The 235,842-nt window shown below is 39.3% G+C and overlaps 37 protein-coding genes and 2 long non-coding RNA genes across 56 annotated transcripts; 27 read left to right on the top strand and 12 right to left on the bottom strand.

Moving 5' to 3' along the window:
• Nucleotides 1-2,894: 2,894 nt before the first annotated feature.
• LOC137591009 (uncharacterized) lies at nt 2,895-6,859 on the bottom strand. The gene is made up of 3 exons (XR_011034569.1): nt 6,509-6,859; nt 5,388-5,460; nt 2,895-3,222 (listed from the first exon to the last, which is right to left on the bottom strand). It is a non-coding gene; the product is annotated as an uncharacterized lncRNA (long non-coding RNA).
• A 245-nt stretch (nt 6,860-7,104) lies between these two features.
• Nucleotides 7,105-14,510, bottom strand: zgc:162171 (uncharacterized protein LOC565931 homolog). Its single transcript, XM_068307839.1, has 4 exons — nt 14,023-14,510; nt 10,338-10,468; nt 9,368-9,517; nt 7,105-8,408 (listed from the first exon to the last, which is right to left on the bottom strand). The coding sequence occupies exons 1-4, from the start codon at nt 14,213-14,215 to the stop codon at nt 8,181-8,183; spliced, it is 702 nt and encodes a 233-aa protein (XP_068163940.1). The 5' UTR covers nt 14,216-14,510; the 3' UTR covers nt 7,105-8,180.
• A 1,081-nt stretch (nt 14,511-15,591) lies between these two features.
• On the top strand, nt 15,592-24,526 carry rab39bb (RAB39B, member RAS oncogene family b). Its single transcript, XM_068307840.1, has 4 exons — nt 15,592-16,052; nt 17,442-17,720; nt 20,017-20,197; nt 20,288-24,526. The coding sequence occupies exons 2-4, from the start codon at nt 17,506-17,508 to the stop codon at nt 20,531-20,533; spliced, it is 642 nt and encodes a 213-aa protein (XP_068163941.1). The 5' UTR covers nt 15,592-16,052; nt 17,442-17,505; the 3' UTR covers nt 20,534-24,526.
• Nucleotides 24,527-24,977: 451 nt separating this feature from the next.
• On the bottom strand, nt 24,978-27,574 carry vbp1 (von Hippel-Lindau binding protein 1). Its single transcript, XM_068307841.1, has 6 exons — nt 27,462-27,574; nt 26,495-26,619; nt 26,221-26,287; nt 25,981-26,079; nt 25,558-25,696; nt 24,978-25,374 (listed from the first exon to the last, which is right to left on the bottom strand). Exons 1-6 carry the CDS (start codon nt 27,540-27,542, stop codon nt 25,298-25,300), a joined length of 588 nt encoding a protein of 195 aa, XP_068163942.1. The 5' UTR covers nt 27,543-27,574; the 3' UTR covers nt 24,978-25,297.
• A 3,570-nt stretch (nt 27,575-31,144) lies between these two features.
• LOC137590816 (C1q-related factor-like) lies at nt 31,145-32,205 on the top strand. The gene is made up of 3 exons (XM_068308614.1): nt 31,145-31,209; nt 31,494-31,619; nt 31,727-32,205. Exons 1-3 carry the CDS (start codon nt 31,206-31,208, stop codon nt 32,008-32,010), a joined length of 414 nt encoding a protein of 137 aa, XP_068164715.1. The 5' UTR covers nt 31,145-31,205; the 3' UTR covers nt 32,011-32,205.
• A 4,829-nt stretch (nt 32,206-37,034) lies between these two features.
• LOC137590792 (C1q-related factor-like) lies at nt 37,035-38,376 on the top strand. Its single transcript, XM_068308579.1, has 3 exons — nt 37,035-37,097; nt 37,517-37,642; nt 37,750-38,376. Exons 1-3 carry the CDS (start codon nt 37,094-37,096, stop codon nt 38,031-38,033), a joined length of 414 nt encoding a protein of 137 aa, XP_068164680.1. The 5' UTR covers nt 37,035-37,093; the 3' UTR covers nt 38,034-38,376.
• A 1,778-nt stretch (nt 38,377-40,154) lies between these two features.
• Nucleotides 40,155-41,365, top strand: LOC137590818 (C1q-related factor-like). The gene is made up of 3 exons (XM_068308615.1): nt 40,155-40,219; nt 40,504-40,629; nt 40,737-41,365. The coding sequence occupies exons 1-3, from the start codon at nt 40,216-40,218 to the stop codon at nt 41,018-41,020; spliced, it is 414 nt and encodes a 137-aa protein (XP_068164716.1). The 5' UTR covers nt 40,155-40,215; the 3' UTR covers nt 41,021-41,365.
• A 1,758-nt stretch (nt 41,366-43,123) lies between these two features.
• On the top strand, nt 43,124-44,510 carry LOC137590823 (C1q-related factor-like). Its single transcript, XM_068308620.1, has 3 exons — nt 43,124-43,214; nt 43,636-43,761; nt 43,869-44,510. Exons 1-3 carry the CDS (start codon nt 43,211-43,213, stop codon nt 44,150-44,152), a joined length of 414 nt encoding a protein of 137 aa, XP_068164721.1. The 5' UTR covers nt 43,124-43,210; the 3' UTR covers nt 44,153-44,510.
• A 1,724-nt stretch (nt 44,511-46,234) lies between these two features.
• LOC137590819 (C1q-related factor-like) lies at nt 46,235-47,565 on the top strand. The gene is made up of 3 exons (XM_068308616.1): nt 46,235-46,339; nt 46,759-46,884; nt 46,992-47,565. The coding sequence occupies exons 1-3, from the start codon at nt 46,336-46,338 to the stop codon at nt 47,273-47,275; spliced, it is 414 nt and encodes a 137-aa protein (XP_068164717.1). The 5' UTR covers nt 46,235-46,335; the 3' UTR covers nt 47,276-47,565.
• Nucleotides 47,566-51,117: 3,552 nt separating this feature from the next.
• LOC137590846 (C1q-related factor-like) lies at nt 51,118-52,385 on the top strand. Its single transcript, XM_068308646.1, has 3 exons — nt 51,118-51,164; nt 51,457-51,582; nt 51,692-52,385. The coding sequence occupies exons 1-3, from the start codon at nt 51,155-51,157 to the stop codon at nt 51,973-51,975; spliced, it is 420 nt and encodes a 139-aa protein (XP_068164747.1). The 5' UTR covers nt 51,118-51,154; the 3' UTR covers nt 51,976-52,385.
• Nucleotides 52,386-53,094: 709 nt separating this feature from the next.
• Nucleotides 53,095-54,611, top strand: LOC137590928 (complement C1q subcomponent subunit A-like). Of its 2 annotated transcripts, none has more exons than XM_068308792.1 (3): nt 53,095-53,279; nt 53,513-53,635; nt 54,113-54,611. In XM_068308792.1, the coding sequence occupies exons 1-3, from the start codon at nt 53,276-53,278 to the stop codon at nt 54,394-54,396; spliced, it is 411 nt and encodes a 136-aa protein (XP_068164893.1). In that variant the 5' UTR covers nt 53,095-53,275; the 3' UTR covers nt 54,397-54,611. The 2 variants fall into 2 exon arrangements, with proteins under 2 accessions (XP_068164893.1, XP_068164892.1); XM_068308791.1 differs by having other exon boundaries at nt 53,510-53,635.
• A 2,065-nt stretch (nt 54,612-56,676) lies between these two features.
• On the bottom strand, nt 56,677-57,852 carry LOC137590510 (complement C1q-like protein 4). Its single transcript, XM_068308155.1, has 3 exons — nt 57,693-57,852; nt 57,355-57,480; nt 56,677-57,119 (listed from the first exon to the last, which is right to left on the bottom strand). The coding sequence occupies exons 1-3, from the start codon at nt 57,694-57,696 to the stop codon at nt 56,836-56,838; spliced, it is 414 nt and encodes a 137-aa protein (XP_068164256.1). The 5' UTR covers nt 57,697-57,852; the 3' UTR covers nt 56,677-56,835.
• A 2,037-nt stretch (nt 57,853-59,889) lies between these two features.
• LOC137590652 (cerebellin-3-like) lies at nt 59,890-61,045 on the bottom strand. The gene is made up of 3 exons (XM_068308357.1): nt 60,905-61,045; nt 60,562-60,687; nt 59,890-60,326 (listed from the first exon to the last, which is right to left on the bottom strand). Exons 1-3 carry the CDS (start codon nt 60,906-60,908, stop codon nt 60,043-60,045), a joined length of 414 nt encoding a protein of 137 aa, XP_068164458.1. The 5' UTR covers nt 60,909-61,045; the 3' UTR covers nt 59,890-60,042.
• Nucleotides 61,046-63,100: 2,055 nt separating this feature from the next.
• LOC137590681 (cerebellin-3-like) lies at nt 63,101-64,270 on the bottom strand. The gene is made up of 3 exons (XM_068308398.1): nt 64,116-64,270; nt 63,773-63,898; nt 63,101-63,537 (listed from the first exon to the last, which is right to left on the bottom strand). Exons 1-3 carry the CDS (start codon nt 64,117-64,119, stop codon nt 63,254-63,256), a joined length of 414 nt encoding a protein of 137 aa, XP_068164499.1. The 5' UTR covers nt 64,120-64,270; the 3' UTR covers nt 63,101-63,253.
• A 2,101-nt stretch (nt 64,271-66,371) lies between these two features.
• LOC137590711 (cerebellin-3-like) lies at nt 66,372-67,545 on the bottom strand. Its single transcript, XM_068308442.1, has 3 exons — nt 67,392-67,545; nt 67,049-67,174; nt 66,372-66,815 (listed from the first exon to the last, which is right to left on the bottom strand). Exons 1-3 carry the CDS (start codon nt 67,393-67,395, stop codon nt 66,532-66,534), a joined length of 414 nt encoding a protein of 137 aa, XP_068164543.1. The 5' UTR covers nt 67,396-67,545; the 3' UTR covers nt 66,372-66,531.
• A 1,564-nt stretch (nt 67,546-69,109) lies between these two features.
• Nucleotides 69,110-71,572, bottom strand: LOC137590730 (C1q-related factor-like). Of its 3 annotated transcripts, none has more exons than XM_068308463.1 (3): nt 71,432-71,572; nt 71,086-71,208; nt 69,110-70,596 (listed from the first exon to the last, which is right to left on the bottom strand). In XM_068308463.1, the coding sequence occupies exons 1-3, from the start codon at nt 71,433-71,435 to the stop codon at nt 70,313-70,315; spliced, it is 411 nt and encodes a 136-aa protein (XP_068164564.1). In that variant the 5' UTR covers nt 71,436-71,572; the 3' UTR covers nt 69,110-70,312. The 3 variants fall into 3 exon arrangements, with proteins under 3 accessions (XP_068164564.1, XP_068164565.1, XP_068164563.1); XM_068308464.1 differs by having other exon boundaries at nt 69,110-70,533; XM_068308462.1 differs by having other exon boundaries at nt 71,086-71,211; nt 71,432-71,500.
• Nucleotides 71,573-72,639: 1,067 nt separating this feature from the next.
• Nucleotides 72,640-73,490, bottom strand: LOC137590509 (C1q-related factor-like). Its single transcript, XM_068308154.1, has 3 exons — nt 73,394-73,490; nt 73,042-73,167; nt 72,640-72,932 (listed from the first exon to the last, which is right to left on the bottom strand). Exons 1-3 carry the CDS (start codon nt 73,395-73,397, stop codon nt 72,640-72,642), a joined length of 423 nt encoding a protein of 140 aa, XP_068164255.1. The 5' UTR covers nt 73,398-73,490.
• Nucleotides 72,878-75,988, top strand: LOC137590507 (complement C1q tumor necrosis factor-related protein 3-like). The gene is made up of 4 exons (XM_068308153.1): nt 72,878-72,946; nt 74,469-74,609; nt 74,820-74,945; nt 75,245-75,988. Exons 2-4 carry the CDS (start codon nt 74,606-74,608, stop codon nt 75,526-75,528), a joined length of 414 nt encoding a protein of 137 aa, XP_068164254.1. The 5' UTR covers nt 72,878-72,946; nt 74,469-74,605; the 3' UTR covers nt 75,529-75,988.
• A 1,606-nt stretch (nt 75,989-77,594) lies between these two features.
• LOC137590897 (cerebellin-3-like) lies at nt 77,595-78,618 on the top strand. The gene is made up of 3 exons (XM_068308738.1): nt 77,595-77,744; nt 77,959-78,084; nt 78,320-78,618. Exons 1-3 carry the CDS (start codon nt 77,741-77,743, stop codon nt 78,601-78,603), a joined length of 414 nt encoding a protein of 137 aa, XP_068164839.1. The 5' UTR covers nt 77,595-77,740; the 3' UTR covers nt 78,604-78,618.
• Nucleotides 78,619-79,973: 1,355 nt separating this feature from the next.
• LOC137590927 (complement C1q-like protein 4) lies at nt 79,974-81,354 on the top strand. Its single transcript, XM_068308790.1, has 3 exons — nt 79,974-80,043; nt 80,251-80,376; nt 80,696-81,354. The coding sequence occupies exons 1-3, from the start codon at nt 80,040-80,042 to the stop codon at nt 80,977-80,979; spliced, it is 414 nt and encodes a 137-aa protein (XP_068164891.1). The 5' UTR covers nt 79,974-80,039; the 3' UTR covers nt 80,980-81,354.
• Nucleotides 81,355-84,004: 2,650 nt separating this feature from the next.
• On the top strand, nt 84,005-85,409 carry LOC137590843 (cerebellin-3-like). The gene is made up of 3 exons (XM_068308643.1): nt 84,005-84,087; nt 84,296-84,421; nt 84,721-85,409. The coding sequence occupies exons 1-3, from the start codon at nt 84,084-84,086 to the stop codon at nt 85,002-85,004; spliced, it is 414 nt and encodes a 137-aa protein (XP_068164744.1). The 5' UTR covers nt 84,005-84,083; the 3' UTR covers nt 85,005-85,409.
• Nucleotides 85,410-85,795: 386 nt separating this feature from the next.
• Nucleotides 85,796-87,800, top strand: LOC137590225 (complement C1q-like protein 4). Its single transcript, XM_068307695.1, has 3 exons — nt 85,796-86,902; nt 87,092-87,217; nt 87,517-87,800. Exons 1-3 carry the CDS (start codon nt 86,899-86,901, stop codon nt 87,798-87,800), a joined length of 414 nt encoding a protein of 137 aa, XP_068163796.1. The 5' UTR covers nt 85,796-86,898.
• Nucleotides 87,801-88,589: 789 nt separating this feature from the next.
• Nucleotides 88,590-90,507, bottom strand: LOC137590218 (C-type mannose receptor 2). The gene is made up of 6 exons (XM_068307687.1): nt 90,372-90,507; nt 90,215-90,263; nt 89,757-90,122; nt 89,291-89,635; nt 88,857-88,954; nt 88,590-88,722 (listed from the first exon to the last, which is right to left on the bottom strand). Exons 2-6 carry the CDS (start codon nt 90,249-90,251, stop codon nt 88,606-88,608), a joined length of 963 nt encoding a protein of 320 aa, XP_068163788.1. The 5' UTR covers nt 90,252-90,263; nt 90,372-90,507; the 3' UTR covers nt 88,590-88,605.
• On the bottom strand, nt 89,873-95,984 carry LOC137590212 (E3 ubiquitin-protein ligase TRIM39-like). 3 transcript variants are annotated; one of them, XM_068307675.1, is made up of 9 exons: nt 95,827-95,984; nt 93,863-94,453; nt 93,689-93,784; nt 92,844-93,077; nt 92,571-92,718; nt 92,472-92,498; nt 91,828-92,003; nt 91,364-91,731; nt 89,873-89,936 (listed from the first exon to the last, which is right to left on the bottom strand). In XM_068307675.1, the coding sequence occupies exons 1-9, from the start codon at nt 95,836-95,838 to the stop codon at nt 89,903-89,905; spliced, it is 1,686 nt and encodes a 561-aa protein (XP_068163776.1). In that variant the 5' UTR covers nt 95,839-95,984; the 3' UTR covers nt 89,873-89,902. The 3 variants fall into 3 exon arrangements, with proteins under 3 accessions (XP_068163776.1, XP_068163778.1, XP_068163777.1); XM_068307677.1 differs by lacking the exon at nt 89,873-89,936 and adding an exon at nt 90,391-90,511; XM_068307676.1 differs by lacking the exon at nt 89,873-89,936 and adding an exon at nt 90,795-90,959.
• Nucleotides 95,985-99,926: 3,942 nt separating this feature from the next.
• si:dkeyp-74b6.2 (cerebellin-1) lies at nt 99,927-103,761 on the top strand. Its single transcript, XM_068307692.1, has 3 exons — nt 99,927-100,649; nt 101,131-101,250; nt 102,041-103,761. Exons 1-3 carry the CDS (start codon nt 100,344-100,346, stop codon nt 102,236-102,238), a joined length of 624 nt encoding a protein of 207 aa, XP_068163793.1. The 5' UTR covers nt 99,927-100,343; the 3' UTR covers nt 102,239-103,761.
• A 413-nt stretch (nt 103,762-104,174) lies between these two features.
• ripk3 (receptor-interacting serine-threonine kinase 3) lies at nt 104,175-111,823 on the bottom strand. 2 transcript variants are annotated; one of them, XR_011034323.1, is made up of 14 exons: nt 111,478-111,823; nt 110,840-111,003; nt 110,595-110,763; nt 109,630-109,785; nt 109,362-109,510; nt 108,930-108,979; nt 108,668-108,829; nt 108,008-108,090; nt 107,824-107,884; nt 107,393-107,457; nt 106,789-106,834; nt 106,422-106,675; nt 105,885-105,989; nt 105,254-105,384 (listed from the first exon to the last, which is right to left on the bottom strand). XR_011034323.1 is itself a non-coding variant. In XM_068307678.1 (13 exons), exons 2-13 carry the CDS (start codon nt 110,995-110,997, stop codon nt 105,157-105,159), a joined length of 1,581 nt encoding a protein of 526 aa, XP_068163779.1. In that variant the 5' UTR covers nt 110,998-111,003; nt 111,478-111,794; the 3' UTR covers nt 104,175-105,156. The 2 variants fall into 2 exon arrangements, 1 of the variants encoding a protein (XP_068163779.1); XM_068307678.1 differs by lacking the exon at nt 105,885-105,989 and having other exon boundaries at nt 104,175-105,384; nt 111,478-111,794.
• Nucleotides 111,824-112,810: 987 nt separating this feature from the next.
• On the top strand, nt 112,811-122,951 carry khnyn (KH and NYN domain containing). 3 transcript variants are annotated; one of them, XM_068307666.1, is made up of 10 exons: nt 112,816-113,325; nt 113,437-113,576; nt 115,821-116,080; nt 116,811-116,945; nt 117,862-119,678; nt 119,766-119,896; nt 120,113-120,209; nt 120,730-120,837; nt 121,297-121,398; nt 121,481-122,951. In XM_068307666.1, exons 3-10 carry the CDS (start codon nt 115,859-115,861, stop codon nt 121,833-121,835), a joined length of 2,967 nt encoding a protein of 988 aa, XP_068163767.1. In that variant the 5' UTR covers nt 112,816-113,325; nt 113,437-113,576; nt 115,821-115,858; the 3' UTR covers nt 121,836-122,951. The 3 variants fall into 3 exon arrangements, 2 of the variants coding, with proteins under 2 accessions (XP_068163767.1, XP_068163766.1); XM_068307665.1 differs by lacking the exon at nt 113,437-113,576; XR_011034320.1 differs by lacking the exons at nt 113,437-113,576; nt 121,481-122,951 and having other exon boundaries at nt 112,811-113,325; nt 120,113-120,252; nt 121,297-121,314.
• Nucleotides 122,952-126,285: 3,334 nt separating this feature from the next.
• LOC137590201 (adenylate cyclase type 2-like) lies at nt 126,286-139,763 on the top strand. Of its 2 annotated transcripts, none has more exons than XM_068307658.1 (26): nt 126,286-126,415; nt 127,881-129,020; nt 130,201-130,398; nt 130,478-130,639; nt 131,081-131,230; nt 131,868-132,013; nt 132,497-132,608; nt 132,709-132,836; nt 133,093-133,251; nt 133,392-133,551; nt 133,774-133,950; nt 134,081-134,106; nt 134,319-134,372; nt 134,519-134,582; nt 134,724-134,821; nt 135,055-135,139; nt 135,235-135,372; nt 135,472-135,549; nt 135,720-135,895; nt 136,496-136,580; nt 136,725-136,883; nt 137,006-137,152; nt 137,239-137,346; nt 137,456-137,570; nt 137,920-138,044; nt 138,306-139,763. In XM_068307658.1, exons 2-26 carry the CDS (start codon nt 128,133-128,135, stop codon nt 138,438-138,440), a joined length of 3,873 nt encoding a protein of 1,290 aa, XP_068163759.1. In that variant the 5' UTR covers nt 126,286-126,415; nt 127,881-128,132; the 3' UTR covers nt 138,441-139,763. The 2 variants fall into 2 exon arrangements, with proteins under 2 accessions (XP_068163759.1, XP_068163760.1); XM_068307659.1 differs by having other exon boundaries at nt 126,313-126,415; nt 127,884-129,020.
• Nucleotides 139,764-139,970: 207 nt separating this feature from the next.
• Nucleotides 139,971-148,249, top strand: cyld3 (cylindromatosis (turban tumor syndrome) 3). 2 transcript variants are annotated; one of them, XM_068307667.1, is made up of 17 exons: nt 139,971-140,055; nt 140,292-140,512; nt 141,327-141,444; nt 141,776-141,933; nt 142,337-142,843; nt 142,998-143,103; nt 143,643-144,109; nt 144,231-144,396; nt 144,530-144,671; nt 145,000-145,122; nt 145,387-145,478; nt 145,583-145,646; nt 145,963-146,164; nt 146,274-146,382; nt 146,511-146,629; nt 146,758-146,965; nt 147,050-148,249. In XM_068307667.1, the coding sequence occupies exons 2-17, from the start codon at nt 140,348-140,350 to the stop codon at nt 147,232-147,234; spliced, it is 2,931 nt and encodes a 976-aa protein (XP_068163768.1). In that variant the 5' UTR covers nt 139,971-140,055; nt 140,292-140,347; the 3' UTR covers nt 147,235-148,249. The 2 variants fall into 2 exon arrangements, with proteins under 2 accessions (XP_068163768.1, XP_068163769.1); XM_068307668.1 differs by lacking the exon at nt 139,971-140,055 and having other exon boundaries at nt 140,070-140,512.
• Nucleotides 148,250-148,814: 565 nt separating this feature from the next.
• Nucleotides 148,815-152,085, top strand: emc4 (ER membrane protein complex subunit 4). The gene is made up of 6 exons (XM_068307693.1): nt 148,815-148,958; nt 149,690-149,842; nt 150,067-150,178; nt 150,641-150,794; nt 150,946-151,106; nt 151,426-152,085. Exons 2-6 carry the CDS (start codon nt 149,724-149,726, stop codon nt 151,459-151,461), a joined length of 582 nt encoding a protein of 193 aa, XP_068163794.1. The 5' UTR covers nt 148,815-148,958; nt 149,690-149,723; the 3' UTR covers nt 151,462-152,085.
• A 1,000-nt stretch (nt 152,086-153,085) lies between these two features.
• lpcat4 (lysophosphatidylcholine acyltransferase 4) lies at nt 153,086-161,355 on the top strand. Of its 4 annotated transcripts, none has more exons than XM_068307681.1 (14): nt 153,086-153,296; nt 153,552-153,683; nt 154,806-155,169; nt 156,143-156,255; nt 156,744-156,804; nt 156,920-156,978; nt 158,050-158,084; nt 158,849-158,903; nt 159,016-159,098; nt 159,373-159,498; nt 159,579-159,747; nt 160,007-160,099; nt 160,208-160,343; nt 160,743-161,355. In XM_068307681.1, exons 2-14 carry the CDS (start codon nt 153,594-153,596, stop codon nt 160,892-160,894), a joined length of 1,536 nt encoding a protein of 511 aa, XP_068163782.1. In that variant the 5' UTR covers nt 153,086-153,296; nt 153,552-153,593; the 3' UTR covers nt 160,895-161,355. The 4 variants fall into 4 exon arrangements, with proteins under 4 accessions (XP_068163782.1, XP_068163783.1, XP_068163781.1 ...); XM_068307682.1 differs by having other exon boundaries at nt 153,092-153,296; nt 159,579-159,738; XM_068307680.1 differs by lacking the exon at nt 153,086-153,296 and adding an exon at nt 153,993-154,239 and having other exon boundaries at nt 153,550-153,683; nt 159,579-159,738.
• A 3,553-nt stretch (nt 161,356-164,908) lies between these two features.
• LOC137590203 (solute carrier family 12 member 6-like) lies at nt 164,909-181,192 on the top strand. 4 transcript variants are annotated; one of them, XM_068307660.1, is made up of 28 exons: nt 164,909-165,028; nt 167,962-168,184; nt 171,411-171,505; nt 171,822-171,950; nt 172,679-172,825; nt 172,916-172,970; nt 174,555-174,685; nt 174,773-175,014; nt 175,095-175,222; nt 175,295-175,480; nt 175,580-175,744; nt 175,934-176,032; nt 176,195-176,252; nt 176,332-176,506; nt 176,783-176,901; nt 177,003-177,101; nt 177,182-177,301; nt 177,496-177,600; nt 177,681-177,849; nt 177,985-178,180; nt 178,308-178,477; nt 178,563-178,694; nt 179,167-179,274; nt 179,701-179,724; nt 180,151-180,225; nt 180,363-180,595; nt 180,728-180,861; nt 180,991-181,192. In XM_068307660.1, exons 2-28 carry the CDS (start codon nt 167,971-167,973, stop codon nt 181,080-181,082), a joined length of 3,600 nt encoding a protein of 1,199 aa, XP_068163761.1. In that variant the 5' UTR covers nt 164,909-165,028; nt 167,962-167,970; the 3' UTR covers nt 181,083-181,192. The 4 variants fall into 4 exon arrangements, with proteins under 4 accessions (XP_068163761.1, XP_068163762.1, XP_068163763.1 ...); XM_068307661.1 differs by lacking the exon at nt 164,909-165,028 and adding an exon at nt 165,743-165,759; XM_068307662.1 differs by lacking the exons at nt 164,909-165,028; nt 180,151-180,225.
• Nucleotides 181,193-183,202: 2,010 nt separating this feature from the next.
• On the top strand, nt 183,203-191,172 carry tox4b (TOX high mobility group box family member 4 b). Of its 2 annotated transcripts, none has more exons than XM_068307669.1 (9): nt 183,203-185,417; nt 185,541-185,609; nt 186,540-186,827; nt 186,908-187,168; nt 187,649-187,969; nt 188,242-188,322; nt 188,810-189,460; nt 189,556-189,710; nt 189,916-191,172. In XM_068307669.1, the coding sequence occupies exons 1-9, from the start codon at nt 185,310-185,312 to the stop codon at nt 189,971-189,973; spliced, it is 1,992 nt and encodes a 663-aa protein (XP_068163770.1). In that variant the 5' UTR covers nt 183,203-185,309; the 3' UTR covers nt 189,974-191,172. The 2 variants fall into 2 exon arrangements, with proteins under 2 accessions (XP_068163770.1, XP_068163771.1); XM_068307670.1 differs by having other exon boundaries at nt 183,215-183,297.
• A 581-nt stretch (nt 191,173-191,753) lies between these two features.
• Nucleotides 191,754-201,776, top strand: supt16h (SPT16 homolog, facilitates chromatin remodeling subunit). Its single transcript, XM_068307664.1, has 24 exons — nt 191,754-192,105; nt 193,063-193,155; nt 193,386-193,556; nt 193,649-193,801; nt 193,881-194,027; nt 194,363-194,514; nt 194,668-194,840; nt 194,991-195,081; nt 195,164-195,237; nt 195,328-195,440; nt 195,545-195,610; nt 195,824-195,922; nt 197,544-197,659; nt 197,758-197,911; nt 197,996-198,123; nt 198,255-198,517; nt 198,603-198,721; nt 198,974-199,212; nt 199,307-199,382; nt 199,524-199,693; nt 199,779-199,908; nt 199,994-200,120; nt 200,246-200,320; nt 200,558-201,776. Exons 1-24 carry the CDS (start codon nt 192,040-192,042, stop codon nt 200,656-200,658), a joined length of 3,096 nt encoding a protein of 1,031 aa, XP_068163765.1. The 5' UTR covers nt 191,754-192,039; the 3' UTR covers nt 200,659-201,776.
• A 2,941-nt stretch (nt 201,777-204,717) lies between these two features.
• On the top strand, nt 204,718-207,070 carry LOC137590959 (C-type mannose receptor 2-like). The gene is made up of 6 exons (XM_068308821.1): nt 204,718-204,852; nt 204,943-204,981; nt 205,211-205,567; nt 206,262-206,594; nt 206,773-206,811; nt 207,003-207,070. The coding sequence occupies exons 1-6, from the start codon at nt 204,819-204,821 to the stop codon at nt 207,068-207,070; spliced, it is 870 nt and encodes a 289-aa protein (XP_068164922.1). The 5' UTR covers nt 204,718-204,818.
• On the top strand, nt 207,069-208,038 carry LOC137590227 (uncharacterized). Its single transcript, XR_011034326.1, has 3 exons — nt 207,069-207,135; nt 207,229-207,316; nt 207,423-208,038. It is a non-coding gene; the product is annotated as an uncharacterized lncRNA (long non-coding RNA).
• Nucleotides 208,039-209,727: 1,689 nt separating this feature from the next.
• On the top strand, nt 209,728-210,894 carry LOC137590224 (C-type lectin lectoxin-Lio3). Its single transcript, XM_068307694.1, has 5 exons — nt 209,728-209,753; nt 210,004-210,333; nt 210,410-210,498; nt 210,589-210,676; nt 210,796-210,894. Exons 1-5 carry the CDS (start codon nt 209,732-209,734, stop codon nt 210,828-210,830), a joined length of 564 nt encoding a protein of 187 aa, XP_068163795.1. The 5' UTR covers nt 209,728-209,731; the 3' UTR covers nt 210,831-210,894.
• A 9,169-nt stretch (nt 210,895-220,063) lies between these two features.
• Nucleotides 220,064-226,969, top strand: zgc:92594 (uncharacterized protein LOC436996 homolog). Its single transcript, XM_068307683.1, has 8 exons — nt 220,064-220,399; nt 221,783-222,584; nt 222,727-222,835; nt 224,172-224,267; nt 224,372-224,605; nt 224,855-224,877; nt 225,122-225,270; nt 225,690-226,969. The coding sequence occupies exons 2-8, from the start codon at nt 221,950-221,952 to the stop codon at nt 225,965-225,967; spliced, it is 1,524 nt and encodes a 507-aa protein (XP_068163784.1). The 5' UTR covers nt 220,064-220,399; nt 221,783-221,949; the 3' UTR covers nt 225,968-226,969.
• Nucleotides 226,970-227,480: 511 nt separating this feature from the next.
• mrpl48 (mitochondrial ribosomal protein L48) lies at nt 227,481-230,269 on the top strand. Its single transcript, XM_068307691.1, has 8 exons — nt 227,481-227,653; nt 228,046-228,086; nt 228,417-228,448; nt 228,583-228,662; nt 229,402-229,577; nt 229,682-229,787; nt 229,865-229,954; nt 230,131-230,269. Exons 1-8 carry the CDS (start codon nt 227,633-227,635, stop codon nt 230,209-230,211), a joined length of 627 nt encoding a protein of 208 aa, XP_068163792.1. The 5' UTR covers nt 227,481-227,632; the 3' UTR covers nt 230,212-230,269.
• The last annotated feature ends 5,573 nt before the right edge of the window (nt 230,270-235,842 follow it).

Below are 235,842 nucleotides of genomic sequence, written 5' to 3'. Positions count from 1 at the left end.
CAAAGAAGGTTCACTTCCCAATTCTGCATGCTGAGTGATACAGCTGAAGGTAAAAACATGTGCTGAGAGGAAAAGGTGATCCAACACATGATCAGATTTTCCTTTTAAATGAATGCCCTTGCAGCAACTGCAGTCACTCGGCACAATATTCTCTCAAATCTGGATAAATATAACCAAAAATCACTGTATTGCATCATGTAAAAAAACAAAACAAAAACATGAGCGTCATACATGAGGACTTGTAAGTGAAAGCTTTCAATCATCAGACCGAGATGTCTTTCTCTTTGAGGCATCAGAAAAGCTGTACATGACTCATCTCTCCTTCCTAACTTGGAGAGCAGCGTTGCCATCTGCAGGCGAAAACGCTGAACTCCCTATTTCCATGGCAACTGCACAGATGCGGAAGCCCCTGGCAACAAGCTCAAGGCCCAGGATTTAAGTCCTATCAGCAGCTGTCAATCACGGAATGATTCACTGCCTCACCTGAGGCCAATGTGTTTGGAGAGATAGGAATAAATCCATTACAGGGCAATTTACAGGTACAGGGTCAGCCAAAAACACTTGCAGAGACAATGATGGAGGAGCTAGACAGACATACAATTCATTTATAACATGTGAAATTTACTACAGAAGGTCAGAAAGGACAATGTTCAATGTAATCATAGGTGTTAGGATCAATGGAGTTGCTTGGAATCACAGGAGGCGAGCAGAACAATGTCACCTGTTGTCTTGACCTCTGTGGTTTGTTGATGAAGCTTGTTCAGCAGCAGGAAAGTCATCAGGAACAGGATCACATAACCGCACATCTGGTGCTACATCGCTACGGACATGAATGCACTGGGAGGCATCTGGCTTAGATGTATAATATGACTCCCACCTGACCTGATAGCAATAAATGATGCTAGAAAAAAAAAACAGTATTATAAAGGAAGATCTGTCAGTGCACTCTAGGCCAATGTTCAAGCACTGCAAATTTATTCAGTAATATCCTATAATTATAATCTATGCATGACTCTAAATGCAGCAACTACTAGTTTCTCTTTAATCATTTAATCAAATCGTTTTTAATGATTCTTTGTGCTCATGCCAATCTGTTGAACAAAAACTATTTTATGCCTTTCATTTATAGACTTCTATACCAAGGAAAACAGCCCCTGTTGATCTTGCTTGCAACACCCCCAAAGAAAGAAAAAAAAACTTAAAAATGAATAAAATATAACATCATGCTAATGAATTTGGCACCAGTCTTCTCATAAAACAATAACCCATACTGGATAACGATGTTCTTTTGGTAGTACCAGTACAACATTTTCTAATTTGTTTGTTCGTCCCCTGGTGCTTCGGCAGATACTGCAAGAAAAAGCATCACTGCAGTTCTAATGTTATCATAAATGTTAGCAGTGGTGAAGGCAGTGATGTAACTGAGGATGACTGCTTTAAAAAAGAGGAAGGTTTTAACCAGCTTGGCAAAAGTACAGAGCTGCGTTCCAGGAATTCCACATCAAGTGATTTTTTTTTCTTTATTACCTTACTCTTGGATACATTTTTATTTTTATGCAACTACTTTATGTCTCACAGGTATGTGAAACTTCCTCTGTCATACTGGAATGTTTTGACTCAGTATTTCTTATTAAATAATAATAAGAAACACCCAAGCAGTGCACTGTGAGCAAACCTTTAAAGAAATATGAAGCTGAATAATGAAACGTATATATGTAAAGTAGATTCACTGAGATATAAATTTCAGTGCCTCCATTTTACAGATGTTTAGGGTCATTTCTTGATTTTATTGTAATTATATTTGTTAGCAGACAGATAAATACATTACAGAGAATTCAGTCAGTAGAAGAGTATTTTTGTACATTTATTTCAGAATGAGATTAATAAAATCACTATGGTCTTGTTTTTTTCCCAAGTGTGTACAGTTTGTTGTGGTAATTCAACTATGCAAGCAAGGAGAAATTAGACAGTAAGCCAAAAGATGGTTGTTTGTAGGTACAAAAATGTCACTTGCTAGTCTTAGATGATTTTATTTACAGTCTTTTGTGACCTTCACAGTGGTATTGTTTTTAGAAGTGGAGCCTTTATGTTTTGAAATAAGTATTATGTGCACATCAGTTGTGTTTATTAATATTGTGACATTACTTTGGATTATTATTTGGATTATTATCTTAGTTCTGCATTTTCTTTCAGTTTTGCAACGTATGTGAGCATTTTTTAAGCATTTTTGTCCCATTTTGTTTTTTTCTGATGAGTCAGTTGAGATCAAGACAAAGCTAAAAAAAAAACTCAGCTGTGCCCAAAAACTTGACGAAGGAAACTTGCTAACATTACACTGTGCATCATGGATGTATTATTTGGATGTATTTAAGGTGATTTAAGCGGCTAACACTTTAGCCAAACAAACTAGAGTGACACACATTCATCTACACTGATAAATACGTACATTTCACATAATTAGTCCTTCAGTTTTTATCTTCTTCTAAATTGTTGTAAGAGACAAAATCATCACATTATTTCAATTCTGTATTTTACAACAACCATTTAGATTACGTTTTCAGAAATATTCACATTGTGTTGACTTTTCCATGAGCTGCCATTACAAATGCGTTTCTTGTTTTATTGCTGTAAGAGCTGCACTCTTAATCCCATCCTAAAACCTTTACTTGGCTACTTTTCAAAAGCATTCACTTTAATTGAATGCCTTTGAAACATTTCAGGTGGGCAGCACTTCAGAGGTCTGGAACTACACAAGGAAAATAAAGTCAATACCCGACATTTATTTCAAAGAGGTCAAGGTTTCAAAGAGATATTTCTTTTTAGAATTGCAAAATATGTGAACTGTAAACAACACATCTCGTGACATGTTGTTGCCTGCAGAGTTGCATGCCAGACATGTCAAAAGTCCGAGTTCTCCTGTGTATGAATCCAATTCACAACTCAGAAGATGAAGTTTGTACTCGTGAAAGAGGAAATATACTATGACTCGTTAGCTTGCATGTCAGTAAGGGTCCTGATGGCTTCACACCATTCCAGCCAGAACCTGGGATTCACTGCCAATAGCGATTGGCTGGCAGCAGCCAATGCAGACATATCTGAGGACCCATAGATAGATGCTGCCGGTAAGGAGGACAGATAGGCCCAACAGCAGGAGGCTGAAGAGGGACTGAGGGCTTAAACTGATGACGTTGGTGTAGATGGTGTCATCGCCGGGTTTCTGAGCTAGAAAAAAAAACAAAAGGGAGGGTTTTAAAAAAGTGACACAAGATGCTTTACTGAAGATGTAGCCTTTTAATTATGCTGGGAGCTGCTACTTTGCAAAAAAAAAGACTCAGGATCTGAAAAATCAATCCCTGTATTGTCTTACATTTTCTCATTAGAAGAAAAAACTTGAATATCTTCCCTAATCCAAAAATTCCCCCAAGAGTTGTCGAGCTATTTGCTAAAAATAAAATGTAATCATCACACTTGTGCTGGACGGTACAGCGAGATCAAGTGGGAGCTGAACTCGCATTGCAATCAAACCGATAGTTGTGAAGGTGGTTATAATTGATGGACAAATCAACAGAACAATAATGTTCCAGTGAAACTAAAAAAAAACCCAAAGAAAACAACTGAAGTATGATATAGGCATTTGAGTGTTCAACCAAACTGAGGCTGATTAAAATGTATAGCTCACTGGCAGAGTGTCCTTCAATCACTGTTTTTGAAGAGTACTTGAGGATATGGCAAATGCACACTGACCAGAGACTGGGATGAAGCAGATGGACATGTACATTCATTTTTTTCCCTAAGGTATCCTAGCAAATTAATCTGATCATGATGATTCATGACATGAAGCAACAATCCCAAGCTCTCAAGAAATATGGACATGAAAGATTATTGGTTTCATCAGCTGGAGGTGGAAGTTGCTGCTGCAATTTACTGAGTGTTATATCTCAGTCCATCTAATTTATGCAGGAATGAGAGTAATAAGCCAAAACAAGGAAAGCGTCAAGCAGCATTTTTGCACTGAATTTATCTGAAATAAAAATGAATTTATTCATTATATCCTATGCACGGTGGGATAATGAGTTTTCTCCCTCTGCAGCGATATTTCAATCATCCCTACTGTCACGAGGAGGCAAGACATCTCAAAGCAAACTTCTTTCCTGAATAGTTACTAAGTGTTACTAAATACAAGTGCAGTAATATTTTAAAACTCCTCTGGGTCTTTGTCAAAATAAACGAAAAAGACGTTTCCTAATCATTTTAATGTTGCTTCATCCACCTGTGATCACTTGGAACTGGAGACACAGATTAAGTCTCAATCCATTGTGGATTACTTTAGCATAACAAGGGTGTACGGACACATTTAGATCTAAGCAGGTGTTTCAATGACTGGCTTTGTGTTGGGCAGCAGTGTTGGAGGATGCAATCAGGAGAGCACTCTTTCGTCCATTTGTGGATGGCACCCAGTTTCCAATTTGTGGTTTGGCAGCAAATGAAGCTTTTGTAATTTGTCCTTCCCCTGCTGGGGCAATCTCCTGGCAACACCGTGCAGTTTGGGACAGCCAGGAACAGAAAGTAGTGATTTAAAAGACCTCCGGGCATTAATGGTGGTACATAATGAATTCCATTGTAATCCATGAATTATCCGTGTTGAATGTCTTTATAGTGTATTTTGTAATCTTAGTGAGAGTAAAAATCAACAGGAGGACTGTATGTCTGTTGCAGCGCTGGATTTTGTGTGAATAAGCCCAAAGGATAGTCATAAATTACACATATAGACTTTATTTTATGCCTGGGCCTCTTTTAAAAAACTATTTTCTGACTAGACCTGTGCAATAAAATAATCTGGACATGTGCATATCATAATAGAGAGGCATATTATACGATGTACTGTATATACATATGTTATAGAGCTGCATGTTCATCGTCCTGTCCATTTGCATGACAAAACCGTAAACGTCTGTCATGTTTAGGTCATCTGTTGATGCTTCTGAAACTTTAAAAGTCAGGAAACTTCTAAAAATGCTATTCTTCTCTCAATGTCTCTGAAATGTATATTATCATCACTCCACTTCATACACAGGTATCTTTATAAGATTGACAGTTACTTAGACCAGGTCAGACAAATCCATAAAATGGAATCTGGATTGAGCAGATCAGTGCATTCTTAGAACCCTCCAATTTATTATGGGATCTAAATAACAGGCAATTAATCACATCAAACTGCAGTTAAAAGGTGTAAAAATAGGAGAATGCATATTACACTGATGCAAAGGTCCATTTCCTGCAGCTGGGTAATTGGCTAAATTACGTCTGTCTGAGAGTAGTTATGTGCATCTGGTACAAATGACCCTCCAACAAAAATAGAAACCTGTAATGCAGTCAAACTCACTCACCTCCAGTAAAGCGAACCATGAGCAAAAGAGTGATGAGGGTTTGAACAGCAGCTGACATCTTCACAGGGATTCACTACATGGAAAACGTCAATTATTAATGGTTAATGACATAAATATACATTTATAATAAGAGGCAACCTCTCGTGATGAGAGCTTTAACATCCGGCACGTTTGCTCTGCGTAGCACAGGGGTGACAAACTCAGATGTAATTTAAAAACGTCAGTAAATGCAACTCAGTGTAATGTAAAATAAATGTAATCATTAACGTTGAATAACTATAAATTTATTACTTATTCAAGTTACAAACATTACAGTTTGCTTATCGCTCTGTTATAGCATAAATCCTTTCATAATTTTTTTTTTGTCAGTGTTAAAATGAGTTTAGTTAGTGCATTGTGGGAAATTTAGTTTTTTTGTCAAAGCAAACTTTTGACCTATTAATTTTTAGACACTCTGATCACTTATACTCTCGCGGGACACGTAAAAAGATGTGACACTCATTATCTGTTGGAGGCAGCGGAGGTGAAACTCATCAAGGGTTATCTGTTCCCATGTTTCACACACATATAGCGAGGTTGATGCAGGCAGTGTGTGATGCGAGTTGAGGATGATACAGGCCATTACTGAGCAATGAAACACCTCTGTTGTTAACACATCATACTCGGTTGCCATGCTTCTTGAGTAGATGTGTGATGCTGGCATCCTTAGTGTTTAAATTCTTAGTGAGCAAGTTCTGACAGGCGCCATAACAGTAGAAGAAACCCACACACAGCCATCGTAATTTCAATTTCAGACGGATTTTAGGGCTTTGCAAATGTATCATACCCATACTAAGCAAATAAATAATAAACTGTCTTCAAAATAATGTAAGGAGAAATTCTGAAATGTACAAGTTTGGAAAATAGCAACATATTTTGTAGAGAAAATGTATCATCTATTGATTAGACAATAATGATTTTGCATTAACAGTCTGGTTTTATTGTAGCTAAAAAACACACATATCACTTATTTTTCACACAACCATCAAACAGAATGTGTCAAAGCTGATTAAGAAAGTGTGAGAAGAAAAAACCTACAAATACATTCATGGGAAGAACAGATTTTTCTATTTTGAACTCACAGAGAGCGTAAGAGATCCTTCCTGATACGCTGCCGTCCGTCCTGTAAGATGCAACAGGTTTTCTCATCCACGGAACATCAAGCGGCCTATTAATAATAATAATCCATTTCTAATAATGTATTTCTTCTTGCTGGATTCGAAGAGTAAAACTGTAACCAGGAGGTTTGGCAGCTTGCATGTGATCAGATGACTAGAGAAGCCCCATTACTAATGTATAGATATATAGAAAAGACACCCTTCTCTCTACCCTACCTGAATGGGAATCAGAGGCATCAGAAGGAAGAAAAAAAGGTTGGATCCAAAACTACAAGCAACCTAGACACTGACTGAAGATCAGTAAGACGTTGCACTCCCACCCCAGCAGGACAGAAAGAGGGATGAGTCCACGCAGCCAACAGGCTCTGAGCGTGACTCGCTTCGGAATGGAAAGGCAGTGTTTGTCTTCCTCTAGTGGTTCCAGCTGCTCACCTCAGTCTGCCTTTCAAAAGGTGACAGTAAAGTTCCCGCCACAGAGACTTGAACGCATCGCTGAGCATCAGTCCTAGAAGCAAGCATCTCAGTTTGAGCATCACTGATGAAAAAAACAACAACAAATATTCAAATAACAACCTTTTAATAAACTTTTAAAATCTTACAAATATTATGTCTACAAAGTATATGCATTTAGTTGTGAGGTTACAGTGAATCTTGGAGTTATCTGTGATTTTATACAAGGAAAGTGTATAAAACCTGCCTGATAATTATTATGTTAAAATCATCATGTCTATAGTTAAATAATCTTGACTTTGTGTTCTCTCAGATAAACCAGCTAAAACTCTGTGGAAAAAAAGGGTTATACAACTTCTGGAATCTTCAGAGAGATCCCACATCATCTCACTGTTTCATTCAGATTGAAAATACACATTGTCCTCTTTAAAACCAGCAGTGTTTACACAGGGTAACTATCTTCTTCTTTTATTTGTTCACAACGCTTTAAAATAGTGCCGCAAGCTTGCGGTCGAAAAGACCGGATGATGCCTTAAAGTTCAACAATGACTGTCTGTATCTGTAAGCGTTTTTTGTTTTTACATAAAAACTCAGGATCTATGAAACACAGACGGTGTCAACCAAAAAGCTCAAACAGTTTGTTAGTGCTGCGGTTTTAATTCAGAATAAAAAGTGCAAAATAAACCTCTCTTACATTATATTCTATCTAAAATACCAACTAGTGATCAACAAAAACCTCTACTTGATACAGGAAGTAATAAATATTAAATTTACAGTTAAAAGGACAGAGCAGCAGTTTAAAACTTTTATCTTGCTTTCAAGGAGGAATCACATCTCCAATCTAACTAAAAGCATCCAGGAGAGACCATGTGATTATTAGTGCACTTTTCTGAAGATTAAGTCTTATATTTGGTTACTTAGTGTCTTATGTTCACTTGGAAAGATCATCATGAAGTATGGATATCCTATAAATCTTTTCAGATTGGATCAATTAAATTATTTTCTTAAGGATTTTTCAGAGAAATTATTCTGCTGTTTCCCGCGCCGACTCTGAGAAAATACATCTGTGTGACTGAAAGGAGGAAGGAAGGGGAGACGTCACATTAAACTGCATTAATCTCCTTCCTCTTCTTGGACTCAGTCCAGTCTGTTTGCTCCAATGCCACCAATGGCACCCCCCCCCCATTCAGTCTCTGTCTCCATCTCTGGGTTTAAATGAGGGGCATCCAGAACATCCGCCAAACCTTTTTTCCTTTACGTTGTAGTCAAAGCGAGGCAGAACCAGAACGCTGCTGTCCACCTCCGTTATGGTGGAGGTGGATGCAGCCGTGGCGTCGCTAAGAAGCATCTCCTCCTCAAGCGACATGATGTTCCTCACCAAGCACGTGATGGCGGCGTCAATGTTAGTGTTGTCCTGAGAGAAAGAGGGTGAAGGGTTAGTCAAAAATGAATGAAGTAGAAAAAAACAAAGTAGGAGCACGATGAAAAATTGTCAAAATTTGGACATTTTAATCCTTAGAATTGTAGAAAATGGACAAACTTGAGCACATTAGGATTTAAAAATAACTTGAGCAGACATGGAGCAGGATTAACATTCACTGGACATCATTTGTTTGTCCAGGTAGTGAATCCAGATTCAATATTTGCTTTTTTCACAATGGAATGGCCCAGAAACATCTGCCTCTTCACCTGCTACCACTAATACTTTGTATGTGACCTTTCAAAATAAGAGCCCTATAAATTCACATTCCCCACAATCCACAAATGTGGGTGAAGCGGATAAATTCTGAGCATAAACACACTAATAACGCAACACAACCACTTTTTATTTGCATAATTTTATTTTAAAATAAATGATTGACCTTAAGTAACACTATTCAATATCTGAAAGCCATGCTCTTAAATTTCTGCTTCAAGCTAAAATCAGCAAATTAACTAGATAAACAAAATCGAATTAAACAAATGGAACAGATATAATCACAGCGAGTGTTCGTCCACAAATTTTATTGACTTCTCTTAGGCTGCCACTTAAAAATAGACATGCAGGTCACAGGCTCTAATTATACTTGCAACAAATAGATGAGCTTGTGAGCACTGACAAATGGGAGGAGACGGTTGAACTATTTTTATGACTTCATTCAGTGGAAAAATTATCGGATATAAATCTGGGGAACACCTTGTTAAGTTTATCCGTGGTTTTTAGCTCAATTTGACTTTCAATTCTCCTCATTCCTTGTTTAGTCAACGAAAAAGAAGAATTCTGAAGAGAGTCGTGAAAAAAACTGAGGAACTGGAGGAGAATCTGAGATAGACGAAACAATATCGACATAAAATGAGCATATGACAAAAAGAGAGTGGACAGTTTTGTCTTACTTTGGCGGAGGTTTCGTACCAGCCTACGAATCCGTGCTCCCTGGAGAAGTTGTCCAGTTTAGGAAGCTTGGGGCACAAGCCGTGCCGCCGCTGGTCACACTTGTTGGCCAATAGAACGGCTGGAACCGACCTCCCGTTGCAAAGGGCAACCTGACCGAACCAATAAGAAAAGAATCTACTCAAACTCTGAAGTAACTCCACTGGATTCTGAGTTTTTCTCCACATTGTATCGACAAATTCAGTTGGTTATTATTGGTTATTATTGATTATTTTTTACATTCAGATTGTTAACTTTAAAAAATAAAAAAAAAAAGCAAATGAAGCCAAATGTTTCTTAAGTAGTTAAAATAACCTTCACCTTTACCAGCTGTATTATTTAAGTAGACTTCTACTCAGTTGCTAAAAAGTCATTTTTAATGCATGGCTGAAAATGTGAAACCACAAATCTTTGTAATATTTAGTTAACTGCAGTGTCTCTGCTCCATTATCCACCCAGATCTAGAATCATGTGCAGACTTCCACTTTGTATTGAGTTTAGATTGTGTTAACTTGAAGAAGGTTTCCCTTGGAGTAAAGAAATGAAATGACAAGATAAACACAGTCACTTTGATGTTAGTGGTTCGGTTCATCGGTCACACGTTCCCATTTCAATCTGACCCCAGCATTTGAAATAGAGGTGGGTAAGTAAAACACGACTGCAGAAACATCAAACATGAGCTTATTTGACTCTGTTCCGCTTCAGCTCGCAGCGGCACAAGTTCATGCTAGGTCTGTCACGTTATTGGGAGATTTTCTAGTGAACTTTCTGGAAAATTCTGGCAGAGAGTGAGAATTAAATTACTGTAGCGCCACAGCACAACACTCATGTCTGGGAAAAGTTTGATATTTTGCAGGCTTGTACTGAATAGAGATCCAAAAGATTGGTCCTTCTACTTTTTACTCAAGCTGTTCTGTCTTCCTTTATCTTTACCTTTGAGTCCAGGTCTCCTTTCCACTTGACGATGGCCTGAAATGTGGACAGTCTGGTCATGTCAAAGACAACAAGGGCCCCCACCGCCTCCCTGTAATAAACGCGGGTCATGTTGCCATAGCGTTCTTGGCCTATAAAAGAACAGAAAAGACTTTTGATTTGTGAAGGTCTTGTGAAGACATGAGTCTTTATCTTGACATTTGCAGCATTTTGTCTGACCTTAAATAAATTCAAACATTATTTTACTATCTCAACATAATCATTGTCTGTTTAGAGAGATTAGATATCAGTCTATATCTCAACTCACTAATGGTTAGTTATTCTGATGAAAGATGCAGCAAAAGATTTATCAGGAATTGTGTTAAATTTTGTATGAAGCAAACTGAAGGGTTTGTTTACAGACATTTTGATTACTTATTGTCCATCTGTGATCCGTTTTCCCAATAAAACAAAAAAAATAATGTGTAGTATATGAGAGGGTACAGTGAAAAATGTTTGCAATTCTTATAACCCAAACCAAAAAAATTCAATAGCTTAAGTTGACTCAAATTTAAAAGCAGGATATTCAGTTATTAAGATATGTCTAAAAACGAACAAATATTCAAAGTTAAGAAATTGGAAAAGCATTTTGTTCAGAATGGAGCTTGAAAAATGTTTTGTCAGAGAATGCATGCCAGTGAGTGTAATCGAATAGAAAAATAGGTCTGTATCCAGGAAGCTAATGTCCTCCACATGATCCTAATAGAGTACTGAATGTGCTGAAACACACACACACACACACACACACACACACACACACGCACACACACACATGACCAATGCAGCAGGACAACTGCTGTCAGGAAAACTAAACTCACACTAACACAAATACAAGCCGACTTCTTCAGATGACAGACGGACAACTCTATCTGTGTTTCATCTCACAACAGCGTGAAACTGCGTTTTCTGTATAACACAGATAAGCGGTCGGCAATAACAGATCTTCGTTCTGTACACAAACTGGGCATGAAATGACCTATATTTAAAACTATACAGGTCCACCTGTTTGATTCCAGTCGTTTCTTTTAGTTAAAATTTTGGTAGCAGGACTGTTAAATATGTAAAATCAGATTATTTCCATCTAACTGAACTCTCCTACATTATATTTCTGTATGCACATATTCTCACTATGAGAACATGCAATAGAACTTGAATCCATCCATGACTTTAATCTCAGGAAAACAGTTGCCATAGCTATTCCCTAATCTTTCAGTTTCATGATGATCACTTCAGTAGTTTAGGAATAATTGACGAAAAAAAACAAAAAACAAAAGATGATTTATATTTTTTATTTTTTGCAAAAATTAAAAACGAGGAAAAAAACTTTCTGGATTCACCAAGTTATCCAGATTTCCTCCAAAATTTACTAGATGTGTCCCAATCACGTGAGATTCCCTTCTACCAAGTTTCATTAAAATTTGTCAATTAGATTTCAAGTTATCCACTTAAAACACTTTTAACTTGGCCTAGCATGTGTTAGGTAGCTAGAATAGAGTGGAAATAAAACAGATGATGCTTCACTGTCAAAATAAAAACTACAAATTGTTACTCAAAGGACAGTTAATATGTGTGTTTGACCCGCCATATCTGATAAGCTAATTGTCTCTTAGCCATGGTTTCACAGTAACGACACAGATATGAACATGTTATCAATTTTCTCATCCAACACTAAGCAAGAAAACTAATAGCTGTTGGACAAATTTTTTCAAAAGCTATGATGTTTCATTTATCTGTTTTTATTTCTCCATGCAAATTTAAAAGCTAATTTAGCCATGAGTGAAGCTAACATCCAGTTTGAACTGCTCAAAGATGCAATAACTTCATTATTGTCCTCCATCATTGACATGTTGTTTAGATGGTATGAAAACAATTTTATCTTGAGTTCACATTAAATGTCTGTCTTCTGCAGATTTATGATTTTGTTTTTTATTTTAATAGCAAAAAATCTAAAATATTTCTTATGACTACGGTGCTTGTCGTCCATCTAATATTTCAAATATTTCTAGAAGGGGTTAGAGGTCCGCAAAACTTTTCTGCATCAAACATGGCGACTTTAAATCATCACGTTTTATGCCTTCAGGTTCAATAACCGCAAGTAAATATGATAAACGGCACGTTCCTTTGTGTCACCTATTTTTCATCAGCGATACTACATAAATTCTACAGTGCATTTCCTCCTGATCATCTACCAGTATCACATTCTAATGTTTTATTTCTTCCTCTTTATTCACTTGTGAATAAAGGTATGCTCATTCTGAGAAAGCCAACAGATATATTAATTACATCTGTGACCTAAAAGGTGTCACATCCTGTCAAATTCTCCCAGCGTCTCTTCTCCCAGTTGAACTGCAGCCTTCATGTCGTAAATCAAACACCATAATTCAGCTTCCACTTAAGCTCAACTGATTAATTTTTAAGGCTGATACACAAAAATGTATTTGTTGAAGAACCAGTGCATGCCAGTGTGCACAAATCAGAAGTAGCTGCTGTTATTTTAGGCGTAATCCTACAAAAATCCTATTTCCATCTCTGATGTGTTCCCAGTTTACAGCACCTCCAGTTAACACGAGTCTTGACTTCACATCATAAAGATGAAACCCACTCCTGCAAAAAAAAAAGAAGTGATTTTTCTATGACGTCTACGGCATCTCACAACACCTCCATGCAGTGACACCAACATGAAAACGCCTTTGTTTCACGGTCTGAAGTCCATCTGTTGACCTGGCAGATGTCATTAAGTAAGCGCCAGTTTTATCAGATGTCATGTTTGTACCTGCAGCCAGAGGGGAACAGTCTCTCATTACGAGGATGAGATCACTGGGGAACAAGGAGGAGAAAGTGCTTCCAAAAAATATCCAATTACTAGATTGGTGAAGCATGATGGGTTTTTTAGCGGAACACAAGCTTCTCTTTATAAACTGCCTAATCTGGTAGGTAATGGAATGCTTTGGAGGGTAACTCAACTCATCATCAAAAAAGAGGACAGTTTTACCACATATTGATGGGAACGCTTTAAATTACTTACTAATTACAATTTGAATATTGTATCCGTTTGTTGACATTAAATAGAATAATAATGAATTGACCATTAATTGTTAAACATATATTTAAACATTATGCAAAGATTGGAATTGCATGCTTCTGCCCGGTATCTTATTGGAGTAATTTCTATGTGTTGCCATCACTCATGTGGAAGCAGTGAGAGATTGAATGTAACTGAGTACATTTACTCAAGTAGCTTTTCATGCTCTTACTTTTTTAAGTAACTCTGCTAAATCTGGGAGATAACGTTGCACTGCATGCTCCACTTAACAGTTAGTTAATAGTTACTCTGATTACAATGATTGAATTTACTGCAGACTCATTTTTGCTGGAGTGTGACAGGACCACGTTTTCTCAATAACAGGTAAAGAACGCGCTTCTCTGATCGTGACGCAGCTGCTCCTCTTCACGCTTGTTGAAGCTTTACCTTAACATTAACATTAAATGGATCCACGCTGAACCAGAACTTATTGTCTTATATATCAATATTTTTTTTCGCTTCATCCAAAAATTTAGTTTCATTTTCCAAACATCTGCACACACACACACACACACACACACACACACACACACGCTCCGTCCGCGCATTCACACTTTAACGCACCGGCAATGTCCCACAGCTGCAGGCGCAACAACGTCTTCTCATCCCAGTTCAGCACTTTGAGAGCGAAGTCCACCCCGATGGTTGCGCGGTAATGTTGGGAGAAGACCTGGTGCACGTAGCGCTTTATGATGGACGTTTTCCCGACTCCAAGATCGCCGATGATCAAAACTTTAAGCAGGCGTTCCTGTTGCATCGTTGGAGCTGTGGATGAGATCGCGCACGGAGTTGGGGTCTCCAGTTAGACCCGGGGGGTTCCACATGGAGAGGAGCTGGGAAACGCGGAGAGATCGGCCGGTATGAGTCAGTCTGAAGGCGTGTATGGAACACCGAGAGATTCCAAACACAAATAAAAGATAAATAAAATCTATAAGGAATAATCAAAATGATGGATCAAAATGAATCCAAAAAATGTCAGATGAAAGTATTAGACAGGCTGCTGACGTCAGTTGTGCCAAAAGTTTGCGTGGCTCTGCGGCTGCCGGATTCTAAGGGGGGAGGCTCCAGGGATCGTTCAGGAGTCGGTGCAAACCCGCCCCGACGCTGTGAGCCAGACTGGTTCGTCATGAATATTCTCACAATTTAAAAAAAAAATAATAATTTTTTTTGGAAACATTCGCTCCTCTTCTGTTGCGGATTGCTTCGTCATGTCTAGCGCTTTAAATGACGTCATTTGTTAGTTTTACAATTTAATCTGTTTTTTTAAAAAAACCATTTTTGATTCAGTGGTTTTCAAACTTTTGTTACACTAGAAGCCAATCTATAACAGCAGTGAGGCAGTTTAACATTCATATTTATCTAGTCACTCCGAATTAAGTTTTACAAGAAACTAAAATGATCAAATAAAAATTAATTCAATACTGTTTGAATAAATTTAAAACAAAAAGGCCACTAACTTCAGTGGAGTTCAAAACAAGTGCATTATTTCATACGCGTTTCCTCCCGTAGTCTTCATCCAATTGCGCATGTGGCGCGTCATGAGAAGTCGCGCCTTCCTCATCATAGCACCAAAAACATATCGCCCTGCTAAAGAATTAAAATACCTGTTTACCCCGTTAACATGTTGTTTTATCTGACATTTTGTCAGGCAACTGTTAGTGTTTCAGTGCTACACGTCTAAACTACACATCCCGACATCCAGCTCGTCCAGTTCCGTGGCTGCGCGGTGGTGCGTGCCTATGTGCGTGCGCACAGGGACGGCACATTGGCGCAGTGAGTGTGCAGCTTTCTTCTTGTTGCTCAATAACTGTGTTTGCTTCGTGTTTGAGTACAGAAAGACTGCAGTATAACGAGTGTTCCGTTATTCCACTGAAGTTTTGTAATTCCCCTTTGAGAGGGTCGCCTTTTATTTCACGTAAAACAAACTGAATCCTCCTCACGCCACTTTCACCTTCAGTTATCATGTCCTAAAATACTACTAGTGGATGTTCTTCCTATATTTTAACCTTTTTCATAAAAAAACTGTTTTGAATAATGCAGTTGTCCACTATATTATTGATATTTCCTTGTTTTTCGGGCTTCTTTTACTCGTGCCACGGAGAAGTGTTGCGCCTCTCCGCTGTCCTTTACGGTACTGGTGCTGATGCGGGATGAGTCAGGCTATCTGATGCTGCTGCTGCCATTTCATCAGCAGTGCAAGCCCACAAACACGCAGCAAACACAGAAATGATACCGCGGGATTCCCCCTGACCGCGATCAGCCAGCCTGGAAACCGAGAACAGATTCTGTGCGGTTTGTTAGAAAAGATCCGCTTTTCGCTGCACCTGTTCTGGATGCGGTTTTTTTTTGTAAATTTAAATTTCTTCTTCCTCGATCGGGCCTGACATTAACCTGGAAATCAGTCCTGATAGTAGGGCCTACCGTCGTTGATCATCCTCTAATTTTTGGGACAAACATCCACTCCCGTGGGCTTTGAGAGAGTTCCGCTGTTATTTCCTTTCGTGGGTGTCATGGAGTCGTGATCCACCTGGTGCGAAGAAACGATACGAGAGGAAGAGCGAGCATTCTGGCCCTGAACTCCACTCCTGCATCATGTAGGTTGTTTTTTTTGTTTTTTGTTTTTTTTAAAATTATTATTCCCAACATGATCACGATGTATTTTTGTTAGTTATGACGTAATCATGCCTAAAAGCGGCTTCTGAAGTAAACATGTTCGTGCGTCGTGAGGGGATGGAGCTGCGGTCAAAGCTCTGACAGAAGATATTTAAAGTCTGTTTGATCTTTATTTAGACTCTTATTATGACACGGAAATAAGTCTGAGAGTCTGATGCACGCTCGTTTCTCCCAGCAGGAGAGGACAATGTCATGTAAATCTCATTTTGGAGCCATGATGTCACAAACACAGCAGTTATCTCCTGTCACTGAAGGCGTAAACAGACATCCGTGGATGTATAGATGTATATGAGAGACGTGGGCTCCTTGTTGTGCCATAATGCGTCCAGTGTGAGAGCCCATAGGCTGCTGTCCACCGGGGATTTGACTGCTAATGTTTGCATACCGACCGAACTACGCAACCCGACACTAGAGGGACGCGCAGGGGCTGATGGGAGGCGGATGAGAGGGATGAATGCCCGTCTGATGGTCATCAGAGGGCTGTATTGTAAAGATGGAGGTACGATAAATAAAAGCCATGATGGGAGAAGTACTCTGCGTAAAAGTGTAGAAATACTTCCTCACATGGGTCAAAGTTCCGTATTCAAAATTATAGTGAGTATAAAAAACATAATGATGACGGTACCAATATATCATGTATCTGAATCCATAAAGTGACTAAAGATTCCAATTAAATATAGATAGTGGAGTAATAAAGTATACTATTTTGCCTTCAGCTGTGATGGAGAGAAATACAAATATTCAAGTAGAGTAATGCAGTTACCTCCAAGTTTGAGAAAGTCAAAATACAGAAAACTTTAGTGAATACTTTAGTGAGTACTCTGTTACCTGATGTCAGCATAGAGGAGTTGAAAGACTCCTAATTCCTAAACACTCACAAAAGTAACTAAAAAGTACACTGATGTTTGGTTCTTGAGTACATGTACTTAGTTACTTTCCACCACTGGATGGCAGGACAATTTAAAAATGGTGGAAGTGAAAAAAAAATTGCCAAATTAAAATTCAACTTCCTGTATTAGAGTAAATACACTTCATTAGTTCCCATCTCTGGTGAAACATAATTTAAGAGCACGTCACATCTGAAGCCTTGTGACGTCATGAGACTGACTTGATTTGGTCATTGTTGTCTGTCCTGAGAATAACTTCAATTTATTTATTGTTTACTTTAGAGAGCAAACAATGCTGATGATGCATATCATATAGTGTGTAATACTGTAAATTATATAAATAAATAGTGTCGTGAAAGACAATTAAATGTGAAGAACTCACAGACGGTTGTTCTTTTTTTTAACGTGTCGCGTCTCCCTCAGACGTGCACGCGCACGCGTTACCGACGGACACGCCCGTGAGAGACACCGGCAGGTGAACCGCGTCATGGAGGCGATATGGCTCTATCAGTTTCGGCTGATCGTCATCGGCGACTCCACGGTGGGCAAATCGTGTCTGATTCGACGCTTCACGGAGGGGCGCTTCGCCCAGGTGTCGGACCCCACGGTCGGCGTGGACTTCTTCTCCCGGCTGGTGGAGATCGAGCCGGGCAAACGGATCAAGCTGCAGATCTGGGACACCGCGGGTCAGGAGCGCTTCAGGTGAGAACAACCACGTGGAGTCAAAAGGCGTTTGGGATGATGGAAGTGAATTTCACCCGTGTTGGTGGACGATATGACCAGAACGCGCGTCGTGGGAACTCAGTGCGCGTCATGGTGCAGGAATTGTCCACATTCATAAAATTAGCGAACCCACACTGTAAAAATAAAAATTATTCAAGTAAAAATTAACTGCATTTTAAGGAGTTTTCCTCGTGTAACCTGTAGTTTGAAAAAAAACAAACAAAAACGCAATGAAAATAGCTGAAAATCATAAAACATTTGAAAAAGCAGAGAAGGGAAGTTGACTTTAGCAAACACTTGGCCACATTCAACCTCTGGTCATAGACAAATATGTAGGTAATACTGAAGTCTGTTGAAAACTGATAGACAAGGTGGAAATGTTACAGACAAAGCAAACTTCAGTTTTACATGTGAGATTTTCAGGTACAAAACGATAAATGTGTTTGTGTCACTTTTAGATCACAGAAATGAGCATACTTTTATTCACGAAAGAATGAAGAGGTAGAGAGGAAAAAAAACACTAGAATGCATTACTGGTAGATGATCAGGAGGAAATGCATTCCACAATTCCAGTCATGTAGTATCGCTTATCAAAAATATGCAAAGCAAAGGAACGTCCTTAGTCATCGTTTAGATTTTTGTTTGTGATTAAAAATGAAAAATACAATCATAGATCCACACAAAACAGGCATTTGCTTGTGTACTCTGTGTTTCTATGTTCTCAAATTAATGGCCTAAATATATTTTGTTCATTCAAGAAAAGGGGATGATTAGCACTTGGTAAGGAATGCCTGCCCAGTGCTCCGAGATCCCAAAACTCGAATTGCAGCCTGGGACTAATTTGTTTGCCTGCACAAATGAAAAAGCAGTTATTTAAATGAGGTCTGAGGAAATACCTAGAGGGGTTATTTATCATGTTTGAAAAGCAGATGAAATTCACATGACTCTGCTTGAAGACCCAAATGAACCAATTTTTAGGGGTAAAAAAAAAAGCGTTACGGGCAAATTTATCAACTTATTTAACACCGTAAAATGACGTCAGTCTACGAAGCAACAACGTCCTGAGAGGAAGGTTACCTTAGAACAGAGCTACAATGAAGATAATGAAGATATAATTTGCAATTTAATCCACGCTATTAAAAAGAAAGAAGGGTGGAAGTTACAAACTAAAGACAGGACAGCCTAATCACGGAAATGTATAAAATAAACAAATTTAATTTAAATGGTAGAAAGTTGCAGCAACATGTGTGTGTGACATGCTTGTCAAATTTTTTAAACATAGTAAACATAGTCTGGTACGCTCAGCAAAAATGCTTCTTTCTGAAGCATGAGACAGTTTTTAAAAAATGCACCCCGGACAAACACTGCAAATTCAGAATAGTTAAATTTTTTTCCCCAGAATGAGAATTTTGTTAGAACTCAAAAGTCATTTTAGCAATCGTTCCATAGTTCAACACAAAAAGGAATCCACAAAGAGCTGAAGCTTTTTCCGATTAAGATGCTCAACAATCACGATAATTAATGTTTTATCAATAATTTTGTCCAATAATTAGACACATGAAGACAGTTCAAGGAAATTTTAACAACAATATTCACTATTTTCTGTGGTTAAGCAGACTAAAGAAAATGTAAAGAAAATATTCTCTAAATAAAAGCTAATCATGAGTCACTTTTTTTTAAAACTCAGTTTAACTAACATTGCCCCATAATTGCACATGTGAGGAATTCACTTTATCATCTAGATATATTGGATTAAATAGGATTAGATCTCCCAGAGTTCTCTAGAGGTGAATGTTTCGGCTCACCCATGGCATCCATTTCTGATGAATATTAGAGATCTTTATTCCAATGCCCTTTAGGTGTTCTGTGACACAACGGTGACTTGAATCTACCTCATCTTCCTCTCAGCCACTCTGTCAGTGTTGTTTCATCTCCTCTTTCCTTTCATTACTACATAAACACTTCAAATCAAATCAATCACCGACTGCTTCTGAATATATCTTCATTCGTCTCTCTTTTTTCCCATTCAATCCTCAAGTCTGTCAATTTTCCTCATGTTATAATTATTTTGCCATCTATGCGTGAAGATAGCTTCATCATTAGAGCGTTGGTGAGTCTCTGTTTACACACAGGGTGTCACATCCTGTCAAAATCTCCCAGCGTCTCTTCTCCCAGTTGTATTTCAGCCTTCATATTGTAACACCATTAATCCATTAGTTCTATGTTGTTTTTTGGCAAATTAATCATCCTCCTCCATTTTTTTTGACGTCCGCAGGTCTATCACAAGAGCTTACTATCGCAACTCGGTGGGCGGGCTCCTCCTGTTTGACATCACCAACCGCCGCTCCTTCCAGAATGTCCACGATTGGTTGGAGGAGGCCCGCAGTCACGTCCAACCACACAGCATCGTCTTTCTGTTGGTGGGCCACAAGTGTGACCTGGAGGCTCAACGCCAGGTTGGTAAAAAGTCAACGTGGGATAGTGATTTTCTAAGGAGCCGAGTTACATCTTAATTTAATTTAATCCCAACTTGTTTGGTCTCCTAGGTGACCAGCCAGGAAGCAGAGAAGCTGGCGGGGGCGTATGGGATGCGCTACGTGGAGACGTCGGCCCGCGACGCCATCAACGTGGAGCACGCCTTCACTGAACTGACCAGAGACATCTTCGCCCTGGTGCGGTCCGGCGACATTACAATCCAGGAAGGTTGGGAGGGCGTGAAGAGCGGGTTCGTCCCCAACGTCGTCCACTCCTCAGAGGAAGTGACCAAGAGCGACCGCCGCTGTCTATGTTGATCCGGCAGGTGTTCGGACTGAAGGTGAAAAAGCGATGGATCCCAGAAAGGATTCAGAGGGGAGGCGGCTGGCGGACTGAGGTGTCGGCCCAGAGACAGAGCCGAACTCTTAGTAACCCTCTGTTCTTCTGACTTCACACTGGATTATTGGACTTTCAATGAAAGGGCTGATAGAAGACGGAGAAAACCTTGAGGAAAGGGTGAACAACTGAAAGGTTTTGACCGTTTCTTGTACACCTTTTTATTTCTAAGAGAGGAAGGTTCACAGATTGTCATTCACTTGTGACGTGATTGAATTCCTAGAGTTTTGCTTTAGGGCTTCTTGCCTACAAAAAAAAAAAAAAAATCCTTCCCAGAAACTCTTAGAAAGGCTTTGGAAAGTGGCTCCATTTTTGGATGTTCACCAAAAAATACGATGAAAGCATTTTTTTTCTCCCATCATTACCTCTCCTTTCACGACTTCTGAAACGTTTCCTCTCCTCTAATATGCAATTACATGATTCACGTATGATTTAAACCGGTGTCCAGCATCCCTCCAGAAAAAAGTTCAGTCCGCGCCTTTTGATTCAAATACCATCGCAACACGAGTTGTTTTGTTGGTCGTCTATGAGGTCATTAAAGGAGTCCTGTCTATGACCCGTCTATGAGGTCATTAAAGGTTCCATACCTAAATGGTATGGAACCTTGAGTTCCTTGCTAGAGGCCACGTTAGTACATTTCTCTTTCAAGCAATTTAGGCCTCCAATGACATTGGTGACATTGGTTTAGCCGCCGTGAGTCTGTTACTGCACTACGATGAAACGCATCCCATCGTTCTAATGAAGCTCCTCAAACAGGAAGAGACGATGTGAACAGCTGAACAGAGATGGACGTGTTGGATGATGTTAGCGAGGGATTTGTTAAGGTAGACCAAGAGGAGTATTGCTTACAGGAAGCACCTTATCTGGGAAGGATGAATCTTGAAGAGTGCTTAACAAAGCTCAACATCATTTATTTATTGAAAGCAAAGCAGAGAAAAGCCAGACCGAGGACTCCGCAGAAGAACCACATTAACCAGACATAGGAACAAGACTATCATACAAAGAAAGGACTGGTCAAGCCAACAGCGGAAGTACAAGGTGACATTTTTGTTCTGAGCAAATGCATGAGTGATCATCATCTGTGGAGGAAACAAGTCATAAGTTGTTCTTCAAATTCAAGCTTATTAGTGAAATTTATAAAATCATTTTACTTTCTTCGAGAGTCGCATCAACCTTCTGGCAAATTATTTTCAATCTCCTGTATGCACCTTAACAAATCCACCTTGGGTACCTTATTCAGAGCTTTCTTTTCAAAGGATTTCATCACAGATTGACATTCATCTAATACACAGCTGAACGGAAATGTAAGATTTTGCTGTTATCAAATTCATTTATCCACTGCTTTCCCCCATGCAGTTCATAAATAAATCTGTAAATCCGTTAAAGGAGACTGTAAGTGCATCATTTTCTCACACTGAATGCCTTTTTTTTTTTTTTTAAAACTAATCTCCAAAGAGCTTGTGTTATCTTATTTTACATGAATGTATCAATTGAGGTACTGGTGAGACTTCACATTTGCGGTAAAAACTCAAGTGTCTCATTGTGTTCCTATAAATGAAGGTTTTTCTAAATGTTTGGAGACTCTTCTCTCTAATGACCTTTTTAATTTTGAAACTCAACACCGAGGCTTGTTTTTAAAGATCTTCTGCGCTTGTTGGCATCGTCACCAGGACTTTCTGCTGCAATGTTCCCAAATGGACATGATGGAGTAGACATTGTCATTGTTGAAGTTTGTGTGTAGCTCTTTCTGGCCCTCTCTTCCCCCAGATGTCAGACAGCTGGTTGGTCTGCTTTGCTGTACAGCACTCCATTAGATGTCTCTAAGCTGTTATATCTCGCTTCCACTCTGAAATATTGTCTCAAAGAAACACAACAGTTCTATATTCTGGGAAATATGCTTATCTGCTTTCTTTCTGAGAGTTAGATACCACTCCGTTTCTTCGATATAACGCAACTGCTATCAGAGTTACCGTAGTTTAGCGAAAAGGGATGCACATGAAGTTCGAGATTAATGCAATCTGACTACCAGCACTTTTAAAGCTCATTAAATGATGCATAAAATCTAGTTTGTTTCATGACAAACCCGAGAGGTAAAACTGACATTGTGGTTTTACTAAAGGTTAAATACAGGACAGTTTTTTGTTTGTTTTTTTGCCTGGGGGAGCAGCTTCCCAGACGTTCTAAAACTCCCTAAAACCACAGATTGTTGTTTTTACAATTTGGTTCTCATATTGATGAAACAAACATGATATAACATGTTGATTAGTGACTTCTAGGTGTTAGTGTGTGCATTATGCTGCCTTTTGAAGAACCATCAACCTTTTTCCTGTTTTTAGTCTTTAAGCTCCAGCTGAACAGCTGCAGGGTGAAGGTCAATCTTTTGTTTATATGTAAGAGTGGTATAAATCTGCTAATTTATGCAAGAAAGTGAATAAGCATAATTTTCAAAGTGTTGAACTGTTCATTTCAGCAGTTACAGTAAAATAAAAGTCTATGAAATGGATTCTTTGTAATTTTTTGACTCCAAATAAATCCTTTTTATTTTATTTTTCTCTTTCTATTGTTTACTTTACATTCCATTTGATTTGTGACTCCATTCTTGCTAATTCGAGTTTAATTGCAAAGCATTTGATGTGAAAAAAAAAAGATATAGAAGAGTGGAAAGGATTCACGTTCTATCCTTCAGTTAATGTTGCTACCACTGTTTAACCCCTTTCACCAAACAGATTAAAACAATTCTCCATTCTTTCAAGGCCCAATTAGAAATTTCTGATTTCTTCAATATCATTCATTGGTTAAGAAAATATCCCAAATATATTTCTCTGGCTAAATAAACTTCTGCACTGCCTGTGAACATAAATCTTATTTTGGAAATACATGGTGATGAGATTTTTTCAACAAATCCAAATCATTTTCCAAGTACATACAGAAAAAATCCAACTCAATTTTAAATATAGTATTGATTAAATAGCAGAAGACACACCAATGTTTTTTTTCTTTTTTTCTTACACGTGTAAGGCCACTTGCCCACACTAAGCATTATACCATGAAGTGGTCGGTGGTGCTCTGGACCCCACGGCCACCAGGGGCCGTCGAAGAGGCGCACAAATGTCCCACAAGACAGTTTACTGTTGTCCTCAATCGATACTGAAGCCTCTGAGATGAAGTAGCTTTAATATCTAAATTAAAAGAGTTTATTGTAAATTCTACCCAATTATAACTTTATATTTAACTCTTAACTATTTGTACATTACTTTGAAAAATAACTAGTCAGCTTTATATTTTATTCTTTCACCGTTACAGGTTCCTCTGAAAATAATGTAGCTGAGCATTTACCTTAAGTTGCTTTGAATCTCTGTATTAGGATAGTGTTGGAGTTAACTGAATTGATTTTTTATGCACATTTGACAGTTGAAATTTGAGACAAACTATTTTTTTTAAAAAAAGAATCAGATGCATCTTTCTGTTGAAATGCAGGCATGTGGCTAGAATACTTAACCATGTTGCCTCTTCTAGTTAAGTTCAGAGAAAAAGATGCATGAAAGAAAAATGGTCACTTCAGGAAAAGAGGGACATCTGTCGACAGCATGAAAAGAAGGAATAAGAGGGAAAAGCTTGGAGGATAAACAATTCAGCAAAATGTAGCGTATTTGAAGCCAAATTAATTTGAATGTTGAAGGACATTTTAAAAGATGAGTCTTATAATTAAGAACTGTTTGTCTAACTGGGTGATTAAATAAACTAATAACTTATGATGTTCAACTTAAATATAAAATAGACCATGAATAAAATTTACAGTAGTACCTAAGGATATTTTGTGGATCCATTTGCAAATTATTTTCCAGGTAGCTGCACAACCAAATGCTTTCAGATTATTTCTAAATGACTCTTTGTTGTCCATTCCGCACATAAACGTTAGAGTGATGTTCACTCTGAATTTTCTTTTTCGCAGTAAATTTCATTGTTGTCTGCAAGCAGTTTATTCCCAACACCTGTTCTAACCTGAGGAGTCAGTGTAAGAATAAACACACAAAGCATCAGGTCAAAGTGTCTGGTTTTTGCCCAAATTATGTTTTTTTTACTTGGTTCTTTGATTAATGAATACAGTGAGGGACAAATAAATACAGAGACAGCGGCCAAAGGGAGAGGAGAGACTGGAGAGGACTGGAAGAGATGGTAGAATGTGAAAAGTTTGAGGAGCAGCGGTTTCAGCACTAGACGACAGTTCATAACACTGGACCTGACTCTTAATTGCTCACAAGCTGATTTCGGTTCAAGAATAACAGCTTGGTGTGAATAAATCTGCCAGTTTGTAGACAAAGTTTAGATCAGCAAGGAAGGTAATGCAAGAATGGAAGGACAACGTGAGAGAACAGGAACCGACTTAACTCATCAAAAAGAATACAAAAGTTTCTCATTGCCTTTGTTTTTTTTTTAGTTTTTACTTGAAAAAATATTTTAAAAATTAACAAATCAACAAAAAACAGAAGTGTTAGAACTTTAAGCTTGAGTCAAGAGGGCATACTGAAAATAGAACAAATAACTATGCAGAATTTCTCGCCACATAGGGACTGCTGGGACCTTTAGAACTCTGGTGTGTTGCTGTCTGGGGTGGATACACATCGTCTGGTGGTGGTGGAGGTTATTTAATTAGAAGATACATGGCGGACACTGCAATGTGGACATTAGGACTTGTCTAGTGATTTGAGGATGTTTTCTCTGCCCCTTCTCTTCACGTCCCAGTTGTAGACTCGTGCCATGTCTGAGGGGTGAAGTGAGTCAAGAAACAGCAGCAGACATTTGTAGTCGTCCCATCTCCTGTTGGTTCCAGTCACTTTTATCTTAATAACACTGGTAGTATAATAATATTTAAAAAACCAAGCTCTGGGTATCATCGTGCTTTGAGCAATGAACCAAACCTGGGTGAACCAGAGTGGAAGGATACTGACTTCAGTGGTGGTGAACTGGTCTCGGAGGAAATCCAGATCGTCCTCGAGTGTCTCTAGGTTACGAGATGCAGTCGCTACATTCTTCTCTAGGAGAGCCTGGGCTTCATCAATGTCGTATTCTAGCATCACGTTAGCCTTGGGAATGTAATAGAGGGAGAGTAACAATGACACACGCCTTTACACACACGATGATGCTTATTTCCATATAAATGGCTGATTAAAAGCTTAGTATTCTAGTTTTATACAAGCCTGTGGCTGCTACCATTATGAGCTGGTGAAAAAATGTAACCTGATTTACAGGACAGAACAAAAGACATTTTGAAAATAAAATGAGTGCTTCTTAAAATGCTTTGTAAAGAAGCAGGACACACTGCCCTAAACAGGAGCAGGAGGTAGGACCCAAACTACTTAACACTTACCCCTAACCAGAGGCAGACTTTGTCGGTGGGGGGCACTGAGGCCTTGCAGTAAACATTATCAGCCAATAGGAAGTGTGTCTCTAGCGACTCTGTGGTGTCCTGCAAAAACAAATGTGTCTTTTTCAGGACTCATAGAACAAAATTTACTTTGATACAACAAATACATGTTTGCATGAAACGAAAACTTGACTCGGCTTTTAAACCTTATGTTAGTATAATCTTACAAACGACTATACACACCTTTTTCTTCTGCATGTGTCGGAGGATTTCAAGCGTCTGTGTGATTTGTGGGATCTGGCTTTTCAACCTTCACATTAAGAAAGAGAAAGAAGCCATTAGATTACTGCAAAGAGAGTTGGGCATGTGCAAAGAGCATATTTTGTATTCTGGCATCATTGATATTTTTATTTTTCATATTAAAAGTCTTCTTAGAATCCAGAATTGGGTAGAAATCAAATTTGTCAAAGTGTCACAGAAACCTAATCCAGCAGCGCTTCACTTTTGCTGTTGCTACCTGAGTTTCTTTTGAGACAGGTTGAGTTCCATGTATTTATATTTCTGATATTGTTCGTCCAGCTTCCTCAGTGCAGCATCGGCTGTCTCATTGCCTGGTTGTTTCATAAACGATTCAACATCCTCCTGTAAAATCAAGCAGAGATCACACTGTGAGCCGGATGGAAATGCGGGGCAACGCCTGTGTATGTTAGATCATTTTTGACATCTCTATGCAGAAATCAATGCAATTAATTAAATTCCATGAAGGGGGTGGAGGATGTACCCTCAAAGGCTGATTAGATCCTGGGGGCAGATTCAGATCTTATTGGAGACCAAAGAAAATTTTCTGTTTATGCTGTATATTGACATTTTGGCCAATTTCTTAATGAATAAGCTGTAGATGATCAATAATGTGTAATTTACTGCTTTCTCCCTGTTTTCCAGAATGATGAGGCTTAATCTGAGGCATGTGCGTCTGGAGATCATTCAAACTATTTACTTTAAGATCCTTACCATCTTGGGCATTGAAAACGAGAGCAAAGATCACACCAATTTAATACAAGTAATTATAAAGAGTGGTATAAACAATAAATATAACTTTAAAACGATACATATTGACTGGCAGTCAGTGGGTGGGACGCAGAAACTCATTAAGTTAGAATAAACACAAATGAAGGAGCGAGTGACGAGGCAGCTAGCCTAGCAGCGCACAATAAGCATTAAAGGCTAACGTTTGGCTTCATCAAAGCTACATCTTAAAGAGGAAACGAGGTATACTCAAAATGACACATGCCCATAAATGGACGTGAGCAGCCGCCCCACCAGCGCACATAGCAGGGTCTAAGCTAGCTAGCTCTTTTGCTAACCTCGCTAACTAGCTCGTAGCCTGGATGCTGCACGCCTACAAACAGACTACAATGATCGTCTACAACTGTCTTATCTGACTTTTAGTACTCAATAATTCAGAAATGTCAGGTTTTACGCACCACAAACACGGCTTCGGGAATACCGAGATGCTTTTTCTTTGCCGCCTGTGCCGCACTGCTGTTGTCTATGGTCGCCGCCATCTTGGAAAAAGGCTACTCCTTCCTTCCTTTCGTCTGAGTGAGAGGAGGCTTTGCTGCCCCAAGTGGTTACAATCTGCAACTGCAACCAGAGCCGCAATATCAGTTCAATAGTAGGCAAAGGTTATATGCAGGTGCGATTTGTTCCGGGGGGGACGAGGGGTTCACCCGGAGGTTTCCCGGCAGAAACCTCACCCGATATACATTAGTTCCTATGTCCTACTTGAACATGAGCATCAATTATCCCCAGCAGATAAACTTAGTCTAATATTTGCAGAGTTATTTTGAGACAACATAAAATCTTAATCTATGTGGCATTACTGTTACATTTTACAGACTATTCACTTGTATTCATTCTAAATGAATACGAGGCTAAATCCTCTTCCCACGTTCGCCCTTAGTGGCCCTTATTGATGGACCTGATGCCTAAATTAGACTATCTTCCACATCGTGGCCGGCACAGAAAATTAAGTGTTTCATGTTTTTTTAGGTTTACTTTAAATTTGAATTTTAAACTGTGATTGCTGATTTTTTTCATGATTCAAGCCCCCCCTCCCCCAGTTTTTGACAGATGACAGCCTTGTTACAAGCAACAATATTAACTTGTCATATTATTAACATTATTAAGTTTTCAACCAAATCACACAAGACAAGCATAAAGAGCTCAACATGACGGAGGCCTTTTCCAACTGCAGTCTTTGAGATGGATCTTGGTTTTGAACATGTTGGTTGTGTTGATCAGGAAGTGTGTATCTGCTGAAATTCCCTCGCCATAGTACAAACCTATTATCACTCTAGGTCACACATACACAGAAATATAAATTTGCAGTTCACATATGATGGAAAAATACCAGCTTGTGTTTTCATGTGAGCTCAAACTGCTTACACATGTACAGTACTCACTCACTCCTAAACTGTAGAGAGCTTTCCAGATGTTATGAAACCGCTTGCAAACTGACCACAAGAAATAACGCCTGGCTGGTCGGTTGGAGATGTACTGTACTCTATAATAGAAAAGCACTGAATGTGAGTGTTTTAAAGCTTAACAGAATTCATATGTTCACACTTCCCCTTAATATAATATTAAAAGGCTGACAGAGAAATAAAACCCACATGATGGATTTCACCCTGTCGAGACTAGTGTGAGCTTTTGATCTAACAATATTTCTAACAACATAACATAAACCATGCAAGGTTTTTATGTGTTTACATGTAAAATAATGATGCTTGTAGTTTGAATAATTTTCACATACCATCTTTCTATTTCTGTATTTTCAGAAGTTAAAAACATAAATGTACACACATCTGAAAACCACCACATGATCAGCATGTTGTTGTTTTTTCAAGATCATCTAATCATGAAAATAAAAATGGACAGAAGGCATGAAATATTCCTGGAAATGCAGTGTTTGTTGTTTGCTACACTTTTGAATGATAAGGTATAAGACTTGGATATAAACCTATAAATTGCCAACGGAGGCCAGCACACCCATGCATGGACAAACGACTCCATAGTCCAACATAGAGATAAAAGTAACAATACTTTTTTTTACATTAAAAGAAACACAATCTGTTCATTAAAATTTCTTTAAAATTTCTGCTGCTTTTTTTTTTTTTTACATCCTGCAAAGCAGTGATATATTGTAATTGTCAGTTTTTGTGTGTTTGTCCGTTCGTCCGTCCGTCCGTTTGTCCACCAAATATCTTCACAACCATTGCAGATAGACAGTTGAAACAAAAATATATTACTTCGGCGGTGAAGGGGATGAAAATGAGATGATGACCTTGACCTTGAGAAAACTAGGTCAATGTCAAATTTCAACTTTTATACACTCAGGAACCGGGTAAAATAGAAAGATTAGGGAGAAGGCCAATGTGACTAAGACCATAATTCAAAACTAGGGCTTTTATCTATGAAAGTACCTGTAGGTCAGGGTAAAATTTTGAATTCAGGGGTGTCGCGGGATGTTGCAGTCTCTGACTGTCTTGGTTCTTGTTAACAAATGTATATAACCTCAAAGGTGCAAGTCTATTTAAAATATGCAGTAACTCACAGTTCCAGTCTGGAATAGCAATGTGCAGACTACCATAAATAGAAATATTTACCTCTCACCCAAACTGGGGTCTTTCCACTTCCACATTTTTTGTGCATCTACCCATCCCTGTAGGATTTGAATGAATGAATGAATGAATGAATGAATGAAATTTATTTTGGTTGTTATTATTTCATATTTATATATATATATATATATATATATATATATATATATATGATTTTATAAAAATGATGAAAACACATTCTGTGTTCAACTTTAAACTTATATCTTACATTACTTGATGATGCAAACTTGAGACGATATGACGACATGTTGGATACGATAATTATTTGTGCTGATTCACAAGTGTCTTCTATATTCTCATGAAGTTGCCTCCTAATTTTTTACCTCCTAAATTATTTCCAGAGAAACTCCTCTGTGCTGTGCAACAGCACTTTCATTTCTCTAAAGGTCAACATACATGACTATATAGTTACTTCCTGAATTTGAGAAGGCTCTTTGGGTCATTGCATCACAGGGCAGGTTGTTACGTTAAAAATAATCAAATGTATTTTGTTCTGATCAAACTTTGTATTGCACTGTATTTAATTATTGTTCTTAACATTGCGTTTTGCTTTAATCCCCAGAGTATAACTTTATTATCAGCATAATTAACCAGCCATATATAATATAAAATAAAATATTTGATCATTTTTGGCAATCCTCTGAAGATACTACCTGTAATCCTAGTCTGGTGCCAAATCCTCCATTACGTTTACAGTTTGGAACTTAAACACCAGTACAGTACAGTCTCTCCATTTTTTTCAACGCAAAAGACCAAAAAGGCAAAAAAAAATAACAGAATGATGACACAGCAAACTGCTCAAAAATGGCCATGTTTCAAAAAAATTAAACTCATGCTTGAACGTGACCAACTCATAGAGTGGACAAAGATGGGGAATTGGACGATGACTAAATTATAATTATTAATCATTGATTTGAACAAGCACACCAACTCTGACAGAACACATGTGTATTTCTTTTTTTTTTTCTGCACTTCAAATTCCTGACTTAAGAAAATTGTTATAAATATCGGTGACCTTTGTTGAAAGAATAGACAAAAATCTTGGGAGAATGGTTGCAAAATGTTGACTTCCAAGCACGAAACCTGGATTTGAGTCCTGGTTTTTCAATTACGTGTTAAGTAATTTTATTTCTTATTCAATCTATTCTGCTATAGGTCCTATAGGTGAACAAGAAAGAAGATTAACATGCATATAGCATACACAACAAATGCAAAAATTTCCATGAAACTGCAAAACTTTGAATTGTATTGAAGTGAAATTTTGGTGGTCATTTTGCCAATTATTCTTTGATTGTATTTTTAAAGCTATGAGTCAATGCCCAGATAGATTTTGCAATGTGCTTTCCACATAGGTCCAAACCAAGCCCAAGTTTTCTTGAGAATTGTATGTAGAAATACACCCATGATGTGTTCCCACCTCCTTAAATTCAGATGGTCAACCGATATAAAAGCAGCGACAGGGACTGTGTGCATCACAACTTTGAGGTGAAGTGAAGACTCACGACAACCAGCCGACCATCCCAACACAACTGATCAACATCAGAGATGGGTATGTAGAGGAGACTCTGTCTATGCTCAATGATGGGATCGTAAAAGAACAACTTTTACAGTGAAGACAATATTATTTCTAATGAATAGAATGAATGTTTAATTCATGTTGTTCTTCATGGATCCTCTGTTTTTTCCCCCCTGCAGTCTACATCAGTGACTCCATTACAGACTATTTGACTAAAAAACACTATATAAATTTAATAGATACAGTATTTAAGTTAATTACAACAAACCTTTTGCTTGATAAAATTGAAATTGTTGATAATGTTTTGTTTCTTATAGGTGACAAAGTAATGTTCACTGCAGTGGCAGACAGGGGTGGCTATTATGGACCCTTTACCTCAGACCGAACTCTGGTCTTCAACACAGCGATCACAAACATTGGTGGAAACTATGATCCCACCTCAGGTAAACACATCACACTGTGAAGGGGCCAATTCTTCTTTTAACGGAGAAACACCTCAACGTGACTTCATTTGTTAAACTGAAGTGATAAATTGTGTTTTGTTTCACAGGAATCTTCACAGCTCCTGCCCAAGGCTATTACTACTTCACCTTCTTCTATCATGCTAGTAAACAACATAAAACTGGGCTGAACCTGATAAAGAACCATGACCTCATCATCAGCTCATTTGATGACAAGATCGGCACTTCTACCATAATTGACAACGCAGGAAATGCAGCAACCCTGCAGCTGGAAGCAGGAGACAAGGTGTTTGTTCAGCTGCCCGCTGAATGTCATGTGTATGCCGCCGACAGCGTTACCACCTTCAGCGGTTTTCTGATCGGAGGGGCCTAATTATTTCATGACTCCTGAGTGTGAAGAAGTGTCATGGTGGAGGATGTGGTGAAGTGATATTAGAGATGTTAACTAAGAGAAGATCAATGTGTTACTGGACTGTAAAATGTCTTGACCGCACAAAGAAAAGTTAGATAACACCTGTCTCTCCTGTCATTTCTGTTAATCCTGATAATTACTTGCAAACAATAAAGATTAATGGTGAATCTCAGTTTTGTGCCGTCTGTCTTCAACCCTCATTTAAAAATCATGATTCTGGTCCTTGGTGGGGGTGGGGCCGCTTCTGGCTCAGAAGAAGAATGTATTAAAATAGTAATGAGATATTTTGCATTTAATATGAAATCACTGATATTTTAATATTTTTAATAACTGCAATAGATTAGCTACATTAATGATTTAATTTCATAAATACATACATCAGTATATCTAAATTTGATGTGATGTACAGTAACTAATTTAAGCCTTGAGGAGCAAATGGCTCTCCTGATCTAAGTTTACTATTTGATCACGCTCAGTTTGAAGAACACTGTCGTTCTGGTCTGTTAACTTGACCAAAGCGACATCTCTGAATTGTTATATTTTGCATTTAATATGAAATCACTGATATTTTAATATTTTTAGTAACTGCAATAGATTAGCTACATTAATGATCTCATTTCATAAATAGTTAAATAACACCCACCTCTCCTGTCATTTCTGTTTAATCCTGATAATTGCTTGCAAACAATAAAGATGGTGAATATCAGTTTTGTGTCATCTAAACAGGTCTACACAGGTAGACTACATCTTGTTTAGACGGTGTAACCTGAAGGAGATCAGTGACTGCAAAGTAGTGGTAGGCGAAAGTGTAGCCAAACAGCATAGGATGGTGGTGTGTAGGATGACTCTGGTGGTGAGGAAGATGAAGAGGACAAAGGCAGAGCAGAGGACGAAATGGTGGAAGCTAAAAAAGGAAGAGTGTTGCATGACTTTTAGGAAGGGGTTAAGACAGGCTCTGGGTGGTCAGGAGGTGCTTCCAGATGACTGGACAACTACAGCTAATGTGATCAGGGAGACAGGTAGGAGAGTACTTGGTTTGTCATCTGGAAGGAAAGTAGATAAGGAGACTTGGTGGTGGAATGAGGAGGTACAGGAGTGTATACAGAGAAAGAGGTTAGCCAAGAGGAAGTGGGACACTGAGAGGACTGAGGAGAGTAGACAGGAGTACAGGGAGATGCAGCGTAAGGTGAAGGTAGAGGTAGCAAAGGCCAAACAAGAAGCTTATGATGACTTGTATCATGATTGGACAGTAAGGAGGGAGAGACTGATCTATACAGGTTGGCAAGACAGAGAGACAGAGATGGTAAGGACGTGCAGCAGGTTAGCATGATTAAGGACAGAGATGGAAGTGTATTGACAGGTGCCAGTAGTGTGATGTGAAGATGGAAAGAGTACTTTGAAGAGTTGATGAACGTGGAAAATGAGAGAGAACAAAGACTAGAAGAGGTGACTGTTGTGGACCAAGAAGTAACAAAGATTAGTCAGGAAGTGAGGAGGGCACTGAAGAGGATTAAGAGTGGAAAGGCAGTCGGTCCTGATGATATACCTGTGGAGGTATGGAAGTGTCTCCTAGACACTTCCATACCCCCACAGAGGTGGCAGTAGAGTTTCTGACTGGGTTGTTCAACAGGATCTTAGATAGTGAGAAGATGCCTGAGGAATGGAGGAGAAGTGTTCTGGTGCCCATTTTTAAGAACAAGGGAGATGTCCAGAGTTGTGGCAACTACAGAGGAATAAAGCTGATGAGCCATACAATGAAGTTATGGGAGAGAGTAGTTGAAGCTAGATAGAGGGCAGAAGTGAACATTTGTGAGCAGTAGTATGGTTTCATGCCCAAAAAGAGTACGAGGGATGCAGTATTTGCGTTGAGGATGTTGATAGAGAAGTACAGAGAAGGCCAGAGGGAGCTGCATTGTGTTTTTGTAGATCTGGAGAAAGCTGATGACAGGGTGCCCAGAGAGGAACTGTGGTATTGTATGAGGAAGTCTGGAGAGCAGAGAAGTATGTTAGAGTGGTGCAGGACATGTATGAGGACTGTAAGACAGTGGTGAGGTGTGCTGTAGGTGTGACAGAGGAGTTCAAGGTGGAGGTGGGACTGCATCAGGGATCAGCTCTGAGCCCCTTCTTGTTGCTATGGTGATGGACAGGCTGACAGACGAGGTTAGACAGGAATCTCCATGGACTATGATGTTTGCAGATGACATTGTGATCTGCAGTGAGAGCAGGGAACAGGGAAGAGGTGGAGGAGAAGGTAGAGAGGTGGAGGTTTGTCCTGGAAAGGAGAGGAATGAAGGTTAGCCACAGTAAGACAGAGTACATGTGTGTGAATGAGAGGGACCCAAGTGGAAGAGTGAGGTTACAGGGAGAAGAGATCAAGAAGGTGGAGGATTTTAAGTACTTAGGCTCAACAGTCCAGAGCAATGGAGAGTGTGGAAAAGAGGTGAAGAAGCGTGTCCAGGCAGGATGGAACGGGTGGAGGAAAGTGTCAGGTGTGATGTGTGATAGAAGAGTTTCAGCTAAAATGAAGGGAAAGGTGTACAAAACTGTGGTGAGACCAGCGATGTTGTTTGGTCTAGAGACAGTGTCACTGAGGAAAAGACAGGAGGCAGAGCTGGAGGTAGAAGAGATGAAGATGCTGAGGTTCTCTCTGGGAGTGACCAGGAAGGATAGGATCAGGAATGAGTACATCAGAGGGACAGCACATGTTAGAGGTTTTGGAGATAAAGTCAGAGAGGCCAGACTGAGATGGTTTGGACATGTCCAGAGGAGAGATAGTGAATATATTGGTAGAAGGATGCTGAGTTTTGAACTGCCAGGCAGGAGGCCTAGAGGAAGACCAAAGAGGAGGTTTATGGATGTAGTGAAAGAGGACATGAAGGTAGTTGGTGTGAGAGAAGAGGATGAAGAAGACAGGGTTAGATGGAGGTAACTGATTTGCTGTGGCCACCCCTGAGGGGAAATGCCGAAAGGAAAAAAAGAAGAATATCAAATATCAGTATAATTGTTCACAGAATTAACATTTACTGCAACTCAGCAATCATCCTCCCAACTTCGTTCATATTACTTGCATCGTGGCCTTCTCCCCCACCGTCACCAGTGAGTACTATCTGGTACACTTCTCAATGTTAAGGTAGTCAGGGAGCAAACCACATATTGGTTTGTATATAAACCTATAAATTGCCAACAAAGGCCAGCATACCCATGCATGGATAAACTACTCCGTAGTCCAACATGGAGAGAAGAGTTACAAGACTTTTTTTTTTTTTTACATGAAAAGAGAAACACAATCTGTTCATAAAAATTAAAAACTATTTTATCTGCAGCTTTTTCTTAACAGGTGCATCATATTTGACTAAAAGAATAAGGGAGTCATCAAGCATAATACCCAGGTATTCAGCATTCAAACCTTTGTGGTGACAGATAAATAAAACTCTGATTTGGTCTTTTGATGAAATATTTAAGTTCAGGGGAAAACCTGAACTTTGACGGTATACACCCCTCAAGTCTGTATACCGTCGAACGTGCAAGTCTATTTAAAAATGTACATTAACTCACAGTTCCAGCCTGGAATAGCGATGTGCAGACTAGCACAAACAGTAATATTTACTTCTCACCCAAATTGGGTTCTTTCTACTTCACAGACCTGAACACCTGTACAGACATTTCATTGTGCCTCTACCCGTCCCTGTAGGATGTATTGATCTTATAAAAATTTAGAAAACACATTCTGTGTCCAGTTAAACTTGTGTCTGACTTTACTTGATCATGCAAACGTGAGACAATACGATGACATGTTGGATATGCTTGCAAAAATATTTGTGCAGATTCACAAGTGTCTTCTGTATTCTGATGAAGTTACCTCCTAATCTGTTACCTCCTAAATTATTTCCACAGACACTCCTCTTTGCTGTGCAACAGCATTTGTATTTCTGTAAAGGTCAAAATACATGACTGTATAATCTTGCTTCCTGAATTCAACACAACTTTGTAAGTCATTGCGTCACAGGGAAAGTCATTTTGTAAAAAATGATCAAGTGTATTTTGTCCCGAGTAATCAAACTTTGAATTGTATTCATTGTATCTAGTTATTCTTCTTAACATTTTTCTTTAATCCACAGAGTATAACTATATTATGAACATAAATAACCGAATCACGGAACGCAGCGCACTTCTGTGTTTTAAAGAAACACTTTTCTATAATATACAGAAGTGCTTTAAACAATCTATAAAGGGACAAACTAATATAAACATAAGGTGGCTTAATATCAGTATTAGAAGGGCTCATTAACATTTAAATTACCATACATAACAAAATAAATAGTTCGTTGCTATATTACGAAATTTCATTTTTTCATGGGTGGTCCTGGAACGTATCAACCGTGAGTAACGAGGGATTCCTATATAGTTATCAATCATTTATTTGAACAAAAACACCATCTCTGACAGAACACATGTGAATTTCATGTTTTTTCTGCATTTCATATTTCTGAATTAGGAATATTGCAATATAAATCGTTGAACCTTTGTTGAAAGAGCAGACAAAAATCTTGGATCGATGATTGCGAAATGTTGACTTTCATGCAAGTGACCTGGGTTTGAGTCTTGGTTTTTGCAATTATGTTTTAATTTTGGTTCTTAATTCAATCTTATCTGCATGGAAAAAATTTTATGGTTTGTTAATACAAGTCCTATAAGTAAGCAACCAATAAGGTTAGCATGTATGTAGCACACACATCAAATGTAAATATTTCCCTCAAATTTTTTGATCATTTTACCATTTATTCTTAAAATTGACTCTTTTAAAGCTATGAGTCAATGCCCAGATAGATTTTGCAATGTGCTTTCCACATAGGTCCAAACCAAGCCCAAGTTTTCTTGAGAATTGTATGTAGAAATACACCCATGATGTGTTCCCACCTCCTTAAATTCAGATGGTCAACCGATATAAAAGCAGCGACAGGGACTGTGTGCATCACAACTTTGAGGTGAAGTGAAGACTCACGACAACCAGCGACCATCCCAACACAACTGATCAACATCAGAGATGGGTATGTAGAGGACACATTATTTATGCTTCAATGAAGGGATCAGAAAATAACAACTTTTATGAGTTGCTGATTGAAGGCATAGACAATATTGAACCATAGAATGGAATCACTGGAGTTATTGAAATAAATGTTTCCATTACAAGAAAGTTCCCAGATGAGGTGTATCGAAGTTTAATTCATGTTGTTCTTCATGGATATTCTCATCTTTTCAAAGCAGCTTTAAATAAGCGGTGCTACAGAAATGACATAACGTAAAGAAAAAAAATCATACCTCAAAGGTTGCTCACTTTAGCATGGATTAATATGAAAATAGATCAATTCTATCTACACCAATGACTCCATTACAGACTATTTAACTAATTTCAACAAAGTTTTTACTTGATAAAATTGAATTGTTGATAATGTTTTGTTTCTTATAGGTGACAAAGTAATGTTCACTGCAGTGGCAGACAGGGGTGGCTATTATGGACCCTTTACCTCAGACCGAACTCTGGTCTTCAACACAGCGATCACAAACATTGGTGGAAACTATGATGCCACCTCAGGTAAATACATCACACTGTGAAGGGGCCAATTCTTCTTTTAAAGGAGAAACACCTCAACGTGACTTCATTTGATAAACTGAAGTGATAAATTGTATTTTGTTTCACAGGAATCTTCACAGCTCCTGCTCAAGGCTATTACTTCTTCACCTTCTCCTATCATGCTAGTAAACAACATAAAACCGGGCTGAACCTGATAAAGAACCATGACCTCATTGTCAGAGCATTTAATGACAAGATCGGTGCTTCTACCATCATTGACAACGCAGGAAATGCAGCAACCCTGCAGCTGGAAGCAGGCGACAAGGTGTTTGTGCAGCTGCCCGCTGAATGTCATGTGTATGCCGCCGACAGCGTTACCACCTTCAGTGGTTTTCTGATCAAAGGGGCCTAATTATTTCATGACTCCCGATTGATAATTACAAAAAAAGCTTTTTTTCCGGCAAATAATATAAAATATGACATTACTAATCTCGGCTTTAAGGGAAATTCCTATATTTTTCCTCTGGCATCTTTGTGCTTTTGCTGCAACAGGAAGTGTCATGGTGGAGGATGTGGTGAAGTGATATTAGAGATGTTAACTAAGAGAAGATCAATGTGTTACTGGACTGTAAAATGTCTTGACCGCACAAAGAAAAGTTAGATAACACCTGCCTCTCCTGTCATTTCTGTTAATCCTGATAATTGCTTGCAAACAATAAAGATCAATGGTGAATCTCAGTTTTGTGTCGTCTGACTTAAAAATCATGATTGTGGTCCTTGGTGGGGGTGGGGCCACTTCTTGTACCGAAGAAGAATGAATAATATTTAATAAACATTTAATATGAAATCACTGATATTCATTATTTTTAATAACTACAATAAATTGGTTATTTTTCACATTAAAAAAAAAATTCAATTGTATTGATAATAACCAAAAAAAGGACTGGGCTGAAGCAAATTGCTTATATAAGCCCTCCCAGATTAACACAATTTAATCACAGCAACATCATCATTCTTTTCACACAAACTGGGTTCTTTCTACTTCACAACCTGAACACCTGTACAGATAACATTTTATAAAAATGTTGAAAACACATGGCGTCATGGTGGTGCAGTGGGTAGCCCTGTCGCCACACAACATGGCGGGTCTGGGTTCGCGTCCCGCTCTGTGCAGAGTTTGCATGTTCTCCCCGTGTCTGTGTGGGTTCTCTCCGGGTTCTCCGGCCTCCTCCCACCTCCAAAAGCATGCACTTCAGCTTCATTGGCCTGTCCCAAATTGCCCGTAGGAGTGAGTGTGTGCGTGTGGTTGTCTGTCTTTGTTTGTGGCTCCCTGGCGCACTGGCGTCGCGCCCGGAGTGTCCCCCGCCTTACGCCCTATGCCAGCTGGGATAGGCTCCAGCTCCCCGTGACCCGCTGTGGTGGATAAACGCAGGGGAAGATGGATGGATGAAAACACATTCTGTGTTCAGTTAAACTTGTATCATGCTTTACTTGATCATGCAAACATGAGACGATATGACAACATGTCGGATATGTTTGCAAAAATATTTGTGTTTCCTGTATTCTGGTGAAGTTACCTCCTAATCTGTTACCTCCTAAGTGATTTCCACAGAAACTCCTTTGTGCTGTGCAACAGCAGTTGCATTTCTGTAAAGGTCAACATACATGACTGTATAATGTTGCTTCCTGAATTTTACACAGCTCTTTGGGTCATTGCATCAAAGGGCAGATCATTGGGTTAAAAATGATCAAGTGTATTTTGTCCTGATTAATCAAAATTTGTATTGCATTGTATCTAGTTATTCTTCTTTAATTTTTCTTTAATACACACAGTACAACTATATAATGAACAGAAATAACCAGCCCTACATAATATATAATAATATTTGATATTTTTTGGCAATCCTCTGAAGATACAACTGGTAATCCTAGTCTGGTGCCTCATCCTCCATTACTTTTACAGTTTGGAATTTAAACACCAGTACAGTACAGTCTCTCCATTTCCCCCTGTTTTGCTCCAGAGATCCAAAATCTGAAACAGTAGTGGGACATCTAGAGTCGTGCATGTGTGGGTATTTTTATTGACTGGACTTTATTTTCCTAATTTATGGCATTTATGCCATTGTTTCAACGACCATGCAAGTGACCTCATAGTTTTTCAATCATGTGTTAAATAATTTTGTTTCTTAATTCAATCTTTTGTACACAGAAAGATTTTATAGATTGTTAATACACATCCTATATGTGAGCAACCAATACCGTTAGTGTCTGTATAACATACACAACAAATGCAAATATTTCCCTCAAATTTTGGTGGTCATTCTATCATTTATTTTTTATTTGTATTTTTTAAAGCTATGAGCCAATGCCCAGAACGATTTTGCAATGTGCTTTCCACATAGGTCCAAACCAAGCCCAAGTTTTTTGAGAATTGTATGTAGAAATACACCCATGATGTGTTCCCACCTCCTTAAATTCAGATGGTCAACCGATATAAAAGCAGCGACAGGGACTGTGTGCATCACAACTTTGAGGTGAAGTGAAGACTCACGACAACCAGCCGACCATCCCAACACAACTGATCAACATCAGAGATGGGTATGTAGAGGAGACTCTATCTATGCTCAATGATGGGATCGTAAAAGAACAACTTTTACAGTGAAGACAATATTATTTCTAATGAATAGAATGAATGTTTAATTAATGTTGTTCTTCATGGATCCTCTGTTTTTTTCCCCCAGCAGTCTACATCAATGACTCCATTACAGACTATTTGACTAAAAAACACTATATAAATTTAATAGATACAGTATTTAAGTTAATTACAACAAACCTTTTGCTTGATAAAATTGAAATTGTTGATAATGTTTTGTTTCTTGTAGGTGACAAAGTAATGTTCACTGCAGTGGCAGACAGGGGTGGCTATTATGGACCCTTTACCTCAGACCGAACTCTGGTCTTCAACACAGCGATCACAAACATTGGTGGAAACTATGATCCCACCTCAGGTAAATACATCACACTGTGAAGGGAACAATTCTTCTTTTAACGGAGAAACACCTCAACGTGACTTCATTTGATAAACTGAAGTGATAAATTGTATTTTGTTTCACAGGAATCTTCACAGCTCCTGCTCAAGGCTATTACTTCTTCACCTTCTCCTATCATGCTAGTAAACAACATAAAACTGGGCTGAACCTGATAAAGAACCATGACCTCATTGTCAGAGCATATGATGACAAGATCGGTGCTTCTACCATCATTGACAACGCAGGAAATGCAGCAACCCTGCAGCTGGAAGCAGGAGACAAGGTGTTTGTTCAGCTGCCCGCTGAATGTCATGTGTATGCCGCCAACAGCGTTACCACCTTCAGTGGTTTTCTGATCAAAGGGGCCTAATTATTTCATGACTCCCGATTGATTATCACAAAAAAAGCTTTTTTTCCGGCAAATAATATAAAATATGAAATTACTAATCTCGGCTTTAAGAGGAATTCCTATATTTTTCCTCTGGCATCTTTGTGCTTTTGCTGCAACAGGAAGTGTCATGGTGGAGGATGTGGTGAAGTGATATTAGAGATGTTAACTAAGAGAAGATCAATGTGTTACTGGACTGTAAAATGTCTTGACCGCACAAAGAAAAGTTAGATAACACCTGCCTCTCCTGTCATTTCTGTTAATCCTGATAATTGCTTGCAAACAATAAAGATCAATGGTGAATCTCAGTTTTGTGTCGTCTGACTTAAAAATCATGATTGTGGTCCTTGGTGGGGGTGGGGCCACTTCTTGTACCGAAGAAGAATGAATAATATTTAATAAACATTTAATATGAAATCACTGATATTCATTATTTTTCATAACTACAATAAATTGGTTATTTTTCACATTAAAAAAAAAATTCAATTGTATTGATAATAACCAAAAAAGGACTGGGCTGAAGCAAATTGCTTATATAAACCCACCCAGATTAACACGATTTAATCACAACAACATCAACATTCTTTTCACACAAACTGGGTTCTTTCTACTTCACAACCTGAACACCTGTACAGAAAACATTTTATAAAAATGTTGAAAACACATGGCGTCATGGTGGTGCAGTAGGTAGCCCTGTCGCCACACAACATGGCGGGTCTGGGTTCGCGTCCCGCTCTGTGCAGAGTTTGCATGTTCTCCCCGTGTCTGTGTGGGTTCTCTCCGGGTTCTCCGGCCTCCTCCCACCTCCAAAAGCATGCACTTCAGCTTCATTGGCCTGTCCCAAATTGCCCGTAGGAGTGAGTGTGTGCGTGTGGTTGTCTGTCTTTGTTTGTGGCTCCCTGGCGCACTGGCGTCGCGCCCGGAGTGTCCCCCGCCTTACGCCCTATGCCAGCTGGGATAGGCTCCAGCTCCCCGTGACCCGCTGTGGTGGATAACGCAGGGGAAGATGGATGGATGAAAACACATTCTGTGTTCAGTTAAACTTGTATCATGCTTTACTTGATCATGCAAACATGAGACGATATGACAACATGTCGGATATGTTTGCAAAAATATTTGTGTTTCCTGTATTCTGGTGAAGTTACCTCCTAATCTGTTACCTCCTAAGTTATTTCCACAGAAACTCCTTTGTGCTGTGCAACAGCAGTTGCATTTCTGTAAAGGTCAACATACATGACTGTATAATGTTGCTTCCTGAATTTTACACAGCTCTTTGGGTCATTGCATCAAAGGGCAGATCATTAGGTTAAAAATGATCAAGTGTATTTTGTCCTGATTAATCAAAATTTGTATTGCATTGTATGTAGTTATTCTTCTTTAATTTTTCTTTAATACATACAGTACAGCTATATTATGAACAGAAATAACCAGCCCTACATAATATATAATAATATTTGATATTTTTTGGCAATCCTCTGAAGATACAACTGGTAATCCTAGTCTGGTGCCTCATCCTCCATTACTTTTACAGTTTGGAATTTAAACACCAGTACAGTACAGTCTCTCCATTTCCCCCTGTTTTGCTCCAGAGATCCAAAATCTGAAACAGTAGTGGGACATCTAGAGTCGTGCATGTGTGGGTATTTTTATTGACTGGACTTTATTTTCCTAATTTATGGCATTTATGCCATTGTTTCAACGACCATGCAAGTGACCTCGGTTTGAGTCATAGTTTTTCAATCATGTGTTAAATAATTTTGTTTCTTAATTCAATCTTTTGTACACAGAAAGATTTTATAGATTGTTAATACACATCCTATAGGTGAGCAACCAATAACGTTAGTGTCTGTATAACATACACAACAAATGCAAATATTTCCCTCAAATTTTGGTGGTCATTCTATCATTTATTTTTTATTTGTATTTTTTAAAGCTATGAGCCAATGCCCAGAACGATTTTGCAATGTGCTTTCCACATAGGTCCAAACCAAGCCCAAGTTTTTTGAGAATTGTATGTAGAAATACACCCATGATGTGTTCCCACCTCCTTAAATTCAGATGGTCAACTGATATAAAAGCAGCGACAGGGACTGTGTGCATCACAACTTTGAGGTGAAGTGAAGACTCACGACAACCAGCCGACCATCCCAACACAACTGATCAACATCAGAGATGGGTATGTAGAGGACACATTATTTATGCTTCAATGAAGGGATCAGAAAATAACAACTTTTATGAGTTGCTGATTGAAGGCATTGACAATATTGAACCACAGAATGGAATCACTGGAGTTATTGAAATAAATGTTTCCATGACAAGAAAGTTCCCAGATGAGGTGTATCGAAGTTTAATTCATGTTGTTCTTCATGGATATTCTCATTTTTTCAAAGCAGCTTCAAATAAGCGGTGCTACAGAAATGACATAACGTAAAGAAAAAAAAAATCATAGCTCAAAGGTTGCTCACTTTAGCATGGATTAATATGAAAATAGGTCAATTCTATCTACATCAATGACTCCATTACAGACTATTTAACTAATTTCAACAAAGTTTTTGCTTGATAAAATTGAATTGTTGATAATGTTTTGTTTCTTATAGGTGACAAAGTAATGTTCACTGCAGTGGCAGACAGCGGTGGCTATTATGGACCCTTTACCTCAGACCGAACTCTGGTCTTCAACACAGCGATCACAAACATTGGTGGAAACTATGATCCCACCTCAGGTAAATACATCACACTGTGAAGGGGCCAATTCTTCTTTTAACGGAGAAACACCTCAACGTGACTTCATTTGATAAACTGAAGATATAAATTGTATTTTGTTTTACAGGAATCTTCACAGCTCCTGCTCAAGGCTATTACTTCTTCACCTTCTCCTATCATGCTAGTAAACAACATAAAACTGGGCTGAACCTGATAAAGAACCATGACCTCATTGTCAGAGCATTTAATGACAAGATCGGTGCTTCTACCATCATTGACAACGCAGGAAATTCAGCAACCCTGCAGCTGGAAGCAGGCGACAAGGTGTTTGTGCAGCTGCCCGCTGAATGTCATGTGTATGCCGCCGACAGCGTTACCACCTTCAGCGGTTTTCTGATCAAAGGGGCCTAATTATTTCATGACTCCTGATTGATAATTACAAAAAAAAGCTTTTTTTCCGGCAAATAATATAAAATATGAAATTACTAATCTCGGCTTTAAGAGGAATTCCTATATTTTTCCTCTGGCATCTTTGTGCTTTTGCTGCAACAGGAAGTGTCATGGTGGAGGATGTGGTGAAGTGATATTAGAGATGTTAACTAAGAGAAGATCAATGTGTTACTGGACTGTAAAATGTCTTGACCGCACAAAGAAAAGTTAGATAACACCTGCCTCTCCTGTCATTTCTGTTAATCCTGATAATTGCTTGCAAACAATAAAGATCAATGGTGAATCTCAGTTTTGTGTCGTCTGACTTAAAAATCATGATTGTGGTCCTTGGTGGGGGTGGGGCCACTTCTTGTACCGAAGAAGAATGAATAATATTCAATAAACATTTAATATGAAATCACTGATATTCATTATTTTTAATAACTACAATAAATTGGTTATTTTTCACATTAAAAAAAAAATTCAATTGTATTGATAATAACCAAAAAAAGGACTGGGCTGAAGCAAATTGCTTATATAAGCCCACCCAGATTAACACAATTTAATCACAACAACATCATCATTCTTCTCACACAAACTGGGTTCTTTCTACTTCACAACCTGAACACCTGTACAGAAAACATTTTATAAAAATGTTGAAAACACATGGCGTCATTGTGGTGCAGTGGGTAGCGCTGTCGCCACACAACATGGCGGGTCTGGGTTCGCGTCCCGCTCTGTGCAGAGTTTGCATGTTCTCCCCGTGTCTGTGTGGGTTCTCTCCGGGTTCTCCGGCCTCCTCCCACCTCCAAAAGCATGCGCTTCAGCTTCATTGGCCGGTCCCAAATTGCCCGTAGGAGTGAGTGTGTGCGTGTGGTTGTCTGTCTTTGTTTGTGGCTCCCTGGCGCACTGGCGTCGCGCCCGGAGTGTCCCCCGCCTTACGCCCTATGCCAGCTGGGATAGGCTCCAGCTCCCCGTGACCCGCTGTGGTGGATAACGCAGGGGAAGATGGATGGATGAAAACACATTCTGTGTTCAGTTAAACTTGTATCATGCTTTACTTGATCATGCAAACATGAGACGATATGACAACATGTCGGATATGTTTGCAAAAATATTTGTGTTTCCTGTATTCTGGTGAAGTTACCTCCTAATCTGTTACCTCCTAAGTGATTTCCACAGAAACTCCTTTGTGCTGTGCAACAGCAGTTGCATTTCTGTAAAGGTCAACATACATGACTGTATAATGTTGCTTCCTGAATTTTACACAGCTCTTTGGGTCATTGCATCAAAGGGCAGATCATTGGGTTAAAAATGATCAAGTGTATTTTGTCCTGATTAATCAAAATTTGTATTGCATTGTATCTAGTTATTCTTCTTTAATTTTTCTTTAATACACACAGTACAACTATATAATGAACAGAAATAACCAGCCCTACATAATATATAATAATATTTGATATTTTTTGGCAATCCTCTGAAGATACAACTGGTAATCCTAGTCTGGTGCCTCATCCTCCATTACTTTTACAGTTTGGAATTTAAACACCAGTACAGTACAGTCTCTCCATTTCCCCCTGTTTTGCTCCAGAGATCCAAAATCTGAAACAGTAGTGGGACATCTAGAGTCGTGCATGTGTGGGTATTTTTATTGACTGGACTTTATTTTCCTAATTTATGGCATTTATGCCATTGTTTCAACGACCATGCAAGTGACCTCATAGTTTTTCAATCATGTGTTAAATAATTTTGTTTCTTAATTCAATCTTTTGTACACAGAAAGATTTTATAGATTGTTAATACAAGTCCTATAGGTCAGCAACCAATAACGTTAGTGTCTGTATAACATACACAACAAATGCAAATATTTCCCTCAAATTTTGGTGGTCATTCTATCATTTATTTTTTATTTGTATTTTTTAAAGCTATGAGTCAATGCCCAGAACGATTTTGCAATGTGCTTTCCACATAGGTCCAAACCAAGCCCAAATTTTCTTGAGAATTGTATGTAGAAATACACCCATGATGTGTTCCCACCTCCTTAAATTCAGATGGTCAACCGATATAAAAGCAGCGACAGGGACTGTGTGCATCACAACTTTGAGGTGAAGTGAAGACTCACGACAACCAGCCGACCATCCCAACACAACTGATCAACATCAGAGATGGGTATGTAGAGGACACATTATTTATGCTTCAATGAAGGGATCAGAAAATAACAACTTTTATGAGTTGCTGATTGAAGGCATAGACAATATTGAACCACAGAATGGAATCACTGGAGTTATTGAAATAAATGTTTCCATTACAAGAAAGTTCCCAGATGAGGTGTATCAAAGTTTAATTCATGTTGTTCTTCATGGATATTCTCATTTTTTCAAAGCAGCTTTAAATAAGCGGTGCTACAGAAATGACATAACGTAAAGAAAAAAAATCATAGCTCAAAGGTTGCTCACTTTAGCATGGATTAATATGAAAATAGATCAATTCTATCTACATCAATGAATCCATTACAGACTATTTAACTAATTTCAACAAAGTTTTTACTTGATAAAATTGAATTGTTGATAATGTTTTGTTTCTTATAGGTGACAAAGTAATGTTCACTGCAGTGGCAGACAGGGGTGGCTATTATGGACCCTTTACCTCAGACCGAACTCTGGTCTTCAACACAGCGATCACAAACATTGGTGGAAACTATGATGCCACCTCAGGTAAATACATCACACTGTGAAGGGGCCAATTCTTCTTTTAACGGAGAAACACCTCAACGTGACTTCATTTGATAAACTGAAGTGATAAATTGTATTTTGTTTCACAGGAATCTTCACAGCTCCTGCTCAAGGCTATTACTTCTTCACCTTCTCCTATCATGCTAGTAAACAACATAAAACTGGGCTGAACCTGATAAAGAACCATGACCTCATTGTCAGAGCATATGATGACAAGATCGGTGCTTCTACCATCATTGACAACGCAGGAAATTCAGCAACCCTGCAGCTGGAAGCAGGCGACAAGGTGTTTGTGCAGCTGCCCGCTGAATGTCATGTGTATGCCGCCGACAGCGTTACCACCTTCAGCGGTTTTCTGATCAAAGGGGCCTAATTATTTCATGACTCCTGATTGATAATTACAAAAAAAAGCTTTTTTTCCGGCAAATAATATAAAATATGAAATTACTAATCTCGGCTTTAAGAGGAATTCCTATATTTTTCCTCTGGCATCTTTGTGCTTTTGCTGCAACAGGAAGTGTCATGGTGGAGGATGTGGTGAAGTGATATTAGAGATGTTAACTAAGAGAAGATCAATGTGTTACTGGACTGTAAAAGTTAGATAACACCTGCCTCTCCTGTCATTTCTGTTAATCCTGATAATTACTTGCAAACAATAAAGATCAATGGTGAATCTCAGTTTTGTGCCGTCTGTCTTCAACTCTCATTTAAAAATCATGATTCTGGTCCTTGGTGGGGGTGGGGCCACTTCTGGCTCAGAAGAAGAATGTATTAAAACAGTCATGAGATATTTTGCATTTAATATGAAATCACTGATATTTTAATATTTTTAATAACTGCAATAGATTAGCTACATTAATGATTTAATTTCATAAATACATACATCAGTATATCTAAATTTGATGTGATGTACAGTAACTAATTTAAGCCTTGAGGAGCAAATGGCTCTCCTGATCTAAGTTTACTATTTGATCACGCTCAGTTTGAAGAACACTGTCGTTCTGGTCTGTTAACTTGACCAAAGCGACATCTCTGAATTGTAACGTTGAAAGAGAGTCAATGTCCTTATCATTTTTTCATAGAGTTAAGGTAAAAACTGCAAAATTCTCAGAAGTCACTAAAGATATATGACAAAAAATGTTTGTGTTAATCAAAATGTGATTAATTATTGTTTTTTTCCTATCGTGAAAAGATTCTATGATATAGTCCTCAATTATGTCAACAACACCATATTCACTCATTCACATTTCATAACCAATGGTACTGTGTAACTTCAGCAATAGAAAAGGGAGACCCAGCATTATGGAGCAAATCCAGGTGAAAAGCAATTGATCTACCAATACAGATGGGTAAATTGAAGAAAATTTCTCCTCTTGAATGAAGACGCTGTGAATGTATTAGAAATAACATAAATACATGGCTAATAAAAACATATATGCAGAGGTCTACCTGGAGAAAGATAGACAGCTGACATATAATGTCTCGAAGTCAGATACTAATTGTAAACCTGATCTTATCAGATCTATCCTCTGTTTAAGACATGTATAGGGTATGTTGAAAAGACACACACAAAGGAATCCAATAAGAAAGAATTCAACCAAATAGAACCAGGACAATAAACTAAATTATTAAAACATTTATGTCCTGTAATTTTCACAAATCAATCTCACAGATCAGTGTAATGGTTCCTAGAATTAACATTTACTGCAATCATTCTCGCAACTTCGTTCATGTTACTTTGCTCGGTGGCCTTCTCCCCCACCGTCACCAGTGAGAACTATCTGGTACACTTCTCAATGATAAGGTAGTCAGGAAGGAAAACACATATGGACTTGTATATAAACCTATAAATTGCCATGCATGGATAAACCTCTCCATAGTCCAACATGGAGAGTAAAGTTACAAGACTTTTTATTTTATTTTTTTTACATTAAAAGAGAAACACAATCTGTTTATAAAAATTAAAAACTATTTTATCTGCAGCTTTTTCTTAACAGGTGCATCATATACTGTACTGTATAACTACAACAATAAGTCATTTCTTTGTGCCTCTACCCGTCCCTGTAGGATATAATGTTTTTATAAAAATATTGAAAACACATTCTGTGTTCACTAAAATTGTATCTTATTTTACTTGATCATTCCAACATGAGAAAATATGACAATATTTCTGATATGTTTGCAAAAATATTTGTCTTCTGTATTCTGATGAAATTACCTCCTAACTTGTTACCTCCTCATTCATTTCCACAGAAACTCCTTTGTGCTGTGCAACAGCAGTTGCATATCTGTAAAGGTCAACATACATGACTGTATAATCCTGCTTCCTGAATTCGACACAGCTCTTTGGGTCATTGTATCAAAGGGCAGATCATTAGGTTAAAATGATCAAGTGTATTTTGTCTGAATGAATTAGAATTTCTATTGTATTCACTGTATCTTGTTATTCTTCTTAACATAAAATTTTTCTTTGATCAACAGAGTGTAACTATATTATAAAGATAAACAACCAGCCATATATAATATGTAATAAAATATTTTAAATTTTTTGGCGTTCTCTGAAGATACTAAAGTTAAGCCTTAGTCTTACTTTTATAGTTTGGCAATTGAACACTAGTACAGTATAGTTTCTTCATTTTCTCCTATTTTTTCCCTTTGAGATCCAAAATCTGAAACAACAGTGGGACATCTTGAGTCGTGCATGTGTGGCTATTTTTATTGACTGGACTTGACTTTCCTAATCTCTGGCATTGTTTCAAAGACTAGAGCAGACACATTCCCACTGTGTCCTGTTTTCCTGCTCTAACTCTCTAAAATGAAAAGAGGAAAAGGAAAATCAGAGGAGTTTGATGGGACAAAGCCTTCTCTTGTTAAAATGACGGAGGAGTCAAAGAATGACTTTGACTTTGTTAATTCTTCTTCCAAGACTTAAGGAAGACAAAGACCAGTGCATTGTTGCCTTGGAACAGAGAGTGGTCGATTTGGAACAGAACGCTCCCATTAATTTTTTTGTCAAGATTGCTCCTCTGAAACAAGGCTTCAAACTGAAAGGAAAAAATGTTTGCATCAACGAGAATTTCATTAAAAAGAATGCTGATGTTGCCAGATATTGAGGTTGATGAGATGATTGAAGCCTGGAGTGCCTCATCTGCTGCCAGGAGCCAAACACACCCACTGCCACACCGCCTCACCTGCCGGGAGAAAAGAGGAAAATACAAAAGACCAAAAAGGTAAACAAACCTAACTGAATGAGTGGACAAAGATGGGGAATTGGACGATGACTTTTAATTATAACTATTAATCATTTATTTGAACAAGAACACTACCTCTGACAGAACACATGAGAATTTTTTTTTAAAAATTCCGTTTCAAATTCCTGAATTAGGAAAATTGTTATAAAAATTGGTTAAACTTTTTTGAAAGAGTATACAAAAATATTTGGTCAATGTTTGTGAAAAGTCAACTTCCATTCAAGTGACCTGGGTCTGAGTCTTGTGAAAAAAATTTTGTAGATAATACAAGTCCTACAGGTGAGCAACCAATAAGGTTAGCATGTATGTAACATACACAACAAATACAAATATTTCCCTCAAACTGTTAATTATTTATTTGTGTTTTTTAAAGCTAAGAGTCAACGCCCAGAAAGATTTTGCAATGTGCTTTCCACATAGGTCCAAACGAAGCCAAGTTTTCTTGAGAATTGCATGTAGAAATACACCCATGATGTGTTCCCACCTCCTTAAATTCATCTGAATTTTAATTTAATGAATACATAAGTCAGTCAATCTAAATCTGATGTGAATGTGCGGTACTCATTTAAGCTTTAAGGAACAAATGGCTCTCCTGATCTAAGTTGACTATTTGATCACGTTTAGTTTGAAGAACACTGTCGTTCTGGTCTGTTAATCGGACCGAAGCTACGTCTCTGAATTTAATGTTGAAATAGTGTCGATGTCCTTATCCTTCTCTCATAAACGTGAAGTAAAAACTGCAAAATACTCACATGTCAGTAAAAATATACATGTGAATGTATTAGAGATAACATAAATACATGGCTAATAAAAACATATATGCAGAGGTAAAAAAAAAAAACATTAGGTAGATCTACAACTCCTGTGACACTTGAGCCATCCTTGATTTGTCATTCTCTAGAATTTGAGCACGTATTGAACTCTATAAAAGCAGCGACAAGGATCCTGCATAGCACACTTTTAGAGACCAAGCAAACATTTAACCCAGCCTGCATTCCGGCATGAGTATCGGTAGGTGGACGACTAAAAAATTTGAATGCTGTAGGCAATTTCTTTAATTTTTTGACATTGTGATGCATGTTATTGTGCTGAATTAATGGTAATACAGGCAGCTATGACTCAGATGACAATAAAAATACATACGTATACATGTATGACATATGTCAGTTATCTCATTTGAAACCTACAAGGCATCTGATAGGCCACCCATGAATTTGAAGTAGGCTGTTGAATTGTTTTGGACAAAGTTTAATAAAGTGTGGAGAGAGAGAATAACATGATGACAATTTTTTGACTTATAAAGGGTCGGAGGCGTATTTCACTGCAGTAGCAGACCTTGGGGGGAACTTTGGACCCTTTCCTGAAGAAAGAACTCTGGTTTTCAACACGGAGATCACAAACATTGGTGGCCATTATGACTGCACTTCAGGTAAATGCATCAGATTTAGTCACACATTAATAGTAATATAATTACAGGTGATTATACTTTTAGTAACCTATACAGGAGTATTTACATTAACTCACTTTTGTTTCCACAGGAATCTTCAAAGCTCCCGTTCCAGGTTATTACTACTTCACCTTCTTCTATCACGCTGGAAAACAACATCAGTCAGGACTGACTCTGATGAAGGACCACGAGGTCATTGTCAGGGCATTTGATAACAATCAAAAAGGCGCTGAATTCTCTGACAATGCAGGGAATGCAGCTTTCCTGCAGCTGGATAGGGGAGACAACGTGTTTGTGCATCTGCCTGCTAATTGTCATGTTTATGCCTCCAAAAGCACAACATCCTTCAGTGGTTTTCTGATCACAATATTGTGAGAATTTGATGAGTTCAACATGATTCCAAAAATCTGACTTCCATCATTCATCTATGGTATTCAAATTTAAATTCAGATCCTTTTCACCGAGGCTCTGACTAAAATATTTCTTTACTTTGAATTGACACTTTTATGCATTTCTTTGCCTACAAATTTGTACTTTTTCGGTCACAATAACATTGCATCATATCAACTAGAGCATGAACATTAAATACACAACCATTGATATCACATCCCTGTAATTTTTATGTGTATGATTTTACTCATCTGAATGCATGTGTCTTCTTGAGTAATTCAACTGAATAAAAAGTAGTTAACCTGCTTCAATATTGATAATAATGTGAATTACCTGGTGGTGGCCTCTTTTCAGTCATAGCTGTAATGCTGATGGTTCCACTTACCGGCAAACAATAAAAGTCTCATGAGAATCTGAATATTTTGTCATCTGGTGTTTGAATACCAACTGAACAAGAAAATACAATAAATATAATGTGCATTAAAAGTGGATGTGGGAGTACACAGAGAATAAGCTCCAAGTTTAACAGACAAAGTAAAGACAGAAGAGTCTCCATGGACCGTGGTGTCCGCAGACAGTGACTCACAGTGAGAGTAGAGAGAAAGTTTAGACAGGAATGAAAGTGGCTGTTCATAATTTTAAACGGGTGAAATATTTCCTGCTACAATCGAAATTTCTTCTTTTAAATCCATATAACAGATGCAGATGTAGTGCGCAAGTTATAGTACAAAAAGTGGACATAGCAGTGAGGGCGATGCAGATGCAATGAATGGGAAATATTCATGACCAACATGATTACTATTTTCCGAGCATCCTAAAGTTTCTGCCTGGCATTTCTGAGGTATGTCAGACATAATTTATTATGAACTTAATAATGTTTAAGCTAGCATTTTGATGAGAACACATATTTTCTTTTTTTATATTTTGTCTATTAGAATTTATATATGCAAAGTAGTTTCACCTTATAAACTAATAGTCGTCTAATATTTAACTACACTTCATTAACCCCCAGTGAGAAAATTATTTTTCCAAAATGCACACAAAGTCAACAAAGGTATGACTCACATTAAATGTTTGCACTACAAATGCAGGGTGTGCACACACTGACTTGAAGAAGTTCTTCAGAAATCAAGAACCACTGTGACAACACGGATTCTCCAGAACTGGGGAGTGGACCACCTTAAATGAGACTGTGTAAAAGCAGGTGCAACGTCTAACAGCTTTGTTTGAAGAGGAAGAGCAATTCGTTAAACCGCCTGTCGATACCAGCGACTGAACCACAGAGATGGGTAGGTTGTATAAGAAATTCAAACATATTAAGTTTTAGGATGAATTGTTTAATTATCATAACAGAAAATATTTAAAAATTGGATACGTGAGACAAAAATCTATATTTGCAAGAATCTGCAAGGCATCCAGTTGATTCCATTGTGTTGGAGAGTTCATGCATGTTGTGTTTCAAAGTTACACTAAAGTTACTTTCATAAATAACATGATGGGTGTGTTTTGTTTTATGGAGAAGACGATGTAATGTTCACTGCAGTGGCAGACCATAGTTGGAGCTGTGGACCCTATGAAGAGGACACAACGATGATTTTCAACAAAGTGATTACAAACATCGGTGATGGCTACGACAACACTTCAGGTAAATACACCAGATACAGTCGCTGATAATTACCTGTCGATCACCAGGTTTACAAACTCAGTTAACCACACTTTACATTAAATCCATTGATCATATGAATCATTCAATTTATTAATGACTCCTGTTTAACTTATTTGTGCATTTAAATATTGATATGACAATGCATGTCCTCAAAAATAATCATAAATTGACATATCAATTCATAACAACACACTGCACATGTAGACACATAACTGTAGTTTGACATTTGCTTGCCATACAATCATCATGGTATATTCAATATGTTATACATTCAATGAAATTATGACTTGATTAAAATTTGTTCTTGTGTAATGACTTCTAAAAAAAAGTGCTTTTTGTCATGAACTTTTTAAAAAATGCAACAATTTAATTTGATTAAATGTTTTTGATGAACTTTGAGTTTTACAAAATCTTTTAAATCCTTTAAAATCAATAAGTAACATTTTGTTCCCGCAGGACTCTTCACAGCTTTTACTTCAGGTTATTACTATTTCACCCTCTTCTACCATGCTGGAACAGAACATGTATCGGGGCTGACTCTGATGAAGAACAGCGAGGTCATCACCAATACATTTGAAGACTTTGAGAATGGCCCTGGCTTCACTGATAATGCTGGAAAATCAGCGTTTGTGAAACTCGAGAGAGGAAACGTAGTGTTTGTTCGCCTACCTGCTCACTGTCAGGTTCATGCATCAGACAACACCACCACCTTCAGTGGTTTTCTGGTTCGTAAGAAATGAGAATCTCATGACTCCAGGACAACATCTATCAGGCATCGCCTATGTTAACAACAAAATTACAATTTTAAGAGTGATTGACCTTGCTTTTTTGAGATATAAATCTGCAATTTTGAATTGAAGTTGATTGGAATCAAATCTATAGGCCACACTAAAAAATATGAAACCACAGCTCATTTTTAGTATAGATCTGTATTGTTGGAAAACTAACTAAATGGTCTGTCCTGATTGTGTGTGCAAACAGTAAAGATCTACTAACAATCAGAAGATTTTTCATCTGTTGTGCTGCTATTTCAAATAAACAAAACTATGCACTTCAGCGTTATACAGTATTTACATAAGCTCTAAGGGAGCTGTGAAATAAAGCCTGAACTTAACAAATCGAATTATGTTCATTTATCTGCAATTTCTTATTTTTCCCAGCAGATGGCGCACTCCAGACACATTTCCCCTTGGAGTGAGGTATATTGTGTCACATTTAGATGAGTAGCATCTAAATGTGATATTGTCATTGGTTGGTCCCTAATGACAAAAAAAGACCATGTCCATTTAGTGAGTTGGCTCTTTATCTGGGGTAAAATCCCAAGTCTGTGTTGAGAAACATCTTTTTTAACCCACCTTGATCATTTATGTGGACATGGTTTGTGCCAAAGGTGTTTGTCTGCCATGTATTGGAGATAAATGGTAAATCTAACATTTTGCCCAACTGAACTCCGAACTTGAACTCTATTCTTCGCCTTTTAAACATTGCATGTCTCAACTTTTCTGTAAAAATTATGTAAATGTAAAAATTTGGATGCGCTACCTTCTCAAAAGTGAGGATCCAAGTCCTCTTTCCCATGTGACTCGAAAAAACTTCTTCTCTCTTCTTCCTTTTTCTTCCAATGCTTTTCAAAATGGGAAGGTTTCTCTGACTGCGTTTTTCCACACTTTTACTTAACTTTTTGGTGGTAGTATTCTTCCTTTGGAACTTAATCAGGCTCTTAGTTTACATCACTAATTCTTTTGTCTCAAAACGACAGGGAAATTTACTACCTGCTGCCTACATGCTGCCACCTAATGGTATGGAGGACTATTGCATTACTCTACCAGACACTAGATTCCAGGTAACAGCAGAGACACTTGACAATGGTGGCTTTTTAGATCAATTAAGTGAAAGTGGATTATTTCCCAAGGCACACACTAGTGTGCCGCGGCAGAGTGGTTCGGAAATGCTGCCCTATACTAGGAAGCATTATTAATGTGTGTGTAGCACAAATCACTCATAACAGTTTTTGTATTTTTACACAAAATCAGATAACAGCTGCTGATGCTGTATGTCAAAGGTGGGGATTTAACTGTAGCTCTCAACACACCCGGGTGAGAGGTGGAACCACATACTGTATTCCTGTGAATTTTATACAGAAATGTAATTAGTTCAGAGCATGTGGCCCCTGTCAAGCATATTCTAGAGAATTTTATCGTGGATAAGATTCTAAAAAGCAGCAACAGCAATCCTTCAACTCACAGGACAAGGTTGGAATATATGTATCCTTTATGGACCATTTCAAATAATCGTTATCGTTGTCTTTGTTTAGTTATTTTAGTTTTTTTTAGCACATCTGTGTTATCATTTCCTCTTAGTTGTGTCTAGTCTGGATGTTTGTTGGACAGTTAAACTCCTCCTGATGAGATCTATTAAAGTCTGACTTTGCAAAACACCGTTCATGCTAGAATTATACATTCTGTATCATGAAGTATGATTAATGTGTGTTTAGCACAAATAACACATTTTGAACAGTTTGAATGTTTTTTAAATGGAATCAGAAGGTGGGGATTAAACTAGTTGATCAGAGACGGTATGATTCACCTGTAGAGTGTACGAGAGGAAAATTAGGGCTAAGATCATTCAGAGTATGTGTCAAGAAGTTAGAATTCTAGAGAAATTCGAACACAATACATATCACTGGGAAATCTTCAAGTCACAGAACACAAATAACAAATATTTTGAAGATTCACTGCCTTGTCAATCCTCTTTAATCACCAAACGCCCAGATGCAAGGTGGATCCACATTTTTTCTCGAGAATTTTCTTCGGAACTGTTATCAGTTCAGAGCACATGGTCCTATCAGCAGACTTAAGACTTTCATCATGGATTGGACTCTATAAAAACAGCAACAGAGATCCTGCACATTACAAATAAGTACAAGCACAATACCCAGTGGTTTGGCACCTGTTATACAGAGTAAGGACTTTAGGAAGATATGTGCTATTATGTTGGAAAACTAAATTAATGATCCAGCATTCAGAGTCTCCTTAGATCTTTATTGTTTACAAGCAAAATCAGCGTTACATAGAAATGACTGAGAGGAGACAATTTGACTTGAAATGAATGAATACTAATTATATAGAGGCCTCATAGATCTCATATGTTGGATTCATCTTTCTGGAGTCATCAAATTCTCACATTGGAGCGACCATAAAACCGCTGAAGCTGGTCGTGCGGTCTGATGCATAAATGCGACAGTTAGCAGGAAGGCGCACATACACCCTGTCTCCTGCGTTCAGCTGCAGGAATGCTGCGTTTCCTGCATTGTCACAGAAGTTGGGACCTGGTTGATTTTGGTCATAAGCGTTGACGATGATGTTGCTGTTCTTCATCAGGGTCAGTCCTGACATCTGTTCTTTCCCAGCATGATAGAAGAAGGTGAAATAGTAATAACCAGAGCTGGGAGCTGTGAACTCACCTGTGGAAACACAAGAGAGCTCGTTGGATTCCTTCACAGACATTGATCAGCTGAAGGTTACTACACCCAGAATTACTCAGCTGGCTCATTCCATAAATAACATTCAATAATTCAACTAAATAGCAACCAATCAATGCATAGATCCACATCACAGCCTGTGCTTCTCCTTCTCCTCATGTCCTGTAGTTTCAGTATATAACTAGGTAATGTAATTTAAACAGGGGATTCTGTTCACCTGAAGTTTTATCATAGCCTCCACCAATGTCTGTAATCGTGGTGTTGAAAACCAGAGTTCTGTCTGTAGGGAAGGGTCCATATTTCCCTCCTTGGTCTGCCACAGCAGTGAACATCACCTTTGAGGCTTCATGAAAAAACACAAAAGGAGTTAAAATCATGTCATTCTCTAAAAACACTTTAGCTGTAGCATTTTCATGACGATACATTCTTAAATAGCAACTCATGCAAATTTAAAGTGGAATTAGATAAATTGGATTCCTATCAGTCAGGGACAAACTGTCAGAACAGGAGACAATTCAAATTCAAACCTTTCCAACAAAGATCAGCTGTACGTACCCATCTTGGTGTTTCAAGCTCTTGTGTTGGGATGGAAGGTTGGCTTTGAGTCGAGTCTGTGCTTCTTCTCCAAAGCTGTGATGTGTAGGATCCCTGTTTCTGTTTTTATAGAGTCCAATCCATGATGAAATTCTACAGAATTTACTGACAGGAACGGGTGATCCTGACTGATAAGATTCTGAAGAAAATTCACAAAAAAATGTGTATCTACCCTACACCTGGGTGTGTCATGATTACAGGCGTTTAAAAATGTAGTGAACCACCAACAAATATTTTCATTTTTTATCTGTGAGTGTTGAGGATTTTTAAGTTAAATGCATTATTTGAAATTAGAAATCTAATTTCTTGAACATCGTGGACGATATTAACTATGATTATTCTGTCACACAGTCTACAGCTGAATCCTACAGTCTCTAATCAGATAGAGTAAAATCCTCAGATATAAAATCAATCATCAGCAGCTGTGATCTGATTCTGTTTAAAAATACAGAAACCGATATGTGTTGTTTGTACTTCACACACACATTGATCATGCTTCATGATATAGAATACATACTTCTTGCATCACCTGTTTTGTAAAGGCACAGACTTTAATAGATGTCATAAGGACGAGTTTAACTGTCCAACATACATTCAGACTAGACACAACTAACAGAAACAGATTACACGAAAATGCAAAAAACCAACCCTTAACTTTTTGGTGGTAGTATTCTTCCTTTGGAACTTAATCAGGCACCACCACTCTTAGTTTGCATCACTAATTCTTTTTTCTCAAAACGACAGGGAAATTTACTACCTGCTGCCTACATGGTGCCACCTAATGGTATGGAGGACTATTGCATTACTCTACCAGACACTAGATTCCAGGTAACAGCAGAGACACTTGACAATGGTGGCTTTTTAGATCAATTAAGTGAAAGTGGATTCTTTCCCAAGGCACACACTAGTGTGCCTTTTAAAAAAAATTATCAAATAGGCAATGTTAAATCTGTGGCAATTTTTAACAAAATTAAAACTGTTAAATGTCGTGAGCATACTTTTAAATTGAACACAATTCTTCAGGTTTGGTGCAGCCTGGTAGGTTTAAATAATGAAAGCTAAATGAAGGCTAGAAGCTAAATAAATAATGAAAAATAAGAGTGAAAAACAAGAGAAAAATGAGAGAAATGCACAGTAACAAAGGTAATAAAGGTATAAGCCCTTCAGATGGTGCGTATATACCCCATGCATGGTGCTGCATGTGTGTGCCACCACATTGTGGTGATTAGTCAGGCGGCATAATAAATTTGAACAGTAGCAGAGCAGAAGTATACACTGCCCGTGTAGAACATTGATAGAAACACTAATAAAACACAAAAATGAACAGAGGAAGCATTACCTGCCTCTACTGCCTGAAGCTTGCCTCAAGCTCAATCACTTTCAGGTGAAGTGCTTTGTTTTATGAACACATTTTTGTGCACAACTGTTCAACCAGCTAGATGTAACTCAAGGTACAGTAATGTAAAATAAATGTAACTACTCCTTAATGTTAAACAACTCTGAATTTATTGCTTATCCTAGTTACAAACTTTACAGTTGCACAGAAAAAAATATGTTTGCTTGTTGCTCCATTATAACATAAATCCTGGTGATTTATCAGGTTATGAAACCCACAGAACTCCATCAATAAAGGATCAAACTATCCAAGTGAATAAAGAAAAATAACTTCAAACACAACTGAGGACATTAACTTTATTCCAAACGTTTGTGTCAAAGTTAAAATGAGCTGAATTACTGCATTGTGGGAAATGTAGTTTTTGGTCGAGGCATACATTTGACCTACACTATTTATTTTTAAACACCTTTTATGCTCTCGCTGGCCACATTTGGCCTACTGGCCTTGGATTTCACACGTAGACAGTAGTACATTCCCCACCTTTGACAGGTGGAAGTAGGACAGAAAGAAAGGTGACTCTCACAATAGTGTAATGGTTTAGTGCCTGAGCCTATTCCAGCTGGCTACGGGCGAGCGGTGGGACACACCTTGGGTGAGATGCCTGTTGTCACTGTATATTAGCAGAAACCAAGTAATCAAACTTCATCTCTGCCGTTTTTTTAAGACATACCAGTGGTTTGGCACCTGTTATACAGAGTAAGGACTTTAGGAAGATATGTGCTATTATGTTGGAAAACTAAATTAATGATCCAGCATTCAGAGTCTCCTTAGATCTTTATTGTTTACAAGCAAAATCAGCGTTACATAGAAAAGACTGAGAGGAGACAATTTGACTTGAAATGAATGAATAGTAATTATATAGAGGCCTCATAGCTCTCATATGTTTGGATTCATCTTTCTGGAGTCATCAAATTCTCACATTGGAGCGACCATAAAACCGCTGAAGCTGGTCGTGCGGTCTGAAGCATAAATGCGACAGTTAGCAGGAAGGCGCACATACACCCTGTCTCCTGCGTTCAGCTGCAGGAATGCTGCGTTTCCTGCATTGTCACAGATGTTAGGACCTGGTTGATTTTCATCATAAGCCTTGACGACGATGCTGTCGTTCTTTATCAGAGTCAGTCCTGACATCTGTTCTTTCTCAGCATGATAGAAGAAGGTGAAATAGAAATAACCAGAGCTGGGAGCTGTGAACTCGCCTGTGGAAACACAAAAAAGCTCGTTGGATTCCTTCACAGACATTGATGAGATGAAGGTTACTACACCCAGAATTACTCAGCTGGCTCATTCCATAAATAACATTCAATAATTCAACTAAATAGCAAGTAAGAAATACATAGATCCACATCACAGCCTGTGCTTCTCCTTCTCCTCATGTCCTGTAGTTTCTGTATATAACTAGGTAATGTAATTTAAACAGGGGATTCTGTTCACCTGAAGTTTTATCATAGCCTCCACCAACGTTTGTAATCGTGGTGTTGAAAACCAGAGTTCTGTCTGTAGGGAAGGGTCCATATTTCCCTCCTTGGTCTGCCACAGCAGTGAACATCACCTTTGTTTCTTGAAAAAATAATAATAAAAAAAGAAGAAGTTAAAATCACGTTATCCCATCAAAAACCGTTAGCTGTAGCATTTCATGACAATACATGCTTAATATCAATTCATGCAAATTTAAGGTGGAATTAGATCAATTGGATTCCTATCAGTCAGGGACAAACTGTCAGAACAGGAGACAATTCAAATTCAAACCTTTCCAACAAAGATCAGCTGTACGTACCCATCTTGGTGTTTCAAGCTCTTGTGTTGGGATGGAAGGTTGGTTTTGAGTCGAGTCTGTGCTTCTTCTCCAAAGCTGTGATGTGTAGGATCCCTGTTGCTGTTTATATAGAGTCCAATCCATGATGAAATTCTACAGAATCTGCTGACAGGAACAGGTGATACTGACTGATAAGATTCTGAAGAAAATTCACAAAAAAATGTGTATCTACCCTACACCTGGGTGTGTCATGATTACAGGCGTTTAAAAATGTAGTGAACCACCAACAAATATTTTCATTTTTTATCTGTGAGTGTTGAGGATTTTTAAGTTAAATGCATTATTTGAAATTAGAAATCTAATTTCTTGAACATCGTGGACGATCTTAACTTTGATTATTCTGTCACACAGTCTACAGCTGAATCCTACAGTCTCTAATCAGATAGAGTAAAATCCTCAGATATAAAATCAATCATCAGCAGCTGTGATCTGATTCTGTTTAAAAATACAGAAACCGATATGTGTTGTTTGTACTTCACACACACATTGATCATGCTTCATGATATAGAATACATACTTCTTGCATCACCTGTTTTGTAAAGGCACAGACTTTAATAGATGTCATAAGGACGAGTTTAACTGTCCAACATACATTCAGACTAGACACAACTAACAGCAACAGATTACACGAAAATGCAAAAAACCAACCCTTAACTTTTTGGTGGTAGTATTCTTCCTTTGGAACTTAATCAGGCACCACCACTCTTAGTTTGCATCACTAATTCTTTTTTCTCAAAACGACAGGGAAATTTACTACCTGCTGCCTACATGGTGCCACCTAATGGTATGGAGGACTATTGCATTACTCTACCAGACACTAGATTCCAGATAACAGCAGAGACACTTGACAATGGTGGCTTTTTAGATCAATTAAGTGAAAGTGGATTCTTTCCCAAGGCACACACTAGTGTGCCTTTTAAAAAAAATTATCAAATAGGCAATGTTAAATCTGTGGCAATTTTTAACAAAATTAAAACTGTTAATGTCGTGAGCATACTTTTAAATTGAACACAATTCTTCAGGTTTGGTGCAGCCTGGTAGGTTTAAATAATGAAAGCTAAATGAAGGCTAGAAGCTAAATAAATAATGAAAAATAAGAGTGAAAAACAAGAGAAAAATGAGAGAAATGCACAGTAACAAAGGTAATAAAGGTATAAGCCCTTCAGATGGTGCGTATATACCCCATGCATGGTGCTGCATGCGTGTGCCACCACATTGTGGTGATTAGTCAGGCGGCATAATAAATTTGAACAGTAGCAGAGCAGAAGTATACACTGCCCGTGTAGAACATTGATAGAAACACTAATAAAACACAAAAATGAACAGAGGAAGCATTACCTGCCTCTACTGCCTGAAGCTTGCCTCAAGCTCAATCACTTTCAGGTGAAGTGCTTTGTTTTATGAACACATTTTTGTGCACAACTGTTCAACCAGCTAGATGTAACTCAAGGTACAGTAATGTAAAATAAATGTAACTACTCCTTAATGTTAAACAACTCTGAATTTATTGCTTATCCTAGTTACAAACTTTACAGTTGCACAGAAAAAAATATGTTTGCTTGTTGCTCCATTATAACATAAATCCTTGTGATTTATCAGGTTATGAAACCCACAGAACTCCATCAATAAAGGATCAAACTATCCAAGTGAATAAAGAAAAATAACTTCAAACACAACTGAGGACATTAACTTTATTCCAAACGTTTGTGTCAAAGTTAAAATGAGCTGAATTACTGCATTGTGGGAAATGTAGTTTTTGGTCGAGGCATACATTTGACCTACACTATTTATTTTTAAACACCTTTTATGCTCTCGCTGGCCACATTTGGCCTACTGGCCTTGGATTTCACACGTAGACAGTAGTACATTCCCCACCTTTGACAGGTGGAAGTAGGACAGAAAGAAAGGTGACTCTCACAATAGTGTAATGGTTTAGTGCCTGAGCCTATTCCAGCTGGCTACGGGCGAGCGGTGGGACACACCTTGGGTGAGATGCCTGTTGTCACTGTATAATAGCAGAAACCAAGTAATCAAACTTCATCTCTGCCGTTTTTTTAAGACATACCAGTGGTTTGGCACCTGTTATACAGAGTAAGGACTTTAGGAAGATATGTGCTATTATGTTGGAAAACTAAATTAATGATCCAGCATTCGGAGTCTCCTTAGATCTTTATTGTTTACAAGCAAAATCAGCGTTACATAGAAAAGACTGAGAGGAGACAATTTGACTTGAAATGAATGAATAGTAATTATATAGAGGCCTCATAGCTCTCATATGTTTGGATTCATCTTTCTGGAGTCATCAAATTCTCACATTGGAGCGACCATAAAACCGCTGAAGCTGGTCGTGCGGTCTGAAGCATAAATGCGACAGTTAGCAGGAAGGCGCACATACACCCTGTCTCCTGCGTTCAGCTGCAGGAATGCTGCGTTTCCTGCATTGTCACAGATGTTAGGACCTGGTTTATTTTCATCATAAGCCTTGACGACGATGCTGTCGTTCTTTATCAGAGTCAGTCCTGACATCTGTTCTTTCTCAGCATGATAGAAGAAGGTGAAATAGAAATAACCAGAGCTGGGAGCTGTGAACTCGCCTGTGGAAACACAAAAAAGCTCGTTGGATTCCTTCACAGACATTGATGAGATGAAGGTTACTACACCCAGAATTACTCAGCTGGCTCATTCCATAAATAACATTCAATAATTCAACTAAATAGCAACCAATCAATGCATAGATCCACATCACAGCTTGTGCTTTTCCCTCTCCTCATGTCCTGTAGTTTCAGTATATAACTAGGTAATGTAATTTAAACAGGGGATTCTGTTCACCTGAAGTTTTATCATAGCCTCCACCAACGTTTGTAATCGTGGTGTTGAAAACCAGAGTTCTGTCTGTAGGGAAGGGTCCATATTTCCCTCCTTGGTCTGCCACAGCAGTGAACATCACCTTTGTTTCTTGAAAAAATAATAATAAAAAAAGAAGAAGTTAAAATCACTTTATCCCACCAAAAACCATTAGCTGTAGCATTTCATGACAATACATGCTTAATATCAATGCATGCAAATTTAAAGTGCAATTAGATCAATTGGATTCCTATCAGTCAGGGACAAACTGTCAGAACAGGAGACAATTCAAATTCAAACCTTTCCAACAAAGATCAGCTGTACGTACCCATCTTGGTGTTTCAAGCTCTTGTGTTGGGATGGAAGGTTGGCTTTGAGTCGAGTCTGTGCTTCTTCTCCAAAGCTGTGATGTGTAGGATCCCTGTTGCTGTTTATATAGAGTCCAATCCATGATGAAATTCTACAGAATTTACTGACAGGAACGGGTGATCCTGACTGATAAGATTCTGAAGAAAATTCACAAAAAAATGTGTATCTACCCTACACCTGGGTGTGTCATGATTACAGGCGTTTAAAAATGTAGTGAACCACCAACAAATATTTTCATTTTTTATCTGTGAGTGTTGAGGATTTTTAAGTTAAATGCATTATTTGAAATTAGAAATCTAATTTCTTGAACATCGTGGACGATCTTAACTTTGATTATTCTGTCACACAGTCTACAGCTGAATCCTACAGTCTCTAATCAGATAGAGTAAAATCCTCAGATATAAAATCAATCATCAGCAGCTGTGATCTGATTCTGTTTAAAAATACAGAAACCGATATGTGTTGTTTGTACTTCACACACACATTGATCATGCTTCATGATATAGAATACATACTTCTTGCATCACCTGTTTTGTAAAGGCACAGACTTTAATAGATGTCATAAGGACGAGTTTAACTGTCCAACATACATTCAGACTAGACACAACTAACAGAAACAGAGTACACGAAAATGCAAAAAACCAAAATGATGAAATGAAGAAAATGAGGAAAATATTGTTTATAACAGAAGGATTCACAAATCACAACACTGTCCTTAACTTTTTGGTGGTAGTATTCTTCCTTTGGAACTTAATCAGGCACCACCACTCTTAGTTTGCATCACTAATTCTTTTGTCTCAAAACGACAGGGAAATTTACTACCTGCTGCCTACATGGTGCCACCTAATGGTATGGAGGACTATTGCATTACTCTACCAGACACTAGATTCCAGGTAACAGCAGAGAGACTTGACAATGGTGGCTTTTTAGATCAATTAAGTGAAAGTGGATTATTTCCCAAGGCACACACTAGTGTGCCTTTTTAAAAAAATTATCAAATAGGCAATGTTAAATCTGTGGCAATTTTTAACAAAATTAAAACTGTTAATGTCGTGAGCATACTTTTAAATTGAACACAATTCTTCAGGTTTGGTGCAGCCTGGTAGGTTTAAATAATGAAAGCTAAATGAAGGCTAGAAGCTAAATAAATAATGAAAAATAAGAGTGAAAAACAAGAGAAAAATGAGAGAAATGCACAGTAACAAAGGTAATAAAGGTATAAGCCCTTCAGATGGAGCGTACATGCCCCATGCATGGTGCTGCATGCGTGTGCCACCACATTGTGGTGATTAGTCAGGCGGCATAATAAATTTGAACAGTAGCAGAGCAGAAGTATACACTGCCCGTGTAGAACATTGATAGAAACACTAATAAAACACAAAAATGAACAGAGGAAGCATTACCTGCCTCTACTGCCTGAAGCTTGCCTCAAGCTCAATCACTTTCAGGTGAAGTGCTTTGTTTTATGAACACATTTTTGTGCACAACTGTTCAACCAGCTAAATGTAACTCAAGGTACAGTAATGTAAAATAAATGTAACTACTCCTTAATGTTAAACAACTCTGAATTTATTGCTTATCCTAGTTACAAACTTTACAGTTGCACAGAAAAAAATATGTTTGCTTGTTGCTCCATTATAACATAAATCCTTGTGATTTATCAGGTTATGAAACCCACAGAACTCCATCAATAAAGGATCAAACTATCCAAGTGAATAAAGAAAAATAACTTCAAACACAACTGAGGACATTAACTTTATTCCAAACGTTTGTGTCAAAGTTAAAATGAGCTGAATTACTGCATTGTGGGAAATGTAGTTTTTGGTCGAGGCATACATTTGACCTACACTATTTATTTTTAAACACCTTTTATGCTCTTGCTGGCCACATTTGGCCTACTGGCCTTGGATTTCACACGTAGACAGTAGTGCATTCCCCACCTTTGACAGGTGGAAGTAGGACAGAAAGAAAGGTGACTCTCACAATAGTGTAATGGTTTAGTGCCTGAGCCTATTCCAGCTGGCTACGGGCGAGCGATGGGACACACCTTGGGTGAGATGCCTGTTGTCACTGTATAATAGCAGAAACCAAGTAATCAAACTTCATCTCTGCCGTTTTTTTAAGACATACCAGTGGTTTGGCACCTGTTATACAGAGTAAGGACTTTCGGAAGATATGTGCTATTATGTTGGAAACCTAAATTAATGATCCAGCATTCAGAGTCTCCTTAGATCTTTATTGTTTACAAGCAAAATCAGCGTTACATAGAAAAGACTGAGAGGAGACAATTTGACTTGAAATGAATGAATAGTAATTCTACAGAGGCCTCATAGCTCTCATATGTTTGGATTCATCTTTCTGGAGTCATCAAATTCTCACATTGGAGCGACCATAAAACCGCTGAAGCTGGTCGTGCGGTCTGAAGCATAAATGCGACAGTTAGCAGGAAGGCGCACGTACACCCTGTCTCCTGCGTTCAGCTGCAGGAATGCTGCGTTTCCTGCATTGTCACAGATGTTAGGACCTGGTTTATTTTCATCATAAGCCTTGACGACGATGCTGTCGTTCTTTATCAGAGTCAGTCCTGACATCTGTTCTTTCTCAGCATGATAGAAGAAGGTGAAATAGAAATAACCAGAGCTGGGAGCTGTGAACTCGCCTGTGGAAACACAAAAAAGCTCGTTGGATTCCTTCACAGACATTGATGAGATGAAGGTTACTACACCCAGAATTACTCAGATGGCTCATTCCATAAATAACATTCAATAATTCAACTAAATAGCAAGTAAACAATACATAGATCCACATCACAGCCTGTGCTTCTCCTTCTCCTCATATCCTGTAGTTTCAGTATATAACTAGGTAATGTAATTTAAACGGGATTCTGTTCACCTGAAGTTTTATCATAGCCTCCACCAACGTTTGTAATCGTGGTGTTGAAAACCAGAGTTCTGTCTGTAGGGAAGGGTCCATATTTCCCTCCTTGGTCTGCCACAGCAGTGAACATCACCTTTGTTTCTTGAAAAAATAATAATAAAAAAAGAAGAAGTTAAAATCACGTTATCCCATCAAAAACCGTTAGCTGTAGCATTTCATGACAATACATGCTTAATATCAATGCATGCAAATTTAAGGTGGAATTAGATCAATTGGATTCCTATCAGTCAGGGACAAACTGTCAGAACAGGAGACAATTCAAATTCAAACCTTTCCAACAAAGATCAGCTGTACGTACCCATCTTGGTGTTTCAAGCTCTTGTGTTGGGATGGAAGGTTGGTTTTGAGTCGAGTCTGTGCTTCTTCTCCAAAGCTGTGATGTGTAGGATCCCTGTTGCTGTTTATATAGAGTCCAATCCATGATGAAATTCTACAGAATCTGCTGACAGGAACAGGTGATACTGACTGATAAGATTCTGAAGAAAATTCTCAGGAAAATGTAGATCCACCTTTTACCTGGGTGTGTAGTGATTGTAAAGATTTAACAAGACATTGAACCTCTTCAAATTCTTTTTAAATGGACAGGAAATAAAAGGAAGACCAACATGAATGACTGATGCAGGGATTTGTTTCTGTTGTATTTCATTTCTATTCTGTGACCTTTGAGGATTTCCCAGTGATTTGTGTGTGTTTGAACTCATCTAGTATCTAACGTCTTGAGGCACTCTGAATGATCGTAGCCCTGATTAGCCTGTCGTATAGTCTAGAGGTGAATCATACAGTCTCTGATAAGCTACAGTATAATACACACCTTTGAAATGGCCTAAAAAGAGGAATTCATATAACACAACCTTGTACTTTTGTTTGTGTGTGTGTAATTTGTTAAACAGGAGAGGTAAGCGTGTAGACAATAGTACATCCTCCATATTTGACGGGTGGAAGTAGGGGAGAACAAACGAACAAACTGCACAGAAAAGCCTCCGGTGGAATCACAACAACACGACCCACTGGTCCAACGCTCTGCCCCCAGTCCTCCATGACAGTCTGAGCATCATAAAGACTGACTCACATTTATTGCTCTATTGTGGTTCCATTTTATTTGAGTTTATTAAAACATTAAACAATATAATTAAACAAAATTAATGATGATAAATCATTCAGTATGGATGTCTATTGGTTGATAAAAACATGACTTTTTGAATAATTTAGAGGAGTTTCAGGGTTTCTTACAAGGCTGCAACAGGTTAGAATGAGTTGTTTGACTCACAAGCTCAGTCCCAGAAATAATTAAACTCCTTTCTCAAGGTACTACTGTATCATGTTTTAAGATCAGTTAAGATGGCCTTAAGAGTTGAACCAATAATCAAGTCATTCATTCATTTATCTTCTTGAAGATGAAACAGTCATAATCATTTTGTCTTCAGCTGCTTCCCAGAAGTGCTGGTCGCAGGTTTTCCTGGAGTCTAATCCCATGTGGCTATGGGCAAGAGGTGGGGTACACCCTGGAAGAGACGCCAGCTCACTGCAGGGCCACATGGAACACACCACCACTCTACTGTTCTTCACCCAATCATTCATGACAGTCTGAGCATTATAAATACTGACTTATTTCCCGAGTACTCTGTTGTGGTTCCATTTCATTTGAGTTCACTAAAAACTTTAAAACAATATGATTTACATACTAACTAGTCAGCATCAAGACCATCCCTGTCCTTGTTTTTGTTTGCACCACCTTCATCCCAAACCTGAATCAAATCTTTGTACTTTAACCTTCATAGTAAAGTGTTTTGGCTCCTGTTACACAAGAACCTTAGGATGATAATTTATTATTACGTTGCAAAACAAAATAAAAATTTCCTATGAAAGTTGATATGTATTCATGGAAGAAGACACTGATAAACTACAAGTACATCAGGAAACTCACCAGTCAGTTCTTTACCAACACAGATGAGAATTGGTTCTCAGACACCAGATAATCCAGGATTCAGATTCTCATTAGATCTTTATTGTTAAAAAGAAAAATCACCATTGAATAGAAATGAGGAGAGACGGTCTCTGCTAAGAGCCGACAGCACATCTGAGATCAGATACATTTACTGTAGCCAAGAGCAGGACGTACATGATTTTTCACTGTTTGTCACACAGAAAGACGTTTCAAACTCTTTCAGGTAAACTCCTTTATAATGAGTTCATTTAGTTTCCCAACAAAATACATCTGATCAGAGGTGCACAAGCACAATTATATTGGTAAGAAAGGAAATAACCTCATACATGACATCAGTGATTCTTTTCTCAATGTGTGAGGTGTTAAATGTTTGATTATACTTTATTGTCGCACAGTCAATGGGATTCAATTAACACTGGCTGTCCCAACTCAAATTCTCACATTGGAGCGACCATAAAACCGCTGAAGCTGGTCGTGCGGTCTGAAGCATAAACACGATAGTTTGCAGGTAGGCGCACATACACCCTGTCTCCCTGCCAATGTCACTGCACCTTAAACCAATCATCCATGACAAACTGAACATCATCAGGTGAGTCCTGGACAGTGAAAACCTGCCCTTAGAATTTGGAACCCCTTTTTTTTTGTCCTTATTACTTTTATACTTATTCAATTTCCTGATTGGTGGTTATTAATTTTATGATGTGGAAAGCCTCCCCAGCAGTTACATCTGGCATTGAATTTAAAGTGGGATGCCATACAGGTTGCTGTGACTGTAAGGGCCAGGTGTGGAAAAGTTTTTGCTCATATCATATACCATAACTTCAATGAGTTCTTTTGTACCCTGACAGATCAAGAAAATAAAAACTGACCACATTATACTAGCGCTATTTCTGCCTGTTATAATGTCATTAACCAGAGAGAAAACCAGTAAGTTCAGACTTTATTTCACATCTCCCTCAGAGCTTATGTAAATATAACATTGAATTGCATATTTTTGTTTAAATGACTTGTTTATTTGAAACAACAGTAAAACAGACGAAAAATCTTCTGTTTGTGAGTAGATCTTTACTGTTTTCACACACAATCAGGACAGACCATTTACAGTAGTTAGTTTTCCAACAAAAATGAGCTTAGTAGTCAAATGTTTTTTAGTGTGGCTTATAAGTTTGATTAGTGCAAATTAACAGGTGTAAAGCTCAAAAAAGCAAGGGCAATCAAACTTAAAATTTTAAATTTGTTAACATAGATGATGCTTGATAGATGTGGTCCTGGAGTCATGTCTTACTAACCAGAAAACCACTGAAGGTGGTCGTGCTGTCTGATGCATGAACCTGACAGTGAGCAGGTAGGCGAACAAACACTACGTTTCCTCTCTCGAGTTTCACAAACGCTGAGTTTCCAGCATTATCGGTGAAGCCAGGGCCATTCTCAAAGTCTTCAAATGTATTGATGATGACTTCGCTGTTCTTCATCAGAGTCAGCCCCGATACATGTTCTGTTCCAGCATGGTAGAAGAGGGTGAAATAGTAATAACCTGAAGTAAAAGCTGTGAAGAGTCCTGCGGGAACAAAATGCTACTTATTGATTTTAAAGGATTTAACGGATTTTGTAAAAATAAAAATAAAAAGTTAATCAAAAACACTTAGTAAAATTAAAATGTTGCATTTTTTTTAAAAAAGTTCATGGCAAAAAGTGCAATTTTTTTATTAGTCATTACACAAAAACAAAATTTAATGAAGTTAAAATTATAGTGACATATTGAATATACCATGATTATTGTAAAGCAAGCAATGTCAGTCAAACTACAGTCATGTCTACATGTGTTATTATGAACTGACATGTCAATTTGTAATTATTTTTAAGGTATGTATTGTAATAGCAATACTTGAAAGCACAAAAAAGTAAATAAGAGTCAATAAATTGAATTATTCAAATGAACAATGGAATTAAGGTAAAATGTGGTTAAACTTCTAGCTTTACAGAGTTAACTGTTTGTAAACCTGGTGATCGACAGGTAATTATCAGCGACTGTATCTGGTGTATTTACCTGAAATGTTGTCGTAGCCATCACCGATGTTTGTAATCACTTTGTTGAAAATCAGCGTTGTGTCCTCTTCATAGGGTCCACAGTTCCAACTATGGTCTGCCACTGCAGTGAACATTACATCGTCTTCTCCATAAAACAAAACACACCCATCATGTTATTTGTTGCAGCAATTTCAGTCTAACTTTGTAATACAACATGCATGAACTCTCCAACACAATGGAATCAACTGGATGCCTTGCAGGCATATTTTTTTGTCTCACGTATCCAATTTTTGAATATTTTCTGTTATGATAATTAAACAATTCATCCTAAAATGTTTTATGTTTGAATTTCTTATCCAACCTACCCATCTCTGTGGTTCAGTCGCTGGTATCGACAGGCGGTTTAACGAATTGCTCTTCCTCTTCAAACAAAGCTGTTAGACGTTGCACCTGCTTTTACACAGTCTCATTTAAGGTGGCCCACTCCCAGTTCTGGAGAATCCGTTTTATCACAGTGGTTCTTGATTTCTGAAGAAATTCTTCAAGTCAGTGTGTGCACACCCTGCATTTGTAGTGCAAACATTTAATGTGAGTCATATCTTTGTTGACTTTGTGTGCATTTTGGAAAAATAATTTTTTCACTGGGGGTTAATGAAGTGTAGTTAAATATTAGACGACTATTAGTTTATAAGGTGAAACTACTTTGCATATATAAATTCTAAAAAAAAAAATCTTTATTCAGATCAAAATGCTAGCTTCAATAATGCATTATTAACTTTAAACATTTTGTTTATCGTAAATTATGTCTGACATGCTAGGCAGAAACCTTTGGATGCTCGGAAAATAGTGATAATGTTGGTCATAAATATTTCCCATTTATTGCATCTGCATCGCCCTCACTGAACAGACACTTTCATTCCTGTCTAAACTTTCTCTCTACTCTCACTGTGAGTCACTGTCTGCGGACACCACGGTCCATGGAAACTCTTCTGTCTTTTCTTTGTCTGTTAGACTCTGTGTACTCCCACATCCACTTTTAATATATATTATATTCATTTATGATATCTTCTTGTCGAGTTGGTATTAAAACACCAGATGACAAAATATTCAGATTCTCATGAGACTTTTATTGTTTGCCGGTAAGTGGAACCATCAGCATTACAGCTATGACTGAAAGGAGGCCACCACCAGGTAATTCATTTACTTCAATATTGAAGGAGGTTAACTACTTTTTATTCAGTTGAATTACTCAAGAAGACACATGCATTTAGATGAGTAAAAGCATACACATAAAAAGTATAGGAATGTGATGTCAGTGATTGTATATATAATGTTCATGCTTTAATTTATATGATGCAATGTTATTGTCACTGAAAAAGAACACATTTGTAGGCAAAGAAATGCATAAAAGTGTCAAATCAAGGTAAACCAGTCGGAGCCTCTCTGAAAAGGATCTGAATTTAAATTTTAATGAGAATATAAAAAGAATGATGGAAGTCAGATTGTTGGAATCATCACAGAATCATCAAATTCTAAAAAAAAAGAAATATTAAAAAAAATACCAAAATTAAAATTAAAATTCCCCCAATTGTCTGATCAGAAAACCACTGAAGGATGTTGTGCTTTTGGAGGCATAAACATGACAATTAGCAGGCAGATGCACAAACACGTTGTCTCCCCTATCCAGCTGCAGGAAAGCTGCATTCCCTGCATTGTCAGAGAATTCAGCGCCTTTTTGATTCTTATCAAATGCCCTGACAATGACATCGTGGTCCTTCATCAGAGTCAGTCCTGACTGATGTTGTTTTCCAGCGTGATAGAAGAAGGTGAAGTAGTAATAACCTGGAACGGGAGCTTTGAAGATTCCTGTGGAAACAAAAGTGAGTTAATGTATTTACTCCTGTATAGGTTACTAAAAGTATAATCACCTGTAATTATATTACTATTAATGTGTGACTAAATCTGATGCATTTACCTGAAGTGCAGTCATAATGGCCACCAATGTTTGTGATCTCCGTGTTGAAAACCAGAGTTCTTTCTTCAGCAAAGGGTCCAAAGTTCCCGCCAAGGTCTGCTACTGCAGTGAAATATGCCTCCGACCCTTTATAAGTCAAAAAATTGTCATCATGTTATTCTCTCTCCACACTTTATTAAACTTTGTTCAATACTTAAATGCATGTACTATTGTCTTAGCAGGCTGTATTACCAATTATTCATGCATCAAAGACAGCACATTGTCAAAAATAAAATATAAATATAATAATAAATCGAGAGAATCACCCTAAATTCCATTGCATCCTTTATAGATGAGCTTTTGCTGTACCTACCCATCTGTTTGACCTGATGACTGATTCTGGAATGGCAAATGGTTTATGTGAGGTGTCTCCAAAGCTGTGATATGCAGGATCCTTGTCGCTACTTTTATAGACTTCAATGCGTGCAGAAACTCCAGAGCGTTACACATCATGCTGGCTCAAGTTTCACAGGAATTATGAATCCACCCCCCACCAGTGTTGAAAGTTTTTTTGTTTTTCCCAGCCGTTGAACTATGTTATAAATGAATGTCAGAAAGACCATTACAATAGTACAAGAACTGTTGACTGATTGTATCGACACTCTGTGACTGTTTGAGGAATGTTTGAACTATATCGTAGGATATTTTTACTATAGAAATTCAACAACAATAATTAAACACGAATGATAAGCAGAAAGGAATTTTTTGTTGTATATCTCTAGTGATTCATGAGAATCTGACAGTGTTTACTTTACCTCTATGAGAAAAGGACATTGACACTATTTCAACATTAAATCAGAGACGCAGCTTCGGTGGAATTACTGTACTTAGCATTAGAATTAGATTTTTAACAACTATTTATCACTTAATTAATAACTTAAATCCTTTTTCTTTATTCATTGGATAGTTTGATCCTTGATTGATGGAGCTTTCTGGGTTCATAACATGACAAATTAAAATTTTATGATTTATGATATAACAGAGAAACAAGCAAACTTATTTTTACTTTGCAACTGTAATGTTTGTAACTTGAATAAGCAATAAATTCAGAGTTGTTTAACATAAGGGGATACTTCAATTTATTTTACATTGCATTGCGTTACATTTAGATGTTAGATACTAGATTAATTCAAACACAACACAAATCACTGAGAAATCCTCAAAGGTCACAGAATAGAAATGAAATACAACAGAAACAAATCCCTGCATCAGTCATTCATGTTGGTCTTTCTTTTATTCACTGTCCATTTTAAAAAGATTTGACGATGGTTCAATGTCTTGTTAAATCTCTACAAACACTACACACCCAGGTAAAAGGTGGATCTACATTTTCCTGAGAAATTTCTTCAGAAGACATATCAGTCAGTATCACCTGTTCCTGTCAGCAGATTCCGTAGAATTTCATCATGGATTGGACTCTATATAAACAGAAACAGGGATCCTACACATCACAGCTTTGGAGAAGAAGCACAGACTCGACTCAAAACCAACCTTCCATCCCAACACAAGAGCTTGAAACACCAAGATGGGTACGTACAGCTGATCTTTGTTGGAAAGGTTTGAATTTGAATTGTCTCCTGTTCTGACAGTTTGTGCCTGACTGATAGGAATCCAATTTATCTAATTCCACCTTAAATTTGCATCATTGATATTTAAGAATATATTGTCATGAAATGTTACAGGTAAAGTATTTTGATGGAATAACATGACTTTAATTCCTTCTGTGTTTTTTCATGAAGCCTCAAACGTGATGTTCACTGCTGTGGCAGACCAAGGAGGGAAATATGGACCCTTCCCTACAGACAGAACTCTGGTTTTCAACACCACGATTACAAACATTGGTGGAGGCTATGATAAAACTTCAGGTGAACAGAATCCCCTGTTTAAATTACATTACCTAGTTATATACTGAAACTACAGGATATGAGGAGAAGGAGAAGCACAAGCTGTGTTGTTTATTTGAGTTATTGAATGTTATTTATGGAATTAACCAGCTGAGTAATTCTAGGTGTAGTAACCCCGAGCTGATCAATGTCTGTGAAGGAATTTTTTTCAAATTTCCATGATTACATGGAAAGAGGAAACTTTACATTTTATCACTCATTTTGAACATTTTCCCAAATCTTTTCCTTTATATCTGATGAACTTTTTTGTGTTTCCACAGGCGAGTTCAAAGCTCCCAGCTCTGGTTATTTCTATTTCACCTTCTTCTATCATGCTGGGAAAGAAGAGATGTCAGGACTGACTCTGATAAAGAACGACAGCATCGTCGTCAAGGCTTATGATGAAAATAAACCAGGTCCTAACATCTGTGACAATGCAGGAAACGCAGCATTCCTGCAGCTGAACGCAGGAGACAGGGTGTACGTGCGCCTTCCTGCCAACTGTCGCATTTATGCTTCAGACCGCACGACCAGCTTCAGCGGTTTTATGGTCGCTCCAATGTGAGAATTTGATGACTCCAGAAGGATAAATCCAAACACCTGAGATCTATGAGGCCTCTATACAATTACTACCCATTCAAGTCGAATCTGAAACACATGTCATGAAAAAAAACTACCTTGAGTTAAGACTTTTTTTTGAAATGTTAATTGAATCCCATTGGCTGTGTGACTTTACTTTGGTGACAATAAAGATTAACCAGTTACATTTAACAGCCCACATATTTAGAAAATAATCACTGATGTCATGTATGAGGTTATTTCCCTTCTTACCAATATAATTTTGCTTTTGCAACTATGATCAGATGTATTTTGTTGGGAAACTAAATGAACTCATTATAAAGGAGTTTTCCTGAAAGAGTTTGAAACGTCTTTCTGTGTGACAAACAGTGAAAAATCATGTACGTCCTGCTTTTGGCTACAGTAAATGTATCTGATCTCAGATGTGCTAACGGCTCTTAGCAGAGACCGTCTCTCCTCATTTCTATGTAATGTTGATTTTTCTTGCAAACAATAAAGATCTAATGAGAATCAGAATCCTGGATTATCTGGTGTCTGAGAACCAATTCTCATCTGTGTTGGTAAAGAACTGACTGGTGAGTTTCCTGATGTACTTGTAGTTTATCAGTGTCTTCTTCCATGAATACATATCAACTTTCATTGGAAATTTTTATTTTGTTTTGCAACTTAATAACAAATTATCATCCTAAGGTCCTTTGTGTAACAGGAGCCAAAACACTTTACTATGAAGGTTAAAGTACAAAGATTTGATTCAGGTTTGGGATGAAGGTGGTGCAAACAAAAACAAGGACAGGGATGGTCTTGATGCTGACTAGTTAGTATGTAAATCATATTGTTTTAAAGTTTTTAGTGAACTCAAATGAAATGGAACCACAACAGAGTACTCGGGAAATAAGTCAGTATTTATAATGCTCAGACTGTCATGAATGATTGGGTGAAGAACAGTAGAGCGGTGGTGTGTTCCATGTGGCCCTGCAGTGAGCTGGCGTCTCTTCCAGGGTGTACCCCACCTCTTGCCCATAGCCACATGGGATTAGACTCCAGGAAAACCTGCGACCAGCACTTCTGGGAAGCAGCTGAAGACAAAATGATTATGACTGTTTCATCTTCAAGAAGATAAATGAATGAATGACTTGATTATTGGTTCAACTCTTAAGGCCATCTTAACTGATCTTAAAACGTGATACAGTAGTACCTTGAGAAAGGAGTTTAATTATTTCTGGGACTGAGCTTGTGATTCAAACAACTCATTTTAACCTGTTGCAGCCTTGTAAGAAACCCTGAAACTCCTCTAAATTATTCAAAAAGTCATGTTTTTATCAACCAATAGACATCCATACTGAATGATTTATCATCATTAATTTTGTTTAATTATATTGTTTAATGTTTTAATAAACTCAAATAAAATGGAACCACAATAGAGCAATAAATGTGAGTCAGTCTTTATGATGTTCAGACTGTCATGGGGGACTGGGGGCAGAGCGTTGGACCAGTGGGTCGTGTTGTTGTGATTCCACCGGAGGCTTTTCTGTGCAGTTTGTTCATTTGTTCTCCCCTACTTCCACCTGTCAAATATGGAGGATGTACTATTGTTTTCTCGCTTACCTCTCCTGTTCAACAAATCACACACACACAAACAAAAGCACAAGGTTGTGTTATATGAATTCCTCTTTTTAGGCCATTTCAAAGGTGTGTATTATACTGTAGCTTATCAGAGACTGTATGATTCACCTCTAGACTATACGACAGGCTAATCAGGGCTACGATCATTCAGAGTGCCTCAAGACGTTAGATACTAGATGAGTTCAAACACACACAAATCACTGGGAAATCCTCAAAGGTCACAGAATAGAAATGAAATACAACAGAAACAAATCCCTGCATCAGTCATTCATGTTGGTCTTCCTTTTATTTCCTGTCCATTTAAAAAGAATTTGAAGAGGTTCAATGTCTTGTTAAATCTTTACAATCACTACACACCCAGGTAAAAGGTGGATCTACATTTTCCTGAGAATTTTCTTCAGAATCTTATCAGTCAGTATCACCTGTTCCTGTCAGCAGATTCTGTAGAATTTCATCATGGATTGGACTCTATATAAACAGCAACAGGGATCCTACACATCACAGCTTTGGAGAAGAAGCACAGACTCGACTCAAAACCAACCTTCCATCCCAACACAAGAGCTTGAAACACCAAGATGGGTACGTACAGCTGATCTTTGTTGGAAAGGTTTGAATTTGAATTGTCTCCTGTTCTGACAGTTTGTCCCTGACTGATAGGAATCCAATTGATCTAATTCCACCTTAAATTTGCATGAATTGATATTAAGCATGTATTGTCATGAAATGCTACTGCTAACGGTTTTTGATGGGATAACGTGATTTTAACTTCTTTGTTTTTTATTATTTTTTCAAGAAACAAAGGTGATGTTCACTGCTGTGGCAGACCAAGGAGGGAAATATGGACCCTTCCCTACAGACAGAACTCTGGTTTTCAACACCGCGATTACAAACGTTGGTGGAGGCTATGATAAAACTTCAGGTGAACAGAATCCCCTGTTTAAATTACATTACCTAGTTATATACTGAAACTACAGGACATGAGGAGAAGGAGAAGCACAGGCTGTGATGTGGATCTATGTATTGTTTACTTGCTATTTAGTTGAATTATTGAATGTTATTTATGGAATGAGCCAGGTGAGTAATTCTGGGTGTAGTAACCTTCAGCTCATCAATGTCTGTGAAGGAATCCAACGAGCTTTTTTGTGTTTCCACAGGCGAGTTCACAGCTCCCAGCTCTGGTTATTTCTATTTCACCTTCTTCTATCATGCTGAGAAAGAACAGATGTCAGGACTGACTCTGATAAAGAACGACAGCATCGTCGTCAAGGCTTATGATGAAAATAAACCAGGTCCTAACATCTGTGACAATGCAGGAAACGCAGCATTCCTGCAGCTGAACGCAGGAGACAGGGTGTACGTGCGCCTTCCTGCTAACTGTCGCATTTACGCTTCAGACCGCACGACCAGCTTCAGCGGTTTTATGGTCGCTCCAATGTGAGAATTTGAGTGTGGACTTTTGTTGAAATGTTAACTGAATCCCATTGGCTGTGTGACTTTAGTTTGGAAATAATAAACTTTAATGAAACATTCAACAGCTCACACATTGAGAAAATAATCACTGATAATTTCCTTTCTTTACAGTATATTTGAGCTTTTGGAACTATGATCACATGTATTTTGTTGGGAAATTAAATGAACTCATTATAAAGGAGTTTACCTGAAAGAGTTTGAAACGTCTTCCTGTGTCACAAACAGTGAAAAACACCATGAGGGAAATCATGTATGTCCTGCTTTTGGCTACAGTAAATGTATCTGATCTCAGATGTGCTGTCGGCTCTTAGCAGAGACCGTCTCTCCTCATTTCTACGCAATGTTGATTTTTCTTGCAAACAATAAAGATCTAATGAGAATCTGAATCCTGGATTATCTGGTGTTTGAGAACCAATTCTCATCTGTGTTGGTAAAGAACTGACTGGTGAGTTTCCTGATGTACTTGTAGTTTATCAGTGTCTTCTTTCACATGAAATTTTTATTTTGTTTTGTAATGTCATAATACTGTATCTATATGAAATCCTTACTTTGTGTAACAGGTGTCAAACCACATTACTACGAAGGTTAAAGTACAAAGATTTGATTCAGGTTTGGGATGAAGGTGGTGCAAACAAAAACAAGGACAGGGATGGTCTTGATTCCAACTGCTTAGTATGTAAATAATTTTTTTCAAAATTTTAATGGACTAAAATAAAATGGAACCACAAAAGAGCACTAAGGATATAAATGAATCTGTACGATTCTCAGACTGGACAGTTGTTGGACAGTTAAACTCCTCCTTATGAGGTCTATTTAAGTCTGTGCCTTTACAAAACACAGGTGATGCAATAAGTATGTATGATCTTGAAGCATGATCAATGTGTGTGTGAAGTACAAATAACACATATCGGTTTCTGTATTTTTAAACAGAATCACATCACAGCTGCTGACGATTGATTTTAAATCTGAGGATTTTACTCCATGTGATTAGAGACTAGGATTCAGCTGTAGACTGTGTGACAGGATAATCAGGATATTAATGCAGCGTGCAACAAGACGTTAGATTTCTAGTGAAGTTCACACATAATGCATTCCGCTGGAAAATCCTCAACGCTCACAGAAAAGAAATGAAAAATGATTGTAGGAGGTTCACTGCATTGTTAAATCTCTACAATCACTACACACCCAGGTAAAGGGTGTATCTACATTTTCCTGAGAATTTTCTTCACAAGTCTAATCAGTCAGGATCACCTGTTCCTGTCAGCAGATTCTGTAGAATTTCATCATGGATTGGACTCTATTTAAACAGCAACAGGGATCCTACAGATCACAGCTTTGGAGAAGAAGCACAGACTCGACTCAAAACCAACCTTTCTTCCCAACACAAGAGCTTGAAACACCAAGATGGGTACGTACAGCTGATCTTTGTTGGAAAGGTTTGAATTTGAATTGTCTCCTGTTCTGACAGTTTGTCCCTGACTGATAGGAATCCAATTGATCTAATTCCACTTTAAATTTGCATCATTGATATTTAAGAATGTATTGTCATGAAATGTTACAGGTAAAATATTAAGATGGAATAATGACTTTAGTTTTTTTTGTGTTTTTCATGAAGCCTCAAACGTGATGTTCACTGCTGTGGCAGACCAAGGAGGGAAATATGGACCCTTCCCTACAGACAGAACTCTGGTTTTCAACACCACGATTACAGACATTGGTGGAGGCTATGATAAAACTTCAGGTGAACAGAATCCCCTGTTTAAATTACATTACCTAGTTATATACTGAAACTACAGGACATGAAGGGAAGGAGAAAAACAAGCTGTGATGTGGATCTATGTATTGATTTCTTGCTGTTAAGTTGAATTATTGAATGTTATTTATGGAATAAACCAGCTGAGTAATTCTGGGTGTAGTAACCCCCAGCTGGTCAATGTCTCAAAGCATTTTTTTCAATTTTCCATGATTGGTTTGATTGCTATGATTTCATCTTTTATCAACTTTGACATTTTCCCAAATCTTTTCCTTTATATCTGATGAGCTGTCTTGTGTTCCCACAGGTGAGTTCACAGCTCCCAGCTCGGGTTATTTCTATTTCACCTTCTTCTATCATGCTGGGAAAGCACAGAAGTCAGGACTGACCCTGATGAAGAACAGCAACATCATCGTCAACGCTTATGACCAAAATCAACCAGGTCCCAACTTCTGTGACAATGCAGGAAACGGAGCATTCCTGCAGCTGAACGCAGGAGACAGGGTGTACGTGCGCCTGCCTGCAAACTGTGTCATTTATGCTTCAGACCGCACAACCAGCTTCAGCGGTTTTATGGTCGCTCCAATGTGAGAATTTGATGACTCTAGACAGATGAATCCAAACACCTGAGATCTATGAGGCCTCTATAGAATTACTACCCATTCAAGTCGAATCTGAAACACATGTCATGAAAAAAACTACCTTGAGTTAAGACTTTTTTTGAAATGTTAATTGAATCCCATTGGCTGTGTGACTTTACTTTGGTGACAATAAAGATTAGCCAGTTACATTTAAAAGCCCACATATTTAGAAAATAATCACTGATGTCATGTATGAGGTTATTTCCCTTCTTACCAATATAATTTTGCTTTTGCAACTATGATCACATGTATTTTGTTGGGAAACTAAATGAACTCATTATAAAGGAGTTTACCTGAAAGAGTTTGAAACGTCTTTCTGTGTCACAAACAGTGAAAAATCATGTACGTCCTGCTTTTGGCTACAGTAAATGTATCTGATCTCAGATGTGCTGTCGGCTCTTAGCAGAGACCGTCTCTCCTCATTTCTATTCAATGGTGATTTTTCTTGCAAACAATAAAGATATAATGAGAATCAGAATCCTGGATTATCTGGTGTCTGAGAACCAATTCTCATCTGTGTTGGTAAAGAACTGACTGGTGAGTTTCCTGATGTACTTGTAGTTTATCAGTGTCACACCTGTGCCTCATCTCCACACCTGTGCCTCATCTCCACACCTGTGCCCCCTCAGTTTGATTAGCCTGAGGCTTTTTAGGCCGTCTCTTCGTGTTGTTTTGTGTCACAAGTTTCCGGTTGTGATACACATGATTTTCTAGACTTGATCTCCTGTTTCCTGTTCCTCTGGTTTCTTGTGCTTAGTGGGGCTTCATGAAGCTTCAAACCCCTTTGGAAATTGTGTTGAAAACTGGTTCATTACAGTATTTTCTGCACTATAAGGCGCACTGGGTTATAAGGCACACCTTTAATGAAATGTTTATTTTGTAATTTATTCCATATATAAGCCACACCGGATTTGAAGGTGCACTGTAGGCTTACGAGAAAATTTTAGGCTTGTAGGTTCGCCTTATAGTACGGAAAATACTCAAAACTTCATTCATTGAGAACACTAGTACCCTCTGCTGGGAGGCTGGCTGTACTGCAGTCACACAATGGTCAATGGCCCTAGAAAACAGCATTTTGGGGTTTCCTGTACTGTATACATTTTTAAATAAAACGGAATATAACTTAATTGAATGTAGTAATCGTTGTTTGGTTTATCATAGCCATACATTATATGAAATTGACTTATGATTATTGATTCTTGCAGAGTTCAGTATAGCAATAGTAGGTATAGATTACATGTTCCTGCATGTATATACGTATATTAAAATACATAATATGTGTCATACATCAGAGGATTAGGTCTCCTGGAAAAACAAGGTTTATATTGTGAGATAAAAGTCAGAATTGTGACTTTAATCTCAGAACTGACTTGCTTCCCATTATTATTTATAGGAGTATATTTACAGTATATTCTTATGCAATCCAAAAGCTAATAAAATCAATCCACAAGGTATTGACCCGATAGGCAGCGCGCCTCAATGTTTCATCATTGATCTGACCCACTAAACTGGTTCAGATGGCGAACAAACCACTTGACTGGTTCAAATGTCGTCGGTCACATGGTTTTTCCATGTGTGAAGCAGGCTCCGATAACAGTGGTTCAGAAAAAAACACTACCGAGTCTGGGGTGTGGTTCGGAGCGCCGTGTCAAAGGGAATATCACTACTTAGACGTGATTTTGTGTTTATTTGTTACTTTGCACACAGTGGTGCTTCTCTGTTACTTTATGTAACAGTATTTTTCCTGAAAGGTCATTTTCTGTTTGAACTTTCTAAATAAATCTACATTCAGCGTTGCGTCTGCATCTGGGTTGTGGCTCTCTTTAAACAGATCGTGACAGTGTTGTTGTGATTCCACCTGAGGCTTTTCTGTGCAGTTTCTTTGTTCTCCCTGTGGCTGCATGGGTTTTCTGTGGGGTCTCGGGCTGAATGACGTCTTCTGCGTGGCCATGCAATGAGATGGCATCTCATCTGGGGTGCAACCCACCTCTGGCCCGTGGCAAAATGTTATACACTCAAGCAATACCCGCGACCAATATTTTTTAGGAGGCAACTGAAGATCAAATCTTTGCATCAGTTTTAAGCACTTGCATGAAGGTATGTGAAGATATGTTTTCTTTAACGCCTAGGTAAACCTCTGTCGTCCCGACACACCCAGATAAAAGGTGGACCCACGTCTTCCTGTGAATTTTCTTCAGAAATCACTTCAGATCACGTCATCCTGTCAGCAGATTCTATAGAAGCTTATCCTGTTTCGAACTCTACAAAAGGAGCAATGGGGATCCCATAAATCACAGGACAGAGTTGTGACTTGTGAATTCCTCTTTAATAAACAATTTCAAAATATTTTCTTCATTTTCTTCATTTTGTCATTTTGGTTTTTTGTGCGTCTGTGTAATCTGTTTCTGTTGTTTCTGGTCTGGATGTATGTTGGACAGTTAAACCCCTCCGTATGAGGTCTATTTAAGTCTGTGCCTTTACAAAACACAGGTGATGCAATAAGTATGTATGATCTTGAAGCATGATCAATGTGTGTGTGAAGTACAAATAACACATATCGGTTTCTGTATTTTTAAACAGAATCACATCACAGCTGCTGATGATTGATTTTCAATCTGAGGATTTTACTCTATCTGATTAGAGACTAGGATTCAGCTGTAGACTGTGTGACAGAATAATCAGGATATTAATGCAGCGTGCAACAAGACGTTAGATTTCTAGTGAAGTTCACACATAATGCATTCCGCTGGAAAATCGTCAACGCTCACAGAAAAGAAATGAAAAATGATTGTAGGAGGTTCACTGCATTGTTAAATCTCTACAATCACTACACACCCAGGTAAAGGGTGTATCCACATTTTCCTGAGAATTTTCTTCACAAGTCTAATCAGTCAGTATCACCTGTTCCTGTCAGCAGATTCTGGAGAATTTAATGATGGATTGGACTCTATATAAACAGTAACAGGGATCCTACACATCACAGCTTTGGAGAAGAAGCACAGACTCGACTCAAAACCAACCTTCCATCCCAACACAAGAGCTTGAAACACCAAGATGGGTACGTACAGCTGATCTTTGTTGGAAAGGTTTGAATTTGAATTGTCTCCTGTTCTGACAGTTTGTCCCTGACTGATAGGAATCCAATTGATCTGATTCCACTTTAAATTTGCATCATTGATATTTAAGAATGTATTGTCATGAAATGTTACAGGTAAAGTATTAAGATGGAATAATGACTTTAGTTTTTTTTGTGTTTTTTCATGAAGCCTCAAAGGTGATGTTCACTGCTGTGGCAGACCAAGGAGGGAAATATGGACCCTTCCCTACAGACAGAACTCTGGTTTTCAACACCACGATTACAGACATTGGTGGAGGCTATGATAAAACTTCAGGTGAACAGAATCCCCTGTTTAAATTACATTACCTAGTTATATACTGAAACTACAGGACATGAAGGGAAGGAGAAGCACAAGCTGTGTTGTTTGTTTGAGTTATTGAATGTTATTTATGGAATAAACCAGCTGAGTAATTCTAGGTGTAGTAACCCCGAGCTGATCAATGTCTGTGAAGGAATTTTTTTCAAATTTCCATGATTACATGGAAAGAGGAAACTTTACATTTTATCACTCGTTTTCAACATTTTCCCAAATCTTCTCCTTTATATCTGATGAGCTGTCTTGTGTTCCCACAGGCGAGTTCACAGCTCCCAGCTCTGGTTATTTCTATTTCACCTTCTTCTATCATGCTGAGAAAGAACAGATGTCAGGACTGACTCTGATAAAGAACGACAGCATCGTCATCAAGGCTTATGATGAAAATAAACCAGGTCCTAACATCTGTGACAATGCAGGAAACGCAGCATTCCTGCAGCTGAACGCAGGAGACAGGGTGTACGTGCGCCTGCCTGCCAAATGTCGCATTTATGCTTCAGACCGCACGACCAGCTTCAGCGGTTTTATGGTCGCTCCAATGTGAGAATTTGATGACTCCAGAAGGATAAATCCAAACACCTGAGATCTATGAGGCCTCTATAGAATTACTACCCATTCAAGTCGAATCTGAAACACATGTCATGAAAAAAAACTACCTTGAGTTAAGACTTTTTTTTGAAATGTTAATTGAATCCCATTGGCTGTGTGACTTTACTTTGGTGACAATAAAGATTAACCAGTTACATTTAACAGCCCACATATTTAGAAAATAATCACTGATGTCATGTATGAGGTTATTTCCTTTCTTACCAATATAATTGTGCTTTTGCAACTATGATCACATGTATTTTGTTGGGAAACTAAATGAACTCATTATAAAGGAGTTTACCTGAAAGAGTTTGAAACGTCTTTCTGTGTCACAAACAGTGAAAAATCATGTACGTCCTGCTTTTGGCTACAGTAAATGTATCTGATCTCAGATGTGCTGTCGGCTCTTAGCAGAGACCGTCTCTCCTCATTTCTATTCAATGGTGATTTTTCTTGCAAACAATAAAGATATAATGAGAATCTGACTCCTGGATTATCTGGTGTCTGAGAACCAATTCTCATCTGTGTTGGTAAAGAACTGACTGGTGAGTTTCCTGATGTACTTGTAGTTTATCAGTGTCTTCTTCCATGAATACATATCAACTTTCATAGGAATATTTTATTTTGTTTTGCAACGTAATAATAAATTATCATCCTAAGGTTCTTTGTGTAACAGGAGCCAAAACACTTTACTATGAAGGTTAAAGTACAAAGATTTGATTCAGGTTTGGGATGAAGGTGGTGCAAACAAAAACAAGGACAGGGATGGTCTTGATGCTGACTAGTTAGTATGTAAATCATATTGTTTTAAAGTTTTAATGAACTCAAATGAAATGGAACCATAATAGAGCACTCAGGAAATAAGTCAGTATTTATGATGCTCAGACTGTCACAGAGGATTGGGGGCAGAGCGTTGGACCAGGGGGTCGTGTTGTTGTGATTCCACCGGAGGCTTTCTGTTCGCCTTGTGTCTGTGTGTGTTTTCTCTGGGTTCTCCGTCTTCCTGCAACCTTCAAATACATATAACTTAAGAGAACTGGATTTTGTAAATCGTGCTGGGTGTGACTGTGAGTGGTGTGTTCTGTGTCGCCCTTTGATGAGCTGCCGTTTCATGCGGGGTGTGCCCCACCGCTCGCTCATAGCCAGCCGGGACAGACTCCAGCACTAAACTATTAGACTACTGTGACAGTCACCTGTCTGTCTCTGTCCTACTTCCACCCGTCAAATATGGAGGATGTACTATTGTCTACACACTTACCTCTCCTGTTCAACAAATCACACACACAAACAAAAGCACAAGGTTGTGTTATATGAATTCCTCTTTTTAGGCCATTTCAAAGGTGTGTATTATACTGTAGCTTATCAGAGACTGTATGATTCACCTCTAGACTATACGACAGGCTAATCAGGGCTACGATCATTCAGAGTGCCTCAAGACGTTAGATACTAGATGAGTTCAAACACACACAAATCACTGGGAAATCCTCAAAGGTCACAGAATAGAAATGAAATACAACAGAAACAAATCCCTGCATCAGTCATTCATGTTGGTCTTCCTTTTATTTCCTGTCCATTTAAAAAGAATTTGAAGATAGTTTATTGTCTTGTTAAATCTCTACAATCACTACACACCCAGGTAAAAGGTGGATCTACATTTTCCTGAGAATTTTCTTCAGAATCTTATCAGTCAGTATCACCTGTTCCTATCAGCAGATTCTGGAGAATTTCATCATGGATTGGACTCTATATAAACAGCAACAGGGATCCTACACATCACAGCTTTGGAGAAGAAGCACAGACTCGACTCAAAGCCAACCTTCCATCCCAACACAAGAGCTTGAAACACCAAGATGGGTACGTACAGCTGAACTCTGTTGGAAAGGTTTGAATTTGAATTGTCTCCTGTTCTGACAGTTTGTCCCTGACTGATAGGAATCCAATTGATCTAATTCCACTTTAAATTTGCATGAGTTGCTATTTAAGAATGTAAAGTATTTTGATTGAATAACATGACTTTAATTTCTTTTGTGTTTTTTCATGAAGCCTCAAAGGTGATGTTCACTGCTGTGGCAGACCAAGGAGGGAAATATGGACCCTTCCCTTCAGACAGAACTCTGGTTTTCAACACCACGATTACAAACGTTGGTGGAGGCTATGATAAAACTTCAGGTGAACAGAATCCCCTGTTTAAATTACATTACCTAGTTATATACTGAAACTACAGGACATGAGGAGAATGAGAAGCACAAGCTGTGTTGTTTGTTTGAGTTATTGAATGTTATTTATGGAATAAACCAGCTGAGTAATTCTAGGTGTAGTAACCCCAAGCTGATCAATGTCTGTGAAGGAATTTTTTTCAAATTTCCATGATTACATGGAAAGAGGAAACTTTACATTTTATCACTCGTTTTGAACATTTTCCCAAATCTTTTCCTTTATATCTGATGAGCTGTCTTGTGTTCCCACAGGCGAGTTCACAGCTCCCAGCTCTGGTTATTACTATTTCACCTTTTTCTATCATGCTGAGAAAGAAGACATGTCAGGACTGACACTGATAAAGAACGACAGAATCGTCATCAAGGCTTATGATGAAAATAAACCAGGTCCTAACATCTGTGACAATGCAGGAAACGCAGCATTCCTGCAGCTGAACGCAGGAGACAGGGTGTATGTGCGCCTGCCTGCCAAATGTCGCATTTATGCTTCAGACCGCACGACCAGCTTCAGCGGTTTTATGGTCGCTCCAATGTGAGAATTTGATGACTCCAGAAAGATGAATCCAACATATGAGAGCTATGAGGCCTCTATATAATTACTATTCATTCAATTCAAATCAAATTGTCTCCTCACAGTCATTTCTATGTAACGCTGATTTTTCTTGCAAACAATAAACATATAAGGAGACTCTGAATGCTGGATCATTAATTTAGTTTTACAACGTAACAGCACATACAGCATCTTCCGAAAGTCCTCACTTTGTGTAACAGTTGCCAAACCACTTGTATGTCGTGAAAACGGCAAAAGTATAGATGATTATTTGGATTCTGCTATTATCCTGTGATCACAGGCGATATTCTAAGTCAGTTCATGTTTCGTCCAGAAGCAGCCAGTCTTTGAGCGTGACGACTTACACAGTCATGGGTGATTTAGAAGAAATCCTCCAGGATGCAAAGCACATGGAAATGTTAGCAGGATGCAAAGACGATGCTAAGCTCCTAATTTGATAACAACTTCTCTCCTTGACTGGACAAATAAGATAAAACTGTCTAAGATATTTGGCAAAAACAATTCTTAATTTACAAATTTCATGATATCCACTAGATTTTTTTTTTCTCTTTTTCAAAACTTTTAAGAAAAAAACACTTTCACTATGTTCCAATAGTTAAAAGGGCAAATATATAAGTCATACTTGTAATTGACATTATCCGCGTAAAAATTCCAAAAACTGCAAATTTTAACAAGTAACATAAGTTTAGATTTCCATGCAAATGAGCATCAGTGTGAAAATGTACAGCGTTTAACATAAATCTAGACTTCTAGAACTTAAATTATCTGCGTTACTTAAGACACCCTTCTTCTATTATTTCACGAGGCTGATTGTCTTCCTTCTCTGGAACCCTCACCCAGTCCACGCTCATAGGTTCGTTTCCATTATTTTTCAGTCGTTCTTTCACCTGTGCAACAGAAAGAACGCATAACGGTCACATGAGACATTTTTAGCAACAACAACTTGGCCTCTGATTGAGCTAAAAACTGTGTTATTTGGTGATCTGTATACTAAACATCATATGTAGAAAGTGGTTGTTACCATTTCTAAGATTGAAGTCCTCACATCCACATCAGTCATATTCAGCAAGGAATTGTTAGGAGAGAGCTTCACTCTCACGGTGTATTTCCACTTTGGAACTACAAAGAAGTGCAAACAATAGATTTAGGGTTCATTTTAAATTTACACTAACCATCTTTTTGTTGTAACTACAGATTTACGAGACAAGAACAAGAGTGTCAATATTATCAGAAAAGCAATTACATTTACTTTTTAACATTTTTACTTTTAGTATCTATTTCACATCACAGAAATTCCAAAGTAGAAATTCGTTCTGATTGGCTGCCAGGATTTCAAAAGTAATTCAGGGATTCATTTTTGCAGCCTTGTTTTCCATGAGGGCACATCTAGTGGTTCTTCTAATTAGAAACTATCTGACTGAAGTTTCTCTAGTAAAGATCATAGAGGTTGTTTACCACTGTAGCAAAGAAAAGGAAATGCATTATTGCAGTCTGTTTCTTCCATTCCAAGACAAACTTTCCTGACATCAAGTAGCGCACAATCCAAAGATGCAGGCAGGGACTGGGCTGGATCCCAGTGTACAAATGAGGGATAACTTCCATCGGACCACATCCACAGCATCTTCTTCAGCCCAATCCAAAAGGGTGACACATGGGTCACACGGCCTATCAGCTCGTTATTTTCAAGCGGGTTCCGCACTATGGCAAGTTCTGTATCCATTCTCCTGCAGTAAGCCTGAGCTTCGTTCCAGGTCTTGGAATTTTCCTCGTAAGTATACTTCTCAATACTATTAGGATCCACTGCAAATAACATCAGCTGTTTGTTAAATATTCAGAGAATGGGTAGAACATTCAATCCTCATTTAGGGACATCAGACAATGATTTCAGGTGATAAATGAAAAACTATGCAAGTTTTCTCACCATTGTTGCAGGAGAACCTCATTCTGCTGTTACAGTCTCCAGAAAACATTTTTCCATCGAGGCCCATGAACGCACATTGTTGGTTTGTGGGGTGTCCATCGGCCCAGTTCAAGTAGGGCTTTTCTCCTTGTGTGAAGTCGATATGGTCAGACAGTGACCAATGCCATTCTCTGTGCAACCCTAGGAAGACCATGGAGTTATTAACGTCAACCAGCTGCTCTAATCTCTTCAGGTCCTGAATGCTATCAATAGAGACCAAATCGGCGTATGCCTTTCTACAAAACTGCTGGGCTTCAGACCAAGTTTTTGCCTCCTGGATGAAGTGATACACATGATCCTTTGCATGGAGTGCACAGCTGAATAGACCTGTGCAGAAAACAAAATCAATGCTTTAATTTATGTTATTCATCCATGGTTTTAAGCTCAGTTTAAAAGAATGAAAAGAAAATTTTTGTCACCTGAGAAAACCAAAATACTAAACATCCCCTTATCCATGATCTCTGGTTTCTATGAAGAAATAAAAAGCATACAGGAGGAAAATTCAAGACATTTGTAAGACACCATTCTTAACCATTATTGGTATTTTCATCATGTTATTAAAATAATGAAACTCACATCTGACGGAGAGAGCTGATGGTTTCTTATGTGAAAGGCTGTGTGCAGTCCTCTCTTGTTTCTTCTGTTCTGCCTTTTAAGTTTACACACCCTTTGTATTCAAAACAGGAGGTCTGCAACTTCTCTCTCATTTCCCTATACTACCAAATCAATGGAAATTAACATGATTAGGAAATAGTAAACTTTGTCTGAAAGCCAGCTTTCAAGCATTCAGAAAAAAGCACAAGAAAGTGGAGTTTAATTGTAATGAAAGTGACCAGATGTTATATATAACTAAATTTAGTTTGCAAATAAAGTATTCAATGTACATTAGTAATAACTTAATAAGAAATGTATATGGTTATAATGTGTGTTCAGTTTTGATTACTGCCTCCAAGTGGCCTAAATATTAAATAAAATTTAAAAAATATTAACACTTTGCTGCTCAATGTTAATTTAAGGTTCCTACTGAAGGTTCCAGTTTCTTGCCTGGTTGGTAAAATGATCTCTAAGAATGCAAAGCAGATGGAAACTTGCAAGGTTTGTCTGGACGGATGCAAAGGTTTTGCTCAGCAGAAATGTTTTTCCAGTCAAGTCAAACCCGTAATCCTTTATTCAAGAAACAAATCACAGAATCACCTGACACACGAGGATGAAGAAATCATCCTAATAACATTTTTGATGGACCCAAAGCTTTTTTTTTATCATTGAAAAAGTCACTAAGCACCTCCTGACATTTTGTGTTCATTCATTCATTCATTCATTCATTCATTCATTCATTCATTGTGTATACCCGCTTTTTCTGCATAGTTAACAACTTCAAACATGTTAAGTGTCCTGTTTTACAGCTGTGATGGTTTATTTAATGACTTCAAACTGATCTGTCTTTTACTTTAACAACACTGGGGCCACTTTTTACACTAAAATACGTCATGGCGTTGATTTGCTTATAAATTCAAGAACCAGTTTTGGCTCATAAACCGGCATGGATTGCGGACCCAGCATTGACCTACATCTCCAGTTTGACATCTGTGATAACCAAAGGCGCTGTGTTCCTCCCTTCGTCGCAAACACCTGGGCTGAAGAAGGGGAAGATCCTCTCGGAGAACAAACACCCGGTGAAGGTGTAAATGTGAGAGTTGTCCTCCACATTAAAGAACGACACGGTGCCTTCCTCGTAGTCTGTAAATACACCGACAGTCTCTGGCTTCTCCTTCAGTGAAAGATGGACCGAAGGCGAGTCCAAAGCCCGATACTCATCCCCACATCTCAGCCTGACAGTCCAAAAGCCGTTCTCTGGCTTGGAGGTGATCATTCCCTTCCTGTTGGCGGACTCTTTCACCACGCCAATATCCCAGAAGGTCTTTTCACCCACTGCAACCTGATCAGAGATGGAAATACAAATGGATTATCAATACAGTTTTAGCTCTCAATGTAATTTATAACAAATTAATCTGACATGAAGCAAGACATTTACCTGGAAGTAGAACCTCCCAGACACAAAACCCCTGCTGCCCACAACACAGATAACCGGATCGAAGCGTTGAGGGTTGTCCTGGACGACGGCCAGCAGCTCACCACGACCGGCCTGCTTTCCATCAGCTGACAGGAGGATGTTCGGATGGGCGCTCTCTGGATCTAAAACCACGTCAACTAGACGGATAAGATGGAGAGAAATTATTACAGAAGCTACTGCGAACACAAACACATCCCCTCTTAGCTTCTTTCCCCAGTCCAACACGACATGGAGGTGATTCCGAGACTTCAAGAAGTACCTTTTCAATTTGCTCCGACACCACATAAAACAAGTTTTAGGAATATCTTTGTTGTTTTTCTTCTGATATGAGATTAATTTGTACATCAGATGAGCAAACAAAGAAAAAAAATGGTTTCCAATCCCAATCTAAACTCCTCGCAAACAGATTTTCTTTGTAGTTTCTGAAAAACAACCAGCAGGAACATGTACTAGCATACTTTTACTGCAACCTTTGCATTTGTATCCACCTGAAAAACAGGTATTTATTTAACTCTTTTCATTATTCATGGTCTTTCAGTGACTAAATAAGAAAGCAACTCAAGTGAAACACCGCTGCTTTGAAATAACACAAAGGAGGATCCTACCTGCATAATTCTGCATCCTTTGCATCTCTGTCAAGAAAATAAAAATATTTTTCAGCTCACATAATGTCATTAATTGAAAATTTTTCTTGCTTGCTTTACCTTCCTTCCTCAGACTGTCTAGTTCATTCTGCAGAGTGTCATTGACTTTAGACAGAGCTCTCCTCAACGTCCCCACGCTGAGTTCAGGGTAGAAGACGGTCTCCCTCCAGTCCTTGGTGGGTGGAGGTGAAGTGGGAGAAGGAAAACTCTGCCAGAGGAAACCACAATGAAGACTTTTGAGCGTGGCTGTGTGAATATAATGTTGCTGTGATTATTGATCTTCATCTTAAATCAGGCGTTGATAGTCTCTGAAGTGTAGAGGTTGATTGCAACCTGTAGGAGGTGCAGATGGTCCTCGGTGTGAAGCAGCTCCTCCAGTTCCTCATTTCTCCCCTGCAGTTCAGCGATTTCTTGCTCCATCTCGTTGATGACCACCTCTGAATGCTCGCTGGTTGCTTTCTGCTTCTCCATGATCTCAGCGCTGACTTCAGTTTTGCCGTCCTCCAAGCAGCGAATTAAAGAGGTGAAGAGACGGTCGCCCTCCTTCATCTCCTGCTCTGCACTCATCTACACCAGGAAAAGACATGTTGATGAATTTATGACATTAAAAAATACATAGAGTGCACTCAGACTTGCAGATAGGGTATTCATATTTAAGTAAATGGCTATTCAGATGAATAAAAACAACTTTACAGACTGATTACAGGTGGATATGTTGGTGGGGGTGCAAGACATTGGGGCCGCATGACATTAATCAAAGAAACAGGACAGCACCAGGATGCAGAAAGATGAAATTAAGCTCTTATTAATTAGATCTTAGATCATAAAAACACAGGGAGGTGATTTTTTTCCCCTGCATTTGTTTGTTTGTTTGCTTATTTGTTTGCTTGTTTGCCAGAACTACTCTGATCCATCTTCAAAAGATTTAGTGCTATATCTAAAATGTAGGTTATCTTGAATAGCTTCCAAACTCATGATGGCTCTAACGTGATTCCAATTTCCATCTTTTATTATTTTTTTATTCTTGAGGGTGAAGCTATCATGGTACAATGACAGGGCTCTTTATCATGTTTCTACATGGGGGCACCAAGAAGGGACTGTTTCCTCCAGTCATTTTTCTCCTGCTTCAACTCCAGCTATAACTTCAATAAAATGCTCCAAACTGAATCCAAACTCACTGTGCTGAGCTGCAGACATTTTTTAATATCTTCTATAATATTCAGTCGTTCCTGGATTGTCTGCTGAAACTCTTCCTTGGTCGCCTTTATTTGGATCTAAGCAGACAGAAGAGAATTTTGTGATTATGGTTTTTATATCACCACCTCAAGATGAGACCCCTAGACTCTACACGCCTTCCTCATCCTGCTCTCGTCCTCCAGGGGAACAGCCTGATGATCTTTGTGTTCCGTCTCAGTGCAGAACAGGCAAACACACTTCTGTTCGTCCCTGCAGAACATCTCCAACAGTCTCTCGTGTTTGTCACACATCCTGTCCTGCAGGTTCCTCACCGGCGCGATCAGTTTATGGATCTGCAAGGTGGCGACTCTGTGGTGAGGCTCCAGGTGAGTTTCACAGTACGAGGTCAGACACACCAGGCAGGAATTCATCGCCTTTACCCTCAGGGACGCCGCGGCGCAGACATCACAAACCACCTCATGCAGTCCGGCCGCAGACAACGATGAGGCTGAAGAGCAGACTATAATATTCCTGAAGGCGTCTGCCAGCTCTTTGAAGGCTGTGTTGATGCTCATTTCAGGCCTGGGACTGAATGTTTTATTACAGGTAGGGCATTCGCAGACGTCATTGTTGCCCCATGTATTCTGGAGGCAGGTCTGGCAAAAGTTGTGTCCACAGGGAGTGGTGACCGGGTCGGTGAATACTTGCTGACAGATGGTGCACTGAAGATGTTTTTCTGATAACATGTTGTCTGAGGAGGCGTTTGTCTGCAGAACAGTAACAAAAATAAAAAAGGAGGTTTAGGTGATCCACATGGAGAAATAAAGAATATTCAGTACAGGAGGGGTTTGATCTCCTGAAATTCACCTGTCAGTCACTTTGTATTGTTTGGTGCGTTAGTCATTGTTTCCCTGGGTAACACTTGAGACACACCTACACCTCAGACAGAACTTAACCACAACATTAGACTGGTGTAACAACTCCCCTTTACCAACGGAAAAACACTTCTTAAGGTGATATTTAAGAGCTGCAAAGACACTGAGGGGGGAGGCATGGTAGATTCAGATAGGCTGCCAGTCACACCAGTTCAATCCTGGGCGGACTTAACCAAGGAGCTGATGTCAAGAAAAGTTTACCCTGTATTGCAAGCCTGAAATCTTTGACTTCCTGTTTTAAAGTAATGAATCCAGAACATATGTTATTTCAAGATTAATTTATGAATTACTTCCCTTTTATATATAAATACTCAAGGCTCATATTAGCTACTAAATGACAATCAAAACGTTCTGAACATTTCACCTGCCACATATCTTGGACACTGAACTATTTAATTTGTCAGTTTTCTCTCTGTTATTTAGACTATCCCACCCAATGTACAGTGTTCTCTTTATTGCTCACAACACTTACATTTCTATGCCATTTTATATTTTATATTTTTATATTTACCTATTACTTGTTTTTATGTGTATTTTGATGTTGTCCTCTAATGCATGTTTATCGTTAAGCACCAAAAAAAACCAATAAAAAAATCCTTGTGCGTGTAAACTTACTTGGCAATAAAGTTTTCTGCTTCTGATCTGAAATGATCCTAAAGATTTACAACATCCATTGTATTGCCTCCTGGATCACAGCACATCCGCGTCCAACCCCAGGTGTAACATCAAGTCACACAGAGATATCAAAAATATCAAAATATTCTAACTTCATTGACGAAGTTTTATCATTTATTTCTCCATTAGCATAACGTTTAGTTGTTTAATGTATGTTTCTTATCATTTATTCTTCACTTTACATCAGAAACAGTATTCTTTTGAAGTTATCTATATTTCTCATGCTAGTTGACAGGTGTAAGTATACAGTGAGTCATTTCCTAAAAAGAACTAGTCTGTTTAATGAACTTAAAATTGATGAAACTCTACTGAGCTGCAGGTAAGCAAGATTAGAAAGCATACTTTGAACAGGAGGTAAGGGCTCCAGAAACGTGACCGTGGTGGTGACTCACATGTCAACATATTGGAGAATAAACTAATCTTGTGAACAGCGTAACGCTGCAGCTTCTCGCTGGTTAGATTATATTAGCATAAGTTTTAAAAGAAGCTGGTAACTGAATGTAACGCAGTGGCAAAAGCAGTTTACTTACAGATTGTGACATTTCCTCTGGTACAGCTGAGCAGGTGAAGCCACTACCTGGTGAATGAATGTGAATACATGTCAGGCTTGGGTGTGAAACAGGGAACTGTAAGGTGAACTTAGTTATTCATCAACCTGGCCCTCCCTCTCATGCACCCAGTGCTGATCTGTCTTCCTTTCATTACTGCTTGTACGCTCACATGACATAACACAAATTATGTGCATGTGTGATTGTAGATTACCGTGGCTCTCACACAAGGAAGGGTTGTGTTTGCTTCATGGGCGTGTTGTTCCAATCCGATGATGAATATTTTCCACTTATGACACACCTTAGGTGGAATGCTGCAGGTCTGCATTGCATCACAAATATATCTAAGTTACTGCAACTTTTATGACTGTATAGGTTCCTCTGAGGCTGCTCCCTCCGAATAAATTAGTTTATATCTATATAATTGCCACAAAAAGACAACCGTCCTGAAGTTGTTGCCAATTTTCAGACTGGATTTTTTGTGTCAGGTGATGGCGCCTTTTACAAGGCCACAAAGTTCAGGAAGGATTAACAATCATTGACTTTTAATTTGCAGAAAGTTTGGGTGTAATGCTTTTTTCTAATTTGATTATGATTGCATGAATGAGTCTATGCAGAAGTAGTCCAAAAAGAATGAATGAATGGCACAATGTGCAGAGGTGTCCTGACTGTTCCACGCGATGGTAGTAAAGCCAAGCAGACGTCTGTCTTTGTCTAGTGCCTCTCACTGGTTTGTGGTTTATGAGTTACATGTCAAGGTTATATTATATGAAGTTACTGTGCAAATCAAAAATACACATCACCCACTAATATGCATCCTCAAGTAGAGGAAATATTTGAATTCATGTCTTTCAGTTCATACAGCAAACAGTGTTCTGTAAAATGAAGGAAATTATCATAACTGGTTAGCTGTTTGTTTTACACCCACTTTTTTATCTGAATATTAAGAACAGCTTCAAGCTAGAATTCTCAGTATTCTTTCATGTCTGCTCTATAATATTATTTTTTGTCTGGAAGCAGGAAGAAATCATTTTTAGCTGTTTAGCTGTAGTCATTTCCAAAAAATAAAAGAATAAACTACCAAAACCCGTATATAACTCATATCTAATTGACCTATTTCACCACTGGAAGAACTCAAATATGTAAATACTTGAAATTGTATGTTTAACTCTGCACTACAACCGTGACGTGGAAACTTGTTTTTCCATCTTTCATGAAAAAAAGAAATATTTCTTCACTGGACACCAAGAAGTTTTGTGCCACTTTGGAATAATCTTTTTATTTCTGATCTTTTTGGCAGAGGCAATTTTTAAGACGAACTTAGATTCAGTTTAATCACAGGGTGTACTGTTTTAGGACCTACAGATGCCAGCATGTGAGCACCAGGTTGAAGGTGTTGATGACATTACAGGACTGACAGTGGAGTGTGTTTGGACTGATGTGCCAAGAGCTAATGCAGTTACATCATAATAAATCCTCCCGTGTCTCAGAGATGATCTTATTTAAAGAGTTTAACACCTTTGCATACTCCCAGCCATCCACAGAACATGATTTTACTCCCCAAGTTCAGAGTTCCTTTGCAGATCAGCAAGACCCAGGGCTCAGCTGGCACGTGTGTTGTTTTTTTATCTCCATCAATCCCACGACAGTTGCAACTGGTTCTGCAACTGGAAACGACAAAAGATTTCCTGGCGATCCAGTTTTTCATCTTATCGGTTCTAACTTCATCAAAGTCACTCCTAAAAATGCATATTATGTTTATCAATGTCTGGCCATCTGAATGCACATAGCAATGACAAGGATCATACGACTGCTCTTTAAATAGCCGTCTTGCATAAAAGCGACTGTGGGATACAGAGGGCTGCAAACCAACACGCCGGTTATGCAAATGCAGACAAATGAAGGCTGGAAGAGCTTTTGTAACTGGACCTGCCCCGTGAGACTGATTTGGGATGCATCAATTGTGTCTTGATTGGCAAGGATGTGTCCCGGTTGGCAGAAAAAGTGTGTGTTGTACAGAGCCATTGAGGTACAAAGCACAAATGTACAACATTTACAAAGTAAATCCATTTTTAGCCATGTTAGGAGCCCGTCTTTAGGAAACGCAACGGTTATTTTGGTCCAGACTGCTTTAAATCAGTATCTGCTCAACAGACCAAAGCAAAGCCATCATGTCTGTAGAGTCTAGTTGCGTTTAATTTAGCTCCATTTACCTTTCTATCAAATAAAAATAAATGTACATCACAATACAATTTTTTTATTAAATAAAACAATGCTTTCACATTAGAACAGAAGCAAAAAGAGAAACATGAAATGTGAAAGACAGATCACAAATGTGAAATTTCAAATTTAAACACTATAAATGGATAGAACCACATCCATCATTTCAGTTTATCATGTTGTTGTTGTTTCTTGAGTTTGTTGCGTTTTATTTATCAGTTCTTGAGTTTAAATGCCTGCAATGTAATAAAAGTGAATAATACAGTGACAGTACAGGGTTTAATTTCTTCAGAGTTCCTTTACAGATTCATTTACAGACTGCATAAATAGCAGGGAGGTTTTTTATTATGAAGCCTTGCAATGCTGCCATCCCCTGTGTGATATCTGACATAAAGGAGATGAAGAAGAGGAGGGGGAAAACAGGAAACGAAGGGACTGAGGAGCCATGAAAACAGAAGGGCCGCAAAGCTTGTGATGTGATTAAACGTCTGCTCGAACACAGGGGTTCCCTGGATCCAAGGTGTAGATAGAAAGAGAGGAAGGGGGGGGGGGCGATGGATGGGGAAAAGAGAGGGAGATGAACAGAAATAAAGCTGAACGTAGCAAGGAAACCAGGTTGTCGGAATGCTCGAACTTTACTGTAAAAAAGCTGATTTCTGTACGTCTGCGCGGTGAAAGAATCTGAAAGGAGAGGTGAGTTTATTTTTTTTATTTTTTTTAGGAAGAGTTTGCTTTCGTGAAATTGATGATTGGACTGTTGGATTGTCGTGTATTGTTCATGCACAAATGATGAGGATTAATTTACCTGCTAATTTGATCTTCATTTTGTTTAATTGTAATACATAATGATGAGGAAAAAAAGGAGAAAATGAAAGAAAAACGCATTTATTTTTGAAGTATCATGTGTTGTCTGCAGCTGCTATGTGAATTATGGTCACATGGATGCGTTAACTGTTCTTCTACTGCTGCTGCATTATCTATTGTTTGTGCTCATTATGTGAGGGAATGCATACATCTTGTGTAGACATGAAGATTCAGCAATATTGGACTTGTTTACCCACAGATGGCTTCTCGGGGGTGGGATGGATAAAGTCTGCTGCCCCCACCTCCAGAGCCCACCTGGCATTGTTCATGAGGGAGTCGTTCTGGCCAAAACATTACCTCACCACTTCATCTACTTATGAATATACTTATGTTCCTGTTGCAGCTCAACGCAGCTTTTCATTTCATTTAGACTCATTGTTTGCGAAACTAAAATCACACAGCAAGTTGGAAAGAATCAGTCCACGTTGCCATAGAGATGCATTTTGTGCAGTGGTATTTGTAAGCTGAAGGATTAGCTCATTTCTTTGCTTCTTCTTTCTGCAACAGTGACTTCATTTTACAGCAAGACTTATAAATGCTGACACGGCACACGTACTGCAAAACAGAATCAAAGATTTGCGTGTCCAAGAAATTAAAAAAAAAAATTTAAAAACCCAGAGAAAGATAAATCATCAAGCTGTGCAATAACCAAGACTCTTTTATTGCATAAGGGAATAATGAATTTGTTGTATGTACATTTGTAAACCAGAGAGAAGGATGTTATTCGTCAAATAAAGGATGTTCCATGTTTGGAGAAGGTTCAACTGGATTTCCAGTTTAAACACAATTTCCTTACATACCAAGATACTACAATCTCTTATCATCTCTTAAGTATTATATTTATAAAAGGACATTTCTCAAACTAAACATACTACATTTAGGATCGCATACTGTTACGATTATTCTAAACAGCGTGTGTCAATTGATTAAAATTTTGCACATTTAGTTTTCGCCTTTCTCAACAAACCTTAAATTAAACAACATTTTGTCACGTTGATGTTTTCACATACGGAATAATATAAAAGAAAATTAAGAAATAATTTTTCTGTGTTATAGATCCAATCCTTCCAACAGGTGTGAAGCTTTGAGAGAGAGCCACCAATTTGGATTTGTGTGCCGTCACCCCATTGGCTGTCTGCCATTCTCCCAGAGGACCTCCAATCCTCTGTTACAGGAAGCTGACTCCTTGGTACCAATTTGCAGTCATCTCCAGTTCATCTCCATCCAAGCGTTGGTTGAATTTAGCTGAGGATTACCTGAATCATTTACTGTCCGAGAGATGCGAGAAACCTTGGGTTGATCATGATCCTGACGCTAAATTAGGGGTTCTGTAAAAGAACACATCCTTGTTGAAGATTTTTTTCGTGACTAAAGCACCAAAAACACCCACAAGACATCAAAAAAACCAACAAACTATGCCTACACCATCTCCTCCCCCATCGTCCTACCTTGAAGCCCGCTCAGTGTTTTGCTTGGGACTGCTGCTCCTGACCCCCTGGGGGCCCTCAGGGGTCATTTGTCAAAATGACACCGAGCCAATCGTGTTGGAGGGAAAGTGTCTGGTGGTGTGTGACTCCACCCCCTCTGCGGAGCCGACGGGTAATGCCCTCGGCATGTCGGTGAGGTCAGGAAGCGGTCGGGTGGCTTTTTCAGCCATTCGTAACACCAACCATGAGCCGTCGGAGATGAGCAACCGCACTATGACCATCTACTTCGACCAGGTTTGTTTCATTAGCGTAAAAGCTCATTACTAAACCATTTAAATGGGGAGTTAAAAAAATAAAATCTTACTAAAAGCTTTTTATTTTGGTCTTTGAAAAAGAAACAAAATGCTTCAGTATGTTTTGGGGGGGGGCGGGTTTCTGCAGCCTCAGTCAAGGTATTCCATCACATTTTACTACCCATGTAATATAGACTTTAAAGTACACATTTTTTAAAAATATTACAAAAAAATGTTTAAAGTCAATCTCATGGTGATGCCAAAGAGAAAAATCCATGATTTCATATGTTTGAAATCATGGATTTTTTTAGAAGAAGAACCTGAAAGGGGCCCAGAGGGAGAACTAATCACTAACCAAGCACCAGAAAGCTCACACTTATCCAGAAATACGCTTTCCTTTTCAAATGTTGTAGATTGTGACTACAGCAGTAGTGTAGCTCAAAGTCTGACTGTTCTTTCTCCTTATCTGCTCGCTGACTCAGATCCTCGTAAACGTCGGCAGCCACTTCGATCCAGCGAGGAGCATCTTCGAGGCGCCGAGAAAAGGAGTCTACAGCTTCAGTTTTCACGTCGTCAAGGTTTACAACCGGCAGACAATACAAGTAAGAACAACAGCTCAGAAGAACAGTTTAGATAGATTTTAGATAAAATTCATTACACCTTTGTCTTCTTGTAATCGTCTCATCTGCTTTGGGGGTCACAGCTGGTTAAGGGCGAGAGACGGGGGTACGCCCCGGATGCATCGCCAGTGCAACGCCGGGCCACGCAAAAGACAAACAACCACTCATGCACACACTTACACCTTGGACAATGTTGGGTGATCAATTCATCTAAATTGCATGTTTTTGGAGGTGGGAGGAAGACAGAAAAAATAAAGAGAACGCACACACACACACACACGAACACACACACACACACACACAAATGGGGAGAACATACAAACTCGACATTGAAAGGACTCAAACCCGGTACCTTCTTGCTCTGTGATGACAGCATAAAGCTGTATTCATCATTTTCCAAATATTGTAATTGTGATATCATTTTGAAGTTTGGTCGTTTTTCTATGTCTATCTACATTTCTCCCTTAAAAACTATTTTTAATTCCATGATTAACATTTAATGTCCCTTGTAAAATTTAAAATCTAAATTTTTATTGTGATTACAATTAATTAGTCCAATCTCACCAATGTCTTTGAAATGATAGATTTCATGTATTTATGCTAACATCAATATCGTATCCACAATAAATTATTACAGCTGACAAACTGCACAGAAGGACGTCTGAACAAACGAGAGATAAGATTTGGATGAGTCACATTTGGAGTTACTGACTGGTTGATTCTGTTATCTTTGGAAGAAACCAGACCTTTTGACCCTGACTCTGTCTCTCAGGTGAGTTTGGTGCTCAACGGTTGGCCAGTGATATCAGCCTTCGCAGGAGATCAGGACGTCACCAGGGAAGCTGCCACCAATGCTGGGCTGGTGATAATGGAGAGGGGGGACAAGGCTTATCTCAAGCTGGAAAGGGGGAACCTGATGGGAGGGTGGAAGTTCTCCACTTTCTCTGGGTTCCTGGTGTTTCCATTGTAGTCCAGATTGATGGTCATTATCAGAGCCGAGGGCAGGAAGAAATATGCCACAGATAAAGACATGGAAGTTGGAAGCGGCGTCAAAATGAATGTATTGAATAATCCTAAATGTCATTTCCATTTAAATTTCCCATTCATGACTTCCTGTCACTCGGTTCTTCCTACTGTAATGTGTCGTCTATGCTTGCTCACACCAGCTGTCAGCCTGTCAGAGGTTTGCATATTTTCTTTAATGCATGAAATACAGATAAATCCTTCAGACGGTTCCATTCTCCAAGTTGGTATGTCCCTTCCTCTGACTGGTGCGATCGATAACTACTAACAACATACTGAAACGTGTTGAATTTCATTGCTCGCCTTGAACATGTCTGTCATTGTTTGAATTTTAAAGCTTTAGACTTTGAGATATTTTCCCAGACGTGTTGCTGCATCAGTCCGTTCCCTGAAGCCATTTATAAATCACTCTACTTTATGGTCTACATGGACAAGCAGCAGTTACAAAATAATTACACGTCTTAAGATCTGCACAAAAATATATTGAATACTTTAATTAATAAAAAGTTTTGTCTGCCACATTTCCACATCTAACATGTCATTTTTTACATTTAAAATATTTTAAAAAACTAGCTAACTAGCATTTATGAAAAAAAAATGCAAAAATGGTTGAATATGTTTTGATGAGACTAGAGAAAAAGAAAAATTAAGGCAACATTTCTCCAGCTTTGTCACCTGGATTACGGTAAAATATGAAAAAATGTATTGGATTTTTAAAAAAGTACTTTTTTTATGCAGTCTTAAATTATTCCTTTTTTTCAGTTTTGCAGCTTGTTATCATTTGAGAATTGACTTTGAAATCTTTGGCATGTTTATCATTTTACAGCAAACCTTTAAATCCCGAAATAATCTTTGACAAAACAAGTTCCAACAGTAGCATTGTCTGTTACTGTTACTTCTCTCACATTTTCTTACATGCACATGCTTGAAACATGTCTTTGTTTAATCCTGATAACATGGCGTCCAAACCACGTCTACTAGACTGTAAATGAGCTCTATAAATCACTTGATACAGACAGACGGTGTTCTGAAAATAGGATGCATCCCTGCTGTGTGCATAAAACATTATATAAAAGGTTTTGCAAAGAAAAACCACAGATCCACACTTTAGTACTGATAGTTTCCTGACTACAGGATCACATGTAAGTATAATCTCAGTATTAAAATTGCAGCTTTAACCTTAAAATGAAACCTGTATCTCCTGTCGTCCTATTGACGCACAGCGATCATGCTTCTCTGCAGCGGACTTGATGCCAGATGGAGGGTTGGCATTGAAAGAAGTTATCCTTCGCCAGAAGCCTGCAGAGCTCATACTGGACCATCACATCCGATTTGTCACCATACTGTGATGCACAGTAGAGGCCTGTGTTCACACTTTGTGAATTCTTTTCTGGAGTGTGAAACACCGAAGACTTTTAAAAATAAAAGAGAATGTGTGACAGAATGAAGCGCTTTGAAGCAATCAACAATTACATGAAACTATAGAAATGATCAATACAGGATTGTCCTCAAAGTACCAACACAATTGGTTCTGAGAGGTTGTTTGAAGGTGAATTGTTCATAAAAGTCATTTTTACACTTTGATCAGTTATCGCCATTTGAGGTCATTTAATATCATTACTACTCTAAATACGTGAGTACTATTCCCTAAGAGTCACCAGAAACAAGGAATAAAATACAGGTACATATCGTTTTGAATGAAGTCGTTCTCGATTCTACAATGGTTTTAAAAAATAGACGGAAAAATAATAATCAAAATAATACAGTTTTGGACTCTCAAAATCACTAGAAAACCATTAAAATATAATGGTATACATAATACCATGTGACTGTAAAATAAATAAGAATAAAAATGTATAATAATATCAAAATGCATACGTATTTTTCCAATATTTACAGTTAAGCATCACTCGTAATTGGCATGAATGTTTTGAACTCATAGTCGGATATGTTGGCATGTGGTTTCTTCATATCTCCGCATGTTTGTAAGTCGAATGTTTGTAAGTTGAGGACTGCCTGTAAAATTTTAAAACGGCACATCATCAAAATTTTTACCGGTGGACTGGAAGCTCTGAGTGCAGACATTTTTATTTTGCAAGCCGTTTTTTATGATTTATATTCTAATTAGGGCAAACAGGATGGGAAATCATGAAGTATTGAAATAAGATTGTTTGGGCCTTTTTACGTTTTTTTTTTTTTTTTTTTACAGCATCACATAACAATACAGTTGTTTCACCATAAGGAAAAACAATGCATAAATATTCCTTACAAGCTTGTCCATTCACTTCATTGAAGATACATCATGCTCCTTTGAGTGAAGTATTCAAGAAAACTCTGCTTCATGGCAGCACCATTGAATCAACTGTAAATCTCTGGATGTCTTCAGCATCAATGTGTAAACAGTTCTGTTCAAACTCCGTCTCATGTTTGTTGAAAAATTATCTCAAAAAATTATATTTAAAAAACATATTAAAAAAAGTCTATAAAATGAATATATTTCTATGGTTACATGTCTTAATGTGCTTCCTGACTGACATGTTCTGTAAGTCTAAACCAACAGAAAGTATGAACAGGTTCATATTAATAATTCTACTAATGTGCACAAGGCACATTATGAACAAATAAAAATTATTTGCGAAGAAGTTGTTCTGCAGTTTGCACATTAAGTAGAGTGGCAAAGTAAAAGCTGTTAAAAAAAATATCAAAACGTAATTTTAAAATAAAAACTTCTTCAGATCTGAAAAAGCAAAAACCAAAAGGATTTTTAAAAAAACTAAACAAAACATAGCAACAACCTAGGGACCTTCCTGTCCTCTGAGAAGTGACGATTGAAACAAATGAAATTTGAGAACTATTAAAGTCAACTCATCCAAGGCCTCCGGTCTTCTCCTTCCTGTTTCGTGAGTGTGTCGGTGGAAGGTCAACACTGGATGGTGCTGTTGGGTGGCGTTTCCTCTCTGAGGAATCTGCAGCGTAGATGTGCATGGTGTTGTTGTTCCCATGCTGGAATCCAGTCACGTTGCTCAGATGGATGTGGACTCCAAGTGCAGGAGATTGATGGCAGGGGAGGGCATCAGGGCTGGAGAACTGTCGCTGTATAAACAATATTGATCTCAGACACAAAGTACACTAAAAAATCACTTTTGTAAAGATGAATAAAAGAATTAAAGCAGGCATCTTGGAGTCCATAGTATGGGAGGGAGCTCAGTGATGTCAAGGTTTCCTGATGAAGATAATCAGCTGCAGTTATTAAGTAAGTTATAATTTAATAATATGAGTTTTTAAATAATTACATGTGCTAATACTTTTAACAAAAGTAAATAGTGATGGAAATGGTTAAATTTGGTGTTTTTATTAAATAAATTATCGTAACAACACTGACTGCATCAGAAGAGATTGTTTCTTAAGTTTCTTAATCTTATCGAGAAGAAATTATAAAATGCTGTTTTGGAGTCAGAAAGATTTAAAGTAACCAAGAAATGGAGAGATTATAACTCGGAAATCTTTAAACTGTAAAAAAAACCCTTGTGAGATTTTTCCCACTTTAACACAATCTTTAATGCAGTTATGCAAATTGAATAAGGATGCCTCACCAATCCAGAACAATTCAACAGATGTTTTCGGCTTGCCCAATCACTTTAGTTCCTTTTTTCTGGACGTCAGTGCATGATGTTTTGCAAAACTAAGTAAAAAAAGTCCTTTAATGAAAGAAACAAGAGGAACATCACTCCTGGATCTTTTGCTCATTTAAAATGAGATTAAAGGCACATTCAGTCCAAAACGTTTGAAACAACTGGAAACTATGGTGACTGGGTACACATCGCTACCGATTCGGCAACTTTCTAAAGTACAGTATTTTTCATACTTTAAGGCGCACCGGACTATAAGGTGCACCTTCAATGAATGACCCATTCTAAAACGTGTTCATATACAGTATAAAGCACACTGGATTATAAGGTGCATCTGATTGTAAGGTCCACCTTTGATGAATGGCCTACTTTAAAACAGCTTTCATATATAAGGTGCACTGGATTATAAGGAGCACTGTTGGTTTTTGAGAAAATTAAAGGCTTTTAACTGCGCCTTATAGTGTGGAAAATACTGTACTCGCCTAATATGAGAGAACATACCTCAAAGTGTGCTGGACCATGTTTACCAGCATTTTGAGGTAACGCTTCATTCAGCCTGGAATCTGTAGGTTGAACGTGTTGTTGGTCTGACCTAAAAGCCTGCTGGGAAATATGGGTTGCTCTCTCTTCAGATGATTTCCTGGTCGAAGGTGATGAGTGAATGGGGTGGACAGATGATACTTTAACTCTGTGGTCAGTGGATGCTCTGTCCAGGTCAACATCATTCAAGCTTGGAGGTTGAGGTGAATGTGAATCTGAAATCAGAATCAGAATCCATTATTATGAAAGGGAAAACCAGTGACAGATGGTGTGTTTGATGTGTTCTTTGGGGGCTTCCATGCAGATTCAACACAAGCTTCCATTTTACCTTTGAATACGTCTTCTTGACTTGTCATCCAACCAGCTACCATTTCCTGCAATAAAATAGAGAAAATATGAACCACCATCCTACAGTATGTTCCTGGACTATCTTTGAAATCAATCGATTATGGTTCTCTGACATCAAATTTAGCTCTAGAGCAAGGTATTCCTTACTTAAAGATATTAAAACTAAACAAAATGCAAAATTTGTGTCTTACAATCATTATTATTATTATGAGAGCTATCAGTATGAGAGCTACCACAGAGTTAACAAGCTGGCTTGGATATTATCCGTGATCAGCTCTGCAAGTTTTGAATGAGATTTTTTTTTAAAAAGGGAATTATGCTGACTAATCAAATATACGACCAACCTCTCGGCAGATTTTTTTAAAAATATTTTGTCATGAACGGTAATCTAATACTGTAAAACTGAAGTAGTTACGTCTAAAAATTCCCCTGGTGCGGCAGGATGTGACTGCTTTAAAAAAATTTCCTGTGGTAGAAAAAAAACGTTCATGCACAAACACCACAGCATTGAAAAATTTCTGACAAAAAAAAAAAAGACAGCATTTCACAACATCACATTGTGAGCCAAAATATCTGAATCTTACCTGGACTGGTGGGCGTCCTGTTGGTACGTCATAGATATTTACAGCTTCAAGCCTCATACTCACTGCTAAAAAAACCCAAACCAAATTGCAATAATTTAACCTAATGCTTGAAAATTAAATATAAAATGTCTTGTAGCAGGATTAAGAAAAGACTATTTAGATATTTTACAACAATATGACTCTGTCATGCACTTTAAAGTTCCCCAAAACCTAGTAAGTTGACTTTTGGTATTAGAAAAGTTTACTTATTTTCCTCAGTTTAACAAAACAAAGCATAATAGAAGAGTTTATGTAGTCAAACTTTTGTGATCTTGTGTCACTAACTTATAACAAGCTAATAAATTCAATATGCAAAAATACAAATACAGGATGTAGGATTCAGATATGAATTATCTTAAAAATAAGGGAACACATTTATTATAAAAACTGACCTGAGGCCCCAGTGATACACATCTGCTGAACCTGTTGTGTTAAACTTCGTTCCCTCTCATCCTGGAAAGAAGAAGTGAAAAAGTGACTCAGGCAGTGTCATACACCGATGAACTGCTGGATCATGGCAAAATTCTTCAGCGTGTCAGCATATCTAATGTGTTTATGAGGAGACTTGTCCCTTACCATTTTCTTTAGCACCTGATGGACTGCGTCAACGATTGAATGTTTGTGCATTTTATACAGTTCCTCTGTCTCAGTTGTGCACACTGTAAACAAGGGAAAAACGTAACATGAGGGCGACGACTCAGAAACTAGTTATATGTGTCAAGTCGTCATTTTAAATAGTCTGGTTTCTGTGTTGTCCACACACCTCTGATTAGATCAAAACTGTGGCAAAACATGAATAAATGTATGGGATAAATTCTAGCTAGTAACAATTATTTTGATTTCTTTCTTATCAGTTTTCCTATTTCCTTTTTTTTCTAATAGGCATTTTGCAAATTCAAAACAACAAAGCCAAAATGTCATTGGCTGGATCTCAACAGTTTTTTTATTGTTTGTTTTTTTCAAGTATTTGATCATAAATTATTGGACAATGGGATACATGGGAGATCAGCTGAAATGTGATTGGTCCCTGAAGTGCCCCTTTCCTGATATCTGTCTTTTACTTATTTTTTTGTTGGAAAAGAAGGTTACAATAGAAATACTTAAGTTTAAGACATTTGATGTCATGACTTCTTACAGATTTTTTTCTATTCTACATATTGGGTAGAAAAGCTTATCTAAGTCTTAAATATACTAGCAATAATCCCATAATTTATCACGGTAAACATGTTGTCTCACCATAGGACGTGGGCCTCTGGTTGGGTTTTGAGTCCCAGCATTTCTCCATGAGGTTCATCAGTCCAGTCAACCCTGCAATCCCTGCAACCTGGCTACTGATCTCATCCAGCGATGGACGGTCTCCTTGTGGGATGCGAAAGCGCACAACGCTGGACAACACATCTGCAGTGGAGAGCGGATTATGTTTTGCATCAGCATGACAAGTTTTTTAGTTTAGAATGAGTCTGAGACAGGTGGAAAGAAAAAAGAAATAGTCACGTACTTGCATATGGTTGTTTCCCTGTGACTATGGACCATAAGAGTATACCATAACTGTAGGAGAGACAGACATTTTCAGTCTATTATTTAGATAGTCTGCATTTTTTTGCTAATGATCAGCTCTCATCTGAGAGAAGCCTCACATTTCTGTTTAAAATATACTTTTTTATTGATCTTATGTGATATTCTAATAATTCTTTGAGACTCAGAATTTTGAGTTTTCCTTATTTGTAAGCCATTATCAAAATTTAAAGAAATAAGTGCTTGAAATATTTCACGCCATGTGAAATGAATCAGTAACATACATTGGCTTCACGTTCTGAATGAATGACAAAAAAAATATGGAACTTTTTCACTATATTACATTTTTTTGATATGTATGTACATGTATATGATCAATAAATATTACTGAAGAACAGGTTTGCTGGTAATGTACCTGTAGATATCAGAGGCCCGGGTGGGGCTGTACGATATGTCGAAGGCTTCTGGTGGCATGTAGCTGATTGTTCCCCCTTCGTCTTCGCTGTCTTTTTTAGAAGCCCGTGTGACGCTGTGGTAAAACCGAGCAAGGCCAAAATCTGTGAGCTGGGGTGAATTGTAAAAGGAGAAGAAATTACTATCAAAAAGGAAGGAAGAAGTCAGTGGAAGAGAAACCGAACACAAAGTACAATTCAGCTTGAATGTTCCTTCATTCCTGGACTCACTTTGGCGTTGATGTAGGAGTCCAGCAGCACGTTGCTGGGCTTCAGGTCCAGATGGAGCAGGGCAGGAGAAAGACTGTGGAGGAAGTTAATACCAAGAGCCACTTGGTGAGCCAGTCTGTAGACCAGCGGCCACGGTGGTGTTCCATGTAAAGTGTCCTGACAGGGAAATTCAAGATTGGTTCCACGGTTAGAACACAAACAGCCAGTGGTGATTGTACAAGAGCCTTTGAGAAGAGTTATGAATTAACTATGCATTGGAAAAACAAAAATAATATTGTTTTTTGGAAACTTTCTTGACACAAATGCAGACAAGACAAAAAAATAGCATGTCAGCAGCTCCGAGAGCACATATGAAAGGAACAGCTGCTGTTTACCAAAAAATTCTGTTCACTATTGTTGTTAGCAAAGTATTAGCACCCTAACATTTTAAAATGAGAAAATGATTGGAATTAGCTTTTAAAACTTATGATTTACAACAAACAAGTGACTAACAATTATTTATTTATTAGCTTCCTCTGAACCGTTGGAATTTTCCATCCTTTTGCACTTTTTTAAATACAGGTCAGTCTCATGCAGGAGTAAACAAAACACGCGTCTAACAGCAAACCATGGAATTTATCCCTTGAGATAAATCGTGTCGCTAGCTGTTGCAAACTAATGCTGGCAATGTAATGTCTGATTTCAGATCATTTGTGGCCTTTAAAGAGTCTTTTATGAGGACTTTCTGTACAAGCTAAAAAAAAAACTGACAATAAAGGCGAAAATATTGGAATATGCGCTAGCTCCTGATCCTTCTCCAAAACATAAATTACTGTTCAATCACAAATAAAGTTTAGCCTTGGTCTTATCATGCAATATTTATTCTGTAGTTTAGTAGTTGAAGTTGTATGGTCAAAGCTTGAATACAGAATGCGAAAAATAAATCAAAGAATAAATCCAGTTTTGAATGCAGGACATGCGGCTACCTGTAGGGAGGCTAGTGAACCTCTCTCCATGACCTCCATGACCAGACCCAGCTGTACTGAGGGACCAGAGGAAGGCAGTCGACCCTTGAACATCCCGAGGACCTGAATAACATACGGGCAGCTTCCTTGACACATCATCTGGATCTCACGCAGCAATGATGTGCTATTCCTGTGAGGGATCATCGGCATCATGAGTATCTCACATTCTGTTTGGAGGTCCATAGATGATCTTTGAAAATACTTACCCATTATCGTGGTAAAGCAATTTAATGGCCACGTTACAGCACCACTTTCGATGCCTAGCTTTGTAAATTTGTCCGAAACCTCCAGAGCCAATGACTTCCCACTCCGTCAGGGAAGTGTCTTCAACGACGTGAAGAGCTGGGTAGCTGGATAGTTCCATAGCTCACTGGATGAGGAGATGTATCATGACTATTAAATTCTAACACATCTGATTTTTTTGCCTTAAAAAAAAAAGATCCTTTTAGCAATTTTTCCTTCATTTTGAGACACCCCTCATGTAACGATATTGAATTTAGCAGAATAATAGAAGGACAACTCTGCAACAGAGTGGGTTTGAGGACTTGAAGTGGCTTAAAAAATAATCACAAGTTGCTCTTCCTTGATTGCATTTCATTGATTTTAGACCGGAAAGGCTCTCACGACTTTGTTGTTCTCGTTTTAGTTTCAAAATAAAAAAGATATCCTTGAAGTTACAATCTTAACACAACAGACTCATTTTATGTAGCTAATGTGACTAGACTGATAACAGGATAAACGGTTGAATCCAATAAAAAGAGCAATGTTATAATCAAATGAATATCACCCTTAAAAATGCTATCGTAAAAACAATGACAATTATTGAAATAGGGAAAGAACTCACCCTTAGGGAAATACTCTTCTTCCTCATGATTCAACTCTACCAACCAAGGTAAAAGAGCCTGAGAAGCCTCATGGTTGTTGGGTTTCTGGTGAATGTACAATCTCTGGTTCATTGTAAGCAAGCAAAAGCAGAAGTGAAAGCCTACATCCCAACAACCCTTATTTTACTTCTGCTTCTGGATTGCACAGTGTGGTGACAAAACCTGCTAGTTAAATTTAGCACTTTCCTTGATCAGATTTGCTGAGATTAGAGTTGCTTAAGTCACTGTAATTTCTAATTCACCAGTGGGGCTTTCCTGACGTGACTCAAAACTGAATCAAACTTTTAGAAGGCATCTTTTTTTCTTTTTCTTTTTCTTATTTAGTGTGGATCAATTTTTCATTTTAGATCACATGACTCTCTTGAATGTTGACAAAGGAGGATCTTACTTGCAAAATGACTTACAGTAAAAGGATGGTTTGAATAGAATCAGTGACTTAGACCAAAAGACCGCAGAATGCATTCTATTACAGCTGCTCCACTACAGTGACTGTGATCTGCATTGGTGTTTCTAAAGATACATCTGTAGAAACAAATAAATGGCCAGGAACAAATAAATGTAGGTTGAAATGTGACCTGGGGATCATTTTTAACCCTAAGGGGTCCTGACTCTAAATGTTCATAACCTTGCAGCAAATATTGGTCAATAAAAACTGCAGATGTCACACAAAAATCTTTTTAAACACATGTTAAAGGACTGGAAAGTTGTTGTAACAGTAAAATCCAGGTTGCCAATCGGTTTACACATTGTTCATATATAGTAAACAGTAATTACTTATAAACTATTAAACTTAACACTTAAATCTATAAATGTGTAAGATTAGAGTAATGATCCGTGTATTTCTTTTTTAGTAATACAGTCAGAAAACAAAAAAAAAGTGTTAAAATCTTAACTCAATCATGTGATCATCTTATTCATGTTATAACTACACTTTTGAGCTGGTATAAAGGAGTCCGGCCTTATAAATCTATTACGTTTTTAAGTTCAAAGCTACTGTCATATATCCAGCATGAGGGAGTGAAAACATAAATACCAACCAGACCCATAGATAATTCTTTGGGGGCTTCCTTATTCGTAGCAGTGGGAAACTGAAAATGTTGTCTTGTGTCCATTTCTGGATTTAACAAACACACATCACCTGTCAAGAGTGATGAGACGAGGTCCAGTGGGTTTTGATCAAATCCTAACAGCAGAAAAAAAGAAAGGAAAAAAAAGGGAGTTTTTGTGTGAAGTGAATCTGTAAATTTTTCAAACAGGTAAATTTACAAGAAAAAGTTTCTTTTTCTTTCTTGTCAGTAAAGCAAACACACTGGTGTCTGATTTCTGAGGACTCAGAGAAGACAGGAATGTGCGGCTCCACCAACAGGCCTGTCCCTGAAAACCATGAGTTCGTCTATAAAGAAGGAAAACCCCCACTTGTGACGTCACGGGAAAACCCCCAATCTCCAACCCGATGTCAACAAAACCGTTTTCCCAGTTATATTATTAAACATACACTTTTAAAACGTCCCAACTTTTGATCATTATCTTCGTCACACCATCCGGAGTGAGCGACATGTCACCGACAGCGCTGCCCGTCGTCCGGTCGACATGTCGGGCTTAGTTTCGGTTCGGTCGTCGGGCTTTCCACCGGTGACCGACTTCCTCATCCGCTCGGCGGCGCAGCGGCAGCGGCAGCAGCAGCAGCGGCATCGGAGACGACACAGGGTGCCCACATTCCCTCGGGCGATCGTGTCGTGGATCAACAGCATGTTTTGAACTGTTTTTGTCCGGAGCTGGAAACGAAACTGGAAGCGAGCAAACCGAACGTAAGCAGACCGACCCGGAGACGGTGCGATCCACTCGGGGGGAGGAGGGGGTCGTTTTATCGCGTGTTCCGATCGGTTCTAAAGCGATGTGTCGGTCTCCATGTGTTCCAGGAAAGGTTTATTTACACCAAAATCACTTCAGCTGAGATGTCGGGTTTTCTTTTTCTTTCTCGTTGCTGCAACTTCGCAACTGCGTCGGTGAACGAAAGCGATGGCAACGATCAACAAGAAAGAATTATAATAAACCGAAGGTAGGATTGACGTCACGGCGAGAACTAAAAAGTTTATAACAGTGTATAAATGTAGTATATATTATATACAACAATAAAGTTTATATATATATATATATATATATATATATATATAATACACTGTGTATATATATAATATACTGTATATTTTATATGTATATATATGTATATATATTTTGATTTTATGAAGCAACACGTTATTGAAAAGTCAGGATGATGCAGCAGGACTGGTAGAGGTGTGGAATGCTCCACAACACCTGATGACATCATTGCAATGGTGATGTCATTCACAAGCCAATGTTGGGGAGGTCCACGTGTTAATGGGGCTACATCCCATAATATCGTCAATGTACTGTATTCATAGCATAATATGAGCATTCTGTACGTGCAAACTCTGTAGTCCTCTCTCTGGAGGGAGGGTGCATGGATGGTACCTGCTCTGTTTAGTTTTGAAAAAGATGATATTTATTTGCCATGCATGTTTAATCAATATGTCGGTGAGGTAATGGTGGAAAATTGATGGATTTTGCTGTAAAAGTAGGAAGATCAGTGGACATAAAAAGGGGCAGTCGCACCACTGACTCTGTGGGTGTTAAAAACGGAGCACCCGTTACTTTATGTTACTGTCTGTTTCTTTTTTTTTTGTCTCAGACTATCAGGTACAGCCTCAGATTTGATCTACATTCATTCTGTAGCAGTAAAGGTATTCAAAGATAGGGATTAAACTCATTTTTTTGGTCATATATTTTGAATTTTAACACCAATATAAATAAAGGCTGTAGATCTGAAGTAAATGAAGCACTGAATACAAAATCTCACCATAAATACTGCTATGAATATATACTAAATATGTAAAATGCAGGTCACCGCCAAGGCATATTGTTGTCACACTGAAGCAAACCCAGTTGCTTTATAACAGAAAAAAATGTTGTGAAGAAACACACAAGCATTACAAAAGTCCAAAAGTAGCTTTTTATATCAAATCCCTTCTATTCCAATAATAACCAAGACTTCATGTGACTCAGAGAGTTGAATTTATTAGGTTTAGCCACCAGTTTGAGAAGAATTTTATCATAATGTTGTAGAAAATCCATTGAGCTGACATGGTTCACGGCCTTCCACTATCTCCACTATGAGATAAGCAGAGACACACTGAAGCAGACACAAACTCACAGATGGCCGTAGTAGCAGAAGACGGAAGGTGCGGGATGGGCTGAAAGGGAGCATTTGTGTTATACAAATCTGTATGAAACTGCCATTGTGCTGCTGATTGTGAGGTCAGCCAGGAGGTCAATGAGGCCTGCAGAGAAGGACTCGCAGGAGATGAAATGCGGAGTTCTAGGAGCCCCAAACATCCACCTTTCAGTTGACATAAGATGGTTTTGTTATTTTTATTACTTTGAATAATGCTGGCCACTCCTCCCGGCCCAAACCTACAGGTAAATGAATAAAATAAACAGATATTCCAAGTTAATGTATGTCTGTCCTGTTAATAGACTTAAGGAAAAGTGAAAAGCATGTGTTAATGGAATATGGACAGATGGAAAAGGCTTATTTTCAATGTGATAATCAGCGTGTGTGTGATAGTGTGTATGGTATGGGGAGCGGCATTGATTTGGAGTGCGATAAAATATACAGAGATAGAGAAAGTGAGGCAGGAAAGTGGAACTCAGTGAATAGTCATTGGAATAAACCCACAGAGTAAGGTAGGGATTTTTGTTTTACATTATTTAGGTCACTGTGCACTGGCTGGTTACCAAGAAGAGACAATGGGAGTTAACCTGAGCAAACAGAGTGGAGGAATAACTCCTGCTGAACTAGTGATGCAAAAATATCCAACAGTGTTTGAACAGGTGGCACAAAATAACCTGTGGAGGAATGAAATAGTCAGTAAATGGCACATTTGATCTGGTGGGGTTTTTTTACATAAATGGGAGCAGAACTAAAAACCAAAGACAACAAAACGACTACAAATGTTGGAAAAGTAACAGAAGAACTCAAAGCTGAGAGGGATGAAATATTTTAAAATGGAAGGAAGGCAAACAAAAACTTATGGCATTACAGAAAGTAAAAACTCAAAAGAATGCTACCCCCACAGCACCAAGGTCAGAGGAGAGCAGATACCTGGAGGATTTACCACTGAACTGAAAGAAAAGAAAGCAAGACTAACACACACAAGCCAAACAAAATTGTCACCAAAAGCTTTAAAGGATTTTTTTTGTAATTAATTTTTTTTTTCTGCAGGATGATCAACTCTTTGTGGCTGATTTAAGACCCAAGGGATGGATGGTGAGAGAAGCGATGGAGGCAGAGGAGAAGCCGAGGTGGTGGATGAGTTTGCGTGTGCTGGGATGCTGCGTGGGTCCCTGAGCTCCCTCCACAGTACCGTGGAACGGATCTTCAGGGTGACGTTTGACATCGGAGTGGATGAGTTGTCTCATGGCAACAACGGGCAGATCTGGCTGAAACTACGAGGACAGAGCGACTGTGTGAAAGCTGCAAAAGTACGTTGTGAATTCCGTGTTTTCTAGCACGCCCAGCTGTGGTTGTGTAACAGTTTGTACACCTCGGTTTGAAAAGTCGAAATTATGCGTAGTGTGAGTCTACAGTGTTCTTAGATAAGAGGCACTGGTAGAGAGAAATGACTCACCAAGGGTTTTTAAAAGATTTAAAGTCTCCGTCTCAGACTGGCAACATAAAAGTCATAAAACAAGTCTTTCTCTGTCTGAAAGCTAATAAATAAATAAACAGTGATCACATGATTTGAGTATTTGAGACTTTGACCCACGCTGTGCTCAAAATCAGTCTTTTCTGCTGACACATTTGGGCAGAGCCGTATGTTTGAAGTGTTTTCACATTAACTTTTCATTACATTTTCAAGTGAGATTAATCTTCTATTAAAGCCCTGCAGTTCAGCCAGATGTCCACTTACACCTGCGTGACTGAGAGACGTTGTTCTCTCAGTTGGAAATGATTAAATGTTCCATGTTACTATTATTAATGATAAGAAAATGTTTAAGCTTCACGGTTTTTTTTGGCAGCTGAGCAAACATTCGTTGTCAAATTGCTCTTTTGAAATAGCAGCCTCTGTAACACAGTGCTGTACTGTGTTTGTGTGGTGTTTAATGTTGTGTTTTATGTATATATATATACAAATATATTCTATTCCAACAAGATTTTACTCAGTAAAAATAGAACACTACAATAATGACACCGTATACGTATCTCTTGTAGCTGTTTGTGAAGGGAGTTCTGAACCAGGAGGAGCAGCAGGAGGTTTCCTATCCTCGGGTTCTTCACTGTGTTTTCTGTGGAGCCAGAGGGCTGTTCATGGACTGCCTGATGAGAAGCACCTCAGCACATATAGTGGTGAGTGTTGTATCCATTTATTTCTACTAAGTCCAAGGTTGCTGAGGAAATAGGATAGGAATTTATTTATTTGTTTAGCAAAAATAATGATGGGAAAAGTGGAAATTAGAAGTCTGCTGGTCTTTGTACTGACATACCTCCAGACAAAGAGAAATTAATAAGTGGATTATATAACATATAAACCAAAAATGAGATGAGAGTGTTAGACCAGGGATTTTTGAATCAAAAGTTATGACTCTTATCATAGGATTTAAAATTAAAAGCCTTCAAATTTGGGTTAGTTACTTGTAAGCTTCTGACTTTTTACTCCTTAAAATAAAATGATGTTGAATTAGCTTCTAGCTTTTTCTTTAAGCAGGAGCAAATTCTGAAAGTGAAGAAAATCTGGTGATAAATTTAAAAAAATCTCAAGAATTTTTCACAACTGACAACATAATCATGTGTCACCATAGATAATAATTTGTAATCCCTCACAGATTCTTCATTGGCATAAGCGTCTCTCAAAAATGTGCAATATTTTATTGGTGGTGCAATTATAAGATAATATGTCAAAATTCCATTCCTGTTACGCTGCCTAGAAATTACATTATTAGTCAATATCACCATGATGTCATTTGATAAAATGTGTCATACCCCATGTGTAGCAATGCCCTCATTTAATACTGTCACTGGAAATTTTGTGAAAACATAAATTTTGACAACCTTCTTTTCCCTTTTATTTATCTTTGCTTCAGTTTGAACTCATATTTTAAATTGTATTAATTGTTTTCATGGGCAACATACACCTGGAGGCTAGCAGGGAACCTCTGCTGATACACTAAACCACCCAAATTACTATTTTATAACACTTCTGAGATGTTTTCTGTCACAAAAAGGACTTAAATAAATGTCATTTGTTTTCTTCTCACCAATACAGGTTGGCTCAGTAGGTTTCTTGCTTATATCAGGCCTTGCGGAGCCAGTGGTTCGAGCCTACTCCCTTGTTACTGAACTGGTGGAAAGGTATGAGGGCACACAGTCCAGACGCTCTGAGAGTGGGGACAGGGGCTCAGGCGAGTCTCTGGATTCACGTCGGGCCTTCAAAACTCTTGTGGAGAAATGGGATGACAGGCACACCCTGGATCTGCTGGTGTTACCAGGTTCAGTCAAGGAAATCCTTCTGGATTTGGTGAAAGAAACCGGCCTTGGATCAGACCCCAACCTAGCACTGAAGCAAGAAAATCCAAATGCAAGTTCACACCAGGATTCGTTGAGGAGATGGGATGGCCCTGCTGATCGGTGGATTGAAGGGATGATAGCAGGTAAAAGGAAAGACTCTGCAAACAAAGATTCCTTCTTCCAACCTGTTTCCACATCTGGAGTCTCGCGTGGGAGCGCAGAGGGGGCTGAGGAAGGATTGGCTTCTTCACAGGAAGTTGGAGAGGAGGATCAGGTGAAATCAGTGGCATCTACAGGTGCCGAAGCGCGCGATGGACAACGGGAGGAGGAGGAGGAGGAGGAGGAGCAGAAGCTCCAGTTTTTGCTCCTTTTAAAGTTCTTCACAGCCATGGGGTACACAGACGACGTTGTGACACGAGTCCTCACCAGAACCGGACCCAAAGAGGCCTCGCAAATACTGGACTTGGTTCAGCAGGAGCAGGATCGTAGTGACCAGGAACAGAAACTTGACCATAGCCAGGCAAATCACCTAAATGAAGCCGGCACCACCTTGAAACAAAGTGAGATGAACCAACCTTGCGAGATGGAGCACAGAGAAGGTGATCAAATGACAGAACTGTTAAATAATAATGGAAAGGAGGGAGAAGTTTCCAACGAAGAGGGAGGTGGAGCGCCAGGAAGCACGAGACTGTTTGAGGGAGATGGTAGCATTGACAAAAAAGAGGAAGGACAGGAGGAGGACTTTGTCTTGGGGGTGTTGAAAAAAGCTGCTGCCAGCTGTGGGTACATGGAGCAGAAAGTAGCCAAAGCCTACAACATGTTTCCTGATAGATCCACTCACCAGCTGCTCCTGGAGCTGCAGAGAGATGGAAGCAGTGAGGACGATGTTTCCAGGGAAAGACATGAAGAGATGGATGACGTGGTTCTGGGTAAAGGACGACAACAGTTTGGACCAGTAGAGGATGAAAGAAGAGGAGAAATTGAGTTGTTCATACCTGCAGAAAAGAGGGAATCTAATGATAAGGGATGGGTAGCAGCGCCAAAATTAAATGTACCTCTCCCGGAGCCAGATTTCTTTACTTGGATTAATAAACCCCAACAAATTAACGCAATTCCGTATATGTCACAGCCAAAGCTACACCAGCCTCCCACGACACAAACTCCACACCAAAACATCCTGGCTGAAGTCAAAGGACCACCAACGTCTACTTATCCGTCGTCTTTAGAACCTACACAATCCAATAAACAGAACTGTCAAACCAATCACTGGCTTCATCCACCCACTTCGAAACAAACTCGCGTAGCGCATGACGGTGTCTTCAATGCAAAGTCACACCCTTCTAACTCTGTAAAATTAGCACTCCGGGAGCCTCAACCCTTCCCAGGTAAAGACTCGTCTTCTTCTAAGAGAGCAAAAGACAGGTGGGGAGTCACGGCTGCCTCTTCCGTGGTGGTGACCGGGCAGCAGCGTTTCCTCGAAAGCTTGCAGAAGCCTTTTGAGCTGAAGCTGACCGACGAGCCTGGAGACCCGAAGCTGAGGACGATCATCATCGACGGGAGCAACGTGGCCATGAGGTGGGGAAACTGATGGAGGCCATGGTAATTACCTTAACTCTCTTGTGTAACTCTAATAGTACAAATATTGTCCCATGTTGTCCACAGTCACGGCTTGAGTCAGTTCTTCTCCTGTCGAGGAATCGCTCTGGCTGTCCAGCACTTTTGGGACCGAGGTCATCGTAACATCTGCGCCCTTCTTCCACAGTGGCGACAGAAAAGCAATCCCAAGGCAACAGGTACTGCTTCCTGGGGCTCTTGTATTTTTATTTTTTATATTTTTTCAATGTGGTGTCACAAGATAAAGAGATTTAATAAAGGGCTCTGTGGTTCTAAGCAGGCGAGCTGTTTGTCCTACAGCAGCAGGTCAGAATTAGGCAGACAATAGTGGTTGAGAATTTGCTTTTGCCCTTCATTGCAGATTAAAAATAGTGTTGTCCATTCCTTCTTTCTAGAGCAACACTATTTACAAGAGCTCCAAAAGCTGGGCATGGTCTCCTACACCCCATCCAGAGAAGTCCAGGGCAAGAGGATCATCTCGTACGATGACAGGTCGAGAGATGTCCTGTGTTTGTTTGCAGTAGACAACGTTTAGGTGACACATTCAACTTTGATCAATATCCTGTTGTGCGTAATGCTCCTGTTAAAACAGAAGAACATGTGATCTGTGGTTGAAAAACAGGATGTTGTTGAAAAAGAGCTGAAGATAACTCTCCACATGATATAATGATAATAGTAAGGATGCGACACAAGTATATTTTAAACTACAGTGCCATCAGTTCTACAAGCAAGTTGAATGAAGTGTGCACACTAGTTACATAACAAAAAGTTTCTATCTAATTGATTAAACTGCTCCCACAAGGTTAAGTTAAGGCTGGATTGACTGGACAGGATAAATAATGAGGGTCACACATACATAAATTTTGAGAGTCATCCCACACAGAGTTAGTTTTTTCATTTTCTATGCCAACACTAGAAACGGAAGTACACATCTCCAGGGTTTACGACCACTAATGTCAAATTTTAATCTCCCGTCATTTGAGCTTTGTCACATTCTGTTTTCTCACCACAGATTAATGCTTCAGCTGGCACAGAAGACAGACGGCGTGATCGTTACCAACGACAACCTGAGAGATCTTTCAGATGAGACCCCTGTTTGGAGAGACATCATCAAAAAAAGGTATGAAAAGACAAACTGACATGTGGTAGTTTTTATTGCCTGAATGACAAATGTGTCACGGAGCACAAAATAACATTTTAAATCAGTTACCACAAAAAATCCCAAATTACAGAGCAGTTTACTCTTCTGCTTTCTATTCTTTTAGATCTGGTCTTTAGTTTTTTTCCTCTCCAAATAAAATCTAATTGTGAAAGAGTCACTGACTTTCAGTTCAATTTGACATTATTCATGTCACACACCGATATAGATATGTTATACATATACCAAGTCATTATTGCAATATTTTAAATGCATATTTCTGATTTTACTTCTTATAGTTTTGTGTAAGAAACATTTCAAAGTAGGATTTGTACTCAAACTTTAATGTGTGGAACTTACGCTGTATAAAGGATGAAAATCTTTCCACCAGGACTACAGTCAATTTTTTTTTGTAGCCTGATTAAGTGCTATGCTTCCCAGACTCCTGCAGTATACCTTTGTTGGGGATCATTTCATGGTACCAGACGACCCACTAGGCAGAGGGGGACCTCACCTGAACGACTTCCTGCGCTCAGATCACAGGTATTAAAGCACGTACATCATTTGTTGGAGTGTGAAATCATAATTCCCTTTTCTCTAAAATAGTATGTTTACTTCCTCTCAGTACTCCTCAACCAGGGAACCACTCCTTTGCGGGTGTTTCCACCACTTTCCCTTCCTTCAAGAGTCCACGCTCTCAAACCGAGGTCCTGCACTTCCGTGACCGAACACCAGGAGGAGCTGTGGATCCAGCAGCAGGAAGCAGCAAGATTAGAGGGGGAACCAATGAGTGGGAAATAGGACACCAGCACCAGGCTGGAAGGGACAGGAGTGTAGAAGAGACAGCTAGCCTACAGAAGCAGCTCTATCTGGTTTTTGCGGGTCAGGAGCACATGGTGTCGAGGGTGCTGCTGCACCACCCCAAAGAAACTGATGTCAATGTGCTGTCTGGTCTGATCCTGGAGCAGATGGAGACCTAGATTTATTGAATTCATGGTGTTTTACCTTGTCGGACTCACACTTTTCCTGCTGAAGGCAAACAAACGTGTTCCCACCACGATGTATCACAGATTTTCTTTAGATTTACTAAAGAAAATCTGTTCTTCATCTCAAGTTGCTGTTCTTTTCCTCCATGTTGTCAGATAATAGTTTTAAAGTATATATTGTTTAACAATAGTTTGTCCATTCTTTTATATTCACAGTAAAATATCAACAATTTAAATGGGTTCTTCAAAACAACAAATGATTGAACAGCCATCAGAACTAGGCCTTTTTGAAACGTGTCGACAAAAAGCTTTAAGACCCAACTAGAGATGTTTAGTGTCCAAACAGGAACTAGTAAAGACTGCTTACAAGTAAAAGGCTTCCCATTAGCAGACCTGATTTTACTGTTTCTGTCTCCTCTTTCCAAAGCAACCTTTCAACTTCCAGTCATCACTATTCCTTCATCTGCCTTACCTCCATCCTTCTCTTGGTTTTTAGCATACTGTGTTAATTTTAATCTACTCAAGTCGAAAGGATTGAATCAGAAAATTGGAGGTTGGGAGAGATTCTAACAGCTGTTTGGACCTCCACCCACAGTGTTCCGACACATCAGACACGTGTCTACATTCCTTGATTAGAAAATTTGTACTTTGTGTTTAGTTATGATTGGATAATTTTACCATTCTATCATGTTAAAGTAACCACACACACATTTCAGCAGCTTCATGGAGGTTTGCCTGGTCTTCTAAAGGCTTATTGAAATGTGTATGTTTTTTCATCATCTTATCTGCTGTTCTAGAGCTCATCCATACATAATGATTGATGTCAGTTATTGCAAGAGATGGTTTGGATAAAACCTGTATATTCGTACCACTGGCTATGATGAGGAATGTCATTTTGCTATTGCTAAAAAAATCTGTTCAAGTTTCTGTACATTCAGTTTTTATTTCTATATTTTGTAATTTATTTTAACTGCTATATTCACCAACTTTGAGAAAATGGATGTTTGTTATTGTTTATTCACATTTTTAAGACAGTTCTGAGCTGTTCTGCTCTATCAAAGCATTTCTTGTTCGAAAGGATCAAAAAAATAAAATTTGCAGTTCTTGTTTTGAGTGTGTCCAAATTTCTCTTTCCTAATTAATCATCGGATTAATATCCCACTACAGAAAACAAGATTTGATTTGTGTGTTTATAAATGTATTTCAAGGATGTTTCATTGCAGTAATGTATCATGGCCACAAGAGAGAATACTTTTTATTTTAACGACTGACAGGTTACACATAAACCCGAGTGATTACTGTATTTTGTTATGAAATGAAAATAGCAAGAAATGTCATCACAGTCATCCAAAACGACACATTCACAGAAATTGTCCTTTTCTAAACCTCAAGAGTAATTGCAATAGATAAAATATACTGTGAAAAGTTATTTAGGTAAATGAATAGACAATGAGTCAAATAAACATTTCAGATGTACTTGCAGTTCTATGTTCTGGAATAAACTACAAAATGCATGATACTTTGCAAAGTATGATACTAATGCATCATACTTTATGTTTTCTATGCTTTCCATACCAAATGTTTTTGAAGCAGCAGCTACCGCATTTTTCTGTAGTGAAGTGGTAGTAGAAACTGAAATTTTGATGTCAGAGAGATAAAGGTTTATTTCCAATGTAGGAAAACTTATGTCTTTTACAGACTTCACGGAAGACAATCTACCAAGCCTGTCTCTGAGAATAGCTGCATATTAAACTGGTTGGGTGAGCTGTAAACAGTGAAAAAAGACAACCCATCTATTTTTGGAACATTCCAAGCAACATTTTTTATTTTATTTTTTGCAGGAGGCTTAAAGGCTCAGTAAAATATACTCGGCATATCTGGTGGTGTCTGATTCACCTCTGCAGGAGATTAAAGTGAGAGCAAGCAGGCGGTAGCCACCAGTTTATCACATTTGCATTTGAAAAGATAACAGAGAAGTTCAGGCAGCTAACAGCAAGAAACAACAAAGGCTACGGGATGTTATTCCTAAGGCACAAATGGGTCTAACCTGGTATGTTTTGTTAATAAATGGCAAAATGGAATATTTACATGTGCCCAAATGAATGTGACAAGTATATAATGTAGATACTGGGAGAAAAAATGCTGCAAGAAGCTTCCTAGAATGCACCAGTACAACATATTTATGAACAGTATTCTCTGTTTGCGCATATTCCTGCGGCATTATTGGGTCATTAGTTCAACATTTCATATGCCATCATTTGCATTTGTAGTAGAAGCACATCTGGTCAGACCCATGGCTATTTTTTCATTTTACATCATTATCTTACATTATGTCTAATTTAAGTTTAATTTTTACCATTTCCTCATTTGTTTGCTTTGTAAATAGATTCTTTGTATTGTGTCTGCATTCATTGTATGCATCTAACTGTAATGTGTGGGTTGAAAATATCACTTAATGAAAGGTATGAACAAATCACCTCCAGTTAGTCCGGTCAGAATACTGGGCAATCAGTCAGTCTGATGACAGAGATGAAAAGAGAGGTTAACCAAACTTTTATCTTCACAGTGTTGTCTTGGCTTTTGCTAGTTTTCCTGTTCAAGTGTAGATTTTCTTTATCTCCCTAGCCTTCTGCTGTTACATTCAGGTTAAATTTATATTTATGGTGAACAATAACAGAGTATGGAAAAGAAACCCAAGAAATAATCTTTTAAAAGTCAAGTTTCTTGAAATAGAACATTAGAAAATAGAACATGATTCAATAAATAATAATATATAATATGTAATAACCAAATCAGACATTAAACAATTTATACTGTGTTTAATGCAACATTATGTGCAAAATATTGGTCAAGGAGAGGAAATGTTCACAGCATGAAAATAAAGAATATGTGAAAAGAGCAAAGATAATAATCCAAAAGAAATTATTGTAACACAATGACTTTGATGTGGCACTTATATTTCTTCAAAGTAAAAACAGATTCTAAATTAAAGAACTGGACAGAAATTTCAAAAAAATGTATATAAACACAATGTTGTTTCAGAAAATGTGAGTGTATGTATGAAATCCCGCTGAACAGAAATCTTGCTCAGATAAATGAATCATTCTGGATGAATCACAGCATAAATCTGACAATATAAAATATAGCTCATCACAGCTGTAGATAGCTTCTATCTGGTGCAAACCATCTGCAGCCAAACCATGTTTATAACTCTATGTGTTTGCTTATGTTGTAAAATGGGTTGTTTGGCAATTTAGGGAACTATTACCGCACCAATAAACAGGTTTGATTTGAAAAGGCAAATTTAAAAAAAGGAGACCACACACGAAAGAGAAATGAAGCATCTGTCATAAAATAACTCAAGCATGGATTATGATGTCTCATTCTTATAGCTAATTAAAACTTACCCCGCAAAAATGTGGGACATGGCAGAACTGACAAGACAGCATTTTATGTTGACATTAAGAAAGACATCTATGCAGAACATTATAATTTCCTGTTCCCTTTTTTAATATCTTCCCAGGAGTTCTATTAATAAAACTATGAAAGAAACCTGAAACGATTTAATGAAGTTAATGAAAATCTTTGATTCAGCATTTTAAGATCAATTGGGTGGAGACTAGTTTGCAGTAGGATTATCGAGGAAGGTGCTCTTTGGCATTTGCTCAATGTGGGCACTATGACATGTTCTTTTGTGAATGTAATTTCCTTAAAATTAACAGTCAGTGCCTCATCTTTAAAGACAATATCCCTGTACTATATGTAACTATCATCATAATGATAATTATGATAATCCTCCAGTCATTCATATAGATTATAATATTTATGGTTTCATCTTAATTGAGTCATTGTTTACTGTTGTAATTTACATTTACATGGTACTTAGGTTAGATTATTAGTTGTAGTATTTTTTTGTTTTCTGGACAAATCAGTTACTATAAAGGTGTCATATGGCCTCATTGTAGTTCATACATCTTTATTTTCTAATTTGTAGAAGTAAAACAATCACAGAGAAATCTTGAAGAAAATAACCAACTAATTAATCAATAATGGGGAAATAAATGATGATTTAATGTCTTAAGATGGTTAAAAACTGGTTCCACCTGAACATGTCAAAAACATATCCTGCATTGACATTGATGCCTGAATGAAGTTTTGTTTTTGTTTTGTCGTTTTACTGCTTCCTGTTTTTAATTATTTAAACAACATTTCCTGATCATTCTTACATTTTCATTTTCAGGATTTTTACTAGTAACGTATTACAGAGCTCTTTTACAGATTACAGAATGTGAATACAGTATTTCCTCCTCTGCCGCTGAGGTCTGCCCTTTGACCTCTCCCTCCTCTCTTCTACGCTGCTGCGCTCGTGCTCGTCCTCGCCTGCTCGCTTTCCGTCGCGCGCCTGACTCGCGCTCGCTTCACTCAGCGTCTCGCGCGCTGATCCGGGCGGTGAATGCTGAACGCCTGGATCCGAAAAGGCGACGCGGTTTTTTTTAAATGTATTTTTGTCATTCACACTTAAATTTTACGGTGTTTGTGACGTTAAACGGAGCGTCGAGAGTAAAAACAATGAGGTAAGAATATTTTTTATTTTTATGAACATTAAACTTCCTTTCAATAAGTTCCTGTCTCTTAAATGCTAGGCTGTCAACTGTTTTCTAGTTTGTCACTCGTTTTACTTTTTTCATATCTATTGAATAAAATGTAATCTTGCTCCTGAACTGATGATGGTAACATAACTGAACTAAATTCCCTTTTAAATGCGCGTATTTAATGTTGGAAATGTAACTGTGTATTTGTGAAATGTGTGATAGTCCAATTGTGCGTGGAAAGTACCTTTTATACAAGGGGAACTGGATCTACTAAAAAAATTATTTTCAGTCAAACCCTTTTAGATATTTGCTGTTTGTATTAGATGTAATAATAATGATGATGATGACAATAATAATGATGATGATAAGGAGAAGAATAAGAATAATAAATGCCTATGAATTAACTAGAAATTTGCAGTCATAGATTTAACTCAACTGACTGACATTTCAAATTAAATGTGGCTAATTGTAACTGCAAAAACACTGAAGAAACTTGACTTAAATCATTCTTGAATTCTAATTAAGAAAGATATACCGCAATAAGAGACCAGACAGTAATAGATTACTTGAATAGCAAGTAATCTATTATGTTTATAGATTTATATTTATAGATTTATATTTATAGATCATCATTTAAGTTAACATTGGACCGCATTAGGTCAATCAAGGTGAAGGGAAGAATGATATTTATTACTGTGTAATCCCTGTGTGACTTTGGTATTAAATCGGTTGAGTACATATGGCAGAAGAGGCAGATTAAATGCAGTTTTAATCATGAAATTAACTTTGGCATAGGAACAAACACAGAAAGGAATCCATGTTATTAGAACTTCCGTGACGCCAGTCTTTCCAGTCCCGCCGCAGAACCGTGTTTATGTTCTGTTTTCTTCGCTGTTTTTCTGTTTATGCTCCTCTGGTGCAGAAATCGTGTGTCTTTGTCTACATCCTGTGGATGTGTTTCCCTGATGGGAATTTCCCAAAAAAGATCAATAAAGTATCTAACTATTTATCTGTGATATTTTACACTGATAAAAGAGAAGTATTAAAAGAACACAGTAGAACAGTACTATGTATGTAGACAATATTAAACATGGATTGGACAAAGTGTTTTAATGTGCACTGGGTGCGTCCATGGTATGCCATTCCGGTACACGCCTAAACAGTGTAAACTGTATGTTTGTGCATGAGTTTGTTTCAATGTGGAAGAACCTGCAGCTGGACTAACAAGTTCTTTGCATAGTGGAGGAAATGACGAGGAGTGATTTGTCATTAAACTGGTATTAAAACCATCCACAGGTAAGATGTTTGTTGCTGTTGTAACTTTGGCTGGCGACACTAACCTCTTTCAGGGAACATGAATGTTCAACAGTGAATTTATGTGCTTATTCATTGCTTTCTGCTAAACCTGTCACAGCTTTTTAAATAGTCTCTTTATTTTTTTTGGCAGCAGCACTATTCTTCAGTCCAGCATGGAGAAGCACCCATCATTAAGGATCATTCCTTAAAATGATCATTGGGACCTTAACAGATCTACGTAACCTCAGAGAGAACATTTGTCAGGAGAGCTCTTGGAGAGCACGGAAAACACGCAAAGTGAATCAAACTGAAAAAAGACAACAACAAAAAACGTGTTTTTTGTTTTCCGTGAGAAAACGCAAAGTTGACCAGTACATTGATAAGAATCGTCACATAGGTCACCATGCCGGGCCATTCACAAGGTTTTCAGAAAAAGGAGAGGCCTGCAGAAGAGGCAACAGGGGCTTCTTTAGTACCGAACATAATAGTTATCTCTACTGATGGAAGACAGACAATCAGTGACACCAACGTCCTGGAACTTGACAGTTTTTGTGAAACAGTGGACTCTACAAAACAAAACAGTGATAGCAATGTTTTGCAGTCAGGACTGAGCGAATTCCAGGTTCCTTTAGAAGTGGATTTGTTGAACCCACCAGAGAGTCCAGAAGATCCTCAGGACAATTCTTTGTTGAGCAGAACAGATGAAACCCTGCAGTTTACAGATCCCGATGCTCCGGCCAGCTCGTACGATAGCAGTGCCTCATTGCAAATGGACATCGTCTCAGACTCCAGCAGCACAATATCCAATCCTACTCTAACTAGCAGTAGGTCCAGAACTGAGCTCTGTGAAGAAGAGAGACCCGAGATAGATGAAAATGCCTTTGCAAAAACAAACAATACCTCTCCTGTCAATTTCTCTGATTCCAATTTAGAAGTTTCTCATTCGAACAGAAGTTGTCCAGTCTTTTACAGACACATTTCCAACATAGACTTGAATGTCAAACGAAAAGCCGAAAACTCAGTAAGCGACAGTCCACCGTTATCTCCTGCTGATTCTTTTGAAACCTACCAAACGAGGGACAGCATAGACATCAGGTGGGCCGAGGAGGACGTGGATCAGCGAAGCACCAAGTCCAGGCAGACTGTGAAAGAAGGATTGTGTTGCTGCTACCAGGCTTTCCACAGAGCTTGTCTGCAGTGCGTGGAAGAGACTCCAGCCATGCTGTCTGGACTGGTGCTGTCTATAGCCTTCTGTGTGTCCATCATCGTCCTCATTCCCACCACAGGAAGGGTGAGGCATAGACACACGGAGGATAGTTTGTGAATCTGCTGTCTTTATCTATTTATGCCATTGTAAAAACATTTTTACAGTTTTGCAATTTAGAAAGCAATGAAATTGTCACTAACAATAGAGTGATTCTATACAATTTAACAATTCGAAGAGGATATTAATGTGCCTCCAATACTCTAGCGTGATTGTCAACACATGCGCTTGGCTTGACAGCCAACTTCAACATAAGCCAAGGATTGTACCTCAAACCTGTTCTTCTAAAACTACACTGCATTCTTGTTCTGGACTCAGTTCACATTTCATTCCTATGAAGTTGTGTCACACGCACCAGATTCGTATTGTTTTAATGCGAACGAAGTTGTAGCGCATGACCAACTTTTGCTGTCCTCTTTCATTTTGTTTTCTTAAAGTGTTTTCCTTGATAACTTTATTACCTTAAAGCATGAACGTCAGTCCTTTCAGAACAGTACTTTGGGATCTGTGGTGTACAAATATTTGAATTGGTAGGATGTACTTATGCCCAACAACTCTTTTTTATACCCCTTCCAAAGGGGGCATATAGGACCAATCATATCCATCTGGTTAATTCTCAGTTTAATTGTACTTTAGTCTTAATTGACACCAAGGAGGACAAGTGATCGAGGCCTGGATTCAGATCAAAACATTTTTAATTGTTCAGGTGGAGGTTTGTGCTCTCTGAGTATTCCTGTTGGTTTTATGTTTTTATCATGGTTAAAACAGCTGAAGTCAGTTTTTGTGTCTTTGTGCTGTTATTCTGTTTTGATTTGGGTCTTCCCATATTATCACATATTGATATTTTACTATCATAATATTCAAACAGCACAGCCTCGTTTATATTGTAATATTATAAAAGCACAAAAAACATGTCTAAATTAGACTATTCAATCTGGAGTTCATGTCTGATGAATGAAGGTATTTTTTTTATTTTACTGAAGAGCAAAATTAGACAGTCAAACTGGAAGAATTTATACTAGATCAATGGTAAAGTAAATTAACATTGAGTGTTTCTTTGTGTCTGTGATAATAATTCCACGTTAGGTTAACAATGATTTGCTCCACTGCATCAAGCAGTGGTAAGAGAGATACTTCAGCCTGATACTTGAATCTGTGTTCCACTTTCATTTATGCACTAATCTGGTTTTTACCCGTCGGTGCACAGAACATCGACGTCCATGTTGGTGCTCTGTCGGTGGTGTGTGTGGTTCTCTGTCTGAGCGTCGTCCTGCTCGTCTGCCTGCCCTGGCTGGCCACGGTTAGGCGCTGTGGAGGAGCCTTAGCCCTCTTCGTCTGGGGAACGCTCTACATCACTGCCATAGTCTTCATCTTTACTGGTGGACCTGTCACTGCCTGGGAACAGGTGAGGAAGAAGCAAAAAAGAAAGATGTGATTTGTTTTGTGAGAGATGTGTCACATATCTGTTTTCTTTTCCGTCTCAGGTGGCCTTTTTCCTCTTCCTCTCTCTGAGTGTGTATACTGTGCTGCCTCTCTCTATGGCCTGGGCTCTGATGGTTGGGATCGGGACAAGCATTTCACACATCATCATCATCAGCGTCTACGTTCCTGTTACAAGCCCGGAGACACCAGACCTGGCTGTGCAGGTAATGATTAATTTTTTCATTTATTGAAATGAAGCTAGATCACTACCTTAGGTTCAGTGGCAGCAAAAATACCTTGCATTGAATCACAATTTAACACAAACGATAAACAAACTTTTTTTTTTTTTGGTTCTCCCTTAACTCATAATCACAAGTCAAGTTTTCTTAATGAAAAGCAAATATCTTTCTTAATACTATAATAAAACTTAAAAAAACATATAAATCACTGGGCTGTACACAATACTTTCAATGAAGGATGGAATACATTAATCATATTCACACACATTCCAAGTCATATTTTCTTGTAAATACAGTATCAGTTTTCCAGTGCTCTGTCATTAACAGATTGATTTATCACAAAAATAGTTCAGTTACTTTGCTGGGAACTTTAGAGGGTAATGATGAAAGCATCAATAATCATGTTTTCTGTGACGTCTTACTAAGCTGGTGGCCAATGCAGTGATGTTTCTGTGTGTGAACTGCGTCGGGATTTTCCATCTGTGGACGACCGAGCATGATCGCAGGAGGTCCAATCAGAAAAGGGAGGAGTTCAGCGCCGTACGCTCACAGAAGGAAATAAAGAAGTATCAGCAAGTATAAACAACAACTTTTATTTATTACACCGTATAGCTTTGAATACAAACAAGAGTTGTCTATTTGAACAAATTCATTTGATTTGACTTAGCCTTTATTTGCTCTGCTCCTTTTATGAATTTGCAATTCAGGTCACTTCACAAGCCTAACATCCTGAATGAGTCTAATGGTTTAGTTGCATTTGCATTTAATGCAGCTTATTTAAAATGCATAGGTACTGTTAAAAGGTATACTTTTCATAGACTCACACTTCTTAAAATGTTCTCTTTTGTGCAGCTTGTATAAATCATTCCAAATTCAAAATCATTACGTGTTATCACCCCCATTCAAGGGCTCTTTACCTGGATGACCAGTGTTTGGATACTATGTGCTTTTCTGGCTGTTGAGTCAACAAATTAATCATTGACTCGTCTGAAACCCAGCAGCAATAGAATACGCAAACTCAAACGGACACTATTCACAGCAAGCAAACAAATAGATGGAATGTGATCTACTGTGTCAATATGGCATCGCTTCAAAGAGGCTTTTGATAGCTGCCTATTCCTTTATATAGTCTGTGAGAACAGAAATCCACTGACCTGGTGTGCAAGGTTTCACAACTCATCAGTCCTCATCCTCTCTGTGTCCTTGGCAACAGGAGCGGCTCCTCCTGTCTGTGTTACCACGGTATATTGCCGTGGAGCTGAAGACAGAGGTGATAAAGAAGCTGTCCGAGCCAAAAAGCAGTGAGAAGAGTGATTCTAACTTCCACAGCCTCTACATACGGCAGCACAAAGGCGTCAGGTGATGATTATGTTGTCATATATTTAAGGGATGCTGAGTAGGTTTTCATGTTGTATATTTCTTGCTTAATCCTCGTCTTATGTCAGTTTGAGGGATGATGGAGCTGAAAGTTTCTGACCTACTTAAAGGTCTCATAATTCTTCGGCCTGTACCAAAGTGACACCTTTAGATTTTAAATAGTTTTATCAAAAAGGCTAAATTAAATGTCATGCTTTTCATTTCACCAGTTCATGTCTATAATGTTCTGTTGATGTACAAATAGGATTCCTTTCATACTAGAAAACCTTGGATTTGGATGATTGTCATACAAGTTCTGGATTTTGGCATTGTGTCTCATAGCCTTAATATAATATTTGACTTTCAGAAACCTGGTGCAAATCTGGCATTCATTGCCTCTCACCATGCGGTGTCTGTAGATATCTTACCTAAATCTGTTGTCATACAAACATATGCCTAACCTTTGCTTTGGTTTGGGCTGTGTAGCATCTTGTATGCAGACATTGTGGGCTTCACAAAACTTGCAAGTACCTGCACACCGGAGGAGCTGGTTGTTGTGCTCAACAAGCTTTTTGGCAGATTCGATGACATTGCCAAGGTGAGCATCTGACAGAGACTTTTAATTTCCTACAGTTTTGTATCAGCTATGGGTCTGATAACTCCCTATTCTACCCCTCTGTATGTCTTTCCATGTGTAGAAGAATGGGTGTCTTCGCATTAAGATCTTGGGTGACTGCTACTACTGTGTGTCTGGTCTGCCTGACCCCATCCCTACTCATGCCAGGAACTGTGTTCAGATGGGACTGGACATGTGTACCGCCATCAGGTCAGTTGTTCTTATATCTTTTCCAACCACAGGAACAAAAGCTGTTCAGAGCTTCTAATTTGCATCTTCATCTGCTATAGATTGTCAGATGTTCTTGTGACTTTGATGGTTTTTTTTATTTCACTTGTTTTTCCATAATAACTGAAACTATAAATAATGAATGAAGCAGTAAATATTAGCATTTTGTTATTTATTCCTTTAGCTCTATGGACACGACTCACAACTATCTCTCTCTAACTATATCCTCTCCTTTTAGTAAACTGAGAGAAGCGACAGGGGTGGAGATCAGCATGAGGGTGGGTGTCCACACCGGCAATGTCCTCAGTGGTGTGATTGGCTTGCAGAAATGGCAGTATGACGTGTGGTCACATGACGTTACATTGGCCAATCACATGGAGTCTGGAGGTCTTCCTGGGTGAGAAAAACTGAAGATTTACTCAAAAATATATTTTTTATAATGTGTAAAAAAGATGCATTCCAGGTTTTGCTGCTTCGCTACATTTTTTTGAGTAATCATTTTTAACTACTTTGTAACAATACTGTCCCTGTTTTTAGGCGTGTACACATCACAGAGGAGACACTGCAGCACTTAAATGGAGCATATCAAGTGGAGGAAGTTAATGGGAGCAGTCAGGATCCCTTTCTGAAAGGAAGAAAAACATATCTGGTGATTGATCCCCACAAGCCTGACAGCAAACCCCAGAGACCTAAACGGGTAGGTGTGCACACGTTTAAGAATGTAGAAATGGAGTTTATTGTGTAGGGTTAGGGTTGAGGAAAATACCTGCAAATTAATAGATCAGAAAATTTCTCTGCAAATCTTTCACTCTTGTATGTTTTGTATGGGGATCAGTTGAACCTGCAAACTGACTGATTGTTCTACCATGTTTTAATGAATTAATTTTAATTAACACATTATTTTTAAAATAAATTTCAGCCAGACACACTTGCACCAGTAGAGAACAGACAGCGTGCATCGGTCAGAATGTCTCAGTACCTGCAGTCCTGGCGGACCATCCACCCATTTGCAGACCTGAGCAACCCCAACGGCAAACACGCTAAGAAGCCAGTCATGTCCACCAATGCTGTTGCGAACCAGTCACAGCAGTGTGAAGTATGCATTTTTTTGTGAGAATGTTACACATAAGCTTTGGTCTTTTGATTGTCCCTCAGCAGGGTTGATCATTTATGCTGCATATTGGGTAAGGTAATAACGGATTAATATGTTTGTGTGTTTACTTTAGGACGGATCATACCAGAATAACTCTTGGTAAGTTTTTAGGTGTTTCAGAGGAACTAGAAAAAAAATGCAATGAACCACGCATCAGAATTAAGTAAAACTAGAATGAAGCATGCAGAATTTGGTACAATAGATCTCTCCTTCTCGTCTTCTAAAAAACATGAACTGAATATAGTTCAGTGTAGTTTAGTGTAGTTTGAATGCAGTTTGTGATTAAGGGCTGTCTTCTTGTTTTGTCCCAGGTTGGTGGTGGACGCCAATGTTAGGGGATCACTGGACACGATAGACATTGCAAGGTCAGTCTTCTTCTAAACATGTTGATAGAAATCTGTACAAATGTGTGTGTCTCAAAGCTTCTTCAGTGTGAAATGCATATAGGCGAGGTTTCACTGAATTCACAAATAAATGTTAGCTCACAGTGGTTTCTGATTTTTTTGTTTAGGAGAAGACTAAAGAAGCTCAACTGTTTCACTTTGCTTTTTAATGACCTGAGCCTCGAGAAACAGGTAGGTTCGTCTTCCAGACAGTCAAATAGAGTCATACGTATGTCTGTGCAATATTTTATGTTTGGACAAGCATGATGCATCCCGGTGTGTTTGCTAATCAATTACTTCTACTTGTTTGACTCATCTGTCTTTGTGTTCTAGTTCCTCTTTTCTGAAGTGAGAGGTTTGCACCATTCATTGAGCTGCTTGGCTTTAGTCTTCATCACTCTTTTCGCCGTCCAGATGCTCGTCTCTAAGAAGTGAGTTATAGTCACTTCATACTTTTTTGTTCTGAATAAAATCAAAGTAAAATTAAGCTGTTAGTAATTTTCTTTGTTAAATCTGTCTGAGTCTGTCAGTCCTAACTAATCAAAATGATTTAAATTTGGTCCTTCACCCAGCTTCTTCCTCAACAACATACATCAACACACCTTTATTTTTGAGTGAGGGTCTAACAGTTTAAATTATTTATTGTCACCCCTACAACACACAGTAACTTTGAGATGGCTGTGTCATACGGTGCGACCTTCCCTGTACTGGTTCTGCTCCTGACAATCGCTTTCACTGGATACTTGGAGGTAAATCAGTGTCGATCAGCAGCACAAAGTTTCAAATCGACAGCTGATCTCTCATATATACTGTTCTAAGTGTCTGACTGTAATTGTGCTTCCAGAAAATGCGTTCCAAGATGCCATTGGGTATTCAGTGGTTCACAGGACTGTCCCGCGGAGTCTCCACCCGGGCAGTGCTGCGAATCTTTGTCGTCACTCTTGGTGTGCTCATCACTTTGCTCATGGCCTTCCTCAACATAGTGAGTTCCTTTTTTCTCTCACTAACGCTTTTCTTTCCATTTTGAACTTTTGATACATTTATATTTTTTCTCTGTCACACTTTTGGTTATATCTTGCAGGTGTTCCTCCCAGGAAACAACTGCACATCTATAACCAACAGGACAGAGCTGGAGGAGCTCAATCTCTACACTGTACCGGTAAAGAAGTGCATAGCCTTTTGTAGATATGTCAGCCTTTTCTTGGCCTTTTCAGCTGTTAGCAGTCAGTGTTAATTTTTTTTTAACTTCCGAAGGTCAATTCTTTCTTAATTTATAACAGACAAAATACATTTTTCTCCTCCCATTAACCTTGTTCTTCAAATGCCCAGTACTACGTGTACTGCTGCCTGCTGGCCATGCTGGGAGTGATCGTGTTCGTCAGAACGTGTTTGTCTATGAAGGTGTTCCTGCTCACCCTGGCTGTGGTGGTTTACCTTGCCCTCTTTCTTCACGTTTACGCCCCGAGGTCGCAGTGCCTCATCGATTTACTTTACAATGACAGCAGGTGAGTGACACACAGATTCTTATTCAATATAATCATATTCCTACCCAAGGGGTTCAATCATCCTTTATGTAACTGGACATTACTTTCAAATTCAAGACAAACTAGCTGCACTAATTTCTAGTAGCTTTGATATACAGTACCTGTATATTTTTTTGCTCAAATGGATTATATTTTGTAGTCGCTATACAAGAGTATGATTAAACTATTTGCGTAAAGAGTGTGTTCAGACTTAATAGCCGCCTACAAATTCTCACAGACTTTAAAGTTAACCTTGTCAAGTTCACTTTTGTCTCGTCTACATTCGTTCACTGCTATCTTCATCCTCATGCTGTCTGTCTTGCTCAGCCAGAGGTTTAAATATTCTGCCTTTGTCTGATACTCTAAAGATTATGTATCCCCTTGGTGTTTCAGATAACCATCAGTTATTTTAGACTTTTCTATAGTAAGAACTATGGTAGCCAACCTGATTGACTTTAAGATACAAGACACTCTTGTCTGAGAAGTTATGCAATGGAAAGGAAAATAAGACAGGTGATAGTTCAGTCACCCAGACTAACTGTTTGGCTCTTAATATAAGAATGTGTGTGTATTTATCAACAGGCCAGGAGTGCTGAAGGACCCTCAGATCATGTCTGGGCTTTGGCTGGTCATCTTTTACATAATATGCCTCATATTGGCCAGACAGGTATGTGCGTCCTGACAGATGTTAATAAAGTGTGTTTTTCCACCATTTCAAAAAGTGTTTGTTGCACCCGTGTTCCTCATTTTTAAACAACTTAACTTGGATCCACATCAATCTCTGATCCTTCCTTTCCTATCTTTCTATTAGGATGAGCTAGGTTGCCGCGTAGACTTCTTGTTGGATCGATGTTTCAAGACGGAGAGAGAGGAGATGGAGACAATGGAGAACGTCAACATGCTCCTCCTTCAGAATGTACTGCCATTCCATGTTGCTGCCTTTTTCATTGGTAAAAATGTTCGCAACCAGGTAAAGAAAATATTAATTCATTTTGGCATTGCCGTTCTGGGCGATCATGTGCAAAAATAATCAGAACAGATTTGACTGTGGACTTTATTGAATCTTCTTTACTATTAAAAACGATGTTTCAGGACCTGTACAGTCAGTCGTATGACTGTGTGTGTATCATGTTTGCATCGGTGCCTCAATTCAAAGAATTCTACAGCGAGAGCAGCGCCAACAGAGGAGGCTTGGAGTGTTTGCGCCTCCTTAATGAGATCATATCAGACTTTGATGAGGTATGAGGAAGAAAAAAGTATTCTGTACTATCAGTTTCAGCATCTTCGTAACTATCTGACCTTATTTTCTTGTCTATGTTGTGCAGCTTCTGTCTAAACCTAAATTCTCTTCAGTGGAGAAGATTAAGACTATTGGCAGCACATACATGGCTGCTACAGGCTTGACCTACTCACCTCTGACAGATGAAAGAAAGGTTTGCTATCTCTCATGGACCAACTGATCTATTGTTCAATTTTATTTGCTTACTTTTGTAAAAGTATATACCTGTTCCATATTATAACGATCTCTGGCTCCCCCTGCAGAAAGTTGAGATGTCCTACACTCATGTGCGCTCCATGGTGGAGTTTGCCATCGCTCTGATGGGCAAAATGGAAGTTATTAACGCTCACGCTTTCAACAGCTTCAAACTCAGGATCGGTGAGTTTATCCTAGATGAATGCACAAATGTTTGTTAATAAATCTGAAGCCTAGGTGACTTAAACTTGTTTCTTTGTCACCAAACCTTATTTACCATTTTAAAGGTTAAAAAAAACTTACAATATAGATGTTCACTTAGCTAGTATGATTTACAATGATCTATCCAAAACTGACTCAAAACCCATTTTGTTCAAATTGTAATAAAGACAGATTTAGCAGATTCTTGTGCACCAATTTAGTGTTTGACTCATACAAAAATGTGAAAGTTACAGTACATTGAAGTTTGAGATAAAGGTAAGAATTGGAGGTTGGACGAGGTTTTATGTGACTTTTGGTCATTTACTTGCAGGAATAAACCACGGTCCAGTGATTGCAGGAGTGATTGGAGCTCACAAACCTCAGTATGATATCTGGGGGAACTCTGTTAATGTGGCCAGCAGAATGGACAGCACTGGAGTGTTAGACAAAATACAGGTCAGATAAAAGGATGGGAATGGATTATATGTTGAAATACAGGACACATTCTAGCTCAGTAAGAAATTTAAATAGAAATTAACGGAGCAGAACTTACTCTTATAATAAAAAGCCCAAATATAATCACATTTTTGTAGGAACAGTGTAATATAAGGAAACAAGATAAAACAAGTAACCACATCAAACTAAAACCATGTCGGAGTGTATCTGGTGACAAAAAGAAACCTCATTCATTCCCTCATAATTTCTTTCTATTCCCAGGTGACGGAGGAAACAGCGCTGATTGTTGAGAGTGTCGGATACAGCGTGACCCTCAGAGGGAAGATTAATGTGAAGGGCAAAGGGGAACTCACCACTTACTTTGTTAACACGGACCAATCCTCTCTTCAATTCTAACACTGATTGTGATTCACATTTATCTGTCGTTACCTGCATCCAAGATATGCTGCTTGTGTGAACTGTTTTAACTGACAACACATGAATCATTCTGTGTTCTCGTAGAGGTAAACACCAGTCACATCCAGCAGCGATGTCTGTATATAATCATCATGATAATCTGCACTTCATTACTGCTGAGAGGAACAGCATGGACAAACACCTGTTGGACTTTTACACCTGTGAAGCATCTGTCTTTGTCTTTTGATGAGACACTAAATGAACGGTTAAATGAAGACACTTACTGACAACTGGAAATTCAGCGCTTTCTGCTTTTGACCCATGTGATGGCAAACCACGTAGCTTACTGTAATGTACCTGTACTGTATCTGGCTGATACAAGATCAAATCCCCATAAAACTCTTTTTACTGAAGTATTCTGAATAATCAGTAATTACGTTTGTGGTGCACAATTGTAAAACGTTCGTTTATTTGAAAGAAAAAATGTCCATCTGAAATATTAATGTTGGAGGATGGAGGATGCTTTAAAAGTGCCTTATTCCTCAAATCAAGATATTTTTGCATTACATACGTAAAATCACAGTACAGCATTGTTGTTTCAGCTCAGATTTTCCCAGCGTTAGAAGCTTTTGTATATAAATGAAGGACTAACAAGGCTTTTTGTATAATAGTAACACACATCAAGAGGAATAAGATGAATGGGGGGGGGTCAAGTCACTCACAGCCTAGGAAACAGAAGATACCTGTGTAATATGTGTTTTTCTTTTATCTGTTTTTATTGTGAAATTCTGTAGTTTTACATTTTACACAGGGATTGAGCTCCCATCCATCCATCTTCCTGTAGATGAGGCGATCGTAATCGTCTCATCCACAGCCTCTGTTTATCTGCCTTATGGATCTCAGTGGGCTATAAGGTGAAAGGCAGGGAACACCTCAAACAAAAAGCCAGCTCATCGTGGGGTGGATTGGGCTCCCTCATAACGTCAATTCCTCATGTACAAATAAAAAAGGGTTTATTTAAGGTGTTAGACACTGAACGATGGAGAACTGCTGGTCAGTGTTCACTGCTTGATATAGAGATTTATTAGAGACTTCTGTTTTAAACTGACATTTGATGCTGTAACATACCTGCACTCAGGCCTAAGGATGTGTGCTATGAAAAGTTAGACAATGCACATTTAATCTTGCACTTTTCAATGTTTTGTCTTTTATAGGGAGTTTTGGATTACAAACAGTGTTGAGTAGATTTATTGTACACAAACCGTTTGTTTGTCTGGAATGATGTGAAGTGTGAATGAAAAAAGAATTTGCGTTTGTTCTGTATAGGGAAATATTTTTCTATCATATTTATAATCTAATAAAAACATTTGTGAATTGCTGTCGCTTCTTTAACGAACACCTTTCCATTTTGAAGAAATGTGGAATTTCCTACAGCCAAAAGAACGCCCATCTACGCTCTGATTGGTTTAAAAGTCCTGCCCAACTTTCTCCACTTGCTATTGGCTGGCGCTGCTGTCAGTCACACCTCTTCCTGGTTCGCAGGGGCGATTTGTTATCAAAACGTAGCTCATTTAAATGAAATGGGAAATGTTGACGGTCATATTTAAAGGAGTAGGTGAGTGTTCTACGAACGCTTAAAAGTTGTTGTCAAAGTTATAAACATGGTTTGGTAGCAGGTCGATAGTGTTTCAGAGGTAGAAGTCGCGTCTTAATGGATTTTACAAACTGAATTGTCAAAAGAAAGTTGATATATGAAGGCTAGCTACCAATGTCGTTCCTTGTTTGACACATGAGGGACGCACTCAACCGCTCTACGTTTGTTTTTGAATAATTATTTATCTTAATTTGTAGGGAAATGAAGGTTAAAATTCGTCAGTGACGCTGTTGCACATAAGGACGCGCAAAAGATGTCAGGGGCGCTTGAGGCAAACAGGAAGCGTCGCCCCCCCAAAATGTTCTTGATCTCGACCGATATGAAGGTCCAGGACCAGTTGGACGGTACCATTCGGCTTCTACGGGGGTTCATGTGCCAGGAGCAAGACAGGACCAGGGACGACCACCTTTGGGTGAAGGTAACTGACCTGAACATGAACTGTTTTTCCATAATAGAGCTACCAAATCTGGGCAAAGGGGCATTTTGAAACAAGAGCTTTATTTATAATACAAAACCACTTAAAGTGTTAGTTAAGATTGTTAACTCAAGTCTTTACCCAACGTACTGTCAAACACTTCAATATGTATTTCATGGGTAGAACAGTAGCTTTAGATTGTCGAGCAATTTGTTGTTTTTTTGCACATTGAATATGTTTATATTTTGGACACTTAATGAGGAAATATGTGGCCAAATAATTGATTTTAAATAAGCATTTCTTCACCTAAATTGAATTGGCTCCAAAGGAAGATTTGTCTTGCAGCTATGCGAAGACACACATAATGCTTAATAAAATATACATACATAATTATAGAAAGCAGAAAAAATTATAGAAATACCTGCAAACATGCTTAGTCCCCACAAGGCAAAACAGGCAATACTTTTAAACTTCTCATGTTGATGACACCCTACAGAAATTATTATATTTTCTTATTTGTTTATGTTGATAGGTTAGATTCCATGTGTTTATCTATATTATGTTTGTCTATGTCTTATTCTGATTGTTTAGTGAGTGCTGTTGCATGTTTTTGTTTATGACAAATGGTGTCCTTGTCATATGTAAAACCTCAGATACCAGACTAAATGATAAGGTTTAACACATGCTGCTGAATCACCCCCTTTTAAGTTGGGTATATACTTAAAAACTGTTCCCTCCTTCTGTGGAACTCGCCTCTTATTTCTTTTCTCCTCTCTCCCACACATCTGTCTTTCCTTCTGTTTTTGTTCTCCTGCAGGTGTTGGATAATGACATCATGTTAAAAATAGAGAGGAAGTTCCTGCATGAAATCCCAGCTGAACTGAGTGGTTTATTGGAGCCTGTGTCTGATCCAGAGACCCGCCTCAGACTTCTAAGTAATGCATTAATTTAAAGTTTGTAGAAATTATTGATTTTACAGATAATCCAAGTGGAAGGAGTAGAATTAGTTGTACAATAGTATTAGTATAAGATTGGTACTTTTGTATAATGAATATGTTGCATATAAATACTGATACTGTTCATAATAGGCTCTTTTTTGGTGTTTCAGACACATTTACATAAAATTAGAAAACAAACCACATTATGTTTCTTGTTATTGTTTGTGTGCTATTAAAGAGTCTTGTAGAAAAATTGGAAAGACTTCCCGATGTTCATTCATTCGGCCTTCCCTCTGTGGTCAGGGTTTCATTGTTTTATACTTTTTAGGCAATCCGGGGAAGCTGCAGCAACTGGGAAATTTACCTGTCGATGCTCCGCTGTGGGTCCAAATTGGGAAACAAGATGAGATGGCGGAAGCAGAGCTTAAATACGTGGGGCCGTTGACTAGAGGGAGCAGCGCTGTCATTTTTGGGGTACAGCTCAAGGTAAGCTAATTATTCACATGCCTCAAAGGATTTAACCAAATACCATAAACTAAATCCTTTCAGATTTCAGACACTTTTAATAAGTGGTGTTAGAAAAAAATGTAAATAACAATCATAAAGTAAAATGCTTCGGTTTTCCTCAAAATTGGAACTAAAATAATATCAAAAGTGAATAGGTTTTTATTGAAATTGTAAGTTTGGTATAGTTATTGTTCAAGTAATTGAACATAAATTGAAAATAAATGCTACAACTGCAAATATAGGTTTTCATAGACTGACAATTTAGAAATAAGTTTGGTGAAAGAAAAGAGCTCACAAAGTCCTGCAGATGATCAGAATTTACGTGTAAATAACTTGTGTTCTTACGCTCTGTTGTTGTGTTCTTACTCTTACTCCTCTGCAGGGTTCTGCAGCAGGTAAAGGAATAAGTAACGGTTCCTATAAGGGCCACCGGCTCTTCAGTTGCCCTGAAGGCTGTGCCCTCTTCCTTCCCGTGAGCCACGTCCGGATCCGTCACTGGTCTCGCGGCAACAGCTCTGATGCACAGGAGCGAATCCGCGAGCGGGAACACCTTCGCGGCAATAATCACTCCAGCAACGGGCACCATAACAACGGCAGCCGTCCAAATCATCATATCCAGCAGTCCAGTCGTCACATTAGTTTCCGTCAGCATCGTCCCAGCAGCCCTCCTCCGCCCAACTCTTCCGGGATGCTCTCTCGAAGGGCAGAGCCGTTACACAACCCTGTTCAGGATCAGATCCGTACCCGAAGCCCTGTGTCGCCTCCGTTGTTCCATGCTGGACAGCGGGTGTGTTTCCCTATGGAGGACAAAGTATATGGTGGGGAGGTGGGCTTCTGTGGTCCCCTACCTGGCCGGTCTTCATCAGGGATGTACGTTGGGGTCCTTCTGGTCAGTATTATTTGGCAAATAAAACCGTAGTTGTGTCATTTAACAAAAAGATTTTGTTTAAATTGATTTAAACTATTATGCAAAATGTTTTTGCTTAAATTTTTGATCACTGTTTTAATCTTTAAGTCTTGTCTTTCTTTCTTTTTTGTGACAGGACGCTCCTGTTGGTGACTGGGACGGGTTTTATAAGGGAGAGAAGCTCTGCCACATTCCTTCCTCCCTTTATGGTCTCCTTCTACCAGCCACAAAGGTTTCCTCAGGTATGGCGGCTGTTTACACAGCAAGGCCCCAGACACCATAATGTGTTCAACATTAGCTGAGAGTATGAAACAAAGTCTATTAGAACCATGTTATTAATTAAGGAGCAGCTGAAATTAAATTAAGGCCTGTTTCCTAGAAAATTGCATTTACTGGTAAAATTATGTGTGAATGCTGTTTTCTGAACATGAGCTGATTAAGGATTTACGATACAGTTAGTTACAGAAATACCAAAATAAAAAAATGTCTATATCATGATTGGTCAGCACTAACGTATTGTTTTTGGTTAGTATTTCTGTACTGTGATTGGTCAACACAACTGATGAAAGGTGCTTAACTGGTTGACAGCGAAAAAACGTATGAAAGGAGAAAAATAAAGAGTAGATTAACTAGAGTATTAACATCTGGTCTACCTTTGCTATCTGGAGGCAACATTTCTCAGTATTTGACATAATTAAACTTAATTAAACTGTTCACATATATTTAGAGAAGACTTTAACCCCTGCTGTAAACTCCTAACTCTGGTTCCATTTCCTCTTAGAACCTAAAACCCACCGTCACAATCCTCTTCTGCAACATCCCAAACCCATCCTGAAGCCCGTGCCTCCTCCCATCACAAAACCAGGCCTGGTGTCGCCAACCGCGTCTTCTCCTAAAATTGCCCTGATGCCCCCGGGTAAAGAAGCTCTGAAAGCCCCTCCTCTGCCGCCACCAAAACCCACCCACAAACCGTTGCTTCCACCTCCGCTCCCGCCTCCTAAACCCCGAAACATAACGCCACAGATCGACGCCGACCAGCTTCAGCACACCAATGGCGTCCACAGTTTTCCCTCGCCTCTGATGTCACCCGACAGCGCAGAGGCTGCGCGTGAGGACGACGAGGCGGGATCGGAGGGCGAGCTGGAGGTGGGATCGATGGTGGAAGTGAACGACCCGCCTCTGTTTGGGGTTATCCGCTGGATTGGCCGGATCAGTGGAATTTCAGAGCGAGTGGCAGGAATCGAGCTGGTGAGACTGAAGTTGAAATGGAAGATCTTCACATATAAATGAATGTTATTACTAACCATAGCAAACTGAGGTTTTATTTCTGTTACCTGTTGTGATTTGTTGTCTCTCTCTGCTGATTCAGGACCAGGAGCTCTCTGCAGGAACAGACGGCAGCTACCTCGGCGAACGTCATTTCCGTTGCCCACCCAATAAGGGGCTGTTCGTCCAGCTTCGGAAATGCAGGAGGGACTCCAGGTTTCCCGCCCCCGAGACGCCGGTCAATCAAGTGGAGCGATGCAACTCCGTCGGTAGGAAAACACTCAAGTAGCCTCAGACGTAGACAGCTCATTGTGGAACAGGAGGACATTCACTCAGCCATGATATTCATGTCCAAGTGAACATAAGAGTGAAGTTTTAACGTATGACACTGTCGCCTCTCAGCCTTTGCAGAGTGGGGCAGCGAGCGGGTGGAGGAGCACACTCCTCCTGTGGAAGGAGACGAAGCCATCGAGCTCTACCAAGGCTGGAAGAGAGGAATCCAGGGTCACCTCAACTCCTGCTACCTGGACGCCACTCTGTTCAGGTAAACTCTTATGTGCCTGAAAGAAAAAGAAAAAAAAAGAAATTGATGGGTAATAAACTTAAAAGTCATCCAGATGTGAAATTATTCATAAAATTATTACAAACAATGAAATATCATAAATGTGCTTCATAAAGTCCTACATGGTTTATGGTTTGGACTGATTGGACTTGTGAACTCCTGTGGTGAATTGGTGGCTCTATTGTTATTTTAGAGAAACAGATGATTAGTAGGAGCTCTGATTTTTCCCATCAACTGCAATTCTATGTCAAAACAAACAGCAATGGCTGCTTATTTTCTTCCATCTGTCCTGTTAATTATTTCTCGACAGCCTCTTCTCCTGCTGCAGTTCAGCAGACTTGGTTTTATTCTGGCCTTCTGACCCTGAAACGGACCAGAACCCCAGTCAGGCTCAGGACCTGCTGCGTTGTGAGATAGTCAACCCACTGCGAAGGTGTGTAGATAAAGTATAAAATATATGTGTTCACCTTTAAATGCAGGACTTTTGCCTGATGTTGTGAATGTTAGTACTTTAACTTAATGAGGACAATCATAAAAATGTTGGAAATCAATAAGAAGGACCAGCATCTACTGAATCAGAAAAAAGCAACACACTGTGTGGAACATTAAGATCCCATTTATGTTACTGCTCCCATCCCTGGTTAAAGTTCATCTAATAGTTCGCACAAGTTAATCTTGTATTCGGTTTGTTGTTAAGGTACGGCTATGTGTGTGCCAGTAAAACCATGGCCTTGAGACGGCTGCTGGAGGCTGCAAACAGGGACATGGGCTTCACCAACCAGGAGAAAGGTGTGCGTTTGTGTGAAAGCATGCGTGGCGCATGCCATTAGTGCTCCGCAAGTGTATCGGTATTTGTGTGAGGAATGCTGTCATGCTGCTGATGTTTTGTCCAGATCCTGAAGAGTTTCTCAACAAGCTTTTCCAGCTCCTCCACGTCGAGCCGCTCCTCAAGATCAGGTGACTCTTTGTGTTCGTATATAAGTCAGGTAGGAGTGAATCACACCGTGTGAAAGAGACGCGCGCATCATTTGAGTCAGTATGACACAGGCCGAGACTGAATTCTGTGTGTTCAGCTCAGCTTATTTCTGTATCTTATGTGAGGTTATAAATAATATTAACCTCATTTATACAGCATGTTTACAGCTGCAATTAATAAAAGTAAATAAATACAAAATCTAAGATAATAATATACAAAACAATGATTACCATTTCATTCACAGAAACGGAAAATCTTAGAGATTTCATGAAGATTTTTTTTCTTCCATTCTTGCAGGTCAATGACTCAACAGCCTCAGGAGTGCCACCTCTACCAGCTGTTCCCACCGACCGTTCCTCCCTCCCCCTCCTCGCCTCTCCCTCTCTCCCCAGTTGACTCCCCTATCCCACTCACCTCCTCATCCAGTCGGACGAGAGTCGCCAGTGTCCAGGAGCTGCTGGAGTCTTCCTTCCTCCACGCTGGCCTCAAGTTTGTGGAGGTGACAGAAGCAAGATTGAAGATCTCCTGTTCTTGTTCTATAAACAAACAATAATGAAACAATAAATTCATAATTTACAGATTAAGTTATGAATTGATTTCCCCTCCAGGCTCCCTCCTGCCTCTTACTGCTCATGCCTCGATTTGGAAAAGACTTTAAAATGTTTGACACCATTTTGCCCACCCTCAGTTTGGACATTACAGACCTGCTAGATGACTGTAAGGAAAAACTACAGGAATCAGCATTTTAGCAACGTTTTATCTCATTACTGATTTGGTTTTATACATTTAAGTGCTTATTTTTATTACTTAAGTATAAATAATGAGTATTTTTGTTTTTAACTCAGCTCTGAGACAGTGCAGCATCTGTCAGGCTGTAGCAGAGTGGGAGTGTCTCCAGTGTTATGGAGACTTAGACATCACTCCAGGTCATCTCAAACAGTACTGCCAGACCTGCAACACACAGGTTGGTGTTTCAGTCTTTGCTCATTTGCAGCCTCCAAAGATTTCCAAGTTGAAAAGTTTCAGGTTTTACGGCCTACTTTTCCATCTCTGCTGTTCAATGCTGTGTCCATCTTTTATTCTGGCCTCCAGGTCCACAGTCACAAGAAGCGAGCGTCCCACAGCCCGGTGAAAGTAACTGTACCAGATGGGCCGTGGACGGGCCCTCTGGTCTGCACCCGCCAGAGAATGTCTCTCTTTGCTGTAACATGCATTGAGACCAGCCACTATGTGAGCTTTGTAAAGCACGGACCCCTCTTGACCGACTGGCTTTTCTTTGACAGCATGGCAGACAGGGAGGGTGAGAGATTCAGTTACATGATGCAAAACCAAAGTGTTAAAGTGTTTTAAAAGAGCTCCCATATTTCCATGTGATCCCACCCAGGTGGCGAGAACGGCTTCAATATCCCTCAGGTGAGGGCGTGTCCAGAAGTGGGGCGCTACTTCAGCCTGTCGGAGGAGGAGCTGAACAGAATCGACCTGGCGTCTTTAAAGGAGTCCGCCCGCCGCCTGCTCTGTGACTCCTACATGTGTCTCTATCACAGCCCTGAGCTCAGCCTGTATAAGTGATGTGGGTGCACAACAAAGTCTCGTGAGCGTGAAGCAAAATGCTGTTCAACTGACACAAACGAATTTCCCTCAGGCACTCAGTATTATCTAGTGGTAAAATTACAACAAAACAATCCAGAAAAAAAAGTCTTTTTTTTAGCCTACCAGTTTAGTGATGAAATGTTTTGGGTGATCTTGGCCTCAGTTTGTGAATCTCATGCTTTGATACATTCAAATAATAGACTGAAGTGTCCACTGTTACAAAACTGTTTGAATGTTTCATCACTGCAGTTCTAATGCATCAAATTTTGTTCTTGCACAATACAATGTGATTTTTTTTGTTTCCTGGATAGGACACATACTATAAACTGGTTAATCTGCATTTTTATTATTGTGCAACAGAAGGAATATTTTGTCATTTTAACTGTTAAGAATATTTCAGACCTGTGTGGATAGATTTAGTTTGAAGTGTCGCCTAACTTTCTTAAATTAGTTGCTGACTGTGTGGAACTGACAACCTTTTGTTTCATGTAAAACAAACAAACTTAGTTAACAGACAACTTAGTTAACAGAAAACTTAGTTAACAAGAAAATTAAGTTTTTGTTGGATTATTACTTACTGCATCTCTCAATGATAGGCCTCAGTTGTTTAGTAAAGGAACTAAAAAGTCATTGTGCATTTAAATCACACCCTTAAATTGGAATTAGATTCTAATTTTGGCGAGTAATTTGTGCATTCATAAAGTTGATAATAGATTACTCTAATGTGTGGCAGTACTTATCTTCACTCATATGTGCCAATGTTGATAATACCGTACTCAAATACTGTCCAGAGCCACTGTGTCTGTACTGCACAACACATGTTCAGTTAAATTTGCACTCCTGCTTACATGTTATTATGTGTATATGTATATAAAGCTATTGTACTGCTTAAGGGGTATTGGTTATAATGTCCATCCTAATAAACATGTTTATAGTATTGTATTTTGTGTTTCAGTAATTTTCAGTGTCAGTCTATCCACACGTATTAAATGCCATTCAGTAGCTCAATTAAAATTTTTAATTTTTTAGCAATGTAAAATGGATATTTTCATTGAAGATGGCTGATAATAACTAAAGATCAATAATCCCATTTTGATCATACTGAGGTGAGAAAAAATGCGATAAATGTATTTCGTTCTTTACAATTCATTAAATCAAAGTAAAAAAGAAACACGATGAACCTAAAGTCATCAAGAGTCAGATGTTTTAAAATTTCAGGAAACAACTTGGATAATTGGATAAACAAATAAAGTAAATAACTTTAATAATTTCCTCCGGGATTATTAAAGTATCTATCTATCCAGATGGCCGTCTGTTTTACATTATTGGTGATATTATATTTAGAATTATCAAAATAACTATAACTGAGTTTTCTTTAAAATACTTTAATACTTCGTTAATACTTCTAACTTAGTTTAATCGATGCAATTAATTTCCTACTTACGTTTAATTGTAAAATCTTGACTGTTATCGCATAAGATAATTTAAAAAATTTGAAAGGACGGATTTCCGTCGTAGCTCCACTGCAGGGCGGATGTGACGCAAAAGAAAAGCGGCAGCGTAGTGCGTCAACACTCCGTTACCGGAAGCTGCTGGTGAAGACCGTTCGACAGCTTTATTGTCATATCGACCTATTTGCCTTTGATCTAATCAAAACTAAGAATCAAGAAAAGAATAAGCAATCATTTGGATGTTTCTATAAGGTAAGATAATGTTAAACGAGGACCTGTTTACCAATTTAAATGTCACGCTGACACGACGTCGGTTAGTAACAGCGACCTCGACTGTTAGCTTAGAATCAACGACGGCTTTACCTTTTTAGCTATGCTTGTAGCTATGAGGAATTGCGCGACGTCGCTTGTTTTTGCAATCAAAGATACTGAATTAGCATACTTACTACATTAATCTTTGACAATGTTCATGGCTTCCTTCCTTGGGGGTTTTGTGTCGTTTATCATGACAAGACTGAAAAATCATTAACATTACAGACGGTGTAACTATTAACATGCCTATTCCTTCTTGAACTAGTCGTGGCTCTGAAAGCCAGTCACCAATATGATCCCATGTAAATTGATTATAAACATGTTTCATTAATCCGTATTCATCGTTGTAACAGGCCTGATTACATGTGTAAATCAATTGAAACGTTATCCCCAATTTATGCGTTTTCAGCTTGATTTAAAAAACAGCTTTTAGACTTTTAGAATATAAAAACTGAATTAACATTTAAATATAAACAGGAATTCTATGTGCCTTTTTGATGCTGCCTCTCAACAGCATGTAAGGTGTTATTTTGGTCATCCTGATATATATAACATTATATATAATAATAATGTATAGTTGTAGATTTTTGGCTGTTTACACTGAGGGCTCCATTAAAACTGGCAAGGAGCTGAAAGGGTAAACATCTCGTTTCTGTTTTTATTAACTAAAGGCGTGTCTGAGGTTCAGCAGAGCAGGTGGTTGCCATGGCATCTCCAGGGAGACAAGGTGGTGGAGGAGGAGGAGCTGGAGCGCTGTCAACGAGAGGTGGTGGTCCGGCCAGGAGGATGAAGTGGGCCTTGGAGTTAAGCTTGGGCAACACCAGGTAAACAGTAACAGAGAACGTATTACAATCTGTCAAACAAGACCATACAGGGAACTCAACCCAAGAGTCTAAAATCCAGTTCTGTTGTGAGTTTTTTCAGTTAATGTTTTCATTTTTTACCAGTGATAATTTTGATGGCATACAAATTCTAAATCAATGCATACTTATTGTAAATCAATGTCTATACAACATCATAAACGTCTTTTGTCACCTCTGTGTTGCAGGAGTCGTGAGAGGCAGGGGGGACAAGGAGACGTGACTTACCCCATCGGTTATTCTGAAAAACCTGTTCCCGACACCAGCATCCAGGAGACGGACAAGAATCTGGTGGAGAAGGTAATCAGGGAGGAGGAAGAACTGTTTCTGTACTCCTTTTTTTTTTTTTTTGCAGGGTTGCATTTTCTTCTCAGGATATTCCTCGGATTATTCCAGCTGGTTTTTAGAATTCAGACTGGATTTAGATTTAACTAATCACAATTAAAATACAATAAAGATAACTTTTTCAACATTTTAATGTAAGGAGAAATCACAAATGAGATTCTAGAAAATTTTCAAAAAAATGCATGAACATAAATAGTAGAGAAGTAAAAAAAAAAAAGAACAATTTCCCTTGAACAAAATGAACAATTTCTTGAATTTCCCTTGGGATCATTAAAGTATATATCTACAACAAACAGGATTTATGTGCCATTTTGGTGGTTTGTGATGTTTTGGTGTGATGAATGGGGAAAGTTAAAATGTAGGTCCACAATTAAGTACATCAGTGTAAATCTGTATCTTTTTTGCCTTCCCTTGCAGCGCTGCTGGGACGTGGCTCTCGGGCCCCTGAAACAGATTCCCATGAATCTGTTCATCATGTACATGTCAGGCAACACCATCTCCATCTTCCCCATCATGATGGTCTGCATGATGGCCTGGAGGCCCATACAGGCACTCATGTCCATGTCTGCCAGTGAGTGTTGTCTAATTTATGCTGCACTCTGTGTTTTTATTTTCTGCTCAGAAGGAGTCTGGTATAAGATCGACTTCATTGTCAGCTCGTATCAGTTTACTTTTTGTGTTTTCTCACATTGTACTCGTACTTTTGCGTTCTCGCATTTCAGCTTTCAAGCTATTGGAGAGCTCCAGTCAGCAGTGGCTTCAGGGCCTTGTCTACCTGATTGGCAATCTCCTGGGCTCGGCATTGGCCATCTACAAGTGTCAGTCGATGGGACTCCTCCCTACACACTCGTCTGATTGGCTAGCTTTCATAGAACCACCTCAGGTAAATGAAATGTGTTTGAACGGCACTCAAGTTGAAATACAGTTTTTGAAGTTGGAATTTCAATCTTCAACAAGATGGATGGATGGACGGACGAATAGACCTCAAGTGCCGCCCACACATGTTTTGGCCACTAGAGGGCAGAGTGTCAATATTTTTCCATTATTCATTGAAATGAAGATCATCTTTAATGTTTGATCTCTGGTGTTTCAGATTTATAGCAAAGCATGTATTTGATTATTTAACAGCCATAAGAGAGGCTTTAAAACCTCTTTCTAGCAATGAACAAACTACTTTAACTCATGTTGTTTCTTCTCTACAGAGGATGGAGATGCTGGGTGGAGGGATGCTGTTGTGAAAACGGGTGGAACATTCACTTACCAGAGTTTCTACATACTGTAAAGTCTCCTTCTGCACCGCTCTGCCAGGCGACGTGTTAAACCGTCTGCAGCGGCGGTTAAACAGGACAGATTAGAATCAGCAGCTGGACATGTGGCACGACTTGTTACGCACACTTCTTCAGCCACACATTAATGATGTTTGCCTTTTTGTAGCATAAAAATTGATTTTACTTCACCCGCATGATCTGCTTTGTATCTCTGCCATGAGATCAGCTCCTATTCAGATTCTATAGACTGTTGAAGTACTTCTTTCCAGTTGAAAAGTTAAATAAAAGTATAACTTCTAACATTAATTTGAGACAAGTGTATGCAGGATTTTTTTTTGAGTGGATCAACATTGTTAAAAGAGACTCAATAACTCCTAAAATGTTGGTTAACATCAGTGAAGGGTTTTAATATTGAGAATTTATTAAGTTTAATAACAGTTTAATTTTCGTCTACCTTAAATTTTCTTAGTTCTGTACTGATACACCTCATTTGGTCAGAATGGTTCAAGCCAACAATTTCCTCCTGTTTAATTTATAGGTCTGTTTATTTATACTGATTTGCTCTCTGAAAATGTTATATTAATAAATCCTTATTTGAAATCAGATGTTTTTTTTGATTGGGGTATAAACAAATGTAATAGATCCTGTGAATGTTAGGAGGCCTTAAGTGTCAGTGAAAGAAATCACCAATCTGATGAAAGTCTTTCATCATAACTTAGAATGAAAAGTGCATTAATTTGTTAATATATGAGAATTTAGCATAATTTATAAGTCAAACATTTTAAATCAGCTACAAACTGATCTTTACTTTAGTGAGTGTCCTTATCCTTGAACACTGATCCCCTTTCATGAATGGTCTTTGTGGGGTTGTGTTTGGTTTTGGTATCAGCAGCAACACCCGAAGTAGAACAATAAGCGGTCAGGTAGGGCGGAGAAGAAGAAAAAAACCTGATAGGCAAGTATTAAATTGTTCTTTAGGCGTTAAAGGGTGGAAATTTACACTGATTGAGGCATTTTTATGTCATTTCTATTTCAGTATTATCTAACATCTTAAAACTGACCGACTTGTGCTTTGTTAAAACACACAGGTATTACAATAAAACTTTTCTTTCTCATGCATGATCAGTCACCTTATGAATAATGCCAAGTCTACCTATTGGAAGGGTTGCAACATCTTGAGATGCTCTGCAGGTCTTGGAATTCAGTAGCAGTTCTGTGCTGTAGAACAAATCAGTCTGATGTCATCTGATGATCCAGAATTATTGCATTCACAGGGCTCAGTGGAAATTCACTACTGAGAGATGCCAAAAAATAGTCCTTCAGACATGATCTGAGATCAAATCGTTGTTGAAACTGCTGAGTTTGGTTTAGTGTCAAAGTTTTGACGTCATACAGCACGTCACACTATCGAGTTCCTTTTATGCCTTTTATGCTTTATGTTAAATCCTTTTTTTTTATACTCAAGACATATTTCAAAGAATATGTGCTATTTTGACAAAGCAAACGTACTTTAGACGTACGTTTTTACTTTATCTGAAATCTTTATTTCCTAACGCATATCTCGGCCCGTAAACGCCCCAGTCCTTTGGGCTTGTTCGGGTTTGCTCAGCGTGCTGCGTAACTGAGATCAAGGACCGGTCTGACTGGCCCGACCCACCCCTGAAAGGCGGTGGTGGGCCGGCCTGCCAGTCTGTGAAGGGGTGGGTTAGGTGAGGAGAGACGACCCAAGAAAAGAAAAGAGAGCATGAGCTGATTCTGTAGCGTGTGTTTCGTCACATGGACGACAACATTGCGGGTCCTTTCAGGTGAATCTTTTTTTGATGAGTTTTCGCCGGAGTGTTCCTTGAACGCCTCTCACGCAGGGTGTTTCTTGTTTTGCTAATCTATTTTTAAATGTCACTGCGCGTGACACTAGCGGTTCTTCAAAAAAGAAAAAAAAAAAAAAAAAAAAGGGAGTCGTCAAAAAAAAACAAAAAACTTTTATTGCTCATATTTAAAAACAAAACTTGACAGGTGTCTTCTTTTTTTTTTTTTCCTTCCCTTTTTCTTCATTTAAAAAGTCTTTTTAGTTGAACTCGTCCACCGGGTTTTGCTCCGTCGTCATGGAGAGACACGACTGTAACTTCGCCACATCGCAGTATCCACATCCGTTCATTCACAGGCTGAAGCTGACCAGGACACAGAAGATAAGGGTAACGTTCAATTAACGCCTCCATGTTTGATTACGTTGACTTGAGTGAGTTGAGAAAAGCAAGAATTTCATGACGACGGAAGTCGAAAGGCTTTCTTTCTCCAAAATTACCCACCTGAAAACTTATCAGGCAGTAATTAATGTGCCCAAAGTTAGCCCTCAGCACCGAACATTTGTTCCGCAGTGTGTTTGACTTTAGTTCCTTCTGTTTGTTTTCCACTTATTTTTAATGAGTAATTATCTCTCTGGAAATCATGAGAAAACAACTCTTTTTTTTTTCTTCTTCTTTTATCTGACGTTGACTTGGCAGAAAGTCTGTTTCAGGTACAGGCAGGCGTTTCCGATGAATAGGACATTACAGAGTTGCGCAAGGACTGAAGTAGGACCGGATGTCATGGACGCAGTTAGTCTATGGATAAAAAGACAGATGGGGCAGCCTTATGAAGCAGACACGTCTCCAGATGCTCAATCTGGACGTCCATCCCATCCAAGGTTTCAATCCTGAAAACAAGAGTGATTCGGTTTTTTTTAATGCTTTAAAGCTGTTCAATCAAAAAGTATGCAATTTCACAATACTTTCCACATTTAACACACAGCCTTACTTTTATTACTGCAGTCTCAGTCATTCAACGCCCTATTATCCAGCATCTGCAAATTAGTTTTTTTTTTTTTAACTTTCAGTGAATCTTCTCAGATTTACTATAGCAGTAGAATTCCAGGTATTTTCTGTCAGTTGTCAGACTTGAATCCCATAGAAAATCTCTGGTGGTTGCAGCACATCAGCCCAGGAACATTCCAGAACTGGAGAACTTTGCATGTGAGGAATGGGTTGGGATTTCCAAGAATTGCTCCCAGAAGTTCATTTCTATCTTTGCATTTTGTTTGCAGCAGATCATAGCTAAAGCTGAGCCAGGTAGCTCTAGGATGCATTTAATCTGTACTCATATATTGTGGGTGTTGATTAAATTGCTTCAGGCTTTAACTCCAAATTGAGGTCATATAAGTTGATGAGAAAGTTGAATTATGAAGAAATGTCATTTTACCATCAGCCACGTGTGAGAATGTATAAGGTGTTTACAGCTGTAGACGTCACTGATGTTTTTTATTGTATACTGGTTTCCAGGGCATCATCCTGGGCTGCATTCTCTTCCCACTACGCATCACCTTGGCAGTCCTTTGTTTCCTTATTTTATGGCTCATTGCCCGGCTACGATTCGTCGGCCTGTCCAAAGATGAACGCACCAGACCGGTCTCGGGATGGCGAAGCTGGCTCCTAGATCCGATCGTCTTTCTGCTGAGCCGAGGCGTTTTCTTCTCCTTAGGTTTCCTGTGGTTGAAGGTCAAAGGTCGCAGAGCTGACCTGAAGGAGGCTCCCATGTTGGTTGTGGCTCCTCACAGCGGCTTCCTGGACATGCTTGTTTTGTGTCCAGCCCAGATGGCAACAGTGGTGTCGCGTTCAGAGAACTTGAGACTTCCAGTCATTGGAGGTGAGATGAATGAATTGACACACTCACATACACAGACTGTTATTATTTGTTGACTCTCAGAGCTTCTAAAAGTACAGATGGAATATTTAATCATCTAAAATGACAAAAATTAGATATTTCATTAATCAAACAGAAATACAAAGTTGTTTGTTATAGCTTCCCTAACCCACGGATTTTTAAAAATATTGGGTTTGAATAACTGCATATTAAAAATCTGGGGATGTTCAACTAAAATGCACCAAACAAAGCAAGAACTTGTGACGACATTCATCAGATTAGTCACTCTGGAGTCATGTAGAGATTAGTCAATAGAAAGGGAAGTTAATTTCACAATAAAGCGGAAAAAAAAAAGAAACGGCTCTCATTTTGGAATGAGTTTTAATAGTTACCAGCTTCTAAATATTCAGTAATAAGTAATGATGATGATGATGGGTATCTGCCACTTTTAAGGCACCCTTTCCTTGTGTCAGACATGCAGGTGTAAATGACAGATTGTTTGACATGTTTACGGTCACACACTGCTGTCAGATACGAGGGGCTTGTGTGGCCATGTTGCAGCAGAAAACACATGTTTTAATGTGATTTAATAGGTGTTCACTGCCAGTTCGAAGGATTCCGCCATTTGTTCGTGGCTGTCGTGTTTGTAGCTGCCGGTTCCAGCCTGAATCACTCAATGTTTTACCAAATTAGTCTTTATTCTGAGCTTCAATAGATACATTCTTTTGTGTTTAAGCAGGTTACACTGTGTAGTGTGCTCACCACCTACTATGCAAACAAGTAAAAGTGAAGTTTGGAATGGAAAATAAAAGTATGCAAGGCAGTCATAAGATAAACAAATGACTCCTTTTATTGGCTTCTAATCTGCTGCGCCTGCCTCGGCCTTTCTTGGCTGTCCCACTCTGGACTTGCCCTTTTTCTCCTGGTTCTGATTTTTGTTCTTTTGTGTGTATTTTGGTTTATCGATGTGTTTCAGCCCTGCTGGAGTTCAACCAAGCTGTACTTGTAAGCCGAAAAGATCCCGAGTCGAGGAAAAAGACTGTGACTCAGGTCACAGAGAGGCTGACCTCCAATGGCTACTGGCCTCAGGTGCAATTTTATTATTCTTTTCATGACAGACATGTACATAATTACACGATCCACACTGCAGCAGTTTAATAATAGTAAACAAATTAAAAACAAGGGCAGGACAATCGCACCCACCCACTTGTCATTAACAGCTGTCCTCTGAAACTAAACACCTGCTACCTCTTCATGCTTCCAGTATTGATCCCACAAACGGAAATAGGTATGAATGAAACATTATACCTGTTGTTCTCAGCTCGAGGGGATTATGCAAATAACTAGTCAAGTCTTTAGGGTGAGAACTTGATCTGGATTATTGAAAGGATGAAGACCAACACAGTGCGGCAGAAGAGAAGGAGCATTTTGTTTGAATTGAAATTAGTTTCTCCATAATCATGAAAGCAGTAGAGATCCGTTTCCTTGAGGTAATTAAAGTTGGAACACCAGGATGTTTGCCTGCTGGAAGTGCACAAAGCTGTGAAGGAAACCTCACATGTTAAATTCCTTCCTAGATGCTGATGTTTCCTGAAGGAACCACAACTAATGGCAGCGTTCTCATTAAATTCAAACCTGGTGAGTCAAGTGTGCAGGAGTGAATGGCATGTTAGTAGTGGAATGGAATGAACATTTTGATCTTTTTCATTCCTTTTCTCAGTCCTGTTATATTTTATAACTTTGCTATCTTCAGGTGCATTCCTTGCTGGTGTCCCAGTCCAGCCTGTTGTGTTGCATTACCCAAATGAACTGGTGAGTGCATCACATCCATACTGAACAAAGATATGTAATTCCTGTCATGTTAAGGGCTTGACACAGTAAGAGCAAGCTGTGTGTCAGAAGTGAATCCTGGAATGAACTGATGCCTGCAGTCATTTGATTGGAAAGACAGGTCTGTTTAATACATATGATGGCAGTCTGTAATGTGTGACACATTTTTATCCCTATTTAAAATGACTAAAATCAATTTAATCCTTTCCAGCCTGGTAAAAAAAAACCCAAACCCCTCTAAAAAATGTATGTCTATTTTTTTATTAACAAATAGACGTACATACTTTACCTGCGCACAATTAATTATATATGTTATGTAAGCAATGATAAAGTACGAAAAGAAACTCAAAAGTCACGATCACACACAAGATACGTCTACGAAAACGAGATGCGGTCTCAGCTGATGATGTATCCATCCGCCAACTAATGGAGGTGTCCTGAAGAACTGTATGTTCGCTCGTATTTCAAACAAAAAGATGGACAGTGACGGCTCGTATCTCAAAAAACGTGTATGTCGAGTAGCTCGAATCTCAAGGTACTACTGTGTGTCTTTTTTTTTTTTTTTTTTAGATAGCCCATAGTGATTTACTACTACTGTACGTGCTTTTGACTAATGAGGATTAAAACCTGTAATTAACCAGTCAATGAACTGCACACATCCTGAAGATATTTACCAAAGATTATGGGGAAAAATGTAAAGGCTACCGTGGCCGTTGGCAGTGATCTACATACAAGAAAGTTCTTTGTCCTACTCCTGTTTGTTTTGGCACACGTGTCATTCATCAGTCGCTTTCTTCTCGTCACTTCTGTCCTCACTGGCCAGTTTGTGCAACATAACCCTCTGTTTTATTAGGCTGTGTGAGCATATATATATATTCATGTAAACATACTGTCATATTTGTCTAGGTCACTGTGTTTGTATTGTACTTCCTGTTAAGAATAGTTACTCAAGTTCCTCGTGCCATAAAACCTCTCCATCTAGTCATTAACAAGGGGTTGGTTTTTTTTGGTTTAGTAGCCCCTGTCATCAATGTGTTTTATGGCTATTCACAGGATACTATTCGTTGGACATACAAAGGAACAACGTGGTGAGTTCCTCAATCTGTGGCAAAATTGAAAGTGTGGAGTTGAATGTATTTGAATGTATTGTTTTTTTCTTGTTGAAGCACTGGATTGCTTCCAGGTCTGCCTCATTTTGTAGTCTGTAGCTCCACTTCATTTTTACTAAAAAAACATTTCTAGAGATGTTCTGTCAGTTGAAAAACACCTGTGGTATTTCCTGCTGCTTGCTTTTTATATGATGTAACATGGTGTTTGACAGCATTACGAAGTACATGATCCAAAGTGATCAAGTCAGATTATAGTAACTCATCGTGTTAAAATGAACTTCATAACTTTAATGATCAGAGGATTTTTTTTCAGGCTAGTTTGTCATCATTAGCTTTAGCTTCCATTTGTACTTTGGCAGCTCTCACTTGTCGATCTCTTTGGTTAATTGGGCTGTTGTGTTAATTTTGCCAACCACTATGCAGGACTTCTCCTTAAAATATTCTACCATGGTAAAAAAAACTTTTATGTTCCCATCCCATTCTGGTGTAAAAATCAATGTTTGCTTGTCAGATGGGTTGGTTAGTTTTAGTGATCCAAACCATCCCCATGTAAAATTTCAAATCTGTCTACAACACTTGGAGACTTACTGCAGACAGTCTAACAACATACAAGTGACCACACGATCAAAAAGTGAACATCGTCATCAGTTGTAGTCTAAACTGAAGCATAAAGGGGTAACAGACACACACAAGGACAGATTGATTTTTCTAAATGAAACAAATGTTTTTCCTTTGTTCTGTAGGCTTGAGTCTCTGTGGCACACCACTACACAGCCGTACACCAACATGACTGTTGAGGTAAGACCAGTTACATAATAATTATTGTCATAACGACTTGTAATTATCCAGTGTTTTTAAACATTTGCCATTCAGACCTTTTGCTACTGTAATTGTTGTGGTGTTCCTGCAGTTCCTGCCAGTTTACAACCCGTCTGAGGAAGAAAAGAAAGATCCCAACCTGTATGCAAACAATGTCCAGAAACTCATGGCCAAGTAAGTCACATAGTTACAAAAGTTTTGTGATTTGTATCTCAGTTGGTAAATGACAAGTGATTTTTTTTTCCTGGGCTGCTTGTTCATTCATTTAAATTTTGCTTTGTGGGATGTCAGTCTGAATAATAATGCCGAATAATGGGGATTTGGTTTACGTCAGTGACGAAGGATGTGTGCACCAATATCATAAAGACAAAACAACCTCTGCATCTTGTAGAGGCTGCATATTTTGTTGACTGGCGTGTCTAATAATGGGCTGTTTTTCCCTCTCCAGGGCCCTCGGGATCCCCGCTACAGATTATGTAATGGAGGGTGGGATTCCTGTCAGTAAACTGGGTGGTCTCTCTCTCCCGCTGGAGTCACCTGCCAGAGAAACACTTTCACTGTTATACAGAAATGGGTAAGAGAAGGTCTGTGTTCTCTCTTTGCTTTTGTTTCCCCATCATCTCTTTTCCTCACCATCTTTGTCTCTAATCTCAGCCTGGAAGCACATGAAGTGGAGGCCGCACTGGACAGAATGCTTGACCAATGTCAGTCAGGAGGTGAGGGTTCAGTCATGGTCAATGTGGACAATCTCGCTTCAATTTTGGGGCTGACTGATCGGCAGGCAGCCATCACTGTCTGTGGCCTCTACTCCAAGGTACAAGCAGTTGAGTGCTGTCTGACATATTTCAGCGGATGTTTTTGAAGGACACATGCAGCTCTTCAGTAGCTTTTGGTATCTGTCATGAGGGTGCATCCTGCTTCTTGTTTCTAGGTGATATTTGAAGTTTAGTTGAAAAAGCATCTAAAATATTACAATAAAGATATAAGTATTAATGAGCAAATCTGTCTGATACTAATGTTCTGTTCTAAACAGGGACAATAAGGAAGTATCCAAAAAAATAATACAGTGTTTGTTTATCTAGGATGACATTGTAGATCTCAGGCAGATCTATGTAAGTGTCGCTGCTCTGTCAGGATTCATCAGTTTCAAGTCTCTGCTTCACACTGCCTTCACCGTACGTACGAGTAGTTCACTTTGAGGTTTTTTTTGATGGATCCAGTGTCATATGGAGTGCTCTTGTTCCTGCTGTGTGTTTCTTCTGAGTGAACTCTTTGTTTTCCAGCTGATAGACAGAGAGGGGAAAGGCAGTCTGAGTAAGGAGGAGCTGTCTGACCTCATGGGGGCGCTGCTCGGTGTTCCTCAACGCAACACTGCTGAGCTTTATGCTCATGCCTCCAGGGAAGGCCAGCTGACGGAAGGTGAGTGGGACGTGTGTTTGCCTGGAGGTTATTGCATTAACTCTTCACACTGAGATTATAGGAAATACAATATAAGCTTCAATAAACTTCTTAAATAATTAAATGTCAAATAACCTGAAAAGAATAGTGTCACATTTCTGTGTATTAGTGGATCAGGGTGTCTATCGTTTAATGCATTTTAACTATGACCCGACACACAAGGTTTTAGCTGCTGAAGAAAGCAATCACTATTGATAGAGTGTAAACTTGAATTGTGTGCTGTGCTAATATCAGTGTGGTCACAGTCTAATGGCATGTCTATAAATGTTGCTGTGCTCCTCCATATTTTTCATCTCTTCCACTGTTGATAAAATTTTAATTTTTTCAATAAATTTGTGACGTCCTCCATGTTTTTCTCAGAACATCTGCTGCATGTGCTGATGACCCACCAAACGTACCAGAAAGTACTGAACGAGTACATGCAGCCAGAAGAGGTGGACTCTCCTTCAGCCAATGGGAAGGCTGTGAACAACAACAGCGACAAGTCCGTCCACTATAAGAAGTTTGAATGAAGATGTTAAATTTTCAGATACCTCCTTTTTTTTTTTTAAGTAGGATGCGCAAGTTAAGTTTTGTACCTGACATCCACTTATGACAGACTGAACCCAAATGAGGCTTGACAAAGGATTGTATGTGCATGTGTGAGAGAATGGATTTTTAAACTAGATTGCTTGGTCAACAAATGCTGACAGACGTTGTGAAAATAACTGTGTACTGATTTTTTTTTTGTTTACTGTTTAACCATTTTCACATTTGTTTAATTTCTTTGGTGATTCTCGTCATTTAAAGCCATAAAATGCCGTATTTAAAGAATATCCTGATTTATTTTTTGTTTTTTTTGCATATTTTTATAGGGAACATTATTTCCAAAAAGAATCCAAATACTTTGTAAAGCCAAAACTTTCATGTGAATAAAATTTTCTTATATTGTGTGAATATTGCTTATATTTAAAAATAAACTGATGTATTTTAAGGTTTTGTGTCAGTTTTTTTTAACTATTATTATTAAATATCCATACTTGAATTGTAGGAAAAAAGAATTTATTTTCTCGGTAGCTTCATGATCTTTGCTATTACACCCTTTTTGTGTTAGAAATTGCGCCTCCTTACCATTTGCATTTTCTTCCCACTGAGTTGTCTTTTTTGGCTGTTCTCCACATTTGTGTACTTAGCAGATAACTTCACAGAAGACTGTTTAATGGAAAACATGGGATGTGGACTATTCGATCACATGTTCTGGTTTCGATCAAACTAAATTTAGACTGTAAAAGAAATCCAAGGTCACACATGAGATATTACCCATGGTGCATCTACATTTGTTACTCCTGTGCTTACAGTCTTCTGATCATTTTCTATTAAAATTACCCATCTTCCTCATTTTGGTTCTCTAGTTTTTCTTAGAAGTGCAGCTATGGCTAAATATAAAATAAACACAACTACAACCCAGAAAATCACGATTGCATTGTATATATTTATTCCGGTTTATGTTGAACAAAAAATGAAGCATTTTAATTTTCTTTTGGGAATTTCCTGTCGGATTAAGAAACCCACTTTCCCAGAATGCTTTGCGTTCTGAATTTTTAACCGGATATCCGCCATTTCAGTGCGGCGTTGTGTTGTCGCACGTGCGTATCAGGAAGAAAGTGTTGCGTTTCTCAATAATTGACTTTTTTGTCGTATATATAAGATAATTTTCGACATATTTTGTGATTTTTGAAGCCGTATAACATCTGCCGACATGTTTCTCCAGTATTACCTGAACGAAAACGGGGATAGGGTGTACACACTGAAGGTAACGGTGACATTTACAGTCTTCATATTGAACGTTTCTCTGCAGCTGGCTCATTTATCGACAGCGTGTCGTTTTCATCAAAGTTTGAAATCGTTTTATTTGTGGGGGTAAAATATTGGAAGCTATTCATGTCAGCAAAAGGCGACGTTAGTTGCTACATTTAGCTTGGAGCTAATTCCAAAGTTTATCTCGTCTTTTTAGCCATTAACGGGTTAGCAACGATCGCCATTGGTGCAGAGGAGAAAGGTAGACATACTGTGTGTCCAGGAGACCAGGTGGAAAGGTAGCAAGGTTAGCAGTTTAGGAGCAGCGTTCAGGTTGTTCTATCATGGTGTAGATAGGAAGAGAAATGAAGGAGGGGTTTGTCCTGGAGGTAAAAAGAGTTGTCAGGTAGAGTGCTGTGTCTGAAGCTGGAAATCGGAAGGTGTGATGTTCAGTGTTGTTAGTGGGTATGCTCCACAGGTAGGATGTGAGCTGGAGGAGGAGGAGACATTCTGGTTGAACTGCCAGGCAGGAGGCCTAGAGGAAAACAAAGGAGGTGTATGGATGTAGTGAAAAAGGACATGAAGGTAGTTGGTGTGAGAGAAGAGGATGCTCAAGACGGGGTTAGATGGAGGACACTGATTCGCCGTGGCAACCCCTGAAGTGAAAAGCTGAAAGGAGGAGAGAATAACAAAGTGTCATATGTGTTAATCCATAGCAATACACTCCCACTGTGTTCGTATTTCTTCTATGTAGTGTCTTCCAGATGGCAATGTCAGATAACCGAGGTTGCCACTGGAGTTTTTTTTTTAAATTTTGTATACTGATTTTAATCCCCGAAGGGAAATTAGTGACACACTGTAGTTAGTTGAATCATGCACATATATATGTGTACAGGCCCTGAACACACACACACACACACACACACACACACACACAAGGGGGCATGTACACATGCAGGGTAGGTAGTCGTGGGCAGTTCCTTCATGGTGGTCCCAAATGAGCAACTTGTAAAGGGGATGACGCCTTGCTCCAGGGTGCCTCGGCAGTGCTCTGGAGGTGAACTGACACTTCCCACTGTTGGCTCACACTCCAGATGGTTTGGAGTTATGTCATCAGAACAGGGTTTAAAGGCGAAACAGTGGATACGCCATCACAATAAGCATGTAATTCAGTCGAATGAAAGTTGTTACCAATGGCTTAACTTGTGTTTATTGCAGCATATTACCCAGACAGGAAACTTGTCATACATGTTAAATATTCAAGCAGCAGAAGAATGAATAAAAAAATAACATACAAGCAAATGTTTGTTATAATGAATGTTTCTAAAAGCTTAATATGTATCAAAGTTTTGTGTTGGGCAAAGATTTCTATAGGCACCCAGTTCTGCCCAAGGCTGACATAAGTGGCGGTTCTATTGTTGCAGTTTATTCAGTGTGAAATAATGAAGATTTTCTAATAAAAGCTTTGTTGTCTCAGATAAACACACACAGGTCTTGGACTGTCGATGTTCAGCATCTAGTTAAATTTACTGTGAAATTATCTTACTTGTATCAGTGTGGGGGTTTTGAATTATTTAAAAAATACCTTTGCTATTTGTTTTAATGCCTTCTGGTACTGAATATGAGCCTTTTCATTCCTTTTTGTTTGTCCCCATTAGAAAGCTGCGCCTGATGGTCAGCCCACCAGCTCAGCCCATCCAGCTCGCTTCTCCCCTGATGATAAGTTCTCCCGGCATCGGGTGACTGTGAAGAAACGCTTTGGCCTTCTGCTTACCCAGCAGCCCAGACCTGTTCTGTGAAAGAGTGATGGGGAAGGAAGCAACATGAATGGAGATTACATCAAGAAAAGAACAGACAAAGGCAAAGATGAGATTGCCAAGTGAAACGTAACACAGACATTCAGACAGCCAGGACACGTCTTCAGTTTTACTGAAATTTCCTGGATCAAATGTAGTGCAACATTTTCTTTTTGATTAATTTTTTTATGTGTTGTAATTTTTCAACAATACTATTTGGTTAATGATATCATTTTGTTTTCATTCTGAATAAATGTTTTGTTGGCGATGGTTCTGTATATATGAAACTTTCCATAGACAGTTTAATCTGTATGATAGCTAGTATTGCATTTTCCATTAGGCTGTCCTTACTAAACAATACACTTGACATTAAAAAAATCTTGATGTATTGATAGAGCTTGCAAAATGAGGCATTTAGATTACAACAAACATCGTTGTATATCCTGCAAATATTTTCACGTTAGGTTGACATGTAGATTTTAGTATTTACTAATGTGGAGGGACTACAGTATTACAAGAGATACGCCTTTTATCAGTGAAAATCATGGATTTTAAATCCTATTTTGAAACAAGCATGAAGAATACAGTCCATACAGTATGTCACAAAAATGGGCTATCAAAGTGATATGTCATTGTGTTTCAAGAATAGAAACATGAATTGGTAACTAGCTCTAATAAAATATTTTGTTCTTAAGTGTAATAGCGAATTACCTGTACCTGAATTCTTATTGATAAATCTTTCAATTTTATAAACTCCCTTTAACTTCATGTTAATCTACATTTCGAATCTATCAAACGAGTTCTATTTGTTAACGGGTTCTATGAGAAGAGAGGCAATTCAAATCTTTTTAGACTACAAGTCCCAATCTCTTTACTCCTGGAGTTAACGCGCATGCGCAAGACGTTGGTTCGACGGCAAGAGAAAGACCAACCAGACGCCTTTGCGTGTTTTGTTGGGTCGGCTGAACAGAAAAGTGCCGAGAGAGCCTGGGAGAGGAGCCAAATGTTCCAGATGTAACATTAACCGAAAACAGCCATACTGCGGAAGCGTTTTTCAAGGGAAACCGGAGTCAGGTAGACGCTTTACGTAAATAATATGTGGTTGTTTTTTTTTAAGTTTAAGTGGACATTTGTCGCAGTCACTGAAATAGATCCGCGGACTAATCAGCAGCATGGCTAGCCTCCGGTGAACGTTAGCATCGGCTAGCTGCGCCGACTGTAGCGAAGGGGCAGCGACCACCTCCACTGATACAGTCCGGGTACAGTACCTGCCTCCCAAGTGATGCCTCGGTGCTTGGCACACTGCTTTTCATTGAGCTCTTGTCAATTTATCTTAAAATGAAACCACGTCATCGTCAATAACATGGTAATTACTCCGCCAATTTAGCTCCAATCTGCCGGAAGCTTTTCTGATTTTAGCCCGTTTTGAACTGAATTGAACTGAACCCAAAACCAATGTCCTCAGACAAATGCCGCATTCCTCTCGTCACGGCCGTGTAAGGGTAAACCACAACAACATATGTTCATAATTTTAATATGTCGCCAGCTCTGACTGTGTGCTAATATCGGGAGATGTTAAGCCGGTTCAAGCCAGAATTATTATAGCTATGTTAATTGGCTTAGAATGGCAACTGAGCGGTGGTTAGCAGCGAGCATCACATAAACACAGGCAGCTTTAATAAGTTGCTGATTGGAAATAATCAGTCGATGTTTATACCGATTGATCAAACCATTATTTCCTACGTGTTATCTCGGGGATCCCATTAATTACACGTGCAGAAACCTGAGCGTGGGAGAAAATCTAGGTAAGCCAGCCGTGCGACATCACCTCCCTTATTTTAACAGTATACAGTACTTATTTATTCTAACCTGTTGTATTTTTAATTAAAGGGAGGAATATTCAGATTTTAATGTTAAATCACGGTAGAATCTGGAACGTTCCAGCCTTTTTCTGATGTTAAAACTTCCCAGATTTCAGAACCATTAATACAGCCTGTAAGAAGAAAATAAAGCAATATGTGGACCAGTTGCGTACCACGCTGTTGATTTAGCATTTGAGAAGAGTATTATTTAATATTTGCTCTATCAACACTCTACAATGAAACAAAAGGCCTTATCAGTTGTAAATTTGTGATATGTTACATATCAGAATACGTCTCTATAAGAGCAGCCTAAAAATAGCAAACACTAAAGCTGCACTGCCTGAAAGGAGACCAAAGTCTGCAGCTTTACTGCTTGAATCAAGTGCGGACAGACAGTGGAAACACCCTTTATTCAATATCACAAAAGATAATTTTGCAATATCTCTGTTGTGGGTAAGAATCCAGTGTACCAAAACACATTTCATTTGCACATAAGAAAGGAGTAATGCCTCTTGGTTGTAGAACTGAGACATGTGGTGAAATGCTGGATTTAAGTCTTTTCTCTGATGTTTCTGCTCCATCTGAAGACATGTTATACTGCAGATTTGTAACTGTCTGTTGGTGTGATTGCGTTTTTCTAGATTTATAACAAGCAGGGTTTTCTCGAGCTATTCATACACAGCAGGAAGCGATGGGTCCTCGGCATCCTTGCTGATTTGGAACTTAGTGAAACTGAGGGAGAAAAGCTTCCTGTTTAATTTGACAAATAAGTAATCTGTCTCCACCCTTTCCATCCGTCAGTGTGGAGAGACTGTGCTGGTGAGACCGGCAGCATTATAAAACAGGGGAATGCTCTGTGCCTCTGCATGCAGAGTAGGAGAAAGCAGCCAGCAGATACAGGCACAACCGGTTGGAACCGCTCTCCTTTAATAATTAAATTATAAACTGAGCGGAATAACATCTCTGCCGTAGCCACCTGTTGTGTCACTTTTTCTCTCAGCCATGAAGGAAATGTTACAATTGACTTGAACTTGTGGTTCATGGTGGTTACTGTTTTACAGCTCCTTCATCCAGAGAGGTGTTTCTGAAACACGACATCCGTGTTGAAAATGCCACCAAAGTCACTGTAGTGTGGTTTTATTCACCACGCAGTACATCCATATTGAATACACAAAGAAAAGAACTAATTTTTCGAACAAACTTACGGAACTCTCGTGTATCATATTCAGTGTAGTCAGTTTTTAAAGACGTTTTTCGCTCTTTTGTTTGCTGCAGGCATGTTGAAGCTTGCATTTGGTGACTTGAGGTTTGTAAGGGGACTGAAAGGAACAAAACTGACACGCTTAAACCACTTGCTTTTATGCCATTCATGATTTATTTTATATCATACTTAAGTCATCAAAAGTGTTTAAGTATTAAAATTCACCAGAAGCAGTTGATAGCACTAATATTTAATTGCATGTTTAATAGAAACTGTGTTCCTTTTTATGTGTATTTAAGCTACTTTCTGATGAACAGACTGAATTAAGCTTTTTTTCCCTTTATCTTATTTCTCTCCTATCCTCTCCCCCACTTCACCTACAACCCCCACATGGCATCCCCTGCGCACTCTACAATCAGTAGACAGATATTTGTCTCTGAAGTGCATGCCTGACAGATTTTAGTTGGGAAACAGCAGAAAATAGTTCAGGAGATTGTTTCCTGAGCCGCCGTCGTTAGATAACAAGACAGAGTAAACAAATTGTAGAAACTATTTCAGTGCAGTTTAAAGTGAAAAAAGAAATCACAGACTGCACAGGAAGTGGATCCCAGCTTTTAAGTAATTAATAAAATCTTTTGTAATTTTAGAACTCTGTTGTATTTTTAAGGCTTTTTTTTTTTCTCAAAACCCTTTCAAACACACACAAAAAAAGCCTGTTTTGGATTTTGTTTCACATGAGTGGTGGGAGCCAAACCCTCAGTTTCAATGGAGAAACGCAGCAGCAAAAATTCAAATTGTAGCGACCGCCGCCACCTCAGCATCACCTGGGAAATAGCCTAGAACAGCCCCACTAGCTCGTCCTTGTCTGCTCCCCAACCCCGTTCCCCAGTTCCCACAATCCATCTCACTCAACACTCCTCCCCTCCCATTCTACTTTCTCCAAGCGGGTTGTCATGGCATCGGTACGCTTCACCGTAACACCCACCAAGGCAGAGGACCTCCCGGGGCTGTCGGACACGTCGCCTGACATCAGCTCCCGTTCCGGCGCCCGCGTGCGCTTCGGCTCCAAGGAGAGCGTCAACCGCAGCGACCCGCTCAGCGAGGTGTCGGGAGGCGCCACGCCGGGAGGAGGGACCGAAACGCCGGACCACAGCAGTTTGGAGCAAGGTGACGGAACACGACCACACAAATCAGTCATCTTCACTTTAGTTTTACAGTCATGATTGAAACGTACCATTATTGAAAGAATAACGCCGACCAGGAGACTGATTGATGTGTGACTGTTAAGAAATATAAAGCAGATCACGCCTAGTCTGCATACCAAGGCGTCACTCTGATGTATCATCCTATTTGGATTACGACAAACGTCGTTTAATCCATATGTTAAAGCTTCTGCCATGTAATGATGCAATTCTTGATAGAAACACGTGATGTCTCGCCTTATTGAGCAATTTCACCTCCACAGTTAAACTAATCTTTCTCAAACACACGTATCCATCCAGATGTTCTCAACACATCTGCTTAGAAGTGAAAAAGCGACACTTACAACAGCAGAAGTTGCTTGAGACTCATTACATTTTGGAGAAATTATCATTCAGTTTCTCAGTCATTCATTTACAGCCGTCTGTTCATCCATAATATTGCAAACAAGTGCTGATAGTGGATAATTTGACGCTGCGATAACTGAGTGAATTAGCATAAACAAACAGAGGCTAAAGCAACAGATTGTGTTGTAGATCGGTTCTCTTGTCGTTATGTTGTCTCAAGATCAGACGTCGAATACTTTTGATGTAGAAGAAATACAGTCTGAAACCCTCGAGGGGAAAAGACTCAGACATTTGGCCTCTCGGCGTTGTCACTGACTCGCATGTCCATGTTGAACACACACATGAACACACAGGCACCACGTTTCTGAAAGATACTCAGGATTGCAGCATTTCAGAGGAATGATGAGATTCCCTGGAAAAAAAGACATTTGTCTCATCCTCACGCGTGCCTCGAATTTTCTTGGTCGTGTTTTATGGCTCAGTCAGGTTGGCGCCTCGATGAGAGATTTGTCATTTCGGTCGGTTCAGAGCGAAAGAAACAACTGTTCAACCAGCTGTAAGCCTCAGCGAAAAACAGTAAAGCAAGTGTGTTGTGGTCACAGGGTAGATTTCACTTCTTCAGCTGCCTGCAGGAATCCACACTCTGAAAATATCCGGTGATTCCGACCTTTAACTAATGATGCTGACAGCAGTGACCTTTTTATTTGGACAAACAGGTACAGACGAACATTTATTGAGTCCACTTTGACATGGAATCATTGGGAATCCAGATTGAGATGAGAAAAAAGTTTTTTTTTCTTTCGACTTATCTGTGAGTGTTTACGAATCGCTGCAGTGATTGAACGTCGATGAAACTATCAGCTCTGTTTATCCACTCACGGTGGTTGCATAGAGGATGCCTCACGGTTTTAATAAACTTCTATAAATAGCGACTGAGCTTCTTTAATGCGATTGAGTTCCGATTAGGCGGTGTGACAGAGATGGAGACGGCTGAAGATGTGACTGGATGTCCTAAGCTGGAACAGAAAAGTGGTTGAAAATGACTGAGTCAGGATCCAGACAGACGGGGAAAAGTAGTCTATGATCCATTATTTTCAGTACAACCAAGTCAGACGGGGAACACAGCGTTCCTACATGCCGTACACACCTGACGCCGGCAGCTTTCCCCTTCGGCGGTCACTCACACGACCGTATGCTGAAGGAGGCGGAGCTCAGATGTTTTATTCTCAGGTGGACGACGTCTCCGTGGGGAATTCTCAGGCAGACACACAGCTGTGTTCCTCTGTGAGCTGACAGTGTAGGAACTGACAGAGGACTGTTATTTTTCTGCGTTAATCACTCACAGGTAACCTTGGATCGCTGTGTGCGGAAAATGCCCGATTGACTTTTTTTAGAAGCCGTACTTTCAGGCTTCTGTCAAAGTTCTCCACAGTTCATCAACTCTCCAGGAAGTAACAGCTGAAGAGTCTTTGCGATTGTGTTTCACGGTTGATCAGGTTGGGTCAGAAGGGTGGCGCCGTTGATGACGGTGTGCTTTCAAACGTTGTTGTCAGCCTTCTTATTCCTGACAGTCCTGATAAACAGGTCAGGCCCTAAACATGTCCGAACAACATTCCCAGCACAGATGTTTTTCTGCACTCATGACTCCGATGTGGTAAATAAAATGTTGAGGAGCAGTTAGCCCATAGTTTGATTTCTTTCCTTTCCAGGTTTGGTTGCAGATGCTTGTTAGTTAATCTTTTCCCGGCACGCCAGCCGGCTTCAGCCACAGAATGCGGTGGAGTCACTTTCACACTCACCATCTTTAGCCGAACAAGGCACCGCAGACGGAATGGGAAGCTGTCGCCCACTGACCAAATGCTTTTTTTTTTTTTTTACTTTATATGGATTTTGGATTTTTCTAGTATTGAACCAGCTGTGAGAGAGGTGGGGGTAGAGTCCTCTCGTTGTTCTTGTTTCACCTTATCCCTCCTTTTTGAGGGCTGTTTGACTTGCCCCTCCTTACAAGGACTCATTGTTGAAATGTTTATCTACGAAATGGGACGCCCCTCCTTCTGTCAGAGATCAGTCACATTCTGGTTCAGATCATTATCACAGACATTTATACAGCAGTCAGATATCTGTCTCTCTCTCTCTCTGCCACAGCAGTTTCTTTATCTACTGGATCAGACGTCTGGTTTTTTCAGATGTCCCTTGAAAACCTGAAAGTATTCTAGTTCTGTAGAACAAGAGAATAGGTAAAAACATGTAATATTTCTAAAGCTGGTACTAAAACAATCCAATCAGGGTATGTTGATATAGTTATATATCATTAATTCGCAACATGTCCTATGTTTGCAAAGCGTTCTGGGTGAATTGGAGATTTGTGCAAACCCATTTGAACAAATGTTCTTTCCCCGATGTGTGTCTTAAGTCATGTGTGATGGCGTTAAACGTGGCCTGCCGTGTGACCGTTGGCGTGAGTTCGATGGAGCGGGAAGGAAAGCGTTGTTGCTGACTCAGGTGTTGCCGATGCCGGTCGCCGTGCCGACTGAAGCAGAACTGAACCAGCGACACGGCGATCATTGCGTCGAACCGTTGACGCCTCGACCCCACCAACCTCATCATATTTCCCTTAAATTTTAGCTCTTCCAGTATTTTTTATCTAGGGTTTATTGATGTGAAGGAGAACAAAATAACAACATGAGCAGTTTTCCCCTCTGCCTGTGCTGATCTGTCTGTTTTTTACTCAGAACAAGAGAATGATTGTTCATGAAAATAGGTTTAATGAAGTGAAAATTTAACCCGTGTATCGTTTGAAGACCCTGTTCCTTCCTTTTAATCCTTGTCTCTGTTTTTTATACCAGGTGATGGCAATTCTAAAATCTCAAGCGTCTACATCAACAACACTCACGGCGTGGACGATGACGACTTCTACGACCGAAACTTGGCCTTATTTGAGGTTGGAAACGCCAAACTGACCACGTTCTAGTCAAAACCACCTGGTCTTCATTAATGATGAGAATATTGGCTACTTAATTTGTTTATTAGACAGTAATCTTGTCTCTTGAAGCCAAGAATAAACCAACATTTGGCTGGTGGGTTTAGATATTAATAGATGTTCAAGTTCCCTGGATAACAGTACTGTGTTCCAGCTCCCCTTTTTTTTAATAGAAGTTGTCCATTCTTGCTCTTTTTCTGGTCCACGTTCTGTTCTCGTGCATCTCATCTATTCTCTTGTTTCACTGCTTCCCTTTTTTGTATTTTTCGCACCACAGGAGGAAATGGACACTCGGCCAAAGGTGTCTTCTCTGCTCAGCCGTCTGGCCAACTACACCAACCTGACGCAGGGAGCCAAGGAGCACGAGGAAGCTGAGATCATCGGGGAGAAGAAGAAAGCCAGCAAGGTATTCATGCCTTAAAAACCCTTGAGGGCGTTTTTAGCGTGTCGTCACTGAAGCAAACACACAAGAGCTGCACTCCTGGTTTACAAAGAATTCCCACTGACTTTCTGTCTAAAGATATATATATAAAGGAATTGATCTTTATTAGAGATCAATCCATTCATTTTAACAAATGATCACTGAACTGTAATTCCATCTTTACTGTCTTCTTGACTCTGCATCTGAAACTAAGTACAGTTTCTGCAGTCCTTGTTAATGAGCAGCCAGCTGGCTTATATTTAAAACAGTTGGTTCAGAGTAATTTACTGTTTCCTCCACGGTCTGACTTCATGTTTGCAGCGTTGGGTGCATCAGCCAACAGACTGTTAGGAAACAGAAGCAACTTTATCTATTTATTTTCAACACACTGTGTTTGTAGTGTAAACATTATTAGAAACCTGGTTCCTGGAGGAAGCTGAGTGATTCCCAGCACGGGGATATAAAATAAGAGAAATGTAGTGGATAAATAGGAAAGAAGGGAAAGTATTGGATGCATTTTTTTTTTCAAAACATGGAGATTCTATCGCGCCAGAGTGGAAGCAGGATGTGTTCAAACCTGATGCTGATAATTCAGGTGTATTTAGACCGCTGTAGCGCCAATCGTCTTATTGTTAATCTAGGTTTTCGAAAAGAAAACAATCCGACTTTGCTGCTTTCTTTGCTCACGATCGGCTCAACTTCCTTCCTTCCAGTCGCCACAGATGGGGACCTTCATGGGCGTTTACCTGCCTTGCCTCCAGAACATCTTCGGCGTCATCCTGTTCCTGCGGTTGACCTGGGTGGTGGGATCTGCCGGCGTGCTACAGGGCCTCTGCATCGTCTTCATCTGCTGCTGCTGTGTGAGTGGGGTGGGGGGGGGCAGACTGGGGGGGAGCGTGAGGCGAGGCCTGAAGGTTTTTGCTGAAATCTGCCTTTCTGTCTCCCTGTAGACGATGCTGACGGCGATATCCATGAGTGCGATCGCCACCAATGGAGTTGTGCCAGGTATTCCTCCAAAGACATACCCCCCCTATTAAAGACCTGGCAGGACTTCAGCACATTTACATAACGGTTCTGTAAAACCTAGGCCCCATTCTGTATCTGAGCTGTCAACAGACCCCATTAGAACAGGTCCAATATTAGAAGGGGAATAAAACCCTCGCTGTGCTCCTCTGTAATTTCTCTAATTGTTCTTCAGGATATTTTAACTCCTAAAGTTACCAGATGGAATTTGTGCAGCGATTCTAACCAGCGCTGCTTGGGTGGAACTTTAGAATGAGGAACATTAAGCAGGCTTGAAATTCTGCTCTTCTTCATGTACTCGTATAATATTTTCCTGTTAATATGGTTTTTCCAAAGAGAAAACAGCAGCTGGAGACGAGCTGATATGAAGCGAGTCACTGAATCCTCCTTTGTCGTCTAGCTTCAGCAGCGCTGACAATGTTTCTCTAATGAGTTTTGTTTCTGTTTGTCCTGTCTCCTCCCTCTGTCTGCCTCTCCCATCTGTCTGAACGCTCTAAAAAAAAAAAAGACCCAAGGATATTTATCCGCCATTGACTTTACCTTTCACTGGAACGTCTCTAGACAAATCCCCCGAATGAAAGTAGTGTGACATTTCTACCAGCATGCGACATTTTGATAATCGACTGAAGAATTAAAACCCTAAACGACAGAGAGAATAAATCGAGCACGTCTTGTTTGACATCACACATTTCATTCCACGCTGCTTAAGCCTCTCATGCTTTCTCACCATCCCAATTCAGATGGTAGCTAACAAACTAAATGTAATGTAAAGGAGTAATCAGATTGGTTTGGCTTTCCAAATACGACTCAGCTGAATTTTTTATTTTCAAATCATCACTTTTCCTTTACCTTACATGCATTCATTTAAAATCGACATCACACATTATTATGTTGAGCTTGCTGAATGTCCAGCCATGTACTGAATTCTAAATCCCAGTCGCCACTGACGTAGTTTTTCCTTCCAGTGCGATTCCCCTTGTGTGTGTGTGTGTGTTCTGTTTAAAAACTGGTTCAAATTGTATCAGCGACTCATACTCACTGTTTAAACTCACTTAGATTACACCTGCATGAGGAACGTTGTTTCCACATAGCTAGCTAGTTAGCTGCATAAATAAAGACAGTATCTTAAAAATGCAATATTTTAGTTTTAAAAGAAACCCACAATAAGGTAAACACCGCAGCAGTCTGGATTCTGTGCTTCAAGTGAGGCCAAAATAAACAGTTGTGAGTCATTTGCAGATACGATTTAACCGAATATCTGCTCTGTCTTCTTGTTCCAGTGCGTCATGTAAAACATTATGCTTATCTCCTCAAGCATACGATGACTTATCTCATCATCTGTCGTCTTCTCTTTCTCTTTACAACCTGAAATCATGATGTTACTAACGTTCATCCTTCTCTCTCTCTCTCCCTCCTTTTCTCTCTTTTCTTTTTATGTCCCATCTGTTGTTCAACATCTGTCTGTCTGTTTTCCCCATCATTTCCCATCTCTTCACTTTTCCCCTTTTTCTTACTCCTCTGCTGCCCCACTCATCCCCATTCCCTCTCCTCCTCATCCTCCTCCAGCGGGAGGTGCCTACTTCATGATCAGCCGCTCTCTGGGTCCGGAGTTTGGGGGGGCAGTGGGCCTTTGTTTCTACTTGGGCACCACCTTCGCTGGAGCCCTGTACATCCTGGGAGCCATCGAGATCCTTCTGGTGGGCTAATATTGTTGTAGAAATAAAAGTTTCATTTTTGTATTTAAGTATTTATTTATTGTGTCGTAATTTTGCCCCCCTCTCCAGATGTACATGGCACCTAAGGCGGCCATTTTTGAGTCCAAGGAGCCTGAAGGTGAAGGGGCGGCCATGTTGAACAACATGCGAGTTTACGGCTCCATCTGTCTCCTCCTGATGTCCTTGCTGGTCTTCGTGGGCGTGAGGTACGTCAACAAGCTGGCCTCCATCTTCTTGGCCTGCGTCATCGTTTCCATCATCTCCATCTACATCGGCGCGCTGGTCTCCGCCTTCAAACCACCAAATTTCCCGTAAGTGTCGATTGATACATTTTCCCAAAATTCACCGAGCGTTTGATCCGTGTCTGATTGATGGACGGTTTCGTACACAGGGTATGCCTGCTGGGGAACAGAACCATCAGCGGCCACGAAGTCGACGACGACCACTGTGCGAAAACCATCCTCCTGCCGAACACGGAACCTACGGAGAGCGCCGACTCCAACTTCACATTCATTAACGGTAGGAGCACGTCGTTCTCTCGCAGGCGTTCTCAGTTACAGCTTTTATCTCAAACTGTACGCCTCCCCTTAGAAAACAGCACGGTAGGCCCGACCTTTGACCCCAGCGCTACTCCTGCTCTGGTGGACAAGACAACAAGCATTTGGGAGCATTTTTGCAGCGGCACTGAACTCAACGCCTCCTGTGACAAATATTTCATCTCCAATAACTTCTCAGAGATTGAAGGGATCCCCGGTTTGGCCAGTGGAGTAATTTCAGGTAGATGTGTGTGATGTGAAGCGTTATTTCGATGATCAACACAGCTGGACAGAAGACAGCCATATAACTCCAGGAACACGTTGAATCTGTTCTCTGCAGAGAACCTGTGGAGCTCCTACCTCACCAAAGGGGATGTGGTGGAGAAAGTCTCCCTGGCTGCCTCTTCTGATGCGACTCCAGCCTCCACTCATCACCCCTACGTGTTTGCTGACATCACCACCTCCTTCACGCTGCTGGTGGGCATCTTCTTCCCCTCTGTCACAGGTGAGCGCGACTATCAGATTACGTAAAATACACTCACAAAGCTTTTGAATTAACACCAAGAGGTATTATTAAACATTTAAAATGAACCATTAACCATGTTTATGCTTAATTTTATTAGAAAAGTTAATTCGGCAAAGAAAATCATCACTTTACCCATAATCATTTTAATGATTTGCTTCCTTTCCTCAGGAATCATGGCCGGTTCAAACCGGTCGGGGGATCTGAAAGACGCCCAGCGCTCCATCCCCATAGGAACCATTTTTGCCATCCTCACCACGTCCATCGTCTGTATCCTTACATGATCAACTATGCATTTGAAGTTGGGTTTTACTTTATATTTCCTGGTTTTAGCGCGTTTTAGTTTTAGTGCTCTGTAATGTTTCATCTTAAAAGACACGAGATGTGATTGTTGCCTCCAAGGTTTGTTTCTCCTTAGTGCTGTCCTCCCAGACCTGAGCAATGTTGTTTTGTTTGGCGCCTGCATCGACGGGGTCGTCCTCAGAGACAAGTCAGTTCATCCACCTTTGTGTTAAACTCAAGTTTAAGCCACACATGAGAGTCTTATTGATGGCGTTTGTCTCCTACAGGTTTGGGGACTCTGTCAAAGGGAACTTGGTGGTGGGGACTCTGGCTTGGCCCTCTCCCTGGGTCATCGTGATTGGTTCCTTCTTTTCAACGTGTGGCGCAGGCCTCCAGTCGCTGACAGGAGCTCCACGGCTGCTGCAGGCCATCGCCAAGGACAACATCATCCCCTTCCTCAGGGTGAGAGGAGTTCAGTTTCTCATGTCAATGACAGGGATCTGAAACTGGTCGATCAGCAAGCAACAGATGTACTCTGTCAGAATGTATGATGACATACATAGTGTTTGCATTCTGTATAGAGATTCTTTATTTGGTGTGTGTGTGTGTGTGTGTGTGTGTGTGTGTGTGTGTGTGTGTGTGTGTGTGTGTGTGTGTGTGTGTGTGTGTGTGTGTGTGTGTGTGTGTGTGTGTGTGTGTGTGTGTGTGTGTGTGTGTGTGTGTGTGTGTGTGTTCCAGGTGTTTGGCCATGGGAAGGCTAATGGGGAGCCCACCTGGGCTCTGTTGCTGACGGCCCTGATAGCTGAGCTGGGGATTCTCATTGCCTCCCTCGACCTGGTGGCTCCGATCCTCACCATGTAAGACACGTAGGGTGTGTGTGTGCGTGTGCGTGTGCGTGTGCGCGCTGGAACTTTCTCCCTCAGGGGATCCACTTTAATTATTTTATTTCTTGAAATAGGTTCTTCCTGATGTGTTACCTGTTTGTAAACCTGGCCTGTGCACTCCAGACCCTCCTGAGGACACCCAACTGGAGGCCACGCTTCTCCTACTACCACTGGTACTTACACACACACACACGCAAACACACACACACACACATGCATTCATAAACATATTGTTCTGCACCTCTGTGTCCAGGTCCTTGTCGTTTTTGGGGATGACAATCTGCCTGGCTCTGATGTTCATATCCTCCTGGTACTATGCAATCGTTGCCATGGTGATCGCAGGAATGATCTACAAATACATTGAGTACCACGGGTAAGTTGCCATGGAGATGTACCCCCCCCCCCCCATAAAAAAAGATTTTGCATGAGTTCCTGTACAGCGTGGTCAGGAGCTTTGTTTCTGTGTGTAACGTCTGTGTGTCGTGCCGCCTCTGTTTTACTAAGTGTTTGTTGGGTTTGCAGTTCCACAGTTCATGTTATATATTCTATATATCATGTGTGTATCAGAGCAGAGAAAGAGTGGGGGGATGGGATCCGCGGCCTCTCCCTCAGCGCTGCCCGTTATGCCCTCCTGAGGTTGGAAGAGGGACCACCACACACCAAAAACTGGAGGTAGAGTTCGATTTTGGTTGCTCTTTCTTCGTCTTACTCCACATCCATAAACACGCCTCTCTTTGCTCTTTCGTCTCCAGACCTCAGGTTTTGGTGTTGCTAAAGCTGGATGAGGACGCCCACGTCAAATCTCCTCGCCTGCTGACGTTTGCCAGCCAGCTGAAGGCGGGGAAAGGCCTGACGATCGTCGGCACCGTCGTATCCGGAAACTACCTGCAAAGCTACGGAGAAGCCCTCGCTGCTGAGCAGGTGGGAACTTCTGTCTTCTTAATGTCTCTGTGGAAACTGGAAAAAAGTCCAAAGAACATCAAGCTGGCCAAAAACGAGATCATAGAAATATTAGGATGAAAGCTTTAACAAGCATTTCCCTGTGTATTTGACCAGACTCTGAAGATCCTGATGGATAAGGAACGTGTGAAAGGCTTCTGTCAGTGTATTGTAGCGCAGAAACCACGTGAAGGTATTAGTCACATGATCCAGTCCAGTGGGCTGGGAGGAATGAAGCCCAACACTGTGGTGATGGGTTGGCCTCACGCCTGGAGGCAAAGCGAGGACCCTCAAGCGTGGAAGACCTTCATCAGTGAGTCTCAGAGGGTGGAGAATAATTCAGTACCATCTCATTGTTTGAGGTTGAAAATAATACAGAAGGTTGTCCTCTTTGTTTTTACTTGTTAGAAGGTTAACAGCGCCCCCTTTCTTTCTTCCAGACACAGTGCGGGTGACCACAGCAGCTCACTTAGCCCTGCTGGTGCCCAAAAACATCTCTCTGTTCCCCAGCAACAACGAACCCTGCACTGAAGGCTACATCGACGTCTGGTGGATCGTCCATGACGGGGGTATGCTAATGCTGCTGCCCTTCCTGCTGAGGCAACACAAGGTAGAAACATCTTCTTCTTCTTTTAGTTATTGTCTTTCCTGCATTGCCGTGTCTCTGATTGTGTTACTTAATATCTTCTTCTCAGGTTTGGCGCAAGTGTGGGATGCGAATCTTCACAGTGGCCCAGATGGAGGACAATTCCATCCAGATGAAGAAGGATCTGGCAACCTTTCTCTATCACCTGCGCATTGAGGCTGAGGTGGAAGTGGTTGAAATGGTACGGTTTTCCTCTGAGGGGGTTTTCAAGGACATTTTTACGTGTTCTAATTGTGTAATATTTTTAAAATATTCCTAATACAAACTTTTTGTTTTTGTTTTGTACTCAGGGAACTTAAAAGATTTAATTTGGTTTCTCTTTGCAATATGCAGAAGACTGAGTGAAACACTAGATTTAGTCCTATGCATGCAGGAAGTGTAATAAGAGTAGAATCCACACACTCGTTTCTTCGACTCCCATGCCTAAACCTCTGAACCAGACTGATCAGTCAGTTTTTTTGCACATTTCGATATCAGTCTTTTTCATCGTGCAGAACATGAGATTTAATGCTGATCCACAGCCCGCTAATCCAGTATGTGTCACCCCACTGCTCTAAGACAAGCACGCTGTAAGACAAACAGAGTCAAGTCGAGCTGTCGGTCTTTGATTACTTTTTTCCTCCTTTCTGAATACGAGTGTTTTGTCTTTGCAGCACGACAGCGACATCAGCGCCTACACCTACGAAAGGACCCTGATGATGGAGCAGAGGTCTCAGATGCTCAGACAGATGCGACTCTCTAAATCAGACCGGGAGAGAGAGGTAAGCTGCAACTGCACCTGAGGAAAGAGTGGCGGGGTCAGGGTTAGCATGACGAGATAGTTTTTATCAGATAAAAGCTTTATGAGAGGATTTATCTATATTCAGGTCAGCAGTAAAAGTCAGTCAAGATAAGACTTGAACGTCCTCATCTGACAGGTTCGCAGAAGAAGGATTTAGCTTAGGGAAGAGTGTGTCGTCTTGAAAGATCCCATGATTTAGCTTTGAAATTATAATTTTTCTGTCATGATCGCAACACGAATTTAGATACCAAAAAGAAACTTGAAACGTAATAATTACATCAAGATGCATTAAGCCGAAACATAACAAAGTCATTTTTAATTTGTCCTTTTTGATAATAAAATACGGAACAGCACCTCCACTTTGACTATAATTACGTTTTTAATAAAGTTCATATTGTCTCCTCAGCGAGTGCGTTGGAGTTTTGATGATGTAAGTTTTCTGGATACACTAATGTATAGCGTCAGCTGTGTGATGTCATGTAGACATAGTGACCTTAAATGAGAACACCTGAATCCTTCAGACAAAGGCAAAAAGTCTACATGAATGTGTGTTTTATTATATCTGTAAACATCTATAAATCTGTGTCTTTTATATAGGGAAAATGGAAAAATCACAGTTCTGCTAGGAAACGCTTTTTCTAGCAGCATTTGAGCCTTTGAGGAGTTGCTAAGAACAGATGTCACATTTATCAGATATTTTTTGTTTAATTTCTTAAAGGAGCCTTTATCTGAAGGATTCAATCAAGAGGAAATGACGCTCTAATGTGTCCCCGTAGGTAGCCTCGAACGCTTATCCCTGAGTAGATGCAGCTTTAGTTTTCTATTAGCAAGCCAGATGACCTTGTGTTGTCTGTAGGTTTATCTTTCCCTCAGCTTCAGGAGTCTTGGAGTCAACACGTCAAACAGCTCCAAGGGAAACGAAGACAGACAGGTACAAGGAGGAAGACAGCCAAGGGAGTAAAGAGTCGGGGAAATCGGGGCGGGGGGGAGCAGCGGCCTAGACAGGATAAACAGTCATTTGAGGTGCGTTAGGGGTGAAGATGTTTGTGCACTTTTCTACCAAATCAGGCCCAGCTGGTGAAAGACCGCAACTCCATGCTGCGTCTGACGAGCATCGGGTCCGACGATGACGAAGACACCGACGGCGGAGAGCGGGACAGGCCAGCCAGCGGCGGCGGAAGCTCGGAGCATCACCGACGAGTTCAGATGACCTGGACCAAGGAGAAAACGTCGCAGTACAGAGCCACACATTCAGGCTGCTCCACGCCCGAAGGCTTCAGAGATATGCTCAGCATCAGGCCGTGAGTGGGAAGAACACACCCGCTGTGATTCTAGGTCATTTAAAGGGTGTTTTAAGGCGCTTAAAGGAAAACGAGTTAATTAGCTGATAACAGAGCGGGATCGAGCCTAAGTGTGATCGTGTTGTCCTTCAGGGACCACTCCAACGTCAGGCGGATGCACACTGCCATCAAGCTCAACGAGGTCATCGTGAACAAATCCCATGATGCCAGGCTGGTCTTACTCAACATGCCAGGACCCCCCAAGAACCCAGAGGGAGATGAGAACTGTATCCTTAACTCTGAGGGTTGCACACTTTCACCTAATTTCCCATTTCATTTATTCATTTATCCTGACATCAACATCATCTGCTACAATTTTTAAAAAAATGCAGAATCATCCCTGAATTAATTTCCAGATATGGAATTCTTGGAGGTTCTGACTGAAGGGCTGGAGCGCGTCCTATTGGTCAGAGGGGGAGGAAGTGAAGTCATCACCATCTACTCCTGATTGGACAAACAAAAGCCAGCAAAAAATAAGAAAAACAAACAAATGCTGAAGCGAACCTGGGTGAGGTGGTGGGGTGTGAGTTCTAGGGGATGTGCCCCCCCCCCCCCCCCCCCCCAAAAAAAAGAGGCTGTCATTGGTTATGGCGTCAGTTGTCACTCCCACCTCACCTTTCCTCCCGTGTCCTCTCATCTTTACATTTTTCTGTCATAACAGGGGTTGCCATTCCACTTATGTCAAGCCACACAACTACTAACACAATTCCGTGTGTGTGTCTGTGTGTGCATGCATGCGAGTGTGTGTGTGTGTGTGTGTGTGTATGTATGTGAGAGAGAGAGAGAGCCGTCCACCTAAAGGAGGATTGGTTTGATGAGACAAGGACCAGTGTTTCGTTGGGTGTTTAGACGGCAGACCATCGAATGAGACAAAATCCAGAGTGAGAGGTTGTGAAGTTGTTCCACGGATGAGACTCAGGGTTGATTTTTGTACTGAACTTATTTTGGAGGCAGATGTAGAGTTGACTGAATGTCTTTCCTCTTTTTTTTTTTTTGAATTTTAAACCTCAATGCTTCATTTGAGGAAAACAAATATACTGCAATGAAGGGAAAAATAATTGTCAGCTTCATTTACATATCCTGAATAGGTTTCTTATTTCAGAACATTTTATCCACAGTGAAGCTCAAAGTCGAATAAATGACTTGTTTTCCTTTCTGTTTGTCTGAGCTCATATTGAGGCACATTTTTGGCCAAGTAAAACAAAAAAGAATGTAAAGAAAAAAACACTCAGAATTTGATTTACTCCTGCTACTCTTAATTTTTTACATGATTCCGATCATAAATTTGATTTCCAAAGTAATGTAAAAAACAAAAGTATGATACATAAAATTAAATTGATTAGCTCGAACTTTATTCAGAGCAAAGCGAACTTCTATTAAAAGTAAATTTTTTGATTAAGTTAAGTGAAATTTTTATTGAATTGTTTAGCCGTTTCTTGTTTTTTTCTATTTTGTTTTTGACTTTGTTGTATTGTTTTGTTTTTATCAGAAAAGGACCTCCAAATGCCTGCTACTCCATGACTCTAGTGAAAACAAATGGCATTTTTACAACTATACTGTATCTGCAAAAAAACAAAACAAAACAGAAGCACCACCAGTGCGCTCTGCTGCTACATTTAATGGGAATAACTGGGTGTCTTAAATCGGGGGGGGGGTATTTGTTTGCACCTCATTAATGGATTTGTGATGTCAGCCACCATCCCAGAAAAAACCAAAGTTAAATTATTGACAAGAAAGCTATCAGATGTCTTCTGAGTTGTGCCATTACTTGGGCCCACGTCAGACTGCGTGAGTCATCACGTTGGTATGTTAGAGATGATGCCGGGGAACCATGTGTGAAAACAAGTATTATTGACCCATTAGATTATTGTGGAGCGCACCACTGCCCTGCATGCTGTTAAAATGTCACTTGAAAAGATTTGTGTGTGAGTTGTATAGATGACACAGTATATTGTGCATTCGATTCCTCCTAATGAGAATATTGTGCTGCGTAGCGTGTGCTTGTGTCCCAAATCTCTGAACCTCAGCACCTACACTGAACCTGTGGACATCTCCTGCTTTGTTTGAATGCTTGTGTGACTGAGAGCTGGTGCGCTTGTTGTGAATGGATGGAGATGTAAGATAGACACATTTGATTCCAATCCTACACATTGGCTCAGTTTTATTTCTACAGTGTTATTGTGCAGGGATTCTTTTACGTTCATTGTTATTTCGGAAACATTGTTTTACTGCTGTACATAAAGACTAAAAATATCCCAAGTTTATCTTTTTTTAATTACATTAATATAAAAATGAATCATAAAAACTTTGCTCGAAAAAATATGGGAATAAAGCAATTTTGAAGTAAAAATGACAGTTTTTGTGAGGTTTTTTGTTTTTGTTTTATCATAATTGTTTGTGTCTTTATTGCAGATATTGGTACTGTGGTGCTTAGATAACTTGTTTTTGGAAAGTGAAAAAATATCACATGAATACTTAATTACCCGTCTTTTATTTTGAAATGGTAAGCTTCCGCTTCTGCGTGATGACGTCACGTCCATTTGTACGTACAATCCGGAAGCCAGTGTCCTGTCATGTATGAGGAAATCAGTTCTGGGCGAAGTTCACCAGCAAAAGTAGGATAAAAACAAAACATTAAACAGATTTCGGGGGTGAACATGGAGGTAAGAGTAGATAGTATTCGAAACTTTTGACCTAATAAAAAAAAATCACCTTTGTCCTCACGTGATGATCAATTACAAAACACGATGTTTATTTGACATAAACACAATGATGGCCTGGTGACGAGCGGATACCCGGCTGTCCAGTGACTAATCCCCCCCCTCCTCAAAACATTTAACTGCAATTTATTTATTTCCCTTATGGCTGGCTTCAGTCGCTTGTTTAATTGTTAGTAACCGCTCTTGAAAACCATCAGAATTTACAATTCTGAAATTACATACAGTCTTGTATGTATATGTTACATTGTAAACCGCATCGTGTTGCCTTTAATGTTTTCTTGAGAAATTACCCGACATGATCCTCTTATGAGCGAGACTGAGCGTCAAGAAAAAAAATGAAATGACAAAAAAAGCTTAAACACAGTAAATAGAATTATATTCCTTGAAATATTTTTTTAAAAAAACAATCTGATTAACAACATAAAGCTGTTTGTAAGATGCACTGAAAATTAGAAATGATACGACACAAGCCTCTAAAATACACACACACACACACACACACACACACACACACACACACACACACACACACAAACACACACAAACACACACACACACGCACAAAGCTTAACTGACACTTGTGTTGGAATAATATCAAAGAAATGGACAGGTTACTCTCATTAACCGAATCTGTGTTTAGCCGATAGAAAAGAAGGACATTTAAAATAAAAAACGTCGTTGGAGTGTGCGTCACATTGGCTTCTTAGATTTTGAGACTGAACACAATTTCTCAGGGGTGTAATTCTAAGTGCATATACAGTGTCAGCGGCAATATAATCAGTGACAGCATTAAACAGTAGTACGACAAGGATTTTACTGTACAGGTATAATGAAATTGGAAGAAAAATGGTTCTTCAATTTTCCAGTAAAATATAATTGTACATATAATTTCATATAAATGTTACATGTACAGTATTCTTTTATTCTAGAACTATTGGACCAATTCATACATGACAGTATTATAAACTACAGTATATTAAAAAATGTCTCTAATGAACTAATGTGTACATTTTTAACTACCAATACATCGGCGTTGTGTGGACCAATACAACTTCTTGTTATGCATCGGTGAACGTGCATTTTGCATATCGTTGATATGCAAAATTAGTCCTTAATCCTAAAACTAATATTGGGAGGTAATAATTATAGTGATAATACAATTATTGATAATTATTTTTATTGCTAAGGGTGGAGAACGCAGCCAACTACCGCAATTATATTATTATTTTCCCCCATCTCATTGTTCTTCTATTTTTGTGTTTCTGTGTTAACTAACTGGTTTTATTCTGAAACGTCTCCTCGGGCTTCCGGTGTTGTCCTTATTTGGTTTAATCACTTCCGTTTATGTCACGCACGATCTGTGGCTCTGGATCCATTGAGCTGCCTGGCCCGGGCCAGCACGAAGAAAAAAAAAAGGGGGGGATTCGGTTAGCCTTCCTTCCCTATCTGACACCTTGAAAATGACACTTGTCGTAGTCTTCTTTAACAACATCACTAGTGCGTGAAAAATATCTTGAAGCTGCGGCTATTGACTGAATGTTTCGTTCGGGGTCCGACAGACAAACAGGCGCCAGGCTGGCCGTGAAGTGGAGAGTGCTTGCGGCTTTGCGTCAAAGCCAGCTAAAGCTAAACCGTGGTAGGTCGACTCAGCTATAAAGACCGGTTCCAGCCACGTTACCGCGGTAGCTAGCCAGTCAGGAGACGGGTTATTTTGGGACGATTACTGGCGTGCTCATGCTTCGGTGTGGTGTGAACTAGCCCCAAACATCTGTGGCAAACCTGTCAAGCGTCGGATACAAAAGAAAGAGCGTTTCAGCAATCCTCGACCATCGTTAGCTTTCTGGAACGACTTCCACCACTAATTTCAAGCACATGTTAAAAGACAGGAAAATTCGCTATATTGCGTAACGTCTTGGGCTGTTGAGGGGGCCTCATAGCGAGGCCCAGCTGAAAAGATGGACCTGAATTTTTATTCGGATTTAACCGATGGGACCGGGCAACACGACGGTGATCCAGAGTTCTTGGATCCGCAGGCTTTCAATGGATTTGACTCCGACAACAAGGTGACCCAATCTCGTGGATTAAGGCAGACATCTCAATCACACAAATGATGAATTACTTGTATTTCTAGGCTTCCTATATCTCTATTAATGGCTTCCTGTAATTCATCATCCTTACTGTTTCAGTTCCCTGGAGGTAATGACAACTACCTGACCATTTCTGGGTCTGGCCATCCCTTCCTCACCTCCTCAGAGGTAGGCCATTATATTTTGAATTTTGTGACACTGAATATATTCCATGACAGCTCTTTGTTTGTTAATGAGAAGCCTCCTCCTGTAGACAGATGTTTTTATAATCCATCCCTTCATGTAGGTCCGCATGTGGGAGGTGGGGTTCATGTTATCTTGCTCTTGTAAATATGGGTGCAACCCAAGCAAAGAAATTCAAATGAACCTAGTCATCAAAATCGAAATTTCTATTGTTACAACATAATATTTTAATAATACAGTAGTTTTGCTTCCTCAATTTAATTTCTATGTGATGTGCAAAGAATTTGCCCAGTTGCTCAGCCATTTTTATATTTGAAGTAAACAGTAAAGACAAATTAAAATCATTTCTTTTCAAGAGAGAAATAGAGATCTTCTCAAGCAGTCAACAACAATCTGATGATCAAAGAGAGCATGCACAAATCCTTGTGTGGATGGAGATTCTATTGCAACTGTTTCCTAATCTGTTTTAAAAAGAGTTTCTAACAAATTTATAAACTTGAACTCTCACATTTTAAAATGCAGCTGTCTCTTTGTTGTATTTTCATTGCTATGGTTTTTTTTTTTTTGTGAAGTCTGTATTTCCCTGTCAGGATCCTGATGGAATGAAACAATTTTTTTTCCCCCAGTGTTTCATGTCAAGCTTGCTTTTTGTAAAAGGTTAGCTTAGCATTAGCATTATCAGCTACAAAAGTGAAGCAGAAAAGAGTGAACGATCCAAAGATCGCTGCTAACCAGCTGATCTAAAGTGTTGCTCTGGCCCCTTAATTCAGAACTACATTCCACTGCTGATTCAGTGATCTGTCAGTGATTCTGAGATATTTGGAAATATTTCATGTTTTCCTTCAGATCCTCTGACATCCTTGATCTTCTCTTTGCTTTTGCTTCCACCCTCTCCTGATGCCATTCTTCCTCCAGACGTTCCACACCCCCAGCCTTGGCGATGAAGAATTCGAGATACCTCCCATCTCTTTGGATCCAGACTCGGCCCTCACTGTGTCCGATGTGGTGTCCCATTTTGGGGAGCTGTCAGACACCGGCCCCTCCGACAGCGTGGTGGTTCCTGGGAACGCAGTCGTCGAAGGGGACGACCCTTCATTTGCTTCGACTTTTGTTAATGCCCCCTCCCAGGGATTGGAGCACCTAAGTCTGGGAGTCATCAACCAGTCAGGTGGAAGTGCTTTGTTGGGGTCGTCTCTGGGAATGGTGAGGAGTCTGAAATGTGTCGAGTTATGAACGTGTCAAACGCTGGCGTCGTTCACTCCCGTCTTCTCTCCACCCCCCAGGATCTCGGTCACCCCATTGGCTCGCAGTTCAGCAGCTCCTCACCAGTGACCATCGATGTCCCGCTGGGGGACATGAGCCAGAGTCTTCTTGGGTCCAACCAGCTGACTACGATTGACCAGTCAGAGCTCAGCGCTCAACTAGGGCTTGGTTTGGGAGGCGGGAACTTACTTCAACGCCCACAGTCGCCAGACCATCCTCTGTCGGCCACGGCGTCGCCCACCAGCTCGCTGCAGGATGACGACATGGATGACTTCAGGAGGGTGAGTCTAGAGGCAGAGTGATGCTCTCTCTCTTTACATTTCATGTACTTGTTGCTTAAAGTCTTTTGAACTTGGGTTCAGACAATCAAACTACACAATGTCTTAAAATACTGTTTTCTCAGTAGCTAGCAAAACCTGATCGCGCAAAACAAATACACTTTTAGATTTGAGTCCAAGTATGCTGAAATCCATAAAGCTACACCTATTAGTTTCAGATCTTACTGGCTGTCTTCACCATTTCCCAATTTTGCCCTTGTTTTGTGTGTTTTTCCTTTGTTGCTTCGCATGATCATCAAAACACTTGTTAATTAAACAAAATGATAGAATTTAAAAAAAACTTTGCTCCAACATTACCAGAAAAAAGCACACGCTTTAAAGATCATTTCCAGGAAGTTGTCATGTTCCTTCTCACGTACACAGGATGAAAGGAAGGCCTTTGAAATTGCTATTTATTCTTGTTGTTATCCTGTGTCCAATCAGAGCGTCCTGGTGGAATCTCCTGTCTCCATGGCGCCCTCTCCTGGAATAATGTCTCTCGACCCATCCCTGTCTCAGTCCCCGCTGTCTGCCCCCGCTTCCAGCATTTCTCCGGCTGTTGGACGGAAAGGAGGAGCAGGAGGAGGAAAGAAGGGGAAGAAGAAGAAAGACCCCAACGAGCCTCAGAAACCCGTGTCAGCCTACGCTTTATTCTTCAAGGACACGCAGGCAGCTATTAAGGGACAAAACCCGAACGCGACATTTGGAGAAGTTTCAAAGATAGTAGCCTCCATGTGGGACAGCCTGGGGGAGGAGCAGAAACAGGTGAGAGGAAAATGCAGGGATTCCTGAAGTTATGGAAAACCTGGAATCTTCTTGACAATATTTGCAGCTTATATTGAAGTATTTTAACGGTTCATAAGTTCAGCTAAAAGAAAGTACAATGAATAAAATGCCGATGTTTTTGTGTGCGAAATCCTTCAGGAGCGTTACATTGGATCAAATCATAAACTTACAGATATATGTACAATATCATGTGAGCAGATTTAAATGCAGTTCACATCTCAGAGCTAAGTTCACACTTTTTTTTCTTTCAGGTTTACAAAAGGAAAAACGAAGCAGCGAAGAAAGATTATTTAAAGGCTTTGGCAGAATACAGAGCTGGCAAGATTTCTCAGGTGAGAGACATGAATTGCAGATCTTCCATTTTGTGATATTTGAGACACGACGTGAAGCACGAACGTCTCTTAGGAGTTTGTAAATTGTATGTTTTATCGTAAGTATTGTAATTGGTTGTTATGACTGAATGGAAATGGTAAAGTTTACACAACTTGCCCCAGAAAAAACTCTCCTCTTTCTCTGTTGCTTTGCTCCACATATCGGTAAATATTTCCCGTGAAGCTTCATAACCATTTAAGGCCAAAAGCCAAGCCACACCCACTTCTGAAAAGGGGCGTGGTCAGCCTCAGCTAGCTTACCCTCTAAGCCTCGTACATACATAGATGGTATATGACCAAAAGGCTACACAGACACCCCATAATACAAAATTCAAGTGGGGTTTTAGGCAAGTAATTTCATTCTTATAGTAAAATTAAGTTTTGATCGTTAAGTCAAAGATGACCCACTGCCTGATTTGTAAAATGTTCTCCTTGTCTCCATCTCCAGACCTCCCTTCAGCCGCCCATTGAAGTCATGGACACGGCCCCATCGCCCCCACCTCCCCCTCCAGCCCCGGCTCCTGCTGTGACAGCCATACCTGTGACCCCCGTAGCCCCCCGCCCCACCAGGTCACAGCAATACAACCCGGAGGAGAACACCATCACCAACATCTGTACCTCTAATATCATTCTGGACCTGCCTCAGGTCACCACGCGCTCCCGCACCGGCGCCATCAAACCTCAACCTCCACCCGTAGCCACTCCTCCGAACCCCCCCAACGTGACAAAGATCATCATCAAGCAGACGCTGCTTCCCTCCGGCGGCGTGTCGGTCACCGCGACTGCCGCCTCGTCGCCGCGTCAGCCGCCTCCGCTGCAGCAGATGCAGAGCACCCCTCCTCCGCCTCGGCTGCAACAGATGGTGCACGCCCAGGCCCCCCCACCCCTGCAGGCCAAACCACGAGGGGCCGCCACAGCTCCGCCCCCTCTACAGATCAAGGTTGTCCAGGCGTCACGGCAGGTGGATGCAAGCGCGCCGATCATCGTGGCGTCAGGTGGGGAAACTCCTTCGTCGGCGTCCTCCGGTCTGACTGTTGAGGTGGGCCGATCGGCCAATGTGGTGACCCGTGGACAGGAAGTGACCAACGTCGAGGAAGGGGTAAGCTCAGGTTACTTAGACTTAAAACTCGCCGCTTGTTTTGACTTATTTGAAGCAAATAAAATTCAATATAATCCTCTCGTTCCGTCTCTCAGATGGAGGTGGAGGTGAATGTCGCCTCAGTACCGTGTGCGACGACTGCCGCCAGCCGCAACATTTGCGTCCGCGCCGGCTGCACCAACCCGGCTGTGGAGAGTAAAGACTGGGACAGGGAATACTGCAGTAACGAGTGCGTCGCCACGCACTGCAGGTGTGTACCAAAACCAGCAGCGACTGATATCAAGGATTCTGGGAAAACTTTTTTCTGATCACAGATCCTAGGAGTTCCTTTTTGAACATCTTGCGCAAAAATAAACAAGATTAAACGCAACCACATCAATGTCGTGCAATCATAGGATATCTGGGGACTCAATGAAGTTGAGAATGATGTCTTCCTTTCCTCTCTTCCTCCACAGAGACGTGTTCATGGCATGGTGCGCCATCCGAGGGCAGAACTCCACCACGGTAACATAGGGGCACGGAGGAGCTGACCTTTAGCCTCTGAGTAGCGCAGAGCGTAGAGGACAAAAGAACAAGATGTGAAATGTGAATGAATGAATCACAGCTAGGCTCAGGTTTCGGCACATAGTTTTCGTTTTATCATATGAACTTGAAGAAGACAAGACAGTCAGAGGAAAAGATAAAGTCACTACAACGTTCTTTTCTCAAATCGGCGACACCTTGGATCCCGGCGCAGATTAGTCCACTGGAATGAAAAGCTGATGATGCGTGAGAATGACGGCTCAGAAAAAAAGCCATGGATGATTAAAAACAATTTCAAAGAAAAATACAGAACAAACTAAAAACTTGTGCCTCTACACTTCCCTCTTGATCATTTATTGTGAATTTCAGATAAGGACTTGATAAAAAAAAACATTTTGTATTGATTTATGGTGTTTTTAAGTTGTTTTAAAATGTCAAAAAAATTAAATCATGAACTTGCAGATTGATTCAGTTCATTTACAAAAATTCCATTTTGTGTGTTTATGCGCTTCCCTTTACTGTTACATGGAGAATTGACAGATATGAATGAAATTTTGGAATGGGGTTACGATGAGTTGTTCTTCAGTAAAATGCAGAAGCGGCTGCTTCCAAGGTTTAACGTACAAATGAGCAACAATTTGACAAAGCACAAACAGTCTTAACTGTTGTTTCAAATCGTACGAGTGCATAAATGTTTACTGTCAATTTCGGCGAGGTGACATGTAATCTCTGCCTCCAGTCAAATGTTAAATGTCAACGATGCAAAGGATTTGAACATTCAGGTGTAAACAGGTGCTAAAATTCAACAAAGAAAAAGTGTGTTTTCTTGTTTTTCTGTTCTCTCCTGCTGTTAACGCCCGCTACGTAACCCCTGTGTTTGACATGTGCATATTTTGTTTTTACAAGGAACATTTGTGGTGAAAGTTGGTGTTTGGGGGTTGGGGGGGAGCAACTGGAAATAAAAACACCAGCTTTGACAACACTACTGTAAGTGGAAAGGAATACAGGATAAAAGCTTTACTTTCTGATACAGGTGTTCAATTGAATTAAAATGCTTTCGGCTCAAATAATCATGAAAGGGATGTATGCTTTTGAGAAATAACATTCCCAGTCAGATGAAATCGGTTTGGCTTAATGTAGATATCCTGGAAATGTTTTTAATGGTGAAATAAATATTTTGTTTTAATATATATCTGTGAATAACATTTTTGCCTTTCTGTATATATATTGCCAACTGTGTATATATATATATGTTATATGTATATAAATTATATATTTATTATATATATAATTTATATATATATTATATATATAATCATGTATAGCGGATAATCATTCAGTTAACAGTAAAAAAATAATTTACCGCAACACAAGGATGACGTCATCTTGTAGTTCCTATCGCGAGATTGACAGCAATCACAAAGTTTAATGACAATGGCGGGAAAACGTAGCATGGCGGGAAAAAAGCAGCATGGTCAACATGAGAGAGGGGGTGCTGTTGAGCAGCGCAACGCCACAAAAACATCCAAGGGGAAAAGTATCAAGAACAAGACAAGAATTTTTCTGGCATTTAGTCGTAGTTTTAATCTTCCACTTAAAAGCTTCCAGTTGTATCAAACCAGGTTACGAGGTCGCGCTGACGCCATTAAGGTTTTAACTAACGTGTGTTTATTATAAAAGCAAAGACTCCGAAGGGGAGGGAGAGGAAAAAGAGGCCCCCGGAGGAAGAGGAGGGAGGGGGTTGAGGACTTAATTACAACCGATTGGTGTATGCGTGCTTGCAAGTGCGTCGAAAAGCCACATCACACAATATTTTAATAATTTAACGAATTTTAATGAAGGTAATGACTTATGAATCTTATTGCGTAGTTTATTACGTGATTCCTCTTTGAGGAAAAAGGCCGTTGTGGTGGAATTATAAGGGAAGCTGCAGCAGCATCTCGTAGCGGTTTGTGCATCTTGGGGGGAGAAAGTACGTTATTGTCAACTGACGCTGTTCATCTTCCGGCCTGCCGAGAAGCGAATCCGGGAGCGGAGTTAGCGACACACGGCTCGCCATGGCGGTAAACCTGGACAAGGAAGCGTATTACCGCCGGATCAAGCGATTGTACACCAACTGGAAGGTAAGAATGGAAGCTGCGTGGATAATTCCTCTACTTTATGTGGTCATAAAGCGGGGAAAGTTGACTTCCGAGAGACGCTAGTTGTGTTTATTTAGCCGAGCGTGTTCAGTCTGTTGTCGGCGTGAGTGGTGCTCTTGTCCCGGCCGTACTCAACGCGGACTACGAGGCTTCGGAAAGGCCTCCGCTAACACGATTTTTTTTTTAGCAGCATTATTTGCTTTTAAACTGACTTTAAAAAGAAATATACCTCACCTGTAACTCGTATCTGACATAAGTAGCATGCTGGCTAACTCATGTTAGCACACCAATCCATCCATTCACCGTGTTAGCTACTCCGCTAGCTAGTAAGTTTGCAAACGTGCTAACTTCTTCGCGAAGTAGCTAACCTTGTCTTGGACTCAGTGCTAAAATTAATAAAGAGATAGATCACAAATCTTCTGCCACATATCAGTGTTTAACATTTATCTCAGACGTAAACGTCACTGTCAATCTGTCTAGGTAACCTTTGCTATATGCTAATGTTAGGCTAATTAGCATAAGGATAACGCATGCATCCCAAGAACATGTTAGGAGAGCTTTCAAACCAATGAAGATTACTTTGTAAAAAGTCACAAGTGTTTAATGTGAACTTGTAGGAACTTTTTAATTCTTAAACGTTTTTTTACTAGATGAATTTTGACGTTAGTTGGTGAGTTTTTCTACCCAAAGCTGCTTTGAGACTCATCGACCCTGTAAGTGCTGCTGGCTGATGCAGCATCAGGTGCTGATGTGGCTGAACTCTTGAGTGTTTAAAAAGATTACTTTTAATGATACCAATAAAACCTTCAGCTAAATGTCTAGGCTCATTAGGATCTTTAATGGAATAGCCACTCAAATTCAGTGGATGAACGGGTGGCTGATCTTTCAAAAAATGACATTAAATAATTACATTAAATTTTGTTTCCGTGTGCTTTCCAGAAAGGAGAAGATGAGTTTGGCAAAATCGATGCCATTGTGGTGTCTGTGGGAGTGGACGAGGAAATTGTGTATGCCAAATCCACAGCCATACAGGTGAGGTCACATCCTGGTACGAGGTCAGTGTGGAGCGATCAGTGATAATTTCACTCAGTCTTGTTGTACTCATGTGTGATTCATTTCAAATTAATATGTAAGTGTTGTAAAAATATTCTATATGTCTGTGGAATCTGTATTGGTACATGTTTGTTCCTTTCCTTTGGATTTTGATTGAGTCCAAGTAAGATTGGTTATTCAAATGCTTTACTCTTATTTCTTCCCCCCAGACGTGGCTCTTTGGTTACGAGTTGACAGACACGATCATGGTGTTTTGCGACACCAAAATCATCTTCCTCGCTAGCAAAAAGAAGGTGGATTTCCTCAAGCAAGTTGCTATAACAAAAGGCAACGAGAACGCCAATGGCGTCCCGCCCATCACACTGCTCACCAGAGAAAAGGTAAACACAAGTAAAACCCAAATACGCTGCGTTCGCACATTGTTTTCTTGTCATCTCACGATATGAGACTGAAGCGTCCGTTTGCATCTTAGAATGAGAGCAACAAAGCCAACTTTGACAAGATGATCGAGGCAATTAGAGGCAGCAAGGAAGGCAAGACGGTGGGAGTCTTCAGCAAGGACAAATTCCCTGGAGAGTACATGAAGAGCTGGAACGACACGATCACGGCTGAGGGGCTGGAGAAGGTATGATCAGCTGGCTGAATCTGCCAAGTCTGGAGGTCTGTAAGGTGTCCTACATGTTTTTTATCCGTCTTGCCTGCAGGTCGACATCAGTGCCGTGGTCGCCTACACGATGGCAGTGAAGGAAGACGGAGAGCTGGGCCTGATGAAGAAGGCAGCAGCCATCACCAGCGAGGTTTACTCTAAATTCTTCAAGGAGCGCGTGATGGAGATTGTTGATGCAGATGAGGTGAGTAAAGGGAACCGGAGCTAGAAACGATTGATATTTATTATTTTGTCAGAAAATATCTTTTTAACCTGTTCCCAATGTTCATGGGAAACAGCCACTAGGGGGCAGTAATACACCTAAACTTACCCACGTAGCCAAGATTACTGTGAATGTTAGGGTAGATTGGGGTATTTAAGTCAGGGAGTGGTATGGAAATGGTGTTGAGTGGCTTTGGAATCATGAAGTAGCTCCCAAGGCCAATTCCTTATAGTCATGTTGAAATAAAAGGAGAAGAATCTTAAATCTTGAATAAATTTGATGTTGACCAGCAATCTCATTCCGCCTCCACCATACAGAAAGTGCGCCACAGCAAGCTGGCCGAGTCGGTTGAGAAGGCCATCGAGGAGAAGAAGTACCTGGGCGGCGCCGACCCTACCACAGTGGAGATGTGTTATCCACCCATTATCCAGAGTGGAGGGAACTACAGCCTCAAATTCAGCGTCGTCAGGTAACTTCAGCAGGATCACGTTTAAATTTCCCGGTGGTTTTATTTTAAGTCATTTTGGGATCCAAACTTGTGGGAATATTTATAATTACTGAGTTTATCTTGAGCATCATTTTGTTAAAAACCGATTTCCCCTGATGGTTTGTTTCGTTCCAGCGATAAGAATCACATGCACTTCGGCGCCATCACCTGTGCCATGGGGATCCGCTACAAGTCGTACTGCTCCAACCTCGTGCGCACCCTCATGGTGGACCCCCCTCAGGAAATGCAGGACAACTACAACTTCCTGCTGCAGGTGGAAGAGGAGCTGCTCAAACAGCTCAAACATGGTGGGTTCAGGAGCTCCCTGGGAACGTGGGATGTTTGATGATTCGATCGTGTGACGTTAGTGTTGTTTCTCAAACAGTAAGGCAACTGTTAAAGGAAAAAGGGAAGTAATATTTGCTGCGGACTTTAATCTTCCTTCCGTTTCCTTACAGGTGTAAAAATATGTGATGCCTACAACGCCGTTCTAGAGTTTGTGAAGAAGGAGAAGGCAGACCTTGTAGCAAAGCTAACCAAAAACCTCGGGTAATTGCTCACAAATACCCTCATTACTATCACCACATATATTTTGCGGCTCATACTTTTTGTTTTGTTTTTTACTTCGTAGTTTCGCGATGGGAATCGAGTTCAGAGAAGGATCTTTGGTTCTGAACGCCAAAAATCAGTACAAACTGAAAAAAGGTGAGACGCTGGAGACGTGTGCGCATCATATAAATATTTCAGAGAAAAACCTTTTTAATCAGAGCCTGTTTTCGTCCTCTTGTCCTCCAGGGATGGTGTTGAGCATCAGTTTAGGGTTCGCTGACCTCGTCAATAAGGAAGGCAAGAAAGAGGAGCAGAAGAAATACGCCTTGTTTATTGGTGACTCTGTACAGATCAATGAGGCGAGTCGCGTTCAATGCAGCTTGTAAATAAGAGCTTTTCAGTTCTAATCTGATCAGAATCTGATCAAAATACATTCATTCCAACCTAAATGTTTCTGTAACAGGAAGAAGCTGCCACGATACTCACACCAGTGAAGAAAAAGATAAAAAATGTGGGAATCTTCTTGAAGGTAGGCGTCTCCACACTTCAGGTTAACGTTAATAAACCGCAATCAATGTATTCAGATGCTTAATTCACCTTTTTCCATTCCAATGTCAAGTAACGATTACGTTCAAACAGTCGCTGCTATCTTAGAATCCCAGTATAAAACAAACTTAGACGTACTTTACACATGCAGAACACTTCAGATCAACTTGGTGTTTGATAAATTTGTTTTTCCCAGAACGACGATGAAGATGATGACGATGAGGACGGAGACGACGCCGAGGAGCTTCTGGGGAAGGGAGCTCGCAGCGCCGCTCTGCTAGCAGACAGAACCAGAGTGAGTGTGGGTGGACGTGTGCGCGCGCGTGCTGATTGGTGTTACTTTGCCACCATGACGGAGTGTTAATAACTAAGAGTGTGAATTTTTTTGTACTCTACCAGCTACTTGGGAAGGTAAGTATTCACTATTTCTTAAAAAATCACAAACTGAACTGGTTCAGTTGTGCCAACATACCGATGGAAAGCGTGCATTTTTTCGTTTCTTTCCTGATTTTTGAGTGCGTTTTTTTTTTTTTTTTTTTTACATTTTACTCCCTCCAATCCCAACCATTTAAAACTGTAACACATATTTTTAATTCTGCATGTGTGTTTTTTATTTCCCATTGTTCTTTGGAACACCAGAGGCCTGTACCATAAAGCTGGATTACGGCTTAGCGAGATAACTTCAGGCTTAACCCTGGCTTTTCGGTACCCTAAAGGTGGCTGACTTTCTATCAGGCTGCGTTGTCGCGGTAACCTATGCTGAACACCTAACCTGCTCCGGAGTAGGATAAGTTCAGGATAAGAGCTCAGCAGGTATAACAGCCCCACCTACTGACCAATCAGTTCTCTTGGAAAATGGGCTGTCCGTTTTATGAGAACCCGGTGGATCTTGGTGCACAGCTTGTGCGAAGAGCGCTCAGGCGCGAGAGAATATTTAGAGATCGCTGTAATCCGTTGGAACAATCACTGTACGAAAGGTGCAGGTTTTGGGGAGAGGGGTTACATTGCATCTGTCAGCTGCTGGAGCCTTACATCAGTAATGTAACGCACCCCAACCACGCGCTGACAGTCCCGCAGACAGTGTGCATTGCACTGAGGTTTTTTTGCCACAGTTAATATATTTTCTTAGTGATGTTCGTAATTATTATGATGTCCTTAAATCCCTCGTTGGATGGGTTACAAGCAATCCACAGATAAACTGCCATTAATCAATTATTTGTTTAAGTAAATCATGGATTGATTGATTCATTCATTCATAGGTACTTTTATGTATTCTGTTGGCGATGCTGAAAACCTCGGGAAGAACACAGTATGTAGAGCTGTTCATAAAGTCACGGGGGCTACGATCACAGGCCATAACGAAAAATGTGGTACATACATTTATGGAACACACAAGTGTTAGTGTAGTCAAATATACAAGTGCAGTCATAGTGGGGCAGTAATATTATAATGGCACTAACTTCTGCATTGACACAGTCGGCGATTTTGTGCCGGCGATTTTGTGCCAGCGATCCTTGCGCCGTTTGGCAGCTGCAACTGTGTTGATTTTTGCCTGGATTATTGATTTGTATTGCTCGTATTTATTAATTATTATTGTTTGCTCCTCCGTTGTGAGATATGCGGCTCGGGCCGGTTTGTTGCATGTTTGCGATTGGTCGCATGCAGCAAACTCCGCCCTTTTTATGTGAGTGCGCACAGATCTAGAGTGGACAAGCCTGGATTGAATTAGTGAGTTGATAGCCGGCTTTATGGTACCGAAAATCCGGAGGGCGGATGTCTCGGTAAGTGAAGCCAGATAAGTAAGAGGAAGCCCGGCTAGGTTCATCAAGCTTTATGGTACAGGCCTCAGATCATGTGTGTCGCGTGTGGGTTTTTTTGTGTGCGATCTCTCAGTTCTGTGATGTTGTTGAACGCAGAATGAGATGACGGCAGAGGAGAAGAGGAGAGCCCACCAGAAGGAGCTGGCCGATCATCTGAACGAAGAAGCAAAGCGTCGTCTGACGGAGCAGAAAGGAGAGCAGCAGATCCAGAAGTGAGTGTAAAAAACCTTTTCTTAAGGCCCGGTCCGAAGGATCCCCCCCCCCGGAAGAAAAGTAACCCTAAAGTGATTGTCTGCTTCTTTTCTTTCAGGGCCAGAAAATCTAACGTATCCTACAAAAACGTCTCCCAGATGCCCAGAGAAAAAGAAATCAGAGAAATGAAGATCTTCATCGACAAAAAGTACGAGACCGTCATCATGCCAGTTTTTGGTATCGCCACGCCGTTCCACATCGCCACCATCAAGGTACGCCCGGAGCGGCTGACTGTAGAAGACAAGATCGAAAAACCTGACGCGAGGTTGTGACTTCTGTTGCCTTTCCCTTTCCAGAACATCAGCATGTCTGTTGAAGGAGACTACACCTACCTGAGGATCAACTTCTACGTCCCCGGAACTTATCTGGGACGGCAGGAGGGAAACATCTTCCCCAACCCCGACGCTACGTTTGTTAAAGAAATGTGAGTCAGATTTTCTCCTTTTTATCTTTTGAAATCCTCTTATCATTTCTTTTTTTTTTTCCTGACGTGAATCGTCATTATCCTTGGCCACAATTTTCCATCTTTTGTCCCTGTATCGTGTTCCCACCCAGCACATACCGGGCGTCCAACCTGAAGGCTCCCGGCGACACGTCTGTGCCCTCCACCAACCTGCAGAACGCGTTCCGCATCATCAAAGAGGTACAGAAGCGCTACAAGACGCGAGAGGCCGAGGAGAAGGAGAAGGAGGGCATCGTCAAGCAGGACTCGCTGGTCATCAACCTCAACCGCAGCAACCCCAAACTCAAAGACCTCTACATCAGACCCAACATTGCACAGAAGAGGATGCAGGGTTCGCTGGAGGCGCACACGAACGGTGGGGAAAGGAGGCGAACATCCCATCCTCGCTGGGATCGGTTCACCTGTTTGTATTTACCTGCGGTGTTTCTGTTCCCTCGCAGGTTTCCGCTTCACGTCTGTCCGCGGCGACAAAGTAGACATTCTTTACAATAACATTAAACACGCCATCTTCCAGCCATGTGACGGGGAGATGATCATCGTACTGCACTTCCACCTTAAGGTACGCCGGCGCCAGACGACCACACACACGTCAGGGATACCCACATTTACCTTTTTGGTTCAGATCTCAGAAATTTCTCATCCATTCCTGCGAGAAAGGAGGCATTATGTGTCGTGTGTCTTGTCATTTTTGTTGTGTTTTTTGTAGTTAAATGTTATTTGTACAATTTATTTTCCCTTTTTAAACTCGGCTGTTTTTGGTTTGTTTTTTTTGGTTTTGATGTTTTATCGCGATGTTGAATTTTTGCTCTAGAACGCCATCATGTTCGGTAAACGGCGCCACACAGACGTCCAGTTCTACACGGAGGTCGGCGAGATCACCACAGACTTGGGCAAACACCAACACATGCACGACCGGGACGACCTGTACGCCGAGCAGATGGAGCGGGAGATGAGGCACAAGCTGAAGTCGGCCTTCAAGAACTTCATCGAGAAGGTGGAGACGCTCACCAAAGAGGAGCTGGAGTTCGAGGTTCCCTTCAGAGATCTGGGGTGAGTGAACGCTGACATCACCAGCGCGGAGGGATCAGGATGGGATGGGGGGAAAAACACGGCAGCGTGTGGACTTACTGTCTTTGCTTTATAGGTTCCAGGGCGCCCCCTACAGGAGCACCTGTCTGCTACAACCGACGTCCAGTTCCCTCGTCAATGTTACTGAATGGGTAGGTGAACAAGCTGAGGACATCACCCCAAAATAAAAAGCACATGATTTATTCATTTGGGTGTTTTTGTCGTGATGACAAGTTTTCTACTGGTTTTTGTTAAAAAGAACAACAACAAAAAATCTGGGGTCTTTCTTTCAGCCACCGTTCGTGGTGACGCTCGACGAGGTGGAGCTGGTCCACTTCGAGCGCGTGCAGTTCCACCTAAAGAACTTTGACGTGGTCATTGTCTACAAGGACTACAACAAGAAGGTCACCATGATAAACGCCGTTCCTGTCAACTCCCTCGATCCCATCAAGGAGTGGCTCAAGTAGGGAGGACGAACACGGATGTCTCTACAATCAAAAACCAACTCGCTTTTCGTGTGACGAAATGTTTTCTGTCTCGTTCTTCAGCTCGTGCGACATCAAATACACGGAAGGAGTCCAGTCTCTCAACTGGACCAAGATCATGAAGACCATCGTGGACGATCCCGAGGGTTTCTTCGAGCAGGGAGGCTGGTCTTTCTTGGATCCAGAGAGCGAGGTGCGTCCGTCACGGTTTATCAGACCCACAGATTGAAATGTCTTTACAGCAAATTTCAAATCAAATCTGCTTTCCTTCATCTCAGGGAAGCGGTGGGGAAGAAGATTCAGAGTCAGAAATGGAAGACGAAACCTTCAACCCATCTGCAGACGAAGAGGAGGAGGAGGAGGAAGACAGTGACGAGGACTACGACTCGGAAACGGAGGACTCTGGTGCGGTTTTGTTGTGATTCGCGTGACGGATGGAGAAGATACGGATGATGTTTGACGTGAATGGAACTCACGATGGTTGTCTTCCTCACCTTACCGTCCGTCTCACTGTCTGCCTGCTTTCTTAGATTACAGCGCGTCGGTCGGCAGCGAGGAGGAGAGCGGCAAAGACTGGGACGAGCTGGAGGAGGAAGCCAGGAAAGGTTTGTGTCTGGACGTAGAATCATCATCATCATCATCACACAAAGGGAAACAGTGACTCCTAATAATCAGTCCCGTTTTAGTCCAGTGCTTAATATGAGTCTAGCTTTAGCATTGCTAATTTGCTACGTAGCAGCAAATCAGATCGATTTGAATTGAAAGTCGTCTTTCTGCAAAGGGTAACTTTGTTCCCTTTATTTCCCTCTGAACGCCTGTTTCCGCCCGGTGTCGCCCTCTAGCGGACAGAGAGAGCCACTACGAGGACGAAGACACCTCCACCAGTAAGAAGAGGAAGGTGCGGTCATCAGCCCCGCCCAGGAAGAAGAAGCGGCGGTCCTAAATGTCACACACATTCTCACACACTGCCAAGCCTATTTGACCCCCTGACTTGCCCCGCCCCCTCCCCAAATCGGCTCTTCATACACTTTCACACTTACACACCCCCCTACACGCACACACACACACACACACATGTATATAGACGTAGAAGCCCCTTCTTTTCGTGTCGGTCCGTGAAGAGTCGTAGAAGGGTGAGGGAGAACCGGCAGGACGGTCACCTGACTCTTCCCCTCTCACTCTTTAGTTTCCACCTCCCGTCTCCATCTTATTAGGGTTTCATGTTTGTGTGTGTGTGTGTGCATGTGTGTTTAAATGGGTTTTTATTACAAGCTTTGTTTATGTTCTGTTTAAAAAGAGAGAAAAAGATGAATTTCTTAACTAAATGGATAATAAGACTTGACAAATCCTCTGCCAAGTGTTTTGTATAAAAAAAAACTTCTGATTCACCCCAATCATATCCTCCTCATCCTCGTCTTCTTCCCTCTTTTCTCTCCAAGTGTTTTATTGTGCTAATGAGGGAGCAGAAACATTTACTTATTTCTTTCCCTTTTTTTTTTTTTTTTTTTAAAAATAGGGTTTGTAAATGCAAAACACACTTGTCTCATACACACAGACACACACACTTGTCCTCTCTTTTCCCTTTTTCATTCTGAGTAGATCTGTTGTTGTACTGTTAATTCTGAAATTCCTGTTTTTTTGTAATAAAATTAAAAGGAACTGCTGTTTAGAATTGTCTGTTCGTTCTTCCACCTGATCTGTCCAATATGTATAAGTCTTGGTTGTACTTGTGCGCTTGAAGAAGCAGCAGTGGTGTAGTGATGAATATTTTATACTGTGCTGGGATTGACCACTGGAAATCATTTGATTGTAAAATTATAAAACGTTTGCCATACAAAATCAGGGGTCACAAAGTTTTAGAAGTAACTACAATACAGAGGGGCAGAAAGGTGCCTACAAATGTTGAAAATTCACTTTTATTTTGATCTTAAAATTTCTTCCTTTGCACCTAAATGTTATTTCAACATGCTAGAGGGTTCTTAACGTGATGCAAGGTTAAATGTCGGTCACATTTTCTTCCTTTAATGTGTCATGAGCTTCAATAAAACAAAGTGATGATTACAGTATTTTATATAGTTGAGGTCATATGATCCAGAACAATTCACAAGTTTCTAACTCCTTTGTATCAGGACTTTTTGAGTCCTTGCAGGTTTAATTTAACCTTTTTGTTAACTAGTAATTTAAGTAAGATTTTGGTCACATTTGCCTTTAAAGTAGAATCAGCATTGTTCACTTCAGAATAAAAACTATTCAGAGGATTAGTTTATAATCTACCAAACTAAATCAGCAGGAAATAAAAGGTGTGTTCAGTAGTTTTACAGGTTACTGTACATTCATAAATGTAGCCAAAGGAAGTCAGTCAGGAGTCAACAGCAAGTCAGTCAACACTCAACCAGGCAAGTATGCTTGCATTTTATAAATACAAGTAATTGATGCCATTGGGGTTTAGTTTTATAAACGATAAATCAACTTCCAAATAAATACTGAAAAAATTACAGGTAGGATTTAATTCATTCTTTTCTGGTCCATTTTTTCCTCTTCTGTCACACATTATCCGGGGATGCAGGTCGGTCGTAGAGCACATTTGCTTAGTTATGAGAACATTAAGAATGTGTTTTGAAATGTGTTAAAATATTATGAATTCACAATATGTTAAATAAGTTAAAACGTTAAAAAAAAATTGTTAATTTGATTCGTTATTAGAAGGCTACCAACAACTTTATCGTTGATTGACAGTGTTGTCTTGATCCGATCGTCTGAGATCGATTACTCAGGTCTTGATCTGTATACTGAGGAGATTTGCGGTGATTTTTCCGCATGGAAGTAAAGTTGATTACTGATGAGAAGTATCACTCGTCACACTTGAGATTATTTCACCCCCTTATTGAGGGGCGTAACAAATTGACGCCCAAGTGAAATTTTTTTAAATAATTTAAAAAAAAAAAAAGTAATAATTTTTTAAAAAAAATCTAGGCTTGGAACTGTTACACCCCTCAACGAGAGGGCAAAATAATCACCAGTGTTGTGAGATATATTTTTCGTCAGTAATCAACTGCGATTCGGAAAAATGCATTTAAATGCAGAGGGTTGGGGCAGGAAGGGCATCCAGCATAAAAAAAAAAAACTTTGCCAAACAAATATGAGTTAAATGATTCTCACATCATGTCTTGTATCTCATCTAAAATGTCATATGGTCACATTTAAAGAGTTCTGAGGATATGTGTGATGGAGAGATTGGAGAACAATAAATTTATACTGTGACTTCTTCTCTGACAGGCTCAGAAAATTGCCAACGGTCACATCATGGTGAGCCCTCTGAATCTTAACAGCAGAATGGGGTTTGTGGGAAACCTGTATTTGGCTGCAGGATTTCTCTTTGGCCCCACCCTGCTCGCCATGGCTGTCTTCATCTGGGTCATCTGGTCTCAGCGCTGCAATCTCAAGGTTTTCAAAAGGAGCATCATTGAGTCCTGCTCAGCCTGGACGGACAGCATCAGCGGTGTTCAAAGAGCCCACAACTGTCTTCTGGCACTTTTCATTGTCGATGTTGTAAATGTAATCGCAGGAATCATCTTAGGCATCGGTCTTGTCGTACACCCCTATGGCATGTCAGACACCTATATCAACGCCTTTGTAGTGTGGTTCCTGTCAAGATGGTTGGGCCAGTTCTTACATCTCAATTGTGCCCTGGTGTCCATTCTTCACCTGTGCAACTCTGAGATACTATCAGGATCCAAACAGCACTCGTTCTGGGTCGCAATAATTGTTTTTCTCTTTGTTTTAATCCCATTATATGTATACATCAACGTGGCTTACATATTTGGGCTGGTATTCATCATCTTTATCTCGGCTTTGAGTATTCTATTTCAATCTAGGAAATCAACCAGGTCCCCCTCTGCCACAAAGAAGAAGAAACAGTTTGTATGTGTCTCCATGTTCACATTTCTGGTTATCTTCATCCCGAGTTTTGTTCTTCATTGCCTGATCATTGCTTCGAACGTTGCTGAGGAGTCAGCGGATCACTATGTGGCTGCTTTTCTGAAAGCTCTGTTCTTCACAAACTTTCAGCTCTGCACAGATGGACTCCTGAGCTATTTTATCCTCCAGCTGCCAGAAGAGGATGAAGATCCACAACCACAATTTGCAACCAGAAACTCAAACTACTGCACTCCTATAACTGTAAATACCTAATGTGCTAAATGTGAATAAGTCATTTAGAATGTGCCAGTTTGGCGCTGGGCAAAAGCTGTTCACTGGTTCATCTCAGTTACCTGGTTGTTAGGACATTTGTAACATTATATAATCTTATGTCAATACAGCCTTTAGTTTGACTGCTGATAACCTCCCAGGTAAATCAGCCTCAGGGCAGTGGAGACTAGAAAGATGTTTGTTTGATTCTCATCCTGAAAGTCTTTTCTCATCATGTAGAATTCATTAAAATAGAGCATAAATCTGATCTTTGATTGATTTTTTTTAAATCACGTTTTTCGAGTCTTCTACATTATGCTATTGTCACTTTTTCCCTGTTAATTCTTCATATTTGGTTAAAATAAAACAAAACTGTGGCACAACAAGGAAATGCTATGCAAAATAGTTTTATTCTCTATTATAAAACACACTCTCTGACCGGAGTTAACATGTCCAAATGTATGACTTCATGATCGGATCTACAGCGACTTAAAAATCAGTCACATGCAGTCATCATCCAGGAAACATGAAGGCGTGTTCTGATGGTGGTTTGATTTTTAAAAGTTAGGTCTTTCCAGAACAAACCAAATCATTTGGAGTGAAACCGTGCCTACAAAAAGAAATAAAGGAACAAAAACAAAACCATTAATCAACTGTAACCAAATCTCTTGTCCAGACATTGTGAACTCTAATCCTTGAGGTGCAGCAGCGCTGACCAAACACACAGCAACTCACTGGGTCACGGATCATTGAGTAACCAAACTTGATGAGTGGGAAGGAGATGTTTGATCAAACTTTCCAAGACAGGACGGAAGACAGTATTTACAAAACTAACACAGTTTGTGCAGCTCTGTGTCTTTTATTTCACTTATATCAGGTCATATAGGTGCAGAATTTGTCAAACTGCTGCAGGCTATGGATGGAAATTTGAAGAAACTACTGTTCTTTGGTTTGTTCTCTCATCAGTACTTCGTTCTAATACACAGGTCTTATTTTTCTAAACTTTGATGGTAGATTGATTTTTTTTTTCTCTTTACAGGGACACTCTGTAGTGTGATGAAACTCACACACCAGACAGGTAAGAAAGTTTTCCTATCTCTCTAGTTATTAACCACTGGTTGATTTTTCATAATTTGTACATGAAGTAACAAATATAAGGACAGCTGGAGTGTTTCATAGTCTACTAATACTACTACTATGGAAATTTAATTTAGGCATTAACATATAACAACTTATGTCAACCTAACAAAAGGAAAGCATATTTCAATCCTCACAGGATCTGTGTTTACTTGTTTTTCACCTCATAGGCGACATCCCTGTTTTGCATGAATTCTTATCTATCAGTGGTTTGAAAAAGACCTGGACTGAAGCTCAGGAATTCTGTAAAGCCCATTACAGCGAACTGGCCACCGTCTTTAATATGGAGGAGGTCGATGGCATCAACAGCAATAATGAAGACATGCCCGAGACCTTGTGGATCGGTCTGTATGATCCCATCGACAGCTGGACGTGGACAACCGAAGCAATGTTGCTGGACTTCGGAAATTGGGAAGATGGTGAACCAGACAACGAGGAATCAAACGAACATTGCGTCGTCATGACGACACAAGGCTTTTGGAAGGACAGGCAGTGCGGACTGGTGATGCCGTTCATTTGTTACACAGGTGAGCTGTGTTTGACCACGTCGACATGAATTCACATACAAGCATGAAAACACAGCATTTGTGTTTTTAAAATCCCAAATCACACACATCAAGTTGGTCTGGAGAGGAAGCAGCAGAAACGATTACTGGAAAACAAAAATGTTGACTATCAGATTACCAATTCTCAACTATATTAAATAAGTATGGGGTTTTAGAACCTTATTTCAAATATAAACAGATATACACTGTCCACTGTGCCTCCACACTTCATTGTGTCTTATCATGCTGGATTTAGGCTGGTATTTGAGTAATAGTAGCAGCACCTTCACTCGGAACATCTTTTTTACAGAGATGGATGACTTTTTGGTATTTTTTTCAGGTGAGAGCGAGGTCAGAATGATGTTAAGTCTGTTACCGGCTGACTGCATTAAATACAATAACCGCATAGACAATCTTGTTAATGTTATATCTTGTATTAATTGAATGTTTGGTCAGTTTTTCGACAGAAAAAGACAAAGTAGCATGAAGAGAGAGAGATGAGATCAAAAAGATGGTAAAATTTTTTACAGTTAAGCCTACATTTGAATATATACTCTAGTATTTTATATATAAAAAGATTTATTAGATATTTAGTATGTTAGGTATATTATCACCACACACATTTTGTTTTTTATATTTATATTTTATATTTTGCTTTGTTGTTTAAATGTCACAGGCACAGGTTATATGATGGTGACCGAGGAGAAGCCTCATCCTGAAGCTTCCATCTACTGTAAGGAGCACCACACGTATATGGCCACAATACTAAACTCTGATGACAACCAGGACGTGCTGGCCATCATGCAGGCATACCAAACCTACCAGGAGGCCTGGATCGGCCTGCGCAGAGACAACTGGAAATGGATAGATGACAGCAACTCCCTCTTCAGACACTGGGGACCAAATCAACCCGACAATAGAAACAACAATGAGGCGTGTGCGATCGTAACGCCTGAAGGGACCTGGAACGACACCAAATGTAACGAGGAACATGGATTTATCTGTCAAGGTGAGATTACACACATGTTCTTTTATATTCCGATTTTAGATTTATATTAGGACTGTAACGCTATTTCAATTTGTAATCAATCAGCCATTGATTAATCTGAAAACTGTAACAGTGACATAAACTATTAGTTGTTCTTTCATGTTGCATTATTTAAACTTTCCTTTTCTTTTTCAATCAGAGTTCACAGAAGTGACTCCACCGAATGAAACCACCGAAGGTTTGTGGACAACACTAAGTTTTATAGCATCACACAATGTTTGTTTCCACATTAAAATCTGGATCTGCAAATTAACTGCTAGCAACATATTTTACATGTCCTTCAATCAAAAGCTGTAATGAGTTTCCTATTAGAGGATCTACCAGAAAATCATTGTGACTCATTAATTTAACATAATTACATGTTATAAGCCTTTAATATAGATGTCTTACTAGAAAGTGATGATGTTTTTCAGAAAATCGAAAGGAGACCTCAGTGAAGCTCCGAATGCTGACTGCATCTGACCTCAGAGATCCCACCAATGCCAATAAAGTCCTGGAGCAGGTACAGTTTATTAGACTGCATTGAAATAGTTCATTTTTCTACCAATCAGCAGAAAAAACATTTCTCCCCATTTCCTTTATTCCCTCCTTGTAGCTGGAAGCGGCTCTCCGCTCTCTGGGTTTTACAGACTTCAGTCTTCTCTGGAGGTCATTAAAGCTCGAACCGCAACAAACAAGGACAGGTAAACATATATATGATTAGTATTTATTCTATTCTAAGCACATAACAATAGCTGATAATAACAGATATGGACTTGTGTATTGTGTTTCTCTCATTATGTGTGACAGAACCATGTGAAGAGGAAAAAAAGACAAACAAGAAATGAGATTTTCATCGTAAGAAGTAGTCAGTGATGAGCATTGGTTGGTGTTCTAGATTATGTAACTCATTGGTTTGTTGGATTTCACACCTTTGTTTCTACTGTTTTGACGGGTACTCCAGGTTTTAGCCTTTACTCTTGTTGCCAAGTTACATCCAATGAAAAGAGCTTGTGTAGGATTTAGTATAGGAGAACCATGTGTGAAAGCTAACATAGAAGTGCAAATGTATGAAGCAAATGTTCAGTCCTGAATATATATGTTGTAAGTAGGAAATACAATACTTGGACTAGAATAAATGTGAGCTGTCTGAAGCCAAATTTTATATATGTACTGTATTGCTCTGCATGTCTATATATTTATCCATTTGAATCATAACCTGAATAAGATCGTTTTAGAAAAATACACTAAATTACACTCTCATGGTCGTTGAATACGAAGCTGCAACCTGTTTAGCTCAGCATGATGGTCAAAAACTGGGAAAAACTGTGAGATTGAGTCCATCCAAATAGGTTTTGTTGTGTAGTCGATCTGGAAATATTGAATTCAAGGGCAGACATTTGTATCTCTCGTTATCCATGAAAATGTTCCTAAAACCGATTGTGAATAAAGTTTAATCACTTCTTACCCAAATCTCTCCCAACCAGTTCATCATCACCATGTTCTCTGCGGTGTTTTTGTCGTGAGGTATACAAATTTAGAAATTCAAACTAGTAATGCGGGCAGATAAAACTAACCTGTGGACTAGTGTTAGGAGAAATAAAATCATTATTATTATCTTCCCTATTGCAGAAATAGGGAAGATACCTTCCCTATTACAGTCGATCAACAACAGAGATGAGAACAATGGTCATTTATTTTGTTATCACCTTCATAAAATCATATATTTGTAATGATTTCATATTGTGTAGGGATGCCATCACATAATTTGCGTCCAGCATTAACACGTCTTTCCTTTTCTGGATAAAGCGTTCTGGTGTAAATGAAGACTTTTTCTTGAATTTAAAATGAAATTGTTTTCTAATTAAAATGAAATTGATTTCTGATAATGGACTATGAAGGAATGGGGCTGTGGGACAAGAGACACAGCTCATAGACTTTTTCACAACAAACCAAATCATTTGGGGTCAAACCGTCCCTACGAAAAAGAAATAAAGGAACAAAAACAAAACCATTAATCTGCTGTAACCAAATCTCTTGTCCAGACATTGTGAACTCTAATCCTTGAGGTGCAGCAGCGCTGACCAAACACACAGCAACTCACTGGGTCACGGATCATTTAGTAACAAAACTTGATGAGTGGGAAGGAGATGTTTGATCAAACTTTCCGAGATAAGAGGTAAGACAACATCTAGAGAAGTAACACACCGTTTGTGTCGCTCTGTGTCTTTTAATTCATTTATTTTGGGTCATATAGGTGCAGAATTTGTCAAACGGCTTCAGGCTATGGATGGAAATTTAAAGAAACTACTTTTCTTTGGTTTGTTCTCTCATCAGTATTTAATTCTGATACACAGGTCTTATTTTCTTGAACTTTGGCGGTAGATTGTTTTTTTTTCTCTTTACAGGGACACTCTGTAGTGTGGTGAAACTCACACACCAGACAGGTAAGAAAGTTTTCCAATCGGTCGAGTTACTAACCACCAATTGATTTTTAATATTTTGTGCATGAAGTAACAAATATAAGGACAGCTGGAGCGTTTCATTCTCTACTAATACTACTACTACTATGAAAATATTATCAGGCATTAAAATTTAAGTAATTGAATATGTTGGGTAGTTTCCTATGTTATAAACAAAATGTTTATGGGTAAATTCTACATCTGACAGGTAACTACTGTTATCAAAGCCCATATAAAGTAAGAATATTAGATTATGTCATATAATCTATATAGCATATAAGCATATTTCAATCCTCACAGGATCTGTGTTTACTTGTTTTTCACTTCGTAGCTCTCTACCATAAATTAGCCGTTGTCTCTAGTTTGAAAAAGTCCTGGACTGAAGCTCAACATTTCTGCCAAGGACATTTCAGCGAACTGGCCACCGTATTTAATATGGAGGAGGTTGATGAAATCAACCACAATAATGGTTTCATGCCTGTGACCTTGTGGATCGGTCTGTATGATGACATCGACAGCTGGAAGTGGACAACTCAAGCAAATTTGCAGGACTTCAGAAATTGGAAAGATGGTCAGCCAGACAACGCGGGATCAAAGGAACACTGCGTTTCCATGACGAAACAAGGCTTTTGGAAGGACCGGCAGTGCGGAATCAAGATGCCGTTCATTTGTTTCACAGGTGAGCTGTGTCTGACGACGTCGACGTGGTGCCACGTACAGTACAAGCACGAGGGTTCATAAACGTTAGAAATCGATGAAGGTAGTTGGTGTGAGAGAAGAGGATGCAGAAGACAGGGTTAGATGGAGGCAACTGATTCGCTGTGGCGACCCCTGAAGTGAAAAGCTAAAAGGAGAAAAAGAAGTAAAGAAAATTTTATTTTTTCATGTGTTGTTTAAATCTATCATTTACATATTGTCTGCATTTAAAGACACAGGTCATAGGTTGTCGTTCCAGGAGAAGAATTATGCTGAAGCTGAACGCTACTGTAAGGAGCAGCACAAATATATAGCCACAGTGCTGAACTCCAATGACAACCAGAATGTGATGGACGTCCTCCAGGGAAAACCCGTGGACGAGGCCTGGATCGGCCTGCGCAGAGACAACTGGAAATGGATAGATGGGAACATCTACAACTTCACACACTGGGGACCAAATCAACCCGACAATAGAAACAACAATGAGGCGTGTGCGATCGTAACGCCTGAAGGGACCTGGAAAGACACCAACTGTAACGAGGAACATGGATTCATCTGTCAAGGTGAGATCTTGAACTTAATTACATGTTATCAGCCTTTAATAAAGATGTCTTACCAGAAAGTGATGATGTTTTTCAGCAAGTCGAAAGGAGACCACAGTGAAGCTCCGAATGCTGACTGCATCTGACCTCAGAGATCCCACCAATAACAATAAAGTCCTGGAGCAGGTACAGTTTATTTGACTGCATTGAAATATTTTTTGATCAGCAGAAAAACAGTTCTCCCCATTTCCAACTTCCTTTATTCCCTCCTTGTAGCTGGAAGCGGCTCTCCGCTCTCGGGGTTTTACAGACTTCAATCTCCTCTGGAGGTCATTGAAGCTCGAAACACAACAAACAAGAACAGGTAAACATACAGTGTATATGATTAGTATTTATTTTACTCAAAGCACATAACGATAGCTGATATTAGCAGATACGGATTTGTGTGTTATGTTTTTCTCATTGTGTGTTTTTTATCATCAGACACCAGTGGACAGGAAAAAAAGTGTGAAAATTAACACAGAAGAGCAAAAGTTCACTCCTGAATTTATGATATATAAGTAGAAAATACAATACTTGGACAAGAATCAATGTGGGCTGTCTGAAGCCCAGATATATATCTACTGTACTGTTCTGTATGTTTATCTATTTATCCATTTGAATCATAGCCTGAACAAGATCATTTTAGAAAAATAAACTCATTTCCACTCTCATGGTTGTCTGTATCTCTCTTTTCATGAAAATGTTCATAAAACCGATTTTGATTAAAGTTAAATTACTGCTTACCCAAATCTCTCCCAACCAGTTCATCATCACCATGTTCACTGTGGTGTTGTGTGTTTTTGTCATTCAGTATCCAGGTGTTAGAATTCAAACTAGTAATGCTGGCAGATAAAAACAACCTGTGGAGTTTCACATAAAATGCATCCATTCATATAATTCTGATCCATCTTCTGTAACCCTCCAATTTATGAATACGTGGAAATGTTGGTAGCATCAATAAAAGAAAAACAGCATCCAAATATGAGCAGAAACAACAACAATGAGTGGGGGTGGGGGTGGGGGGCCCCCCACACGTGTGTGTTCCACCACCTGTTGTTCAGGGACCACTGCTAGTCAAATCAACTTGAGTTTCCTCCAAGTTTTGCATGAATCAAGATGGAAAAAGTGACGAAAACACGCAGATCATCTCGCCAGAGTTGGTTGTAAAAGGTTCCAACAACAAGGGTGAGTCCATAAAAATAAAGATTTCATATGTAGATCAATGCCCTTACAGTATGTGATGAAACCTTACAAGATCTGTGATTGGTTAAGGTGATATTCTTCTGGTTCACAGATCAATGATGTGGCAACGGAATGCTCTCCGTTTTATTGGTAAGCTCCGTTAAAGACTCAATAGAGTCTGATGGCTGATGAAAGACAAAATAATCACTGTTCTTGTTTCACAGGAATTTTCCTCATGTTTGAGAGGACTACTGCTGTGTGGTGTAAGTAATTTGTCAATACTGATAATTATTGATTGAAAGCAAAATTGATTTTATACAGATGATAGATCATCCAGAGTTTTTTTTCCCACAGAAGTTCACTTCTGTGGATATGATGCAGCTATTAGATAGTTGATTATTATCACATTGTGTGACTGAAACAGCAGCAAAATAGCACAGGAAGAGAATTTCAATTGATTTTGCATGATTAATTTTCTCTTTTGGCAATGATCATTAAATTTGACATCTTGAACAACAGTTCAGAGAATCTAGAGTGATGTAAGGTGGTTACCTCACCTTGGATTCTTGGATAAAGACAGACAGTCGTGATTAAATTTAAAACTGGTACAATTATTAAAAACTTTCAGTCTTAATTTTTTATAAAATTTCAGCTCTGTGGTTATTCAGAGCCTGTTTCTGAGTTCTTCTTTTACTCATTCTTAATCTCATTATAAAGCAGATGACCCGTACCACTTAATCGGTGAACACCTGACCTGGTTCGAGGCTCAGAACTACTGCAGAGTAAAATACACCGACCTGGCCACCATCACCAACATGTTTGGCCAGGGCAGGTTGATGAAAGTGCTGAGCGGTGTTGAGATGTCCAGCTGGATTGGACTCCAGAGAGGATGGAAACATCGGTGGATGTGGTCCCAAGGCGCCGGTGAAACTCACTACACTAGGTGGGATTCTGGAGAACCGTCAGGAGGTGATTGGTGCACGGAAATCTCTGGAACGAGCTACTGGAATGACGCCAACTGTGGAGGAGCAAAAGGTTATGTTTGTTATGACCGTAAGTACAGTTTAAGTATTTTATATAGCACATGTTAAGTGCTTTTAAAACATTGGAATCAAATGTCACAGGTTTCAAATGACTAAAATAGTGTTTTGTTTTTCTACTGCATTGCTTTCTACATGCAAGATACTCAATAGATTATCAGAGAATTAGATAAGCCAGACTTAAACAAGTTCAAAAGTTGGAATAAAATTGGAAAGAGAAATGCAAACATAAAACATCAACATTTTTTATTTATTTATTTATCTATCTATCTATCTATCTATCTATCTATCTATCTATCTATCTATCTATCTATCTATCTATCTATCTATCTATCTATCTATCTATCTATCTATCTATCTATCTATCTATCTATCTATCTATCTATCTATCTATCTATCTATCTATCTATCTATCTATCTATCTATCTATCTATCTATCTATCTATTTATTTATTTATTTATTTATTTATTTATTTATCTATCTATTTATTTGTTTATTTATTTCCGGACATGTTATTACAACAAATTTCACTTTCATCACATTTGCAACATCAACAACTTCCAAAAAACGAAAATAAGGGCTGACGGGTAGAAGCCATTTGCCTGTAAAATACCCGTCCCCAGAATCAACAACATCTGTCTCAATAAATTTAATGTATACAGAGAAAAACGAGAAATGAATGGATAGCATCACAGAAAAGGAAGTAAATACAAGTAAAAACTAGAAAAAGATAATGGGAACCACAACATCAGAGGGTTTTACTTTGCTAGTGGTGCAACAGGTGAAATTTTCTTTACATTTACATAAAATTTTCATTTCTTACAAAGCAATGTATGATGAAAGAGGATATCCTGTCTGCATATCCATGCTTCTCTTCTCAGCCATATGCCTTGAAGCCTTATATTTCTCTTTTGTGCTGCTTTTTCATTCCCATCCTATTTGATTATTTTTCCCCTGGGAAATGTGAAATTTATATTTGCTCCCTATTTGTCTTTTTTAGGTCTACAAGATGGCAGCAAGAAATTTGTGTATTATTCTCAAACTCATACCTGGGAGACCAGCCTGGAGCTGTGCAGAAATCAGCACACCGACCTGGCCTTCATAACCAACAGTGATGAAAACACGGCTGTTGTGAACCTGATCAAGACATGGACGGGCTTGATCTGGTTGTACAATACAGCGTGGATCGGTCTGTTCAATGACGCCTGGCTGTGGTCGGATGGGAGGACGAGCTCCTTCAGGTACTGGCAGGGCGGCACACATGCATATGGAAACTGTGCTGCGGTGTCACCGACTGGACGCTGGTTCGGTGCCGACTGCAACCAAAAGGCCCCATTCGTCTGTAGGGGGGGTGAGTGATTGTCAGTGAATCAGTGAATTCCTAAACATGCTGCAAAAGTTATGTTTAATATGGAGACAAGGGATCCAGTCATAATCAGCTGTTTATTATATATTGAGAAGCTGAGAAAAGAGACAAGATATTGAATTGTAATTCTTTGGGAGAATAGCAGTATGAATGAAGCCTAATGCTATTGCATTGACAAATTAGTGTAATGACAAATTCTGCACAACATTTTAAAACTGTAATGTACTTAAACTCAAATGTTGTCTTGGTTATTATAATAAAAGATAGTAGTCTTCATAAATGTTTTCTGTGCTACTCTGCTGCAGATCTCAAACTAAAGACGAGGGTAATAAAGATAAAGGTGAATGCTGACATAGATTTTAAAGACTTCAAAGCCACTTATGCACTCCTTGAAATGGTAAGACTGTTAATAGTAATATTATTCTGCATTCTAAAGAGACTCTCATAAAGCAGTGTAGATTTACTTCATATCCAGTTTCACAGTTAAAAAACAGAGGCATTAATCTGTTGTTTTTACGTTGTTTCCCTCAGTTAGCAGTTGGTTTTGAAAATCAATTTGTGACGGATTTCACACTCAGCTGGCGGAGTGACGAAAACGGGATCATCTTCCACCGAGAAGAGCCATTGGTGGATGTCGACAGATCAGGTGAAGGAAGCGTGTACACATATCAGAACGCAGCTTATATTTGTCTGTAAGCTGAGTTCTAATAACTTGTTTTTTTACTCTTTACAGGTTGCTGATTGTGTTGTTCAGAGCTTTTATGGAGCAAATGATTATTTTAATGCTGTATCGTAACTCTGTGTATTTGTGCCATATTAAACTATGAGCCTTATCATGTTTGTGTCGTCACTGTTTTACTAATATATCAAGTCCACATGATGGACAGATGAATGGAGCAAAAAAAAAAGAAAAAGAAAACATCTAACAGAAAATAAAAAAGAAGATGAGGAACCACAGGCGTGACAGGAAATTATTTGCAAGTGATCACTGCGATGACAACGAATGCAAATGATTTAAACAAATTTCCTCATCGGGTTTGATACATTGAAGATTGATTTGATTAGGCAACAACATGGGTTCAAATCCTTTCTGTGTGGCGTTTGTATGTTCTCTGCATCAGCATGGGTTCTGTGGCTTCTTCCTACCTCCAAAAACATGCAGCTTAGGTGAAAATGATAACTCAAAATTGTCCATAGGTGCACCCCCAGATGAGCTGGCGTGTCATTTGGGGTGTATCCTGCCTTCAGCCCCTAGCCAGCTAAGATGGGCTTACAGCAGACCCGTGACCTGCAGGGAAGATAAGATGTAAATAAACAAACAAAAATAAATAACTTGCCTGTTTTACCGCTTAGAATAATGTAATGCAAATGCTCACTGTGATCTACCTCTTTTTACCTCTGGTTGTCTACTCCATCTTTTACACGTCATACTTTATCTCTGAGTCAGCAATTTTTCAAGGAAAAAGCTAAAAACAAGATATTTACTTACTCTTATGATGTACTGTAAATGTAACCCTAGAATAACTCAATAAATAACAACCACCGACAGAATCATAGATGATTTTCTCCAGACAGCAGGGTGTGTGACCTGGCCATTGCAACGTAATCCTCCCTAATCCTGCCAGAAATTATGGTAGTCAAATACATGTTGATGACTAGACAAGTTTGCATGAGGTGTAAAACTTTGATCAAACTTGATCATCCATGTAAAACTCAGTGCAGGACAGCAAGACGCAGCAGGTAGAAGTCATCAGTGGATCATTTACGATTTTTTAAAAGTAAGTTTATTTCTCCTGCTTCTTATTGATGGAAAAAGGATGGATAAGATCAGGAGGATGTAAAACTAAATCATAAACTTTTTCTACATTTGCAGTTATGGATCCTTTGACTGTATTTTTTACAGGTAAAACTGCTTTTCCCTTTATTTCTATCTACTGTTCTCAAACATTTGAAGGGCTTTCTATTTTAATCGCTGCTTATCTGAAACTAAGTGATTTAACCTCTACAAAGATACTGTGTAATAAAATAACTACTAAGGTTCAGTGTGTCAGCTAACAGAGCTTAGCGAAATATATTCATGAAAATAAAAATGTGTTATGCTCTTTTTATCATACATTAGGATTTAAAATATTAACATAGATTTATGACTTGTAGTATTGATGGTTTTTTTGAATGCATAACATTAAAACAGAAGGCTTTGACAACAAAATTTTATTTATTCACTGAATAAGTACATAAAAATACATTTTATTCTATTTGCCTTTCAAATACAGTATGTGCATTTGTCATGCGACATAAGTATGTTATTAAATCGTGAAATACTGACATGTCTACAGAAATAGTTAACTTTATTTAATATTGTCTGAACGTGTTTAAATACTGTATTTACTGCTTAAAAAATGAAAAATCTGAACATCAACTTATCAAATAATAGAGACGTTCAAATATTTAACATCTGTCAGATCATAAAATCCTGTTTCTTGACTTGATTAAATTCTTATTTGTTCCAGGTGTTTTCCTAATGCTTCAGATAGCTGGAACTACAGGTACGCATTCAGTACAAACTGTTACACAATGTTTTAATATATAAAATATACATTTTTCAGATGTATTTTTTAAAAAGTTTTGATTTAAATAGAAGTGAATATGTTTTATTTAAGGAAATAAAGAGTTCAGAGGGCAAAACCTCCACCGAGGTTTTTCTTTTACATCATGTTAAGTTTTTAACAGATTCTTTGCAAATTATAAAATTAGACGAAATCTAACAAACAAAGAATATTTAAAGTTCTACCATTTGATGTTGCACACCCCAGCAACAAGTTTAAAGTTTCCGTTTCTGGTAGATTTACTCTCGAATCTAACCCAACAGGAAATTAAAGAATGAGTTTAAGAATATATGAATAAAACAATGTGATCAGATACAAACAATATTTACTTTAGAACATTTTTCAATTGCAATTTGAATGCTGCACCTCATTATTCATGTCCTGAAGTTACACAAGCCCTTCTGTCCCTCAGGTTCCATGAGCCGTCAGTACCACTTCATAGACAGCCCCATGTCCTGGACAGATGCTTTGCAGTATTGCCGAACAAACTACGCTGACTTGGCGTCAGTGGACAACATGAACGAGTACCACAACCTGCTGACGACCATTGGCGCCACTACTGAGAACTTTATCTGGATTGGTTTGGAAAAAGCTCTGACAGATTGGTGGATTTGGTCCGAGGGGATCGGCGAAGTGACAGTTTATGAGTGGGATCATCCCAAACATTTTGGCGACTGTGTGATAATGAAACCAACCATTTACTGGTTTGTCAATCAGTGTAACGAACAGAGGGCCTTTCTTTGCTTTGATTGTAAGTTACACCAAAGACACACGATATTCTTCTCACAGTGTTTCATTAGTCATTTCATACCACGTGCTTTAGTGACATCTGATGACAGATTTTTGAAAGAAGCGACAAAATTCATGAAACCCGACGATACAGAAGCTCAACGAAAAACAGAGTTTTAAATCAAAGCAACTTCATTTCATTTTTAGGTTAATCAGAATTAATTAAATCTATTTCAAGCTACGTTGATTGAAATCAGGTTCTAAGAACAATTATTCAATTCAAGCAAGAATAAACATGAATGTGCAGCTCCAATTCTGATGATTTTGAACAGTTTGGGCATATGCAAATGCAGTATTAAATGACTGAGGAGGAAAAGTTTATTTTTGCTCTTTAATGACAAAAATGTGAATTTATTCCAGATGGAAACGATGGGAAAATAGAGTATGTCCTGCATACCACACTTAAAACATGGCAATCTGCTCAGAGCTTCTGCAGACAGCATCACGTTGACCTGGTCAGCGTGAGCACTGACCAACAGAACCGTGATGTCAAGGAGAGCGGCCAGGGCAACACCATTTGGATCGGACTGAGACGAGACAACTGGATGTGGTCCGACGAAAGCACCACCTCTTTCAGGAACTGGGTGGAAAACTATCCTGAAAATGTTAACAACTACAACTGTGCCATGATCAGCGTTGTCGATCAGTACAAATGGAAGGATGGTGCTTGTGGAGCCTCGCATCCTTTTGTCTGCTATGGTGGTGAGTTGAAGTTTGTTAGTGGTGCTTGTGTATCTGGAGGAAAGTGTGATATTATGGTTAGATTAGTCAAAATAGATAATCTCCAGCATCTATGGGCAAAAGGAACCACTAAATATTTGATTGACTGGACATATATGTTGGGACTTATATGTTATAAACTCCACTATTAAAGCATCATATTTCATTAACAGGATGTAAAGATACCAGATTGATCTATTACATGTAATGTAAAATTAAATTACTGGCAGATGATGAATATTTTAGGTATTTTTAAAAGAATAGTGTTTATTGTAGCAGAGTATAAATACCGAAATGAGGAAAACATCTGTGTTTGTTTCTGTTAAAGGTGAAATCACCCAGACAATCCAGACAGAAACATCAATGTAAATGTCAGGTAAAGCTAAGTGTCACAACATTTTTTGCTGTTGGAACTGTTTCAGATCTGAAAACCAAGAAAACTGTGATAAAAGTGAAAATCGAATCGGAGGTAAATCCAAACCTTCCGGGAGTGAGCGAGTTGATGCTGCAACAAGTGAGAGACAAAAGACACAAAAGCACAGAGAAAAAAAACCTTGCTTTATTAAACAGAAAGGGAATCAGTAAGAAGGAGAATTAAACTATTCTTTTCCTTTTTTTGTATTGTTGGTTTCAGATTCAGGCCCGGCTGGAAGAACGGGGCGCGACAGTACTTCAGGTTAGATGGCGTGCTGCGGAAGGTGAACCCATCTTTGATTACAAACAGGACAAAGGAGATGAAATAAAGGTGTTTCATTTCATATGAGCTCCAAAATGAGTGATTACAAACCCGTTTAGCCTGTCGCACATGTTGCTGCTCGATAATTAAGTGACTCATTATTCTTCTGTTTTGATGCAGGTTGATGATTGCATAACCTAATAAAGGCTTCCTGCACATTGAAGTTGTGGAGCTTCCCCTGGCTATTGTAGTAATGTACAAAACCAAGATGATTTTTGTACTAAAAACATTTTTTAATTCATGTTTAAATTGGAATCTATCTGAATAAGTCCACCCTCCATGCTCAAGTGTCACATGTTAGCTAATTTTTCTGCTTTACTGTAATTACATTTTTTTCAATTTGCATTTCAAAATTTTTGTCTTTTCTGTTCTGTTATGTGTTCTAATTTTCAACATACTTTCTAAAGTGAATAGAATACAACAATAAATGTATATATGAGTTGTTCATGAGTAAAAGTATAACAACAGTCAAATAATCCATCAGAAGTACAGAAGTGTTAATATGTTCATCACCATCTTGTTGCTGCTGTTCACATTCACAGCAAATTTTCAACACTTTAATTACCTTGAATACTTGACTGTCATCCCATGTATTTTTTTATTGTTTTTATTTTTTATGCTCCGATCGGTTCTTTTCTCGTTACTATTTACTGATTCTGAACATTAAAAACAAACTTATAAAAACATCTCCTACTTCACTCTCAGGAATTGATAGAAACCAAAAACAAGGCAAAAAAAACAATGGAAGTAGTGCCTGCTGGTTTGAACAAGCGACTTTCTGCTCACATTTGTGTTAGTCCATGTTTTTTATGAGGTTATCATCAGGTCAGCACTGGTTTTTAAATTGCTTTATGCTGCTACTGTGTAACTGCAAAATGTTGGTTAATTCATTTATAAATAGTAATTTTATGTAATTTACAATGTATCTAAATGTGTTGTTTATATTGCATAAATATTAATTCTTAACCAGGAGAAATCTCCCCTTGAGATCTGTTGAGCAACTTTTACTAAGTTTGTTTGGAATAAACAAAATTAGTAAAACGAAAAAAAAACATCACAAGATGTAATAGCAAAAACACAAATAATTTCTTTCATGCAATTCTAAATAAATGAATTCTTAGTCTGTTGAATTATCTCATCCGTATTCCTTGGTACCTTCCCCTACCAGGGCAACTTTCACGTAAGGGCGCCTCTAGCGGACAAACCGGGGAACAATGGGACAAGGAGTGCTAATAATTCCGAGTGCCCCTGAAGGCAGCGTTTCCTTTGCATCAACCTGCCCAGTCTCTGACGTTAGCCTTCCGGTTGTCGTACAGGTGCGGGTCTGCCGGTTATTCTGGCGTCAAACGTCGAACCGCGCGGATGAGAAAATGAATTCCCGATGACTGGAATATTTTGGAAGGACTCCTAAAACAGAAGGAAGGTGTTGGGGCGCGGGGGGAAAGAAGCAGTCCGAGCTAACGTTAACCACGTTAACGCCACGACAGGTGCGCTTTGGGGACAGAGACGTCAACCTCCGCGCGAAGGACGGAAGCCGCTGGTAGCGCTCCGACATCAGCGTCTCCTCCCGGGACCGAGTCGACCTGTCAACACCTCCGTTATCAAGTAGGTGGTATTTACTGTCTGGCTGCCCCAGCGAGTCAAGCGGTGTGGGGGGGGGGGTATGAGGGGAGCTAACATTAACGGGACAGTTAGCTAAGAGTGGACGGCTAACGCTATGCTAGCTAACAACCGGACCGTTCGGAGTGACCGGTAGTTGCCCCGGTGGGGTATCACCCTTGGGGGTGACGGGTGGGGGGCTACCGGGAACCACAGCTGCTCCCACCCCCCCCCATTTGTCTCATGTCTCCATCCCAGCAGCAGGTTGATGGTTCTCCAGACTGTAAACACGGACGTACACAAACACTAAACCTTGTTGTTATTTACTTGTTTACTGCGAACAGGAAGAAGGAAGCGATGACGTCAGCGTGTATCACCCTCTCATAATATTCCCTCACTAAAATGTTAAAGAGTAATCTAAAGACACACACACACACACACACACACACACACAAAACCCTTTGTACTTGAAAAATTGTATGATTATAAAGATGGATGGATGAATAAACTTTATTACAGACTCAATGTCCAGAGAATAAAATTAATTTGAAAATGAAGATATTACATAAAAGAAATAAATGATTTACATTGACAACACAGTACTGTAATTAAAAGAAGGCAGTCACAGACTGCAACATCCCGCAACTTACCCTGACCTACTTCCAGAGTAGCTTTGATCTATGGTCTTACTCACGCTGGCCTTCTCCCTCGTCTTTCTATCTTATCCGGTTCCTGAGTGTACAAAAGTTGAAATTTTACCCTGACATAGTTTTCTCAAGGTAAAGGTCATCATCTCATTTTCATCCCCTTTGCTGCGTGAGTAATCTGCTCTTTGTTTCATCTTTCTATCAGCAAGGTTGTGAACATATTTGGTGGACTAACGAACGAACACTGACTATTAAAATACATCACCACTTTGAAGCAGGATGAAATAAGAACCACTATTCAGATACATAAGTACATCAACATGACCAAGCACATATACATACATCCGTCTATTTACATTTAAACATAACCTATTAATACCTGCAGATGTAATTGATATCATGTAGTGCTATATTAAATACCAGACAGCCGCAGCTTTTGGCTTTTATGGTTTTTATGTTTCAGTGGCTTTTATGTTTTTGTACTTTTTAAGTTTTATGGGTTTTAAGTAATTAGTCCGCTGACATTTGCAGTTTGACACAGTGCCGAATGACACCAGAGATTTTTAGGACTACTGATGATAAAGTTATTTTGGGGCACGAGTTGCTAAACTTCCTCGTTGTTAATAATATAATATAGTAATTACTAACACCACAAAATCATGAAATGTATTTTAGTTGAAACGTTTAATTTTGAAATGTTTCAGCTTTGAAGCCACTTTTAATGAGCTTTTCTTTTTTTCAGCAACCTGACATCTAAAGAAGGACGAAGCCTGACATCCAGACGGCTGCAGACTTTCCCCCTTCACCTCTTTCTACCTCTTTTTGCCTTTATATACCCTTCACCACTTCATCTCCTCTTTTCATTCCACTTCTTCATCCCCCCACCACAAACATCGTGCTCTGGTTGCCATGGCTACCGCCCAGCCAGAGTTGTCCAGCGTCCTCCAGGAGGAGCTCACCTGTCCAGTGTGCCTGGACTTGTACCGCGATCCGTACTTGCTTCCTTGCGGCCACAACTTTTGCAAGATCTGCCTGGATCGCCTGCGGCGGCAGGCGGAGCGCGGACGCTTCCGCTGCCCGGAGTGCCGCGACAGCCACCGGTGTGGCACCAACTTCCAGAAAAACTTCAAACTGTCCAATATTTCCGACGACTACCGCCTCCGCTACAGAGTGACGTCCACGGCCGCCGCCTCTTTAAAACCCAGACAGCTGCTGCCTTTGTCTCGGTCTGCTGAGCTATCCAGGAACAAGTTGGCTGTTCCGTGCGACTACTGTCCCGCTGTCGGCACAGACACCTCGGGCCCTGGCGCCGGTGGGGACGGAACCCCTGCTGCTTCTATTTGTCAGGGTGATGGTGACAAGCAGGCATGTTCTGCTGCTGCCTTGGGGTTTGCAGTCAAGACGTGCCTGAAGTGTGAGGTATCCATGTGCCCGGAGCACGTGAAGCCACATCTGGAGCTGCCAGCGTTCCGTGAGCATCCTTTAACCGACCCGATGAGCGACTTCTGGAAGAGGAAATGCCCCGATCACGATGAGATATTCAGGTTGAAAGCAGATGTTACCATGGTGATATTCTGAAGATTTTTGGTTTATGTCTTGTACAAAACCAAACTAAACCAAAATACTTTTTAAAAAATTTCCCACGCTGTATTTCTCCAATGCTTTTTATGTTGTGTGCAACTCCAGATATTACTGCATGGATGACAAGGTGTGTGTTTGTAACGCCTGCACCATAGAAGGAGGGCACTTGGGACACACAATCAAAACTCTGAAAAACACCATGAGGGATTTTAAGGTACGTTTGATACTTTCATAAAGAGAGAAATATTGCTAAGAATTTCTTTTCTAGGTTAATCCCATTGATTGCTTTCTTTTTTCTTTTTTTTTCTTTTCTTTTTTTACAAACTCTTGATTGTTAAACTCGCACAAAGTCTTTTGACCAGTCTGGAAAGCGTTTGAATGTACTCAGTCAGCTGTTGTAGTGTGTTTGTGTGTAGGTGAATGGCAGAGTCACATGACTTTTTGCTCTTTCTATGGAAGAGTTGAATCCACTTCCTCTGCTTGAGAGGCTTCTAGTGCATTTCTGTGGATATTCAGTCCAGAAGCATGACGTCAAATACAGCTACACAACAAGCAGATTGTTTCTGTATCGTAGGAAATATTAGATTTAATTGTTTCAACAAAAGGATTTCAGACATGAAAATTGATGTCAAACTTTTGTTTGTCTGATGACTTTATTAGGAATTTCTTTACACTGATTAATGCAAATCTATATACCTAAATATTTACATCAATTATCTTTGTTAGCTCGTGTCCTGTTAATAATAATAAGGAGTATTTTTTTAAAATCAATTTTTTGCTGAAAATGCAGTGAGAATGAGTGTCAACATAAAGTTAAAATATAATTCTTAGTTTTTAGAATCTCCAATATACGTCTGATAAATTTCTAGAAAAACTGGCAGCTGAATTTTCATATGAAAGAGAAAAACTTGGTATTAATGACGTGTGAACAAAAACTGCTTCGTAACAGAAACACAGATACAGAGAATGCTGAAACAGCAAAAACATGGAATTAATTTCTTGAATTAGAAGTTGATATTCTTTATCGAAGAAATGAACGGACGTGCATTGATAAAAAATGTGACATTTCCTCAATTTTACAGCTGAGTATTTAAAAAGAATAACATTAAGGGAAGATGCTTTAAAGAATCATGCATGGCCTTAAAAACCCAGAAAAATCAGTTTAAAAGTGTTTCCTAATGCTTCAGAAACCCAATGCTTCAGCAGCTGCAGGAAAATGACATCGAAAGCTTCTTGGCTGAACTTTTTCTGACCTGATTAAATGAAAATACCTATGAGACGCCACCATGAACGAGATTAAACACGATGACACGGCGAGAAGAGCAGCGGGTGTCATCTGAGGTCGAACAAAGATGCTCCGCTTTTGGAGCTGAAAATATGCAGTAAGACAAATTGAAAGAGCATCGCGGCGCACTGGCGTCGCACCCGGAGTGTCCCCTGCCTCACGCTACCCCAGTCCACTGATATATATGAGATTTTGTGTATTTGAAGTCCTGAAATCGATGCTGACTCGTGGCTTTGCTGCCTTCTTGTGTGCTCGTCTTCACCAGGGGTCGCTGGAGAAGCAGCTGAGCCGGGTTGAAAGGAAGCACACATTGGCGGACAGAAAACTCCAGGAGCAGAAGGAGAAGGAGAGGCAGAATAAGGTGAGAGGAAGTTCAATACCACAGTTAACATGTTTATTTGTCATTCCCATGACATCACATACCTGTGCTTCCCTCCCCCCATCCCCACCCTTTTCCTTAAGTAGAAGTTTATGGACGACTCTGAGCAGGGCCTGACCAGGCTGGGCGAGGAGATGACGGCCAAAGTCCTCAGCTTCATCACTAGATTGCGGGAATGCACGCGCGCTCATTGTGACACCAACGGGCCGGCCATCCAGAAGAACATCGCCAGGATTTGCCAGGACCAGGCCCGCCTCCAGGAAGTCCGCTGTGGCGTCGAAAGCCTCATGCAAGAAAACGAGCCTTTCCGTTTCATTGAGGTGAAACTCTTCTCTCATCATATCGTATCTCGTACGCTTTGTTTTTTTACAACCATCTCTGAATTTTTAAAGAAGCTCAAAAAATTTCCAGTAACGAAGTTTTTCTTATGAGTTATTAGGAATGAATGTTTCCAGCTTTAGACATTTTTGTATGTTTTTTCAAAATCTGATACTCAATTTTTTTTTCAATGAAAACGTATTTTTGTAATTGATTTGTGTCCAAATGTCTTTTTTTTTTTCTTTTTTCAGGCGTACAAGACAACAGGAAAACAGTAAGTACTGCTTTGTTTTATCCAACTACAGAATTCAATCAGAAATGTCGGAAAATGTTGTGTTTTAAAAAAAAAGATGTTTATGATAACTATATTTTTCAGCAGATTTAATCATTTTTTTAATCATCAAAGCAGAAACCACCAGTTTCACGTTTGAATTTGAGTTTGTCTTGAAATGCAAAAGCCAATATGAAAAACTAAAGCCTTAATCCAGATTGTGTGTTGTTGTTGTTGTTTTTTTAAGGATCCGCAGGCAGCTAAGAAAAAACATGTTCTACCCAGAATATGTCGACATGGAGACGGAGCTTCTTGGAGGAATGATGGAAATGGAAATGAGAAAATTCCTCGACGACGAACTGCCCTGCCACATCGTTGCTACAATCAGCACCCTGTGTAAGGAGCTGTCATTTCAGAAATCCAATGCTAACTTCTGCTAATGATATCAGAAAATCACCAGTCCTGTTTTTCTTTATTGCTCTGTATCTGTTTGGCTCCATTGTGTCGACCGACGGCTCAATGTTAATGTTATCTTTCTGCTGTCTGGTGTTGGACAGCATGAAGGCAGTTTTTTATCAGATCATCTCTATTGATTAGAGCTTTCAATTGGACAGGTTCAACCTGTTAGTCTGTTAGAGAGCTACTGAAAGGACAGCAGATTCGATAAGAACAGCAGACTTCCTGAAAATTCAGCCAATGTCAGTGAAACGTGTCAAGAACAGTTTAAGAATATCCTCACAAACATAAATATATTAAAATTCTGTAGTTTCAGTGATTGAATAAAAACAGATATGCATTTTCTGTTTGCCCATCAGGTCATCTCTCAGATCTCGAGGAGGAGGAGCAGGAGGAAAACGAGGAAGAGGCCGCAGAGGAAGAAGACGACGACGATGACGACGACGACGACCTCGACGACAGCAGCGTGGAGGAGATGAGGAGCGAGGGGGAGGAGGAAGATGAGGAGGATGATGACGAGGACCACGACCAGAGCGAGCTGGCCGATGATCTTTTCAGCCCGGAAGAGGAAGAGGATGTGGAGGAGGAGGAAGACGACGAGGAGGAGGAGGAAGACGAAGAGGAAGATGCAGTTTAGTCAGGGACTAGCTAGATTTGTACATGTACATTTTTACACCTGTTAAAGCACTTTGGAGTTGATCTTGATCTGTTGGCGACTCTTTGAATGTCTCATGTACAGTTTAGACATGAGTAACAAACACATTCTGCCTCAACCCCCCCCCTGCAATGTCCTGAGATGATGCACTGTATTTGAACAGAGCTGTGATTCAGCTGGATCCAAAACTTGTTATTGAAAATCTGCCAATGTGAACATGATGCTTAACCCGTGTTGCAGAATGCTGTTATTAAATAAGGTGCTTCATACTGGAAGATGTGTCTTGTATACAAACAAATATCGTCAGTATATAGCGGTGACAGAGACGTGGAAGGGAAGACTCATAATCTTTGCATGTTTGCGATGCTGTATTTCACACAAGGCCTGAGCAAAGTGAAAAGTTCTGATTTTTTTTCATGTTCTAAGAACTTAAACCTAACCACAAGTATTTTTCGATACAACATGCTAAGCAAAGAGCACTTCTAAAAGCTGAAATACATCTTACAAGCTAATTCACCTCTTTTAATGTCAGTCCGGGGTAACTGGTCTGACATCGTACTTGACCTGAAGTAGAGTGATTACAAAAGGTTTTATTTGGAGGGGACCTGCCTGTATGGATGTGTTTTTTTTTAATGCTAATGTTAAAAAAAATGCAAGCCAAAGACTACGGGTGCGTATGTGTGCTTTGATAATTGTAATGATTGTTTGCTTGGCATGATGATGTTTGAAAAAGATTTAATGTGCTAATAACAGTTTACATATCCTGCAGGATGACTCTGCTTAAGTAGTTGTGCTTAAACAATGAAGCAGTTTTAAAAACAGTTTGTACTTTTTTCTCAAAGTATAAATTTCAGGTAATGCAGTTTTTGCACTTGATTATAAAAAATGTTATGTTAAGCCTGAATAACTGAGAATGCTGAGTTGATTTTTATTTTGATATGAGCATTTTGTGTTTATTACATGATAATAAAACTATTATTCACTGTTGTGCAGTTGTCATTTACAAATAGGAATTTTTTAAAACTTCTTTCTGATTTGTTGAATTACGGACAGAAAAAATTAATTTAGAAAAATACTAAATTACTTTACCACCTTGTAATTATGGAGTTCAATTTAAATTCAACAAAGTGGAAAGGCAAGTGTGGAATATCTGTTTGTTATGTGATGCTTTTTTTTTTTTTTTAAACACACTGGTAACATTTTTCCTGGGTTTCCTGAATGCAACACACGTCATTGGGCTAAATTATCTACCGTTGTTTGAGTTTGTATCTCTACGGTTAGATAGAGGCAACTGACTCGCTGTGGCGATCCCTGAAGGGAAAAGCCTGAAAGGAGAAAAAGAAGTTTGAGTTTGTATCTCGCATTCAACAAATTTTAAACGTAGAAACTAATAAATACACAAACTTTCTGTTGTGGGGCCGGAACGTTTGTTCTTCCGTGTCCGTAGTTCGACTACGGACGCAAAGAGGACGGATTAGCTTCCTGTTAGCACTTCCTGTTTCTCCCCTCAACCAGTGTCGTGTGTTTACAGTGTCCTGTTGGATCGTAGCTACGTACGAGTCACTTATCGAGTCTCACCGAAACCGTCGGGTGACTTCTGTTTTTGTTTTTGTTTTTTGTTAAAACCTGCGAAAGAGAAACGGAAACATGAACTCTGTCATTCGAAAGGTAAAGTTTGTTTTCTCCGCTGAATGTTTTCTATGGAGGTCGTACAGCGACAACGCTACCAAGCTAATAATCACATCACAAATGTGAGGTTTTATACTCTGTAAAAATGTAAAACATCAAACCAAGTTAGAGTTCTTCTAAACATTTGATACTGTTGATTTATGGATAAGTATAAAGCTGTGACCTTGTAACTTACTGATAAGCAGAATATTAGAAGTAGTTTTGATTACAATTCGATTCCCAGGAAATCCTCCGACAATGTAGTTTGTGCGGATAAAATATAAATTTAAAAATCACCAATTTCTACAGCCTTGTAGTTAGCGTGATGATATACATCTGTACATCATTGTGCTGTGTGTAGAAGCTGACTTTTTCTTTTTGTGTTTTTCCAGTTGCAAGTGTCTGCCATGCAACAAGCAGCTACATTACGCCGGTAGGTCATTGAATTACTTTACTAATTCTTGTTTCTCATGTTTGTATTAAATTATGGCTTTTAAGGGCTCCATTAAGAACCTGTTATGACTTAAGTATGTGTTTATACTACTGAGACTGGAGAAAACGTCACTACAACAAGATTTTTTAATTATGAAGTCAAATAAGGATCCCTATGTAAGTCTAATCAGACATATTCCATATTCAGAACCTAGTCAAACCATAATGATCCAGTTGCAGCTGTACAATGAACACTTTTTCACTTACACGTTATATTTCTCAAAGTTTCTACTTTTTGTCTCTCATAGTGTTTCTTTGATTTATTTTAAAGGGCCCCATCGTGCATCAGGCTTCCTGTGTGGGGTAATTCTTCATACTGCTAAAAATAAAGGAATACCTTAACACATTCACTTCAGTTTTACTAATATCAGACAAACTTAAAATTCACTTTGTATACCCCAAGATTTGTTTGTTTATTTGTTTCTTTTCTTCTGCAGCTTCCATGAATGAAAGACAATACAGATCCAAGCCAACCCATGGGATTGGAAAGTGGAAACATTTATTACCCAAAGTAGAAGTAAGATGAAATTCACATAGGCAAAAATTCTTTATTTCTCCATAAATCTTGTTTCTTAATCAGCTGGAAGTATGTTGCTGTGATTAGGAAGAATCATTCAAATTAACGTTCAAGTGTCAACATGTAATTTATCAAAATTTATACAAATCAAGCAGTGCTGGAAAATGTAATTAGAAATAGCTAGATACTAAAATTCTTCATTGAAAATGGCATAAAACTCTGAAATACGTATTCTTGAGTTCTGCCTGTTAGACTGCACTTCTGGTCAAGTATAACATTTTTACTACGAATAAGAAAAATTTGTACATAGATATGCAAAATGAGTACAATTCATTCAAGTTAATTGAAACACAATTCATTCTGTCAATTTCTTTATAATCTTAGTTTATTGATAGGTCAGGAGGATATAGGTAAAGCTAATTGCTCATTTTAAGAGCGACAAGTGCTGACCAGCAAATTCAAATGGATTATGACATTTGTAGAACCTACATTCTGAATGCCTCGAGGTCAAGTATTCAATTCATGCAAGTTTAATAAGGAATTAAACTTGGATATAAAACTGATGACCATAGGCTGACGTTATGTCTGATCTGCTCCCCAAGGCATCCACAAAGCTTCTCTGGAGTCAATACAATAGTTTTTTGAGTCATTAGTGAACAATTGGACAAAATGCTAGAGAAAATTGATGGTTCAAATAACTTAAATGACTAGTCTAAAAAAAATTCTGTTTTGCTTTTAGCCAAAGAAAAGTAGAGACAGACACCAAATAAAACCGATTCCTATTGTGGAAGCTACAGACACGGCGTATGGGACTCTGAATTTCAAGGTGTCGGGTTATGATATGACGCTGGTGGAGCACTACTCCCAGTACATCCACAAGGTCTGCAACCAGCTTGATATTAAAGTTGCAGATAGGTGAGATTCAAGTTTTGTTTTTTAATTTATTCCTGCAGCAATGGAAGGGTAATGGGTAAAAACAAAAGACTGAGATCATTTTTAAATGTTATTTTCTCATGCAGCTACGCTTTGCAAACCAAGACCACAGAACTTTATCTGATGATGCCAGATAAAGGCAAGAAGATGTTGGTCGATTCCGTCATCAAGACTCATGAGCGAGTCATCCAGGTAAAAACCTGTCCATTATTTGGTGTCGTTTCCTGAGGATATTGGCAGATCTGACAATTGTGTGTTTGTTTGTGTAGGTGAAGAGTCTAAATACCTTATTGTGTCCAGTTTTCATGGAAGTACTTTTAAAGAATCAACCAGAGGGAGTCCGGCTCTCTGTGATTGAGGTGAGTACAAGTAACGGGAAAATCTCACTCGGAAATGACGCACAAGTTTTGGTAATGCCTGCTGCAACATTAATTTGAAAATTGCCATCTTCAAGAAAATTAAGATAATGGTTTTGCAGTAATTGTGACTCTTCAGTGATGGTTCTGTCCTCATCTCCTCCTTGTTCTCCTCTCAGCACACAGATGCTGAATTCAAAGCACGTTTCAAGCAACGTCCAGACCTGGAGGACCTCCGCACCCAGGTGGGCCGACAGTGATCCTTGAATTGCACACATTGATATTTAACATTGTGACCCCTGGAAAATAAAGTCTCCAACAAACATGTTGTATTTGCATTTTTTTCTGTTCCTTTTAAAGTAACTGTGGAAATGAAAAATATTTTATATTTTTGCCATATAATATAGGTTTTATATATTTAAACATGAATGTAATTCAATAAATAAATGTGTCTTGTTTATTTTGTAATATTTGCCCAAACTGTAAGAAGCACACAACTACCAACTTATGAATTTAAAGTGACACTTGCACATTTTTTTTTTTTGGCCAGATTTTTAAGTGTACTTATTAAAATGATTATTTATAACAAGCTGGAACCACAAAATATTTGACTTCAAGCTACAAAAACGCAAAACTTGTTGGGAGTCCAGAGACATATCAGAAGCCTGACAGGTCCGTAAATAGTTTTAGAAATAAACTACACTTCAAAACATTCACAAAATGCTATGTGATCTTTTACTTCAAATTTTTCTTGGAAAAAAAAAAAAAAAAGTTGTGCACACCGATATTTGAATAATATATGTTTTATGACCGTAAGATGTGGGCAAACCATCCAGAAAAAAAGACTCTTGTCTCTCTTACTCGTGAACAAAATCTTTAATTTTTTTAAAATCATAAACCTGTTTTTAAAATGGCTTGACCCTTTAAACAAAGCATGCTGATCATGACATTCCAGGAACGAACATTTCCGGGTTTAACCGAGCCGAGTTGGGACTTTGTGTTTCATGACATTCGGCTCTGCTAAAACAAGCCGTGATGACAATAGTTCCGTTCTCTGACGTCACCAGAAAATAAAGCCCATGGAGGCTGGAGTTGAGTAAACCGGAGAAATGGACCGGAAGCGTCTTGGTGGCCGGAAACCAGGAAATACCTGGAAAAACACGGCGGAAGATTTAACGTGGAGCGGTTTGCAAAGAAAAAGTTTGCATACCTGCTCAGCACCTTTAACAGGCTGAGCCATCTGACTCCACACACAGAAAGTGTGTGTCTGAGCATTTCATATTTTCATGTAACCAAGGAACATTTTCACTGCCGGGACGTGATCCTACAACCTTTGACAAACACGTGTTGATCAAAGATGATCCTACTGAGCTGTCAGGAGCTCCAGCAAGGCTGGTTGTTGTATTTATTATTACAACACTGCAGAAAATCTAAACACCTAAGAGTGGGATTTGATCCTATGCTCTCAGAGCTGAGTTCATCTTCTCATCTCTCTGAGCTAAACCTCCAGATGATGTGATGTGGTTTGGAACTTGTATTCATCGGATTCACAGCCCCGAGGAGGAACCAGAACATCATGATATCAGGGTCTCTTCTTCATCATCGCTGCGCAAAAAGAAATGGAACAATCGTTCAAAAATGATGTAAAAACATTAAAAACTCGTCAACAGTTTTTGGTCGTACTTTTCTCGTGAAATTGAATCAAATATATTTCCTATTCGTTTGATGCTTTTATTTTGAGCGACTACCGGATATGAACACATGGACAATGTAGCCGCAAATTGGTGACACTGCCCTCCTGTGGTCAATGGCCGTATTACACATTTTCGTTTTAATCAAATGTGTCATTTGGTAGCAGATGTAACACGATGCCAATGCGTCTGGAAGAAATATTCTAAATACAACTTCAGAAAATCATTTTAATATTACTTTACATATCCTAACAACTCAAATATTACTATGTGTTTTTTTTTACTTGATAGAAGACAAACTTTTGTTAAGATGAACGAAACGAATTAAAATATTTCCTTCAAGGTTGGAGTGTATGGGACGCTTTTGTCTCGGTGGTGTAAATGGAGAATTATCTTTTCAACGTTAAACAATTAAAGGATGTGACTCCTGAGGTGAACACAAAAAACAAAAAGAGCATAAAAACACAAAAATCAAAGACAAACAAAAACTAAAAGAAAGAAAATACAAGCAAAGGCATGTATGCAGAATTCATATTCGAGCCCTGATCTCGGGCAAATGTACTCAAACCAGTTCCTGCTCAGTAAATACATTTGTTCCCCTCCTGTGGCCATACTGAGTAACTACAACAGCAACAATACATAGTCATATTCTATTAAATTAACACAAGTGCATCACATCACCAAAAGCCTTAAGACAAACATAATAGTAACGTTGAATTTCCTATCTTATATATATGTCAATCTATTCCGTGGAAAACCACGCATGAACGTTATTTCGGAAGACGTGACAATAATGTTATTCTATGTTCTTGAAGGATTTGTAACCGTGATGCCCTCTTGTGGATATAGTGTGTTACTACAAAAACATTTAAATAAAGTTAGACGTTGTTACATTGTCACTAACTTCCGGTTGTGACTATCAAAATAATTTTAATCGACGGAATTAATGCGTGTTTGCCCCCCCATGTCAAAAAACATTATCTTGATAATGCACATAAGGATGTCATGATTTTATATTTCATATTATATATCAGCTCACCTTGAATGTAGAATATGTCCTAGAACGTTCGTGATTGTTATTGGATTTGTTGTTAGTTCATCATTTGTGTTAGAGGGTGCCTGCTATGTTCTATGACCGCCAGAAGGTGGCAGCAGAGCACCACAGTATGGAATTAATTGATTTATGATCCTTGATCCTTACAGGGTTCAATAAAGCGATGAGAGACATAGATTACTGTACATGTTCATTTATGTCTATGTAATATAAATAGCTACAAATGTGCTTGTGTGGATGAGTTACATATGAGGATTAGGACCTCTGGAAAAAAAGCAAGGTCTATGTCGGAATTCTGACTTTAATCTGAGAACTGATTTGTTTGCCATCATTATTTGCATGCATATGTTTTTACTCTGAAAAAGGAGTGTCTTGATCAAGGATTGAAGCCTTGATCAAGCGTCTTAAAAAGACACTTGTGGTCTCTATCCCACAGAACTTCTCATTGTGCAGTAGTTGACTAAAGGGTTAGGGTCAGGGTACTTCTTTACATTCCACAACTCCATAAGAACTTCTGTGTTTGGTTTGTAAAAAAGACCAGGTAACAAAGCATAGGTTAGCAAATATATTTTAATATATAATATTTATATTCATTTTAGCACAATGACAAAATGGCATAATTTCAGTTCAGTCTCATTTAAATCATGACAAAAAGCCACACCTTTATATTTGTTTGAATAACACCTCATAATATATTTTGTTACAGTCATTGCAAAATAAATCCTGGAGTACTTCTTGACCCACAAGAGGAAAACTTTAGCAAAAGTTTCCACCAGCAGCAGCAGCAGCCCACGGCATCCAGCAGGGTGAAGCTATGGGGTTGGGTAAAAAATGACACCTGTCTAAGCAGAAGGACCCTCTAACTGGAAAAAATACATTGTCTTGAATCAAATAATCTAACAGCTATTAATCTAATCAATCCCATTATGATAGATTATTATAATAGAGCAGTAGATCTTGACTACATAGGACTGGTTTGACTGGAAAATACCCACACTTCTCACTTGCAAAACACCAATGACAAAAGAAAATCGCCATTACATAATAGCAGACAAAAAACATCCACTGATTCCTCCTCCAGACAGACACACAAGTCAACTCTGAATACAAAGCAAAGTTTAGCAAAGTTACTTAAAATATTTAAATGTGCATGAAATGTTCACATTTGTTGATGTCCTTCAAGCTTGTTCTTAATTCCTAACCATCTATGCTAATATAACACGCTCAAAGTCAAGTTTGCAGATACAAAAACCTCTGCATGGTAATAATCTGTGCGATACCAACCCTCGATCCTCTATGAAAACTTCCCCAACACACGACTCTTGCTTTCTTAGCCAAAGTGTTTAATGCTTATGTTATTGTCACCCTGATGTTTATCCTCCAGTTAAAATGATTAGATTAAATAAGAAAAAACTGTTCTCACATTGTCCACAATTGCAAACACGCACATCATTACACCTCTGATCCAACCACAAACATTAACATGACCATCTTAAATAAAGATTGTTCACTAGCATCATGAAAAGTGACTTAAACTCCATCCACTCCAGCACTTTGACTATCGTTGGCACTTGTACCACAATGTGAAAGTTTGTTTTTCTGTGCTTGAAATAGAAACTTTGCTCACAATAAGCGACAGAAATGTGACTTGTGTGCAAAGGGAACACAGATGAAACATCCGATGTGACCGACCTCACATTCAACGTTCCTAACATGAACTTCCTATGAATTCTATCCAGCATTCTTGCACAACACCTGCCACATTCAAAAGGATGAAAACTCCAAGACAACTTGGCTACTGAAATAGGAATCAACATGTTCCTTTCACAGCTGAACATGTCACCTAAAAAAAAACTACAACTCCCAAAACTGGCCCCCACTACCATTATACTACCCAGAACTGAGAATCACGTGGGTACAACAGTCATTGTCTGCCTACGCTAACATCCACCAACACCTCATAGTATGAAACATACAGTAAAACCATGAAATAAGAGCAATGCGTTGTGTAAAATATGTAAGTGATTTTTCTGAATAAATTGTTAATTTTTCAACTTCAACTTCAAGAACACAACCAGATTTTTTTTTTTGACGTAGTAACCTTCTAAAAATGTTTGATTATTTTACAAAGTTTATGAATTTAAATATTTAATTTGCTATTATTTATTGTTGTCAGTTATATTTGCATTCCTTACGCCTACTTAGCCTCTTTTCCAACTAGTTGTTAAAATGTTGTAGAGTTTAGATGATTGCTTACCCACAACTATTCATCAAATTAATTCCTATGATATTACACTCTATAAATCAGATATCAATGTTGCATGAACTTTCTTTTTGCACCTACACCAATATTTCATGACACTATTTCCTCAAAATTTCCACCTGTTGTTGCAATATACAAGTGACGACACGTGTGGCAGACTTTGTGACCAGTTTTTGTCTTTTGTCATGATTTGGAAACTCTCTGAATAAAATCATTTCACAAGCAGTGACCACATCACCTCTGAGCAAATACAACACAGTAAAACATAATATGTTACATGTCAGTAAATACAATGAAATGAATATCACTTTTTTTTTTTTTTTTGGAGCAAACTTATCACTCAAAGCCAAAACAGCAAAACATAAGAATAACAAGAATTATAAAAGTGTTGTTTTATGGTCTGCTTAACATTAGATACTCAACATGTTTTTTCATCCTCTTGATTTGCTTCCAGTTAGTAAAACGAAATCAGGATACGTAAAAAACAACAATATATAGGCATTAAATAAATTAATTTCATAACAATGACAGATATCCAAAATACATATTTACAAGCTAATAATAAAAAAAAAATTAAAAAAAGGGAAAAATCTCTTGTTCAATTTTCTTTTAAGATTGTCACCTTCACATAACATCTGTTTCCTAATTTTCTAACGTATCTTTACTCAGGTATTGTTATAATCAGGTATTTACCAGAAACATGTCTTTATTGACATATGTTTATACTTCTGCAGCATTGTCTGAATTGATATGTACTTGAGAGAAGGAAATCCAAATCTGACATCATTGATAAACTGATATGTTCATATATATTTTGTGCCGATCGGCTACAGAGAAAAACATTAAGCAAAGCCAAACTTGGGCTGTGTAACAGTTACCAGCT

The sequence above is a fragment of the Antennarius striatus genome, chromosome 23, assembly GCF_040054535.1.
Source record: "Antennarius striatus isolate MH-2024 chromosome 23, ASM4005453v1, whole genome shotgun sequence".
NCBI classification, from domain to species: domain Eukaryota; kingdom Metazoa; phylum Chordata; class Actinopteri; order Lophiiformes; family Antennariidae; genus Antennarius; species Antennarius striatus.
The sequence above is the reverse complement of the archived record's forward strand: the minus strand, read 5'-3'. Positions and strand labels throughout refer to the sequence as shown.

Coding starts and splice junctions, on each gene's coding strand:
- zgc:162171 (XM_068307839.1), bottom strand. CDS start 14,215: ATGCAACAGGAACGCCTGCTTAAAGTTTTGATCATCGGCGATCTTGGA. Junction 10,469..14,022: donor GCAGCTGTGGGACATTGCCG/GTGCGTTAAAGT, acceptor GTTCTTTTATAG/GCCAAGAACGCTATGGCAAC. Junction 9,518..10,337: donor AAGGAGACCTGGACTCAAAG/GTAAAGATAAAG, acceptor TGGTTCGGTCAG/GTTGCCCTTTGCAACGGGAG.
- rab39bb (XM_068307840.1), top strand. CDS start 17,506: ATGGAGGCGATATGGCTCTATCAGTTTCGGCTGATCGTCATCGGCGAC. Junction 17,721..20,016: donor GCGGGTCAGGAGCGCTTCAG/GTGAGAACAACC, acceptor TGACGTCCGCAG/GTCTATCACAAGAGCTTACT. Junction 20,198..20,287: donor ACCTGGAGGCTCAACGCCAG/GTTGGTAAAAAG, acceptor TTGGTCTCCTAG/GTGACCAGCCAGGAAGCAGA.
- vbp1 (XM_068307841.1), bottom strand. CDS start 27,542: ATGGCGGCGACCATAGACAACAGCAGTGCGGCACAGGCGGCAAAGAAA. Junction 25,697..25,980: donor AAGTCTGCCTCTGGTTAGGG/GTAAGTGTTAAG, acceptor TACATTCCCAAG/GCTAACGTGATGCTAGAATA. Junction 25,375..25,557: donor GTTCACCACCACTGAAGTCA/GTATCCTTCCAC, acceptor TTCACCCCTCAG/ACATGGCACGAGTCTACAAC.
- LOC137590816 (XM_068308614.1), top strand. Junction 31,620..31,726: donor AAACTATGATCCCACCTCAG/GTAAACACATCA, acceptor TTTGTTTCACAG/GAATCTTCACAGCTCCTGCC.
- LOC137590792 (XM_068308579.1), top strand. Junction 37,643..37,749: donor AAACTATGATGCCACCTCAG/GTAAATACATCA, acceptor TTTGTTTCACAG/GAATCTTCACAGCTCCTGCT.
- LOC137590818 (XM_068308615.1), top strand. Junction 40,630..40,736: donor AAACTATGATCCCACCTCAG/GTAAATACATCA, acceptor TTTGTTTCACAG/GAATCTTCACAGCTCCTGCT.
- LOC137590823 (XM_068308620.1), top strand. Junction 43,762..43,868: donor AAACTATGATCCCACCTCAG/GTAAATACATCA, acceptor TTTGTTTTACAG/GAATCTTCACAGCTCCTGCT.
- LOC137590819 (XM_068308616.1), top strand. Junction 46,885..46,991: donor AAACTATGATGCCACCTCAG/GTAAATACATCA, acceptor TTTGTTTCACAG/GAATCTTCACAGCTCCTGCT.
- LOC137590846 (XM_068308646.1), top strand. Junction 51,583..51,691: donor CCATTATGACTGCACTTCAG/GTAAATGCATCA, acceptor TTGTTTCCACAG/GAATCTTCAAAGCTCCCGTT.
- LOC137590928 (XM_068308791.1), top strand. Junction 53,636..54,112: donor TGGCTACGACAACACTTCAG/GTAAATACACCA, acceptor TTGTTCCCGCAG/GACTCTTCACAGCTTTTACT.
- LOC137590510 (XM_068308155.1), bottom strand. Junction 57,120..57,354: donor AGGCTATGATAAAACTTCAG/GTGAACAGAATC, acceptor GTGTTTCCACAG/GTGAGTTCACAGCTCCCAGC.
- LOC137590652 (XM_068308357.1), bottom strand. Junction 60,327..60,561: donor AGGCTATGATAAAACTTCAG/GTGAACAGAATC, acceptor GTGTTTCCACAG/GCGAGTTCACAGCTCCCAGC.
- LOC137590681 (XM_068308398.1), bottom strand. Junction 63,538..63,772: donor AGGCTATGATAAAACTTCAG/GTGAACAGAATC, acceptor GTGTTTCCACAG/GCGAGTTCACAGCTCCCAGC.
- LOC137590711 (XM_068308442.1), bottom strand. Junction 66,816..67,048: donor AGGCTATGATAAAACTTCAG/GTGAACAGAATC, acceptor GTGTTTCCACAG/GCGAGTTCACAGCTCCCAGC.
- LOC137590730 (XM_068308462.1), bottom strand. Junction 70,597..71,085: donor TGGCTACGACAACATTTCAG/GTAAATACACCA, acceptor TTGTTCCCGCAG/GACTCTTCACAGCTTTTACT.
- LOC137590509 (XM_068308154.1), bottom strand. Junction 72,933..73,041: donor CCATTATGACTGCACTTCAG/GTAAATGCATCA, acceptor TTGTTTCCACAG/GAATCTTCAAAGCTCCCGTT.
- LOC137590507 (XM_068308153.1), top strand. Junction 74,946..75,244: donor AGGCTATGATAAAACTTCAG/GTGAACAGAATC, acceptor GTGTTTCCACAG/GCGAGTTCAAAGCTCCCAGC.
- LOC137590897 (XM_068308738.1), top strand. Junction 78,085..78,319: donor AGGCTATGATAAAACTTCAG/GTGAACAGAATC, acceptor GTGTTTCCACAG/GCGAGTTCACAGCTCCCAGC.
- LOC137590927 (XM_068308790.1), top strand. Junction 80,377..80,695: donor AGGCTATGATAAAACTTCAG/GTGAACAGAATC, acceptor GTGTTCCCACAG/GTGAGTTCACAGCTCCCAGC.
- LOC137590843 (XM_068308643.1), top strand. Junction 84,422..84,720: donor AGGCTATGATAAAACTTCAG/GTGAACAGAATC, acceptor GTGTTCCCACAG/GCGAGTTCACAGCTCCCAGC.
- LOC137590225 (XM_068307695.1), top strand. Junction 87,218..87,516: donor AGGCTATGATAAAACTTCAG/GTGAACAGAATC, acceptor GTGTTCCCACAG/GCGAGTTCACAGCTCCCAGC.
- LOC137590218 (XM_068307687.1), bottom strand. CDS start 90,251: ATGGATAAGGGGATGTTTAGTATTTTGGTTTTCTCAG. Junction 90,123..90,214: donor TAGTATTTTGGTTTTCTCAG/GTGACAAAAATT, acceptor TTTTCTGCACAG/GTCTATTCAGCTGTGCACTC. Junction 88,955..89,290: donor TCCTTTTCTTTGCTACAGTG/GTAAACAACCTC, acceptor ACTTCTTTGTAG/TTCCAAAGTGGAAATACACC.
- LOC137590212 (XM_068307675.1), bottom strand. Junction 93,078..93,688: donor AATGTCTGCAGCTCAGCACA/GTGAGTTTGGAT, acceptor TTCCTGGTGTAG/ATGAGTGCAGAGCAGGAGAT. Junction 91,732..91,827: donor CTGGGAGGTTCTACTTCCAG/GTAAATGTCTTG, acceptor ATCTCTGATCAG/GTTGCAGTGGGTGAAAAGAC.
- si:dkeyp-74b6.2 (XM_068307692.1), top strand. CDS start 100,344: ATGCCTACACCATCTCCTCCCCCATCGTCCTACCTTGAAGCCCGCTCA. Junction 100,650..101,130: donor TGACCATCTACTTCGACCAG/GTTTGTTTCATT, acceptor TCGCTGACTCAG/ATCCTCGTAAACGTCGGCAG. Junction 101,251..102,040: donor ACAACCGGCAGACAATACAA/GTAAGAACAACA, acceptor TCTGTCTCTCAG/GTGAGTTTGGTGCTCAACGG.
- ripk3 (XM_068307678.1), bottom strand. CDS start 110,997: ATGGAACTATCCAGCTACCCAGCTCTTCACGTCGTTGAAGACACTTCC. Junction 109,511..109,629: donor ACTCCTACATCAACGCCAAA/GTGAGTCCAGGA, acceptor AATTCACCCCAG/CTCACAGATTTTGGCCTTGC. Junction 108,980..109,361: donor CGGGCCTCTGATATCTACAG/GTACATTACCAG, acceptor TCTCTCCTACAG/TTATGGTATACTCTTATGGT.
- khnyn (XM_068307665.1), top strand. CDS start 115,859: ATGGATGGTGAGAGAAGCGATGGAGGCAGAGGAGAAGCCGAGGTGGTG. Junction 116,081..116,810: donor ACTGTGTGAAAGCTGCAAAA/GTACGTTGTGAA, acceptor TATCTCTTGTAG/CTGTTTGTGAAGGGAGTTCT. Junction 116,946..117,861: donor GCACCTCAGCACATATAGTG/GTGAGTGTTGTA, acceptor TCACCAATACAG/GTTGGCTCAGTAGGTTTCTT.
- LOC137590201 (XM_068307658.1), top strand. CDS start 128,133: ATGCCGGGCCATTCACAAGGTTTTCAGAAAAAGGAGAGGCCTGCAGAA. Junction 132,609..132,708: donor GATTCGATGACATTGCCAAG/GTGAGCATCTGA, acceptor TTCCATGTGTAG/AAGAATGGGTGTCTTCGCAT. Junction 134,373..134,518: donor GACACGATAGACATTGCAAG/GTCAGTCTTCTT, acceptor TTTTTTGTTTAG/GAGAAGACTAAAGAAGCTCA.
- cyld3 (XM_068307667.1), top strand. CDS start 140,348: ATGTCAGGGGCGCTTGAGGCAAACAGGAAGCGTCGCCCCCCCAAAATG. Junction 143,104..143,642: donor AGCCACAAAGGTTTCCTCAG/GTATGGCGGCTG, acceptor ATTTCCTCTTAG/AACCTAAAACCCACCGTCAC. Junction 145,123..145,386: donor ATAGTCAACCCACTGCGAAG/GTGTGTAGATAA, acceptor TTTGTTGTTAAG/GTACGGCTATGTGTGTGCCA.
- emc4 (XM_068307693.1), top strand. CDS start 149,724: ATGGCATCTCCAGGGAGACAAGGTGGTGGAGGAGGAGGAGCTGGAGCG. Junction 149,843..150,066: donor TTAAGCTTGGGCAACACCAG/GTAAACAGTAAC, acceptor TCTGTGTTGCAG/GAGTCGTGAGAGGCAGGGGG. Junction 151,107..151,425: donor CTTTCATAGAACCACCTCAG/GTAAATGAAATG, acceptor TCTTCTCTACAG/AGGATGGAGATGCTGGGTGG.
- lpcat4 (XM_068307679.1), top strand. CDS start 154,123: ATGAAGCAGACACGTCTCCAGATGCTCAATCTGGACGTCCATCCCATC. Junction 156,256..156,743: donor CCAATGGCTACTGGCCTCAG/GTGCAATTTTAT, acceptor ATTCCTTCCTAG/ATGCTGATGTTTCCTGAAGG. Junction 156,979..158,049: donor TGCATTACCCAAATGAACTG/GTGAGTGCATCA, acceptor GGCTATTCACAG/GATACTATTCGTTGGACATA.
- LOC137590203 (XM_068307660.1), top strand. CDS start 167,971: ATGGCATCGGTACGCTTCACCGTAACACCCACCAAGGCAGAGGACCTC. Junction 177,850..177,984: donor AAGCCCTCGCTGCTGAGCAG/GTGGGAACTTCT, acceptor GTATTTGACCAG/ACTCTGAAGATCCTGATGGA. Junction 178,478..178,562: donor TCCTGCTGAGGCAACACAAG/GTAGAAACATCT, acceptor TCTTCTTCTCAG/GTTTGGCGCAAGTGTGGGAT.
- tox4b (XM_068307669.1), top strand. CDS start 185,310: ATGGACCTGAATTTTTATTCGGATTTAACCGATGGGACCGGGCAACAC. Junction 185,610..186,539: donor CCTTCCTCACCTCCTCAGAG/GTAGGCCATTAT, acceptor TTCTTCCTCCAG/ACGTTCCACACCCCCAGCCT. Junction 187,169..187,648: donor ACATGGATGACTTCAGGAGG/GTGAGTCTAGAG, acceptor GTGTCCAATCAG/AGCGTCCTGGTGGAATCTCC.
- supt16h (XM_068307664.1), top strand. CDS start 192,040: ATGGCGGTAAACCTGGACAAGGAAGCGTATTACCGCCGGATCAAGCGA. Junction 198,518..198,602: donor GCTGGAGGCGCACACGAACG/GTGGGGAAAGGA, acceptor GTTCCCTCGCAG/GTTTCCGCTTCACGTCTGTC. Junction 200,321..200,557: donor GGAGGAGGAAGCCAGGAAAG/GTTTGTGTCTGG, acceptor GTCGCCCTCTAG/CGGACAGAGAGAGCCACTAC.
- LOC137590959 (XM_068308821.1), top strand. CDS start 204,819: ATGGATGGAAATTTGAAGAAACTACTGTTCTTTG. Junction 206,595..206,772: donor ACATGGATTTATCTGTCAAG/GTGAGATTACAC, acceptor TTTTTCAATCAG/AGTTCACAGAAGTGACTCCA. Junction 206,812..207,002: donor ACCGAATGAAACCACCGAAG/GTTTGTGGACAA, acceptor ACATGTTATAAG/CCTTTAATATAGATGTCTTA.
- LOC137590224 (XM_068307694.1), top strand. CDS start 209,732: ATGCCGTTCATTTGTTTCACAG. Junction 210,334..210,409: donor ACATGGATTCATCTGTCAAG/GTGAGATCTTGA, acceptor GATGTTTTTCAG/CAAGTCGAAAGGAGACCACA. Junction 210,499..210,588: donor ACAATAAAGTCCTGGAGCAG/GTACAGTTTATT, acceptor CCCTCCTTGTAG/CTGGAAGCGGCTCTCCGCTC.
- zgc:92594 (XM_068307683.1), top strand. CDS start 221,950: ATGGCTACCGCCCAGCCAGAGTTGTCCAGCGTCCTCCAGGAGGAGCTC. Junction 222,585..222,726: donor GATCACGATGAGATATTCAG/GTTGAAAGCAGA, acceptor GTGCAACTCCAG/ATATTACTGCATGGATGACA. Junction 224,268..224,371: donor AGAAGGAGAGGCAGAATAAG/GTGAGAGGAAGT, acceptor TTCCTTAAGTAG/AAGTTTATGGACGACTCTGA.
- mrpl48 (XM_068307691.1), top strand. CDS start 227,633: ATGAACTCTGTCATTCGAAAG. Junction 227,654..228,045: donor TGAACTCTGTCATTCGAAAG/GTAAAGTTTGTT, acceptor GTGTTTTTCCAG/TTGCAAGTGTCTGCCATGCA. Junction 229,578..229,681: donor GATATTAAAGTTGCAGATAG/GTGAGATTCAAG, acceptor TTTCTCATGCAG/CTACGCTTTGCAAACCAAGA.